Source organism: Columba livia, chromosome 2 (genome assembly GCF_036013475.1).
Source record: "Columba livia isolate bColLiv1 breed racing homer chromosome 2, bColLiv1.pat.W.v2, whole genome shotgun sequence".
Classification (NCBI taxonomy): domain Eukaryota; kingdom Metazoa; phylum Chordata; class Aves; order Columbiformes; family Columbidae; genus Columba; species Columba livia.
Window position 1 is genome coordinate 105,458,948 of NC_088603.1, and position 288,358 is coordinate 105,747,305.

The 288,358-nt window shown below is 36.6% G+C and overlaps 1 protein-coding gene and 1 long non-coding RNA gene across 5 annotated transcripts; one reads left to right on the forward strand and one right to left on the reverse strand.

Moving 5' to 3' along the window:
* Nucleotides 1-39,748: 39,748 nt before the first annotated feature.
* CDH7 (cadherin 7) lies at nt 39,749-178,630 on the reverse strand. Of its 4 annotated transcripts, XM_065053065.1 has the most exons (13): nt 178,495-178,595; nt 145,202-145,289; nt 116,155-116,554; nt 85,940-86,234; nt 78,303-78,422; nt 75,843-76,010; nt 74,306-74,493; nt 64,395-64,648; nt 56,588-56,724; nt 53,738-53,859; nt 52,160-52,277; nt 49,866-50,117; nt 39,749-42,372 (listed from the first exon to the last, which is right to left on the reverse strand). In XM_065053065.1, exons 3-13 carry the CDS (start codon nt 116,362-116,364, stop codon nt 41,879-41,881), a joined length of 2,358 nt encoding a protein of 785 aa, XP_064909137.1. In that variant the 5' UTR covers nt 116,365-116,554; nt 145,202-145,289; nt 178,495-178,595; the 3' UTR covers nt 39,749-41,878. The 4 variants fall into 4 exon arrangements, with proteins under 4 accessions (XP_064909137.1, XP_064909136.1, XP_005498769.1 ...); XM_065053064.1 differs by lacking the exon at nt 145,202-145,289 and having other exon boundaries at nt 178,495-178,630; XM_005498712.3 differs by lacking the exons at nt 145,202-145,289; nt 178,495-178,595 and adding an exon at nt 125,434-126,162.
* LOC110361090 (uncharacterized) lies at nt 124,562-128,486 on the forward strand. Its single transcript, XR_010470423.1, has 2 exons — nt 124,562-125,465; nt 126,181-128,486. It is a non-coding gene; the product is annotated as an uncharacterized LOC110361090 (long non-coding RNA).
* Nucleotides 178,631-288,358: the final 109,728 nt, after the last annotated feature.

Sequence of the window (288,358 nt, forward strand, 5' to 3'; positions counted from 1 at the left end):
CATCAGCAAAAAATAAAATTGTTCATTGTGCAATTAATATTTGATAGGCAGTTTTACGTTTACTCAGCCCTAAGTGGAAATGAACTAGTGAGGAAGAAAATGATCAGAAATGATCAGATCTGAATTACATCATCAAAGTACACCTTTCTGCACAACCCATTTGATTCTAAGTTCAGGAAAAAAATAAAAAACAAAAAGAAAGTTAATTAACTTGAATACTGTCTGAAGCATGTGAATATTATGGAAAAATCTTAAGTTTATATCCAGAATTTCATTCATTTGCTATTTTCTTTCTAAAACAATTACCTTGACATTAGCAATTGTTCTTTTTAGTAGACTAAAAGTTAATAATGAAACTCAGTTACTATGCAGAGGCTGCCGTATGACTATCTAATGCTTTGTTAGGGTTTGAGCAAACCAATATATTTCCTAATTCAACAGGTGAAGAACAGGAAAGCTATCTTTTGCATATTCAAATACATCATTCCCTCTGTGTCATAAAATGCTTTACCATTTTTTTAGAGAATTAGAACTTCTGGTTTTGTTAGCACAAATGTTTAGTTACTTTTTTTTCTATATTAAAATGCCTTTGAAGAATTACAGAAAGATATAGTAAGAATCTTTATAATAGCAACCAGGAACAAAATGCATGATAGCACATATGAAAGCAAGTGAATTATCATCCAGAAATACAGAAAATCCAGTGTCTTCTTTAATTACAATGAGGGTATTTTTTTCCAACTTCCTTTCACAAAAACTCAAATAAATATTTTTAGTGTATAGCGCAACCAACATTTTATCAGGAAAATTACTAACAATATTACCTCCCCAGTAAATAACTTTTTATTTTAAAAAATCAACTCAAATACTTTCCTTCTACCTAGAGTTAAATTATATTTTAAATTGTAGTTTCCAGTATATGTACTTCCTGTATGAAAACCACTTCTGGTATTACTCAGAATCATAATAGCCCCTCAAAGAACAAGTTTAATAATCCTCCTTGATGGTGTTTTAACAATAGAAAATCACTTGTATAAAATTACTTATTTCTTATTTTTTATAGGAAAGAAATGCATGTATGTTACCAACCAGCTTCACAGTTCATGACTGGAAATTGCTTCACTGTTTATGAATGCCATGGGCATTAAATATCATTTGGAGCCATAAATTTGTTTAAACATTTTAATATGTTTTTGAACACTGAGAATACTTTTTTTTTTTTTTTTTTTTTTTTTTTTTTTTTTTTTTTTTTGTAGTGAAACATCAGCAGCCATTTAGAAGACATTCAAGAGGTGTCTAAGTAGAATTATTAAACTGGAGTCAGATGGAACAGACTTTCTGTAATGCAGATTCAGCCTGTCATGGGAAGCAACATCACAGCCCTCTCTGTCTTACAGAGACTAACAGACTTGAAGATCCCTGCCTTTAATAAAATTGAAATGTTATTTTGATTTCAAAGTATTTAGTTTAACTTAGCCTACCTTGACTTTACAGAGGTTTAAAACAGTTCACATTCACCCCTTATTTAGTAATGTAACTTGTAAAATGTAGGTATTGTTTTTCTTCAACATCCCACTTTAGCAGAGCCTTATAGCAATTAGTAAAATTAACATAACAGTCTGTTTTGATTTTGTAAACACATTACAGGAGACATTCTATCTTTATATTCCCTTTTCTTTCATATTTCTTCATGCATTACACAATGACACACTGTGCATTGAAAGATAACAGGTAAACTATAATTACATTTCAGAATTTATTTTTGGCAACAAATATTTCTCAGAGTTACATTTTGTCATGATGTTAAATATGTCTGGATAAAATCCCTGGAAAACACTTATGAATAAAGCTGATTAAGAACTTAATTTTCCAAACATAGGAATTAGAAATAAAAATGAAAACTGCTAGATGGTACTTTTTTCATGGAATTCCTATGTATAAAACCAGCACGTCACATGCAGCTGCTGCCATAATCTTGCCATATCTCTGAGCAGCATGTATTGTAAACAGCAAACATAACAAGCAGATATTAGAAACAGTATCTGCATTTTACTGAAGGTTATAAAGACAGTCTACTGTAGAGCTACATAATTGGTACTTTTCATGTTGCATTAAAAATAATGTGGTGACTGGAAAAAGTGAGTAGCATCAAGCTAGTAATTGATTGCCTTAACTATGGTAATTGCCTGGCATATGTTAGCAAATGTTGACTTTATTAATAGTAACTATTTTAAAAAACTAAACCAAACAAAATCCATATTCGGTACTGTCCTTCACTTTGTATAGCAGTTATCAGCACCATGTGAGTAAAAAGCAAATGCAAAATGCTATTAAAGCAGAAATTTAGTGTTTAATGTTCACCTTTCAACTATTTGTCATAGTGCAACACAAATGCCACAAGACCAAATATAAATATGAACCAAAACCAAATAGACAGACTCTGATTCTCTATAAACTCCCTGTGACCAGCCCTCCCAGTCTCTATGAACTGCATGTTAAAGCCTTCCATCCACCAAAAGCCATAGTACCATAAAATAAGGGAATTTTACCAGTAGCAAGGAAATGAATGACACCTCCTTCCGTTCTCCTGTAACATGGAGAAGGAGCCTGGGTTGGGCATATAGCTCGATTTTAATAACCCCAGTAATATCAGTTTCAGCACCTCTTGCTAGTGGGTCCCAGACCATAACTGGGGGTTTGGGTTGCCTACCTCACTGCTTTTGATCCAGGTATATTTTAGAATCAGAAGGTGGCAATGCCATTCTTCCCTTGTTTTTCACTATCTTTGCTACCCAAGAAGTGACATAAAGTTACTCTTATCAAGCTGTACATTTCTCTTTTCTTTTTCTTTCCTCTCTGTGCCACAAACCCAAGTAATTTTTGATGTTGTGCTCCACTTACTCACTTGGAAATTACATGCGGAAAGGCAAATGAAAAAAATCTTCCCATCTCATACTGTTACTTACAAATAGTTGATTCAAACAAGGAGCACAGCCAAATAACAATTCCCAGTACAGTATGAAACATGCTACAAATTGTTACAGTTGTTACAAATATTATGTGTCTGAGACGGAGAAATGCATATAATAGAATCATAGAACAATTCAGGTCAGAAGAGATCTCCAGAAGTCATCTCCTCTGATTGTCTGCTTAAAGGAAGTCTAATCAAACCAGGTTGCACAGACTTGTGTCCAGCTGATTCCTGAACACCCCCAGGGCAGGAAATACAACATCTCTGAGCCTCTGTCCTAATACTTCTCCACCCTCAAGGTGAAATAACAAATCCAAATATATAACTAGAATTTCCCATGTTTCAGCTTGTGTCTGTTGTCTTTTGTCCTATTGTTTTGCACTTTGAGAAGAGTCTGCTCTGACCCTGCCTGTGCCCTGTGAAGTAGTTGCTGTCAGTAATAGGGTCCCCCAAGAGCCGTCTTTTCTCCTGGCTAAACAGGCACCTCTCCTTGTATGCCATGTGCTCCAGCTGCCTGACCAGCTTGGTGGCCCTCCACTGGGCTCATTCCAGTACCTCAGTGGCTTTCTTTTGGTGGGGAGCTCAAAACTGGAGAGAGTTCGGTAGAAAATATTCTCAAATGAAACATCATGTGCATTTAATTAATTTAATAATTTGAATTCATGGAACTAAAAATAATCTCCAAATGCCTTCAGTTTGAATTTGAAAAGTGTAATGTTTCCAGCATTGTAGATGTCAAAGCAATTTCACTGGCTGATTCAGCTTCAATTTTGTCACAATCAGCAAACTGGCATCTTGAACACTTAGAACTCAACCAGAATAAGAAGAAAGAGCAGCTTGTTAAGCAAAGATAGTTCAAGGGCAAACAAGCTCTGGTGAGGCAAGAATAATTTTAAAATTGCTACTGAACCTGCGTGGATAACAACAGAGTGAGCTGAAAGAGCTGGAAGATGTGCTGAGTCATCCCAGTGCTATTATTTAGGTATGTGGAAAAAAATTAGTCCTCAATGGTATTAAAAAACCAATAAGAAACATAAGTAAAGATAGTCATTTATGTGTTTGTTTTAGACAGATAAAGAAATATATAGAACCACTTACATGGCTAAACTCAAGGGCCACAAAAGCTATCAGAGGACTGGAACACCTCTCCTATGAAGAAAGGTTGAGTTGGAGTTGTTCAGCCTGGAGAACAGAAGGCTCTGGGGAGACTTTATTGCAGCCTTTCAGAATATAAAGGCGGTTAATAAGAAAGACAAAGACATTTACCAAGGTCTGCAGTTATAGGACAAGGAACAATGTTTTTAAACTAAAAGATGGTAAATTTAGATTGGGCATAAGGAAGCATTTTTTGCAGTATATTTACTGGAACAGGGTGCCCAGAGAAGTTGTATGTGTTCCGTGATCGGAAGTGTTCAAGGCCAGGCTGAATGGGGCTCTGAGCAACTTGGTCTAGTTGAAGATGTCCCTGTTTATGGCAAGGGAATTGGACCAGATGATCTTTAGAGGTCACTTCCAGACTAAACCATTCTGTGATTCTGTGAAATGTTATTATGTTGCTTGTTCGTGATCGTCAAGGTAATTTAACTCCTGGCATATATAAAAGGAAACAAACTACGGAAATATAGCAGTTAGTAATGAAAATTTATTATGTATTACTGTTCATTATAATATAAACATTAAGGTTTCTCAGTTCTTTGTCCTTGCCATCAGCAGATTCCTAATCCTGAGTACAGTTAATTTACCACTAATTAAAAACTCTTTGATATAAATTGCAACATGAGTAGAATAATTTCATTTCTTTCAGTGTTGTTCTTAATTTAGCTGATCCATCTAACACTACTGCACATAGGAAAGACAGTGGGATAGTAATAGTTTAATTATGTATTGAAAAAGCCAAGTAAATCAGATTTTTTTTTTTCTGGATAGAATGAAAGCCTAGATCACCCAGTCAAACCGGAGCAGCTGAAGATAGCAGACAGATAACGAAGAATGGAAGGCAAATAACAGAAGACCTGAGACACCTTGATATGTGTTAGACATAGCACAGAAAGGCAAAAATACAAACTCTCAGTGTATGCCAAGATTTAAATCATTCTGGATCACTTCCTCAGAAAAATTACCTCCACTGACAACCTTTAGAATTGATCTGAGAATCCTGCTGTTGAATAGCTTGAAAACATGGGACTTGAAAATATGTATTGTTTTACTGAGATTACATTAGATAATGTCTGTTCTTTCAAATATTTATTTTCTTCAGGAAGATTGCCTAAAATTAAGATAGTATATACAAGTCAGATTATTAAAACACCTTAACAGTCCAAATAAAATAAGGGAAGTAAAACACAGCGCATCTTCAAAAGTCATATTGAATTTAACAAAAAAAATTAACCACATGTTTAAGTTAATTCCATAATATCATTAGTGTGAAATATCTTAACTAAACATTTTATTATCAATCAAATGTGTCAGTTAAATTGTCTATTGAAATATGAACATGACACTGCAAGGTTTTTTGATACTTCATTTTTCTTTTTGATTATAAGAAATGTTAAACAAGTAAAATACTTTTGAACTGTGGGGAGAATGAATTGTGAATGCTAAATGAAGTGAAATATGATACTATGGTCTTTGTAAAGCATAGGTCTATGGGCCTAGAGATTATGGGAGGTCTTGGACTTTGGAGGCTGTCGGTTTTGGAATGATGTACTAATTGAAATTGTTCAGTAAAAAACTGCAGCAGCAAGCGGACAATTCAGAAGGAGACACAGCAAAAAATAAGTCTATAAAAAAAAAAAAATCTGTTGTATATCTACAGATGTACAGATAGAGGGACCCTTTCAGAAGAAAGACCTGACACCTCCTCTGTTGCTTGCTGTGTTCGATCTCCAGGATAAAAATTATCAAGGTTTCTTAGAATTAAAATAAAGGTTCTTGGTGGTACACAGAAAAAAAAAAAAAATCAGCAGGGCAGATAAAAATATATGGTTTATATCTTTTTGGTCTTAAATTCTAAAGCTATCACTAATGGTTAACATGCAGGTAGCTCTAGATGTGCTTTACTCAGCAATTCTGAAGTGGTCAAAAAAAAAAAAAAAAAGGAAAATGACCCATAAAACAAGGCTCTGTAGAAAAATTCTGAGAAAACATAAAAAGGTTCTGCCTGACTCATAAAGGTCATTTGGATTCAAATGCTTTAAACAAATGGATTAGCATAAATGGATTAGTTAGCCAAGATTTGTACACCACTTTGAAGATACATAGACATCATACTTGCTCCTCAGTGGCCTGCATAAGTCATGCATGGAGGAGGAGTATTTGCTGTCTTGCAATTTCCATTTGGTAAGCGTTCAAAAACTAAATTCAGTTCTTAATTTTCTTAGATGTTCTTACAAACTTTTTTCAGCTTATTTGACCCTTCCCAGTAGCAAAGCTTTCCCATGTCAAGAACATACTTAGCAAACAATCTTTAAGCAATGCATTCTCTGTGTATCATTTTTTCATGAATTTTCATTTCATGTTTTGTATGCCATTGACTTTCACCTTGTAACTAGTGATAATAAATGCCACAGTCCTTTTTTACTGCATCATACTTCAGGACATACCTTCTGAGAGCATCTCTCAGAAGCACGTTACCAGTGCGTTATGTGTCACACACTTGTGCCTCTATTAGCCATGACAGAGAAGGGAGTGAAATTGGACCCCAGAGAATAGTTAAACCGTTGTCTTATGTCAAGAGGAGTCAGAGGGATTGTACTGGTGACCTGACACCTTGCATGTCCACAGAGCTTCAGGGTTCATGCTGAAGGGACAAAGCGTTGAGGAGAGAATAAAGTGACACTCGGCAAGAATGCAAATGCTGTTACATCAATGACAATGGTTTGAACATTTACAAGTTATACCTTCATTCTGGTGACTGGATTGCATCCACTCCTGCCTAATACCCCTGTAAGGTTGTTTTTTGGTTTTTGGTTGTGGGTTTTTTTGTGTTTTTGTTTTTTTTTTTTTTAATCGTATATTATTAGTGTGCCTCATTCTGATTATATGTTACAGCAATAAATCACCAGTGTTCTGCTGCTCTGATGAGGTGTTGCTTCAGCATGCCATTGAAGCTGTCATGCAAATGACATATTAACAAGGCATACTGATGTGTGTTCTGCAAAAGATGGAACTGCCCAGAAAACAAAGGGTTTAGGAATGTATTCAGTATGATTTCAAGACAAAATGTCAATACACAGCATGCTAGGAGCTGATTTCCCAGCTACACTATATAATCTTATTTTTCCAAATTATTTCTAGCATTATGCTTTTGCAAACCCAATTTGCAGGAAAGAGACAGGGGAAAACACTTTTGAAAAGTACTATTTCAATTGAGATAAGATAACCAGTGTAAAAACAGCTGCTTGCTTTTTATCAAGGAAGAGGTTTTAACTTCACTGTACAAAAAAAGGGTAGAAGAGAAAGTACACAAATATTAATTTAGTTCTGTGATGTAGTTAAATAAAGGAGTAGAAAGCTGCTTTGATAGCTAAGAATCTTACATGCATATTTAACTTTGTCTGTAAGTAATAATCACAAGATCAAACCAGTTACTGTGTCCTTAAAATTATGTCTACGGTATAAGTAATGCCATTAAAAAAATCTTATAAAAAATTATTAAATCTCTACCCCAATCCTTTATTTTAATCTAGTTGGAATAGAACTAAATATTGTAACTAACACTGAAAGAAATCTGTGAGCTTTGTAAGCATATTGCTAAGTATTAAATTATAATGACAGATTGAAGGTCTTCTCTTCTAACTTCTCTTGGATTTTACTTAAAAAATAAATGTTTGACTATCAGATAAATTCAAATTCTAAATATTTTGAAATACTTTCTAACAGATCATACTGATTGAAGCATACATCTATAACATTTAAACTCAGTTTAAAGAAATCATAAATATTCCTCCAATATTGTTGAAATGTAAATTTGGAGCTTTTTTATCTGATTTGGGAAAGAACTATGTAGAAATTTTAACTAATCAATGTTTTTGTGAAAGAATATTTCAGTAGTCTTTAGATTTTGAACTTCACAGAGTTTTCCAGCATAAAAAAAATATAAACTTACATTTGACATGAATCTGGTATTTTGTCAAAAAGCATTGAGTTTTGATATAGGCATAATATATTATTGATAAAAAGCACCTATTTTGGATTACACATAGTACAAGATCTGAAAACTAGTGATAAGAATTGCTCATACCATGATTATATAGCTAATAGTGCCACAATAGTGCTCTAGAATGTTGCAAATATGGTAACGTGTTTTCAAACTAACAGAATTTTGAATGCATTTAGTAACACATACATAAAACATAATTTTCAGTATTTTCTCAAGTGAATATTTCCTGTTAGTGATAAATTTATGTTTTGTTCTGGTACTTACCTTCCCTCTTTCTTGTATGATTTATTGAGTTCATTTATTTATGTATTTCTGTTTGTGCCAAGTTTGAACATTTATAGAAAAGAGAGAATAGAGGTTCAACATGAAAAATCTGTGTGTCTGGCTGTTGTTATAACTTCAAATAATATATTTTCAGTGCAGCATGAGAACTAAATATACAGAAAATTTTAAAGATAAACACGTAAAATAAAACACATCCTTTACCCTAAAAGCAAATGTTTTGATTTTTGAGTTAATTTTTTTTTTTTTCCAAAGGTTAAAGTGTACTTTCCTATTAATATTAAACATTCTGTTTGTAAATGCTGAACACATACTTTTAGGAAGGTAAGTAAGTCTGACCATTTTTAAGTTTTCTCTTAAATCAATATCAAATTAGAACAAAGTAAAGACTGAAGGAAAATTTGGCTCTGCCTGGCCATATTTACACTGGTAAATATTTAAGAATACAAACTACCTTTGCAATGTATGCTATTCCAAAAGGCTAACAATTCATAATAATCATTTTCTGAAATTATCCTAATCCTGGCATTTAGAAGAAACAGTGGTTTCTTATAAAAATCATTCTGTAATTTTGCCATTTTTTCCGTTTAGTAAAATTTAGTATATTTTGCTGACAGTATAGCACAACAATATAAAGAAACTAGAATATGCATGACCGTTTCTTCTCAAATAAAATAGTTACTTTCACTTCAAATCTAATATAGTAAACCAAAAGGCATAAGAATTATCAGAAATACCAGAATACCAGCATTGAGAAGACTATAAAACAAAATATATAGACAACTTGAAACAAGATTTATAGGGAAATGGTCTTTCACTATTTAAAATGTAAATTTGCTACTTAAAGAATGCAAAGTAGAATGCTTTGACAATTTTAAATTTCCATTCAATTTTTTAACTGAGTTTTTAAAGAAGAGAATAGTTTTCTGGGAATAATTTCAGTTTTGACTATTTATTTACTGTCAGAAATATTTCAGTGAAAAATTTCCAGTCAATCATTGATAAGCTCTCTCTTAAATGATAGTATCTAATTTCCCCATAAAATGGTGTCCATCAAAAACGTGTCTGGTTTCTCTCTTAAGCTAAAAAGCAATATTTTATTTTTGTAATAAAAGTTTCAACATTAGTTGAAGATTCTCTAAAAGAAGATAGATTGCTCAGTTTTCACAGTTTACAGATCCAAGATTTGGCTTGTCCTTGTCCTATTTTCCTACAAGCTAATGAAATGAGTAATTAAAGGATCATAGCTGGTATACAGCCTTGCTCCAAGGAAGTGAAAAGAGATTTGGGAAGGGGTAGGTAGTTTCTCACCACTGAAAGTATTCCACATACTCATGAAGTCAGTGCTTCTCCTGTATTCCAACTCACTCTAGAAGGCATTATGAGTAACTGTTAAGATTTTTTTCAGGAGCTTTGTACTAGAGAAAAAAGAATTACTATACAGGAGAGAAAAATGAAAATAGTTGTTAATAATATCTTAGGAAGTAATTAAAATATTGGGAATTGACTAGACTAGTCCATAAAGAAAACAGAGCCTGAACCACAAAATCACAAATCTGAACTTCTTATGACATTCTAAAATTTGGGGAGAAAAATGCCTAAGTCAATTTCAAAAATACTTCTAAAAAGGACATTGGAAAATAATGTCTAAAAAACAAAACAAAAAAGTTTCATTTTAAAAAATGTTGGCAAAAAGTTCTTTATGTAGTTAAATCTCTCAGACTCTCAACTCTTTAATATTTTTTTCTCTTTATCATTGCTTCATCAGTATATCGGGATATACAGACTATCTGGCCAGGATCCTATATCAAGGGGCTTAGAAAATCAAGGCTCTCCAGATTTTCAGTCACCCTGCCGCAGAGTCAGAAACCTAAATTCTGAAAGCCTCACTGCAAGCTGGTATCCATCAGGATCCCATAGAGTCCAGCTGTGCTACAAGTGCCCTGCCTTGAGATAGCTTAGACATCAGGTCTGTTTTGCTGTTACTGACAATGAAAACTGCAGTTATCCAATTCAAAGGCATTACTGAAGTGATAGTTTAGCAGAACCTGGATGTTACTGAAGCCTGTTGGTGGCTAATTAAGAGTCAACAAATCAGACCAACCCGTGCAAACTTTCAGTTATGGTTACCTTATATTTTCTAGCAGAAAACTACTCATTTGAAGAATTACAAAGATACTCGTATTTTGCTACTGATTTTACCCCTAAGATTTGTGTTCCATCATATAGTAGGAAGTATTTAGGGAAAACAAACAAACAGCTAGAAAATGATGCCTGAAGAGTATCATCACCAAGTATAAATCGTATATGAAAGCCTTGTATGAAACTCCTAGAAATCAGTCACAGTATGCTTTCCATCTTCTTGTTGCAAAACTCAGGCCAACGCTTACAGATAGAAAACATCATCTGTTACTATAAGGACTGCTACAGTAACGTTTAACATCACACTGAATGGAACACAAGGTCTGTGGGCTGAATCCTGAAATTACATTCGGCCCTTTGAAGGCAACTGCAAGGCTGATGTGGCCACCATGAAAATAAATTTGACACCCCTGCAATATGAAAACCATTTCTCCTTTAGGGAGAAACGAACATCCTTTCTCTGCCTATTATTGTTTTGGTGAAATATCTTACATACACTAGAATTTTCATAAGTTTTGATTGACATAATAGTGCCAATACTGAAGAAAGTTCTTAGAATGTAAATTAGTCAGAAAAATCTCCAGAATCTTCGTCCATCAGACTAACCCAGGTATTTGGCAAGATTTTCCAAAACTGGACATTTTCCTTTATTTATGAAGCTAAAAAATATTATATGAGACTTCACTATGATACTACTTTCTCAAGAAATCTTTTTTTTTTTTTTTTTTTTTTCATTTTGCAAACAGCAGAAAAAGAGAAGAAATGTATGTGGATGAATACTGTTTGTCTATAATTGACAAAGCAGGTTATAAACATATATTTCTTAAGAGCAACAATAACTGTTAAAATTATATTTTGGAAGAACAATAACAATCAGCCTCCATTGAACAAGATTCTTATTTGTTGAATAAGAACCACTTACATTATTAAGTGAAAAGAATATTTTAGATGATGGTGAAATATAAAATGGTTTCCATTATGAGTATGTAAAGGAAGACAAAAGGTTGCTGAAGTTTGCAAATTCTATGGCAGCCAATTTGTGTGTTAATTAAAATGTTTTTATTTATCTTTTGAAAAACACTTTTCATGGAGAGAATATGACAATGATGGATTGCATCTCAGCAGACATGAAATTTATAAATGTATGTTATAAATGGAATTTATTATAAAGCTATATTCACAGAATCGCAGAATGTTAGGGACTGGAAGGGACCTCAAGAGATCATCTAGTCCAATCCCCCTGCCGGAGCAGGAACACCTAGATGAGGTTACACAGGAAGGTGTCCAGCCAGGTTTTGAATGTCTCCAGAGAAGAAGACTCCACAATCCCCCTGAGCAGCCTGTTCCAGTGTTCTGTCACCCTCACTGTGAAGAAGTTTCTTCTCAAATTTAAGTGGAACCTCTTGTGTTCCAGTTTGATCCCATTACCCCTTGTCTTATCATTGGCTGTCACCGAGAAGAGCCTGGCTCCATCCTTGTGACACTCACCCTTTATATATTTTTAAAAATTAATGAGGTCACCCCTCAGTCTCCTGTTCTCCAAGCTAAAGCACCCAGCTCCCTCAGCCTTTCCTCATAAGGAAGATGCTCCACTCCCTTAATCATCTTTGTTGCTCTGCGCTGGCCTCTCTCCAGCAGTTCCCTGTCCTTCTTGAACTGAGGAGCCCAGAACCGGACACAATATTCCAGGTGTGGTCTCACCAGGACAGAGTACAGGAGAAGGAGAACCTCTCTCGACCTACTAACCACCCCTCTTCTAATACACCCCAGGATGCCATTGGCCTTCCTGGCCACAAGGGAACAGTGCTGGCTCATGGTCATCCTGCTGTCCACCAGGACCACCAGGTCCCTTTCCCCTACGCTGCTCTCTAATAGGTTGTTCCCCAACTTATACTGGAACCTGGGGTTGTTCCTACCCAGATGCAGTAGTCTACACTTTCCCGTGTTATATTTCATTAAATTTTTCCCCACCCAACTCTCCAGCCTGTCCAGGTCTCACTGGATGGCAGCACAGCCTTCTGGCATGTCAGCCACTCTTCCCAGCTTTGTGTCATCAGCAAACTTGCTGATAGTACACTCTATTCCCCCATCCAAATCGTTGATGAATATATTGAATAATACAGGCCTCAGCACTGACCCTTGAGGCACTCCACTAGATACAAGCCTCTAACTAGACTCTGTCCCATTGACCACGACTCTCTGGCTTCTTCCCTTCAGCCAGTTTGCAGTCCACCTCACTACCCGATCGTCCAGACCACACTCCCTCACTTTAGCTGTAAGGATGCTGTGGGAGGCTGTGTCAAATGCTTTGCTGAAGGTAGACCACATCCACTGCTCTGCCATCATCTATCCACCCTGTTATGTCCTCATAAAAGGCTATGAGGTTGGTGAAGCCATTTTGACTGCCTCTAATGACCCTCTTACACTTGATATGCCTTGAGATGGCACCAAGGATAAGTTGTTCCATTACTTTCCCAGGGATGGAGGTGAGGCTACCAGTCTATAGTTACCCGGGTCCTCCTTCTTGCCCTTTTTGAAGACTGGAGTGACATTTGCTTTCCTCCAGTCCTCAGGCACTTCTCCCATTTCCCAAGACTTTCCTATATCATTTTTCCTTTAATAACTTGAACATAACTAATGTTAGAATCAGAACATGAAGATTTGCACACAGTCTGTGTCTCTCACTCCCCTCTCTCTGTCTTTGAATGACAATACTTGGCAGTATAATACTAACTAGCAGGCAATAAGCCACCACGAGATGTCTTCATCATGTGATCTGTTGTTCACATTTCATAGCTACATTTCATATAAATATTCCCTGCAGCACAAACATATGACTCTATTTAGCATACAGTAAAACATTAATTATTTAAAAAAAAAAAAAAAAAAGTCCTCTTTAGACTGCTGCTATCCCTCACTGGAAAATACATTTACTTTGATTGATTACTAATGCAAGGCTGGAATTTAGGTTTTATTCTCTATCTGTGCTGATCTCCCTCTTTATATATTGAGGTGAAGTAAAAATTATTAACATGATGCTGACAGAGAAGCTGATATGAGGTGTTTTAAATAAAAGTTTTTAAATTATTAACTGAACTACAAAGACAAAACCAGATGATTCAATGGAAGTTGGGAACTTAAAAAGACCAGAAATGGCTATTAAATTTTAATGAAGTTCCAAAGTAACACTGAAATACACCATTTCATTTGCGATTAACCTTTTTGATATTCTGCTCTTTGGACTTTAACTTCTTTAATAAAAGGTGCCTCTTAATGACAAGGACAGGTGTCTGTTTAATTTAAGTGAACATGCTTAACTGGAACATGGTAGAGGAGTTAAAATCAGTAGGGGTTAAATATAAAGGGATATATCACCAAAGACAGGAAGGGGAAGGAGGAGCTGTGCAGAAATAGGTAACATCGGGTCTCCCAAAGAAAAAAAGCATACTCCAAGCCAGAACAAATGTGACTTGAGCAATAATAAAAAGGTCTAAATTTCTTTTCTGAAGAGTTGCTGAGAAGTCTCGGTCCTTAAAGTTCTTCATGTGCGCATATGCCTACCATCAATAAGGCATATGTTTAGAGAGCCATATACCTAGTAAGCAATACAGTTTAGACTTAAACTTTAAAACAAGCCAGGGAGAAAAAGGAACTTATATTGTTCGTGGAATGCTCTTTTACTGAATGAGTGCAACATGGTTAAGTTCTTAAAGCAAAATTATAGGGATTTTTATGAAACTTTATGAGTCAAATTACAAAGGATTTTTCAACAATTGGTATAAATATGAAGGGTCTTCACTTCATGCAATTTTTCTGAACAAAAAAACACTTAAGACTTCAACTGTTCCCAAAGACCTCTTTCACAGTCCTCTGATTTCTAGAGGAAAGTCTGTTCAGCCTGTGATTTGGGGAACTTTTGGGGATGATTCTTTTCTTTATGGAAAAATCATGAAAAACTGATGACAGACTAGTAAGAAAAGTCTTACCTGAGACTAACTTCTGTCCTTCAAAATCATATCCATTACAGGATATTTGCTGCTGCTCCTCCAAACTCTAGGCAAATATACATAGCTGTAATCAGCAGCATCAGAGGCAGCTTATTTTTGCTTCTTAATCCCTGACTTCAGAAAGTATCCTGTCATCATCTTAGGCTACCTCCAGTCCTTCACAAATGAACATTTTGTATTCCTTCATTTTATATTTGGGTCACCATCTCCCAAACCTTTTCATCTGGGGTCTCTGGGGAAAAGTTCTAATGCTTAATTTTTATTTTTTTTTTAATTCCCTCTAACAATGTCCTGAGAAATGTTATGTTTGTTATGTTCATTTCTTCTTTAGTCTCCATATTTTGTCTTGATTCTTTTGTGTACCTTTTATTTTTCCCTTTTCTTCCTTTTCTAACAAAATACTTTAATAACACAGAAAAAAAGTTTTATTGGAAAACTGTCTTACTAAACTGTTGAGGAATTAAGTTCAGTTTTTATTTTTATTTTCTCTATTTCATTCAATAATTCCAGCTTTTCTTTCTTCGGAGAATCATAAATTCTTGACCTATACTGTTTATACACATTGTAGTCTTTCGGATGGATTTCAAAAACTTAGTTTCTCAAAAAGGACAAATAAAATTAAATTTTCTACAACAGATGAGATTAAGAAAGAATCTAATTTTTAACATGGATACAATTTCTTACTCAATATAAATGAACAGAAATAGAAATAATCAGGGAGAGGGTCACTACTGGAGCCGTGTGTGGTGACTGAAAGACCAATTGCTATGAGATGCATTTGGAAATAGAAAGTTTGGAAATTTAGAAATAGAAAGAAGTGATCAAAGTCTATTTCTTAAGGTCTCACTTCCTCTGTGTTTTCTTTTTTAATAGTTCTAGATCTCTTTGTGAACATGGAGATGAGAAGTAAGTATGGATTAGTTTAAAATGTCCATATAAAGTCAATTAAATATTTAACAACAAAAGGATTTTAAAAGGTCTTCATATGTCTAGGAACACTGAATCAGAGCATTTACAATTTCTGACCAGAAACCAGGGTAAGTGATACAGAAGGAGAATACGCAAAATAAGGAGAGGTTACGAGTCCAGAGGTCAAATAGAGGAGGGATTCAATCACAAATATGGAGTCATCCTGGCTTGTAATTATTATTCACTCTCTTCAAAATATCTCTTGAATATGGTTTTGAAAAATTATCTGAACAGTTTCTAAGTAGGAGAGATTTGATAGAAAGTCTGTAAAATTCTCCACTTGTAATCTAACAATGTTAACACTTCCAGTAGGTGTTTTTAATCAATATGTAGTTACATAAATATCCCTTGCCGGAATTTACTACATCATCTAGACACAGGAAACTTTATTGTTGTCTTAAAAGCTGAGGCTGTCTAATAAAAACATTTATCTATCTTACATCACTTTTACAGGACATCAATATTTAACTATTTGCATAGCGTTCCTTTCATTGAATAGTCATGTGACCCTTATCCAGAAACACTCCAGTTCTGATTCAGTGACTAAGAACATGAGAACTGCAGGGTGCTGTTAAGAAAATATGTAACATTCACAGCTTCTACACATTTGGAAGGGAACTGTTTTTTAGGATTTGAAATGTAACAACATTTAATAATACCCTCTCTAAAACGAGTCTACAGTCGAATATGAGCACTTTTATTTTATAAAAAAAATATTTAATGCCTCGTAGGACTGTCAAATGAACAGCGACTTTCTTATTTTGTTAACTAACAGCAAGTCAGAAGTAACAGTAAGTAAGGTAGGATAATACCTGTTAAAAAGTCCAAGAGGTAGCACCCTCTCTGCTCTCCACAGGTGCATATTGCATCTTGCAACTGGAAAGTGAAAATTATTAAAAAACATGACTTGTTACACTTACATGCAGCTTTCTCACATTATCATCTTTTGATTGCTTGCACCTAGAACAAACAATAGCCTCTCTTGCCAGCCTTAAGTTATTTAAAATATTTGTTTGGTTTTTGCACCTAAAAAGTGTCATTGCCAGCAGAACTGCTGCGTGTGACCATGTAGGAGGATGGTTACTTGTTGAAAGGATGGACATCAGAAAAACTGGTGTCCAAGTAAGAGGATTTGTAGTCTTGGGCTCCTGACTGTATTTACCGTCCCAAACAAGTGGCCTGCCTTCCAAAATCTTTGGATCCCATGATTTTACGGAGAAGTACAAGAAACCTAATTGTGATATTTACTGAAGATTAACATTTATCCTATACCTTTTACTGAAAAATAAACATAACATTGATTTCTGCTAATTCTATATTCAGTGAGGGTTTCTTCATACCTAGACCATCTGTAAGAACCTCTTCAATATTTATCTATAACAATGGAAGTGTGTCTTTTTTTTCTTACATATCTTTAGGAGTGCAATGGAACATTCAATAGGTGTCTGCTTTGCGTGGTAGGGTATGAAAAGACACAAAATGAGATTACTTAATATTCTTATTCTGGGAAATAAATTAATGAGCTCTTTCAGGCTTTATTTCCTCCTACCCTAATTCTGCAGCATATTTGCTCCAATTTTGAAAAGGTTTATATAGTAATCCTAAACTGTGCCTTATGGGTGTGTCCCAAAAGGAGAAGCCAGTAATGTTCTTTCAGGATTGCTAGGGCTTTTAAAGGCTTGTGCATTCAAGGGGTACTTGATTGTTTGGAAAAGATAGTGTGAAAATGTAGTTGAAAAACTCACAGAAACGTAATATTGAAGTAATGAAAGGGGAAGCCTGGTGCAAAAAATACCTGCTGTATTGCCTTCCTACTTACAGTGTATTCAAAAGTATGAAACTTCTGTGTCTGATGTGGAGAGAAAAGCACAAGAAAATCAATAGCTTGTTAAGAAAATTGTTAGGATGTCAGTTAGTTTCCCAAAGAATAATTCTTTAGGAAAGATTTGTGAATGACAGCTGTTCCTGTCACCAGCAGCTGACGAAATGGAGGTGGCTGTTACAGAACAGTAATAACAGTATTAGGGTCAAAGGAAGAAACATGGCAAAATGTAAAATACAATTACAGAAAAACAGAAGAAAAAAGTGAATAAGTTTACTAACTATTAGTCTCAACTCATTCTATTCTTGTTACTTTTTAAGAAAAAAAACCCAGTGTATCAGATAAAATGTCAGACAAAAAGCAGCAGAATTTCAGTGAGTCATTTAAATCTTGAGATAAAAATAAATCAAAAATAGTGAAGGTCACGGGGGTTTGAGAATGAGCATTAAATTCACTGCTGAACAGAGACCTGTCCTCATCAAGTTCATTATCATTCATAGAAGCGTAGATAAACTTAGGTTCAAAGGAGGCTCTGAAGCTCACCTAACCCATCCTTCTGCTGAAAAGAGGGTTAAATTCAAACTGAGATCAAGTTGCCCAGAATTTTGTTCAGCTGATTTCTGAAAAAAATGTCAATAATTATAACAATAATAGTAGTAGACAGACTTGGAAATTCTGAAACTATAAACATGAATCTTTTAACATTCTTGTGTACTTCTATACTTTTTTCTTTTTTTTTTTTTTTGGTCAATTGAGGGAGGTTGGGTGCTTAGCCCACATTCGCCAGGCTGCTATACTTGTAATTCATCTTTAAAAGGGATTAGGTTAGCTTCAGCCTGTACTGTGACATGAAAAGGCTTGTGCCATACAACTAGGTGTAGTAATGCTGAGAGTTATGCTGACGAGGGCAACTTTAAATGTGTCTGTACCCGACACTATGTATAAAAGAAACAGAAGTCCAGCAGCATACCAGCTGATTGAAAGAGAGGCTCTGACTCAGAATGGAATTTGGAAAATAAATTAAAGGAATAAAAAGACAGGAGAAAGTAAATTATACTTTAAAAGTGAGGAAGACCTTATGAGACAGGAAGTATGCAACAGAGAAAATTCATTGCTCAGACATCTTAAAAAGTAAGATGTAAAGGATAAGCTGTTAGTAAGAAACACTCCATGTTCTGTTGCCAGCAAGGGTACAACATGAACAATAGCAGCTGGAGAAAGACATTGAATATAGGAAAAAAAAATGAATTAAAAAATAAAAAAAAAAAAAAAGTGAAGTGCTAATCCAGAGCCAGATTTGGAAAACTTTTTTCACTTTTAAAAAAATTATTTTTAATAAAACTTTTTTCCCATCAACCTCTTTTTTTTTTTTTTCTTTTATTTCTCCCCTGAAAAATAACATTAAAAATCAAAGGATAAACATGGCTATTTTTTTATACTGTATGCATTTTCCTTCATCCTTACTCCTGTGCAGCTGTTAATGTTTCTCAGAAAATAAATATCTCGCCCTGTTCTGCAGACTAAAACACTTTTCTTACTGTTCCCATACCTAACATTTTGTTTTCGCTCAACACAAATCAAGTCTGAAAACATGTAAAAACAGTAAATATGAGTAAGTTAAATTCAGGGTGTGATTTGATGTAGTTTGTTCCACATTTGTTAGGTCCCAAGGCTTGTAACTGTTCTAGATCATTTGACTCATCTGGTTTCTACTTGTGATCTACAACCATTTACTGTCACAGCTGGGGAACCCATAATTTGTATGACTGACCCTGGGAAGGAAAAGCCAGGGGCACGAGAAGCCAGGGGCAGCTATATGAACCTTAACAGCCACTACCAGCCCAGTTTTAGTCTAAGCTCTGCTCCTTCTCTTTTAGATAAAAAAAAAAAAAAAAAAAAAAGATCATGGGTTCTCACAACTATATTATTTTTTCTTAATTAAGAATATTATTTGTCACTACAGACTTGTCTCACCTTCTTCCACTAAGAGTTTTGGTTTAGAAAGTGTTGTCTTCTCCAATTTTAATTTCAGAAAAAATATTTTAATTTTTATTTGCTAAAATCCTTGCTGGAAAGCAGAAGAATTGAATGGTGTGCAGTTGTTAATAGCAAGGAGGACAGATTTCTCATATGGTTATGGTTATGTCTTGGCTGTACTTGTGTACTCATAATTAAAAATATAAAAATATGTTTGCTATCAAAATTTCTTGAAATGTAATTTCCCAGAAAGCTTCCTCTTCTGTATGTGAATTTTATGGAGGTGGGGATCCCTGAGCTGAGATGATGACCAAAAACTGCATTGTTCCTGTTCTGCTGAGCCCCTGGGGCACCAGAGACTTTCATGGGGAGCAGTTACCATGCTGGCATAGGCTAGCCTTGCCTTAGAAATCCAGACCCTCCATAGGTGGAGGAGAAGAAATGGGAAAAAGGAATGCCAAAAAGGGGATACCCAAAGGAGGGATGGAGGGCAGCCTGCCTGGATCATGAGTAAAAGACCTTTGTACAGAGGTACCTCTCCTTGAAATGGTCACAGCAGCATCATTCAGCAGGGCCCAGAGCACAGGGCCCTGCCAAGGACTCAGGTCAGCTCAGAGCTGGTGTGGCCGAGGGAGCCCTGTCTCTCTGAAGCCTGGAGAGAGGCCCTATGGGGACACTCTGGACTGGTCTCAGCCTGTCCTTGTCCCCACAGCCCTGCCTTGGGCTCCATCAAGCTGGACACATCCATAGGCTCATGTCCCAGCCCAGTTTTCTTTCACCCTGTCCCCAGAGAGGTGCCTGATGCCCGTGGCTGGGGCTGCCTCAGTGCTCCTCCAGCTACTGAGGTTGTGGGATGGGTCCTGTCCCCAGAAGGCTGGCCAATGTCCAGGGCTGGGGCTGCCCCAGAACCCCTCCAGCTGCCCTGCTCCTGGCTGAGGTGATGGGATGGGCCCTGGCTGCCAGCCCTGCCCTGGCATGACCTCCATCACCCACAGTGCCCTGACACACTTCTGCAAAGAATCAGGAATGAAACTGCAGCTCACTTGACTTGTTTGCACCCTGTGCATGAACTTACTATAGTAGTAACATCAAAATTAAATAAATGCAGAAGAATTAGATGAAGATGGGAGTTACTTAATTATTTTCAATTAATTTTAGTTACTGACATTTTGAGAAGCAATTTAGTTTCCTGAGCTCTCCCATTCCCTCTGTCAGGATGGCACTGGGTTTGCTTCGGGTTCCTTCAGTGCTGTTTGCAAAAGAAGAGCTTTAACAGGTGAAAAGTTTAAAATCTGTTTTAGTTAAGTGACTACATAGAGGCAGGATAGCATTTAAAATCTTAGCAGTTTATTTCAGGAAGGGAAGAGGGATAAAAGGAGCCAGCTCATCAGCAGTAGACTGAAATCCACCTCGCCAGTTTTGTGTCCTTATGTTATATATAGCCACTGCAGTCAGGCACACATCATGCATTATACAAAAACAGCCTTTGGAACCATTTGGACTAATAAAAAGAAAGAGATTTGTCTGGCATAAAAAGGCAGTTGGTTGTTTTTCTTCTCTTCGACTGCTGCTGCTGGTGCTAAAATAGAACAAACATTTTAAGGTAAATCTTATTAGACAAGATGGAAGACGACCAGCAGCCAGAACTGACAATAAAAGGCATGTGGAGTTTTAGATACCATAATCCATTTATAGGTATAGCCATTTTCAGATGAATATTTCTTAAGAAGCCACTTGCAAACATTTGCAAAACTCCCTGCAACTGTCAGCTAGATTGGTCCCACATACTCTTCTACCCCTTCCTGTGTAAATGCTGACATTCTGCTTTTTTCTTAAATCCACAAGCCAATAATTACTGAAAACTTGCCTTCTGCCTCTGAGGTACTTTGGTGACTATAAGTTCAAAGTTAACCATGTTATCTTATCTTATCTTATCTTATCTTATCTTATCTTATCTTATCTTATCTTATCTTATCTTATCTTATCTTATCTTATCTTATCTCAGGGTTTTGCTGCTGCTGTGGTTGTTTGCAGATAAATAATTGAAATGTTCCACCTATCTAACTGGGATCAATGTCTCTGTTTTATTTTACCTGTACAGCTCCACATTGCTGATAGATTTTTTGGTGCTGTGTTTCCAGCATTATAACCAGCATAATTGTTGATTATGTACATTAGCCATCATGATAGAAAACTGTTAATTTTTTTCCTGTAAAGACACAGTGTTCAACAACAACAATAAAAACAACAACAACGACAACGACAACAACAACAACAAAAAAGCCCTCGTGGTCAAAAATTGCTAAACAGTCACTGACAAGTTCACCGAAAATGGCAATGAGTCATATTGATTTTCCTGAAAGGCATTGTTTTTCTGTATTAAAAATAAATAAATAAATAAATAAAATTCTGAACATGCTTATAACTTAATCCTGCATTTTAACAGTTACAAAATGTTTCTACCAAATGTCTATATTTATAGAAAATGGTCACATATTGTACTTAGATAAAAGCACAGCTGGATATTTATGAGGCACCAGTTTTCTATAAATATAGAAATTCGGTAATTATCACTGTTGTGCAGTAGTAATAAGCACAGCTGTGGAATTCTGATGCTGTTGTTTCATTGGCTACAAAGCCAAATTTCAGACTTGCGGGTGCTCTTTTTCTCATCTACTTTTTTATTCTGCATGGAAAAAAAAAACAGCTCAGGACATCAGAGTTAAATCTGTGCCTGGTCCATACATCTGGTTGTCAATGGCATGTTCCAAGGCAAGTGGAATCAGTAATACTGCTTCTGTGCCTTTGGATCAAGCCAAGGACATTATTCAGAACCGAATCACTGAAATGTCTAAGCAAAATCTGAAACTGAAAACAACGGTACTTCACATACATTCCCTCCCTCCAAATATGTAAGTTTCCTAGCTGTTATAAATATAAATCTGGAATTACCTTATTGCTCTTAAGTTTTGCTTGCTTGCTTCCTACCCTTGTGTTTTCTTCCTTCTTTCCTTTCCTCCTTCTTTCATTTTTATTGAGCAATCAAATACCAGTGGTGTTGAAACTAACGGGCAGTATAGTATGGAAGAACACTAACTGTACAGTGATAAACAGCTAACCTGAACTGATATTCAGGAGGCCCTAATTACTTTGAAATTATCTGGACACGTAGGCAGCGTCTGGCTAATATTCCAAATTGTCACCTACTAATTATATGTGAGACATTCATGTACAGACTTCATTTATAGCTTGTAGAGCCTGGAACTACCTGACTTGATAGAAATTGCAGTGTAGCTTAAAAAAAAAAAAAAATATATATATATATATATATATATATTTAATAGAGGGTTTTTTTAATTTCCTCTCAGTTTGGACTTACAGACTAACACGGGACTGGTGTCTTCTACGCATTCCTGCCAGCATGCTGTGATACTTTAGAGGGTCAGATAGTCCTTTTTTTGAATACATCCTTGATGACCTGATACAATTGGTATGGTATTTATGTTTTTTACATAATTTTTAAGCAAACCATGCAAATCAGTAGGCATTGCTGTCTGGTCAGATGTGACAACTGAAGAATATGAGCAAACTCATAATGACCTGACTCTCTGACTAGTAAACTGATCATTACCAAAGAATATGAAGTCCCTGAAGTGCAGCATGTTTATACAGTGACTATTTTGAGGAAAGTGAAATCTGAGTGAGATAAAAGTCAAGAAGAACATATCTACCTAGAGATGTGAAAGCACTTTCCCAGATTTCATCTGAGTAGTACAAAGAAGAACATATCAACTACCTTGAGTCCTGGAACTGCAATTCCCATCTCAACCCTGGGAAAGTCTTTTGAAAACAGTTCAGCACATCCTCTCCTTGCTGGGTGCCTTCTATATTAATTTTCCAGTTTTGATTACAGGGTCTTTAGTCTGAACTACGGCCATTCTTATGTTCTTGTGGATATTAACTTCTTAATCTGTCCTGTGCCCTGACATTCCTCTCCAAATTTTCAAGGCTTCTTTGAATAACATCATCTTCTTCTTACCTAAAATGCTGATGTAATATTTAAAATTATTCACATAAATGCATTGTTATTTCTCAAAAATACAGCAGAACATGGATATTGCATATTTTCTGCAGTTCATCTAGACTACAATTATTGCTACATAGGAGTGAGAGTGAGGGAGAAGGAGAATAAAATGATGGAAGATTAGCCTCCATCATAGTGCTGAAAGGCAGCTAGTCACATCTCCCTTGACTGTAGGCCTCTGCTTTCAGTCTCTGAATGACAAATGCAACTATGAATGAGAAACAAATAGTTAATTACATAATCTAAAATGTTTTGTGGGACCTCATGCAATAACGAGCCCATAAAAGCTATTATAAAAGCAAATCTGCAGTCCTTCACTGTAAACCACCCTTAGAGTATGTTGTAAGTCAACTACGGTAGAACAAAGTGTACTTAAGATTAGCAAGTATATGTTCCATATTCATTCCATGCATTCTTAGATATTTTAGTCCACTAGCACTCTGAGGGAAGTACTAACGGGTACATTCTAGCATGTGAAAGTAATAACAGCAGGAATCTACTTTTCTAAATCTGTGCATAAGTTTTAAATACAACTTCCACAGAGATGATTAAGTAACAGTTTTTACAGGTGTGCTACAAAATTGTAATTTTAAGTGGTTTTGAATACATCGGTAATCCACTGGAAAATTTTATACAGTTTGAATATTTTAGCACCTACCTGAATTCATAATTAAAAATTGATGAATGCTATTGCAAACAGTGGAGGAAAAAAAGGAAAAACTCATGAAAATGCACGTATTTGTTATTGTTCTGTATTTTCCCACTTAAATATGGATCATAAGGAAAGAGTCCTCTTCTCTGTCTTTCTTGATCTGATTCCACACTGCCTTAGTTACTCACTATCATATGTACAAAGGAGTATGATCAGAATAGTGGTATTTTACATGCCCTCTGAAAAGCTATAAGAAATTACACAGGCATTAGGCAGTAAAGAATTGGATTCCCTGCCTACAGCACATTGTACACCACTGGCTAGTGTCCAGTTTTGCAAAGCTAAAAGCTGCCCAAAAGATTTATAGACAGCTGTTCTGTCAGGCAGTGAAGCCATAATCAAATACTCTTTCTTGCTTTTCCTGACTTTCTTATTAACTTATTTTTGTTCTTGTTTTTACCCACATACAGAAGCACAGATCACTCTACAGGAAGCAGAGATAGAGATTGCCAGAAGACTGCACTTATTTTCCTGGCAAACTTTTGCTTAGCGACTATATAAAAGCCTGTGACGAGGAAAAATTCCCCTAAAATAACTAAATGCTGGTGTCAGAAATGTTATGGGTCTGAAAGTCTTTCTACACTGACTCATCCCTTGAATGTTGCATTTGCTTTTAGGAATTACTGTGCAAAAAGGCACATCGTGTTACCTCGGAAACAGCTGTGACTGCATGTGTATATTTAGATAGAAGGTATTTCACTTCCTTCACATTTCTGTCTGATATGCCATTTACTTTTTATTTAAGCTATTCATACAGTCAGTCCTTTGCTATCATATCTGCCCTGTTTTACTCTTAAATCTACCCAGCTGTAAAAGCTGGTGCTCTAAGGAGGTGCCTCTGGTGACACATCCAAAATTTCTACAAGGGAAAGTGTAAGAGAATATTATTAACATATTTAGGACAAGAAAGATAAATTCTATGCAGTGTCTTTAGAGGATTCAATATTTCATTAAGCTAGGTCAGCTAATAAAATCACACAAGGTGACTTCATTTCCTTTCATTTCACTTCTCTATTGAGAACACGGGTATTTGTCTATAAGACAGGTGCTTGGTAGGAATGAGGTCTACCTAGGAAAAAGGGAGACTTAAATTATGGAATCTTATTTTTGTTACTGGAACTGAATTGTTTTGTGGCCTTGTGTAAATCACTTAAACTATCTATGCCCTGATTCTTAGCTGCTTCGGTGTAAATAGACCTCTAATACTTGGCTAAATGCTATTAAGCTTGAAAAACACTTTGAATTCTTCACACACAACACATAATAGAAATGTAAAGTTTTATCACTGTAATTATTATTTTCTTTCTACACTGACCTTTCCCTAATTAGGGGAAACAATTACATTACTGATTTAAAGGTAGCATTATTCAGCTGTCAAGGAATCTAAAATTATAAGGCATTCTGCTTTCTGTAAATGAATGATATTTGTTTCAAAAATACGTACTTTGTGAAGCTATTCTGTATAAATTACTAAACATTGCTTTAAAACAGACAACAAAAGAATGAAGGAAATATACCCTAAAATTCCCTGCTACTTTCTTGTCATGACAGAGCACAGAAAGCAGTGGAGAAAACAAAGATGAAGAAACAAAATGCATTGTCATATAAGCCTGTTTCCATATTGGTTTATATTTCTTTATTTTTGCTTGTAAAAATAAAATAGAACCTGCTAATTTGAACTATTAAAATCTTATGTTTCCTCCTCAATATTAAAAATATGAATTTCCCTTCACTCAGTCTCAATTGTCAAATTTTTAAACTCTAACAGAATCTCTTTACTTGTTCCCCTATTTCTCTTCTAGAGCATTGTGCAAGGAAAATACTGGAAATGCCTTCTGAATTTTTTGGTCTTTTCTATAAAAAGGTATGTAGAGCAGTATCAGTCATGATAACTGAGTGATAAAGACTCCTCTGTGCAAATATCACGAGGAGAGAGCCTGTTAGGGTGAGATGTCTTTTCCCAATTAACAACTGGGAAAGTGGTCTTGAGTGACATACGGCAAGGGAATGATAAGAGGCAGTTTCAGATATTCATCCAAAAATGACAGAAATTGGGAATGGTGAGATAAGTACCAGTAGAGGGAAAAAAAGCTAAGTCAATGTTGCTTGCCTAAACCCAGTGATTTTGTAAGTATATATTAATACATATTTGTTCTTTAAAATGTCAATCCTAAATTTTAAAATATCACATGGATTCCATCTAATCCCAGATCAAACTCATACCCATTCAGTAATACAGACCCAGAAAGTTGCTTTAAGGCCCCAAAGAGCAAGAATTACACAAAATGTGGTACTACGTCTGTCATCAGGTTGGAAAAACCGTCAATAATACAGATTAAACTCACGAGTAAATAAGGAAATAGAGCTCAGAGGGCCAAAAATAAAATAATAAATAAATAAAAGTGTTACAGCAATAGAGCCCAGTGTTCACCAGTTATAGATTAAAGAACATCTATTTGGGTAGGCACCAAAAATCTTAGCTGAAAGTCTCACAAGTCACACCACTATCTTCTCTTAACAAGCCAAAAACTTCAGTATTTCAAAATCACTTCAAAGGTACAAAAAAATATATGGAAATATAACATCAAGGGCATGGACACTAGCCCTGATTCCTGGAAGAATGTGAGCATTTGCTACATGAAACCAACTAGGTGAAGACACTTCATAAGGATTAAAAATTTTCAATGTTTTCTGCGAATCAGTCTTTGGGATGACTTCCTCACTACTGATTTAATCATATGTGATGTTTGCTTGAGTATCTAAGCAAGAAATACCATGTAGGCACTTGAAAAATGCAAACCTGTACAGTAGCCTGTGACCAGCTTCCCAAGTGCTTTTTGAAATGGAAAGTAAAAAATGGAAAACCAAAAAAAAAGAGCCAATTTATTGATCTAGGAGGCAATCTCAGTAACATGTAAATTCTGTGTGGTACCAAATACGTATTTTTTGATCAATAAAACTATTTTATTTCAACAGCCTTTGAAAATTTAAATGAGTTGAATATACATAGTCTTTCATCATGAGAATTAGGATTTATGTATTTTTGTTTTATGTGATTCCCTCTTCCATAGTATTTTCAACTTTTGTATTAAAGCCAGAAACATTAGAAAGGCTATCCCAAAACCTTACTTAGAAACATCTTTCTAATTGTCATGACAGAATTATTCATTAGATCATGCATAACACTGTCTTCTAAAGCAGATCATCCTTGTCCTTTGCACACTTACAAAACAAGCAATCATCTCTCAATATTTGTTTCACTGTCTCTTCTAACATGATTTCATAGGGATTTTTCTGTTCTCAGTCATCCTTATAGTCTTGTACATCCAATGCAGGTTAATTTCCTATCTGTACTGAGAATAACTTGCTTGATGCATCCAGGATATCATTAATATTTTATTACTCACAAATGCATTTAGATTTTTTATTTCCTTTGCAACATACTATTGATGTAGTTTACACTTACAGGCTTAAATTCTCATTAATTCTAAAGTATATTTCTTCATACTTTGTAGACTGGACTGACTTGACTATGATGATCTAATAGATCAGTTTTCAGAAAATGTGGATATATATATATATATATACATATAGAGTGAATCTAACGTGCTATCTCTTTAATACAGTTTTGTAAGTTACTCAACAGTCTGCAGAGTTCCATGGAGTCCAAACTCTCAAAACGTGCTCTAAGCCATTATGGATCACTGAGGACTGTTATGTACATATAGCTGATATATACGCAGTGTTGTATTTGCTGCTCTCCATTCAGAAAGCATTGCCATCATTTATTCATAAGACTGGGCTTTCAATTGCAAGTAAAGTTTCTTTTAAGGAACAGATTTTTCAGGGATAGAGACTGATGCACTATCCTGATTTTGTTAGAATATGCAGTCTAATCTTTGATTCCACTTCAGGTATCCTTACTCCTGTTACATTATTTTTTTAGATGATATATTACCCTTATTTTTTCTGTATAGTAGCCACATTAAAAAATATCTGAGGCAAAAATATTCCTTTGGCAACTGGAACAACTTTGGTCTTTACTCCTTTCTGAGAGTGCATTAGTATCATTTTTCTTCTGTTCCCTATCCCTGCTCACCTTTTTCTATTATATTTTTCACTGACAGTTGTAATTTTCTTTAAAATTTTGACTTAACTGTATTTTGACTATTTTCATTTTGTTTCTGTGTTGCCTTGCAATGGGGTCATAGGCATCGTTCTCGCAGATTTTTTTCTATACTGTACACTTGCTTTCTTAATATCCCTTTGGACATGTTTGAGGTTGTTTTGTTTATTTGTTTGGTTCATTTTTTTTTTTTTTTCATTCACTAACCCTTGTACTTCTTTCACATCAGATATTTTGCCCTCCTGCTTTGAAGAAAAGATCATGTTCAAATTTGCCCCTTTTAAAGAAAAATTCTTCGCTTGTTCCACATTCAAATCTTTGTGTTCTTCATCCAAACCAATCAACATCACCAATTAGAAATAAACTAAAAAGTCAGGGGTTATTTTTGTCTTCTATTTCAATATATCTGTCACAGACTACTTTCATGGCTAATTCTGCTATAAAAATACTTTTGGATCTAAAAGAATTTCTTTTACTGTTTCTTTTCAGTATTTGGTAGAGATATCTACCAGCTCCATGTACAAGAGTATCTTGTCCCTACAGTTATTATAACTATTTCACTTTTGTCTAGAAAACTATAGTATTTCATAACTATATTACTTATTACTTCCAGAATTTTACTGAGATTGTTACATACTGAACACTGAACATCTGCAATTTCATACAGGATAAAGGAAAAAAAAGATGTAGAAAAGAAGAAAGATATTGGAACTTTGACAAAAATTGAATCTAAATACATACCTGGCTTAATGATTTTTTTTTTTTTACCTGATTTTAACATAACTGTAAAAGTTTTGAAAGTTGAGCATTGCAGATGACTAAATATCAGAAAGGTATTATCACTGACTTTAACTTGAATTATCTTTGCTTAGTCAACAATTTTATTTTTAATGCTATTACAAAAATGCTGAATTAACAGTCCATTAATATCTGAAGCTTTCTTGATCTTGTTCTGTGATGACTAGTACAGGTTTTCTTCACCAGTGTGACTAAAAGAAAATGACCTGAAGGGAAGATTTTGAAATCAGATGGAAAGCAAGAGGGTATTTCAGTGTGTGTGTTAATCCAGTACCTTTTGTCTTTTCTGAGACTGCCAACAAAGATGTTCAATTAATGGTCAGCAGTTATGTGAAGTCTTATTCTCTGTGACCTGGTTTCAAAAATCAATTCGTTTGGCATAGCATCGCAAACAGCCAGCTGAGAGTAATGTAATGTTTTTTAAATATTGTTGACTAGTATCTCCTGCTCACTCACAACTCGTTACAAACTTCCTGAGACACAAAGTCCCTTTTCTTACTTTGTCCTTTCCTCCACACGATACCACAGTTTCTATTTTTTTTTCTTTCTTTTTGTTTAGAATTCATAGAATACACAGGCAGAAGGATAAGACATCAGGTAGTGCATTGGTTTTATGTCTTTTTCCTGTTTTTTATATGAAATAGGCAAAATCCTGAATGAATGTAGACACTGGTAGAGAATTTTGTTCTCAGTGGATCTAGACAGCAGCGCTACGAGAAGCACTGATTAAGAAACCCGTAGCTGCAATGTAATTTTGTAACCCAAATAGTGAGAGTACCTGGTACATATTAACCTTTTAGAAATTGAGAGCCTTGTACAATAAAATAGATTTATTAAAGGAGGAAAGAAGTGAAGGGGAATGAGGTGAGGAAAAGTAACAGAGAAAGGTGAAGGAGTATGGGCGTAACAGCAGCCTATAAAATCATGTGATCAGCCATTTGTCTTTCAAGCTGCCAACATGGCAAACCTACAAAATACTGATGGACTGCACTACTAATTGACCTTTAAAATGTATGCTAATCTATACTTTATATATATTTTAGAGCCAGGAGAATCTTAAATTTATTTACTTGAAGACTATAAATTATATCTTTAGCCTTCCATGTTCAATTGCATTTTGTGAAATGCACTAAGTTTAGTAATTCATATTCAACAGCTCTCTGATGAATGCACTCGGTTGTAAACAAGATGTCCTGTTTCTAAGTTGGTTAAAGTTGCATCCTTCCAGTACAACATCATGTCATCTTATATATTAGTCAGTCTTCTGCTTGTTGGCTGTAAATAACTTGAGTTTCTAGCTCCTTGGACTATATGTATCAAAACTATTAAATTTGCTCTGTGCCTTCTAATGTAAAGGTCAGTAGGATTTAAGTTTCAGAAAAATCAGAAGTATTAAAAATAGGATGTTTCAGGAGCTATTACAGTTTTGTCCTAAGCCCAATGAGCTTGCTATTCTCCTAAACACAAGATATTCTGATTCTACACTTTAGCTCACATTGAATGTCAAAAGATCAGATTCAGTTTTAAAAAAATAGACCTACTCTATGGTTCTTCATGCAGCAGGTTGAGAAAGAAGGCACAGGAACTGAAATTTATTTAAAATTATAATTAGAAATTATTAAAGTCTTCATTGTGAACTATCAAAGATTCCCAAGAAAAATCAAGGAACGTTTCTAAATAATTTAGCTAATGCAGTTTTAATAGGAATTGCGCAGATAAAGTTTCATGCAATGCTTTCATCATTTACAGATGGAAGACTGGTATGAACTCTCTCACTACAATAACAAAATACAAAAAGGTGAAAATTACATGTGACCTTTTTTTCTCTGATAACTAGATTTCCTAAGGAAGAGGGCCATGTCCCATTTAGCTGTCCAGAGAGTGCTGTGCTCAGATATCTGGTCTCCAGGGAATTTAGAAGATGAGGGAACAGTTCTGATCCTTAACCTTAGCAAAATTTAGCTGCCACACTGTCATTGATCATAAGCCTAAATACATTTGAAGATCTGAACCTGGCCTTATTCAATGAAAGACATTCTCTGTGACAATTCACTGTTGCCCTAGAACAGAATTATTGCTACCATATTGCACAAATTCTGAGCGACTGGATGACAAAATAGCTGCTGCAGTTAGAAAAAGTCCTCTTTGAGCTCTTTGAACTTTTATATCTTCTGTTTCCCTCACTTTTTTCATTCAAAGATGTTGAAAGCAACCAGAATAACACATGTTCTGTGAGTTCCCATTTATTTTAGAAAACAATTTTTGTATCAGAGTATTTGCATACTTTTTAATTCACTTCGCAAAATTTGAGTAGTCCAGCTTTATTGGCCTGAAGCTTGATAAATTATTTCACACAGAATATTTTTGCAAAGTATGATCAATTGTAAAATTAATAAGGTATCAATTTTGTCTGTATTAATTGGTTTATATAATTTTCATCCACCATCAAATTACAGAAATAAAGTGACAGAGCAAAACCTCTTTTGTTGCTGAAGTTGATGATAGCTTACCTGAGCTACCTCTGATTTAATTTCTAACACAGCAATGATTCTTGATGCACATGACAGATTATCCAGTGATGTAGACTGTTCAAGATATTTGATTTTCCCACATTGCTTTGCCAGTACAAGTTGCTAGTGAGGGAGCCTTTAATTTGTCATTTCCAAAGGGAGGACAGATTTTTTAATTTACAAAAACATTGGGATTTTTGTGATTAAATGGCAAGAAGGATGAATTAACTTTCCCTCCTCAGATAGAGCTTCCATGTTAATATACTTTATATTTATTAATCTCAGATTAGTTGAACCATAAGGTTTACAAAGATGCATGCTTTACTTTAGGAATGGATTTTAACAAGCTCCAACTGTCGAAGTAAATTAGCTGAGAGCAATATACATTCTCCAAACCTTTCTTCATTACTTGCAAATATGGCTTCTTCTGTATTAAAACATCAGTTAAGTGTTTGCCTCTATCTACTTGTATACTCTATAGAGGATATAAAACTTTCTTTTACCTCACAACAAAGCATACTAGCCCTCCAATGTTTATACACCACTGTTTCATTGTAGGCTTGAGGGAACACCTACTTCAAACACAGAATTAATAAGGAAATTAATTCAATCTTCCTTTGTCTGAAACTCTATGGAAAACAAGATGTATGAAATTAAAGTATTGGCAGCCTTTGTTTGGTTTTGTTTGTTTGTTTGTTTGTTTGTTTTTGTTTGTTTGAGTTTTTGTTTGTTTGTTTGTTTGTTGTTGTTGTTTTCCTACAACATTCTGTCCCATTGATATGATTATCATATTGCATTTGTATGCCTTCCTAATGCCAAATCATTTTCTGGAATGCACGTTGTCTCTTGATGATCCTTTGACATCCCATATACAACACTGAAATTACGTTGTTGCTGACATTGGCTCAGGAATGATTTACTCCAAACTATGCCAGGAGTGAATGCTGTCCACAAGTATAATTCATATTTTCAATTTAAAAGAGAAAACAAACAAACAAACACTTTTACATAGATGTTAACATACTATTTTCATTCTCCAAAATATTGAAAACCCTATTCCTTTTCAGGCCTTTATATCAGCAGACCACAAAAGACACATGAATCAACTAATGTCACAGAACAGATCAGTGACAAAGCTGGGCAGATGACCTGATATTCTGATTCCAAGATCAACACTGTCTCTTTTCAGCAGCATTGTTAATATTAGTAGTTAGAGTAACAGTAGCGCTGCTGCTCTGTTTAGAAGGCCTAATCATCATCTGTGACCAGTTGTGTGAAGCACCACACAGAGCGAATTCAAAAAGATAAAAATTTCCTCTAGGAAACAGCAATTCAAGAAAGAGATGAGCAGTGGATGTTCGCAGGAAAGAACGAAGAATGAGCCAGCAAGACACTGTCATTCAGCGTGGTCTCTGTGTGCCATCAGTCTTAACGATACTGCAGGTGAGAACAGACTGCCAGTCTGCTGCAGTTTTGGTATTTATTTGCTTTGCTTCTTCATTAATGCAAATTCACCAGAAGACAACAGAAACCTTTTCAGCTTCTGAACTTGTGTTTTTTGTAGTACACAAAGGCCAAACTACAGTAAGAGAACTCTTAATACAGATTACAATAATTGACTAAACGAGACTGATTGGAATGCATGCCATTGAAAGATGCCTCCTCTGCTTTCATTTGTAGTCAACTGAATTTATGAATATATTCACTACAGGTGTTAAATTCTAGAAAACTTCCCCTTCCTGTCTTCTCTCTGTGTATCTACCTCTTCCCAGAAGGACAAGAAGTCTGGATTGTTGATTACATCTGTTTATCTCCAAGGAACTGTGGCTTTTGAATGCTGAAATAACCCCTCCGTTTCACAGTAGCTATTAGAATTTAAATCCCTTCATGAAACTGCTTTGTGGATAAGCCAAGATGATCTATGTTAATCTTTGAGTCATAATAAAGTATATTGACCTGTGCTAAGCCACAGTAAGAAAACGTCATACATAATATATTAATATTTTTCTCATGACCAGCTGTTACTAAGCATCATTATTTCATATTATTTTATTTTGTTATCATACAATAATTTGCACTGAAAGATAAATCACAGTTCTACCTCAAAGCTAGCTTGTCAAGGTCATATAAAGAGAGTAGCAAACTATTAAATCTTTTTCTGATTCCCAGGCTTTGACTTTGACACTGGATTGTTCTCCATTCACCTTCTACATGTGACTACTACAAAAGGTAATGAATGTGTATCCAAAGCATCAAAATGATATATGAGCAAAAGCTTTAGTGCTATATATTATCTTAGAGGGGACAGAGGATGGTAGGAGAGAGTAGAAGAAAAAGGGGGAGATAAAATGTTCATCTTTTCACTAACCTGATTTAAAGAAATTATTTTTTACAATCTTCATAGTGTCCTTGGAGGTAACTAGATTCTATCTTTTCATAACTGTCATTGTTTTCTATACGTTACAGTCAAACTCTACTAGAAACTGAAGGGAAAAAAAAGTATGACTGAACATTCAGCCAGAAATACTAACTGCATCAACAGGTTGTATGTCCTATGAGAGCTCCAGTCATGTATTCATTGCATATAAACTAGGAAAACATAATGTTTTAATAGCATGTCTTATTAAGCTTATCACTTAGTTATTTAATCATTCTCCTTAATAGTTCTTTCTTTATATTTTGATAAGAATATGAGACCAGGCCAAGTACTGTAGATTGTTGGAAGACATTGTTCCACCAGAAGGAAACATTATTGGATCAGAGTAGATTGTATTCCAGTAGTATCTGGTAAAATGTCATTTTTCACATCATTAAGTCATACATGAAGCAAAAACAAACAAACAAACAAAACCCAACAAACAACAAACAAACAAACAACAAAACAAACAAACACACACAAAAACACCAAAAAACAAAACACCAGGAAAAGCTTGGTACTCTTATTCTGTCTGTCATTTTTCTGCTCCAGCCCCTTTCTATGTTAATAAAACCTCAAGCACCAGCAAGATAACAGACTCCAAAATAAGATTTTGATCCATTTGGATTGTATCTACAGTCACAGAAATCAGTAAAGCTATGAATGGTCACACAGTCTGAGGCAGTACATAATAATTTGATTTTATAATTCAGAAATTCTATATTTTCTTAATTTTAGGGAGAAAGATATTTATTTTTCTGCACTCAGTATTCCATTTCATCGAGTGTAAACCTTTTCTAACACTGTCTGTGTTTGCACGTGCACAGAAATGATCTTTGTGAGCTATGTACCATTTGTTAAAGCAAGTTTATATGTATTCTGCTGATAGCAAGTAGCTTATGCCATTAAAAACACCATATTAAGCTACTTGCATTACCATTAAAAGATACAGATTGTGGTTTCTAGAAAGGGAAAGTCAGTATAAGACCTGCTTAAAAAGAAAGGGTATCCAGCTCAAATTAACAGTCTCTCGTCTGCTGTAAGTGGTCATTTATCAGTCTCCCCTAACAATGTATAAATCTTGACACCTCTTGAAAACCATAGGGACATCTGCCAAGTACTTCAACATGATCAGAATTCCACCGAGCATTTTTAGGTGCATCAGTAAAAACTTCTTTCTCGATATAATTTCAACAGTGTGATAATAATAAAGAATATTTTGGTCATTAAAGTAATATAAGGAAATTAAAATTCAGACTGACCATTCTTGTCAGACTTGAATGGTTTAATGTGGCTTGAATGTCTGGCTCAATATCACACTTATCCTAATTGATGAGTAGTGAGTCCCAATGAGAGGAAAAGCTATCAATATATTAGGGACAAGAAAGGCAGAGCAATAATTAAAACACTACATTAGAATTCAGTGCACATAGAGGCATTTTGTACTTGTGCTGTTTTACTTTTGTTACTTTTCCCTCTTTCTTTTTGTACATTAAAGCCATATAAATAATAATGATGAAACTGAGCTACAGATAAAAAACCTTGGCAATTGTAAAATTTGATTTTACTAAACATGTAAAAAATGCTGATAGTAGTGCCAGAAAATGACAGTATATTTTAAAGTTGTAAAATTAGACCCATGCCATCATTTGAATGGTGCTAATGACAGCTTAACTATAGTGTTTGTGAGATTGTGTTTACAGAAAGTGACAGATTAGTTTCACTGCAGTCTGTTGCTGCTATGTTTAGCTTTTTCTCTATAGCTTCTTGACATCAAAGAGAAGGAACATCTTGGGACTTACTTTTCTGTTATTAATAGAAGAGAAAAAGGTAGGTTTGAAGTCAAAACTGAAGAAAAGTCAGGATATACCTGGCTGGCAGCTTTTTTTGACCAAAGAAAAACAAAAAATCCAATTACAAAAGTCAACTCATCCAAATGTAAGCTTTTACCTAAGAATACCAGTTTTAACAAAAGCAAAAAAGAAAGAAAACAAATAACTTCACAGGTGTCAGTTAGCATGACCTAGGAGTCAAGACATGATCACACAGGAATAATTGAATAGAATGATCTGGTAAATAGTCTTCTTGTCTTTGTGGTCAGGAGACCAAGATCCAGTTTCCTACTGTGTCTGTCTTAGACTCAAGACGATTTTGCTTTGATGTACAATGAAAAGAAATTCTGACTTTGGCAGAGATGGTGGGGAGTAGAAGAAAAAAATAAATTCCTTTACTTTCTTCTAGTCCTGGTTCAGCATTCAGATTGCTGTTATGATGCACGACAGGTTTATGACTGTCACAGAGTTAGTTTTAGGTGGACAACCAGGTCCAAAACAGACTTTTATTCTGTCCAGGAAAGTTTGGGAAAGTCTGGGAAAACAACCAATTAGAAACGGGGTTTATACAATCAGTTATTCCGGTAACATAAAATACAGATTCGGATATCGACTTTGCGGAAATTATTGGGGTACAGCAAATAATAACAATGCAGATCCACAGGTGCATACATGTGGCTCACCAAAAGCAATGCCAGAGCTGTCCCTGACTCCAGGAAAAATACACCCACATGTTTAGTGAGAAATTATATTAAGGATATACACTTTCCTGAATCTGGCAAGGAATTATTAAGTTACCACTCACCCACATGTGGAGGTGAGGCAGTCCCATTTTTCTTTCGGGAGGTTAGCTTAGATGGCATCCTGGTCCCGGAAGGGCTCTCGGCTGCAGCATTTGGCCTGCGCTCCAAGAGGATCACACAAAAGGCAGCCTCGGTGGACCCCGTTTATAGCCGTGTCAGATCTGGCTGTGGGCAGTCTGGAAGCTTCCCTGCTCCCCCGCTTCTCTGCTCCCCCAACTCTGGCTATGGGCACCCAGAAATTTCTTGGCACCCCCTATTTTGGCTGTGGGCAGCCAGAAACTTCCCAACTCTCTGGTGCCGCTTCCCTTCTCCTAGCTAACTGACAGATGGTTAAACAAAAGGAGCTGTTAACTTGCCCCATAGCAGGAGAGGCGGGAGGTGTTGGGGAAGAGGGTGGAGGTATGCATGCACCTTCCACACCAAGAGGGGGGGTGGAAGGGAGACAGAGGGGGATGTGCAACTGCCACAATGACCTTAGTTAATCAACCAAATTTTAAACTCCATTAAACTGACACCATTTCTAGGAATAGGAATTTCAATTGGATACCATTTTATTCTACAATAATCTATGACTTTAAACCATCATGGAAATAGCAGTTCTTGCAACACATATTTTGCGTCAAAATATGGTGATATGGTGGGAGCAATCTTAAAAGTTTTTCCTGAATCTAAGCTATATTTTTCTAAGTCAGACATTAATGGAAGCAGACAAAGTGTTTGAGAGTAAGGTTGATTTTTTAGATACTCTTTGGTTAAATAAGGTATTTAAAAATAAATAGGGTGTGGGTAGAATGTTTAAAAATACATATGATTTTAAGAAATATGTGTTCACATGAGATAAGAGAAGAAGCATGCATATAATACAACTGCGGCTTCAAATCAAATTTTCTTCTGCTTTCCAGGAAATTCCTGTCGTTTTCTGCTTTTATTGTGCTTGATTAGATACATAAAGATTCCATTGCAATCTTGTGTCATATAATCCTTAGGTAAATCAATTTTCCCAACTGATATATTTCTGTCTGGAATTGCATGGTCTAAGGTTTCACAGATTTTTTTGGTACCTCATGGAAACTTTTTTTTCACTTCCATGAGAAATTACAAACTAGAGTTCACAAAGTAAATTATAGCATTCATATATGGATATATGGATTTTTTTTTCACTTCATTCATCTAGGAAATAGATTATTCCTGTAGTGTACTGTGATTCTTGGTGTGGAAGAGATGGTGCTGGCACATAACAATATCTCAGGATATATCTGGGAAACTCAGTGATGCCATAGTTGAGACTGAAACTTGTAGGCTTATGGTTATCTTGCAGACTTTCCTGTTTCTGTCAAATAAGTAAAATGACATTTCTATCTTTTAGAATTCACTTTGAGAGTCAGAGACCAATAAAACTATACTTGACCCCATCTAACTGTCACTAATGAGGTGAATACAATGTTGCTGCAAAGCAGTATTCCTTTGCACAGATTGTAAAGTAGAGAAAAATTATCCATATAGAAAAATAAAATCAGCCACATAGCAGGCTGAAACCAAGAAATTAATACCAGGTTTGATATCGATAATTGTGTTCACCTTTCAACTCTTTAATGATCTTAAAAGTCAGTGAAATTGTACGCTTTGTAGTATATTTATTTACTTTTTCTTGAATGACAAAATACTACTCTTCTTTATATCATACAAGAGTACTTGTCCATAAAAATAAGATACTGCTATTTTCTGTTTCATCACATGCTCTCATTCAAAATCTCTGAAAAACAAAAAGGACAGGAAATATTTTGTTATTGATGACTGCCAGCACCTGAAGTTACATAGGATAAAGTAACTGAGAAAAATCTGTAACTTTAAAGGGAAATTCCTCTTTCAAAACAACACAGAAAACAACAAGAAAAAAATGAAGCTTTTTTGCCCCCCCTAAGTCTTAGGGATAAGGATAGGTCTCGGTTGGTACCATAAAATTTCAAGAATCCTACAGTATTAACCCAACTGTCAGAATTAGTAGGCTTAGGAAAGCCTGTGCTATGCCTTACTGGGGATATAATTTAATAAAGTAAGTACACTAAGTTTATTCTTTTGAATAAAAAATATATCAGAATGCCCACTGTTTAACTTTCTTGAATTCAGATTTTACATTGTTCAAAGCAGAGTAAGGAGTCTTGCCTTAAATCTTCAAAACGTTTGTCTTCATGTGGATTTTTTTAGTATCTCTCTCAGAACCATAAAATTGTCAAGGTGCTTGGAAATCTCAATTTAAAATAAGCCTGTTCAATTTTCATATGGTGGAATAAAAGAAGCGTTGGCATTGCACTATAAGATGGGAGTGGTTGCAATGTCTGACATAATATTAAGGAGTATTTATGGCTTCTAGTTAGATACTGGAGCTCTTCAGAAAGTTAAATAAATAAATAAAATGGGAAGTTTATTTAAAAGGTCTTTCTAATAATTTTGCTCAAAAAATTTCATAGCCTTTCCAGGGAAGAGAAAATATTTCTTATATTTTACAGTATGTAGTCAGCAGAATATACTTTATGACATCAGGCTATGCAATACAAACAACACTTAGAGAAAGAATTTGCATCAGATTATAAAGTGTGAAAACCCATAGTCATCATAACTTATGGAGACCATTATATAGTATGTGCATAATGCAGACCACATGCATATACTGAAGTAACAACTGTCATCAAATGTAAGGGACTTCCACCTTTCTTTCTTACGATGATAATATAATCAATAAGTAAGCATATGTAATACAACAACAAATTTATGTGAGCTGTGCAACAGAAAACACATCTATGCAAGAGTTTTTATGGCATTAAAGAGTTTGTTCCATAGAAAACACAGCAAAAATCCCCTCTAACCTAGTTTCATAACAGGGGATCTGCTTTTGTTTTTACAGTTCTAGAAGGTGGAAAATCAACAGAATTGTGCTGTTTACTCTAAACCACATTTAAATCTCCTTAGAGTGTTATGTGCTAAAATCAGCATTTTTGACATCTTAATCCAGATGTATGAATTATCTTTCCACAAACAACAAAGAGATTAATAAAAACTGTTCTCTCAGCACCTTGCTGATTTAATACCTGCTTAACTTCTGCAGCATATCTTGCTCCGATTACATTTCATACACGCAGTAATTTTTTTTTATTATTTTTTTATTGAAAATCTTACATGTATGACTAAAAGTCATGGGCGATATCTTTCAGTTCCATTACAAAATCTGTCATATATATATATACCTATATATATATATTTAATACAACTAGAAGCAAATTATGAAACAAGGATTGTCTACCAAAATGTAACTCAAATTAAATATGTTGCAGATGATTAAAATTATTTTGTTTTCCTTGATGGAGCTGAAGGCCACTTTCACATAGTTAATTGATAATGCTGGGTTGCAAAAATTACAAAGCCTTAATGATAGGTCCCTGTCACCCAGCCTGCTGTCACCCCTACTTTAGGACTTTAGTACAAGGATCCTTCTTGCAGAAAGAAGTACTTTTAGAGTGAGCATCATCCTCTATGGAGTACCTTCTACTCACAAACACAGTCCTGCAAACAATTCTGTATGCCTTTCAGTAATCACAGGCAAGACAAGTAATTTCAAGTTAGATACAAGCAAAAAGGTTTGCAGGAGCAGAGTCTAACTTAGGAACTCATCTACAGTTTATCTAAAACAAAACAGTCTGAAATAATGTTTAAAACCACTATTTTACTTGAATATATGCCTTGTTATCTAGTAATAAATCATGAATGATGAAGTATAAATATTTTCAGCATCATAAAAAAGTTGTCTTATTCTAAGAAATCCTACTTCAAAATCGTACAGTATTTTGACCAACAGCAGTTGTCTTTCTATTTTGGCACTCCTGAACCAGAGTAGAAATTATGAACAGTGAGTTACCAGCTTTGGGGAAAAAAATGCTTTTATCCAGCAGGATCTAAAGATGATTTCTGGAGTTAATAGCATTACATTGCTTAACATAAGAAAGAAATTGAAAAGAGTTTTTTACTGTGATTCATCAGCAGCAAAAGAGAAGGGGAAGGAGAAAAGCAAGGCGTTTACAGTCTTTGAAGCTTATAGCATGTTTAACCTTGAAAATTAAATCTTGCATTAAAGACACTCCCAGCTACCTCTGTAGTCCTCTTTCCAAAAATTCAAAGTATAAATATTTTATTTAAATGTCTCAGACTTTGTAATGGCTCAGAAGAACAACTGCATGTCCTTGGAGCTACTCACTTTTCTGAGAGATGAATGACAAGTGAGATTCCTTTACTGTAATTTCTCCATTTCCATGCTTCATTTCCCACGTTTATCTGAGACTGGAGAAAAATCAGCATGTTCTGACAAGTCTAATACCATTAGGCAATAAAATGGACCTGAATTTAGTGGAGATTGGAGCTCCAAAATAAATATAACACTTTATGTCAAATAATAATAAAAAAGAATAAATTCTCCTGTACAAATCAGAAGATACAATAAAAAATAGCAAATAGATAGCAACATCTTTTCTATACCTACATGGGCATCACAAAACTTTTCAATCATAAGGATACACCTCCATATTTCTCATTTTACATGGTTTGTTAACTACTTCGGTAAGTCGATGACAAACACTGTGGAATTTCTTAGTACAAACAATAATTTTTCATAAAACTACCCAGAAATTACAGGGACCTCCAATTAAATAGCTCTGGGAACAAACAGGGAGAAGAAAAAAAAAATACCTGCTGGGCTTTTGTTTGTTTTTATGTCTGTCCTTCTGCTTTTGGCCTAGCAAGCTGCTGCAACGTAATAAGGAAAATTTGTTCAAACCCCCTTGTATCTGTAAATACTATATACTGTAATGTGGTTTTTAGTTATATTTGCAAATTCATTTTTATTTTTTCTTACACTTATGCCAGAGACTCTGCGCTTTAGATATAGCAGTGCTTCAAAGGCATCTACAGAGTGTCATTGGCTCATTGAGGTCACAGTGCATAACATACTCTCGAAAGTGAGTTGCCTCTGCAGGTATTTCAGGGTTGCTATCTATTTGAACGTGGCTGAGCATTTCATTTTATCAAAAATGCCACTGAATGCTCATATTCTGTGTGGTCAGTGCAGTCCCTAAGACAAGTCTCATGAAGGTATGTTCCACCAAGGGAAGAAAACCTAAAAGGTTAAAAATGGAGAAATATTTACAACTTTCTTCAGTCCGTAAGGTTGAGTTTTCTGTTTCAGTATTCTTCAGTGCATTTTCAGAGAAAGGTTCCAAGGCTATGAGTATAAGCAGTCTGGTCCAGTCCCATACATATCTGCAAGCCTTTTAAAGCGAGGGCCCCAGTCACTGAGGTAATCGTAATTCTGGTCAGAGTTTGAGCTGATTGAATCTAAAGAACTGAGTGACTCTGCCACCGAGCCGTTCCCCTCGAATGCATATGTCTGCAGGGAGTCGTAGGGTGGTGCGCAGGGGTCCACATCAGCTTCTTTTAGTCTTTCCCAGATAAATTCCCTAAAAATGACATTATCTGGGATGCTTTTAAAAGTTGGTCTGCTCAAGAACTGAATCTCAGGTGTCACATCCCTTCTGGTCTTGGTGTCCCGGATGATGTTGAGGTTTCTCAAGGCAGTCATGTCAAAAGCCTCAGTGTCTTCTTCTCCACCACCCTCATCATCATACCTTACAATGTTCTCTCTGATATCTCTCTCTTCATCAAAAATGAGGGGCTCTTTTTTCCGTCGCCTCATGGTGACAATCAGCAAGACAAGAACTGGAACACAGAGAGACTGGAGTTTTAGCAATGCTAAATTTTCCTCATAATTTTCCTAGTGGTGGAAATACTCATTAACTTATATGTCTCAAGGAAATAGCAGGCAATTCATGCAGTTAGATTTGAAACCTAGCAGGTTCTTAAACAGCTTTTAAACCACAAGCTTTTTAGATGTTAAAGAACCTATTTCCAAAACCATTCTGGATTAACGTCTTCATCTCTAATTCTGTATACTATGCTGTCTGCTAAACATAAATTTTAGGACTGCTACAGTCTGACTAAAACATTCTCACAGCTATGAAATAAAAAGGGACCTTTTCCTGAACTCTTAATTGCCCAAGTGATAAAAGCACATTCATAAAGTAACCAAATGGCATTTAACAACTGTGGTTTGGGAAGTGACTGAATTAAAATATATGGCAAATCTCTGCTGAAAAAAAAATAGTAGATTGGAGTACACTGACTTGTTAAGCAATGTGTAAAATAAGACTGTCCAAGTTCATGGATTAAAAGTATCTCTATGTAAGACCTCAGTTTCCTATAAAGTGCAAAGTACTGTACTCGAGGTTTATGAATTCCATCTAATGAAAATGGCTAGGGCTGGAGTTTATTTGATCAACCAGTGCTAGAAATGTAATTATTTTTTTAATCTTAATCCTTAAAGTTTCTTTCATCTTAAAACCTAATATTAAACTGTGACAGTCAAAAGAACCAGGAGAAACTAAATCAAGGCTGCTCTTGTTCAAATACAGTTTTGGTAAAGAAACATCATTGCTGACACACAAAATATGGAACCAGTAGTATGAATATTGCACCCATCTGCGAGACATGATGGAGTGTGAATCATCCTCCTAGAAAATGCTTAACACTATATTGTAGCATCTGGATAACATTTGCTGAGTTAATGATACTCCTACAAAATAACAGTCATCACTATGGCTGTAAAAATAACAGTACATTGAAAAGTGTCATTCCACATTCAATTAATCTCTTCTGATTTTATGTTTATTTTTAATTTTAAGAATATGTGATGATATGAATTCATATGCCTAAGGTTTACAGTCTTTACTTACAGTACTTTGATATGCCAACTAAATGCTGTATAAACATCTGGGAAAGCAAAAGCTTATATAGATAAAATTAAACTTGAGCTACCCTGGGTAGTCTCAAAAGTGGCCTCCATAAATTGTGTGATATAGGACTGCCATTCTTTAAAGCCCTTCTTCCCTTCTTTTCAGATAGGAATTTTTAAAATCAATATCAATCTAGACATCATGAGGCATGATTTAATATTGGAATCACTTGGTCAGAACAAACCAGTCATTCAGAGACTGTGCATGCAGAAAACTGTATCATACACATACAGACGTTATGGTACTATTTGGAATTGGTTAAAGCATGAGATGACTTTAAAGTAAAGGCAGACTTTCTGCTTTTTTTTTTTAATTATTTCTCTTATGAGCCATGCATGTCTAAAAATAACACTGGAAAAAGTTCAATATTTTTTCTAAACTTTTCGACAAATATATTAGGGAACATTTTTTTCCCCTTTTTTTCAGTAGCTACCAGGCACACATCTAATGATCCATTTACTAACAGATTCCTTGTGCGTCTATGTTACTGGAACAACAGCATCACATTTTTTTGCCCCTGGCATTGCCTTGATTCATGCTTTATGTCAGGGGTATCAAACTCATTTTCACTGGGGGTCACATCAGCCTCACAGCTGTCTTCAAAGGGCCAAATGTAATTTTAGGACTGTATAAATGTAATTAGTCTTTTGAAGGCAACCGTGAGGCTAATGTGGCCCCCAGAGAATATGAGTTTTATACCTTTTCTCTATGTACTGAATTCAGAAGCTACTAGTTTGGGGCATTTTGCTTTGAACATTATTTACATAAGCAGTTTGACAATGTAAGATTTTGACCTTTAAAGTGGCTTTTGTGAAATTTCAGAACATTCTAATATTTGGATAACACAAACTGAGCTGTAAATTACACAGCAGAGAACATCAAATTGTCATTGAAAATACTCTGAATGTTTTTCCTTATTATAAAAGATATTTTAAAGTGAAAGACAAATTAGCTCGCCAACAGTACAAATATACATTTAAACCACAATTTGTATTGACACAACTTTTTAAATTGTTCATTTTAACATTTACTGCCACATTTTTATTGCCATTTAAGTAAGCAGCTAATTTCCGTTACTCAAGTGTAAATGCATTTTAACATCATTATCTCTCTAAAAATACTTCATTTTGAAGGTTAAATACCTGCTAAGAAGTGAAAAGTATGAAACTTAGTAGGCAGGTGTGCCTAAAGGTACGATAAAAATCAAGATACAATGAATGTTTTATATAGTATTCCTTGTACATACCACACTTGCTTGAAGCCAAGAAAAATATGGAGTCTTTCTAAAGGTTAAATATTTTAGCATTTAGATGGCTTTATGAGATTATTAATTTCTAGTCCTTCAAATAGCTATGAACAATGAAGTTTAACCTCTAAATGAACACAGCTTTAGCTGCATTGCAGGAACTGCTGGGATGAATACAAGCCCAAAACAAATTTCACTCATATCTAAATCAAGTGCAAATAGTTTTAAACTATCCATTTCTCAATAAGACATGGTGATTTTTTTTGCTACATTTATCACAAAAGCAGAGATTAAGTCCATCATTAGTGACTGGCCAAACATCTATAAAACCTAATTTTATGCTTGTTAGAGAAGAAATAATATAACAGAAAAGCTTTAGGGACATATGCATCGCACGTTGAGGCCACAAGCTGGGCTCCATACTGGTACACAAAACTCATGCTAAAGAGATGAAATAGCAATACTGATTTCATATGTGATTTAACAAATAAATAAACCAATCAATCAATATTAGAAGTAACTAATTATAAAGACTAAATAACCAGAACTAATAAAGAACTGAAATGTTTTTGTTCTCATTTACCTGAATTATTAGAAATGTTGATTTTTTTTAACAACTACAATAGCCAAGAAAAAGTATAATTCATATTTGTATTAGCTGTGGTAATATGTGTTTTATCATTGTGTCAGTATAAATTTTAAGACAATATCAGTATTTACAGTTCACCTAAAATCAGTATTTAAACAAAAACCTTTCAATATGAGAGTGGATTTTTGCTTTGCCATTTTGCAGTGTGTTTATGGAATTATTATGAGATTTTCATTTTCGTTTGATCTGCTAAAAAGTCAGGTTTAGGTCACTTGAACATATTTCTCTCTTTTAATATTAATCTTTCCTTTTGCACTCAAGGCAACTGCATCATAATGGTAAGGAAGCCATAAAATCTCTGAGACAACCCAAGGGAGACTAGATGCAGAGCTATACAGTAAGGGACAGAGCTAAATCACAAGCATTAACATGCCATGTATATACTATACCCTTAAGCCTGGCATTTACTATAGCAATAAGCCGGATCAGCTGCGAGCAAATCTGCACATTGGTTTATGCCTTAGGTGTGTCATGATTCATAAAGCCGAAGATTGGGGATGCCCAGCCATGTAAGCAGCACACTAATAACCTATTTAGTTATACCTTGCAGTTGCCAGTACAGTCATATGAGATCTGAGGATTACAGAGACCAAGACTCAGGAAACCTGCAGTTAATTCCCAGTTAACAAGCTTCCTATGTAACTGTTGTTTGATCAGTTTAGATTGATATTTGCAAAGTGACTGTGACCTTTAAATGCCCACACTGACTGACCCTAATAGGCTCTGTAACTTTCAGAAAACAGCTTCTGCATTGCATACTCAACTGCCTTTTAAATTACTTAATTTGGTTACCCCCAAATTAGAACAGTTATAGATTTGTCATTTTTAAAACTGCAAGACCAAAACCCACACATACTACATAGTCACATTCTGTACACATTTTACCTACTTAGGGAAAAAGATTCTTATGACTAGGACTGTTTCTTCTTGTTTGTGAATTACAAAATTATGTGTTCTGATTTAATTGGGTTCTTGGTATTGTGATATCATGATAACAATAACAAATTCCTCATCTTTCAATGAAAAAGTAAAAATTTTTCTGTATTTTGAAATTTAGTCAATGCATCAACTTGTAAACTCTAGTAGCACACTAACAGGAGGCTTTCTATGTGTTTCTAAGAAAATATGTGGTACTTCTAGATTATATGAAGAAGTTTGGAAGATAAAAATAATGAAAAAGCATTATGTCAATCTGTCTTTCAATTGTTTCAATGCAAAGAAAGTCTTTAACCTCTCAAATATTATTGGGTTATCTACAGGTGAACTTTCTTCTTTTTGTGTGACTTTATGTACAAATGTAATGCTAAGCACTTATTATAAAAGAAATTATTGTGTCTGGAAGATGCTAACTGAAAAGCAAATTACCTTGAATTATATTACCATATAATTTTCAGAGGAGTTACAAAATACCTGCTTACTTCTCTAAAAATTATGTACAGTCTAAAAAGTATAATAACTAGCTTTTCATATGCTTTTTATAGAATAACTTCCAGTCACTTTTTTAGGGGGTTTTTTGTTTGTTTGTTTTTTTATTTTCAAAAAAAAGCCTCACTGTAGAGTTTGTGATTATAAAGCTCTCTTGAGTAATTAGCAAAGTATTGGAAAATTCTTGTGGAATAAAATTCAGAATTTAATCTCCATCACTCAGTATGAGGAGGTAAAACAATTCTAGTAAAACCTTTTTAACATTTAAAAATTATTTCAGTTTGAAAAATAGTCTACACCATGTTATATGCAACTATAATGAATTAGTATGATTTCCAAACATTCTTCCTTCTTAGTGCTACTGAAAACATTGTGCTTATCTAAAATTGATTGGTTTCTTAAGTAAAAATAATAACACTAACACATCCCACTGAGACAGTCTAAGCCTTAGTCAAGACAAACGTTTATTTATTAGACAAAGGGATGTATAGGGCATGAACAAATATCAAAGTATACCATACTAATTTTAAGAAAGTAAGAGCTTGTTGAGAACTCAAGGTGCTTGTGCCAGGATGAATGTATCCATGATATTTATGCAAATCTCATGCATCCTCTGCTTTATAACTAGCACTCACATTGAAATGACATTGATGAATGTGACTAGATTTGCACTGCATGTTAAACTTGGGTCAGAAAAAACTTTTTGATCCAGTAGCATGTCTCCTCTTTTGACTCATAAACTCTTACACCAAAAGGTGCATCCCTTGGTCCCAGCCCTGGAACTGCTTGCCAACAGATGAAGCATATTTTTTATGCTGTGATAGTGGATCTCCTTGAGAATGGATGTGAAATGAACAACGGTAAAGGGAGAAGGTAAATTCCTAGCAGTACCACTACCATTCAGCTGATCCAGAAAATGTCTTCTAGGAACAACTGAGAGAAAAAGAAAGGCTCTGGGACCAGAGAAGCAACAACACTTGACTTCACTGAGCTGCAGTGATGCTGAGGCACCTCTTCCTTATGACTGGCACCAGGCATGGAACAAAACAGCAGCAGGACACAGTACCAAAATGCAGGACTCAAAGCCAGGGTTGGCATACAAATGCAGCCTAAACTGTGCCTGCAGCTTTGAATTGTACTCAAAAGGAACAGTTTAGACTGGACGTGATAACAGCAGATAAAAATGTCTATTTGGATAAAGAGCAGTTTTGCATTCAGACAGCTGCATTTGTAAGTCCAAGTTTTTGGCCAATAAAGTCAACTTCAAGGTGGCCATATGCCAGATTCCTCTTCAGCGCATAGCCTATTATTCAAACACTATGTTCAGAGATCTTACCCTCAATTTTTTAACAAACACTTGTTTGGCACACTTTAAAAATGATTGTAATAAAAAGCTTATGTTTCTTGATTTATTGGTTGTATCTGCATACTCCTGTACTGAGTAGAATAAGCAAGTTATTCCCTGGTAACATGCTATTTCTCCATTCAATGCTCTTTAAGACATATGACTCCTATTTAAGAAAAGCTCATGCCCAAGGCAGGCTGCATTTTATATATAGTATTTTTTTTATGTAATCTTTAGAAACTCCCTTTTCACATATAACAGAAATGATGGCATTTCAATTTGGGATGAAGTGAATTGCTATTGTTACAGAACTTTTCTTCTTACGTACATTGGACCAAAGCTTTAAATGGGAGTTTTTCCACTGATGTCAATGCCAGTTGATACAAAAGGATCTTTTATATACCTTTTTGAACTCTACCATTTAGCTTCATATTCATGTAAAGTTCATTTTACTTAGTAAACTGTCTTTATCTCAACCCACAGTTTTTCTCACTTTTAGTCTCTCCTCCATCTCACCAGGGGGGAGTGAGAGAGTGACTGTGTGGTGCTTTGTTGCCAGCTGGAGTTAAACCACAACAGTCCTTTAGAAATGTTTGTAACAGAAGGGACATTTGCTTCTAATGGTTTACAGTGAGGTTAATTCAAGTTGATGAGAAATCTATACATTGTTGAAATACTGACATGAACAGAAGTGTGGACAAAAGTCTTGATTTGACCTATTCAAATTACTTGGATAACAGTGATAGATAAACCACCACTGGGATTGTATCAACCTGAGGAGGCTATGGTCTTCCCCTTTCCCTTAGACTAATGTGTACAGCCAGGGAACAGAAAAATCTCTCCATTGATAATAATACTCAAGAAAATTCTTGTGTGCTAAATCGGTACCCTTGTTAGCATGTGATCTTTCTGACAATAAGCAAAACTGTACTTTTGCTCACCTGTATCCTGCAGATCAACCAGATGCAAGTTTATCCTTCATCTTTACTCCTCGACTTGGGCCTTTAGTACTACTATGTAGTCATTTTGTTTAAGGACTAGTCATGAAATGAGAATCACTAACGAAACTAGGGTGTTGACACTGTTTCACTGTTTTCCACTGACTTTTATCTGGTTGCAGTTTCACAACATAAAATCCAACTGTTCTACCAGCAGCAGAAGCAACAAAAGATCATTCTGTAGAAAATGTTCAATTAAATATGATGATTCCCATGAGCAAATTACATCTGTTGAATTTTCTGAATGTCTTTTGTTCTGTGCAAATCAATACATATCTAAAAATAGTTGTATCTCAGAAAAAGGGATACTGGTTATACAGTGGATATGTTAAATCAAATACTTCCTTAAATTGTATTGTCTATCTCTTAAATATCACATTTAATGCAAGTGATCTTTTTTTCTTTTCCTATTATTTCGTGTGTATGTCTGGAGGCAGCTTGACATATAAACAAGGTATCTGAACTTGAAAATTCCAAACTAGAGGTTTTGTGTGGCTCATGATACAAAATGCTGTTCTGCCTGGAATGTTAGGCATCCCTGTTTAGAGAAATTGGAGCCGGGGGGGAGGGGCAGGAGGCAGGGAGGGACAGGGAGGAGGGGTAAAAGGTGGTGTTGAATCTTATGTGCATATGTATTTATCTACCTTTTGCTGCTATACTTTGAACAGAAAATAAGGGTAGCAGAAAGAAGACATACCTAGCAGTGTCAAGATGCAAGCCAATATTGCTATCAGGGCTCCAGTGCTAAGTCCTGCAGGCAAGATGTATGCTTCTGCATTGCATGTCTGAGCAACACCATCTGCATCACAATCACAGACTCTGATGGTAAGGGTATTAGTGCTACTAAGTGAAGGCGTTCCACTGTCCACAATGAATATTGGCAAGTAGAAAACAGACTGTTCCTGTCTTCGGAACCCATTTCTTTTGGTTAATACTGTTGCAGTGTTATCTAGATAAAGGAATAAAAAAAGATAAATATAAAATATATGCCCTTTCTACAACACAAGCCTATAAATAATAACGTTTCACTTAGAAGAATTTATGAACATGTTTATATTATTTCAATAAGTTTATCTTTCCTGGTCATACAATTTTGAACCTGCAGAGATAAGATCAGCTGAGAAATGTTATTTAATTAAAGAAAAAGGTTTCTATTTTCCATGAAAGACTGTTTCAAAATTGCAGAGGTATATTTGCTTTTAGTTAAGCTCACAATTCCACACTCTCAATAGACAGTTGAAGATTAGTTCATTATTAAAAAAAAAAAAATTAAAAATCATATTTCAGGGATCAGATTAAGTATCAAGATACCTTCTTAATTTCCAAGGATCTATTTCAATTATTACAAGTATAGATATTGTATTAATGGAAGAGATGAATGTATTAATAGGAGAATAAGTTCTGAAGACCAATGAAATATTTTTTAATGCAAAAATTCCAGTTGGTGCACAAAGACAGGTAAGTGCACATGTGACAGAGACATGCATTTGTTTTGAGTCTCATCTGACTAATATAATAAATCTAAAATGTGTGGTCCAATGTTGCTCTGAGTTGGGAGATTAAAAAGTCCATGTGTTCCAGAAAATATGTGCAAAACTCACTGTGCTCAGTACAGGTTGACAGCTCCTGAGAGGCAGGGAGTTACATCTCCTAGAATGTATAGAAAAGGTTGGTCGGCCATGCTGCCTGTCTGTCTATCTACTCATCTATCCATCCATCTATCTATCTATCTATCTATAGACTAACATACAATAGTCCTGTAAAGTTATCTTATTGTGTCATCTGTTATGACCTATCTGGCAAAAGATGCAAGCACTTCTTCATATAGCATCACATGAGATACGCATAAAATTAATTAACGTCAAACTGCTGCTTTGTCTTGTAACTCCATTGATTTTACTGGCATTGCAAAAGTCTATTATTACTTTTTCCAAATTATAAGTTCCCTGGAAGAGGGCCTGTCTTTCATTAAATACTTTACTTATAACAATGTCAGATTTCTGAATAGAATGTTAGTCTAATGCATTGTTATTATTTTGATCATTATTACTATTACAGTCTCTACTGTCAAACTGCAAACTGCTCATATGAAGAAAATTAAGCATGTCAATAAAAACATGCAGGGTAAGGCAATAATTAGCTGTGTGAGAGAACTTTATTAGGTCACATGTTGTACTTAGTGAATGTTGTTCAAAGCCTTTCTGTACAAATATTATCCTTTAGTCCACCATATGTCTGTTTTTCTTGTTGTATTAATAAGGGTGACTTTGTAGCTCTCGTTCTGTACTGATCCATAAAAGAGCAATGCAAGAGTAACACAGTGTCTATTTAGTTATATTTGCTTCAGCTAATATCCCAACTGACTGATATACACCCTTCTGCCCAGCTGCCATGCTGTGCAATGCAACTAATGAGAACACTAATTAGAAGCTTGTTCTTAGATATTTTAACTAATAGTAACATGAGGTCAACAGGAGTCTTTGCATAAGTCTTTCAGAAATAGTCATAAGAAGTCTCTATAAATATTGTAAGTAGCTTCCATTATCAAAAGCATTCTTCAATAGATGGTATACTTACTGAAAATATATGTTTTTCTAAAAAAAACAAAACAAAAAATTTTGATTTACTATGCACTTACTTTTTATGCCCTGAGTGATACTAATACAACATGAATTCCTGGACATTTTTCAGTCACTGACCCAAAGTAAAATCTAATTTAGATAAAAACCTATAAATACAGGAAAAAAAAAAAAAAAAGGAGAATAATGACTCCTGGGGAAAAAAAAAAAAAGAAGCTGCTCTGTTACGCTCAAGGCTTTAAAAGATTCAAACAACAGCTTAATTTCTTTGACAAATAATCTAGAGATAAAATTATTTTGCAGGCTGTTTATAACTTAAATTATGTCCTTACCAGAATAGAAGTTTAGGTAGGTCATAATCAGCATGATACATTCAAAATTATGAATATTTACATAAACAAAATGTCCTTACCTTTGTTGTCCTGCAGTGTAAAATTGTGGTTATTTGCTGCCTCTGCTGTTAAACTGAAGTAGAACTGATGGCCATTTGGTGGGTCATCTTTATCAATTGCACTGATTTTCTGGATCACCTGTTTTGAGATTCATTGGGGTTTCATTGTTTGGAATGGTAAGAAGCATAAACACATGTGCATTGTATAACCCCTCTATTACCTATCAAAGTATCAATCCTCCCTTGAGCCTGGTTGTTACTGCTTTTTGCTTTTCTAATCTCTTATGTATGCACAGACAGGATTAAAAGTAAAATGTGACTTTTTACTTTCCCTGTACCAACTTTATTGTCAAAAAGTAATGACCAGCAGGGCCTATGAGAAAGTTAGGTCCTGGCATTCTCCAGGGCTTGGAGTATAAACTGCATAGCAGTGGAAGAAGTGTATCTTCTGCTTGGACCTCAATGTAGTTAGAGGTGGTTACAATTGATGTTGTAAATTTTCACAAGGAGAAGATTATGCTTTTGGGCAATAATTCACTTACTTTTTTTTTTTTAATATCATGGAAATAAAAAGACAAGTCATAAGTACATTAATATCTCCTGGGATTTATTTTTTATTATTATAATTATTTTTCTGATTTAATTTTCTAAAATTTTGTCCAAAATTGCCTCTAAAAAAAGAGGGCCATCATTGCTTAAAATCCATAAGGTATGAATACCCAGAGCTAACAATTCAGAGTAACAAGCAGGTATTCCAAGAAGAACACGCATATCCTATATTCTTCATGAACACAAGCTAATAATCATAGTGTTTTCTGTTAAGGATTTAAAGTATGCTGTGAATTTGAAATATGCAATAAACAATGTCTGCCACAGGAAATACAATATTCTGGGAAAATACACAAAAGCGCCAAGTCTTCCAGGGAATATGTGGGATCTATGTGAGTGAAACACCTACTGTTTTTCCATGAGAAAAAAAAAAAAGAGAGAATGAGAAAATCTATACATTTTCTGAGGTCATACAAGGTAGAGAAGAAAAGTCCAAATATGAGAGACACCAAGGGTAAATAACACCAGAAACTTTAAGTTGAGTATGGGACTACTAGGGAGATATCTGGGGAGTTAAAAACCCTGTGGAATATGGTAGGAATATATTTCTCTTGTGAAATGGTGTCCTTATGACACATACTTTCTCCTGAGGGAAATAAAAGTTCCTACTCATTTTAGGAATGCTAGTCCTTTCATCTCAGAACAACCTCCGTGTTATGACTTGCCACTTCCTAGCAAAATTAGGAGGAAGTAAGCATTCTTAATATTATTCAAAATTAGGTCAGTTTAGCAAAATATGTCAGTTATAGCAGTAAGAAAGCCAGAGATTTTAACAGTACCTTCAACAAATAACTTTTACACCCAAGTCTTTCTCTTCAGAGATATGGTGAAGATGTTCAGGTTTGACTAATATGTGCTTGTGCTGCACATCACAGCATCATTTTTATCGGCATAAGCTGGTTATATTTTATCTTAAAGCTGTCAGGCTTCCATAAGGAATGGCTGCCTATCTAATAAAAATAAACACAAAAAATCCCGATCAAGCCATACCTGACCAGGTTGAGCGTTTTCACAGACAGTTGCCTCATACTCCATGGCAAACTCAGGGGCATTGTCATTGATGTCAAGGATAGTGATGGCTACATACCCTCTCCCAATTTGTGCTGGATTCTCTATAGGAAAAGAAGACAACAAAACAATTAAAAATTGCTCCTTGCACGTTATTATCTGGGTCAGTACATTTTTCATTTGCATTTTTCTTTTGCATGTACATGTCAAATCCATTACAATTGTTTCTAGAAATACATAGGAAGTTCTTGGCTTGATCTTGGAGAACCTCATGAGGTTCAATGAAGCCAAGCGGAAGGTCTTGAACCTGGGTTGGGGCAACCCCCAGTATCAATACAGGCTTGTGGAAGAAGGGATTGACAGCAGACCTGCCAAAAATGACTTGGGATTTCTGGTGGATGAAAGACAGGACATGAGGCAGCAATGTGCTCTTGCAGCCCAGAAAGCCAACCATTTCTTAGACTGCATCAAAAAAAGAGTGGTCAGCAGGTCAAAGGAGGTCATTCTGCCCCTCTGCTCTGCCCTGGTGAGACCCCACATGGAGTTCTGCATCCAGCTTTGGAGCCCTCAGTACAGGAATGACATGGACCTCTTGGAGAGGGTCCAGAGGAGGCCACCAAGATGATGAGTGTGATAGAATACTTTTCCTATGAGGAAAGGCTGAGAGAGTTGAGTTTGTTCAGCCTGGAGAAGAGAAGGCTCCGGGCAGACCATATCACAGCCTTTCAGTACCTAAAATGGGCCTATAAGAAAGATGGAGACAGACTTTTTACAAGGGTGTGTTATGACAGGACAAGGGGTAATGGTTTTAAACTAGAAGAAGGGAGATTCAGGCAAGACATGAGGAAGAATTTTTTTACAATGAAGGTGACAAAATAGTGGAATGGGTTGCCCAGAGAGGTGGTAGATGCCCCATCCCTGGACACATTCAAGACCAGGCTGGCCGAGGCTCTGGGCAACCTGATCTTGTTGAAGATGTCCCAACCCATTGCAGGGGCTTGGACTAGACAACATTTGAAGGTCCCTTCCCAGCTAAACTGTTCTATGATTCTATGATCTTCTGGACGTCGTGGAAATAATGTTTTTTGTTTTCCAGCCACTTTAATTAAATTAAGGTTTTAGTCTCACGGATAAACTGGAAATCTAACTCACTAACCACAGCACTGAATCACATAATGTGGAAGGCTAAGAGCAAGAAGATGTAAAACCATCACCAAGGAGTATAGCTAGCCAGAACAGCACTATTAATATCACAAATAGCATGGTTATTATGGGTTAAACACATTTTTGTTGCGATTTAGATTGATCAGCTATTAAGAAGCTAAAACCAGAATTCCTTCAGCTATTTATAATAGAAAAAAAAAGAGGAACCTGTGTTCCCAACTAAATACCAAAGTATTTAAAGCGCACACACAACTAAGTATTTCAAGACTGTCATTAACATATTGAACACTTTAAATATGAATAATATTCTTAAACTGATGCACATCTTCAGCTAAAATATGAATCTGTTCAGAGTCCAGTGTCATCATTTAGTCTTATATAGTAGATTTTTTTATAAGCATAAAGGACATCAGCATGTGCTATAATTATTTTGCTAGAAAACACTTCTGTTTTGGAGTAGAGAAAAGAGAGATTGTATTTCTTTACCACAAACAGTGATATTAGTGATAATGTATGGCAGAATGAAAAACTTTACAAGGCTTCAAATATGTATCTGTCTTTTTATAGGTTATTGTGACCACATTTTAGTAAATATTGTAAGTATTTAAAGAAATGCATCCAAATGTATATCACAAGGTGTTTTGTTTAGGTTTTTTATTCCACATGTGAAATACCAGAGGAGTAAGAAATTTTGACACCGTTTCCTCTGCTGATCTAAGCTTATTGAAAACCAATCAGGCCACGAAGATAAATTAAAGCATTGTAAGGTTTTACTTTTGCTCCTATACTCTCACTTGTGTCAAGTAAGCCCCTTGACTACCTTGTCAGCTTTGTTACTATCCAGAAAAATTTTTGTTTTCCATGCTGGCCTCCTAGACCAAAATTCTCCTTCTAAGAATGCAAGATAAATTCATACAAACACTAAATGAAAAATGTTAGCTTTCAGGTTAAACATTAAATTAATCTCAATGAAAGCAAGAAGTAAGGATTTTTAAAATAGCAGGCCAGAGAACTAATAACTCTTTTATTAACACAGCCCAACAGAATAGTAATAAGGATGAAATTTTAAGAAATAGATTCTTCAAATATAAAGGCAAAAATATGTAGTTTTTCACAGAATGTATTCAGACCTGAACAAGTTTAGGTTTAAACTTGCATTAACAAAATTCTTATTGCATGTGTTTGAAGGATTCAGTTCTTCAACACTTTTCATTTTACACCAGAAAAGATATGAAGCACAAAATATCCTCTACAGTGGAAAGCACACAAGCCTTCACATCCCCTTTCCTTCATAACTCTTAAGAATGCTGTGGTTGGCCAACAGCAATCAACTCTAAGTGACTGCCATCACTAAGATGGGCTAACTCCTCTCCTCTATACTCCATATCACTTTTTCTCTAATGATACCTGGTCTGAGACTGCTGACTTAAAACATTTCATCTTCTCTTGTACTTGTTTTTCAGAGGTCAAAAGACTACATATGGTGTGAGACAAAGGGAAGAGTGAACACTTAACCTGTTTTTATGACACGGATTTCTTTTACATTGAGTAAAAAGCTATTTTTACCTGCCATGGTTTGAAACTGTCATAATTTCAGTGCAGCTGATCACAGTGAAGCCTGAAGTTTTACAGATAAACAGACAATAAAATCTTTAAATTGTTACTTACGACTTTCCATAGCCAAAACCGTGATATTATGAACAGCATTAGTTTCCCTGTCCAAAGATTTGGCAGTTGTAATGACTCCACTGTTGGCATCAATATTGAAATACCTCTCCAGGTCTGTGTTTCGATCTATTGAGTACCTAAGTGAATGATGAAAGAAAACTTTTTATTTATGTTCAATTACAGCTTCAAAAATGTTTCATTGATTTCTTATTAGAGAGAAAGTGTTTCCGCTATTTCCCCATTTTGAGCTTTGTTTTGTTGAGTTTCTCTAGGATGTTGAGATAAGCAAAGCCATTGCAAAGGTGAGTTACACAGTGACCTATGCTAACTGGCAGGCTATGTTTCTACAGTGTCCTCTTAAGTGAGGCTGTAGGTATTCCATTTATTAATAGAATAGCATCCTCCTGAACCCCAGCTGAGGACAAGGCAAGTTGGAAGTTTGCTACATGGCTCTACCAAACAGGCAGTGCCCCATGGGGACTGGCAGACACAGTATCACACTATCACAGTATGTTTGGGATTGGAAGGGATCTCAAAAGATCATCTAGTCCAATCCCCCTGCTGGAGCAGGAACGCCTAGGTGAGGTCGCACAGGAACATGTCCAGGTGGGTTTTGAATGTCTCCAGAGAAGGAGACTCCACAACCTCCCTGGGCAGCCTGTTCCAATGCTCTGTCACCCTCACTGAGAAGAAGTTTCTTCTCAAATTTAAGTGGAACCTCTTCTGTTCCAGCTTGATCCCATTACCCCTTGTCCTATCATTGTTTGCCACCGAGAAGAGCCTGGCTCCATCTTCATGGCACTCACCCTTTATATATTTATAAACATTGATAAGGTCCCCCCTTAGTTTCCGCTTCTCCAAACTAAAGAGACCCAGCTCCCTCAGCCTTTCTTCATAAGGGAGGTGCTTCACTCCTTTCATCATCTTCGTTGCCCTACGCTGGACCCCCTCCAGCAGTTCCCTGTCCTTCTGGAACTGAGGGGCCCAGAACTGGACACAATATTCCAGATGTGGTCTCACCAGGGCAGAGTAGAGGGGAAGGAGGACCTCTCTCGATCTACTAACCACCCCCCTTCTAATACACCCCAGGATGCCATTGGCCTTCCTGGCCACAAGGGCACAGTGCTGGCTCATGGTCATCCTGTTGTCCACCAGGACCCTCAGGTCCCTTTCCCCTACACTGCTCTCTAATATGTAATTTCCCAACCTATAGTGGAACCTGGGGTTGTTCCTGCCCAGATGCAGGACTCTACACTTGCCCTTGTTAAATTTCATTAGGTTATTCCCCACCCAACTCTCCAGCCTGTCCAGGTCACGCTGGATGGCAGCACAGCCTTCTGGGATGTCAGCCACCCCTCCCAGCTTAGTGTCATCAGCAAATTTGCTGATAGTACACTCTGTTCCCTCGTCTAAATCGTTAATGAATATATTGAATAATATTGGCCCCAGTACTGACCCCTGAGGCACTCCACTAGATACTGGCCTCCAACTAGACTCTGCACCATTGACTACCACTCTCTGGCTTCTCTCCTTAAGCCAGTTTGCAACCCACCTCACTACTCTATTGTCTAGACCACACCTCCTCAACTTAGCTGTGAGGATGCTGTGGGAGACTGTGTCAAAGGCTTTACTGAAGTCAAGGTAGACCACATCCACTGCTCTGCCATCATCCATCCATCTTGTTACATTCTCATAAAAGGCTATGAGGTTGGTCAAGCATGACCTACCCTTGGTGAAGCCATGCTGACTGCCCCTAATAACCCTCTTATCCTTGATATGCCTTGAGATGGCACCAAGGATAAGCTGTTCCATTACTTTCCCAGGGACAGAGGTGAGGCTGACCGGTCTATAATTACCCGGGTCCTCCTTCTTGCCCTTTTTGAAGACTGGAGTGACATTTGCTTTCCTCCAATCCTCGGGCACCTCCCCCCGTTTCCCAGGACTTGGCAAAGATGATGGAGAGCAGTCCAGCAATTACTTCAGCCAGCTCCCTCAGCACCCGCGGATGCATCCCATCTGGACCCATGGATTTATGGATGTCCAGACTATTTAATTGCTCCCTAACCCAGTCCTCATCAACTAAAGCAAACTCCTCCATTGACCTGGCTTCATCCGGGGTCTCAGGGGTACAGGGCTCCCCAGGACAGCCTCCGGCAGAGTAGACAGAGACAAAGAAGACATTCAGTAATTCTGCCTTCTCTGTATCTTCTGCCACCAGAGCACCCACCCCATCCATCAGTGGGCCTACACTGCCTCTGGTATTAGTTTTATCTGCTATGTATTTGAAAAAGTTATTTTTGCTGTCCTTGACCCCCCTCACCAGCTGTAATTCTAAGGAGGCCTTGGCTATCCTAGCTGCCTTCCTACATCCTCTAACAGCAGCCTTATATTCTTCCCAAGTGGCCAGCCCCTGCTTCCATGACCTGTAAACTCTCCTCTTCTGCTTGAGCATACCCAACAGATCCCTATTCAACCACGCAGGCCTCCTGGCTCCCTTCCTTGACTTCCTTCGTGTGGGGATGCTCTGATCCTGAGCGTGGAAGAAGCAATCTCTGAATGCAATCCAGCTATCTTGGGTCCCTTTTCCTTCAAGCAACCTTGCCCATGGGATTTCCCCCAGCAATTGCTTGAAAAGGCCAAAGTTAGCCCTGCTAAAGTCCAGGGTTGCAATTCTACTTGCTATTCTGTTCCTGCCACCTAAGATGCTGAACCCCACCATCTCGTGGTCACTGCAACCCAGGCAGCCCTCAACCTTTACTGCTTCGACCAGACCCTCCTTGTTAGTGAGGATGAGATCCAGCAGTGCACCTCTCCTAGTCGGCTCCTCCACCATCTGCATGAGGAAGTTATCATCAATGCACTGGAGGAACCTCCTGGACCATGGCTGGCTGGCTGAATGGTCCTTCCAGCAAACATCAGGGAAGTTAAAATCCCCCACAACAACCAGGGCCTGTGACTGTGAGGCCACTCTCAACTGCCCATAGAAGGCCTCATCAACTTCCTCAGCCTGATCTGGTGGCCTGTAACAGACGCCCACAACAATGTCACCCCTGCCAGCCTGCCCCTTGATCCTGACCCATAGACTCTCAACTCGCTCGTCATCCACTCCTGGGCAGAATTTAGTACATTGTAGTTGCTCTCTCACATAGAGAGCAACTCCACCACCACGTCTGGCTGGCCTGTCTTTCCTGAAAAGGGCATAGCCATCCATGACCACGTTCCAGTCATGTGAACTGTCCCACCATGTTTCCGTAATTGCCACCAGACCATAATCTCCCGACTGAACACAGGATTCTAACTCCTCCTGCTTATTCCCCATGCTGCGTGCATTGGTGTACAGGCATTTCAGGGAGCGAGCAGAGCACACCAATTTCTCCCTAGGAGCATAGGAGGCCACCCGGTCCTCATCAGTTTTAGAATGCTGCCCCACCTGGACAAGCCCAGCTACAGCCCCATCCCCCTTTGAGCCTAGTTTAAAGAGTTTAAAGCTCTCCAGATGAGCCCAGCTAATTCCTGCCCCAGCATCCTTTTGCCCCTGCGGGATAAACCTTTCCCGCGTGACACTGTCCGGACTGGTGTCTTATAAAACCAACCATTATCAAAAAATCCAAAGCCCTGCCTGTAGCACCAGTCTTGGAGCCAACCATTAAGAGACTGAATTTTCCTATTCCATCCCAAATCGTCACTAGAAGACGGAAGGAGTGAAGAGAAGATCACTTGAGCCCCTGAGTCTTTCACCATCCTTCCCAAGACCTTGAAATCATTCTTCATTCCCCTAAAGTCTGAGCACAAAACTTTCCATCGCCAACAGAAGAGCCCCTACATCACCCAGAGCTGCAGGATCAGGCGAAAAAAGAGATTATGCAGAGCAGGTCAAGGGATTGCATGTGAACACGGTCAGCCCCTGGTGCTTTACTGTCATTACACAAACACAGGCTCGTGCCCATAACTCTTTGGCTTAACATATATTTTACCTCTAAATTTGTTTTAGGAAGGGGAAATATAGTCCTCAGCAAACAGAAAATAGCATAAGGGAAAAGGTTAAAATGTCTGTGGGTGTTTTGCTTATAATCCTTAAAGGGACAGGTGATTAGGCAGGTTTAGATTTACAGCTGGAATATTGTTGACATTCGATTTAATATTGAGTTACATTTTTGCACTCTCATTTAGATCAAGTATGTACTCCAGTGCACTTCCTTACACTCAGGATGATTAAAATGTCCTAATCAAACCAAGTGTGATCATTAAAATTACTGTCAAACTGACAATATATTAGATTGTTGGTGTAAAATTAACCAAATCCTTTGAATGATATGGAAGAAAAGAATTATAGAAGATAGTTAAAAAAAATGTGACTTCCTGGATATAATTATCTTAAGACATTATTTGCTTGTTCTGTGTTGCAATATACCAGCTTCTACTTTGTTGTATTACGATGTTTCTGTTTATCCCTCTTGACTGCAAAATCTTAGAGCAGAGACTTGTTACATAATTAGAATTGTTTTATCATATTATGTGACAGTGAGAGGGAGAACAGGGTAAAGAGTTGTAACAACAATAGTAACAGCAGTTTTCATGGAATAAGGCTCTCTAACACCTTTTTTTTTTTTTCATTTTATGTTACCTGTAGTTCATTTTTTTATTTCATGCCAGCACTGTTGTTTATTTGGTCAGCAGTGCTCTTCAGCCTTTTTGTGGCTGACAAGCTTTCCCATGAGACTATGCCTGTCACCTCTGCTATGTCGTCAGTCTTGGCACTCCTCATAGCTGGGGTTCAGTTTCCTGCCAGTCCTTAGATTTCCCAATTATTAAGACTATCACTATGCAACACAAAGAACCAAAGACCTTTCTTAAAAAAACATAGTAAGAAAGAAAGAAGAGAAGAAGGAAGGGGAAGGAGAAGGAGAGGGAGAAGGAGGAGAAGGAGGAGAAGGAGGAGAAGGAGGAGAAGGAGGAAAAGAAGAAGGAGGAGGAGAAGAATGAAGGTGAGGAAGACAGAAAAGGAAAAGAAAGCAAAAAGAAAGCAATAAAAATGATGAAGGGGTGGAGGGAAAGGTGAAGAGGAGAGGGAGAGGAGAGGGAGAGGGAGAGGGAGAGGAGAGGAGAGGAGAGGAGAGGAGAGGAGAGGAGAGGAGAGGAGAGGAGAGGAGAGGAGAGGAGAGGAGAGGAGAGGAGAGGAGAGGAGAGGAGAGGAGAGGAGAGGAGAGGAGAGGAGAGGAGAGGAGAGGAGAGGAGAGGAGAGGAGAGGAGAGGAGAGGAGAGGAAAGGAGAGGAGAGGAGAGGAGAGGAGAGGAGAGGAGAGGAGAGGAGAGGAGAGGAGAGGAGAGGAGAGGAGAGGAGAGGAGAGGAGAGGAGAGGAGAGGAGAGGAGAGGAGAGGAGAGGAGAGGAGAGGAGAGGAGAGGAGAGGAGAGGAGAGGAGAGGAGAGGAGAGGAGAGGAGAGGAGAGGAGAGGAGAGGAGAGGAGAGGAGAGGAGAGGAGAGGAGAGGAGAGAGGGATAGAGGGAGAAGAGAAAAGCTAACAATATAAATTGGACAACAGCTTCTTATGAAACAAGAATAAAAATAATTTTTACACATAGGAAGCAAGCAGTTTCCCTTAACGTATTTACAAGCATTGTATCCATATTCAAATTCTAAAAAAACCCACTATGTTAAATACTTTTAATCCTTTAATTCCTTGCAGCCATTAATACTTTAAAATCTTGAGCTGCAGGACTTATAAATCCTTTATTTAAGCTAGTTCAAACATCAGTAGTTCTCAGGTCCATATATGAGAACCTCTTATTTTCAAACTATTTATTACTTCCCTCTCCCTGCCACCACCCCCCCAGCCTGCCCAGTACTCAACATTTCTGAATTGTACAACGATTTCAATGTTTTTCTGAACTGTAACAAATCTACTTTTAAACCATTATCAGTATAATCCAATGTTTGGAATTTCAAATACTTATTTATAGACTAATAATTTAAACTTCTTAAATAGATCATTAAAAGTATTATGTGTTAATCCTCCTTAACACATTCCAATTTTAGGTGAATTTGGCTCTGATATGCATCACAGCAGATGCAGGAGAGCTTTAAATTATAAGATCTGTCAGTACCTCCAACAATGTATATAGCAGGTTTGCAATCTTATAGATAAACCCTCACTATTTCTTTTCTTCCTCCTTCTCAAATTCCAAACAACTTCAAAGCAGAAGAAATCATCAAGATGTTTTTAAGCTGGTGGTATAACTATTTTTTATGCTGAAATTGTAAAAGTTAGCCAGATCAAGGCCTATAAACTTATCTTTATGCTTATGCAGGAATTAAAAGCATTCCGAGCATGGACTGCATTTATGGAACTACTCTACATGATTCTGCTGAACCAGATATTATTCACCAGATGCTGACATCCATGTGAGAAAACACTGCTACAGCAAAGAAACAGCTCAGCAAAGAAAAATGTCACAAGCAAATCCCTGCCAACCATCCATCTAGGAGCTGTTTATACATGATAAGATTCAACTATATTGAATATGTTGCAAATGTATAATGAAAGAGAGAGTGAGAACACTTAAATCACCTCTAGGAGTGAAACATATGCTTTATTTTTACCACTTGAGATTGTTGCGTTAGAAACCACAGAGCTACACTAGAGCTCCAAGTTCACCTACAATGCATGAAAGTTAAAAATTTATCATCACCAAAAAAGGTGACACCAGAACGTGTTCTGTACCTGTGAAGTTCCTTTCTGTGTATGCCATAAATGAACCATAATAACAAATTAGACCTTTATTTTAACTTTAATTTAAAATTTAGCTGTGAATTGTGTATGTGTTCCTACTCATGCAGATGTTTAAGTTTGTAAAATTATCAAGTCAGAAGTATTACTCTCTAGATTCTTTGCATGTTCCTTTGACAATTACTATTACTATTCTGCACAAGGAAAGTAAAAAGTAACTCATTACTGGTTTAATTTAAGTGCTGAGTCTTTGTCATTGGCTTTGTGAGCTTTAACCTTAGATAAAGGCAAACATAAGATTGATATTTTATGGTTTCTTATGGTTTCTTTATGATCCTGAACATTAGATTGTGGAAGACTTGCAGGTTCTTGACACACTGAAGATGAAGAGGCCTTTCAAATTTTTATCTCTTCCCATTCAAATGGAAGATATTTGGCTGCAGCAGAATTTACAAATGACAAAAGATTATTGCCTTTAACCAGTTTGACTAGGACTGGGTGTGTCTTGTCCTATTCATTTCTCTCATTTAAAGAGTTTTTTCTAACATTTTTTTTCTGTGGGACCACAGTTTTGGTTTACCATGCAAGAGTCTATGTGCTATTACATGCTTGGGCATAGTGCACACAGAATATAAATGTATATGTACGTACACAGAGACACAAATATGTACTATTTATTTATTTATCCATTTATTTATGTATGTATTTATTTATTGGGGGGATGGGTCCCAGTTGATTTAAGAGAACATAATTGTTATAGATAATAATAGACTCTTCCTAAACTGAGAGAGAAATAAATGTTAGTAGTATGTTGAGTTCAATTTTTTTTTTCTTTAGAATGCTGAAATTAGGTCTTATCTTCTTTGTTTTACAGAGATTTAAATGTATTATTTTTGTCAAAGGTTCTGTAGTTCAGAAGTATAAAGGTCAAAATACACAAATTCTTAGAACATCTCAGTCTCCCTCTGCAAGGGGAAAAAGCTAACTAATTGCTTTCAGTGTAACCAAAGACCCTTCCACAACAAAATGAAGAACTTCAATACAAAGGCTAAATAAGTAAATAATTAAGGCATCTTAATTACCTGACAGGACTATTTGAGGCATCTGGATCATGGGCTGCTACAGTTCCAATGATAGTGCCAACCTTTGCTGCTTCAGACACCACCATGGAGTACAAACGTGAAGTAAACACAGGCGGCTCATCAACATCTTCTACAATTATTTTCACTGTTGTCATGTCACTGAAGGGTCCCAGACTCAGGAAGCGAGGGTCAACGTGCATATTGGCTGCTTCTATCCTCAGGGTATAGCTTGTCTTAGCTTCAAAATCCAACTCCTATAAAGATAAAGTTATGTGGAAATTTTATTATCCAGTAATGTTGCCACAAAACTGTTTCACTTACAACTATCAGTAAATACAAAATTAACTTTGCCTTTTGTATCCAAGCAACACTTTTGATTGACAGAGCATAGTTGATGCCTCATTTTTCAGTTTTCTCAAAACACTAATTACAGTTTTTCGCTAGTGAATATTCCCCATTGGCTTTAATGGTAAATGTAGTTTTACCTGTGAATGAAACAAGAATTTTCTGAGGTAATGGCAAAACTTCCTGTGACTTCTGCAAAGAGCAAATTCTCTCCTGTTATTTCATTACTGTCAATGAATCTTTCTTTTTATCTTATTCATATTTTATTTAAGGTAATGTCAAATACAGTGTGTCATACTAGCCAGACGTAAGAAATCAATGTAATATTCACTGGTGAAAACACTTCATTGAGAAAGTTATGGTTTTGAGGTGTGGTGGGTTTGGTGGTTTTTTTTTGTTTGGTTGGTTGGGTTTTTTGTTTGTTTGTTTGTTTTGCATAGCATTGGAATTGTCTAAAGAATTATTACTTCAAGCTCTGTAGAAATTTGTGTAGCAAATGTGGCAATTGGTTAAACTGCACTCTTTATTTGGCAATATTTTGTATGAAGATGCAGTCTGGAGACTGTTTTGTTTTGTTTATTAAGCAAAAGACACATTAATTTTTTCCACCTTCATTCTGCTTTAATGTTCTTTGATGAAAGTATAGTTTCTTTTGGAATAAATAGAATTAATACAAATTAGAATTAAAAAATGACCCACAACCAAGGAGAAACCTGTGATCTGGAGGACTGTCCCATAAAGCAAATTATTTTGGAGGCAAAGTCATCTTCCCTTATGAACAATAATTGAAAGAAAGCATCATGTTAATATTAGCACCATATTTCTTTGCAATTCTAAGTTTAATCACTAAGAACAGAAGCAAAAGACCAAAGCATTTCTAAAACCACAGTCTGGTTACTCAAGTGTCTTTTCAAACTATAACTCCAAGTGTATGGAATAGATTTAAAAAGGTTTTCTGCCATTCTGATTCTGAATACATCATAGAGATCAGAGATGTGCTTGCAAAATAACCTGACAGCATCTGCAAAACATGCCTGTAATCACTCTGAGGAGCAGCAGAGGTGAAACACACATCTGTTGACCTACAAATTCAAAGGTCTAAGTTCTTCATCGAGTTACAGTAGGATAAATCCCAAATGAGCATCTTAAAGTCAGTGATTATGCTGATGTTACAATGCAGCTGTAAACAGTCTAGATTTAAAAATGAAAAATGAATTGTAACACATCACACTCAGAAAGACACTGAACTTCTTTAAACTCTATGTGGCAGCAAAAGGCTTCTCCAAATGGCAGTACATGTGATCTTACTTCTTGCACAGAATCAGAGCTGTAGTATCCATAGTTCTCCAAACACAGATACGCCATAAAAGAAAGGTTGTCTGGATATTGGTCACTATACTGAATACAACTGGTCAGTATCTATTACTAAAGCACATTTAATTAGTTTTAATTTTAATTTTGGTCTTATATTTAAAGTACAATATATGTTCTATGAAACAAATCTCACAGTCAGTGCAAATGTAATGTGGTGTTAGGACAATGAAAAATGTCTCAGACTATATTGTTTCATGATAACTACTGAGAAACTGATATGATCAGATGAGCAGCAAGGTTAAGGAGAAGACAACCAAGCACACAAATATCTTAAGACTTCTTGTTTTCCAATAAAAGCATCATATTAAATAAAGAAATAACCTGAAGAATGTAAAGAAAAAAGGCTGACATTTGTAGAACTAAAACAAAACAAAAAAACCCCACCACCCCCAAATCAAAACCAAACCACAAATACCCAAGCCTTTAACAAACAGTATATTTTCAGTCAGAATGTGCAAAAATATGTAGTGGAGAAGTGATGGCTAATTTACTCTCACTAATCAGTGATACCTGTTGAAATAGGACAATTGAGGTTACAAGGATACTTAATCAAACACATGGAAATATATCATGAGACTGAAGACAGCATAGCTCCTTATGATATACTAATGTCAACATCACAGTCATCCTAAGGAAAAAAAAAAAAAAAAAAAGACAATTCTGAATAGTGAAATAGAGAAAAATAGAGAGAAAAAAAATAAAAGTGCATAGAGCACATATGTGTAATTGGATGAACTATGTACATTTTTAATTTGAATAGACTAAGCATAATAATGAAGAAATATTACTTAAATTAATTTTTAAAGACATTCCCATGTTTCTATACTGATTAAAGGAGACAAAATTAGAACTTTAATAACTGAAACCATAAAAATGTGTTTTCCACCTGAATGTTTATCACAAGAGCTGACATGCACATTTAAATAATCATATTTCATTTTTGTAATGTAGAAAGAGATTGTTCTTTATTTGACTGGATTACAGGAGTGTTAGATAAGTAGGGAATACACAAATCTCACTTTCATTAGAAAGGTATTTCTTCATAGAGAAGGATGCAAAGTTAACAATGGTGTAGATGTATATCCTAAACAGGCTTGCTTACTAAGACCAGATTTCATCTACTCTAACTTGGCCATGTACATCTGAGAAAACCACCATATGGTGCCTACTGTGAGTGTAGCAAAATTCTTCTAGGGATGAAATCAGCTGGTCTATTTGTGAATGCTTTTTTTTTCACCAGGCACTAGTAAAGGAGTCTCAGTAACTGGAAGAAGTAAACCTCTGCTTTCAGCAAATGAATCCTGCCCTAGGATTCCCTCAAGTATCTTGTGGCATTCAGTGTTGCCGATAGGGCCCTAGCTATAAGGGTCCTTGTTAACGAAAAATAAGTTCTAAAAAATCTAACTTATGTATATATACAGTGGGGAGCAGTTGGCGTTTAGAAGAGGGGAAGTATGGGCTGGCAAAAGGGTTTTATGACATTCAATGTTATTTTGTTATAGAGGGGTAGTAATATTGTTTTATTCTAGTTCTTTGTATCAGAGTCTGTCTCCTGTGGGGTGTGACAATGTTGACAAAAGCTCTGGTTATCATTCTCAGCCTGTTCCTATAATAAACAAGTCCTCAGACACTATGGTGAATGTGCAGGTACCAAGTTTTGAGGAAGAGTATAACCTGAGAAAAATAAACTAAATCTCTAAGATATGATTAGTGTGCAAGAGTTCATGACCCGGCGGAAATGTTTCAACAATTCATAGATAATATAATGTAGACATTGCATACTACAGACACTAATAAAAGACTGAAAATGTGAACTGAAAATATTTCTTCTTTTTTTTTATTTTTTTTTTTCTTCTTATCTAATTGCCACTGGTGTGTGTTATACAGAGACCATTATTTAACTGGCCTTCGGATCATGCCTTCATCATTTCCTGGTATAACAAAAGTACAAGATTCTAATAATGGAATACCAAGTCAACAGAGTACAAATCATCAATGTTGAAGGGTAAATGGACAAGGTATACTACAGCCCTTCAGTACAGTGAATAGAGCCTGACAGCTTCATTAAAATTTGTGCATTAGTGTTATCTGATGAGATCTAGTGCAGGATCCATCCATCTGTCTCTAATATAGGGGGGTTGTGGGGTCTTCCTTTTTTTTTTTTTTTTTGCCCTCTTAAGGGATAAGAATTTTATCCTGTCTAAAGGAAACTATAAAATAAGTCATCTATAGTACAGAGGCTGGATATGAAGTTATCATTCACAGGAAGGCCACTTCTGTAATATTAATTTTTTTCTTGTATGGTAACTTCGTAGTAATGTTCTTTCCAGAGGTGAAAATCCCATTTTTAAACCCGGTTGCAGTTTTACATTGAAAACTACAGTACATCAAACAAATGCATATTATCTCTCAAAGGAACCATGGAAGTCTCAAGTTCTTATATTTTAAACTCTGATATAGAATTGAAAGAAAATTTTCTAGCTGCGAAAAAAGTCAAATGTTAACAATAATAGAAGGATAGCTTTTCACTCAAAAGCTTATACATAAACCCCCATTTTTATAATTGCCAGTATTACTCCTAGAATGAACTCAGGTTTTAGAATAATCTCTTAGCAGTCAGTTCCTATGAGAAAGTACTTTGCAGCACTATTTTCACATTTTTCCTTCTAACACTCAAATTGGTTGGTGATATTGGTGGCAGGGCTGTGTATTCAGGGGAGAAATGAAGGCAAAGAGAGCAAGAACTGTAACATGGAAAATCTTCTTAATGCTTGTCACTTGCTACAGTGAGACATGACAACTCTATATATAGAGTCTTCTTTTTTTTTTTGCACTTATGTCCACTAAAATCTCTCCACAGACTTCAAAATGGCTTGAATCAGATCTCATCACCTTCCAAAAAGTCACATATGATACACATGATAAAAATATACCTTGCAGCCTTTTTTATTATTAAATTATTATTTTATTATTAAATTACCATTACTACTTTAAGCATCAAGTATTTGATAAAGGTGTAGGTGGATACAGGTCATCTATCAGGGTTTTATCTTAAGATGTTTTGCTATTGAGCTATTATTACTACTGAAGTCTAACTATAGCCTACAACTTTGTGAATAAAGTGAGATCTGTACTTATACAATCCTTTTTCCAGTGCACTATTTTTAGGAATAGTGCTTTGAATGCTACAAAAAATGCAGTCTTGTGTATGCATTTTGCTTAGAAAGTGAAGTAATGATTCCGCTCCTGTGTACTACAATCAGGATTCTGTGAACAGTCAAGATGAATCCACTTTGAAATTGTACACACATAGGTTTCCATAGACCCTTCAGATTTTTTTGTATTAAATAACCAAATCATTATTCACATCCACAAATGTTTCTTCAGTTCTAAGGTTGCTACTTCAGAGACAAATCCAACACATTTTTTGAAACTCCAGTATATTCAGAAAAAATTACACTTCTCTTCCGAACACTCTCACCACTGTGAAATGCAGCTATACAAATGATCTGAGTCCTTACTAGCAGAGTATTGATAGCAGAATGGAAATGACAAATGAAATCACAGGAAGGAATTGATCCTGTTCTACAGATGGAGAATTGAATCACAGTGTGAGCTAGGATAAAATTTTCAAATACTTTGAAGAAATATAAATGCCCAATTCCTTTTCAAAACTGTATTTTTTTTTTTTTCTGAAAAGATCACTTAAGATGAATGCTTTCTTAAATCCTGTTTTAAAGTAACTTAGATATATAATTTAGTTTTATTTAGGAATTCACTACACGGAGTATGCCTATGGTGTGGAGAATAGGCAAGCGTTCCCATTATTTGCAACATTGGAACTCGAGCATGAACTCTGAGTACCTGGTATCTTTAGAAAAATAAAGTAAGAGCTTTCTTCTGTTTCATTTGAAAAAAAAAAACAAAAACAAAAACAAAAAACAACCTTTTCATTTATTTATTTTTATCATTTAATAAAAGAGAAAGGGGGAAAAGAAAAAATAAATGGGAAGGTGACTTTAAGCTACTAGGCAACAAACAGTATGAACATTGCAGGTCACAGGAAAAGACCCCCACTGGTTTTCCCACCACTTTCCCACCCTTCCTGTAAGCTGAGTATAATGCTCTGAACTGTGCTTATGGGTCCCACTCACTTGTGATTTATACCAGCTTCTGGAAAACAAGGTTTGTCTTCTAGCATTTTTCATATCCTATTGCAGTTTGGAAACAGAGTATGGCATCCTAAAAACAACTTACACACTTTTACATACCGTCCCAGACACATGCTGGATAATTTTTTTTTATATGAACTCAATGAACTCAGTTAATGTATTGCAGAAGAAGGTAGACTTTCTTTTTTAGTGCAAATAAAAAAGTAAATGATTCAATACCATTTTTACTAGTTCCTGTTCCAAGATGATATTCTAGCTTCACCAACCCCACAAAAAATCAGTTCCAGCCAGACATAACCTCCTGTTGTTATTTAAAGCCATAAATACACAATCAAAAGTTAGTCCTTGTCTCAAAGACCATTTTGAAAAAGTTTGTTGCCTTTTTTTTTTCCCTAGAATGAACTTAACCAACTTGCTGGAATACATGAACTTCGCATCTCATTCATGTAACATTGATTCAAACATCCTAACCAGGACGGAAGAAAATAAAGTGTCACAAGCATGTGAAAAGCCACATAGCAACAACTATTGTAGAGCAGTACAGCATGCATGATCTTTAGTTGTGCTGCATAAGGTAGCACCATCCTGCTCTTTACTCTTTGGAGGGATAAAGACCAGGACACAGAGAAAGTGTTTGTTCCTTGTCTGATTCTCTATGGCCGAGTGATTTATTATAAGGGTACCAGTCTATTGTCAAAATGTTACCTTGAACTGAGGTTTAGCCTAGTAGCTAGTATTTACTGACACTAGGTACTAGGCAACAACAGTACCAGGATGTTCAGGAACACATAATACCCAGTCCTGCTATCACTACAAAATTATGACCAGAACTAATAATATTTGAAAAATAGCATGGTTCTCAAACTGTTTAAAGAAAGATCCACCCTGATTAAACAGGGCAAGCCAAAAAGATATCTGGATTTAGGAATGCAGAAGAGATACAAATGAGGGAAGAATACACTCCATATTTTGATGAGGATCACTGTTTTTCTTGCTGACATTTGATGTTGTGAAGTCTCTGTGCCATAGGACACAGAGAACAAATGTGTCCAAATGTATTAGTCAAATCCATTATATACAAGTAATCTTGGGAAATACCTTGTCATGTAACATTCTTCTCTTTTTAATATCACGATTCTTGGTATCTCTCTTTTGCAAAAAAGTTCATTTTCCTAAATTTGTGTGTGTGTGTATATATATATATATATATATATATATGATTTTTTTTGTAATTTTTGCTGAACCTTGGGTATTTTCTTTCATATTCCATCCACTTGAAGCATACAAAAATTCAGCTTTGCCCAATGAATTCTTAAATCTTACTTCTCTTTTTTTTAAATGAAAACATTTTCTTTTCTTTTTTTTTTTCTTTTCTTTTTTTGTTTCAAATTTGATACTCCCGATGTGTTTAAAAAAAGCCTTAATTTTTAGTGAGGAAGTCACCTTTTGAAGTTGTCTCAAAATGGTTATCCTTCTAAAAACAAAACATAAAATCCTCAGTTTGCATGTGGAACTCTGATAACCCGGTGTCAAACTTTCCTCACAACACCCAGCACAAAAATGAATGGAGCAGTGACTTCAGCTGCTCAGTGATACTGGCAGTGGTTTTCATGACTGAGCTGCTGATTTGTATGTACGATTGCAGCAAAAGTCTTCAAAGCTAAGGTATGCATTTGCATTTAGAGCCAAAGTGTGCCTTTTCAGAAGTCTTTGCCTTGGCATTTTACTGCTTGATGTGTACACAGGCATGTCAGCTGAGCACATAAATACACACAAGTTAAAATGATGGGCATGCAGTTTGAGGCTGAGCTGTTTCTCAGTGCCTCAGCTGATTTCACAGACATGAAAAGGAGAGAGCTAATTGCACTCAGAGGTCTACGGAGTATCACGTGCTGGATGGTAAAATATTTAGGCAGATTCCAAGCTACAGACTTTATTTCTTCCCTAATTCCTTGATAACGAGCACACATTATCATGCAGGGACAACCTCTGCCGAACTCCATAGTGATCTGGCAGGTTACACTCTGTGGTTGATGCTCATTTAACCCACATACGTGGTCATGAATAGTCTTCAATGTACATGTCCTTCAGAGAATAAAAAGGCACAGTTGTCTATTAGTAACTGTGCTTAAGCTCTTAACTTTCTTTCTTCCTTCTTAGCCAATGTTCCCTGATATTTAATCTGCAAGGTTGACATGGAGGATCTTTCAGCCTTGGGCAAGGCACCAAGTTTCCTGGAGTCCAAAATGAAATGGCAGTCAGTGTGTGGACTCCCCTCTGGATATGACAGAGGAAAGAAAGTAGATAATAGTAGGTAAACTAGAGAAAAGTTCTAACATTGCAGAGAAAAAAGTCTGAATTCTGGTGTCAAAATTTAGCAGTATCTAGGTTTAAAAATTATAAGCAAATTGGAGCATTTCATTAGGTCAAAATTTTGTAATCTTTTTAATGCAGTTCAATAGCTATTTCACAGAGCACTCCTGAGGACAAATGTTCAGTATTGAAAAGTCCAGTTCATCTCCCTAGCTAAAGTGACTATAGAAATAATGAATGGAAATTATTTGGTGCACAGTACAACACTGAAATCAGGATATTCCAGTAACAAACACTGAGCACAGTAAAAATTAAAATGAATTAATCAGATCTCACGTTAGAACATTGAAGACCCTGACTGTTTCACTGTTGTTCACTGTGGCACTGATAAATGCCCTCCCTCTAGAACAGGCATATTTCTTCCAGATCTTTGCTTGAAAACCTAAAACGAGCAAACTGAAGGTGTTACATTGAATTTGGCTGTTGAAGAAAGACACAAATAACTTTTCATCACTTGTATTTCAAAGGTGCAAAGCAGAAATTAGCATAGTTTGCAAGAAGCCTAAGATGCATGTATTTGTCTTGAAAAAGGATGATTCACATTACACATACTAGAGCCTGATCTTTCAAGGGTGCTGCACATCTTCCATTTGCCATGACATCTATGGATGCTTACCAGCTCTCAGCAGGTGTTCAGGGCATCAGAGAACTAGGCCATTTGTTTGCAACATCATGCAGAAAAAAAAAAAGACACCCCAAAACCCCACAGAACTGGTAGGTGTATAGAGGGAAGAAAAATCCGCTATGTAATCATATTAACTACAAACATAGGTCCTTGTTCAGGAACATCCTCACACATATTCCAAAATGCCAAGTCATTCTCACATTTTAGGAGGTATTACATCACTTACTAGAGTTAAGGCCACAGATTCAGTATTGTCTTTGCCAAGCATTCTCACAGTAAGAGTATAAAATTACATGAGAAGAGATTCTTCTGTCTAGGGTGTTGGGGTTTTTTTTCCTGTTCTCCTCAAAATGTAATTTTTCATGCAAAATATTTCAGCTCACTTTTATTTTGCAGAAGGATACTCTATAAAATGTGTTGCAGCTAGGTAATAATACCGAGTTTTAATATTTTTACATAAACATGATTTTTAAGTTTTAAAATATTAGTTTTCTAACTGTGCATATAGAAAGCTAAGAATAAAAAAATATTTATTTAAATATTTAATATTTAATAATATTTTTGTAATATATTATCTTGTAAAACAATTATTCTTACTGATATATAATTTTAACATTAGTAATGTATGCCTCTGAACAGCACATCAGCCAAATACAGTTAGATACCTTTTTAAAAAAAAAATGTTTGGGATCCATTTTGTATTTGAAACTTCCATTTTTACTGTAAGATATATCTTCACATTTTCTCTTTAATGCAAAGATAAATGAGCCTAAAGCTTATATTCCCATCCAAACTTGTATGTACAGGAACTTTAAACAAACCTCATCAAAGCAGCACAGCTATTGCCAACAACAACAACAACAAAAAGTAATTAAAAAGCTCAAAATCACATACACACTGAAGTTAAGATGAAATATGCCAATAGAAACTTTTACAGCAGATAAGGCACTTAGAAACAAAAGCTCATATTCTCATCATCTTGCACATATCCCAACAGAATCAGTGAGAGAAATCAGACTTACCTTCTGAATTGTTATGATTCCCTCTTGGGTGTCTTTGTCAACAGAAATTTTAAACACTCCCAAACCATCACCATCCACAATCTTATACTCCATTTCAGCATTAGGTCCCACATCTGCATCTGCAGCTTTTATTCTGGCCACCACAGAAGCCACTGGCAAAGACTCTGGAACATTATACTGATACGATCCTGTAAATTTAAAAGTTTAATGAATTCAGACCATTAGATTCTGTCAGCTTAAAAAAAAATAAATAAATAAAAAGACCTAGCTTTCTAACTTCTTTTGAATTGTATATTTGTTGGTTTAAAATAGAATTGACCTTTTGTTGCTAGGTTTTCCTTGTGATGGACTCTACTTAAAGTATTGTCTACTTAAAGTACTTAAAGTATACTTAAAGAGCATGATTTCTTGCTATGATGAAAGAAGTACAAATCAAAGATACAAAAACATAATTGAAAACTTAAGTGTAGATCATGAGGTGAATGCCTGCTACAGAGTTCCAATGAAGAAAATATTTGACTTTGTTTTCCACAAAAGAGGAAGAAAAACAAGTAAGTCAAATCATATCAATATAACCTCTCATTATTTTATAGCTCTGTATCTTGATTAGGCAGTTCACAATCTGAATATGACTAGAAACTGATATATATTAATTTATTTAAAAGTGAGTGTACCATCTGCTTTCTTGAAAACTCCAGCTTTTTCATTCAAGTAGAAAATTATATATATGCTGTCAAAAGCCTGAGTGCAGTCTGTAGCTAATAACACCCTCACCTTCAAAAATAACTTCAGTTATTCTTTTATTATTTCAAGCAGTTGGTGGCTTGAAATAACAGGAAATCTATAATGTACAGATCTATTTTTTATACCATTGGAGGTGAGGCTAGAATGGATGTGAATATACTATTCACATTATTTTGATTTTACTCAGAAAGGACTTTAAAAAAAATAATTACAAAAAAAAAAAAAAAAAAAAAAAAAGATACCCCAGAAAGGATGCTATTAATAAACTGAATTCTTCAGCTATAAGCATATAACTGTGTATTCCTTCCTTTGGTTAGGATGAGAGCCACCTTGGAAAGTAAAGGGAGGGAACATGACTTTCTGGCTCTTCTGTGATTAACTCCTTATGAAACACTGCATGCACAAGAGAAATCCTGCTGAAATGCCAAAGGAATATCAAGGATTAAGAGTCAAGTTAAAGAACTATGTATCCTGAAGTCCAGCTGGCAAAATCTAAGGATCTGTTAGAGTCTGCCTTCTCTTGTCTTTTTATTCACAGAGTGCAAGTAAAATACATTAACAAATGCACTTGCTGTACATCATAATTTCAACTGATCTGAAACATATTAGGTAAAGAAAAAAGGTTCTTCCAATGTAGTAATAATAATAACAATATACCTTGCTGTCAGTGATTCTTGAAGTATTTCACATGGAAGCTGAGTGCTTTTTGTTTAGAAATAGCATGACAAGTAAAGAAAACAACAATGTATAGGAAAAAAATATTGCCAAGTCATATTTTTACAAAGTAACTCACGTCGTGGAAAGCGGGGTGGGTTATCATTAACATCAGTCAGGGTGACAGTTACAGATGTAGTCCCTGATAATCCACCATTCTGCCCAACCATGTCCTTTGCTTGAATTACTAGTAAGTATTGGTCCTTGGCTTCTCTATCCATATTCGGAAGGGCAGTCTTGATAACACCTGCAGTAAGACAAGGTATGTCAATGGTTCCTCAAGCAAATACATTACCATGAAAGCTGAATTTGCCTTTGAAAGGTAATGGTAGACCAACGACTGAAACAAGAGGGATGAATTAATTTCAACATTAATATCACAGTTTTTGACTTGACGTCGAACTGAAGTACTACAAGCTTGTTTTAAGTAGTCACCAAAATCCTCCGATTTTTATTTAGTATGAAATTCTTTGGGTAATGCCATGCATGACTGTGTTTTTCCAAATATCTTATCCCTGAACTTTAGACTTCATAATGCCTTGGCTAACACTCCCTTCCCTGGAAGATGTCATCTTCTGTGTTTAATTTCCCACTCTTTCAGAGTTAGGAAGAACCAAATATTCTTCATTTATTTTTAAGATTTCAAGGTCAACTTTCATTTCACAATGTCTTGAATAGTCTTTCACCACATTAACTCTTATTAATATTAATACCACGTCACACTCTGCATGTATATGAAATAATCTTATTTTACCATATATTTGCTCTAACAATACCTACTTCTAAAGCATTAGTGTAATTAAGAGTATGTCATTTATTAATGGAAATACTGTAATATCTGAAGTAGATTTTGTTACTTCCATTCAACGATCTGCATATAATTTGTAATTAATTGATTTGAAATGAAAACCAGAAGAAAGCTCTATGTTTCATCCTTTCACTTCTGTTGATATAGATCAAAAATAAATATGCCTTCTCAAAATGTGATGACTTTATGAATATTTCATGCTCAGTACACAGTACAGCTTCTAACTCTGATTTCCAGAGAGGCAGCCATTTACTCCACCAGCACTTAGTGTCAGCAGCAAGGGAAACATAAACAAACTAAAGGAGAGGCACGTTGGGACACATATCTCTTCATCTGATATTTGTTGAATGTTTAGTTAGAGTTTTATTTCTTTCTTCCCTTATGAATGCAGGACTTGCCATTAATCATCTCTGGGTTGAAACATTTATTTCATAAGCAGAGTGTCAGGCACTATTTCACCCATTTTACAAGACACTTTAAAATTCAATTAATAGACAATTTCATAATGTTATTGTTTCTACACTGGTTTTCTGGTTTTTCTATCATAGCTAAATTGCCAGGCAATGTTAACCAATCATTTGGAAGATAATTATAATGCACACAGGAAATCTGAGTATCATGTCAAAGTGAAAATGTATGCAAACATTTCAGTCTGAATTCTTAAAAATTTTGATTTAACAGAAACTACCATATTATTGTTCAAGGGCTGTCTGTAGTCATGACAATATATGTTGTAGATATATGTAAAGAGAGAGAGAGACACAGAGAGAAAACCACTATAAAGCGTGCTCATTGGAGGAAAAAAGAAAGTGCTGCATATCCCTGCTGAGAACGGACCTGTTGCAATATGAAGATAATTATATTAATTATTACTACAAATTTAGATATTGTTAAATAGAGTGTGATCTTTCAGTTATAACATTGGGATTCAGGTCTAGTTCTTATCCAGATTGTTTATGATCAATAGGCTAAAAAGTGTATTTCTCTTTTGTCTCAACTTATCCATTTCTGAAATGAAGATTACAACTCTTCTCCGTATTGGTGTAAATGACAGCTCAGGCACCAAAGTGAACTAAGCAGAGTGAGAACCTGTTTTCCTGGTCTATAAAATGGTATAGTAGAATGGGTAATGTTTATTAAACCAACAGATTATTAAACTTTGCATCTTGTTGTGACTTAAAGTATTCACAAAATTACATTAAAATAGTAAAAAAAGTTTCACCAGTAATTTGTTTTGAAACTGGCAGCAAAATGTTATATCAGATATGGATAGGAAGCACAGTGCTTTCATCTTCAAACTAATAAAGATACATTTCCCATCAAAAAACTTCAGTTTAAAAAGTAGGATGGAGAGGTGATCATGCAGTAAATCTACTTTTCAGGGAATCTGTCTATGTGACATTTAGATATTTCTGAAACAAACATTTGCAAAAACACTTGCTCAAAGCATCTTGAAATTTTCATCAGTCAGAAATACAGCAACAGGCAGCAGACCTGGAAAGCGGTAGATTGACAATAATATAAAAATTCCCATTCCAGCAATTTCTGCTTATCACATAGCTCAGATGTCAGGTTTTCATAAGCTACTCTGAAGAAAAACAAATTAGAGATCAACAGAATCCAAATATATTCAGTTAACCAACAGACAACATTAATAAGCTCCTGGCAAGTTTTAATGCACATTTTCTTTTTTTTTCTCAGCATTACTGCAGAGAGTTTATGGAAAATTACCTGTTTTGGGCTCCACAGAAAAGTAGGGTTGTCCTTGCAATATGCTGTAAACCACTCGAGCACTGTTGCCATAAGTAGGATCATCTGCATCAGTGGCTGTCACCTGAACCACAGAGGTACCTGCAAAATGTTTAAGGGACTATTGTACATAAAAGATCCAAATAGCTGGACTACACTTATTCAACATGCTGCACCAATATATATCTGGAACAGTGTGAGGTGGCTTTTTCATCATTGTACGTAATTTCCATGCTGATTCAGCTTAGAGTATAAGGTTCTCTTTGTAAATCAGTAGTATCAGCTATTACAAAGCTCTGTCTTCCCAAATAATCTCAACCTTTGACTCACAGCAATAAAAACCACCTCACTCAGTAGCTCCCCCTCTCTATCTCTGCCTGTGGATGGTGGAGGGTATGTGAGCAATATTTCTTAAATGATGGTGACACCTCAATTATGCTTAAGTATGATGTATAGTAATAGTTTCCCTTTGAAGAGAAGTCTGCATGCTAAAATTGCAATTAGAGATCCAGACATACAAACATAGGCAAGTATTATACATTTTGATAATTTTGATAATTAATTTATAAAAATTAATTTTAGCCTGTAAAATTATTTAGCTTTTATAAAGAGAAGGCTGAGGAGCTTCTCTTCCAGCTCAGAGGAAAACTACTGAAAGCTGTCTCTAAATTTCTTTTAAAAGTACTAATTTCCTTCAACAATCTGCAACACTTTAGTATCAGTTGTGATAATAATCTGCTTTGCAAACATTTCTTGAGCAAGACATGTCTCTATGTTGACAGGAATAAGAAAGCAGAATGTCTAACTGGCTGGCAAGAAGGAAATATTTTGTGAGGATCTCATTCTGCATCCAGCTCCTATTCAGTATGTTCTCCACGTCAGTTCCCATTTGTTTTGTTCTATACAACAGTTTCTATGATGTATGCTGAGAGCAGAATAAAACAACACTAGAGAGCCAGGGTCTTGGTCATGGTCACCACCTTTTGATAGCCAGAAAGTATTATTTTTTCTCACTGGCAGATTGTCTGGAACATTGAGACCTTCCGTTCAACAGCCCAGGGACCCATTTGGAGGCCAGGTTGCAAATTAATATTGTAGCAATTTGGCAGATGCCCAGTAAAGGTCTTCAACAAAGGATCAGATTCCTTCATAAACTGGATTTAGACACAAGATTAGAGAAAAGCATTTGTGAAAGAGAGTTTAAATTTTCCAATTGAACACATTTTTGACATATGAAAATGAGAGTAGCTAGTGTAGAAAACTGTAATAGCAAGTGCATCCCATGTGAACTTAACCTAAATTGTGTTCTGGGCAGTTTTATTTGGATTTTTTTCAGGAAATGGGTGGGAAAATTCTCTAAAATTCTTCATGTTTGATATAGCATGTCCACCATTCACTTTTCTTAGCTTTTCAGTTCTCAGCTAAGTAGAGAATCATAAATGGGTCTTTGGACAAGCCTGAATATTTGGAGAGAGACAGGATTAAACGCAGCCCTCCATAAAATGGTAGAGATTACAAGGGATGGGACTTGCTTGAATGAATTCTGACCAGAAATAATTATTAATAAGTTAACATCATTAACTTAAGTTACGGCCTAGCTAACCAGCACTCCTGATCTCTCTTCCTGATATATCCATGACAAAGTATTATGATTGCAATTCTATTTTAAACGCAATTTTTCTCTCTTGCAGACTGCCTAATATTTTTGGACAGAGAAAAGGTTATTCTCAACCTCAAATTCCGCATGCAACTATTAAGGAGATGGAAAGTTCAAAAAGAAAATTGGTAGTTAATCCATCAAGTCATTCATCAGTTATGGGACTTAAAATACATCAACTTTCTTTTCACCAGTAACTAAGAGCTTTGATTCAGTATGTCAAACTGATTTTACAGATAACTCTATAATGTAATTTCATACAGGGACCTATTTTAAACTTGCCAGAGTCTCTCCAGCTTTTGAGTATAACAGTGTCAAAATGACTATTTGACATCCTGTGTTCTTTGTGAAAGTCAGGTTTACCACATTTACAAAGTCCCTAAGCCCTGCCAATGAAGCTTACAATGTCTGTAAATATTGGCAAAAGTGCTTATAGACCTCACAGACAGTTACATCTTTGCTCCTTGCTCTTGCCATTTTCAAGGACTTCAGACCAACACAAGATCAAAGAAATTAAAGGCTCTACAACCTCAACACAGATATTTTGGAAATCCTGCAAGCTTAGTAGAGCTTGTTTACTGTAAAAATCTATTGATGTAGCAAACAAACCCTCAACTTCTGTGAAATTAATGAAGTCAGTACCTGAATCTAGTTGGGTCTTTGCTAAAATGAAGATTTGCCCATACAAACACATAGATCCTTTTGAAAAGTTTTGGGGTTTTTTTTAGGTAGAAATTCTAACACCAAATCTTTCCGCGCTAATTCCACTCGGCTATAATCAGTAACTAAAAAACAATGATACTTTTCTAGTCCTTTTGTGCTAATTAACTTTTCTCAAACCTCATGGGGGAAAGATCTTTTAAAACAACTGCTGTCATCATTATTTCTTTATCAATTGCACACAAAAACTTGGGGCTTCCAGAAGCCCCATGGCAAGAAAGACGTTTCTGCACAATTTATATATATTTTTTTAAATATGCAAGTTAACATAGGGTATGGTAATGATATGAAAAGTCGTGCATGTAGGAAATAATTTTAAAAAAATGTAAGCAAGAAAGCTCTATGGATACTCATGGACAGTCAATAAATCTATAGGCTAAGAAAAATGGGTAGTTGCATCATAGTTCCAACTATGTTATCTTACAAAAGGAGAATTTGTGCTCCTGCACTGAAAGTAAGTCTTCCTTTTATTCCTGAACACTTTCCCCTGCTTCATAACACAGACAGTCAGCTTTCATGCATGCATCTAAGACTAGGACTTACAGGTAACACGGGACAGTCAGCGAATGACACCACACCTTCACTATATCCAACAAAACGAGTGTCCCAGTAAATGTAGTTATGGCAGCACTGTTCAGACCCGTAGAGTTTATGTGTAAACAGGATGCTAATCCTACCCAAGACTTTCGCATGTGGCTTGTTATAACCTGTAGTTTCACAACTACAACTTTAAATATTTCTTACAGCTTGTGTATCTGACACGAGTTGAAAAAAAATAATAGGGGTTATTTACTGAAAAAGTGTCTTTGCTTCTCAGATATGGATTCCTCTGTAATTATTTTCCTCTACAATTATGACTATGTAACAAAGCTTGAATATCAGTTCATTAAAAAGGATTCTACATGTAGCAACTTCATAATTTTTTTCAGCAATTGCAGGAAATACTGAGGGAAAATCCATAATGCTAATCAAAGGGTGTTCCACATATTTATTGATATTAGCTAATAACACACTGAATTTTGTGTGGCTGGCACAGATTTCTGGGTTTTTTTTCTTTGTTTGGGGTTTTTTGTTTGGTTTGATTTGTTTGTGTGGGGGCTCTTCTCTTTTTCCTTTCCTTTCCTTTCCTTTCCTTTCCTTTCCTTTCCTTTCCTTTCCTTTCCTTTCCTTTCCTTTCCTTTCCTTTCCTTTCCTTTCCTTCCCTTCCCTTCCCTTCCCTTCCCTTCCCTTCCCTTCCCTTCCCTTCCCTTCCCTTCCCTTCCCTTCCCTTCCCTTCCCTTCCCTTCCCTTCCCTTCCCTTCCCTTCCCTTCCCTTCCCTTCCCTTCCCTTCCCTTCCCTTCCCTTCCCTTCCCTTCCCTTCCCTTCCCTTCCCTTCCCTTCCCTTCCCTTCCCTTCCCTTTCTTTTCCACTGAATGTTTAAGCTATCATTTTTAACATAACCTTTAATAAACATTGGTAGATATTACAGAATAGCAGTAATCTGGGAACTTGACCTATTTTAGCTCTGACATTAGCACAAAGGGAAAGGAATGGCTTTTGTAAGGAGGACCTTGAATTTAGAACATTATTTGTACTTTAATTTACCCAAGTCAAGACTCAGCAATATTTCCAACATGTTGCAGAGATTAACATTTTCTGTCCTAGGGTTGGATAAAGGTAAACTGTTTGCTGGAGTTTATTTTGAGTTGGAGATCCTTCAAAGGCATCCTTTTTAAATGTCTGAGTTTATTGTTTCAGAAAACTATGCAAAGACCTTTTTAAAAAGCTTGCTAGTAATCTGTGTGATATTTTACCAATTTTTAAAAATTAGTTTATATGAAAAATGCTTCTTTTACTTCCATTTTTAACATTGGTGAAATCATGTAATGCAAAAGTGGTTTCCACTAGTAGATTAACTTAAAAAATCCTAATTTTTGAAACTGCATAAGCAGCCACATTAAGCAAATTAAAAATAGACCATTAAGGGCACTCAATTTTTAAAGGTGTTGACAATTAATAACGTGTAATACACAAAAAATTCATGATGGCATCACATTTCTATGTGATATCAGCTGCTACGAGAAGTATTAAGACATTTACCAGAAAATTATCCATAATACCGTCTTAATCCTTACATGCAACAGCCCAGCCTGGTTCTGCCTTCTTATTTGTGTTCTTCTGACACTGACCATCACCCAAAGCTGATGCAGCAATGCCTCTACAGCTTTTCCCCTCCAGGACTGTGAAGGAGGAAAGACAGCACCTAGAGGCATATTCTACCTTCTTCACCTCCTTCCTCTCCTCCCACAGACTCATTAGATTGCCCAAGACTGGTCCCAGCCCAGCAGCAAGGTCAGACAAAGAGCAGCAGAGAGAGCTCGTTTTGGTTTTCGGTTGGCTGGTTGGTTTCTTTATTTTATTTTTTTTTTCTTCAGTATAAAAAACAACTGTTTCTATCCATCTCAATCAGAAATACTGAGTGTGGCAAGAAAGATATTTGCTGTACTGGGAAACAAGTAAATCTGTTGATATGTCTGAAGAACTGAAGATTAAACAAAACCAAAACAATACTGGGTATTGGAACTTTTACCCCCAGTTCCCTTGGCTATAAGCCGAACAGATCAGTATCTCACATCATTTATTTTTTTTGGAACATCACAGGAACACTCTTTTAATACTATTTTAATTATAATTTGTAATCTATTTGTTTGAAATATAACTGCTATTTTTTTTTTTTAAGAAACATACTTAAAAAAATAAGGCCTATGCTTTTCAGATAAATTGTATCCTATTAATAGGTTTACAATCCATCAAGATATCTATGCTATCCAGGATAATCAATATAATTGAGCCTGAACAAAATACAATTGGAACCTAACCCAAAGTAATTTCAAATAACAGAAAAGATTGACTTCAATTAGATATAGATAATGTCCTAAAATATTTGTCGAATAAAATATAGAATCATACTTGCACAATCACTTTTCAGGTTAAAGGTCATATTTCTCCCAGCTTTACAGTTAATTTGGGTTTATAATCCTATGGTCTCTTTCATTTTGTTTAATAATCAAATAAAAATCCTTGTCATGGATATAATTTCAAACAAAATAAGAGATAGATACTTTGCTTCTCCTTAATATTTCATGAATGCTCTAGGTGATTAATTAAAAATTGTATTATATGAATATACTATGAAACGGTGTAACTATGTAATATGAGCTACCCAGGCATTTCATGGTAATCCTTTATTCAGTAATACTGCAATATTTGGTAGTTGTGTGATACAAACCATGAAGACGTTTAAAATGTACTGTTTCAGGAAGCTCATGAAGATGAAACTGCCCTTACTTGAACAAATCCCAAAGAGTGCAGATGTCTGTTAATAGTTTTACACAATATTCCACCTAAATTGAATATATGATGCATTCTGTATGGGAGAGATTTTCTTTTAGTCATTTATGTGGCAAAGATTCAACAAGGTATGCAAAAGCAGCTCATTTTGAAAAACAATCATTGTGTTCTGCTCTGCACACAGTGCACTCCTAACATATTGATTCCCAATACATGTTTGGAACAAATGGAGCATGGGTGAGAGGTAAAGGCACAGATTTGTGTGTGTAGGTAAACCTCATACCTATAGTAGTTGTCCATATGCCAATATGTCAGTACAGGACAAGACAGAGGTAACTCATGCAAAAGGGTTACATGGAGATAACGCTCTTCAAGGCACAAGACAAAGCTACAAAAAATCTAATCATTGCTGCATGCTACAGCTCACTTAAATAATCTAACTTTAAAATAAAACTGCAATTAAATGTATAAATATTTTTTACAGAACAGATTTTTTTTTTAAGTACTGAAAAATTACGTTTTACAGTCTAAGACTATCTGATTATCTCTTTTTTTCCAAAGCACATCAGTAAATAGTTCTCAGTAATGTATTACAACTTCCTCTCCTCGCTGATACTCCTCAAAAGCTGTGATGTCCATCTTTCTTTCCAAGGCTACTATTGCCTCCTTAACCCTCCACATAGCATTTGAGTGACAATGAAGAAGTGTCAAGCATCAAATGAGAAATAGTGTCTGTGCTCAGTGTCTAGCAAAATAAATAAACAGAAAACTCATTAGCAATGTTTTAGTTATCTCCTATCGGCTTCTAAGTTGAATTTCAAATACAAAAGCAGTATTGACTAATGATTGCTGCAGAGCACTTAGGCAGGGAAGATTATTTTTTTCTCTCTAGCTCTAATTTAGAGGCATTGTTTAATGTCAAAAACCACAGGAAATGGCACTGAGGAAAGTATAGCAAATTCTATATGGGCAGTCTTACTGTAAGAGTATCAAACTTTGATACAGTTTAAAATCAGTCATGCAAAGAAAATCCTAATTTCAATGACCATATAACTCAACTTTCTCATACACATATTTCCACTGAAGTAGATGAAGTTCTTCTGCTTTTTCAGCTTCATGCTTGCATTTATAATTTCAGGTTAAAAGTAAAATTTACCAAGATATGTCTGGGCCAAATTGCTATCTGGTCTCAATCAGCCAGCTTTCAAAAGAACAGTGGCACCTTACAACAGGATAAGCATTTGGTCTCTTTAAAATGAAGACATGGCAGATTTGATGTTGAAATTCTTTCCTAATTTGAACTCAGTAAAAACTACTATTTCTTCTCTTCCAACAGAGGGTGTGAAGCCTCAAAAAATCATTCTTCCCTGACTCCACTAGAATTTTGAAACTATCTCAAGTTGTACCCCAGTCCCTGCTGCTTGCATATATTTCTCAGAGATCTGGATTTCAGTATTAGAAAAGATCCAAAGTAAACTGTTACTGATATATGCAACTCTTACAAAAAAAAAATGTATGCTATGCACTAGCAGACATTTCAAGAGTTTGTCAAGAACGGACTGTATTTGAACAAAATGAAATATTATCACCTCTGGGTACCATAGCATGGGCGTGAAACTTACTACTGTTAATGAGAATTATGAAACAAAGCCTCTGGGCATTGGAATGAAAAATCTGCCACAAAATGCTTATCTGAATCCCTACATAGCTATTTGAGTTTCACAGCATTTTTGAGAGGATAAATACTTAATCTAGCATTTTATTTCCAGTTAAGTCTTGAAATATCTAACTGTTGCAGGTGCCTCATAGATAATTAAGTAGCTTAGCACAATACAGTAAAAAATAATGAAAATTTTAAAAAGGCAATAGGAACAAATTTCCCACATGACCAACAGTGTATTTTGCACTTACCCACAGGAGACATCTCGGGAACTCCAGCAGTGTAAGGACCATCCAGAAATTTTGGCTCATTGTCATTGATGTCCTGAATCTTAATGACGAACTCAGATTCTGGTTCCACAGGTTTATTAGTCAGCCTATCTAGTGCTTGTGCTCGGAGTGTGTAGTAGGCCTGCTCTTCTCGATCCAGCCTCTTTGTAGCATGAATATCCCCCGTGTTCTCATCAATAATGAAAATGGAACTTGCCCCTTCGCCTGACAAGATGTATTTGATGGAACCATCTCCTTTATCAACATCAGAGTGAAGCTGGTGAAAAATTGATGAGAGATGAGATTAACTTACAAGAGAGTCAGTGGCATGGAGATATGTAAAAATAATTCTTATGTCAAGCAGTAGTACATGAAATTTTATTGTTCTTGGAAAGATAAGCTGAATGTTTATCATGCACGGCATGTGAGGGACCATTAGATTCTGTCAACTTGCTCTTTGGAGCAACATAACGTCATTCTTTCCTGCAAATAATCGCATTTTCAAATGCATTTGATATTGTCTTACAGTCTTGTCATATCAGAGTTTTACATAGCCACACACATACATACATGCACACATATGATTACAATAGTGACTATTCCTACCTGAGTTTGATTAAATTGATGGTTTCAGCTTATTACCCTACTGAAGGATATAACTTCAAACAAATGTCACTACAAATTTAATGTCTGTGTGTGTTTGCTCCTGCGCATGTATGGGAAATGACATACAGATTGTTTACAGTGTAGAGCAGTAAAACTTAACAAATGAATTAAAGTAGACTGGTTTATAGATTACTATCTGATGGGCTGCTTCCATATCTTGTTTTCCATTATCTAACTTTAGAAAAATGTGGAGTGTGAGAAAGAACAAGAAGTGTCTTACCACCGCCTGAACTACACAACATTGGAAGTCATATGTAGTTTCCCTGGGACTACTTCTGCAGGTGCAGAACAAATGTACTACAGTAGGTCAAAATGTATCTTCCAGTAGAGTTACAGGACAGATTTACAGAAAGAAACTTTTTTCCTCATCATGCAAGCCGTTTTATGTTACAGAGCAAGATTCCACAGGTTTTGTAGTTCTTAAATATCTACTGAATCTCACCTTCCTGTTGCAGAATGCAGACTCAAATAATTCTTATATACTTTTCAAACTTGTATCAGCAATGTAATTGATTTGGATATCACATTAAAGTAACACAAACACATGACATATTTAATATGGTACAAGTGAAAAGAACACCAGTAAAATTCAAAGTACTTGCTCGCTTGTTAAAAAGTGCATTACTACTCATAAATAGCGAGCGTAATGTTAAATATGTTCAGATTCTTTACGTCTTTACTTTGTACCTGCCCTAATTCCATGTCATGTTGAGTTTGGAAGTAACTCTACTGTCATCATCATCGTAATTTCCTCCACTAACATGTTTGTTTGTTTGCTTATTTTCTCTCAGCTGAGATAATAATCACTTCCAGAATACATATAGAAAATTGTTATCACAGACATAACTTCGCCCAGCTGCAAAAGCTTTTCCTATTTCAGCAGGGAAGTATTAGTGATCAGTTTTGGATTTTTCAGCTGGATAAAAAGTTGCCTATTTCTTACACATTATTTCACTTACATTGTCTGGATATCTCATACTTACCCAATTACAGTGCACTCTCTAAGATGGAAATGGAGTCTGAGATTTGGACTGGATCAAAAAACAGAACTAGGGTGTCTATATCAGATTAGGAACATTATTTGAAAACGTGGCTCATCCTCATTCTGCTGCTACCTGACTGCTGAGATACCTAAACAAACCTCAGATTTCTTTGGTGGAGTTCTCCAAACATTCAAGTCCTACTTCTCAGAACACTCAGGAACAGTCAATGATGGCACTATGGGCAGATCAAGGTTAGATGTGTCTCTAGATTCAGGCTCTTTCAAGATCCACCACATTGCATATTCCTCATCCCTAATGGCTGGTGGATTATTCAATAAAATGTACCTCTGTTAATCTCACAAATCTGGCAGTTGGGGGGTCTTGTTTCTTTTTTAAACATGACTGGAAGAAATGCCCATTTTTCCTACAAGAAAGCTGTGGCCTGTGCAAGTAAGAATGTGTCTGGCTTGTATTTGATTTTTGTTTACTTTTTTTTTTTTTTCTTATTTTCTTTTTCTAAGATGCATTTCAGGGTGCATAAGTCTCCTGTGTGCATTGTGTGGGTTCCTCTATCCCACCAGGATCCTACAGTCTAGACTGAAATGATGAACATCACATTACCCAAGAACTGAAGTTATGGGATACAAAGGTACAATGCCTTTGCCTTCTTGTGATTCTATTTTCTCCATACCCCATATTCTAGTAGAGCACTGGTCTTTCTCTGGCAGCTGAGACTTGTTCTCCCTGTAAAAGTTATTCCACCTTTTGTGGCATATTTAAGGATGTGCTAGATGAGAGAAAAGAAGATAATACCAGCATACCCTACAGTTCACCAGGCAGAGCAGTTTTCTGAAAGTTAGAGATGTGAGATTAGATCTCTTCAGGCAGAGAAGGGTATAGATTCCACATGTCATCTTGCTGAGAGCAACACAGCGCTGCCTCATGAGGGTGAAGCTGAGCCCATCAGCACATTAGAGTGTGGCACCAACACCTGGGTCTCACACTGCAGGGCTGCACAGCCTCCCTTTCACCTTGTATGTAGATCCAGCCCTGTCCTGAATAACTTTCTAGCAGTGTTTTGAAAGACAGGAGACTTTCAAAGATGAGGCCAGAAGTGCAAATCCTCAAAGATGCACTGAGTAACGCTTTCACATTCCAGAGAAAAAAGAAATTCTGTAGCTTCAGAATTTCCTGTTTGCTCACTCAGAGGCTTGCCGATTAACACTGTCTTTTAAGGAATCCCACTCTGAGGTCCATAAATCTCCTCATGGATTACACTACAGTGGCTGGTGCCCTGGAGTGAAATACTGAACACAAACCACTTTTTTGGAGTGATGCCTTAGTAGAAAACTGCTACCAGACAGATGAGTAAAGTAACAACGACCTTTGTTACTCCAGGGTTGAGGGTCTGGAAGAGCAAATTTCTTTTACTAAAACTTTGTTCTACTAAGACTTTAACAAATAATGGTGGCCCAGGTAGAAGCACCATTCTCTACATACTTACCCCCACGAAGGTGATACAGATCAAGATTTAGCTTATCTTTGGTGTTATAGTACAATCAACTCTGTGTAAAGCACTCTAAAGTATTTTTTTCAATATTTTTATGTGTATTTTAGTGTCAATCTGAGATAACTTAAAAGTATAATACAAGAGAACATACAAAAATAAACTAGGCTACAGAATCCTAGATGTGTTTGGTGTAGTTTTTAGATCACATTTATTCCAGCTCCCTGCAATATAATCCTTCCAAACAGTGATCTTCAAAGTCATTATTGTAAAGGCACCAGTGCTTTCCAACTAGGAACAAAATTTTTGAATGCCATAGTCCCATACTATCTGTACTTCCAGATATTTAGTTTAACATTCTAAGAAATAAGAAGTAATATTTTCCTTATAATGTTGGCTTTAGAAAACAGTTTGGACCTTGTTTTTTCTTTCTTTTTTTTTTTTTTTCTTTTCTGCTTAAGGAGCAGAAGTACATTTAAAAATGGTACCTGGAATTAAGAACATGTTATTTGTTCTTGTGACTGATTTGGCAATGATTATACAGAATTATATTAGTCTCCAGAACAGTTGTAATTTACAGGAAGGCACCAGAAAGCAGCTGTGGGAGTGCCATTTACTAGCTTTTTTATCACTCCTCCCACTTTATGTACATATCCATGTAGGAGACAGAACTGCAGCTCAGTCTATAAATGAATATGGGGACTATCGTTTTAGAAGTAGAGCGGATCAAATTCATCTTCCAAGAGACATGGAGAATTCAAAGATTCACTGGGTAAATCTCATTTGATCGCATTCTGGAACATCCCAGAGAAGTTTTCTTTCAGAGGCACTTTGCAATAAATATTGTAAATAGAATAATCTCTTGTCCTTGTGCATCCTACAAGCTATTCTGTGAGAAGAGGGAAGTCTAGGCCACAGTGTATGGAAATGACCTTCATTCCTCTCTCTGTTTTCTGAAATGGGAATGCTATAAGTAAAGGTGGTTGCATATTTCCAATTAATTTAATCCGTTGCCACCTCCTTGCAATATCCACGACGGTCACTCTCCAGTTTTCTTGGCTTTCAAGAAACCTTATTTCTAACATGAGATTTGTGATCCAATTATTACAAGCTGATTCTATTGCTTCTTTGTTACATTCTACATACATTTAACCTGGAGATTTTAGGTGTTTTGGCACTGAGTGTTCCCTGCATTACACCATGTGCAAGAAAGAGTAGATGAGAACAGAAAAGGGAAGTAGCAAGCTTCTGCAGAGAGATGACACAATTTAACAGGAGGATAACTTTTTGATATTCTAGGAAAGTACCAGAGAGTCAGCAAATCTAATAAGAAAAGTCACATTAGCTTTGTGGAGGCAGAGAGAGCCAGTGCTTACAAAAAGTGCACTTAAATTTCTTTCAGAAGAGGATTTACTGAGTGCCTTCTAATTGCCTGAAATCAAGCTAAAAAGAAGGCACCCGTATCTTCTTACGCCCAGCTCCTAAAACTCCTCTCAGTTTTAGAAAATTCAAATTTAAACATGTGTGAGAGAAGGAAGCAGTCAGCTTCACTCAGTAGCAAAGTCACTATTACCCTAACTCCTTTAATGAATGCAATTTTGTCCTCACTTAAATTTTTTGTCTATGCAGCAATAAAAACTCACTCAATGCATTTTTACTTCTTGGGACCTTTAAGATCATGATTATTCTACGGAAATCTAAATAATGCACTTCTTTCAAGATCCCTAATACTCAGTATTTTCTAGATTTTTTCTGTTTGTAGGTACAGATCTGTACAATCAAAGATTATGTCATTTTGTATCACTTGCTATTAAAGTATCCTAATGTAGTAATTCCAATAGAGAAGGACATTTCTTTCCATCAGTAAGCAGAGGTACTGCACTGCACTAAAAGCAATTTAACTGGCCACTACTGATCTGTTTCAGGTCTGAATGAGAGGTTTGCTATTTCTCTCATTTTCAGTTCAGGCTCCCTTAAAGCAGGTGCAATGTTCTCATGCCTCTCTTCTCTGTTTTTCTTCCCCAAAGATCTATCTTTGCAGCTGTTCCTCCCTGTGGCTGCATGGCTAATGTTTCACTGCAGAGTCTACAGATTCTGGATGAAGAAGAAAAGTATGGAGGGAACATGAAGAGCTGCCAGGTTTTCACCACCCGCAAGATCAGAGAGGTGAAGGTGAGAAAGACGCACGTAGAGCAAACATGAGATGCTTCATCCAACATCGCTCCCGTAGCTCCCTGAGACTGTGAGAAAAGTGCACTTGTCTGCAGAAAAACTTAAAAGTTTTCTCAAGGAGGAGTTACCTTACCTGCACCCTTTCATTTCTTGCTGTGAAAGTAACTAGAATAGGAAAGAGAGGAATGAAAACTGCCTCCTCATGATGGTGCAGGCATCCATAGTTCTTGGTAATCTGGGACTAATGCAACTGCAGCTTTATTCCTGCCTTTTAACTAAAAGCAAGGAGGGACATGTAAGCAAAACAGGACAAAAGGAAGGAAGAATATCAAACCCAGAGCAATCTTCTTGTCCATATTATAAAAACAACTTACTATCACAACTGTATTCGTTGTGATAGACAACCACTCTTGTCTTCATGTACAACATGACCCCTCCTGCTTTTGGGAAGACTTAAACAGGGAATTTTTCAGGTATATACAGATTAAACATGCAACTGCCAGAACATGAAAGTAAGTACGTGATTAGAAACAAAGAATTAATTTGGCTATTTCTGTTAAATCTTGCTCAACTCAATGACCAGGTTCTTAAAACTTCTGTTCATGGATTCAGTATTTACTGTGGTTGCAACTAGGTGGTTTTGAAATTCCTTTTCCCCACAGATTACAACTACTAGTAAGGGTGTTGAATCGTGATGACTCAAAAAGTAATAGATATTTGTATTTTTTCTTCTTTTTTAAAATTTAACACTATATTTGTTAACTATCAGGATAAATAAGGGGTCAATGTTGCTGATCTGGAACAATTTCAATGCAAATAATAACTAATATTTAAAATTCAACATAGACAATGGAGTTAACATCTCAATAAAATCCAATATGCACACATACCACACTTCTGCAATGTGTAAGGGCCTCACAAACACATTAGTTATTGATAGGATTGTTATTTTCAGAGTGAGCTGTGAAACTTGCAGTCTTGTAAACTGTAACAATATTTCAATATCAACAGCTTAAGACATCTTTTTGAATTTCCTTTCCAGTCTCATTACAAAAGTCTTGTGGGACAAAACCAGGTTCCTCAACATATTATTGATGTCAGTAAAGGCCTGTGAATCACATAATTGACTTCCCACCCAGGCACTAGTGAAAGTACTACTCAGCAGGTAATGATTTTCTTATGGAAGTCTTTTTTCCAAGAAATGTTGAGAATGTGATAAAGGAGCTCCTGGAGGGCTTTTATTTGCTTTTGCTTTTATAAATTTATGTAAAACTATAGTACAAGCCTGGGCTCAGAAAGAAATAACGCTGCTCTATGTTCTGTGCTTTCAGCATAACAGATAATACTGTGGACAAGAGATCAAGTCAACATGAATGGCTATATTCACAACCTTAACATTTTTAATTAGAGATTGAAAAGAAGGAATACGCTTGTAAAGCTGCCAGAGTTTCCTCGTCTCGGCAATTTTGTCAGTGTAGTAGGGAACAAACATAGATATCTGTGCCACAGTGGCACAATTTGCCCCTTTGACATACTAGCAATTTCATGCACTGTTTTGCTGCCTCCAGACTTTCCCCCTGTCAGGCAAGCGCAGAGATAGACACACGGGAATACAACAAGGTCCCATGCTGCAGACCAGAATATAACCACAATATATTTATCTAACATAAGCAGCTGGTGACAGGCTTGCTCAAAACCCAGTCAGCCTAGACAAGACTTCTGTTCTGTGTTCATCTAAAGCCCCCAAAATTGTGTCTAGAGCACTCAGATCTGACCAAAGACCTAAGAAATGCTGAAACAACCAAGGTGAAAAAGATTAGTGAGATCTCTTCACATCCAGCAGTGTCCTTATAGGCTGCCTGAACTCAGATTTTCTCTGAATCCTTTTTTGCCTTGCTAAAGATAATACTATTAATAGAGTCCTACGAATGACCACAAGCCAATATATCTAGCCAGGATTGCCATGAAGGCAATCAGATAATGAGAGGTTACCTATCACGTGAGCACGTTTCACTTTAAAAGTAAAACCTGGGTATGTTCCTCTGGGCATACCAGCTGTGTCCTCCCACAGCTTGTCCTTAATGGCCCTCCTGCAGACAAAGTATAAGTCATTTGGTGTATTTTTACCTCTGAGAGTTTCATATTTGACAGTGTATATAAAGCCAGTGTGAACAAAGTTCCATCTGCAATCAAGGTATTCATGGAGGTGCACGATTAAGAAAGCATAGGATGAGAGAAAACAAATAAGGAGGATGAAGAGGGAAGAGAGGAAACTGGGACTAAAAAAAAACAAGAAGGTAAAAAAATCCACAAATAAAATAAAAAAAAAAGTATATGAGAACACAGTCAGGTTTGAAGGACCAAAAGACAACTGGAATGGGAAACAGATTGATGAAAGACCTTGAACTACTGTGATGAGGCAGAGAAGATGGGGCAAGATGAAGTTAAAAGGAAGAATGACAAGTTGAAATTGAAGAAAACAGCAAGAAACAATAAAAATAAAAGGTACAAATGAAAGAAAACACTGAAGTAGTAAGTGAGGCTGATCTTCTTCTGTGATTGATCAGTATTAGGCAAGAACAGTATTTGAGAGTAAAGCTATATAACTTTACCAGCATCTTCTTTTCATGCTTTGTTTAATACAACAGGAATTAAAAAGGCATGTATGTTTCTGTGCCTAAGAAATTAAAATAGTAAGAATTTTTATTAACTTCCCCAGTCTTAATCTCTCCCATGACCAAACTTGGAATAAGCAGTTAGGCTTTACTGTTCCCTTCTTCCCCTGTGTTTTTCACAGAATCACAGAATGTTAGGGATTGGAAGGGACCTCGAAGATCATCTAGTCCAATCCCCCTGCCGGAGCAGTAACACCTAGATGAGGTTACACAGGAATGTGTCCAGGCGGGTTTTTAATGTCTGCAGAGAAGAAGACTCCACAACTCCCATGGGCAGCCTGTTCCAGTGTTCTGCCACCCTCACTGAGAAGAAGTTTCTTCTCAAATTTAAGTGGAACCTTTCCACAGTAAAATGTTCAGTTTAATGAAAAATATATAGCTTTCACACTCTTAAGGACTGATCAGTGCTCCAGGAGGGTAATAACCTTATCACTTTAGCCACAAGAAGTGAATATTTAATTTTTATAACCTTTTGAAAAAGGGGGTGAAATAGGCGTGAAATGTCTTCAATTCCTTGATGATTATTATTCAAACAAAATTCAAAATAGAACTACCAAAATTCTAAAACTTACACTTCATAACATTCCAGTTAGTATCTAAGTAAGCCCTCCAGGCTTCTAAGTGGAAGACAAAGTTCAGATGAACTGTTCCTCTAGGAATAAGAGATACTGTCATCTAAAGGCTAGTGAGTTGAATAATTAATAGGAAATACTGAAAACTGCATGTGATAAGAGCAACCATGTCACATTTTTATGACATTTCTTTCTCTTAATAATGCTCAATTGTGTCTACAGTGTTCTCTCTCTCTGTACACTTATTTAATTTAGCTCTTTATATAGAAAGTGATATAGTGATCATATATATGTATACAATATATGCATACATTTAAGTGTATATATGTATCACACATATGCATATGCACACATGTTCATTTTCTTATTCTGTACTCTTCCAATCTCTGCAGATGCTGTACTCACAAATCTCTGCCTTCTCCCGCCCAGTTTTAATAAGAACACAAAATGCCCTGTGGCAACAGGGAATTGTGCAGCCAGTCCATTAAGACTAGTGCAGCTACAGGAGGAATGCACAAGCAGCTGCTGCTGTTGTAGATGGAGCTGAGTGGGCATATGTAGCTGGCTGAGTATTCTTGAGGAGTTTTAATGGGCCATCATCATGGCATGTCGCTCTCCAAAATGACTGTTTGTCATTCACACTCTTAAAAAGACAGTTTGGCAGCTTTGGGAGGTAAAAGCCATCTGTCTACTGTGCACCATCATGTACTAATTGCATAATATTTATTGGGGATGGGGGCACAGCGATACTGTATTGTAGCACCACCAAGAGCCTGCAGGCAATATAACACATTTAGAACAGGAATGGAAAAAGAGACACACTTTCCCCTCATGCACACATTTCAAGGTTTTCAGAAATTATTTTGCTAGAATTTAGAATGGGAAAAACAAATTACACTGTTTATAAAAAACATGCACATTGGAATTCTTACAGACATCTTCCATATTCAGTTTTGTTTTGGTTTGGTTTATTTTCCCAAACCACTGTCAGTCCATCAATATTTATTCTTTGAAGCACTGATTCTGAGTATTTCAGAATCAAAACTACATCACTGACAAACCAAGTCACGATTTGATATCTGACTTACCATATAAAAACTATTTCTGTTTTTACCCAAATAGATTTAATTTTTTATTAAAGGAACCAATGACTAACCTAATTCATACAAGTGCCTAAAACAATTAAATCATGTGAAAATACCACTGAAATGGAATTCTGTTTACAAATTCCTGAGTGCTTATTCTTACTACCTGTATTTGGGTCTCTGCATTTACTTGTTCTCAAGAAAAGGGACTAAGTTCTCTTCCATACATACCAAAGGTATTTTCAACATGATCCACATCTATTCATAATGCACCATACTACTTGCTGTTATATACTAAACTAACACATTTACCAGCCTAGTGATTTGATTTATTTTGTTGCCAAGAGTCACTGAAGCTGTGAGACTAAATTCCCTCAAAGTCACTACTCTATTCCAGCAGTGTAATAAAATCGTGTGAGGATGCTCTCTCCCTGCACTCCCCACATATAGTTTTTATGAAAGCGATCAGGCTTAAAAAATGTAGCATGTCAAATAAATACAAAAAAAAAAACTAGTGTATTTCATAGTAGAATATCTCTGGGCTAGCAGATGTCCATGGTCTTGAAAAGTTTATGCACATGTAGCAGCTTACAGAAACAGAGCCTTCAAGAAACTTCACTCCTTCTTCTCAAATTACTTCTCTGGTACACATGAAACAATTTCTGCTTGCACAATATTAATATACATACACTAAAGAACTCTTTCTTAAGCATACACTTTTCTTGAATTAAATACTTGTATGTATTTATGCATAAATACATACATATTTACAGTGATATGAATATTTTCCTTTCTTCTACCACTGTATATGGTAAAAAAATGTTAACCTATTTAAGCTTTTTATTAATTATTTATGATTTTTTTAATGACCAGAGAATGCATTAATATACTTTGCTTTATGGCGCAGAAAAGAAAGAGGGGAGGTGAAACAAAGACAACAGCAGATTTTATATACCTGCAATAAAGCAAAATAAAAGCTTTTCTTTTTTCCCTGTTCTTGAAAATAGAAACAAGAAAAAATAATACAAATATGCTGATTAGAAAGTTGTTTCTCCCATATTGCTTTTCCTACTTAGCTATGATAATTCAGGCCTAAGATTTCAACCTTGGAAAATGAGAGCATATTAGAGGATCTCTGTTTTCATATCTAAGTCCATAATCTAAATATTATCTATAATAGCACTGAGTGGGAAAAATAATCATACACACTTCTTATTTGACTACCATATCAATAATACTAAATCTACAAACAAAAATCCATTTGGTATTAAAGTCGTTTTCTGAGATAGGATATGCACTTACACTGAATGTCTCTATTTTAGAGTGGAAATTATACCTCTGATATTGTTTTTTCTTTGTCAAACTACTGGTCTATAGTTTAGAGTGATTATCCTGTTTCTGCTTCAACTATCCAAAATAGCTTGCAGCATTGCTTGGTTGATAATGATTTTTCTCATAGGAACCTGCTTCCAAAGAACATTAGTAACAAGGAATAGATACCCAGAGGGCACAGAACTTTTTCTGTTGGTTTTGGTTTAGTTTTATGTTGTATCAATTCCTCAAATTTCATTTGCTCTTGAAAGTTTAATGCTTCTAAAAATCCACTTGTAACCTTAGCTTGTGTGTCAGTGTAAGGGCTGAAACCTTGACAGACTAGAAGACAAGGGCAAAATATGTAACTGTGAAGCAGTTGAAGTAATTACTGTGACTAATTGTGTCTGCAGAAGCTTGTAAAGTACTGGACTACAAAAGACAGCACGATCTGATCTTTTTAATGATGAAAGATTTACAATTCAGAAAAAAAACCCCGTAATTAACAGGGTCCACAGCCACGCTAATCTGTAATTCCCTGAAAACGATTAAGGACTTGTTAAATAAAATTTATGAAACTGTTAAAACAAAGCAGAGCTAGCATGTTGGTCTACATTGCCATTTAAATGTATGTAAATTATAAATACATGTCAGGGCATCAGTGTTCGTTATTGTGGTTTGCTTCTTAAAAATTAAATTCCTATTCTCTTTCTTTATTAGAGGAACCAATGACTAACCTCAGTCATACATGTGTCTAAAACAATTAAATCATGTGAAAATACCACTGAAATGAAATTCTGTTTATGAATTCCTGGATATTTATTCTTACCACCTGCATTTATAAAGTTTTATTTGTTTGGATAAATGCAATACGTAGTGCTGATTTTCCTGAAAAATGTATAGTCAACTCGAAATTGGAAGTTCTTCATATGATCTTATTGGTTATATGTTATCTTTCACACCACCCAGATATTTCTCGAAGCATTTCCACAAATCTAATCCTGTTAGTATTCCCACTAAGATCAGTGGGACTACTCCTATATTTAAAGTCCAAAATTACAAATTTGACAAAGACCCCTATCACACATAATTAATCCCTGGGAGGGTATATTGGGGAGAGAGTCATAACTGCTCAGAGCGGACAATGGGTCAAAGAAATAAAGCAAGGACAGAGAATTGGAATGAAAAAATTTACTATAACATTTTAATGTAAATAAATTATTTTTTATGGAAAAGGCAACAATGAAAATCTATAGCAAAACACTACGATTTCATTGCTGGTATGAAAACAAAACATGAAAAAATAATGCATGACCAAATAAAGTGCAGTATTAGATATTTTTTTTCTAGACATTTGTCTTCTGTCTTAAAGGAGTTCATTTAAAAAGAGCAGAAGAGTCCAGTGCTTAACTTATTATCTTAAAACACAAGTTATTGTTGTCAGTGTGTTTATATTTAATTTAGAATCTCTTTCTGTCTGGCTTGATTAAACATCCGACACTTCTGTAGGTCTTTCTATTTAATGCTATCACTGATTACCAACGCTGCAGTACAGTAACGGTAAAACACTGAATGACAAATAAGTTGGTAATTTTTCAGTAGGCTATAGGACAATTCCTTATTTTCTTTTTTTTTTTCCCCCTGCTCTTATGTATTTCACTGAAGATGGCTTATCACATTGGTTTTTAACCAAAAGTGGGTTTAAAATACATATCCATCCATCTATATATATTGGCTAGTTAATTAACAGCCCATTGTTCAAAATTTACTCGAAAGAGCAGGAAAATTTAACCCTGTGCTACATCAAATTAAATTTCTGTTTCGGAATTCCCTAAGTTAGGAAATCATGGATGTACAGGACTTTCGTAAAGCTCATGAAAGTTGATATTAGGCATATGCCTAAGCACCTTTCTGAAAGAGATCCTTAAACTCTATGCAAAGGAAGGGTTCTTTGATGAACAGTAATATGCATCACATAGACTAATTGTACGAAGCAAAATTGAAAGCTTACAGGATTCCATTTCATAAATTCACACTGTAGCTGTTCAGTATTCAGAACAAGATGAAATAGGGTATGTGTAGTAAATATGGACATTTGAAAGTCTGCCTTAAACTGTTCGGATCATTTAAAGTGGTCCTTTGGAATAAATGCTTTAAAAGGTTTGATTTCTTCTTAACAATTTTTTTTTTAACCATTCAAATTTGCAGGTCTGGCAGAGCTTTTAGATATAAGCAGACTGACATCAAGATAGTAGTTAATATTATGATAGACATTTTTACTCCATAGGATTACGGGCTGGGAAAGAAATGCTTTTAATGCCTGTGTTTTGTGCTGTTTTTCAGAAAACATTTGAGGGGGAGGATAATGCATTAGTATTTCAAAACCATAACAAACCGCCTTAACACGAACAATACTAGGTTAATTGTAAAGCCTTCCAGCTTAGAAGGATTTTAACAGCTGTATGTAAAGGGCAGCGCTCTCCTGGTGCACTTTTTATTTTCATGAGCACAATGAGTGTTTAATAAAGGCAATCTCATCAAATTCCTATGCAGTCACCACCTTGTTTCCTTAAATAATATTTTGACATTTCAAATTATGAGAGGAGATATTTATAGATTAAAAATTGAATTCACTCTTCTTTTTTTTAAATACAGAGAGATGAGTTTTGCCATGTACAATGCTGATGCCAACCCAGGATTTTTTCAGCAGTTCTTGGTGTTTTCACCAGAACACATTCTTGCTGTGTTTCTTACTCATTGCCATTAAATGCTGGTAATACAATCAATTTATATGCCATTGATACAGAATTATGAGAAAATACTGAAATGGGAGGTGTTATTTCACATTGGTCTTGCATACTTGCTGAATCTACATTAAAATTCAAATTGTGCAGACCTGTTTCTAATTCTGAAAGCCATCTGGATTCTACTGAAAATGTTTTAAGTCTTCCTTCAGAAACGCATTTCTGAAGGTTCCAGTACTTCACATATATTGAGAACTTTTGATGTACATAAAGACCCCTCTGATTATCTGAAATATGTCCTTTTGCTGCTATAAAAGACATTGCATAGAGTACATAATTCAAATTCTTAGATGATCCCTGATAAATTAGAGCCCTCTTATCTAATGATCATTTGCATGTTTTTCCCCTTCTGAGTCAGCTCTTGTTCAATGGAGTGCACAGTGTTTTCCTTATGAGAGTACTCCCCGTTTCTGAAGCATTGTGGTCAACATGAAAGTACAGGAGCTATAAGTATCACGCATTCCATTAACTGCAAACAAGGTCAATCATACGAATTTACTCTCATCTACTTCAAGTGTTTCAAATCAGATAACTGTTACTAATTTATCTATCATGCATCTTGTGTATACCATCAAACATCTCCTAAAGGGATCTTTTATTATAGTATCTGATTGTTTTATTATAGTATCTGATCAGTTTTATAACCTAATCCAAAAACAATGAATTAATCTTGGAGATTAGAGTTTAAATCACTATAATACTTGCCCCCAGCACTCAAGACAGATCTGCACTAAGTTTCACTTGACACAGCTTGTAAACTTCTCTACCAGATTGTCTGAGCACTCTCAAAGCTTAATTGATCCAATTTGCATGTCTCATCCTGGCAGAATTGTGCATCATTTCTATCCTCTTGGTCTAAGTGATCACAATCAGATACAAAGCAGATGGAAAGTTTCCAGCTCCTTTGCTATCCCCTTGCATGCATCCATATTAAAGCAATTCTAATTCGACAAGCAATCTGATCTTTCTGTATTTTTATAGGATTACTGTCTCATTGATTGGCCTTCTGTCACCAGTTGTAATGTTCAGAACTTTATACTCAAGGCATTTTCACTTTTGTCTTACACCTTCTGTGTGGTCCATTAAAATGATCACTTAATTTAGCAAACTGTGCTAAATATCCTCCCTTAGGGAAGTTCTGTACAGTTTGGTGTAAATCAGCAGAGCTCTGTGCACTGGAAAGGGAGAGCAATTTCCATTCAGTGAAGATCTGCTTCTATAATTTTAAGGGGAAAAAAAAAATTATATCCCTATTCACAAAGTTCTAGGCCTTGTATTAAAACATCAATAGATACTGCCATAAATCCTGTATCTTTCAGAAGGAAAATGTTATTTTAAATTCACTAAATATTTTCCAAATAGTAACTGTTTCTGCACATGAAACAGAAATCATATTTATTTTATTTTTCTGTACTATTTCCCTTCAAAAATGTGCAAATTGTCATTTGAATACAATGACAGTTTAGTAAAAAGTTATATTACTTATGAATAGATGAAATCTACCTTGTGAAAATAACATAAATATATAAAATCTTCTGCAAAGAAAAGTCACAAGCAGATCAGTCAAACTAATGAAGATCAAGGATGTATAAACTTCAAATATCATTAAAATCAAACATTCTGAAGTGAACAGAAAATTCTTCCTAATCTCATCTGTAGTTCACAGCTGGAATTTATATTCTCTATCTGCTACACATTTATATACATCTCCAAAGGTCATTGTGTTTCTTCAGCCTTACTCTCCCTCGCATTGCTAACTGGTGAATTCTTTGTCCTCCTAATGGTCCCACAGATCTTCTGCTCTTCTGGGAGTTTGTGGGCGGCTAGTATTGTCTTATTTTTTTCCTATGTACATCCTTTTCTATGGCTTCTTCCTCTTCTGTTTGCTCAATTAATCTCTATTCATATTTGCTCAATTAAATTTACACGAAGGCAGAAAGATCGCTTGTTGGCTATTTTATTTTAAATTTTTTTTCAGTGAAGAATACATGAAAAATTCTAAAGCATGTTCTCTACAGAAGTGATCAAACATTTGTGGTCAGTGCTCATAACAACACAGGATAAGGAATACCCTTCAGTCTGCCCTGCAGCTACTTTTAAAACACACAAAAACAATGGCTGTATAAGATAATAAAGGAACCAGAATGCACTATTAGATTCTCCAGATTTTACCAAAGGGAAAGCATGCCAGTTCAGTAATGTTTTTGTGTTTATATACACACAAAAATAGCAGTAAAAGTGGAAGGAGAGTAGCTGATCAATAGCAAATCTAGTTAATGTTAACTGGCAAAGAACAAAATGAACCAACCAGCTAAAACAATCTGATCATTGAAAAAAAGGCATTAAGACAGTAAACAGGCTTTTTTTTTTTTCTTCTTTTTTTTTTTTTTTTTTCCTACATGCTGAAAAGCAGGTATAAAACTAGCAATGCCTTTCTGTGACTTGCGTTTCAAACAGACTTAGTGGACAATTCACCAGTAAGCTGCTTGTACTGCAACCTTGACTGAGTCTTGCAAAGGCAAGCTTTTTATTTCCATGATTTATGCCTCTGGTTACCTAAATAAAACCCCTACTATATTCAGATTCTGTTCTTATTGTAAAAATGTATGGTCCCATAGCTTACAACTGGGTTGTGCAGGTGTAAGTCAGTGGAACATAACAAACACATCTGTGGATAACACTCAAGAAATAACAGAATACAGTTTGCTGTCTCTCAGCTGTGTTAGCTCAGCAGGACTAATAATAATAAGTAGAAAAAAAATTATCACAAGAACAGGCAGGTGTGACTCACACATAGAATTAGTCAACTGAGCAATGAAGTATAATTTTATACAGTTGGTTTTAAGAGCAAATTTTCTGCTATTCTGTAAGCAATCAGACGCATATTAGACCATTGTATTGAAGTTAGTGAAGACACCCTGGGTTTCTAAGCCAATGTGAAAACTCATGGCCCTGAACTGCCTTTTTCATGTGGCAACCTACTGCTGCTTCTGACAGACCCATGCTCCCCCCGAAGGCATTTCAACCTTCAGCTGAGTTAAAAAATATATATATATAACAGTATTGAATGTTTTCCTTGAGCTCAACCTTACAGCAAAACATCAGGAAAAGTCTATTGATTAATGCAACACAGCTTCAGGAGTATGAAGAACAGAACAGCTTAAAGTAATGTTATCCTCTACCAAACATTATTAAATAGTATCTTAATTCTTTAGAACTCAAGAAAATCTATCTTATTTTATTACATTACTTCTGTTGCCACCAACAAAACCAAAAGTGTACTTTGTTTTTGAGAACAGATTACAAAAGCATTGAACGTAATGTTCATCATCACTTGCATTTATGTTTCTAGCAGATACAAGTAATTATGGAAAAAGATGATCTGGTTTCACCCTGTTACTCTCTAGAATGACACCTCTGAGGTCATATTTGTCATATTCTGTCATCAGTAAAGGCTATTTACAAGTGCAAGAATGTTTGAATCCAGGAAAATTTGCAATATTGCTGATCACTTTGTTCGCTGTAATAAACGTAACTCTTCTGACCTTGATGGTCAAGCTGCAGCATGCTTCCCCTGTATCTTGTTAATTACCTTACAAAGTAATTTTCCGGAGAATTGAATCTGATCCACAACCCGTTAGCTCATCCTGCTACAGTCCAAATCTGTGTTCCAAATTGGTCTTTGCAGTTCAAGTATGTACAAAGCATACGTGAAATGGTCAGAAGTTGGGCCGCTATATCTAACACAAAGATGACAAAATTACTTCAGAAGCAAAGGTTGAATTGAATTTTTAACATAGTCTGCAGATACAGACCCTTATATCTCTAAAAGTATCAGAAGGATCTCTCATCAAGGTGGACATCTTAATCCTTCTGTCATCCTCATAGCCTCCTTGTCTGCTTGGCAGATATTTTGGAAGCAAGACAAAGGTCCTGGGCCCTCGGTCTGTATCATCCTACATGTAAAGCAGTCATTGATTTAATTGTATACTTCTAGAAGTAAAATTGGCCAAAAACCAACATTCTCGAAAGATGATTTTGCCATCAGACTAGCAGAATGGACCATCATCTTCTACCTAGCTCTACTTATTAAAATAATAGAAGAAAGGAAAGTTTTGAATGTGATACTGTGGCTTACATAGTATAGAAAAAAAATCTAGTCTTGACGGAACATTGAAATTAATCTGCAGGAAAAATTATCATGTAGCCTGCAAATAGCTTGAAGGAATCAGTTACATAAAATGATGAATGTCGAAATACCAGTCTAGAAGTAAAGGGGTCTACTGAGTTTCCAAAAGACACAGAAAACCCACTAGTGTCATTATTTCATCCCCTTAACTCCAAACACAAATTTACTCTATAAGGTGCAGTTTACCTTCCTTAGTGGTAGACAAGAGCATTAAACCTTTTAATTAGCAGTTCTTCATTTGGAAACAGTCTGGACACGGTCCAGTTACTGTACTAGCAGCTGGACATATTCAGAGTCTTATATCCATCTGCTAAGAGTTCAGACTTGCTTTTTTGCTTTATTGCTTATCCACACTGTACCTTGACCCAGTATTCTTGGAACCTCTAGGGATGGAAGGCTCTTTTGTCTTGTCCTATGTTGTTTGGCACCATGTTGTTCATGTTTTAGGCTTTTTTTGATCAAATTCCAAATTCTCTAACCCTCTTTCGTAATGTTTTATAAGAAATATTTACTTCTATACTTTTCTGCATTTTGCTCCCCCGTTGCCAGGAAAAAAACATAATATCACTTTTCTATTAGTCATTGTCTTGATGGTACTTAGTTTTGCTGCTGTCTTTTACTGTAGAATACCTTGTTGTACATGGCAACTTCCTCCTTAATTACAAATGGGCTTTACTTAGATTATTGTCCCTTTTAAATGCAGCTGCTAGTTAACAGACCTAGTCTACTATAGATTTCTCAAACCTGGGTTTTACTAGATCTCTGGCTAGCTGCCCTCCTTTCCCATCTGTGTTAAAATAACTAAGTCAGTTAGCACTGTTACCTACAAGGCCTTTTTTCTAGAACTGTGTGGTGGATTGATGCAACTTAAACCACTGTATGTCCCATACAGGTGCATATAGAATCCTTAGCAAAGAGCAAAGGAAATCAATATCTATACATATGATTGTTACACCTTAATCTAAATTAATCTTTTCACTGAGTGCTTTGGTATGTTCTTTTCATCTTTACAGCAGACTCTGGAGTGAGAAAAACATAGCATAATGCTTCATCATTGTCACCATTTAAGCCTGGGCGGCAGCTAAACAGTAAAAAACTGCTCTCTCTTGCCTTTCCTTACATGGGAGAGGAAGGAAGGGAAAAGGAGGAAAAAACTCATGGCTTGAAATGGAAACAGATTTAATAGAATAATAGTAGAGTGAAAAACAACGTAAATATCATAAATTTACAAAGCTATAAAAATATACAGAGCTATACTTAGCTGCTATAACACGGGCTCCCACCAATGAAAGACAGAGGTCAGACAATGCAAGGATAATGAGTCCAGCAAACACAGAGATCACAGCAGGTGTAGGGAAATCACTGGAATCAGACAATCGAAGCAGGAGCAGGACCCTTCGTGGACAGAGGCCATCAAAGATGGCCAGTCCCCAGCAACTTCCCGCTTAAATATGGAGCATGACATTCATGGTGTGGAATACTTTGTTGGTAAACCTGAATGTCAGTCTAGGTGCTGTCCTACTATGTTGTCTTCCAGCTGCTAACTCTAACCTGCAGCTGGACAGTTGAAAAAGTCTAATCCCCTTGGCAACAGCCAAGATGTCTATGAGTTCTTACACTATTTACATATCAAAACCAAAACACTGGAAAGCTACAGGAAGCAAGTGTTAACTCTGTCCCAGAGTGCCATTCCTTTATTCTCACACTAAATCCAAGACAAAGCACTGAGCTAGCTACTAAGTAGAAAAGATTCTAACTGCATGGAAAATTACCTCCATTTCAGGTGAACCAATACAATCACGGTCCTTGCGTTCTTACATATACTCTCTGGGATGCTTTTTCTCTCTTAAACTTTTTCAGTCTCTACTTTCCTGTACTAAAATTGTTAAGACTAGAATCTCTAAATTTTCTTTTAATCTTAAAATTTATCTGAGTTGAATAGTGAGTGGGAATTATTCCTCAATGTAAGTTACCTCAAATTTTTCCTATACATATACACAGGCACACATTTATGTATATGCTCAATCATTGCTATCACTCCATTTCCTGCTGGTTTCCTCCACAAAACTTCTTTTGACATGACTTCATTCAATTTATCAGCCAAACAGAAAAACTGAAACAACTTTTTAAACAACTAATATATCCTCTGCTCTCCAAATTTTTCAAGAGGGATTGATACACACTCATGATTATACTTGATTCAGCAAAAAGTATAAAACAGAAAAGCAATAAGGCTTTAAGATCCTCTGAGTAGTAGTGGACATGAGCTTGAAAAGAAAGAAACATGAATTGTACAATTTGATTCATACAATGAGACAGGAAATGACAGTTTCACTTGGCTTATTTTCTGTTTAGCTGAAGGTATAATTGAGTGCTTTTGTCCAGGGCTTTTTATTGTCAGGAAGATATTGAAAAAATACAGAGAATGAATAAAAGACCAGTGAAGATGAACATAGGACTACAGCGCTATACTGCAGTGCTGACTAATGAGGAAAACTTTGTAAAAGCGTGAAATATGTACTGCTTGGCTAAGCAACAGTTACGTGGAAAATGGCAAGATGGGTGGGGAGGACAGTAGTCTAAATATGCACGAAGATTATGAACATCTAGGAGCAAGAGAAATTATTTCACAGTTTTTAATGTAAACACTATGCAGTGTTATAGCCCTGCAAGTTAAAAAAGTAACAAAAATATGCCAAGTACTTTCCCAAATGCCTACTCTGCCCATATAATGTGTGTAAATTGTATAAGAAAGACAAATTAAGTACTTTGCTAATTTATGGCATTGCATTTATACCATGAATATGGAAACTTAACAAATGACCATCTGCTTTTCCCAACTGTGTCTGAAAACTTTTCATTGTTAGGGAATAACAAGCTAAACTTTGCCCAATACAGCACCTGCCTACCTCGTAAGGAAAATGAATTGCTTGATTGCCAAGTCAGCAGGGTTACAATTTGGTACCTCAGTATGAAAATGTTTAAGCAGCAGCTTATCATCCTTACATATGTATCCAAGTACCAGATTTTCCACATTTTGGAAGCATTTCAAATGGAAAATAACTTTGTGAGTTTAATCCTTCTCACACTCACTCCACAGCACCAAAATTGCACGTCTCTGTAGTCCTCAAGGTAATTTCTTGTGATTTACAGAAATAGAAAAACTAAATGGGATGGTACAACTACGGTAACATTTCATGAAAATCATGCAGCAAAATCTCCTTGTATCACCTGGAAAATGATATTAAATTTATTTCTTTCTATTCAGAAATGGCCAAAGAATCCCATGTGATGTACATACAACATTATGTCAGACTGGCCCTAGCTGTTCTCAACGTATATCCTGTTCATGCATATGAAACACCATAAAGCAAGTATCCAGTGCTCTAAGAATACTATATGACTATATGAAAGAAAGGCACTATTTTTTCACTGTCAAAATGTCGAATACGTTGCTACCTGTTGTCACAGTCTTTTGTATTCCTTTTTTGCTAACCTACATAATAAAATATCATCTAAAAATTAAGTTTTTAAATGGCCAAATAGTTGTATTCAGAAATTAACACTTGCAGATACTCTACTAGTGTGGATAATACTGATCTCAAGATTCTGGATTAAATCTTCAGTTATTCTCTGAACAACATAACTTAATAACCAACACATATTAAAAAACTTTTGACTTCTTCTCTCATGTTTAGAACTACCTTCTTCTCTCAGAGCATTCTGAAAAAGAAAGCCTGAGATTGAGCCAGTAAAGGCATATTTTTTATTTTCTGTTACATGAATAATTGTGCATGAACTACCACATGCAAAAGAGCTAAATTTGTCTTTGTATTCCTATTTATCTGAAAGATAAAATAAAGTTTATTCTTCACTATATTGTTGATGATTTATAGAGTAAAACTACTGTACTACATGTTTTACACCCACATAAATAACAACATTCCCTTTGCAACAGCATAAGGCTATAGCACCAGCAAGTAACTACTGAGCATGAAAGGAACTATCAACGGTAGTAAATTTTTAGCTAATTCAAAAACATCTGCAAGAATTAACCCTAGATATATTGTATTATTTTATGAGCAGATTTATTGATTTGGGTAATCGGCACCTTTTCATGATGTGTTCTTCTGTTGTCAATAGAGCTTCTTCATTGGCTAAGTTCACCCTTAGCCTGGGAAGGTTAAGGTAGATCCCATTTATAGATATAGGTCAATTGATGAATAGTTAGGTGTTGACAACATATTTTTAATATCAAGTAAAAAATAGGAAAAAAAATTAACTGGCTTACAGCCTTGAAGCTATGAGAGATTATGCATTATGGCATCCACAAACTTCTGCTTGTGGTGTAGGCTGGTATTCATACCATGACTACGGTTTGGACAGTTGGGACAGAACTACAGTTCTAACAGCATAAACTCCACTGCTTTTTCTAAGAGTTACTTATCTCTAATTTACGTGACAGTATTTGCCTCTTCCAAAGCAAAAGTGACAAGAGAAGATGCTGGTAGCATAATGCACCTAATAGTTATTCTGAAAGAAGTGAGCAACCTTGTGTATTAACTTATTTCTTCTCTCAGCAGTTCCACCATTAGCACTTAGTTCAGCCACTTCTTCCAGGGAAATGCATTATGCTAGGAGAAAAAGATTATACCACAGAGATTTTCCAGCAATTATCATCACTATATTTATGTAAAAGCTAACTTATTGGATATGAAGGAATCATTCTTTGATTTTTTTCAGGGTCTCTAAATAAGTTGTGCCAGGTACTCCCCTTAACTGGTAAAAGCTAACACAAAAAACTGATATGTGTACACAGGTACTATTGTACTAAATGATTACACACACCACAAAAAAAAAGAGAAAAAAAAGAAAAAAAGAGCCCTGTAGTGTGGAGCAAGACATTTAGCAGAAGAATTGTGACAAGGTAGCAATAGTCCTGGAAGCACTTTTAGACTGTGACACATGGAGAATAATTAATACACAGAATGAATGCCCAATGGGTTAGTAGACAGACCATTATGTCTCACAGTACAGGTATAAGAAAAAAGTTAAGATCAAAAAGCTAGTGTGATAGTAGGCTACAAGATGTAAAATGTAAAGCATATACAGTTTGATCTTTTGAAAGCAATGGAAAAATATCCTTTATCTTCACTGGTCTGAAAGAAGAAGTAGTCTTGTAGTAAAACAGATATCAAATAGATCTACTTTATGAAATTCAACTAACTTGTCATCCGTAAAGGATTGAAAATAAAGGCAAGAAAGAACTCCCTGTTATCTCTTCATAATGTTCAAAAACGTTGTATGAGTCTTATTTTTGTAATAAATAATATTCTATCTTCAGAGCAGTAAGCTATTGTTCTCAAGCTATTTTCTGGATGTTTACTAATGTTTCCATATTTCTTTGGATTCTGTTGTTGCTTTTTAACCCACTATTGCCTCTTGTCTTACAAGAACATTGCTTCAGGGCAGGGGTTGTGTTTGCTTGCACTGTGCCCAGCACAATGGGAATTTGGTTCATGAATGAACTTCCTTAGCCCTAGAATAATGCAAATACTCACAGTTCTTGGTAGTCCTAGTTTTACTGCACTGGATTTCCAATGTCATTAATACACAACTGTGAGACTAAAGGACAGAGTTAAAACTGGATATTTAGTGACAGGCTATAGCATGAACTAGAGGACTAAAAACAAGTTCAGCAGACGAAAAGAAGGAACTCTGGAATACAGCTAAAAAAAGTCACCTAAAGGAATATGAAATTGACTGACATAAAAACTGTAGATCTCATGCTCTCATGAAAATAAGGTATTTTCTTATGACAGAACCAAGCATACAGAATTGCATCTACGTTTCACTGCAAAATTAGCTTTTACTCTTGTTTTTATATTTTGTCAGAGACCCATAAAATATTACTTTAAATAATGCCCAGAAGAAATTAGAAGCAGAACACTGCCAGCAGAGCCTATTAGTCTACTGAAATACAGAACTGGTATTACCGGATTATATAAATAGCATAGCTGTGCCATTGAAAAAAAGCTGCAATGAGGGCTACTTAATTTATGGATGTCATCCTCACCTTCACTAACCTTCCTCGTCTGTAATGTCACATGTTAAGGATCGATGTTCTATATTGTACTAAAAGATCAAAAAGCTGCTTGTTCTGGTTCAGTATCCAATCATAAGTCTCTCAACTCTATTATCACTTCTAATAATGAAATTACATACAAATTGTCTTTTAGTGCTTGTGCTTGTGAAATTGTCATCACTTTAAATCCCTGGCATAAAAACCATTTCTGTATCCATTCAGCTATATGAGAAGACGACTTCCTACAAAGAGGGAAAGAGGAAATTACACTATAGCTGTGCAGGCTAATGAAATCAACCAGGAAAAGCGGTAGATTTGGATAAATCTTCCTGTGGGCCTTAATCTCACCATTCTCCCCAGAGACACTTTAGCCCTGCATGTCAAGTAAGCAACATCAGATTGCCAGATTGTCAGTCAGCTCTCAGTTATTTGGAATAATCCAAATAAAGTAAAGCATGGAATAACACAAAGCCCACCACAAAGAAAAGTAAAGAAAACTGTGCTACTGGTGACTGTGTAGTACAAGCTGAGATGGTAAATTCATACCACTGTTGTACAGCTGAAGCATACTTTCACCAAGAACTAGCCAATCCACAAAGTAGGTAAGCAGCAATTGACTATTTTGTCTGTTGATTTGTTTCATTTGCAGCACTTGTGGAAGAAAAACGCTGACAGGAATGGCATGTCCCATTTTACTTAAAAGGTCAACTGTTATCAATTTACATAGCACAGAACAATAAAGAGTTCCCGAGATAGATAAATATGAGAAATACAGCAGATTTGCTTTGTCACTTTCTTAAATGGCCTTTTGGGAACATATGAAACAACAGCACTTCAAAGATTATGCTAAAAGTAAAAATAGCATCAACAGAAAAGAAACAAAATATATAACAAAGGGGAAGATTCTCTTGGAGTTTTTATGCCATCTTTGTTTTCCACATAGTGTCCACAAAGACAGATGAAAAATAGTCAGTTAGGATTGTGCTTGGCTTTTTTTTGTTAGGTTAGCTTGTTCTTTTTTTTTTTTTTTCCCCAAAAGTACTTAGGGGAACAACAACAAACATCTATACAGAGCTGTAGCTACTCTCAGCTGAGAGTTTACTTGCAGACCAGACGTGAACACTTATTCTGTGCAGGATACTTGGAGGGGCGACATCCCAGGCTGGGCAGAGAGCACAGGTAGGTTGCCTCCAGAAGTAGTGGGAGGGACAGAACCTTCAATAGAACCACACCAAATCCACCTCTTGCTCTGTCATCTGCAAATCAGGCAGCCTAGCCTCTTTCACCCACATTTAGCCTCAGTAATTTCACCCCATCTCCTCTCCATTTCCCAAAGTGTCAGTAAAACTGCTGGAGTGTAGTTTCTAGAGAGGTGAAGAGCTATTTGGGCTGATTTCTATTCAGAGGTCCTCAGCTTTTTCATTCACAGACGATGTTCTCTCAGTTTCTCAGCAGCTGATATTTCTGCATATCGGTCTGAGTTTGATTGAGTGGTCAGCACTACCACAGTTCTCACCACCTCAAAGTATTTTATCCAAGGCACTCAAAAAGTCATTAGTCACATCTGAAAGTATCAAGCTATGATCTAGAAAAAGCCTTATTTCTGACTGTGTCTTTATGGCTTGATCTAGTCACACCACACATAAATATCATAAGTGAATAATTCTATCATTTTATTGACACATTCACTAACACCTCTGAAAAACAAAAAAGAAACACAAAAAAAGCCAGTATCCTTCCCTGTCTGGCCTCCATCCCTCCAGAATTATGAGGCTGGAAAAAACAATCCACTTGCTGTGGCAACAATAAATAACATAACACTTTTTGTTATTTTGCTGCTTGAAAAACCTTTACCCACTCTGCTTTAGCACAAACCTGTAAATAACAGCTGCATGCAGGCCACCTTACAAGTTCCAAGTGTTATTTTTGAGAAGTACCAGTGAGCCTTCCAGTCAAATATCAACTTCTTGCGTTTGTGCTCAATCAAGGCTACGTCTTTTTCTCTTTTATTTTCAGTCCTTCGCATGTTGGTGAGGTTTCAGGAGAAAAAAAAAAATAGTTGAACTCAGCAAAGAGCTTGAGAGTGTCTCTGTCTTTAACTATACCTAAATTTAGAGCCATTGGAAAAGGAGCTTTGGTTTGGATCCAAAAGAAAACAGTGAAGCTAGCCATCAAACAGCATCTCACATGGAGTTCACAGTCTTGTTTCATTTCTTCAGGTTTATTTGTGGGCTTCTTTTGTTTTTTCTTCTTTTAATAAGAAAAATGAAACTGTTACTGGCTGAGACTTTATGTCATTATAATGCTTTTGGGGACACAGACACTTTTGCAGCAGAGCACTGGTAAAATGAAATTAAAAACAGAAAGAACAAAAAAAACCCAGCAATAACAACTAAAAAGAACCCCTCAACCCAAAACAAAGCCTGGATGTCTGATAGTTATGTAACAAAACCAAAAAAGATATCAACAAAATTTTAAAGTTCTACTTGAACTGCACTCCTTTTTGCCAATGGACCTTTTGCCTATATAGACCTTAATTACGTGATTGTATACAGCTTGTCAAATAGTTGATAAAATAGCATAAACTTTTTCCTAATTTTATGTGTTTATGTATTGAATAATTTAAAACTGCTTTGTACTATTATTTTTATGCCCACATTGATTCCATTACAGTCGTTTACATGGAAAATACAGAGTAAGCCATTTCACAAAACATATTACCAAGGAATAGTAAATATTTTCCAGAAAGCAGAAGCCACCTATGCTTCTAACTAAATTAGCATCATAGTTAACTGCCTCATCTCCTACATGGCACATCTGGAAAATAACAGTTCCTATCTGAACAGGTATATAGGCTAAACAGTGAAATGCTTCAGCCCTTTAAATGAACATAATATATGCTGTGCTGAGGGACAGAAGGAAATTGTGTATAGTTCAGTCCACAATCTGATTACATGCTAAGTACCTCCCAAGAGGCACTCAGAATTACTCAGGATTGAATCCAATATGATTAAAATTCATACCATGGGGAAGAAAGAACTACATAAAAAAAAAAACAATAAACCTGAGTCACCTCTGACTCCTATTAATGTAGAACTAATGGAACTGCTCCAGAGGTTTCTCCAGAGTGACACGAGAAACCAGACCCTGCTGCCTAAAGATAATAAATACATCTTAAAAAAACCCAAACAAACAAACAAAACAAAACAAAAAAAAAAAAAAAAAAGGAAGAAAAAGAGAAAGCGAAAGAGAACGAGAATGAGAACGAGGAAGAGAACAAGAAAAAAAGAAAAAGAAAAAACATTCTGCCAATAAATGGATTTCAAGGCTGCAAGAAGAAGGAAGGCTCCAATATATCTCACCTATGGATCTGAAGTGTTGTTAAACAAACACGAAAACACTGAAAACTTATTCTAAGTGAAAGACCCCTCTTTCTGAGGTGAATTGAAATCCTGTTACATTATTCAAAAGGAATATAATTTGACCCTGCGTGATTATGCAATTAAAGTATCAGGATGCACATGCCCAGAAGAAAAGAGGTAATGCTGAACATAGAATTAACATTGGTATTTCATGACTATTGAATGATTTGCCATGTAACCCTAACATTCTGTGAATGCTGCCTTCCAAGCAGAATTGCCTAGGGCTTTGTAAAATTGAATAGCGGCAGGGAGAAAATATTCCCTATTGCATCTCCATTTGCCTGAGTGTTTCTGAAGCACTTTTATGCCGCAGCCCTTAAAATCTGGAGGAAAGTTCCTCGCTCCTGGATGCGCGGTTAGACTGGCACCCTGCAAAGCATCCTGAATATAAGGCAGTGCATGACGGACGTCCCCAGGAGCGGAGCACTGTGCAGAACACAAGGCAGAGCCTGGTTGCTGCTTCCACTTTGCTTGTTGAGAGAAGTGAGTTACGCCAGCTCTTTGCTTGCCAGACCTTCCTCACCAAAGGGAAATAAATAAATAAAATTTAAAAACAACCAACTCTTCTTTCCAAATCTCAATCTTCTCAGCCCCTATCTATGACATTTTTAAGGGGCCAAGAGGGGGAGGAAGGAGATTGCTGTTCACTTCAGAGTGGTGCTGCACATAATAAGTTAATACACAGACAGAAAATCACTTCTTCACCTCTTTGCTCCCCTGCATGAGAATGCCGCTTCGGTCATGATTGCACTTCAGGAACCACAGAGTAAAAAGCCTCTACAGTGAGAAGGTTAGGAACTGGGCACGTCTTATCTTACAAGATGCTCAGCAAGGGCTCTGTTTCCAGGAAGATGGGCTCCCTTTTCCAAGTGCAAATTTTTATCTGCTTCTCCTACAAAATGAAATGCTGGTACAAATGTGAGTTCCTGAGCCAACAATTCATACTGCTGATACAAAAGCAGGCTGGGCACAGACTGTTTCAGAAAAAAAAAAAATGGTTTGCTTTTCAGAAGATAACTGCTTATGAATGCTAGAACTCCTGTAAAGGATGGGAAAGAGCAGACTGTAAAGCTAAAAATACCACATACATGCAAATATCATGTACTCTAGCGCTACCACAGCATCTTTGGCCATAATATAGCAAGCGAATGAATATGAGAATTGCTACAGATCAAAAGCTGTCTTCAGTTAAGTATTTAAAGAGACTTATTTTCCAGGAGAGAAATGCTAAATTGTCAGCCACACTTCTCTTTTTATTGGTGGACAAGAATGCCAAATATGTCATTTTCCAGAAGCACAACAGAAGCTCCAACCTGAGAAAAATTTTGCCTAAAAGACAAAACTCACAAAGCGAAGCAGCAGCTGTAAGGCATCAGAATGCAAACTGCTACGTAACCTACAACTTAAGAGAAACTTTCAGGACTGCTGCAATACGAAATGGTATTTCTGATTCTAGCACATTTTTCTTAAGGGCTTAATTGTGCAAAGTACTAGCCCCAATTCAGAAAAGCACCTAAACACAACCATAGCTGTAATCATGAGAGTATTTTCTCATTTAGCTTGATTATTCAGTTGGCATGATTAAATACTAAGCGCTTAACTGTGTTAACACAAACATCAAGGTTTTGTCTCAGTAGGATGAATTAAGTCAGCTGAAATTGCACTCGTATATTTGAAGCCATGGATTTCAGATTACTTCATCCCCTTTTTTGTAAGCATGCCATTTTGCAAAAAGCTGTCACTTATTTCCTTGTTTTCTGTGCATTTGTTGTATTTTAGTGAGAAATGCTATTTATTGATTCCGATATTACATAGAAAAATGGGTTTTTCTTTCAGTAAGATGATTACGCGTAAATGTTACATAGAAACGTAAGAGTGTTTTTGTTTGGTTTGCTGGGGTTTTGAGGGTGGGTTTTATTGTTGTGGGTGTTGTTTTGGTTTTTTTAGCTTTCATGGTTGCTGAAGGAAGTGTGCTACCAACCAGCACAAGGCAGTGAATGAGCTGAGGCCCAGATTCACAGCTGTGCTCAGTGTGCTCCACATGCAGCCACAGGCAGCTGAAACGAGCCAGTTGGGATGCGCTGATGTAAGGGCTTGTTCTGCACTGGCCTGGTGCCCATCAGAGGGAAGGTAAGGCCACAAGGTTGTGCTATATGCATGGGGGGCAGCAAGGCCCTCAAGGTCCCATTCTGCCAGACAGGCAACATCAAAGCAAACCAGTAATACTGGCATGCCCTCCTTTTTACTTTTCACACCCTCAGACACCCAGTTCTTTCTCTCTTGGCTTCAGCAGTGATCTTTAGGGAGCAAAAAACACAACACAGAACCTCTATTTTCTGGGACTAGCTTTTAGGTCTTATTAAAAAACAAAACAAAACAAAACAAAACAACATTGTATTTTTCTGTTCCTATGTAAAAAAAATAAGAAAAAAAAAGGTAATCAAATATTTACTTTGTATCGTTGGTGGTAAACCATTTTCATTACTGTACTCCTTTAAAGAAGCACAGGTAGCACATAGAGCTCTTAAAGAAAATTGCAGGAGGAATCAGGAATATAATGCATCACTGGTATTAAATGCTAAACACTTTTCCTTTTGAAACTATGGCATGGTCCCATCCTGGCTTAATTCAACCACACTAACAGGATTGTAATTTTCAGGTTGCACAAAATAAACACACCAACAAACAAGCATCTGCACGGTCCAAAGTTTGTTTAAATCCCCTACCTTTCCTACATAGAGTGGGTCTGTACCCATGTATTCTTCCAGCACAAAGAACTGATTCCACACCCAGCTGCGTTTCGTTCTCGTCCTCCCTGATTGAAAGTAGGGCTTTGACCTGGACCTGGAGATCTCTGCTTGATTCATCCCAGAAAGACACAGGAAAAGAGCTAGTATCTGCAGAAAATGGCAGAACTCCACTTTGCCCAACTTCATCTTTTTTTTTTTTTTTCCCCTTGTAAGATAAAACCTTGATGAGAGCAGGCACAAATCCAGTTGTCTCAGTAGCTCTAGCCTCCGGCAGGGTGTCAACTGGGAGTCCAGAGATAATAATTTGTAGAGCGGTCGATTGGAAGAAGTCACCACTGCTGAAGAGCCTTCACCAAAGAAATGGTGTGATAGGTACCTATCCAGGAAAAAGACAAGAACTGTTGTCAGAACTTTTTTTTTTTTTCCTATAAAGAATGCAAATCATTTGCACCTTTCACATAATGCATTGAAAATGTTTACTTAATATTTTTCTCATCATCAGCACAGTTGAGTTTACATAGTAAGTCTCAGAGTCTAGAGACCATTCCTTGAATGGTATTACTCCTGCTGATAGCTCTGTGTTTACAGTTACAAAATTTTCTTGTGAGTGTTCTCTTAACACACCAGTTTGCCCGGTACAAAGGCTGATAATTTTTTTTTCTCTTTAAAATAATCAAAGCAAGTGTAGGGTTTTTTACAGTTATTTGTTTTGATTTTTCCTCCTCTGTCTGCTACAATCTGCTTTACTTGTCATTGCCATGATATAATTACAAACCAGTAACAGGCAGGAAGTTATATTAATGGCAAGGACATATGCTAGCTTAACTCTCTTCCACGTAAGTGAAAAGTAAAATAAAGGAGCATAAGATGAATCAGAACAATTCAATTGATTCTTAGTCACAGTACAACAGATGTTATAATTTGTTCTGATCTGAATCTGATCTGCTAAAAAGCCTGCAGTCCCCCTGCTCATTTTTACCACATTCATAAAGCAAATGTCAAGGATGGTAAGAAGTATGTTAGACTAGTTTATATACTTATTCACAAATACGTTCAAAAAGATCACAGGATAACTTGATTTTGTGTTTTCAATGAAACCTTGATTACGTGACAAATGATTTTTCACCACTAACACATATAATTTTTATCTTTTTGTGCATCTTGTCCATTTTTATTTAAAAATATTGATTGTTTAATAAATGGTAGATCTCAATAAAAATAATGATTTATCAAAGAAAAACAAAAACAAAAAGAACAACAACAAAACACCTTCTGTGTTTAGAGGAGTCTTTTTTCCCACCTTTTGCAATTGTGAGCCCTCTTTGGCCAAGTAAAAACTTATACTTAATATCATGTTTTCAAAAGTGTAAGTTCTGTCACTCAGAACAAAACATAGCTTTGTGTTTCAGGGGAATCACCTGCATTAACCCCAGGTAGGCAATGCTCTCTCTGACATAGGCATCCTCCTTATTCGAGTGAGCAATGAGGCAGATGAGAAGTATTTAGGAACTGCCAAACTCAAGGTGAAAATGAGGGCAAAATTAAAACAGATATCAAGGCACTAATTTGAAGTGAACTGCTGCTACTTAGAAAGAAGGAAGATTTCTTCCTTTCTACGTTTAATTAATCTAAGAAGGCTAGACATTAAATCACATACACATTAAATGCTCTAGATAATCACTATATCCCTACCCACTACTATTAAAGCTGAGTGAAATGTGATCTCTGCTGTTTTCAGTATGTCAGGCTCTTTTAGCTGGAGAAAGCCTATGCATCGTGCTGCCAAAGGTACCTAGAGGGCAGAAACACGAAACAAATAAAAAGCTCTTCTGATTACAGACTGTATTTAAAGCCTTTTTATAGTAATCCCTTCTGTGGTACTGCCCTGCACAAGAAAGGCTTTGCTTAGAGACTGGTGGGATAAACCACAAACCCACTGAGCATGTTTGCTAAGCAGCAGCAATTTGAAAGCTTCCATATATGAAAATCCAGTGTCTCCCTACAGGCAAAACAAAGAGAACACACAATGTCTTACCTAAAGACTCTAATTTCAAAGACGTGATGCTATGGTTATAAAAGACGTCTCTCCGACATGGACCAAGATTCTTTTCACAGCAGGATTAACACACAGGTGTCATCCTCGCTAGCTTAGTTTAAAATGATTAGTCCCAACTAGTCCTAGCTTAGTTTTGATCTGGCCCTTTCTTTAAATCATGACCACAGGACATAGTAATTACTGAGAGGGCTGCCTCGAGTCTTAGGGAGGGTGTTTCTGCTTCCTTGATGATATGTTCACTTCCTACCACTCAGTTCAAACAAGGTAAGTGTTGTTTGTACTAGAGGCTGCTTATGCACCCTGTACTTTCCCCCTCTGTGTCGACATCGTATCAGGTTAAAGTCATCTGATATTGATAAACTGCCAGTTTATTTCAAAGAGACAGCAGATTGTTATTTAACGGAGATAAAAATATGAAATGGATTTTCTTAAGAAATGTCAGTAAAACATTTACAATATGCTAGAGTCTTTCCGCTAAGCAGTTTGAAATGTCTTGTTCTTGCTCTGAACAGACATTTCTAACCTAGAATTGCTCTAACCTTTATCTCAAATAGTGTTCTCTTAAATCCTTTCTTTTACACCTGCAGGGAAGTATGAAAGCCACCATATGGAGTGCCATGGTCCCCAGCCACACACCACGGCACAGAACTGAAAAATGCACCCAAAATACCAACTGAAATCCAGCCCATATGCTAGACAGCACAATCTGATGAAAAGCAGAAAACTTACACCCCTTGGAAAAAAAACAAACAAACAAACAAACAAAAACACACACAAAACAAACCAGTTCCTATTTACTCATTCTCAAATACTTTCATCATACACTCTCCAGAATTCCAATTATTTTTATTCAGTTGTGTGGTGGTACTTTCTGCTTTGAAACATTCTTCCCTCCCTTCCCCTACTTCTTCAAAATAAGTCTTCATATACTTCTTAGAGCCCTTTCTTTTTTGGTTTTTATTTATAGTTCTTTCAGCACACTGCCTTTTGAGTGCAATACTTCCCAAAGCAAAAGAAAAAGTTTCTGGTATTTAAAAATCTTTTCTGGTTTAGGAATAACTATTGATTAAATTACATTTTGCTAGCATTCTTACTCATATAAATATATAAATATATGTAAATTTTATGGTTATGTATTAAAAATAAAATAATACTTCTATTCAAGCAAAACTAGCATTTCAGCATCACCTGTTCTGTGAAGTCCATAAGTATGAAGTTGGGAAGTTGACATAAGCAACATCACAGCATTCATTTAAACTGAAAACTAAAAGGTGCTGTTAGGTTTTTTTAATCTCATCAAGACATAAATTCAATGTTCAGAGTTGCACTGTTGCAGAAGTGAATATGACTAACACTGACAACAATAGAGGGAATGCAGTGCTCTGATTCCAGTGCCTTCTCTGTCATCTGCATTTGTATGTTTGAGTGTGAAGGCAGATCGGATCTGCAATTGTTTTGTAGTTTGTCTTTAAATATGCTTTTTTATAAAATAGTGTCATTTTCTGAATAAACAGGACTCAGAATACAGAAAAATGAGAAATATTTATGCTCATAATTGATGTCATTAATTACCTCAGGCCATAAGTGCACCTTAGCATCTTTTTTCTGGATCTCCAAAATGTTACTCACCTCCCTGAACAGAAGCAAATGCAATCTTGTCTCCTCACTCACACTTAGGCTACATAAAAATTAATTCAGGCTTTAAAAATAAAACTGCTTTGTCTGCTGGTATAGTTAAAGCACTAGGCTGCACCTTTCACTTTTAAGATTGCATTCCATATGTACTTTGCATATAGCCCTGACAATCACAAATACGAAAAATATAAAGTATATCAACCAGTGTTTAGTTCAAAGAGTATGTTACATGCTCTGGACTGTGCACATACCATGTCTGACCAGAGCAGTAACATGATGTCTCTGTGAGCAGCTATAAGAATACAAAAGAAAAACATAAAAAATATCCACTAAATACCTACTCGAGAGAGAAGGTTAACGTTCTTAGATTGCTGGTTGATATGTAAAAACATCTGACTGAAGAATCTACGTCTGAAAACATAATAACCTCTTTATTCAATACATACCATAAAACTTACATTTTCTCCCATCTACTGTGGGAAATTGAACTATATTTAAGCCATAGTTGAGTAGCAGAAGTGTTCTCTTGAACACTGCTAATCTTAAAAATGTTACTACTCTACTTTGCCAAAACAATCTGCTAGTGTCAAAAAGACACTATTATACATTGTCTCAGAGGGGCAATCTTGATTTGTTGAAAACATTCAGATCATGAATAAGATCCTCAGCTTTAAGGAGTAGTTCCCCTCTCTGTAAGCAATTAAGGGTAATTTACACCCACTGAAAATCTCTCTGAATATTTTGCTTCTCTCCATAATTTCTAAAACACATCAAAACTAGTCCTTGCTGTTTGTGTGTAGCAGTGAGAATCTGCAGATATGGACAAAATACATCTTCAGTCTCCTAGATAACCTTGTGAAAGCTCTCTTTCCCTACCCTTGAGATTCCCCCAGCCTCGCAGGGCCATTTGCTGAATGCTGTTGAAGTCATCTTCCTACCATCTAACCTTTGCAGCTGAAGTACAAATTCCTACAGACTTCCACTTATATATTGCTACCAGTGTCATAGTACCAGCCTAGGCTATGAACCACATCATTTGCCTATCAGCCTCTTCAACCCAACAGGGAATTTTGTCCTTCACTGTGTATTGTCTTAAAGTCTTTCCAGGGCACAAAATTATTTGGGAAGAAGTAGGAATCTAAAACATTTTCCATTACTAAACTCCGCCAGTCTGGATTACACTTCTCTGTGCTGAAATCTCACCGTCAGCTCAGGGCATCCATTTAAGGTGTAACTGAAGAGCTTTCCATTCCTATTGCCTTCCTTCTCCCCATTCCCCGGCATTACTTTCCTCTCGTCAGGTTGCTTCAGTTTTTGATACCATTGTAAAACCTGGACCTCACTGTCTCTGAAAGTGCAACCCAGACAATACTTGCTAGTAAATCTTGCTTTAGCTTGGTCAATAGCGCACAGTTATCTCATGTTTGGGAGTTTTTTTCCTCTACTTTAGTCATTCAATAAAGTAAGACCCTGTGTGTTGAGATAATTCTGAGGGTGGCTGTTGCCACTGGATTTTGAACCATGATCCCTTAAACACAGTGGAATCAGCAGGTGAGCTCCCTGACAGCTGAACTACCCTCACTGAAGTATTTATGTTTTGACATTCAATTTTACAATAACCATTGGAAAGGGTGTCACTTTCCGTGGCAGAGAAAATTCCCCTTTGTTATGAGCCTGCAGGTCCTCCATGTCACACATCCTAAATATCACAGGAGACTCTTTTGGAGGCATAGGAACTCTGTGATCCTTGAGACTAAGTGTTTAGAGAAGATAACATGTCTAATTATGGTGTAGATTGTAATGTCTGGTTATCACTTTTTTCAAGGAAAGAAAAAAAAAAAGAAAGAAAAAAGGAGGGTGCCTTGGAGCAAGTGAGGTGAGGACCTTTTAGTGAAATGAAGCTCTGCAAGTCAAGGCAGTACAATGAAACCTATTAACTCCCCGTGCCAGATGACATTACAACTACAGACCACAGCCTCCTGCCGCTAACTGGCCCAAATATTCACATGGGAGATCTGTAAATGTAGTGCACATTCTGCAGTCTGCATCTGGTTATCAAGCAAAAAAACTATCCCTGCTCCAAGCATATGGCACTGTTACACTGAACCAACTCCAATACCCCCTGACTCAGGTGAAAGGAACTGATGAGACAACAGAAAATGGCTAGGCACACTCCAATAAATGATATGGCTTCAGAAAATGCATAAAGAAAACCAGGCAACAGCTTTTGGTCTTCCATTTTGCTCTGCAGTTGATCATAAGATTGTATGTGGCTAGAGTGCTGAGTTGTTTAGGTTGTTGGTAGGTTTCTTTTTCCCCCCCAAGAAAAATTAACAAAACAAAGTTGGTTTTGTTTTTTTAAAAAATATTTCCTCCCTGTGAAAGTGCTTTGTTGGTTTTTTACCTTAACTTGGTACATTTAGATCTGAACTTCTGGAAAGCATTATGCTAATTTGATCAGTTATTGAAAAGAAACACCAGCAGTATTTGTATACCTGTGACCAATCAAGTCAAATATTTAAATTTCCACAAGCTCAAATTCTGCAGCCTCATTTAAGCTGAGGAACTTCACATAATACCTAGGGATGACTTTCTTGCAGAACCGCTGAATTCCCAGAGGAGGCACTCCTGCATTACCGCTTAGAGTTAAGCCTGGTTTGACAAGAACTGAAGTAACCATCATCTCTTTTATGCACCCTTCCTCAGGTAGAATTTAATTATTTTTGTTGCCATAAAAAAACACCCAGTAGAAGCATGAAAGCATACATAGAAAAAAAAAAAAAAAGTGCGTAATAAACTAAAGGGTTTATAACTGAATGCCTCAGGAAGGGCCTTCACTGAAGAGCTGCTTAGCAGATCAGATATTGAATCAATAGCCAAAATCATACATAGAAACTTAGTAGCCAACTTGTCACTGAAACTGACACCCAAGTCAAGTTGAAAATATTTTCTGTTTTCATTTGACACTGGAGTCAATCCATGAGTTGAATACCTTTGAGAAAACACTTAGCCAGGTTTATAAGAAAGTAGAACAACCTAAGGTTTTGCATTAATAATGATTTTCTTCAGTCAAGTCTCTGCTGAAGAAACAGAAAAATATGGACACAACATGCACACACACACAGTTGAAAATGATAGGCGAAAAATCTATGTGGATGCTATATCCGTTCTGCTCATCAGATAATTCATGGATAATCTGCAGTTATAGAAATACATTAAAATTACCCTTTTATATGGAAAGATAAGAATACTTTGCTATTAAATCAATAGCAAATAATCAAGAGTGCTTTGCTATTAAATCAATAAAGGAGACCTAAGAGACTTGTGAGGCTGTCATCTGACTCTTAACACAATTCTAATGACCTACATCAGCCTTTAATTACAGTAAAGTCTCCCATTATAAGGGTGAAATGCCCTCTGATTAAAACTGCAATCTTTAATGGCTTTCGCAAGGAAATAGTCTACATTACTGATGTTTAGGTTTTTTTATTCACTTTAACTGACAGGCACTTCTAACATGCAGTGGTACCTCAGATTATTACCTTTGATATTTCCCTAATATTCCAGGTAGATTTTAATCTATATTAAGTACTCAAACCCAAGATATTTCACATACTTTACATTAAAATTGTTAGAGTCAGCTTTCAGGTCCTTTGCTCTTCTTCCCTTGCTGTGGATTTTATTGTAATTGTTTTTCAAATCTTACTTAGCCTTTCTTCCTGACCCTAAAAAAGAAATGTGTCTAGATTAGATCCCCTGGTAGCTCTCAGGCTTGAGAGCTAGAAAAGTGTGTACAAGGACTTCAAACACGATGTCACATTTTGTCCCTTGATAGTTATTTTGGATTTGTTTAGTGGGGTTTTTCTTCTTTTTTTTTTTCCCCCAAAGATGATAACACACCCATTGCACTGAACCAGCTCTAACTAGGCACAGTTGTATTATTTCTAAACATCCTCACTTCACTTTTGCATCTTTAAAACTGTTGTAATATTGCTATGAGCAAAGCAGCATAATTTCCCAACTGATCTTTACTATTGACCTGTTGTACCATCAGAAGCTATTTTCTAAGCAAACTTAATTTACATATGCTACTTTCATGTTATTATTCTAACTTGTCCATCTGAATAGATCTTCACCTGAGATTATATAGCCCTATCTTCTTCAGAAACAGAATAAGTTTCTGGCTTTGAGCAGTAACAATTCCCTGCAAGGAACAATAAGTAAACATAACAAGGGTAGAAAAGTAAAAGTCACACGTCACTATCAAGGAGAGATTGTTTCAGAAACTGGCATTCTTAAAAGTTTGTCTCCTTTATTTACTTATATGTCCAGGAAAAGTGATTTATTTTCTGCAAAGCTGTACAATCGCCTATGTTTTAGCTGAAAAATGGTAAGGCAGTATGTCTTGTTAGAGAGACTATGAAGTATATGCTGCCCTTTCAAGTCTCTGCTTTAACTTGAGAAGTTTTCTATTGGAACACAAGATTTTATCCTTGCAATAGGAAAATATTAAAGTATCAGCATCATAGTTCCCAGAATCAGAGCGCCTCACTAGTGTCCGTCTCCCGTCCTTCCCTAAATTCCTCAATTTGCCAGGGCAGACATTGCAGAATCCTGGCTCACCTGAACTACCTCACCTTTTGAAAACATGAATATAAAGACTAAATCTTATCTCAAAAAGGGGTAGTTTTTCCTTCATTTAGCAACTAGAAGTCTGAGCATCCAGATCACAAATCACTTCCCACTGGTGCACACAACCTATTACAGGAAAGCAGGACATGCCTGTGTGTGGATAGATGTGGGGACAGGGCAGAGGGGGAAGGGTCAGTATCAGACAGTCAAGCACTGCAGAGCTAGCCTTACCAGCTGAATACTAATCAATGAAATAAGCTCCCATCATTTCAACATTTGCAAACTCTAAGACACCCTTAACATAAAAGAAGGAAAGCTCTGGGAAACAACACGGGAAATTTCCTGGCCTCAGTAATCATTTTCTCTGTAGCATCAGTGCCAGACTCTCAGATCAAACAAGACAGACACTTAGGCTTGGCAGAAAAGACCGAGATAGTCAGGACTTAGTGTTGCCTGTATTCTGCAGAAGTCTGTGGTCCTCCCTTCCCCCACTCTACCTCCCCGATCGTCTGTGAGACTTCCCAAAGAGTCAGAGAGATGCTATTGTTCTCTTATGTTTCAGAAGGTGCACACACGCTTTTATCATTAGGGCTCTTACTTCCCACGGTTTCCCTACCATACGTGCTGCCGGTGCCCCGGCGGCCGTTCCCAGCCGCGCTACCCGCGGACGCTCCCCGGGCCGCCCCGCCGGTCCCTTCCCCGCCGCCCCCGAGCAGGCGGAAACCGAAACTTCCCCTGCGCCGCGGCAGCGCTGCCCTGCTGACTGCGCAAAGCCACAGCCCCGCTGCCCAGCAGAATCAGTTTAGGGACACGGGTGAGAAAAAGAACCGCACGCAGCCCTTGCCTGCAACTACTCCGATCTGCTTGTACCTACATGGGAGGGGGAAGGGGAGAGGAAAGCAAGGAAAGGCACAGGTGCAGCCGGCACTTACCTGCTCCCCCCCTCCCTCGGCTGCCCAGCGCAGTGAGTATTTTAATCCTAAGGGCCGATGGTGCCTCCGCGGCGAAGTGCTGGCGGGATGCTCCCAGGCGGGTGCAGGGCTGCGGGCGGCGGGGCGCCCGCCTGGCATGGGGGCTGCGCGCCCGCCCGCGCACTCGCCCGCACCCGCGGAGGTAGGAGCGCCGCCGCCGCTCCTCCTCTTCCTCGTCCTCCGCGGCACGGCGCGGCACGGCCAGCCGCCGGGCACACGAAGAGAGAAGTGGGTGCCGGTGCCAAGCCCAGCTCCGACTGGGTGCGGATCGTGGCTGCGGGAGGAGGAGGAAGAGGAGGGAGGGAAGGAAGGAGGGGGGAGGGAGGGAAGAAGGCAGAGGAGGTGGGGATGCTGCTCTGGGCAAGGGGATATCACCGCTCAGCGGCCGGAGCCGGCTGCCAGCTCCGTCCGAGGGCGATTGGAGGAGGCACGGGGACTCTTTGTACCTTCCCAAGACCCGGCGGTGGCTATTGAAAAGGGATCCAGGGAGCAAGCAGCCTGCCTGGCCCCACTCCCCCCCGCCGTCTCTCCTCCTCCTCCACCTTGACAGGATATACAGATGGAGTATTTTGGATAAAAATGAGGAGCCGGGCCAGGGGGTGGGGCGGGAGCCAATCTATCTCCCGATTTGCATTTGAAACGCGGAGCTCAATGAGAGAGTTTAAGATTTCTTTTTTTTTTTTTTTTTTTTTTAATTCGCCCGCCCAGATTGTCCCAGAAGCCGCTATCAGTTGAGTTCCTGAGGCGTGAAGGCAAAGTCGCAAAACTAATCCGAACTTGCGGGTTCCCTCCTTTACAGTTTTGCCCTTTCAGTCTCCCCAGCCTGCCCTACTTCTGCTTGCAAAATCCGCACCTCCTTCCCCGGCCCGTTCGCTTAGCCGGCGGTGAGGAAGCCGGGGGCTACAGGGCAGTGAGCTGATGGGCCAGGTTCCCTCTCCAGGTCCCGGCGAAGCTCTCCCGGGGCAAGACATGGACCTACTCAAGGGACCTAAAACCCCGTAATCCTACTGCCCTCCGCCTCCCCAGCGCTGTGCTGTCCCTCCTACTCCCCCCCCCGCCTATAAACCGGGGAGGTAGGGGGAGGGAAATGAAGGGGGGAGGAGAGGATTAAAAAAAAATACATGGAATAAATAAAACAGGTGTTTTCATACAGTAAACGGTGGAGAGAGGCGACTGTGCCCATGCTGGGGCTCTGCGCAGCGGCAGGAGGTGAAGGCACAGTGTCATGCTGGGGTTGGTGTCTGGCAGCATCCACGCACAGCTCCGCAACCCCGGAGCTGCCCGGGGAAGCCACTCTGAGAAATGAATATCTGCTTTGTTTGGACTTGGTCCGGCTAGGAAAGCGGCAGCACAAAGTTTCTGCCTCATTTCAGCACTGCTGAAGCCTTTTGGATCTGCAGAATGAAACAAATCTACAACTGAGACGTGATCAGCCAGGAGTCAGGATGCCTCCTGAAAAAAAAAGAAGAAAAAAAGCAGCAGAGGTTCCAAGTGTTGGCAGAGCTGCTGAACTGACATTTTCCACGGACAAAAATATTTTTAACACCTACTGTTTTTAGAACAATGGATTGTACCAAGGGCAACTGTAAGAAATGAGCCTTGGCCAACAAAATGTCTTTTGATTTATAGTTTTACCAGAAAGGCATTCTCAACATACCATGAACAAACTAATAATGTGCATTTATAATTAACTTTAATTCCTATTACACATGATACATTATACTATGAAGTGTGGTGTCAACAATAATATAGTAATCTGAGGGCAGTTACCTCTTTAAAAAACCTGAACAAAACCAATTAGTTTAGATCACAAAATATTTTTTTACATCATTTTAATTTCTGAATGTGTTTGTAGCATTTGAATACACGAGTGCAAACATGCATGAGTATTTTAGTAAATGCAATATGTAACTCCTATGTGTTCCTCATTTTTTAGCTTAATTTTCAGACGTGATTTTCAATGTCACCATTCTAATCAGAAAGGCAATTCAGCATCATGGCATTTGTGAACTGAAGAAGTGGTTTAAAGAGGGCAACTAGAAGCAATCTTCATTCTCCAAGTTATGGAGCATCTGAGTGCATGGTTACAACGTAATAAGATGTATTCAGGCAAGAAAATCCTGAAACATGATTGCACACAGTTGCTTAAGATTGTAATTAAGGATTCTTCTTTCCTTTGTCCTCTTTCCCCCAATCCCTAATTCATCTTTCACAACTTAATCAAAATAAGACTCTTTGCACTGATCCTTAGAGGACAAGGTTCAAGGACAGATTATCTTTTTTCATCACTAAATATCACAAACACCTCTGCTTTATCTTCTTTCAAATTTGTTCTGAGACATAACCAGTACTTCTTGGAAACCTTATCTTTTCCTACTTAATTCAGTTTCTGTGACTTCAGTGGTGAAAATAGAACAGTTTAAAAAGCAAAAACAAACAAACAAACAAACAAAAGTTTGTTTGGGAATTAAAAAAAAAAAAAAAAGAAAACCACAAAAACCAATAACAACAACCAACAAAAACAACAACAAAAACACAAAAACACTAAAACACAAAAAAAACCCAAACCAACCAACTAGCCAAAACTACAAGGGGCAGCACCGTCAAACTCACTCTGCTCTACAGATTTCAGATTCAAAATAGGGACTGAACAGTTTTACAGTCACTTAAAATCTATAAAGGAAGGATTCTTTCTCCTTAATTTTGGTTCTGATCCAGATATTTCTAATGTAGAATTGGAATAGCCAATTATCACCCAATTAAAAAGCTTTCATGTGTAGACCTTCACAGAGTATTTCATGATGTTCTTACTAACTTAACAGACCTCTCTCAAGGATGTGCTTTATGTTCCAAAATCTATATTCTCTCTAGCAAAACCTTTCATTAAACTGTATGCCTGTGAAAACATTTGAACTTATTTTTACCATGTTGAAAATAGGGTAGATATTTCTGTCCGATTGTTTTTCTAAATGCTTATGCTGTCATATCAAAATAAAATGTATTAAACCCTTTGACTTTCATGGAAGCAAAACAACCCAGTGTCTCCAAGCAAAAAGTGTGACTAAGCAGGCCAATTTAATTTCATTGCACAGGCAGTATAAAATATAAAGAAGCAATTATTCATAGTCACTTTTGGCAATCTACCATTTTGAGTAACATAAGCAAATGTATATTTTTAATACAATTTGTTCTTGACTATCTTGGTGGTGGGTTTTTGCCAGTGAGTCAGTCCATTCCAATACATTGGCTGGATAATTTTGGCTGAAATCCGTACAGTGCTGTTGTATTTCCTTCTAATATGTTTTGTGGTGCATTTAGTCATCTTGAGAGGTACAGGTGTGCTGTTTCTGGAGGAAAGTCTACAATTTGTAAAAACAAACATTGGACCATGCTAGACTGTCTCTTAGATAGGCCCCGTAAAGACTGACCGAAGCATCAAAGGGTACACTGGTACTGGCACCTTTCCCAGCTTTTGACTTCTGAAAGTATCAAGGATGCCTCTTCACAGTACAACTTGTGATGCTGTTCTGTATAGCAGATACACAGACAGATTTAGGACCACAAAACCTGATCTGAAACATGCTCTCAAATGCTTCTTTCACAATAAGAACTTTCATGGTCACTTCTTAGGGAGGATTTTGACCCAAGGAAGAAAATTGAAAACGTTTACTGTTGTCCTCAGTTTCCTGAGCCACTGACAGTCTCTAAACATCAGCATTACTATCTGTACCGTCTATGTGTACAGACTGAAAAAAAGCAATGATCTCTGGTAATTGCTACCTGGATGCTAGTGATTAATTGACGGTGTGGGCAGGAGTAACTTCCATTATACACACATAAAATCATAGAATCATTTCAATTGGAAGAGACCCTCATGATCATCGAATCCAACCATAACCTAACTCTAGCACTAAACCATGTCCCTAAGAACCTCATCTAAACACCTTTTAAACACCTCCAGGGATGGTGACCCCACCACTTCCCTGGGCAACCTATTCCAATGCCTGACAACCCTTTCCATGAATATATTTTTCCTAATATCCAGTCTACACCTCCCCTGGCACAACTTGAGGCCATTTCTTCTTGTCCTATCACTTGCCACTTGGGAGAAGAGACCAACACCCTCTATGCTACAACCTCATTTCAGGTAGTTGTAGACAGCTATAAGGTCTCCCCTCAGCCTCCTTTTTCAAGGCTAAACAGCCCCAGTTCCCTCAGCCGTTCCTCATCAGACCTGTGCTCCAGACCCCTCACCAGCTTTGTTGCCCTTCTCTGCACTCACTCTAGTACTTCAACATCCTTCTTATGATGAGCGGCCCAAAACTGAACACAGGATTCAAGGTGGGGCCTCACCAGTGCTGAGTATAGTGGCACAATCACTTCTCTGCTCCTGCTGGCCACAGTATTCCTGATACAAGCCAGGATGCTGGTGGCCTTTTTGGCCACCTGGGCACACTGCTGGCTCATATTTAGCCGGCTGTCAATCAACACCCCCAGATACCTTTCTGCCGGCCACTCTTCTCCGAGCCTGTAGCATTGCCTGGGTTTGTTACGACCTAAGTGCAGGACCCAGCACTTGGCCTTGTTAAACCTCATACAACTGGCCTCAGCCCAACAATCCAGCCAGTCCAGATCCCTCTGTATGGTCATCCTACCCTCCAGCAGGTCAACACTCCCCTCCAATTTGGTGTCATCTGCAAACTTACTGAGGGTGCACTCAATCCCTTCATCCAGATCATTGATAAAGACATTAAACAGAACTGGCCCCAATACTGAGCCCTGGGGAACACCACTCATGAGCGGCCACCAACTGGATTTGGCTCTGTTCACCACAGCTGTTTTGACCCAGACCTGCAGTCAGTTCTTTATCCATCGCAGAGTGCACCCATCCAGGCCATGAGCTGCCAGCTTCTCCAGGAGAACGCTGTGCGATACGGTGTCAAAGGCCTTACTGAAGTCTAAGTACACAACATCTGCAGCCTTTCCCTCATCTACTAGGTGAGTCACCTTGTCATAGAAGGAGATCAGGCTGGTCAAACAGGCCCTGCCTTTCACAAACCCATACTGACTGGGCCTGATCATATGGTTCTTTTGTATGTGCCATGTGATGTTACTCAAGATCATCTGCTCCATGACCTTCCCCAGAACCAAGGTTAGACTGACAGGTCTGTAGTTCCCTGGATCCTCCTTCCGGCCCTTCTTGTAGATGGGCATCACATTAGCCAACTTGTGGGTGTCCAAGCGGTGCAGCAGGTTGCTAACCATTTCCCCTTTGATTACTGGGGCTTCATTTTTCATTCTACTCCCCATCCCTGTCTTCTGTCTCAGGGGGTTGGCTACCTGGAGTACAACTCTTCTGACTGTTAAAGCAACAGTTTACAGAAGTCCTTTGTCCTCTTTTCCAGAAAATTTATATGGATATTAGGCTTTCATGAGGCAGGTAGGAGAGCTTGCACTTTAAGATCTTTTTTAAAGGAAAACACTTCTTACCACCATGAGCTCATGTTTGCCCTGTACAAGTACTAATGCCTCCATAAATCACTCTTAGGTAAGGACTTCTGCTGTATAGAGATATTATTTACAGGTGGCATTAATTCTGATTTCTCACCTTCTGTATCACATGGGAAGTTACTGCTTATTGCTGCGGTTGCACCTGCTCTGATTAAAATCTAGAACAGAGGATTGCTTGACTTCAGTCTCCTTATGTTTTCATTTCTACAAATAGCAGAAGGAAAACCAAAAAGCCTATTGAAATTTAAGACACTCATGGCCTTTAAGAAGATACTCAACACAGGAATGTCTCTACCTTTCTGTATCCTCCCAGTCATGGCTTAATTCCCCATTTAAACATATTTTTGGAAGCAATTACATGGTTGTCTATATTCCAGGACTTTTTCCCACCCCCTATGGAGCCACAGGGGACCTACTTAGTAACCTCCAACCTGTTCTTTAGAAGACATTTAGCAGAATATCCTCTTAAGATTTGTCATTGCAAAAGACATAATAATATGAAACAAACTGTAGCAAATAACAATAGTGGGGATTGAATTGGTGAATTTATAAGGTCTCTATGTATTGACAACAACTCATTCCACTTACGAAGTGCTACCTTATCAATTCATCATTACCATAATGGCTCCATCTGTTACTCTGAGGTTCGTATGTAACTTCTCCTGAGTTTCTACAGTCTTTTGATTATGTATTTTGCCTACATATACTAGTAAAGATGGATAACTGGTATATTTGCAGGAACGGTATACTTCAGAAGTAAATCTAGTTAATCATCTAAGGCAATATAACTGTAAAAGTAATATGAAGTTGCTGTTGCCTAAGGTAACAAATGTGAATGCAGATAAAAATTGAGTTCATTCAGGAAGAACAGAGAAAGGCAACAGAAGGAGTTGTAGAAAAGTACCCTGTAAAGTTAAGAAACTGTAGATAGAAAATAGGCTCATCTAATCATAAGGAGGCTGCAAAATTAAAAGATTCTGCCATTGAGAATAATTTATTAGTCACACAGCAGTAAGAACAGCACAAGGAGGAATCAATTGAAAAACAACTGCATGGGAAGAATTTTGAAAATCTCACAAGAAGCCGGTGGCACATGGCAGGTAGGCTGTCAGAAGACTGAAAATAGAACAGGAGTATTTCTTTATGGCCACAGAGGAATGACTATTTGTAAAAGCAAGGACAGATAGCTTAAAAAATCCCTAAGATCAGAACGTAGGTTGTGTGACCAGGCTCCAGATAATATTCATCATATCATAAGTTGATGTACCAAGCTGGCCAGCACTGAGATAGAATATGGCAGGACAAAGCTGGCAGTGCTGTACACTGAGTGCTCTGTAAGAAGTATGGGTTACCAATAGGGGGAAAAAAAAAAAAAAAAAGGCAAAAAAGCAGCAGCTGCCAAAGAAAAGTGCTAAGAATAAAAGCATTACAATTATTTTAACAACTTTAGAGTAAAAAAAACTAGAAGTAAGAGCTAGGAAATTATGTAAGACAATTGAAAGGGAGGAAGAATGCTTAAAAAGCCTTTTTTTTCTGTTTCATGCAAGGAGATCATTCAAACAAAAAACACTAGGAGAGGCACAGTCAGGGCAGGAGCAGAAGAAAATCTAGTTTCTGTGAAGTGCAAACAAAGTGTCAACTACTTCTGAATCCTTGGACCTACACTAAAATTGAAATGGTACTGGGCAAGTTCAACATTAGCTCTATAACAGACCTCACATAGCTACATTTATGAGCATCTGTTGATGAAACAGCAAGATCCTGCTGGTGGGGAAGAAGCATCACTATTTTTATAATCAACACTCCTCTCTTTTTTGATGTATGCAGAAAAAAATTAGGTTAGATAAGTTTCTGTTGGATATTAAGCTCAGTTCTGCAGGGCATTCACACTGTGGCACAAGTAAGGTCAATTTTTCAGAGGCATTGCAATCTAAACTGAAAACATTTGTCTGATCCTATGAAAAGTCATACATAGGAAGTCAAATTGACTTCAGGGAGTTTTGCACACTTCAGGGGGTGCTACTGTGTAAGAGTTGTCTGAAATTCTGCAGTTAAGTTACTTAATAATAATAATAATAATGCCAATAATAATAATAATAATAATAATGCCAATATATGCACAAATAAACCAGTAAATGCCCATACACAGCAGGATGTGTCACATCAGGTCAAAATCTATACTCTGCATCTATACAAAATTAATGTGAATAACTACTCCACTGACCTCTAAACCCAAACCACAATTCAGTGTTCCAGTGTAGCTTGTCAATACAGGCTTGAATACTTGCATGAACAAAACCAGAGATTGCAACTGCAATTTTAAAAGAATCTTCTGAATAATTGGCCCAAATTATTTATACTCCTGTAACATGACTGGTATTCAAGAAGCTCATAAGCTTCCCTGTGTAAACACATTAGCTAAGTAAGCAAATTTTATTTACCTGTACATTTGTCCAGGGACCACAGCAATAATTGGACAAGCTTGCTCTCTTTCTTTCAAAAAAACCCAAAACCAAAGACAAAAACAAGCACAAAAAATCCCCCAACCTCAAAACACTAAAGATTTAAAAACTGTAAAATCTGACCATTATAAGCACAAGAAACACTACAAGCAAGGAGCATGCTGGTGACCCTTGTTTTTCACCTTCAGGCAATCAAACTTTTCATGTCTGAATGTTAACCTAAATGCTAAACTTTTATACCTGAATATTTATGGAGTAAGAATTCTAAAACTGTATGTAAGCAGTTGTATAGGAAGCAGAAGGAAATATCTTCTAAGTGAGCTAGAGAAAAAATGTGACTATCTTCATCATCTTGAACTGCCCACTCTCACAATTACTTGGTGTAAGTGCTGAAGGAGGCATAATTTGATATGTCAATTTTCCACCCAGCTAAAGTATCCATTATTTTTTTTATTCCTCATGAATGACAAATCAGACATTACTTTTATATTTAAAATGTTAAAAGCATTATAAATCCCTTAATCCTATCCAACTTCTATCTGTTCTTGGGATAGATTCTGCATTCATGAAAATCAATGGAAAAACATCTTTTGATTCAGTGACAGAAGAATAAGTTTTATGGAAGATCTAAGTCATTGTTGGTTAGAAATCTAGCTCAGTGTAGGGAGCATGGCACTTTTTCTCACCCCTGCAGAAAGTGGTAAAAATCTTTGCTCATTGCTCTGAAGATTCAGGTCCCACAGTGTTACACCAATGGTTGCGCTGCAAAAATAAAAACATTGGTTGATCAGTTCCTATATCCTCCTATTTCTACCCATACCTCTAAAGAGAAAAAAAAAAAAAAAAAAGGCTGAGGGCAGGTGAAAGAAAATAGCAGTTCTCTGAAACTCTGAAACCTGCTTCCTCCCACACTTAGCAGGTTAATAGTATAGTCACCAAGGGTCACCAGCACCAAAAGGAAGAGCGATTCAATCCCCTTCATACTGGCCTCTGGAGACATCAGGCGCTGGTCACTAGGATGCTGTGTCTAATCATTCAGCAACACTGACATTAGTGTTACCAGTCCTACCTACCTTGATTTTTTTGACAGAAGTACTGCTTTTGTTTTCACTTGAGTCACTGAAGTCTGTCATGTATTTCTGTTGTGAACTTTTTGAGACAAGGGTTTTTTTGGTCAACCATGGGACACAGACAGAGCACAAGCACCCTGATCTCAGTGTGAAGTACCACCATACAGATAAATATAAATAATTTACTACATACATGCATACAATATACAAATAAGTCAGCTACTTTAAGTCATCTCATGTCATTGAGCTTGTGTTCATCCATATATATTCATGTTACTTTTAATGACCATGTCCTGATGGAACAAATTTCAGTAAAACTGGAAACACTGCAAGATTTCTTCTTGAGGATTCTAGCACTATCTTCTGTGTCTAAAAGTCTGTACTTACATAAAACTTTATTGGTAATCTATGCAATTGAGTAGCTACTAGACTTTTGAGTAGCTTTTATTTAATTTATTGTGATTACCTTCAAAATAGTGGAAGGGTGAAAAGAATGGCTTCATGTATGTGATGCAACATACATCCTCAGTCTCAAGGCCAACAAAAGAATAGGTGCCTTTTGAGCAGCAGATGCCTGCAGGAGGATAATATACCCACCAGTTACTCAGCTGCTTCATCTGTCATTTTTATGAAGGCATGTCATGGTTGGACAGAGCAAAATTGCCTGTGAAAAGCTATGTGAGGAAAAGAGGGAGACAGAAACAGGTAACTGCCTCTTCGTAAGTGCTAGATTAAATTAATATTTATGGTGGGGGGTTGGGCGGGGGGGGATGGGGAGGAGAGCACACAGGAAAACAAACCTAACAACTTTACAAAATACATCTTCAAAAAATATCAGTCATCGCAATAGTGCTAAAATGCTGCAGTTGCTCCACTTCTATTACTAGTTGTTTTAAAAGATAAATTAATGTGGAAATTAGAAAGTAACAGATGTCAAAGATTCTTAAGCATAAATTCCTTCACACTTTTTATTAAGTGTGGTTAAGATTTCAGTTGTCAAACACCCTTTGTTTCAGAGAATAAAAGCAAACAAGGGAAAATTTAACTGTTCTTCAGTGTTCTAAGACCACTGAGCTCTGTCATTTGCTGAAGATTTGTTTTCTGACACTTTTACCAGAAAAGGGAGAGAGGAGGGGGAATAAAGTGTTTCTTCAAAAGCATTCTGACCCATAAAAAGACCCAACTGTGTGTGTTGGGAAACATGTCCAAAAGCTTCTTTATTTAAGGCTTTTTTCTCTTTCAATAAAATGTCAGTACCTCTTTGAATAGACATTGTCCTTGGCCAAGACCCTAGTGAAAGGCAACAGATGCTGCTAAGATTTTACCCAGGCTATCCTCTATCCTGTTTCATTTCTGAAAAGCTAAAAGAGAGAAAGAGAGAAGAAAACTTGCTTTAAATCACTGGACCATTTTGTACTTCAGCAAATCTGTTTGCACATGCTCGACTGGCCTGGCAGAAAAGGCTGAGCCTTTTGCATTCAGCCTGAGGTCAGTCCTAATGCTCTGTTCAGTGGTCCACACTCCTTTCACATGGAGCAGCTGCCTCTGATTGCTAGAACAAATTGAGGTGGTTCAGGCCACCAGCAGGGCTACGGTACAAGTGCTTTTCACCAGAAAGGGAGGGAAAGCCTTAGAACAGGACCAACTGGGGCTGCCCACAATAAACCGTAGGATTAGATTTGATACACTCAATATTAAGACATGCTCTTGCTGAAAAGTAGGCCATAGTGACATAAACTACAAGACAGTTGGACTGAAAGAAGAGGGGAGAAAATTATGTTCAAACATTTATTACGTTACACCTGATTATTTAATTGGGGAACATTTAAAATAGTAACACTGGCACTACAGGCTCAGGAACATCTTGCTGTTTAACCCTTGGCAGATTATTCTGGATGTGTGATTAAAGATCAGTTGTGTGTCACCCCCCTAACACTGTTTGAAACATTGTCTGCAAGTTCTCTAAACTATTTCTGAGATCAATTTGCAGAGGGCAACAATCACCATTGCCATTTCCCACCATATTATCAACCTGTTTCAGTGAGTAGAAGCTGCAACATAGCTGTTTAAAAAGGGAAAAAAAAAACAAAAATATGAATATTTGGTATTTACCTCTTTTCAAATTCTTTCTAATCTACCAAATGAGATAAGAGTGCACAGCAGGTATTAGCAGGGAAAGATAAAGACACAACCTTCCCCCTTTCCCTGGTGCAGCCTAGCTCCTGCAATTACTTGGTTCAGTCCCAGATATCAGATCACAGTATTTTCTGCTGTGTGAAGGATCAGACCAACAGCACGCTGAGGCTGAGGCCAAACAAAACAATACAGTACTACATTAAGCCATGATACCAAGTACTTACCACTTCAAAAGGAAGCACTCTTTGATGCCTCTGAAAGAAAAGCAAAATCTCTACGGATATATAGGTAATTTTACCAGACCAGTCAAAAAAATGGATTTTTATGGTAATTCATAAAACCATGGATTTAAGATCAGGGTAAATTAGGAATTACAGCATTTACTCCAGTTCTGCATTTAGATGGAATGACTGGGTATAATATGCGGCCTTTGAAGTACAGTTATTCATGAGATAGCTTAGTAAGCTGCACAAGAAAGGAAAAAGATCTTACTATTTACTCAATTAATAGGTATAGAAATGGAAGCTAAGGGATAAGATATGTAAAACTCTTGCCTGTTGACTCAGAAACATTTAGGTGTAGAAAAGAAACAGTCCAAATGATATGTTAGAGTCTCTGATACATGACTTCACAAAAAAAAAAAAAAAATCTTTTAACTCCTTGAATTACATGCACAAAACTGAGGTACATCTCCATCTTTCTTTATTAGTATTTAATTCTGGTACTTGCTACTTTTTTCACAGAGGAGAAAAAAAAATGTTCCATGATCAAATAAAATTTTTAAAACAAAAGACCATAAAGAGTTTGTATCTTCAACAGAAAATTCATTCTTTTTCTCTGTAAAACCAAGAAGTAAATGAATATGTATCATGAAATTGCCTTCAAAGTGCTTCTTAAAGCTTCATTTTCTTTTAGGCACTGGATGTACCAAGTGCATGAATTTTGAGGACCTGCATCTGAAAATTCACTGCCGTTTGTAAGATGTGTGGTTTTCAGCTAGACAAGGGGTGTCACTGGCAACAAAGGCAGCTGAGACATTTCTCTTCTCCTTCCTTCCCACCCCCAGGCTGCTGCTCACGGTCCCATCAGCTGGGGTGGCATCTTGTGTGTGAGCCTATGTTGTGAAATAGATCAGATCAATGATTCAAGTTAACCAAGCAATAAAAAAGTGAAGCTTCAAATGTGTTTTATTTAACATAGATGTCTTCACTGACCAACTTTACAGCACAAGTCCATACATAAATAGCAGAACAAACACTAGGGACAAGAGGGCAGGAGCAAGCAAATTAAAATTACACTTTGATTTTTCTTCAGAAACTTTACACATACTTCTTTGGGAAGCTCAAAATAAAAGGTATTTGGGCACTTCTGCTGCTATAATATCTGGTTTTTATCTTGTTCTTCTGGTTGGGTATATGTTCTTCTTGCTGGTCTTTTCCCAAACCTCTGCCAAGTCATAGTTTCCCAAAATACAGATACTGAATGAGAAAGAGGAAGGAACTGAACCTTACAAAGCTATTCATTGGCAAGTTCTGGAGATGGAAATGGGGCCTTCTGGGATTAATCTGACAAGAAAGATCAGAGTCACTTCAGTGTGCTTCTGCCTACACTTGCTAGATTTGTACAGCATGTCAGCAGGAATGTATGACTGACAGTGTCAGACACTGCTGAGGAGACCAGCAGAAAGGGTGTGGGCATTTGCCAGTTGTCAGTCTGAGGTGATACGCACTTTAATAAGGCACGAGGGAACAGAAGTGGACTGGATTCATGCTTTGAAGGAAGCAAGTTCTCATTTGAGCTTCTACACAGTTTCTTGTGCATAAAAGAAGTAAAATAATATTGATTGTGCAAAAGCTTGTGCCTGCCCTTTCTGGGTAGCAAGTCCTATTAAAAACCCCTAATATCAGTTCCCATATATTCATTTTGAGGGTATAAGTCTTAATATTCCATTATGCACATTTTTTGTGATATCTAAAAATAAAGTCATATATATATATATATGTATATATATATAAGACTTAGTCTGTAGTCTAAACTCCATCTACTCAAGCCCTTAAAATTTAAGTAGATAGGCTACTAAAGAAAAGAAATTTTAAAAACCTCACTGTTAGAGAGAATTCACAGATGGTAATTGCTATGCTATGTTTTAATAAAGGTACCATGCATATCACGTTAATTGTATACCAGGCACTTTCAGTACTGATAGGAACAGGCAAGAATTGTACAGAGCTAAGTCTGATCTCCTGTAAGTCTATAGTTCTTAATTGGTATCAGTGACCAAAGGTCCATAAGAATCTCTGATGAGTACATCATGAAAAGGAAAAAAAAAACTACAAAGCTCATTGTTACAGAGATTTTTACATTATTAAAGGGTTAGTACTACTTGGGATAGTTAACAATATACATAATAGGGCAGGCAATATAACTGATTTAGAATTTCAAGAGCCTTTTGAATAAATTCTTCTTTTGAGGATGTTAAGCAATGAGAGAGGATGATGCACAGTCATGTTATGGATTAAAAACTAATTAGGAGAGAGGAAACAGAGTCAGAATGTATTCCAGCTCACAACCCAGAAGTGAGTGTCTTTACACAGCAGTGCTAGAGCAAGGCTTATTTGCACCAAACTGCATTTATTGCTCTTCAATATCCTTACAAATTTAAGGAAAAACAAATCAAAATGCTATGTCAAATCTTTCTTCTTTCCTTTTTCACTGGGACTGGGTATACAGTGATGTTCTGGTCTGAAGGATACAGTGTGTTACAGTTTTGTCCTTGACTATTTACCTGGAAGAAAGAAGTGATAAGGAAATGACAGCATTCACATAGTCTTTCTGCCTGAAGAAAACTGATGGAAATCAAAGGGATGTGTTCAGCTCTGAAGTGGCTTCTTTCTCTGCAGAGGCCACAGTTTTCATTTACTGTAGTTGGCATGCAGGATGATCACTTGCCAAATTTAGCATTTATGTCAGGTGCCTACATTTGGTAGGTTGACAATCTCAGGCAAACCAAAGAACTTCAAGAAGACTGGAGAGCAATTCAGAGATTTAAACCACCATAGATCCATGGGGATCCTCCAGGGCAAAATGTGCTCATTACATCCATTTCTAGTGCTTCGAGGGGCTCCCTTCAGTAATGACCATTTGCTGTTAACCAGAACCTCTGGTACCCATTTGCATATGGATATGCTGAAGGGATAGGTGATCCCCATAACTCCGTGCCAGCTGTGGAGTACACCCCATGAGAACTCATAAACTCAGTTTAGTTCACAAGTCTTAATCTGCTGGGCCCTTGAGGATACCAACTGCAGTTAGTCTCCTAATGAAGTTAGGAGCCTAAGGTAACTAACTTCTCAACAAAGTAAAAAGCCTTCTACTGCAAAGGAATCGACTACCCTCCATCTTTTTTAAATTGAATAGAGCCTGATAAGAGATACAGTGAATATAGACTCAAAAGGCATCACATTAGGAACATACTTAAGGATTTAGTATCAACTTCAGTCATATTTTTACAGAGAAGGGGCTTCACTCATTACCACTTCTGCAGTAGCATTTTAGTCTTTGGACAGTATCTATAAGATCTATCAAAAATTATCTAAATGAAACACAAACCAAAATATTATGAAGGTTTTTGATCTTGGTTTAGTTTTAAACCCAGAATAAATAAATGGTTTGAGTGAGAGGATTAGCATACTCAGAAAGTTACACTGTGATATAATCCCCAGGTAGTGAAATAAAACATCAGAGAAGTAAAATCATAACATGGATGCAAATTAGTTGACTGAAAATAAGATGATGGATAATGGAGGTGATGATGGTTTTAGGGAATGAAAAACAGCTAAGGGCTGGAGTTTCCTTGCACGCACTCTTATTGCCTGAGCATCCCTTACATCATTATGACTGTTATGGCAGCCTACTGGTTCACTCAGTTGTCTCTGTGTTTAACTGCCAAAACTTATTCTTCATCCATCTCTACCTGGAGAACTTAGCTTTTTTGCACACAAGATATCAAGTATTAGATTTTTTTTTTATATTGAGACATATTGAAGTATTGCATGCTTGGGGGTTGAATCTCTGCTTGCAAACAAAAAAATGTCAAGTGGGGACAGACTGTATGATATGGATTGCCTATGAAGAGGGCTCCAGTACTTTAAAGCATTTGACACCAGCCACTTTCTCAGAGAGATACTCTGAGAATAGGCTTTGGATCTGAATCAGGGTTGCAATTCTCATGTAATAATAGAATAAGGCAGTCACAAAACTAGTTGTAACTTCATGGGAACATTTCTAAGTGTATATAGCAGGAACTTAGTGTCACTTCTTTACCTTTCTAGAGCAATCCAATGATAAGTTCTTTCACGCAAGTTTTGCCCAAGAAGGAAGGCTGTATCAATTACTGAACAATTTAAAATTATATACTGTGAAAGCAGGAAATAGCTAGAGGAGTTACATGATACTATGGTAAAAATATGTCTCCTTCTATGTAACAACGTGCTTCCCGAAAGCACTTTATAAGCATGAACTAATTATTACTTACTCAACGGAATATACATTATTTTTCACTTGTGAATTACCCTTAACTCTTTTACTTGAACAATCAAGACAAACCAATACTAAAAATTCCTTATAAAATTTAATTTATTGTTTTCTGATTAATTTCTGATGGAATAATACCACCGACATATTGAAATAAAAGGATTTCACTGTTGTTGAATTTAAATGTAGTTCTTACCCAGCAGCTGAAATTGTACACTCACCAGTCTAAAATTTGACACTTGTATTATTTTTATTCTTATATTTTCTTTATCCTTCTTTCTGATTGATCGTATTTTGAGATTTACCTATTCTGTCTTTATATATGTATGTTCATGCAACTCTGTGTGCATGTGTGTGTGTGTATATATATATATATATATATATATTCATGTGAATAGGTCCTTCACTACTTATTCAGACAAAACTTTCACTGAAGACAAAAAGAATTGTACTAGCCATAAAGGGAAGATTAAGGATACAGACACCTCTCCAAGATAAAGTGTTCCATAAAGTAATATTCCACAACTCCTCTAGGCTACTTAAGCTTGAAGATATGCCACAGGATTAAATATTTATATAAAAACCAAAACGATAACCAAACAAATGAGAACCAGCTCCCTTTGAGTCCAGAAGTTTTCATTAGTATAATAGTCTACATTCAGTATATTTTGACCTCCCCACTTGATCTGCTACTTCTTTTGGTGTTATCCAAGTTAAAAAAAAAAAAAAAAAGAGGGGAATAAAAAACAAAAACAAAACCAAAAACAAGCTGTAGGATAACTTGAGACTAAGCCATCCTGAGAGCACACACTTCTAAAAATTCTTTAAATACAATTTTGGGCTACTTTTGCTAGTTTCAGTTCAGAGTAAATCACTAAATCACTGTTCCCAGTTTGACTAAACTTCAAGTACCATTGTGATGCTTCTCCATTAAGAGATAGTCACTAAGGTGGTATAACTACTTACCTGACTTACAAGCCTCCAACCTATTTCATGCTTAGAACATTCATTACTTAGAACATTCAAAGGTGTTTGAATGTTCTTTTAAATCACAAATTTATAGATAAATTCCATTTTTAAAGGCAACTCCTACAAAAAATTACAACATAAGGTATATTAAATATGATGTTAATTAATGTGTCAGTTGTTCTGATGTAATAAAAGAAATTTGATAATGTTTATCCCTTTGTAGAATAGTTGAAGGATATACAGGTTGCCTGACCTTAGCATCAGACACATTAAAACACTCACATAATTACTGCAAAGGAACTCTGCTATATGTTCACATTCAACAGTATTTGGTCCTCAGCAGTCCAATTACTTGGTTCAACAGCAGTGCTTATCTTTTTGGGGAAAAAAAAGAAAAAGAAAAAGAAAAAAGGAGTACAGAAGATATTAAGTGAAGAGTATATCACAATATAGCAGGAGAAACCTACCAAAAAGGAACATACTAAAATCACTTAAAAGACTTAACATATAAAACAAAACCCATGAAACCTTGCATATCCAATAAAATACATTTAAAATAAATGTCAGGTTTCTTTTCCTGAAATTAAACTCTGAATTTGGTTTTGGTCACCCAATAAATATCTATGAGCATTGTGAAGTCTTTTATATAGAGAGGTTAAGAAGATTTCTTTGTATGAAGTAGAGGAATGTAGAGGAGTAAAATGTTTCTAGAGTTTTTTAACTTCAATTGTTATTTTCCATTGACAAAAAATTCAGCCTTAAAGAATCTAGACAGTATTTTTTCTAGTTGCTTTTTCATGTTCAGTAAATACAGCATTCTTAGCACAGAAATGATCCTGAATAACACACAAACTAAATTTATTAATCAGAAATATCATGAATACACAGGGTCATTTTGTCCCAGGCATGATCTCCAATTAGATAGATTATGACAAAGGGCAGTCTACTACTGCTAGCTACAAGCTGCTTCAAAAGAAAATACATTTTAAAGAGCATTTCTTCTCAAATGAGAAGAAGAAAGAGCCTAAAAAACTGATGTGTGATGAGGTTACTACTTTCCTAGAGACATGAAGGAATTGAGCTGGATATCAAATGCCCTCTATACTTTTGAAAATCATAGTCAGTATCAGACACTGAAATCTATAAAAAGCAATTCAATGCATTCATCTATTTTGCTGTAACATGGCATGAAGAAACTTGAGTAAAAATGTATAGTAACACTTTAAAGAGATAAAAGAATATTTTAATGCAGTATACAAATAGCCAACAGGAATCTGTGTTTGCAAGAAAAAAAAACAAAAACAAACAAACAAACAAACAAACCAAAACACTGATTTAAAAAAAAAAAAAAAGAAAAAGAAATAAAAGAGAATCCAGAGGGAACGCTTCTTTGTTTACTATGTAGAAATCAAACTCCTTAATCTCTACCGTGAATTTTTAATTCCCTGGCTATAAAGTAATAATCAGTGTAAACTGGGAAGACAGTACACCTCTCATCCTCATGAGTGGCTGGAAAGAGCATCATAGCATGGATCTGAAACTGTGTGCAATGATTATTGTTAATAAAACTAATTTTAACTATGTGGAACACTGGGCTGATTTGTTAAGCCTGAACATATATTTTGCCTCTAGCAAAGCCATCCATACTTGGATGACCTAGCTGACAGTATGAATGCCAATACTGTAAGATTTACAGGTTTGTGAAGATGCAGATGGAACTTTACTTATTAAAATAAAATACCTTCATCGTTTTACCTTTAGTTCTTAAAGTAGATTCAATGTATCTGCGAGATAGATTATGAACATTGCTATCAAAACTAGAATGTAAATATGCACTGAAAATAAGAAGTGCAAGAACATGACAAATGCAGTTAGTTGCTTGGCTTATCTAATATTGACCAGTAGTTCTGAGATGTAATCAGAAACCAAAATATAAATTCACTTTTCAAGTCTATTCACTTAGTTTGGAAGAACAAAATGCATCAGAAGAATCTGCTGGGACATTACAAGTTAAATCAATAAAACCACACTATTTATAGAATTACTGTAGATGCTATATCAACAGAAGCTCTATGAAGATGAGTGTTAAATGGTTACATTAGAATATAGTACAAAATGCATTCAGTAGTCTTCACATATAGACTGTCAAATGACCTAGTGGTATGCAATTCGTATAGAGAAACAACTGCAAATAAAGCAAGTCCTCTGAAATCAAACTATTCTTAATTGTAGATCCTCTAAACTTAGACATTGAAGGTTTTAAGTTTTGTTACACTTTGGTACATTATCTTCTCTTTCCTGTCTGGAGAGATCCTGTACTTCACTCCAAATAGTTGTCCTTATAACTGATGAACAATCTCTCAAAACTTAAAATGTTCTGCTGGGCAGACATCCCAGGTAAGGAAACAGCAATTGAAGGATCCAATGACTGACAGAACTATATTTCAAGTCATCCACAGGGTCGGTTGTCTGTGGCACAACAGCGAAGATTGATACAAAGAAAATGTTTTGTCCACTCAGCCCTCATTCGCTCAAGCCTGGGAATCAGGCTTGTAACTCCATAAATCTATTGAATTTTTTCTTTAAAAAGGATTGCATAAGCTGCATTTAACCTGGCCTTGGTTTTCTTTAGAGATTGCTCAATAACTGATTTGCCCTCCACTTTAGCTTTGACCTCTACTTTTGCGTTGATTTGGGGTCGTTCTGCTGACAAATTTGCAGCCGCGCTTTTTTTTTTTTCAGCAGCAGTATGTGCTATATCTGAGCTTAGTGCAGAGACTGCACAAGGTATAGGTCCAGGGCTGATATCCTTGTTCTGTTTAAGAGGATATAATCTGCTTTAAAATGTATTTAAAGCCCTTGGCAGAATTTCTTGGACGCCTTAACAAGGACCACCCTTTCTTTTAGGAAATATCAATGATCAGGAAACAAAAACTTGCCAAGTAATAGGCAGAATGTAATCTGCTTTTGTTTCCACCATACTGTCAAAAGAGATTCCCTGGGAACAAGTGACATTGCATCATGGCATACAAGGCAGGGAAAGCCTACCTGTGTTTCAATAGTTACTTTTGAAGTTGTGAGGTTCCTCTGGTTTGTGATGCATTTAAACCACTTTGGGTAGCCATTAGGCCTCGCTCTGTTGAAAAAAAATACCAAAGAGAAGTTGTAGGAAATCATAACTAAAGAGGCCTGAGAACCTTCCTCCACACCATAAAAATCAATTGAGTTTAACTGGGTGGGTCTAGCAGTGAGATACTGATGTGGCGTTGTTGGTCCCGGAGAAAGCATTTCAAACTATAAAAATCATTGATCATAAGCTTGTATCTTAGCAACTTTGTTTAAAATCAAGCATGTACCTAAGCGGTTGTCTTCTCCTGGCTGTCAAGCATATTGTTATGCTTCTCCCTTAAAAATCTTTTCCATTGAGTATGTGCTTAACCCCAGAAAACTTGACACAGTGACTCTCTAACTCATATAAATAGTAAAAGGATGACTGGCCTTTTTCCCACAAGTGTAGTTTTTCAGACACAGTACTGATGGCTAAAGGCTTGTCAGAGGGGACTCTTCAATAGTGATCTCCAAACATTTAATGAGATACTTGAAATCAGTACTGCTTAAAAAACCCTGAGCAAGTTCTCCTTAATATTAATTATGTTAGCATGATTTTATTCAGTAATTGTTCCCACATAAAAATTTCTGTAATTCGATTAGTTGTACTTGAAACACATAACTTCCACAACAGAAATTACCTTCTTGTCTTAAGCAGGACCATGTGAACTATTTTGCCTCAGAGAATTGCTTTTCACAAGCTTGCTCTGAGCTGCAGATTCATTTGTAGACTTCAGAAAATAAAGAGACAGTTTCCACTAGTGTGAAACTTTCCATCTGAGGCTCAAAAAGCACTTCCTGACCCTTTTATTAAGCTTCACAATCTTTGTGATACAGAACAGTACCATTATGATCTTATATATAGGGAAAAAAACTTAGTTAACTTATACGATAGTAGAAGTCCTTCGCAGAAGTATAGACTGAAGAATGGAATAGATGATTAATGTAAGCTAGGTTAATAGATGATTAATGTAAGCAGATTTCCATGTAGTTAGCAACAAAAATTATAGGGTTTCTTTACATCTGTACGGACAATTCAGACATATCTTTGAGTACACAAAATATACCTGCCAGATACATCTTGGAGTCAGTGTTACAGCTAAGGCTACAGAATTATTCCATCTCAATCTTCCCAGAGACATAGAAGCAAGGCAGGGTCCCAGGGGGACCAGTGGGCATTTCCTGGGAGTTCAACCTACTCACTTTAGATCCAAGAAGCAGCCAGCTAGTGCATTGGTTCCTCAGTTGCTGTACCTTCTAAAACAACAGCAACTTTGTTGCTTACAGCATGTTGTGGTCAAGTTTTTCAGAACTTCAGTGAGAAACTGGATAAAGAAAAGGCATCTCAAGCTTTGTGTTGACAGCGTTCAGAGGATTGCACAATGAGGCATAATGGATCAGTCAGAGCATGATAACACGTGCCCTAATCCAGGTAATTTATTTAGTTCCGTGAGTTTAAGTGTAATTTGGACATTATTTTGAAATATGTGTCCTAGATCAATGGATTAACAGGTTGCTGGTTTTTTTTGGTTGGTTGGTTGGTTGGTTGGCCTCAATAAAGGAAATATTGTAGTAAAGGCACTCCAAAGGAAATAAATTTGGGCTAGCATTAGATTTCAAAGATGTTTGTGTTTATTCAGTAAAATTCCAGTGAAGTCAATAACCTTACTCTGGTTTCACACAGTCTAATTAAGTCCAATATAATTCTCGAATTTCCCTGTATCACCTCGAACAAAAGAAAGTTGAACATATTTGAAAGTGTTCTGTAAGGGAAAAATATTACAGTGTATCTTTTCCTACTACAGAAAAGATTAATTCACATGCAATGCATCATCACACCATATTTTATATTCCCACACAGAAATATACACATGTACTCATTCTCACAAGCGTATACAGTAGCTACAGTCAGATTTATGTCTCTGTGGAGCAATTTGAAAGAGTGTGATCCAGAAACTAAGCTGAACATTAAGCCTGGAGGAGCTGTTAAGCAACAAGGCTTTGCTGATTAAAACATGAACTTTATTTTAGTTTATTTAATTCATTTTGCATTTGGCTGTTTTATGTTAATTAACTCTTATGCAATTTTTATTAAATTTACTTTAGGCCCTAAATGAATATTTCAAGTTTTTATTGACAATCGTTTATTGACTATCGAACCCACATTGACTGTATTGCAACATTCAATTCCCAAATCATTTATAAAGAAGCGGATTTTCTCAGTGGTCAAAGACAAGGATGCAAAGTCAGGAGGTATAAATCCAAATGGAACTCTACAGAGTACTCACAGCATTGGCTGGAAAGCTGTAACTAATTGAGACAGGGATCATGACTGATTCTTGGAAGAGGTGTAATTCACAGACTACCAATGCTTGGAAGAAGATACCTTTGGAGACCTAGTTAGAGTATGCTCAAGTCAATATCAACTGAATTAATTTTACTCTGCTTTGTACTGTAGCGGTGGATAGCGAGAGTTACCTGAAGGAAAATCCCAAACTTGTGTTTCAGTCTCTTCATTTGTACATGGTCATGGTTACCTACAAGTGCTTCAGATTTTGTAGTGCCTTACTAAACAGATTCAGCTCTGGTATAAGCACATACAGTTTGACTGGCAGTTGTACTACAACACTGGGCAATTTTTTAAGTAATAAGTACTATCAGTACTCCCTTATTATCAGTACTCCCTTATAATCAGACATGATTAGAAAAAAACATTATTATCTTAGCTTGGAAGTACAAGACAGCATGAAAAAATTATCTTGCTGCTATAGAAGTTATGAGTTTGATATCCAGCACCCAGCTGTACTACACATTTTCTTGGAGAGCCAGGGGTAATGTCTTCGTATTTCAGTCATCAGTCATCCCCTTTTCTGTTGAGTTTAGTTTTTTCTGTTTCTGTGTTTAGCACCACCAGAACAGGACAATTAAAAGGTATTCTAAGACAGTAGCAGAGGTTTGTTTGTTTGTTTTCTGCACTAGTATTCTCTGAAACACTCTGTGCAGTCCAAGCACTGTTATCTGTGACTGTGCTTGTTTTCCTTGCTTTAATTTCTAATATCTTGAAAAATGTGAAGCTGGCAACAATGGAGAATGAAGTTCATTTACCCACAGGCTAGGAGCATTAACAAAGTGATGTGCATTAGACCTTTTCACATCTGGAAATTTCTGCAAGGCAGTTCAGCTCTCCAGTGTCTTCTCTTCTAAAGCTACTAATAGATAGTAACATCTGTTCTAATGTTTTTTGCTTATTGTTATGCCTGATACACAGGAAACTGGCTGAAATCAACAGTTCATTTTGTAGATCAAGCACTGCAAGTAGAAATATGTCCAAGTGGTCAGTTCCTCTAAAAAGAAAGAGGTGAAATAGTCCTGGGGGCAGGAGGACTTGCAGCACTGGCAGATGCTAATAGACATGTTTGTAGAAAGAAAGCTAGTTGTGAAGTCAGTGAAAAATGGTGCTAGCCATGGAGTTAAATGACTGAGGAAATATAATGACTTTTACCACCTTGCTTTGGACTTTTTGCTGAAAATAGGATATGATGTTCTTTTCTCTCTCCAGAAAATTGTACTGTATTATAAGCTGTCCTGTCCACCAATCCTGTGACACAAGTGATATTAGCTACTGAGCTCATAAATGTGAGAGGTCTTCTAGAGTTATAGATAGATACAGTCATGAAGAAGTAGGAAGATGAAGAGGAAAAAAAAAAGGTCTTCTTAAGTCTTTCTCTAAAGAGAAAGGGCAACACTCTATCTTGGAGTTAGTGCTTGGACAACTGCATGCAGATCAGTCCTTTAGCTAATTTAGAAAATGGCAGTTGTGTTACAAACATGATAGTGATTATTTTATTTATTTATTTTCTGATCACTCTTCAGGAATAAATCTGGGAAAAAATATTAGAAATATCTGTAATACTTCCTGTAATACTTCCTCCCTTCTTCCCTATGTCTTCCTTTTTGAAGACTTGCTGAAATCAGGCCAACAGTTTTCCTTCCCATAGAAAAATTTGAAAAGAAAAGCAGTTTCATGGGAACAAATCTCTTCAAGGGCTTCAAGCAGAGCAAACACATTATGGCAGAAAACAGATCACAGATATGAGTATGGGTAAAAGAATATACAAGAAGTTCATGCACAGGGCAATTGCTCAGATACTGGCTTCTCTCCTATATTTCTGATACAGTCCATGCTCTCATTAGTGGGGCAAACTACATGAGAAAAAAAAAAATGTTGTTTTGCACTATAATCAAGTTAATCATTAAAACAACATAGATTTTCTTTCAGGATCTCAAGCTAGTAAGCTGAGAAATAGGACAAATTCAATCTGTTAAAATATTACACTCAATAAAAATAGTGATAAATTTCTATTTAATATAAAGCTAAGGCTTTCCTCATCCGACTATGCTGCAGAAAGGCAAAAGATAAATAGCATGTGCTTCAGATGCTTGCAGTCTCTGGAAGAAAGGTCCTTTGCCATTCTACAGTGGGGGTTTAAGTGTTTCTTTTATGTGTGAGTGTAAATCCCTCCTGGAAAAAGCACTGCGGATGATGAAAGATTATAGGGTATGATTTACTCACATCTGTATCCTGAGAGACAAGATGCCTTGAAATGGTCCCCTGTGTAATCGGATGTAGATTATTGTGGAAGTTATAAAATTAATGACAAATGTATGCTGTTTCACATGTAGAAATTGTTATTTTACATATTTGAGAAACTTCTGGTCAGCCTAAAGAGTAGTGCTTTTGTTTCCGACATCATCCACGTTTTGGATTTTTTTTTTTTTAATGATGTGCACTTTTGCCCCACCCAGTGGCCATTACCTAAATTGCCAGCTCTGCTTGGTTTTAAGAGTTATCCCCTCTCCACCCCAGTCTGCAGGGTAGATCTGCTACTGAAAACCGAACCAAAGCAGCATCTGTCCCCTGTTGCTGCCGTGAGTATATTAGGCTATCATTATCTGCAATGACACTACCATCTGTAATGTGCTCTGGGGCAAACACAGGCACTGCCAGTAGCTTCGGCACCACAGGCAGATGCTTCATCATGCAAGAAGATGCATGAAGGCAAAATATGCTATACATGAATCCAAGTGCTTGAGAAGAGAGAGAGAACGAGAGGGCAGCCAGGAAATAAATGCTGTTCATGTATCTCATCAACAAAGATGGAAACAAGGAAGCATAGGCTAGGTCAGGTGCATTACTCACTCTAAGGGAATAACAGGTATAAAAGAGAGACTCATTTTATTGCACTAGGAAATCTGAGAGTCTATAACTTTTTATGGGCATTTATATCTTCCCTTTTTTCACAAGTGACTTACAAAAATTGGTTTCAAATTAAAATAATAAATAGAAGTTGTTTTTCTCAAAATTCCGGCCTTTACTCATTTGTAACAGAAAGCAAAACACATACACAGATGGGAAATAAAGACAGATAAAATATATTTTTTTTCCCTTGTTATGATTTTCTTCTCTCTAAATCGCAGAACTCTTATCTAGAACTCTCTCTTCCTCTCCTTGAATCAGTTTCTCTGTCATTAAGTTCTCAAGGAAACAGAACTCTCTTCCTGGACCTCATTGTCACACAGGAAGTCACAACTGCAAAATAGAGAAAAATAAATATTTTCAGAAACCACAAACATTTTGGCAATTTTTTTTTTGTTTTGTTCAGTTTTTTACACTGTCTTTAGAGGTATGAATGAAAACACATATTTCCACCAATCTCCTGATTTCTTTGCCTGCAAAACATACATGCAAAGAACATAGTTCTGTTCTTGTTATAAACCAGATGCTTACTGAATATATGCTTTATATTATACGTATATTACAACACTAGCTAGGTGTCTTAGCCAAGACTGGGACTTCAGCATCACCTATTCTGTATTCATACAGCAAAAGAGAGACACTATCAATAAAAATATACTTTCCTTCTAGAATGAAATGCCTCTACAAAAGCTACTTCAGCACTTCGTCTGCAAGGATGTTAACAACATCGATTTCCAGAAGTCCCCTAACATATGAATAGCTGCAGATCTGCATTTTCATGTCATTTCTTCCCCACTTTCTTTCTCTTTTCCCCACGTATGGTCTCAGGAATTTATTCTGTACTTTCCAGAAATGGACTGCATTGCTGCAGGCAAAGTTCATCTCCTGAAATATGCAAAATGCGTACCCTCTTACATGACTGTAGATGGCACATGTATATACTAGCAACATTTTCCTCACTGTTTCATTTGCTTAATTAAGAAATTGGTCATTAAGGCCTTCACTATTTTCACAAAAGTAGAGAAAGATATTGTCCTATAAATACATTGAATTACACAACCAGCTTTATTCACAATTAGTTATGGCAAAGAGGACTGTAATAATTTTGTATTTTAATGCACAGATGATAACTGAAGGATTCTGGCTTCCTGATCCCCAAATTGTTGTACGTCACCCTCCAGTCACTCTTTTATTGCACTACAAGGACGTCTCTTATTCCAGGAGAGGTGAAGGTATCAAATGATGCCTTTGTATTAAGTGGTCCAGCACTGCCTCCATCAAGATTAAGTAGGTCATTTATAAGAGCCCTTGCACACACTGCATTTTGCAGCAGGAATTTGAAGTTTAACAGACAAGCAGCCATCCAGACAGCAGCTGTGATCACACTGCATATGAGACAATTATTTTTCTCAAAGACTTCCCTTCCAAATAAGCACAATGTATCTTTAACATGCATAGAGAGAAAAAAAAAGGTGCTTTCACTATGCTTTCTCATATGGTAAAGGTTTTGTAAGCATTGTTTACACAGCCTCAAAAGAAGTGCATGATGACTTTCTGGGCATTTGTACAGGCTTTTTATAGTTTTCTATATGTTGTTGCTACTCTTCTAAAAATGACTGCTTGAAAATATAACCTAAAATAGTTAAACCAGTTCAAGCTATTCTAAACTTCCCACATTTGTCTAAGGGAAGTTTCAGGGGGTTTGTCACATTTAATTAGAAATACCACACTGATTGTGCACAATGTAGCAGATTATCAGGGCTACTTGTTAAATTATAAAAGGCTGACTAAGCTTCAGAGTGAAGCTAGTGTCCAAATTAGCAAATTTGATAGTTTATGCTCACAAAAATAATTGCTTTTTCCTCCTTTCTTTTGCAGAGTATGTTCTTTATCTGAAAAAAATATCAAGCCTATAGATCTCTAGTTAATGTCTGCAAATTAAACCTGGGTTCACAACAATACAACCAAGTAAAATTCCATGCCCTTTTATATGCCTTATCTATTTTTAACATTTCTTATTTTTATGTTAAATTAATAATATACCCCTTGCTGGAGTATAGTATGTTTTCACCTCAGAAGGTCATTTATTGTGTATTCTGAGAACAAATGTTGAGATAAAGAAAAATAGCTATCATCTGCAAGAGGTGCATGGATGGAAAGAGGAGGGATAGTATACCATATACCTTTTCCATCAGGACTGCCTGACATGAAGGACAGCTCCTCCTGCTCCAGCACCAAGACAGAAATCATGTCTCCTTGTACCAATGTGTCCTGCAGAAAACTAATCTGGTACTGGACACATATGAGGCTGAAGCATGAGCTCCTGCACCATCCTCCATCATCCTTGGTGTCTCCACTCCATCAGTGCTGTCTGATTTTGACTTGTAGGACAACTCTGATTTCATGCCCAAGGTTATATGCCAATTTTCTTGCCTGTAGAGTCAACTCTAGAGGCAATGCAAAAATCTTTACGAAAGCTAAAGAAAAGAAAGATGAGGATGAAACTTTTCAGTTGTACAAGTCTTGAATGATAATTCATGAAGCATCAGTCATCTGCTAACACTGCTGATGGTCACTGGAAAATTATATTTCCTCTTTTAATTTCCAAGCATTATCTTATATTCAAAGACAGTTAAGACTACATTGATAGGGAGCAAAGTATATTTGCAAATAAGCAAAATAGATTTCAGGGAAATCCATCATCACTGAATAATGTGAAGCTTGATCAGTAGTTCTTAAAGTGATGTAAGCAGGTATATCTATCTTGCATCTTGGACTCAGTGATTTATCAAAAGTCTTCCTAGTTGCATAATTGCATGTAACCTCAAGCTCAATAGAGAGTGTAAAAAAAAAAAAAAAAAAAAAAGTTCAAGTCATATACTCTGAAGCAGACAGAGAGAAGTGAAGTAATGACTCTGACTCTGCACAATAAAAACAAAAATTGGCAGAAGACTCTTGCATGGCAATACCCACCTGAAAACCGCTAAGGGATAAAATAGGAACAGGAGTCAAAATCCAGTTCCTCTGTATCAAGTCCAACCTCTCTATAGATTATCTGATTTATGTTGACACCTGTGGGCACAACAAAGACAGCTCAAGAATATCTCAAACACATCTTCACTCTTTGCAGTCATGTAGTCATCTCCCATCTATCACATAACCAACAACCAGATGGTTTGCAGAGGTCAAATGACTCCCAGTACATTAGGGGGTTATTAAAGGGGTTATTTCTTCTTCTCTCCCTCTCTTTCCTCCCTCCCTTCTCCCTCCCTCCCTCCCTCCCTCTTTTTTCTCTCCTGCTGTCTTTTTCACATACTGTGGTGACTGTCAAAACAGCATATCTGCACTAATAAATTCCATCTCGAAATAATCTCTTTTAAAGTAAAGTACCTTATTAAAGAGTAAACCTGTACAATGATTAATTTCATTAGGCAACATTCTTCCCTGAAGGCTCCTGTTTGTAATGAAACCTTCAGATAATCTCTGTCTAGGGAAGCAATATGTCTGCTAAGTGCATTGCAAAATAATTATCAAATTACAAAATATGACATACCAAAATTTTTAGATGATTAAGTAATAATACTCTAACAAATATGTGAATACCCCTTGGGTTTTTGTTTTTGTTTGGTACTTTCAAGCTGTTTACACTGCATGGTGTAAAATTACCATGAAATTAACTAAAACTTGACACTACCAAGCCACCAAACCACTCTCACTAGAGCGTACTTAAAACATTCAGAACAAGCACCCTGAACTAGAGAACTCTAAATTTTAAAAATTTGCCACGTTTTGTATTACAGAAATCAGTATGTTCAGTGGTCACATTCGTTTACAGTGTCTCTGTATGCCACTGTAATTTAATTAAATCCTGAATGTTTTGTTTACAAATTTTGTCAAACATAAGCATTGAGGAAACTGCCCAACACATGCACACAATAAGGCTTTTCTTAAAAACTTCATTTAGAGACCTGAATAAAGCCCTTTGTGGAATCTGTAGTAAGAAGCTTGTTTATACATATTTATTGCCTGAAAATATCTGATACCAAGACTCAAAAAAGTCTTGTTTCAAATTAGGGTAACCTTCATCTTGGAGGAAGGGCTTAAGTTTACAGTTGATAAAGTGTTTTTTTTCTTTTCTCTACACAGACAGCTATCTTGTGTAGACAAAGAGCTGTATTGAAGAGGCCTTGCTGTGGAATAAAGAATGTCTGCATTGTGCAGACAATTGTGCAAAAATTCTTGTGCTGAATATTTACATTTGCGTACAAAAGTTTAGACTCCAGTAAACAGGGATTATGGAGTGAATCTGCTCTTAGAAAGGTCTGGTTACGGTGTGAAAAACTAGCTCCTTCTATTGTTTCCTTTATTGCTGATTTTCTTTTCACCTATCAAGAATTCAGAGATAAAACATGTGCTGAACCCTTTTCAGATAAAGTTGCCTCATGACCACAATTCTTTCTGTATCTCAACCTCTGCAATTTGCTAGTTTGCTCTAATTTATTTAAATGTAAGCATCTTTCAGCATAGTTTTGCTCTGTTCTATATTAAAATTATTGCAAAGATATTAAATTTTCAGAACAGTGTAGTAGCTCAGACTACAGAATTGGCATTCTAGGAGAAAAATTCTGATTATTCAGCAATGCAACTTGTACTTTTGTGTGTTCTACACAGGTCAGATGATGTCATCCCAATTGTCCTACTACTGTGACTATCTGAGCAAGGAGCTGAAGAGAAGGTAGAAGATAAGTAAGAGGAAATAATGGCTATCATGATATGATTTTTCCAATTCTCTTGTTTGTTTTGAATTAAATGGTTGTCTACATTAGAAAAGTACTGTTTTCCTTTGATTTTTGCATGCTTTTGAAAAAACAGGATTATTTTCCTCATCTATAGTTATTTTGATTTTTAGGATTTAAAAGGTCACAACACACTTGCAAGTGTATTGTCTATTATATGGAGCATAATTTATTCAGTGATTGCCATTGCAAGTTCAATATTTGCTCACAGTTTTTGCATGTTGATATCAGAGTCAATTTGAAATTACACTTTTCTTACCATTGGAAGGTATGGCTTGATTCATATCACATGCAGAACAATGCATTAACCACCACTGACACTCTCAGTAACTCATGGATCTCCGCTTTAGAGCTATATTTGGTTTGCTGTGCAGTATCATATTTCATATTTACTCGCACCATTCTGTGTAGGTGCATTCGTCTTTTACCTTTCATTTCCCCTTTTTCATCATCTCCAAATGAAAACCATTTCAATTAGGAATATAGTTAGCATTCCTCAACACTGCCTTAGGCACCTGAGACTTCTAGATGATTTCTGTAATCTTTGGATGGACACAGAGAACCTTTGTTTCTAGATTCAGACAAGATCAAGTCTGCTCCTGCCATTACAGTAGATACAGTGTTTAAGTGCTCTGGAATTTTATTTAATCATTTTTAGCATAGTGTATTACAATCAAAAGATTAATACCAAAACTAAAAATCTTCCTTAATGTGTTTTGGGTCCTATTTTCTGATTCGAAAATGTGTCTCCCAGTGTATCCTGCCTGAGGTTTCAGAGGTCTGCCAGTGATGATCTGGTGATGATCTGACTCCAGCCCAGGTGAGCCCTCTGGGATGGGAAGTCCTTGGAACTGGCTGGTCTCACAGACCCTGCAGCAGCACCAGATTCTCCAGCACAGTGAGGCTACAGGCTTGCTGGGGCTCCTGACCACAACTGCAGTGCTACAGCACTGGGAAGGAGAGAAGGTGGCCTTCCAAGCGGGTCTTATAGGTCTCCTTCCTCACTTTCTAAGGCAACAGGCAGTTAAAATGACTTTTGTTAAAATAATACTTGAAGCTGATGCTGCTGAATTGTACCGTATAACAGGCAACGGGTCTTGCAGTGCACTGATTTAGGTACTTGGCATTTTCTGACCGCATCCTGGAAATAGTGTATTGCAATAGTCTGCATCGAGCATGGAAAGGGAAACCCAGATGCTAGAATATGAATCCTACCACACATTGCCACACTGCACACCCCGAACCCATGGTGCTTGGGCTCTCCCTGCCCAATCACCCTCCTCTTTGCTTCAGTAAATTGAATTTCAACCTATTAAGTTCAGGAGTTGAGAAAAAGAGTTTTAAAGAAAGTTACTTAATATTAATTTGAATGTCAAAGTATTCCATTAAAGGAAAAAAAAGTCAATAATGCTAAGGTGTGCAATAGATTACATAAAAAGGGCTGGAGGAATAATGAAAAAAATGTTCAATATCTTATTCAGAAAAAATGTAAAATCTGTCAAATTTATAGCTTGGTAAATATATTCAAAGATCTTCCAACCAAGTCCGCAGTACAAAAAATAATATCTACAAGATATTTTAAAATACTATATAGGAAATGTAAGAAAATATATAACATTTATAATTTTTTTGAATGCACATTGAGAATTATAGCATATGAATGGATTGACACTAGTTAGATATCCATGGTTAACATAGAGTTTATCTCCTCTGGATACTACTAAGCGAGCTTTAGCAGCTGTTCATTGTTCAAGATATTTTAAAAGGGGACTATTTATTTTTCTTTGAAATTAATGAATTCTGACATGTTTTAAAAATACCCTTTAATAAAGTCTGTTTAGAGATTATAAATTTACCCCATCAAAATGATTAGATCTTATTCTTGCTGCTGCATTTTTTGAAAATGAAAACTTGCTCATATGGAAGTTCATAAAATTCCAGGATATATGATTAAAATATAGTCAGGATTGGTTGGATTCTTTGTACTTGATATTAATGTATAACGTCTAGTTTTCCCATGTTGGATGCCATTTATTTGACAAGCTTAATACCTAGCAAGTATATCCACTGTACAAATATATGAGAAACTCAATAGCCAAGTTCTCCACTAAAGCATCCTCTCTAATTTCCATCATGTTATACCAGGAGAAAATAAGGATATTATGCATAATGTAATCAACTCTGGATTCTGTGAGATCAAGGGCAGAAATCACTCAATGTGAGCCAAAGAAATCTGTGGTATTTCTTCTCATGAACACCTTTCCTGGATCCTTAGAGACTGCAGAACATCACTTGTAATTTGGGAATAATTCTGACTCTTTGAGTCATGAAGAAGGATGGTGTACAATTACACAGTATAAAGTAGGGAAGACAGATTTCAGTAGATTTGGATGCAGTATTCAACTGACTAAGGCCTTTTTGTGTGTTACAAATAAGTGGACAGCTTCATTGTGATTATTGCTGAAACAGAAAGAAAGATTTGTTCCAAAATTATCCCGTTTTCAAAAATATCTACCCGTATAATGAAGTAATTGAGGTTGGAATTCCAGCCTGTTGGTTAGCTGGTTGTCTGGTATTGTACTCTGTAGGTCTTTGTTACAAGGTTACAGATAAAACTGCCTGAGAAGTAGATTGTTTCCTATGTAAAGCATTTCAATTACAATAATGCTGATTTATTTTTTTTTTTCCAGTAATACTTTTAACTTTTAGCAAATAGACATATTTTTCCCCTAGGAGCTGAAAACTCAGTACATTAAAAAATAGTCATGTTATATGCTGGCCAAAAGTGCATCAAGGGGAAAAATCTTTGCTAATGAACCAAATCTACTGAGAGTAGTGGCATGAGATTTTTGAATGCCCATGGGGAATCATTAACAACAGATGTGAATAAAATTTCAACTGAGTGTTTTTGACATTCAGGTGTTTTGTTTGTGTTGAATAAATGTGATTTTCTGTGGAGGGCAGATACATCCTTCTAATTTTATTTTATTTTTGTCAAAATCTATTAAATATGTTTTGATAAAATATTTTATGAGGTATTTGTGAATGTGCATTGCTTTCTTCTACCCTACTTCAAAATCAAGACTTACTTCATTATCATCATATTTCTTTTACTTTCTTGCTCTCACACAGAGAATGTGCTGGAGAGAGAAACCATCTTTTCAAATACCGTATGCACTTAGATATTAACAAAAATGGTAAGAAAATAGAATAAAAGCAAAAATGTAATTGCTTTTTGCTGCGTGACTGATTGCTTCAACAATACAATGAAGCAAAAGGGAAAAATTATTGCAACTTTGGCAGTTAATTCAGGGTGTAGCACACCACTAATCCTCATAGGACTTAATTTTCTGCCAAAACTAAACAAAGTCCATTAAAAATATATCTGATCACCAGAAGAGAAAAAGACAATTCAAAAAAAGAAGATAAACAAACTACACCTCATACATCAGTGTCACACCACAAACTGATTGTTTTAACTAAAGCCACACTGCCTTGAAGTGCTTGACCTACAGAAAATATTTTTGCCTTCAACAGAGGGTTTTTTCTGCTAACTAAACTTTCATTAAATAATACTGCAACACATTATTTATTTATTTTTGTGGAAAAACAGCTTCAATGGATCCAAATGTTTAATCTTGCTGCAAAACAAGAAGAATGGTATTGGTTTTATAAAATTGGTAAACTCATTTTCATGAGTAAATGCATCTGTGTATTTTCCTATGTTTTTATATATATATACAAAAGTGAGTGTATATACATACATACATAGATACATATATACGTTTTACAAACTCATTTGGCTCCTGCCAATCTACTGTCACTTCTTAGGTGGCAACAGTTTTATTCACCTATGGAGGCAATGTTGCCTAGATGCACTCTACAGGGATTTTATTCATTATCCAGTGTTATCTAATATATCTTCTGAGGTACAGTGGACTAGCATTTTCCTGATGAATGATCTCTAGTTTATTATGAGGCTATAAAATGATCAAATAAAAGCACCTCTGAATCTTAGTTACAGAGCTGATTGTTTATTTATGCTGCACAGTTAGAGAAAACAGCATCAGAGTGGTGATATTTTAGTGGACTAACCACTGATATTTAAATTCAGTTAATTTCCTTGTCTTCACTTCAAATTAGGTGGTCTGTTTCAGCAGCATATGATTAAGGTTTGTATTGTCTATGAAAGATGTAATTACCCTTTTGATTTTTAAAATTGTGTTTTAATTTTTTAGAAATCTATGTACAGCATGATACTTCACTTTAACAAATCTGCTTAATAGCATTAGTTGTAAAAGAAGTAATAATAATGGTAACAACAGCAATTATGAAACCATGTAAAAGCAGTTGTCTATCAAAGTATTAGGATTCTCGTGAAAAAAGTAATAATTCTCACAAAACCACATACAAAAACCAACCTCAAAACAAAAATCAAAACAAATGAACAAACTAAACCAAAACAAAAACAAACAAAAAATTTAATCAAAAAACCTTCTTTTCCAGGCACCAGCCGTAACCAAACTTCCCTTCCCAGTATGCTGTCATATACTGAAGAAATCTAGTGGCAGGCATTATAAAGAGAAGCTGAGCTCTGCTTCCTCCAGGTGGCAGAGGTGAAATTAAATTGGCATTTGGGTATGCTCAGAGCAATAAAACCTTTGTGTTATGATAGTTTTTCTGTATCTTATTCTCTTATTTCATTAAACAAAAGACTGTTTTAAAGCCATTACAAAGTACAACTGAGGAAAACACTGTGCACTTCTGCAGGTAAAGCCCCAGCACTGCAAGTGTGAATGCATGGTGAAAAGTCACAGACACCAAGTGAAGAAAAACATGTATAGTTTGGTTTCAACCCCAATTAATCTATCTATCTATTAATTACTGGCTAATGCAGACTTTTGAAAGAAAGTGCTTTGCCTGTTCGTTGATTTAGATAATTGAAAGTTACTTATAGAGGCCAGGCAGCAAATGTTTGAACAACTGATAAAGGCATTGTAAGTGTCTTACCTGATCTACTCTGTATTTCCTCTGATAAAGGAGAAAATACAAATTAAATCTCAATTACATATATTTATTTTTTCTTGAGAAAGTACGATCTGCTACACAAATAATTAAAAAAAAAAAAAGGGGGAAAAAGAAAAGTCTGTCTGGTTTTCTTCAACACAGTTTACACCAACATCTCTCCAGTAACCATATCGTGCTCCTAGTCTTTCCTTAATATGAAAGTGACTCATAGCTCACCTTATTCTTGAACTATAATAATGACTAGTAGTAGGTGAATTATTTCAATTCTCTGCACTGTTTCAGCTGGAGAGAAGATGTGAACATGTGCCTGCAGTCTACTGTGAGAGGTTCCTCCTTATCACAGCAAGAGAAAATGGTATGTTGCAGGATGTCAGTCTCTCCCCCTGAACACATTGTGTAAGAAATATAAATTAAGATAGAACAGGAATAGAAAATGTAACCAGCTGCCTTCTTTTCTTTCATTGCACTTTTTTATTCTTTAATTTGTGTTTGTTATCAAAAGAAAAAATATCTAAGCTTTGATTGTACCTAAAAAAATACCCAAATAGTTCTATATAAAAGTTGATCTCGATGACAAAAGAATTTTGATGCAATTGCCAAATAAAAGAACTCCATTATCAGAATTTTGCTCCTTTTAAAACCAATTATATTGATAAAAGACTGAATTCATATTTAATACATTTTATGTCAAGAATTTATGCAAAGTCACCAGTAAATTCTCTCAAAATTTCCAACATAAAATTTCAGGTAATTACATTCTCTGAGGCACTATTACAGATATGTTCCTGTGGTCCAATATGCTGATGAATTGCACAAAAGAACACAGTAGCTAGACAGAACAAATGATAGTAGGCTGTGGTAGCAAAAGAGGTGGGTTAGAACAGGACATGTTAATTCATAATTATGTGCGGATGTCTGAATATAGGGATGAGCTATAAGGCAGAGACATACATACAGGGTCAAACCAATCTATGTAATTGAGCAAGCAGTTAAACATTGGTATAGTTAATAGATACGATAGGAGACGAATAGATGGGATGGATAAGGAATCCAGCTTCCTGTAAAAATAACACTGAAAGTTACTATGAAATAATATTTTTATCTCGGCATCTTTTTTCCCCCCACACTTTGTCAAATGAAACATACATGGAAACCTACATCTTCTTAAGCGAATAGCTACTATTAAAATAATAAAAATAACAAAGTTTTAAACATACCAGTGGAAGGTGACTTGCTGAAAACATATTTTCTGTCTAGAAAGAACAAGTTAATGTCACTGAAATAACTTAATAATTATATGTATTTTTAACAACACGTTAACCATCTTATCATCTTCCTGAAAAAAAAAAAAAAGCAAAACTTAAACTTCTTATTTCTATCTGTATTTGTGTTTGTATTTTAAATAACCTAAGTCTATCAGCATCTGCAGTGCAACTCTGAACAGCTGGAAATCCTCACTGAGGGTACATGAAAATATTAGAAAGCTGAAAGAAGTCTCACAATTTTCAAAACTGGTATAATTTTAAATATTTCAGCACCTGCACAGGTCTCATCTCTAATGTATTCAAATGATAAATTAAATTTTCACTAGATAATGGTGGAAATAGGTTAACATACACTAGCAGAACACATCAGCAGTTTGTACACAGGGACCGAGATTTTCTACAGAATGGGCACAGGATAGAGAAGGATTATGAAGACATTTGTAGCAACATACTGAACATTCTCAATAAGCAAATGCACACAAACACACAGTAAAGACCCAGCACTCCCAGTGAGCTTCAGATCCAAATTTTATTTAAGTCTATTACCTTTGATCAGGAGTTTTGGTGAGGATCACTCTCTAACACTGTATAAAAGAAGACTGTGCTTTGAAAGGTTTTTCTAGTAACCAGACATAGGAGAATTCAGTCCTTTTTTTTTTGAGTGCGTGTGTGTTTGTGTGCATGTATGTTGGTATTCATTCTGATTTTGCAAAAAAACCCACATTTTACAGTCTGAAAATGAGCACAAAGCTATTTGCATAACATCTGCACTGCTCGGAGGGCTGGAACACTACAGCAATTAGATCCATGCTCTATAAGATTCACATGCAATTTAGGAAACTACTATAGTTGAGCTAATTTAATGTTTAGTTAAAAGAAATTATTTTTATTTTCCCCTTATCATTAGTGCTGTATCAGAAACCACTTAACAAACCATTTTATTTTTAAGCACGTAGACATAAAAATATTTGCCATATATATTTTTAAAGTGAAGAAACTTTGAAGGATACTAATTTAATCTGTTTAATGTGACTACATCTATAGCGTGTGTTCTAATTTCACTGATTTTACACAGCTGTCATTCTACAGCCTATAATCTGTATGCATGTGATATAAGCACAACCTTTAATGAACAATATTTACACGCAAAAGTTGCTAATATAATGCTAGCATAGCAGTGCCTGCCAACACCTCTACAATTAGAAGTCTGTGTCAGCATTTCAATTATAAAGCACCTCCTAATTTAGAGGATTATAACTTGACAGTAAAAATTCACTCTGTGTTGCAACTTGACATGTAAGGTCTCAGTTCAAAGCATTTTTATTAAAACAGGTTTAAATTAGTTTAGATATTATGAAGTTATAGGAAACTACAGTGAAAATGGAAGACACTCTGTGGATGTTTTTTCATCACTGCTGTAGCTGAAACGCTTTGAAAGGGAAATCCACAAATGTTACAGTTGTTTATGTGTAATTAGGACCACTGACTGATTTTTTTTTTCTATTAATGTAGCAGTAAGATCTGAGCTTTAAAACTTCCCAGTGTTATGTTTGTTTCTTTCTCTTGTTTTTAGGATGCATATATATCATTAATGTTAAGTATAATACATTGATTGTTTAGTATATTCATTTTTAAATGCACCAATTCACTGATGAAACAGACCATGGCAATACATGTGTGAACTTGTGGACTGAAGGTCCCTCCATAATGACATATCCCTTACATATCCATCAATTACAAACTTCTCAAGTGTGTATTGACACAATTGTTCCAGCTGAGAAATTACCATCTACTGTGTCAATAATCTGCTTATCAAAGTTGCCTATTGCTTTGCAGCAGCACAGTAACTGCTAGCTGCTGCTCAGATACAGTACTATCTATTGTGGAAAGGAAATAATTTTCAGATTGTGACAGGGTTAGGATCCACTGAGGGAGATAAATGACAGGGACTTGATTCTATTCTTAGACGGGTGGTTGTAAGAGGAAAAAATATCAGTAACAACTAGATCAGTTCTGTGACCTTGTGGAAAATATTCCCCTCCACCACTATTTCTAGACCCTTTCATGCTGTTTTCAAAGCCCATAAGGACTGCAAAGCATTATGAGGAATTCCTAGAGTTCAACAGTTACATGGAATGTTGTGCAAAGGTTCATGCTGCCTTCTTTTGTTGCCTGATGGAAAAAAGCATTGGTACTTGATGGGGAAAGTAAAGAGAACCATCTCTGAGCAAAACCAGAATACTCTGGGCAACCTGAGGTGCTGGAGGATGGGCAGCTCACATACTGCAGCAGCAGGGGAAGCTTCTCAGTAGTAGTCAGATGTTAACTCCTGGGGCCAGAGCTGCACACAGAGCTGCTCTTCATCTCGGTCATGCTAGTGCACAAACATATCCAGGTCATGTCTACCCCATGTCAGAATATAGGCCAAGTGAACTCACATTTTCCTGCAAATACTGTGCAGTCAAGAAGACAGTTCCTGAAATTGTCTTCTAAGGAACACATCAAACCTGCGCAGTTTACAACCACGTCAGCCCTCCTGTGGACAAGGCAGTTCTTTCCTTGCTGAGAGACATGTCTGGGGCTTTGCTCCCACAGATGGAAACATTTTCATCACAATTTCAGCAGTGCATGTCAGAGCTCTTGTGTTGCAAACAGGTGCAGTAGCTTGCGTGTTGTGCCAGCAGTAGGTCCTGAGGGTTCAACAGATCTTAAAATACATTACGGCTTCTTGTCCTAGTCCTCTTAAATTTAAAACCAAGATCAACAAACTTAGTTTGTTATCAGGCAATGTTGTAAGTGGTTTGTAAATGGTTTGGAAATTAACATTAATAAAACTATTACAAGCAAGAGCAACCTATTTGCTGGTGGAACACAGCTTGTCAAAAAAAGTAAGATGTAAATGAAAAGGATGGACTTCCTTTATAATCTTTCACCTCCATGCACTGCTATCACCCCTGAACAGCTTTTCGTTGAAAATTATCCCAGCCACACTAGTATGTGAAACACATATCCTCTGGTATTACTCTTCAGTGCTCATTATTTTACAGGGGACTTTTAATTGGTAGCTGATTTCTCTTTTGCATCCGTTTTTTTACAGTATCTTAAAATGTCAGAAGTCCATATATTGTAAGTGCCCCTCACTGTAATTTAGTGAAGTCACCATGTTTTCCACCATCTTTGAGAAGTCACGAGTAGAGACCATGGCTCAGAAGAAGTGTAGGCTGTGATTTATGTGATTTATGCACAATTCAGCCAACATCATACCACACACTAATTCTTCTGCTGTTCTGTTGTTTCATTTGGAAATCTATGCAACAACAACAAAAACAACAAACGGCCTGGTCCTCCATATTATATTAAAGACATAAGTTTTTGCTTCAGTCTTTCTAGAAAGGTAGTTTTTACTTTGTTAATATTTTTGACTCAACATAGTGGCATGCTAATCGTCAGAAGACATGATTAACATGAACTAGTAGATGGCTGTGCAAAGGTATCCTAATCCAGACCGTTTGGTGTACATAAAAAGAAAGACCAAAACATACTCATTAAGATTAATTTAACTCATGTAACTCATGTTTTGTATCTGTCATTGAAACGTTAATAATTTTCTCCCTTTTCTGATTATGACATTGAAGTCTATCAGTTGATGATAGTTCACCAGTGCTTCAAAAACACAGTAAAAGTTATACCCTGAAAGTTTAGATGTGCATCTTCTACAAACATTAAAATAAATACTTCTATTATCTGTATAATACATTAGAAAACAACTTTGCAGCGCCCTCTAGTGATGCATTGACAAAGCAGAATGTTCTGGAAAATGAAGCAATCAAAGAGATTACCTTGATGTGAAGAAAACCACTTTTGACACTGCCATCATGGCAGAAGGTGTTCACTTTCACTGTTCCATTTTCTTAAGGTAAATTAGACAGACCTGATTTCTCCAAGGCTCTTGGAAACAAAAATGCATTTAATTGACTTTAAATTATTCCAGTAGAGGAAATAGATTTATTTTGTATTTGAAGCCACTCTGTTAATATAGACTCAAAGACCTATTATATCTGTTAAGACCCTAAATTGGCACCTGTGGAATTCCTAAATTCTCTTTATTCCTTATGACTTAGATCTATCATTGTTCAATGCTTCCCGTGTCAGTGTGTTCCTGCAGCACGATGATGTGATAGCAGACACCTGACAGCTGACAGATTTGTTTCACTGTATGGAAGTATATGAACATGACTTTTGGAGTTTAGCATAGTTTGGCTCCTAATAATCTAAACTCTGCTTCAGATCATCTCATATCCTAAGGTTGTGAATAATTTTTCTTCCCTTTCAACAATCATAGTTCACCTGCTAATACTAAACCATGGATGTGTATGTAAAAATTAGGCTGTATTACTGATTTATGTCTAAAATCATTATAATCTAGCTTAGAGAATGGTTAACACTCTTTATGGAAGGGCAAAGTTGTCTAGCAAGGTATTGGTGGGGTTTGGTGATTTTGCTGTTGCATAAATGTTTATGTTGCCATAAATTGAAAAGATGCACATGATAGAGTAATCTGTTTAACAGGATAGCTCTGGATAGACCATATTGTGTAAATCAAAGTTTGAGTTACGGGGTTTTCAGGTTTTTTTCTCTTCAATAAAACCGCATACACCTCTAACAAGTTAATAAGGAGCATGACTTTTTGTGTGTGTGTGTGTGATTCTTAACATACAGCTGCTCATTCTATTAAGTGATGCTTTGCCCTGTGAAATATGACACTTCTTTCTTTCCTAGATCTGCATATATAATACCCAAAGAGATATAATTAAGTATAATGACCTAGCTGAAATCTTAAGATGTGATACTTTGAGTTGTTTTGCTGCATGCAGAAGTGTGACACTTTAGCTGGTATTGGAAAATTGGTAATGTAGTTTCCTCAGAAAAAGAAACATCACTACTGTCTTTCATCTTTTCAGCTCTCTTCTCTAAAATAAATGTTGTCATACTGTTATATACACAGACAAAAATGGCAACGTAGAATAATGACAGTTTATTTGGTGTTGATACATCCTGTGAAATCTAACATCCTCCTTTCTTGTTTCATCCACTCATAAATGCTGCACATGTTCATTTGTCCCTCCCCTTTCCCAGTCTGATCATAAAACAATTATAAGAAAGGTTATCTTTGTAAAGCTTCCTTGAATTCAGTTGTTCTTCCACCACATATATTGTTTTCATAAACAATTATCCATTAGAACAATGCCTCATAAACCTTCTTAGAGAAACGTATTTTCCAGGTGTTATGGTTTATTCATTGTCCCCTGCACTCGCACATACAGACAGTTTAAAACCATTTTCAGTACTTATTGTTGCTACATTGATTTGAAATGTCCAGAAATAAATAATATGGACAGAAGATAAATAACCCTTCTTTTAATGTACACACCTATGGTTTAAAATGCTAGTGTTGTACAACAAATTTGCATAGAAACATATTAAAAAAGCATTACTTGTAAAATTTTATAGAATAACTAATAACTGACAAATATTGCACACAGTTAATAACAGTAACTTTCTTGGGGAAAGAACACTAAAAATTAACAAAAATCAGAAAAGCATTCAAATATGCAGAACCTGCAAGAGCAACAGAGATACCTCTTCAGGATAAAAAGAAATATTATTTTCTCCAACAGAACATATTTTCTCTTTGAGGGCCTAGAAATAAAGTCTAAACCAAAGCCTGCTTAAATCCCTATCACTTCAGGTTTTGTTGCAAATACTACATATTGACTGTGTTAGAGACTGATTTCTGTACCTAAAATCAAACTTAAGGCAATCTGTCATGTAAAATAGTGATTGTTACAAAAACAGTTTACAGCAATAGTAGTAGAAAGTGTAGGAAAAAAAACTGTATCTAATGCAAGTCTCTGTCCCCTTTATGGCCCAACACAAAGTGGTGCTTTTTATAGTGTGACCATACCAGACCTCTACACAACTCCACTTATTTTGTAGTTGGCTCAGATAATAATTTCTCCTTGCTTTTCGTATTCTGCTGTTCTCTCTCTTGAGCAAGTTCACACTATAAAGGAAGTGTCTAGACTTAACTTCAAAAGATATTTATTCACTATGTACAATCAACCACTAAAGGTGTATATGTGTGGGAATGACAGATTACATGAATCTTTAAAATTCTTTGATCTACTGATGGACATCCTTCCTTACATATTCTGTGGGGTCATTATTATACCATAACTTATTTCTTACTTCTGATAATTCACCTCAAGAAGCTTCTTTGCAACTACCTGCACCTTACTCCTAGACTATGAAAAAAAGCATCCTATTCCATCTCTTGCATTCATTTCCTCCTCCATTAAAAGTGTATTTTTTCTAGACGTTTCAATAAACTCACTGAGGTGTCTGAAGGTTGTTTTTATTTAATTTACCTAAAGAACTTAATATACGCTTACAGGCACACATGGATCCAAATTTTGTTAATTTTTAATGCTTCTTCCCCAAACAGTTCAGGTCATGCCAATTCATTCAATTCTAGGAATTTTGCAAAGATCAGATCACCTCAAAGATCAAGCTAAAGATCATATAGTTTTCTTTGCTCTTACTTAAGAATACTAGGGAAAGTAGGCCTTTTTGCATTAATTCAATTTTAATTCATCATCACAGATTACTTAAGTCCTTCATTACAATACCAATGTAAAGACTGTATATTTCACTGATTTGAAAAAGATAAATTCAAATTTTATTTCAATGTATTAGAGGAGACTACTGAGACAAAATGTTTGCTTCATGTTAAAACTGTGTGTGGATCTTAGACGACTACATATTGATTTTACTCTACTATGGCTGCAGCCTAGTTAGTCTCTGTACAGTGATCAGAGGTAGGACTTCATAAATTATAAACAGTAAGAAGGAGTACAATATATTTCATTCCATTTAATTTCATTTCCACTTCTGAAGAAATTACAGAAATCACCAACCCACATGATAATGCGGTAATGTCTGAGAAATTCTTTCTTTCTGGGTAATAATTCAGTGGGTATCTTGTTATTACTTAGTGATACATTGTTCCCATTAAGCAGTTGATTTTGGTTGGTTGTTTGGTTGGGTTTTTTTTAAATTATTTCGGGGTTTGGCTCTCTGACGAAAACTGTGGCTAATATTACTTTTATAAATTGATCTGAAATTCTTAGTAATCACATTCCGTTCTATGATTTCAGGAAATGTAAAAATACTGTATTTTTGTGTTATGTCATACGAGTGTTATCATTTTCTTCAGCATGTGATTGAATTTGTTCTATGAGATATGATCTCACCAATTAATATGTTTCTAATTGCCTGTGATCCCCAAATATTTTTCATCAGTTACCATTAAACAGTCTTAATTATTTTGTTTTGTTTTGTTTTTGGTGCTCATGCTTCTAAAATTGCCTTTACTTTACTTGAGAAAGTCTTTCCCTTCCTACTGTATTCTTGCACGTTCTTCACAAAACAGTATCTCAAAGCCTCATGTCTGCTCCAAACACCTGGGATCTGTTTCCATATTTAGTATTGCTCAAAAATTCTATAGTGTGTCTGAATATTAGTGGTTTAATTGAGTTATGTACTGTAACATTTTTAAAAGAATGTTCCTATTTCCACTACAATTTTCATATTAATATATCACAGGTTATAATATGTTTTACTCTAGCTTAGGTTTCTTCACTGTCTTACATCACAGCCAGTCAAAAGAACAGTGTTTATGTTCTTTGGGAGTCTATACTGTATTTGTTCCAGTTTTTGGTAAGATGTTTTTTCATCCTTTGTTTCCTGTTTGTGAGCAAATGTCTTGATATAGACAGTTCTGTACCTGTTCTTTTCCTCTTATATCATAGATGAGCTCAATGGCAGAAGTTAACAGTTGCTAATATCATGTCACTTCTGATAAAGTGCTTTCCCACTTCAAGCTTTGTAGCACCTCTCTCCTCCTGTGTAAAACCAATGTGATTATTTTTAAACATAACAAATCCACACTTCTATGAAGGTGTAGAAGTACAAAGATTTATTTCCTGTCTTTATTTTTGTATAGAATTTATTAAAATACCATATCCAACCATGTGCTGAACCCTGTTGCGTATTCCACAAGTAAATATGAATGTATAAACTTCTAAAGTGCTATTAAAAATACAAAGTAGCCTTGTTTGTGTGAAGGTTTTACTGAATTTACAGACATGTTATTCTTAATTTACCCTTGTATATCTAACCCTGGCATGAATTCAAGTGTAAAAAAAGCACTGTGTAATGCAGTCCAAATTAATATCATAATAGCTTTTGCCATAACTATAAAGAAAATTTAACTTATCACTTGCCTTGTAGTGAAAACATACCAAGCCCCCAGTATATGATGTCATGTATTCCATGGAATGTTGTTTTAGAACATTTACAGGACACATACAACAACCAGCTGATCAGGCCAGTCAGAATGGGTTCATGAAAGGCATATCCTGTTTGACAAACCTGATCTCCTTTTATGACAAGATGTTGTCTACCTAGACTTTAATAAAGTCTTCGACACTGTTTCCCACAGCGTTCTCCTGGAGAAACTGGCTGCTCAGTGCTTAGATGGGCATACTCTTTGCTGGGTAAAAAACTGGCTGGATAGCCGGGCCCAAAGAGTTGTGGTGAATGGAGTCAAATCCAGTTGGTGGCCGGTCATGAGTGGTGTTCCCCAGGGCTCAGCATCGGGGTCAGTTCTCTTTAATATCTTTATCAGTCATCTGGATGAGGGGATCAAGTGCACCCTTGGTAAGTTTGCAGACAACACCAAGTTTGGTGGGAGTGTTGATCTGCTTGAGTGTAGGAAGGGTCTACAGAGGGATCTGGACAAGCTGGATCAATGGGCTGAGGCCAATTGTATGAAGCTCAACAAGGCTAAGTGCTGGATCCTGCACTCGGGTCACAACAACCCCAGGCAGTGCTACAGGCTCAGGGAAGAGTGGCTGGAAATCTGCCTGGAGGAAAAGGATCTGGGGGTGTTGGTCAACAGCTAGCTGAACGTGAGCCAGCAGTGTGCCCAAGTGGACAAAAAAGGCTCCAGCTTGTATCAATAGTGTGGCCAGCAGGACCAGGGAAGTAAGGCCCAACCTTGAATGCTGTGTTCAGTTTTGGACCCCTCACTACAAGAAAGACATTGAGGTGCTGGAGAGAGATCAGAGAAGGGCAACAAAGCTGGTGAAGGGTCTAGAGCACAAGTCTGATGAGGAGCAGCTGAGGGAGCTGGGGCTATTTAGCCTTGAGGCTGAGGGGAGACCTTATCGCTGTCTACAACTAGCTGAAAAGAGGTTGCAGGGAGCTGTGTGTCGATCTCTTCTCCAAAGCAGCAAGCAATAGGAAAAGAGGAAATGGTCTCAAGTTGTGCCAGGGGAGGTTTAGTTTGGATATTAGGAAAAATTTCTTCACAGAAAGGGTTGTCAGTTATTGGAACAGGCTGGTCAGGGAAGCTGTTGAGTCACCATCCCTGGAAGCATTTAAAAGACATGTAGATGTGGTACTTAGGAACACAGTTTAGTAGTGGACTTAGCAGGTTTAGGTTAACAGTTGGACTCAATGATCTTTTCCAGCCTAAATGAGTCTATGATTCCATCACAATAATGACAGCTTGGGTGAATGGATCCAGAAGCCCCAATAATATCTGTAGTATAGAGATGTTTAATTGTTTTAATTTGCCTTGCTTTTCTTTCCTACATTTTATTTACCTCTTTTTGTTACTTTCCTTTTCATTATTATTATTTTTATTATCCATTATTAAACTGTTTTAATATCAACCTACAAGTCTCCTCACTTTTACCCTTCCAATTCTCTGCCCCCACCCCACTGGGAGGGAGTGAATGAGCAACTGTATGGTGCTCAGTTGCCAGCTGGGGTTAGATCATGGCAATGACATGAATGCAGTATTTTCTTGATTTGTCAGTGGTAGGAAGACTTCAGTAACTGCTTCACTTTGTTGTGTTATCCATGATTGCACTTATGGACCAGGAATCCAGCACACTGGGCACTTTACAAACTTGCAACAAGAATCCCACAAAACTTTCAGTTTAAGCCTTAAATTCTTTTTCTCCGTAGTTGTTCTTGCTCAAGGTTCCAAATTATGCCAGTTAAAAAATACACATAATCAGGTTTTCCTCATTAGTCATTTTTATTGTCATCATCTCTTGTAACCTAGAAATTGGATTGAAGTCTGCAGAGATTTTTGCTTCACCTTTCTTAGATCACTTTGTGTTCTGGCTGACTTGTATTTTTATGTGCATCAAAGGGAAGGAAAAATAAGAAATATGTATTTACTGCTTCCATATAACTCATGCATAAGGAAAGAAAATACTTGAATAATAAGCATTCACAGCATCCTATTCTTGCACTGAATTGTTACTGATGCATCCCCAAAGACTCCTCAGTGTGGTCTGATTGAAAATGGTCTTTGAAGCAGCTACAAGATTGTCTTGAGCTAATTATCAAGTAACAACACACTATCAATTTGACAAGTTGCACCATTTCTAAGTGAAGTAAGGCTCACTCTTAAGTTTTGGTTTGCTTTTTGATGATAAAACTAATTCTGACCTTAAGGCGTGTGAATAAATCTCATGTCCGACAGCTTGCTGAAGCAACTTCTGAAATGACACCCAGCTATTCATCATCTTATTAACTGATAATATGTCATGTGAAATGATAGCAATTAAAGACAGGTAAATAAAACAGTGTGGTGAGAAAGCCTTTTAGTATTTCAGCGTAATTAAGAAATGGGGAGGAGAAAGAAAATACTAAGGGAAAGCCTGAACAACTTGTTTGTATGTAAAGAAAGATGAATTAAAGTCTTGTAAAATTTAAAGAAAATTTGGTTGGTACTGATGAGGGTCAGATTAGCATGTCCACTGTTTTTGGTGGGGTTAGTACATGGAATAAGGTTTTACTCAGTAAGAATGAAGGTTGACAGCACTATACAACCAGTTAATGGCTGTAACCAACTATGACTTATGTCTCACTCTTTAATGTATGAGTATTTCCCTCATAGATCATCCTTTTGGATAAATCCTATAGGATCTATCTTTTGAGGTTTGGTGGGGGAATATATATTTCACTTTTTTTTTTTTTTTTCCTGGAGTTGCTGCTGCTTCTGCTTGCAAAGAGCAGAAGAACTCTGTTTCCCTTTAAGAAGCGGCAAAATTCTCCAGCCCATTTCCCCTGAAGTTATTCAGCAATTTGACTGACATAAGGTTTAGTCACAGACTTTGAGATCTTGGATTGCAAGTAACAGATACTGAATTCCAGGGCACTAGAAATAATTACAGGTCAATTCAGAGTAATGTTCCAAACAAATACATGGAACTGCTCATAGCTATTCAGCAATTTTATCATATTTGTAAATACTGAGGCTGGTTTTGATGCAGCTCAAGCACTCAAATGCGTTTTACTCTTTACCTTCATCAGAGAACATAATATGCAAGAGAATAAGGTCTCATTTAATAATTTATCTTTCAAAACTTAGTCTTTATGAGGAGACAAACAGACTTCCACCTTAATTTATCGTTGTCTAAATGAGTGTAATGTAGCATAAAAAGAGTCTAAAAGTTTTAGTAGTTCCTAGCCAGCTTAAGATACAGAGTCAGACCATATTGATCCAGGGCTTAACAGAACATGGTGAAGAGAGGGTCTTGACTACTTTCAGCACAGGAGAGCATTGGAAATTTTAAACAACATAGGTGAAAATTCATCCTTTCTAGGCTTGTGCTTCCATTGCTGCTGAAGAAACATAACCAGAAAGTAGACAGGGAGTTGTTTTAGCTGTTTGCTTTAATCAAATGCACCTGTGAGATTACATTTCCCTAACTCTCAAAGCTAGCATTAAAATGGATTTAGCTAGCTAGCTAGAGTTCAAGTTCACCTTTAAGAAGCTATATTAGCTTTGCCTAGTAGCCTGTTTAGTAATGCAGCATACATCATACCTGGCTTTAGACAAGACTAGAGATCAAATCTAACCTCATAAATCTCCCAGTTCGTGACTACAAGGAGCTGTCAAAAACTAGATGTTGTTTCATTCTCCAGGGGCTGGTGCACTGCTATGGATATCTCTTAAGTGCCGTCTAGCAGCTGATCACCAAAATGTATAATAGCCTTGGGAATGACTACACCACACTTTTGACCCCTGAGGTAATATTTTGATAGGGCTTGACCTTAATAAGCCTGCCAGCATAAAAGCCTAAGAGTAAGAGTAAAGGAAAACCTTTTCTGAATAACAAATAGCTGAAGAAAACATTTTCTGCACAGTCCATAAATTATTACATTTACCTCTGGCAAGTACATTTAGAGAAAATCGTGTTCTGAATCACAGTTTGGAATACTCAGATTCAACACCAGTGCTAACCCAAACCTACTAGCTTGCAAACAAATGCTGTGCAAAATTTTACCACTTTCACTCAATTTGATCATTATTTAACCAACAAATCCTACTGAAAACAAATGGCTGGACTTCTCTCCCTTTCTGACTTACATTTATTCTACTGTTCAAGTAATTTCATTCCAATGTAGGGCAAAGGATACGGAATTCAGATGTCTTAGGGTGTTGTTTTGTTTTGTTTTTCCTTTTCACTATAATGAAAGAGAAAAACCGTTGCCACTTTTACTGACAATAGATTCTGAATCAGTATTTGTAACCCTACTACTTGACCACTACAACTAAATTCTGACAAATCACTTTCTTCTTCCAGTCCCTTTAAAACCATGTGTCACAGATAGTGTTTTCTTTTCTTTGAGCCTTACCACTAATACAGTTCCCTGCTGTACCTTGTGGGAAAGTGTTGTCATCTGGGCCACTGGGTCCATGATGAGCTTAATTTCTGTAGGATGCCAGTGAAGTTAAATGGTTTACATAGTGTGAAGAAACAATTAAGCTGTCTAGAAGCTACATGATGCATAGCAAAATAATAGGTAAGAGGAAGACAGAAGCTTCAGAGCGAGCTAGTTTTGCTGTCCAGACAAGCTATTTGGAGTGGCTGAATTGATGATGAAGGGCACATTGGCATCAAATTTAACTGCAGCAAAACCTTTTCAGCAATGACACTTCCATGCTGCTTTTTCAGTGCTGATTATTATTTTTTTTTTTCATCACTGCTGTACTCTAAAAAGTACTTGCACGTATATAAGTAAATATTGCTTCATGCAGATTTACCTCATATTGTTCTGTGGGAGTTTGTAAACTAAATGCAGATTTCACTCTATGTGAAAAAGTTCAGGGAAATTTGCTTGGACTTTGCAACCTGTGGGGAACACAGCTTGAGAGGCTGGGTGTCCTTGAAAACAACTAAGGCACTTTCTGGAAATTCTGTCCCTGATCTAAGAGCAGAGTTTTCATTTCCCACTAAAAGCTATGACACAAAAGCCACAAAGATGATCTTCAGCTACTTTGACAGCTGCTGAGAGTGGTCTTATGAGTAAGTTCCATCAAAACTTACATAACTGGTAGGAGTGGAAATTAGATTCTAGTTGTTAGAAGTTTGACAATTATTTTATGAGGTTGAATATATTTTCTCTTCACAGAAAGAATGACACTCTGTAAATTGTGTATGGATGATATTAATGCTCATAAATTAATTCTGCTAATTTTTATGACAAGAAATATTCAGGCCATGGTATGCTTATTTACAGGTGAACCTTTATAAAAGAATTGTGTGCGTTCTGCTTATTGCTCATGTAAATCATAAGCAAAAGAATAGTGAAATGTCTGCATAACCTTTTTTTTGTGGCTGAAATGTAAGTCTAGCTTTTCAGAGGTTTTATTGATTCCAGTTCCATAGTATCTGAGCATTTCCCAGGCTAATTAGATTAGCATACCAAGGCTCCTAATGGAATCTTTAGCTCTGCTCCCTCAGTCATTGTGGGAAACTAATTGGGGAAGGTTTGTTTGTTTACGTTTGTAGCGAAAATGGTACCTACCACTGTGAATGTCATTCTAATTATAGTGGAAAATATTTTTAAGAGAGAATGTGTAGAGATGGGGGCAGACTTTGAATTACTGCAGTCTTCCCAGAAAACTCATTCTACACCAAGATCTTTCTGCTCCGACTACTTAGCTATCATAAATGTATCTCTCTTGTACTGTGATCTGAAGTATCAATGACGAAGACAAGATGTTTCCTAATGAAGACTCTGCAAGAAGAACCAAGATTTAGAAGTCTTTGGGAAGTTAATTTCTAATAAAGCATTTGCTTTGTTTGCTTATGGCAAGCTGCACCTGTAAACCAAGGCTCTTGAGACAGTAAGGAAACAATGTACAACCTTCCAATATAAAAAATAGTAGTAATTACATTCTGGTGCATAGATCACTGTGCACAGATCCTCAGCAAATGCAAAGAATATTGTAGAAAATGGTAAAGTCATCCTTGAAATGAGAAAGGTTGTCCAATCAGAAGCAAAAATAATTAAACCTAGTTTCACATGGGTTTTTACATTTACAGTCCTAGTGCTTCTCTGTGACGTGTTCATCTGAGGAGAAATAGTTCTAAAAGGTTCAGTAGGGACCTACACCTATGTGGATTGATTGGCCAATTCACATACACTTACTAGCAATATGGCTACTGTCAAATGAAAGTGATGAGGCTGAGTTCTTCCTAATTTCTTCTCAATATGTGTGCTAATTTAATTCTCTTATACATAGTTAAAAAATAGTTTATTGGACATAATGGTCTTTATACCTCTCTTTCATATCTGGTTGAAATTTATGAAAGGGCTTACAAGTAGTTCTGGAGAAAACTGGGTGACAGATAAGAAAAAAGACAAATGGGAATGGACAAACAATAGGCAAATAGATGATGTAACTGCATAAGGCTTAGTTCCATAGGAAACCAGGCCAAAAAACAATAACCTATTTCTACTCAAAGAAAATGTTATCTCATCATTCAAGCTTGATAACAAAGCAACCTTTGAAGCCTTGCATCTCTTTGATGAACAGGAGCTGCCACTTCCACTGGAAATATGTGACAGTGCTTTGGAGACAACTGCTCTTCGCAGAAGAATTTTGCCTGAACCTTCCTGGAAATTTGGTATGAATATTAGATGCTAAAGTTACTGATATATAGGACATAATCCATTAGAAAAAACCCAGATGTTTAAATCTGTGTGTTATAAATACTGTTTAAATGCAGATGAAGAGCAAGTTATTTCTTTAAAATCAGTCAGTTGCTTATACCTGTACAGCACATTTGAAGGTATCTGAGAAGACAGATATCACTATTCTATTTTACAATTTAGAGAACTCATATACAGAGATACTAAATAGCTTAGATAGTTGTTATCTGAAAAGGCACTGTGGAAGAGTCTCTAAGTCCTCCTGGAAGGACAGCCTGTTCACCGGGGCCACTGAATTCTGTAATATCATCTGATCATCTAGATTACTCTAGGAAAAGTCTGTCCATCACCCTAGTAATCCTGTCTGGGTGGAGGGAACAAGAAGGACCAAGGCGAGCATCTTCCCTGTGGTAAAGACTAGAAGCAGCATCTTTTGGTGTTTGTACCACATCATTACAATAGGGGAAAAGCACCCAAAATCATAGGCTACTGCCACACAACTGACCTCTGTAAAGCCCCATACAGACCTCTTTCTCAGAATCATGAACAAACTGTTAAGCCAAATAACAGACAGCAATACAGGAGAGAAGTAACGAAGCCTATCCCTTAGGATTAGGGATGTGTGTGTACATGTGCTCCTGCATGTGTGTGCATGCATGTCTAGATATTAATGTGTAAAACCTCATATATTAATATGATATAAATCCTTCAGGTAATGACCACCTTTGAAGATTTTTCACTAGACCTGTAATGTGGAAGACTTCACTACAAATGGAATTCTGCAAGACTCAGAAACAAAAAGAGTTTCATTGCAAAAAGTGCAGAAAATAGCTCATTAGAGAAAACAATAACAAGAAAGGACTCAGCAGTCTAGAAGCAAAGATGGTTCCTTTATCTCTCCTGAGATGTCAAGACCAATCAAGCAAATGATTATGTGATAATATTTATCAACAAGCAAGGGGACATCAGAAGAAATGAGATGATCAAAGAATGTAAATGTTTCTTCTTACAGCTAAAGAGAATTCTTCAAGGTATCTCACACTTCTGAAGAGGCAAAATGCCATCACAAGACGTGCAAAATACAATTACACATGTAGTCATGGTGGCATATTATGAAGATATACTACCTATAAAGTAAGGTGAGATCTAGAGGTATCTAATGGCTTTGGCAGTCTTACAGAGTACCTATATCATTATCCCTGGAAGGTGTTTATTTTCACAGAGCAAGGTGAGTTGCATAAAGGTGTCTGAGGATGATAGAAAAACTTGCAGTAAGTGGAGAGGAAAGGATGTAATTACACATTCATCCACTGTATAATTTCAGCGTGTGTCAGCATCTTGAATGTTACATGCAGTTCTGGTCCCTTCATCTCACAAAATTATATAGCAGAATGGGAAAAACTCTCAGAGACAGCAACAAGAAAGACAAAAGTTATGTAACATCTTCCAAACAAGTGAAGATTGAATAGACTTCTCAGCCAGGGAAAGAAATTACTTGAGGGGTTGTGTCACAGAGGCACCTCAAAAATCATTTTAGACAGGTGATAAGCTCCAAATAGACTTTATTCTAACCAGAACTATTTAGTGGAAAACCAACTAGAAACAGGGTTAATCCAAAATTATTCAGCATTCTGACAACATTATAAAACACAGATTCAGATACCACTTAAGAGTTCAATTACTATGTAGCAAATTCAACCTCAAGATATCCCAAAACTCTAGAATGATGATTCAAAATGCACTTCTTTCCACTCATACAAAGTGAGGACTCTCAAGGATGCCCAGAAGATCGCTTACCAGTAAGGCAAAGTGTAACAGCCCTTGAGGAGCTTCCCTTAGATGGCATCCCAGTCTGAGGAGGAGAGAGCCTTCCACCGCAGAGCCACTGTTCCGAGGTTGACCAACTCAATGAGAATCTCCCTAAGTTGAATCTGAGCTATGGTCATTTATGGTAGTAGTCTAGAAACTTCTTGAACCAAGGTGTTCCATTGGTCAAGGGCCCTGTCTGTCAATCAAGGGGCAGGTACATGACCATATTGGTCTATCAGTCTAGAATCTTCTAGTGCTTTGGGGGAGGAGGGGGAAGATGCATCTGCCACAGTTGTATGATAGAGCTGTGTAAATATTGTGGTTGGGATAGAGTCAAAGAAGAGGAATTTTTTGTTTTTTTTTCTGTCTTGCAAAACAATCTGGAGACCATAATGAAACTAACAAGTACTATTTTTGAAACACAGAAACAGCAAAGAAAAATATTCATGCAATGTGCAGGTTGAAGTTTCACAACTAGCCACAGAATACTGTAGCTCTAAAAATTTGTGTAGATTCAGAAAAGGACTGGTCAATCTCATGGAAGAAAACTTGAAACTTTGGATGAGGAAAGCCAAGAGCTAGAGAATGTTGGATAATGGTAATCAGGAAAATTCTTTTTTTATATGCTTGTCCTTCCCTTTTGCTCTTCTATGGGCAACTGGTGCTTGTGACAGTTTGAAACAGAGCTCTGCACTTTGCTCACTGGCTCCTTGCAGCCACTCCTACACCCTTGGCATTAGGTGCTGAGATCTCTGCCTTATCCTGCAGCTGACAAATGCATCAGACTAGGTGAAGATGCAGTCATAAATGGTTCACCTTAGAACTAGTCTTCCCATACAAGGTAAGACAAATAATGTTGGAAAATGCAGTTGTGTTTACTCATTTCTGGCATTACAATAAGTAATAATGCATCTTCCTTAAAGTTCAATGAAATGCCAACAGCATTAAGATTATTTTAAAGGTATGTGGAACTAAATTTTGCGTCGCTCCCCAGTCAGCACAATGCAGCAGAATGCAGCAGGGCAGAAAAAGGCTTAGATTTTTTTCTGTTATTACTTCACAGACCACTAAATATGTATTTATCAAATATTTTGTTTCCTAACCTCATGTTTTCTCTGTCAAGGCTAAGGCATGCAGATGAAAAATATGTCGTGGAAATTACAAATGGGTGTATAGGCTACGGGGAAATGATGTATGTAATGAATTAAATCTGCAGATTAGATAGAGAATACTAATGAGTTTAAACAATATCAGATCAGGGTACTCAGATTCACCAGAATCACTGAGCCAGAGCAGGCAAGTTTGTGTTCTCTTGTTCTTTTTCTCTCTTTCTTTTTCCTTTGCAGCCTGAATAGATTAATTGCTGGTTCAGTGCAAGGTTAATAATCACTACCAACTGCCAGATTCACTCAAGAGTTTACAGAAGACATATTAACAATGCACTGATATGGCAAATCTTGGGAGTTCTGAGAAGTCATATCTGCCAGGAAAAGAGGGAACTGAAACTCAGAGAGTATTTCATACAGACAGATCCAGATCTACCACAGCAGTTTAGCTATTAATAGTTTACAGAAAAAAAAAAAGAAAAAAAATTATGCCCCTTCCCTGTCATAATGGAACTGAGCAGAGAAAAAGGGTTTAGAGAAGACAGGAAGGGTGACATACAGAGTTCATTCTTTATTCTGAAATATTTTAGTGAAGGTATTAATATCCTGGAATATTTTAGCAAAGGTATTAATATTAAGAGCGGTTAATTTTGTGGAGGAGCATGAACTAGGAAAATTGTGGGAATCAAGTCACAGAAAAAAGAATTCTGTGTGTGTGTTGAAGTGGGGTGGAGAAGCATAAGGGATATTATGGACTGTTGGACTGTCATTAGAGGAAGCAGCCTCAACAATACTGCAGCAGTAAATCAGGCCTAAGATGCACTTTCTAACAGCTAAAACACTATTTACTTTTCTTGTTTAGAAAGTAATATAGCAGATCCTTCAGAGCAGTTAATTGAGAATCTGACAGTTCTGAGGATAATGCCCTGCAGCGATTAAGACAGACTTCCACTTCTTCCAGACACATATCAGGGAATCTGAAATGACTCACTGAAGGGAAAAACAAACAAATATACCTTATTGTCTTCTTACTGATGCACCCCTGCTTACTGCAACAACTGCTGAGGTGATGAAGGTTGATACATCTTTGAATACCAACACCTTGTTTGGCCAACTGGAGTTTATTGAAGAACCAAGAAGATGACAGTATTTACCCTACCTTATTGTCTTGCACACCATCTCACTTGACTTTCCATGGAGAGGGGGCTACTGCGCTGGGCCAGTTGTGGAGAAAGTCATGTTGGTTCCTGCTGTGCCACCGCTCACCATTGTCCACCTCTGGCATTAGTGGTCATGGCCTTTGGCCTGCTCCAGCATTGGTCTCTGCTCATCTCCCACATCTCTAGGAGATTTCCCTACTTACAGGGACCAAACCTCCAATCAGGAGCTTCGGCTTCCTCTTTCTGAAATCAGATCTGCTTTTGGGGAACCCTTCTCTTGGGCACCAGCTCTTCTTTCCAGGCCCCTGAAAGCCCCACTCTTCCCAGTCTAATAGATCATGTGCAGAAGTATAACACATGATGATCTATGATACATTGACTTGCAAATGCTTATTACAATCAGGGCATCTGGAGCTGTATAAAGAAAAGGGCACAAATTTCTAAAGTCACAAAGCAAAAATCACAACAAAAATGTGACATGATGTTTCTTGGAATACTTTTTCTGTAGACTTTTTTGTTTTAGGAGCAGATTCACAGTGAAGTTGAAAAGGCATACTTGAATATAGGTCTCTGTCTTCATATCTAAAATGATATGACAGGCATAAAACTAAGAGAGATGTTTTGTCCTGTAACCAATCCCTTTCTGTTGTTTATGTTACTTTATCTATTATTCCCAAGTTCATGATCTGTTGAATACTGACACTTTGAACAGAATTATTAGAAAACTATGTGAGACCCTGCATGAGCACAGACAGGTTTAACATAAAGCTAGCTGTTATTTACGTCCTGATCCTGCAAGCATTTATCCACAAAATGAACTATAAAGTGTACACGACTGAGTTGGATGGCTGTGGATTTTAATGTAATCTCTTTGATTTTCCTGGCCATTTGCAAATTTCAGTCCCCAGCACTGAAAGCTGGGAATAAAATAGCTAGATGCATCATCAACCCAGAAAAATACACACCTCTTTGTACTGTGTATATACAAACTATATATACAGAGTATATATATGTGTGTGTGTATATATATAAAGTAAACATAATCAAAGGTTCATCCTAAAGAAACCTGAGCACCATAGACTGTCACAGAAGAATAATAAAAAAGCTGTTTTCAAGTCAGGCAGTAGGCTCTGGTTAGTAAAAATCTCTTTGGTCTAATCGCTGCCATTGATCACTCATCTGACTGAGTAATCATATGTAGTGAAGAGAACTTTATTAGGCTTTGATCCAGTAAGAAGAACAAACAAACAAACAAATCAACCTCAACTGTTCAGGAAAGATACTTACCAATGACTGCAGTGAAAATAGTGCAAACACTTTCTTGAGTCATATCCTCAACAGAAAACTGAGCTGCTGCTCTTGTTTTGGAGTAATTCTAATTATCAGGTTCCAAAATACTATAACCAATATATGTTACAATATGAGAAAACTTAGACTCTATATTCTAGATGTTTCTACACTAGATCTATTTGATGAAAGCTTGTTTCTACAGCTATGCCACTGTTTGACTAAAACTGAATGAGTTTGGTACGATAGGGACTTCTAAAAACAATCCTCAAATCCTCAAAAGTTTGCTTTACCTCCTGATTCACTATGAGATTAGTGTTAAAAATAAGACATTAGTTCTCTCATATTGTTTGGCTTTCTGTAGAAGGCTTAGATGCCCCACTTATTCTCAGTTCTTATATTTTTAATATGGCCTGCAAGTTATTCAATAATGTAATATTTCATGTTAACATCAATTTGGATTCTATCCAAAATGAACATGAAAAGATCTTACACTCTCTTTTTGGTTTGGATTGTTACATACTTATATTTTGCACTGACTTAGTCACTCCACATCATTGAAGCAGCATTTGTCTAGGAGGAAGGGTGTTTTTTTACTTTTGAGGGTAATTTCTTACCAGATTGCCTCTCCATAGAATTATCAATGTGCTCCCTTAGAGACAAATGGGACTGGCAGACTGTTGCTGGTGAGCAGCATATAGGTGGCCCTACTGCTACTACAGAGAGTTAAGAACACTCTGAATGCAGTTATGATTGATGCTGGTACATCATTGGTAAACATGCCCCATAGGCAGAAAGCTTCAACAAATGTGCTTTAGAATCACAGCCCCTGTTAGGCAGGACAGGGTCTCTTAAACAAGGAAAAAATCAATATTTCAAGTAACTTTATACTGTAAATTGCAGGTTCTCATTAACCTTTTCAGTTCCACCGTGACAGAAAAAGGACTAATTTAACAATGAAATGTCAAATCAGTCTAAAATGAATCTGTTTCTGAAACCTAATTTAAGAACTCTAGGTCTCACCTTATCAAAACAGCTTCATTTAAATGCATACTCTGACTTTTGTTGCTACATCAGTATAATTTGAAAAGCAAGCTTTCAGCTGCAGTGTGAAGGGGTAGTAGAAGGTGTGCAGTGGGAGCAAGAGGGGAAAAGAAGGGCAAGGTTAGCTTTTCCATTAAATTCTGCACTAGTATAGTTGTATTACTTTAACTCTTTGGTTAATTATTCATCAAATAATGCAATACATATTTCAATGTCTTTCAAGCAGAAAGCTAGATTTCAAAATCACGTTGAACCTGATATTCTGAATAATTATAAGTGCTTTCATCTGTGACACTTGAAAATGCTGATTTATTTAGAAGTTTCTGTTCAGAATTTATGTAGAACTAAGAACATCTAATAATAACCTGGTGGTTGGAAAGTGAGCATTACTGTCCTAGTGACAAAGCCAGTGGATTAAGCTTGATAAAATAAAGAAATAAGTAAATAAATAAGTTCAGCAATTCCTTTGCTGCTGTCATCCCTTCCTGAATGTGTTCCTACTGAGTTTGTTATTATGAAGTCTGGCAGATGTTGCTATACTGATTGCAGATTTCTTATTTATACCACTTAAAATGTGCAGTTTCAGGTCACTTAACTAGGGTCTCAACTGAGCCAGATTTCTAAGCATGTGCTTAACCTCAGACTGACTTAGAACAATGAAAATGAGACTGTCATAAATAGTAAATAGAAGCAGCAAGGCACCAGAGTAAACTCGGGCCTTGAAAGGTGCTAGAATTCAGCACAACAAGCAGCATACTGCATTAAAGTTTCTTATGTGATCCTGACTGGGTGGCAGAACATCATCTGTAGAAGTTCTCCACAGGAGTCTAATTCTGCCTATAAAGATGCACCAGCAAGTGATCATCCAGATTAAGGAAGCAAAAAAAATGGCCCCTATTTCATTGCTAGTATCTGAAGTCTTTGGATGGAGGACAGACGTTGTAGACATCAACTAAACCAGTGATAACATACAGTTACAGGAAAAATGGATTATACTTTGGTATATGTGTAGTTTCATCCTACATAAAGTTAGTGCATAGTATTTATCTTCTATGATACACCGATGATACTCAATCTCATTCTTTTTTCTTCCAGGCTACTTTATTTTTGCTGGTTTTGTTGGACTTTTTTTCCTTTTTTTTTTTTTTTTTGTCTTTTTCCTGAAATCCGTAGTGTTTTAACAGCTATCATGTTGGGACATTTCTAAAAATGTATTCAAAATGCCTAGAATATACACAGTGTAATTGTAATTGTATTTTTCTGGCTCACTGTCTGTTAATTTTTTTATTATACTTTTCCTTAGTGTTACATTAAAAATGAAGCTCTTTCCTAGGACTAAATACAAAGTGTTTGACATTGCATTTTAAACTAGGATGCATGGTTGACTTACCACGCAACATTTTTGATTCTACAAATGTTTTTCATTCAAAAACATGAAAATCTTTGTTGCAGTTTATTACTCTATTGACAGTACAGTGAAGCATATTAAAAGAAAGTCCCTGCGTAAATAGTTCTGCAGTTTGATGAGTAGCAAACTCTCCTTCTATGATGAAATTCCTGATGGCTCAGTACAAGTATGGCAAAAAGGTGATATTTCACCTCCTGGGTTACCACTGTCATGGTAGGTGATTACACAGAAGTTGATAATATGTCCTTAGCCTTTTAAGAATAAAACACTGCCTAGCTGTTAAATCCACAAAGAGCTTTCAGAATCAGCTTTAAGATATTCCTATGTACAACCTAACAGTAACTCTAGAAAAGAGACAAAATTTCAGATACAGGCATGCCTTTGTCTTTTTCTTGGGTCTGGTTAAATGCTTCTACTTCCAACTCCATCATTTAAAACAACAACAACAACAACAACAACAACAAGGTGATTCTGCATGCTTATGGGAAAGGTCTTCAGGTTTGTAGGGCATACAGTGAATGAGAAGTTAGAACACAGAACTTACAAGTTCTCTGTAGAACTGACAAGTTCTGTGTAGAAGTGACAAGTCAGAAGGTCAGCTCCAGACATGAATCCATTATACCAAGCTAGTCTACTAAGTCCTATTAGTAAGATTATACAGATATATGTATCCCCAACTCATCTTTAGAAAAGCTTTCAAACCAGTGTTTACTTAGGACAGCACCTAAGTAATCAGCTGTGAACGTACATCTGAATGCCAGATCACACGAGTCATAATACCCTGTATCTGCTAACAGCAGTTCCTGATTCAGGTGTCAGAATAAAATTTATAATAGCTTTATATCCACGTGGCAGCTCCCTCTAATAGGTATGAGGGAAGGTGTACAGGTTGCTTAGAGGGATAAAGTCAATTGAAATACAAGAAGCATACTAGGAAATGAAAAATGAAGCAATTCCTTTCAAGTCGTGCAAGGAGAAACAGTCCTAGGAAGTCCATGGAATAGGTAAGGACTTCCTGATCTGCTATCTTGCACTAGCATGACAGCCGCTACCTTGAAAAGAAAAAACTGTCAAGGAAACAAAAATGTTAAGACTAGAAGTAAGCATGAAACAATAAAGAGGAACATCAATTACGTTTCTCTGACAATTCAGCCTTGTGTATTAGTAAGAAGAGTAGAAGAGTTTCTATATCTTTGTGCATTCCTTTATAAAAATTGTGCATTACCATATTTTAAGTTTGCTTCCTTTGTATTGATTATGCTTAAAAATAGAGATTAGTATGGGTAATATGAGAAAATATTTTACAAAAAGCTTCTATTAGCTGGAAGTCATACTCTATGCATTAAGAAAGTGTTTATCTTTACTATCATACTACTATCAAATTATTGGAAGCACAATAGAAAAAAAAAGTGTTTTGCAAGGCAGAATGTTGGAATTACATAAGCCATTATACTGTGTAAGCTAATTAGCTATATCACATTAGCTAATTAGATTGGGCAAACTAATTTAGTAACCTAAGAACCTCCTTTCTAGTCAATTTTAGTGAATCTGGGCCTTTTTGAGAATGTAAGAATGTCTTTTTAATATGTGTTTATTTGGGAGTAGAAATTGAAAACAGTATTCTAGTTGTGTCACCCAGTGCCTTAGGAGATACCCTCATCTGTGGCTGGCGTTGCATCACCTGCTTTTTTCTAATGGGAAGCTGGTGGATTACTGCCAGAGAAGAAGTTTCCAAAAAATTGATAGCTGAAGCTGACCTTCTGCAAACTTCCGATAATGTTTCCCAGTCCTTAGAGTCTGTAAGTACATCTCTGAAAAGTAAGCATTTTCGGCTGACTGACTTCTACAGCAAACCACTCCTATGTTAGCAATGCACATTTTGTTCACTGGTTTCACCCATTCACTCTTTATCATTTTTACACTGAGTATACTTTCTAATGAAACAAAGTAAGGACTTACTATCAGCTACTACATGGCAAAATAATGAATAGGATATATATACATATATAGGATAGGATAGGATAGGATAGGATAGGATAGGATAGGATAGGAAAGGATACATGGAGTATAGAAAAAGCTTATAAAAGAAATAAACCATGTAATGCATGCTGAACATATATATTGAACATTTCACATAAAAGCATTGATTTAAAAAAAATGCAGGAAATCTTATGCTAGAAATATTATAGACAGAATAGTTTATGGAGACAAAGATCCAAATTTAATGGAAAAAACTATTTCTCATATAACTCCTTCAAGTTTGTATCATCTTCGTCTGTTTCTTCTCCCAGATATAATAGATTTGGCTTCCATCATTCATTCAAGGCAAATGCATTATTAGAAGATTGTTTGAGGTTAGTGCTTCTCGTATTTAAAGGCTTTTCCTCTGTTTCATTCCCCACACTCCCTTCACAGTTCCAAGAGCAGATCTACTAGACCCTATTACCAGCCAGTCATTCAAAATGTCAAAAGTGAATATTTTAATTTTTTATGATTTATAATGTTTCATTTGATTTAATAAAATATTAAATTTTACATGTTTTATTAAGACTTTTAACACTGTTGCATTCACAAACCTTACAGACTATATATATTCTATTAAAAGCAACAAGCCTAAAACTATTCTCTGGTCCTAAGACTGAGTGACATGGACTGGCATCATCCATTATATACAACACTTGATGCCTCAGACCCTATATAGTGTCTTTCTATTCCTAAAAATATATAATCTTGTGTGTGTCCCATCCAAAATGTGTAAAATAAGACAGTGGCTGTGTGGGTTCTGTGCCCTGGAATTCTCTGGATGCCCCATCCCTGGAGACACTCAAGGTCAGCCTGGATGGGGCTCTGAGCAACCTGATCTAGGTGAAGATGTCCCTGCTCATTGCTTTGGGGTTGGACTAGATGACCTTGGAAGGTCCCTTCCAACCCAAACTACTCTATGATTCTATAGAGTGTAACATCTGAATATTTGAGGACACAAATTTTGCTGAATAATGCTGGAGGAATTTGGAGGGAGTGATCTTGTGCAATCTATTATAAATGACTTATTTGTAGTGATTCCCACCACATGCTACTTACTGTCTGGACATTGTTTCATACAACACTAATTAGGATCAGGCAAGACTGTCACAATAAGCAGCAGTGAAGCCTTAGGACACCCTGTTAAAAAGATTGTCACCTACAAGATTAAAAGCTTTACCCACACATTTCTCCACTGAAACCCGTAGCCTTTTAGGATATCTGTGCCTCAAGAAACAAGGACAATATTTGGGATATGTCTTAGTTATTTGTAGTGTTGTATCACTAAGAGATCTCCAGATAGAACTGTCTGCTCAAACAGGTGTCAGAACTGACTGGCTATACAAGGGAAAGCATTATTATAAATGAATGTGACAGATAAAGGCAGATATCATCTTAAAAAAATGTAAACCGTAACAAACAATATTTTCATACTAATATAGTCAAAAGGAGGGAATATTAATGTGAAAATTTAACTACATGGTTCAAAAAGTTATGAGACTTTATTTTTTCTTTAAAAACACATTGATTTTGTTGGCAGACTTCAATTCATGTTTTTGATTTTTAGAAATCTGCTTACAAAACTACAGCCAAACAGAAGTCAAAATTCCTACACCACCTCTTTAATTTATTTTTTTTCCCAAAAAATCTGAGTTTTAAAATAAGACATTTTATATCAAAGCTTTCAAATTAAACCTCAGCATTTTCAAATATGTGCAAAATCCTGTGGAGACTGATTTCCAGAATTTTTATGAGACCCAGGACACTTGTAATAATCTTTAATAAAATTGTCAAAATTTAGGAGTCTGTCTAGAAAAACACAGATTCACACTGTTCCACTGGCATTCTGGGCATGAAATACTATCTTTTCTCATTGGTTTTGTGGGACGAAATCCTTTTCCACAGCAGATTCAAGCCCACAGGTCATACTCCTGAGGGAGTCAGTAGTAGAAATTCAAATGCTCCAGAAGCAACTAACAGAGGTTTGGCAAAAAAGCTCAGATGATGTGTAGATTTCTATAAACCCATTCTGTTTTTTATCTGTGACCTTCCACTACAATTGATTTTGATTGTTTGTGGTTTTGTTTTGTTTTTAATTTTCTCTTCCAAGTGCTGCCTGTGTCTTATTCTCTGGTGTCAGTTTGGAAGAGCTCTGGGACTAGGCGCCACTCTGAGAGCATCATTCCAAACCTGTACAAAAAAATGTAAAGGAGGAGTATCTAAAGAATTGTTAAAGAGCTTGGTTCTAGGTGGGATCAAACTCAAAAAAAAGTTAATGGAAGTCCAATTTGCTACATTCATTTTAAATGTGCCTCCTGCAGTAGCTAGAAATCAGATTTCTTGAGGCCATGTAACAAGGTTGGCAAGGCTAATTTCCCATCAATAAAAGAGGTGGACACAGTAGGAAGTCTAATACACTATATATTTAAATGGATGGAGCACAAATAGTAAATCTCTCTTTTTTCCTCTTGGATATTTTGGCGTAGCTTATTTGTAGATGTAACTCCAAATAAAGACTGACAAAGAAGCATTGGTAGCTATAGCTTTTGTTTTAATTTGCAGTGGAGTCTTTGTACAGTGCATTCATTACACCTTTTTCAAGGTCGTCTTTTTTCTTTTATTTATGGCTTTTATTTGTAATTACTCAGATCACAATGACCACCAAGTAAAACAGGAACTTAACACAAGAAGACAGCTGAATAGATGAAATCTGGTACTTTTTTTTCTGACTCTTTTGCCATTTGAAATGAAGCTTGCAAGAAATAAATTTTTTAGTGAGAATCACATCTAGGAATGTGACACTTAAATTTGCATTCTTAAAATGTAAAGTTTTTGGACAAATTCCCTTTTCCATCTTTGATTTTAAATCCTGATTAATAAGTTAAATTAATTACATGTATCTGAATTAAGGGCAGACAGTTCAAGTACTGGGTATTTTTTATTCATATAGGAGTTTGCTTAGCTCTCTGGACTCCGATGGAATTGTCTCCACTTACAAATACATGGAAGTTTTAATTTTGTTATGTCCTCACACACACATGCATATGTGACTAGACTTACTACTAAAGGAACATAAGTGCACATAAGAAGAAAGAAGGTTTTAGTCTGCAGGTGCACTGAAAATTCATAGTCACCTCTTTAAGCTGTTCCTTACATATTTTAAGGGGTTGTGTACTTAATTCATGTAATGAACAATCCATCAAAGCTAACATTATTATTGCTATTTGCTTTTACATAAAAAGAACATTAAACATAAGTTCCATGAAAAGTGTCTGTTTTGGTCTTTGTGAAGAAATGCACGTGAACAGTTGCAAAGTATATAATACCAAACACAGTCTATTTTTTTTCCTGTTGACAGGATTACTCCACCAAATGATACAGAATTCACTGGCATAGTATTTGCAAACTCAAAACAACTTTGGCATCATGAATGTGGGAATTTGACAGCGTAGTAAGGCACTGCATCACAGATCCAAATCTATAATGTTTTCAGCTGTTTTTTATTTCAGCTCCTAAACACACAAATTCTTCTTAGAGAGAACTTTGAAAAGGATACACGGGACACTGAAGGAGTAGCCACAGCATTAGATTTCAACAATTTTCAGTCATTGGGAATCCTGACGTTTGGTCTGAGGTAGAAATTCTAAGTCTAAGCACAATATAAATACACACATCAAGTGAGATGTGAACTTTTATTTAAAATAAAGGAAATCTTAAATATGTGCTATCACCATCACTTATTTTCATTCTACAGACCTAAACCTTTAAGACTGTGTGTTGTTCTTACATGTTTTGTGCCAATATATTTGAAACTATCATATATTTGCAAAAACATAATGTAGGACTTAGAAAAAACCCTTATATTATGTAAAAAGGACACATAATTGATCCAAAAATTTAGTTAAGTACTGTATTCAGAGCAGAGACTGGTCACAAGCAGATTAATGTATTTATTATCAAGGTAGGATTGTCTCCAAGCCATCTGATCATTTAACAGGTTGTGACTTTTGAGAAAACTCAAGGTAAGTCTCTGATATTGTGGTCTAACACAAACCAAACTGCTTTGAAAGTAGGACTTCGGAAAAAGTTGGTAACATCCTATGCCTTATCTGCTATGAGTAGGATAAAATTTAATCCACTTGAACAGCTAAATGCTATGTATACATTGGCTTTATCAATCACCATACATCTAAGAAAAATGAGACAGGAAAATAATGAAGTCAAAATGGCACTTAAAGCAGCAGAAGAAAAGCGGTTACATTTATGTTATGTGTTTTTAACCTTTCTTGTATTGAAAGGTAAGGGGGAATGAGAGGAGAGGAGTGGGGAGGAAGAAGGAGAAAAGGGGGAAGGAAGGAGGGGAAAAAGCAGAATTCTTTTATAGAAATTAATTCCTAGAAATTATTTTCTATAAATTTGTTGTAACCTGTAAACCTACATATTTCACTGAACTACTATGTAGTGCCACTGTCCGGTTTACTGGTGAGGAGTTGGGGTTTTGGGTTATGTTTTGGGGTGTTGGCTTGTTTTTTAATGTATCTAAATTTTTTTTAAAAAATAGATATGTAACTGCCCACAATAATAGTAAAATCAGGGCTGCCTGGGTCCTTAAAGACTGGATAAGGCAAAAAAATATTGTGAGACATATCTTTAATATTATCTTAAGTCACACAAACAATTGGGACTAGAAAGCTTTGTATAACTTCAAATTTTGTTAAAAATCATCTTACAATTATTACTTGTGGTTATCTGAATCAAATAATATACCTGTCCATTTTGAAATGTTACTACCTATTTTAGGGATAATTCAACACAATCATTTTATTTTCAACACACCCTAGATTGTACCTTTGTGATTACTTGGAATTCAGTCAGGAAAAGGGGGACAACATACTTAATCCTCGGAAAACATCAAGTAAACTTGCGTCAGTTTGAATCAATCAGATATTGAGTTGAGCTACATTTAAAATATGAGGAGAAAATTAATACCTTCATATCTTGCATTTTGATAGTGCTATATGTTTCTAAATCTATTTCTGTAATTTCAGTTATTTATTGGGAAGATCAGATAGTGTACTAATATCACTACAATTTTATAAATTGAATTTAAAAAAAAAACCAAAGGGAAATAGTTAAGCTGTCAAAAAAAAAAAAAAAAAAACAAAAAACCACGACATAAAAACTAAACAAGATGAACACTTCCCTCCCCCAAAAAGACATTATGTGTATGATGGCCTAAATTCAATCTAGGACCAAGAGATGCATCAATATTTGTAACAACTGAACTAATGATCAGACAATTTATAAAAAGGAACTTGAATAGATAACAAATAAATTTTACTCTGAAGTCAGCTAGGCTAAACAGAAGCTCATCCACATCAAATACCTAATAGCAATACATAACAGATAGTAGATGTACATGTACAGGTCAGAAATTAAAAAAAAAATCCCATCAGAGAGTCCTTACGCAGTCTTCTCATTTTCTGGACAGTTGTAATAAAATCCATTATCCACACATTTCATTATTCACCTTTCCCTACATCTCTTTTCCAGGTTTCCATCATTAGTATCTCTCTTCTAAAAGACAAATCCATTGCATTATTAAATGTCAACTCTTCCTCTTCTGTTGAACCTAAATTTGGCCTTGAAAGCGCAGTCTGCATCCACTATTTATAGCTCATATATTTGCATTTATTCATGACTAGGATAATTTAACAAAATGTACATAGTTTTCTTCTCATATTTACTGCATTTAACTGTTTTAACAATTAATTACTCAGTAATGGTTTTTCTTCTGATTCATACCTAGGATTTCTCTGAGGGGTTTTGTAGTTTATTTTAATTCAATTTCTGTTGTGTTGTTTGTTTGTTTGTTTTTCCTCTTTAAAGAGTTCCAAATGGATATTATTAAGGAACAGTTTATATGTCTGGTATCCTCATATTTTTTTACTGCTTTTGGAGGAGCAGATGGAGATTAGGTAATTCTGTACAGCAAGGGTGTCAAATTCATTTTCACCGGGGGCCACATCAGCCTCACAGTTGCCTTCAAAGGGCTGAATGTAATGTAAGAGTAGTTACATTTATAGAGTCCTAAAATTACATTCGGCCCGTTGAAGGCAACCGTGAGGCTGATGTGGCCCCCAGTGAAAATGAGTTTGACAGCCCTGCTGTATAGCTAAAAATTGTAATTAAGTTGATCTGAAATATAAATATCACTGTTTAAAATCGTATGTTTGAGCTGTCCTCTCTTCCTAAATGTTGCAACAGCCAGAGTTTTCACAGCATATACTGTGTTGTTGATCATTTAGTCTTCTTAATCCCTAATCAATAAAGTAATTGAGCAATGGCCTTTTGGAATTGCTTTTCCAATGTTTATTTCATATTCAGACTAATAATCAGCTGTTCATACAAGTTTCAATTCTTATCTGTAGCATTGCCCTTGTAAAAACCGATCTTATAGTCAGCTAAGATTAATAATAATTGTCCCATTATAGTTTTTACTCAGCAGAAGACCTTTCCAGATTTTGATAAATCTGTTCATTACATTTGTTCACTGATAATTTTAATGCACATCTTGGCTTTCCTATGTAGTTTCTCAGTTAACTTCTGAATAATTAAACATACTTCAAAGATTCTTATTTTTATTCAAATTGATTTATTTACATATTTATTCACTTATGATTTTAAAGTACATCTTGGGAAATTCTTGGAGTATATCAAATACACATTTGGAAACCAAGTATCTTAAAAATATCTCTATTTCATTTTTCCATCACTTGCAGTCATAAGCAAAAGCCTTCAGAAGGCAACAGCATTAAGCAGTGCTTTTAGAGAGAAAATAACTTCTTTGATTTCTAACATCGATGACTGGGGAAGTAAGATTCTGTGCGAAATCCCATCATGCCCTCCAAAAAGGCCCTCTGTCTTACAAAGGTTACTCCACATAAACGGAATTGATACACCTGATCTCTGATGCTGCAAGGCATGGAGAATAACAACAGCCACAGCTTAATATTATAAGGATTAAGGCAATAGTTGTGCCTAGTGTTACACCATTTGACTTCACTGAAACAAGCACATGCCTTGCTTATTCTAATTTTTTGAATCATCCTTATAGAATCATAGAAATGTTTTGGTAGGGAGAGACCCTTAAGATCATGAAGTCCAACCACAACCTAAATCTAGCACTAAACCATGTCCCTAAGAGCCTCATCCATATGTGTCTTTAACACTTCCAGGGACGGTGACTCCACCACTTCTCTGGGCAGCCTGTTCCACTTCATCACAACCCTTTCCATGAAGAAATATTTCCTAACATCCAATCTAAACCTTCCCTGGTGCAACTTGAAGCCATTTCCTCTCGTCCGATTGCTTGCTTCTCAGGAAAAGGACACCCTCCATGCTACAACCTCCTTTCAGGTAGTTGTAGACAGCGACAAGGTCTCCCCTCAGCCTCTTTTTGTCCAGGCTAAACAGCCCCAGTTCCCTCAGCAGCTCCTCATCAGACTTGTGCTCCAGACCCCTCAGCAGTTTTGGCACCCTCCTCTGAACTCACTCCAGCACCTCAGTGTCTTTCTTATAGTGAAGGGCCCAAAACTGAACACAAGATTCAAGGTGGGGTCTTATCAGTGCCAACTACAAAGGGACAATCACTCCTCTAGTCCTGCTGGCCACACTTTTCCTGATACAAGCCAGGATGTTGTTGGCCTTTCTGCCAGGCAGCTTTCCACTCTTTCCCAAGCCTATAGTTGCATGGGGTTGTTGAGACTCAAATGCAGAACCCAGCATTGGCATTGTTGAACCTCATACAACTGACCTCAGCCCAGCGACCCAGCCCTCCAGCAGATCAACAGTCCCACGCAACTTGGTGTCATCTGGAAACTTACTAAGTGTGCACTCAATCCCGTCATCAGGACCATCGATAAAAAGATTAAACAGAACTGACCCCAATACTGAACGCTAGGGAACACCACTCATGACCAGCTGCCACCTGGACTGCATTCATCACAGCTCTCTGGTCCTGGTCATCCAGCCAGTTCTTTAGCCAGGAAAGAGTACGCCTGTCCAACCCGTGAGCAGCCAGTCTCTCCAAGAGAATGCTGTGTGAAATGGTGTCAAAGGCTTTACTGAAGTTTAGGTAGACAACATCCACAGCCTTTCCCTCATCCACCACGCATGTCACCTTGCCATAGAAGGAGATCAGGTTGGTCAAGCAGGACCTGCCTTTCATAAACTCACGCTGACTGGGCCTGATCATTTGTTTTTCTTGTATGTGCCATGTGATGTTACTCAAGATCATCTGTTCCATGATCTGTCCTGGCACCAAGGTCAAACTGACAGGCCTGTAATTTTCCAGATCCTCCTTCTGACCCTTCTTGTAAATAGGTGTCTTGTTTGCCAACTTCCAGTCAACTAGAATCTCCCCTGTTAGCGAGGATTGTTGGTAAATAATTGAAAGTGGCTCAGTGATCACCTCTGCCACCTCCCTCAGAACCCTTGGATTAATCCCATCCAACCCCTAGACCTGTATGTGTCTAACTGGTGTAGCAAGTTGCCAGCCATTTCCCCTTGGATTATTGGGGCTTCATTCTGCTACCTGTCCTTGTTTTCCGGGTCAGGGGGGCTGAGTACCTGGAGCACAACTGTCCTGAATACTAAAGATTGAGGCAAAGAAGGCATTTAGTACTTCAGCCTTTCCATCATCTTCTGTCACTATGTTTCCCCCCGCATCCACCAGAGGGTGCAGATTCTCCTTAGCCCTCCTTTTGTTGCAGATGTATTTATAGAAACATCTTTTGCTTCCTTTAAGAGCAGTAGCTAGGCCAGCTCTAGTTGAGCTTTGGCCCTTCTAATTTTCTCCCTGCATAACTTCATAGCATCCTTATAGTCCTCTTTAGTAGCCAGCCCATCCTTCCAAAAGTTATAAATTCTCCTTTTATTCCTAAATTCCAGCCTCAGCTCTCTATTAAGCCAGGCCAGCCTTCTTCCCCGCCAGCTTGCCTTTCAGCACACAGGGACAGCCTGCTCCTGCACCTCTAAGTTTTCCTTCTTAAAAAGTGGCAGGCCTTCTTAGAATCTTTTCCCCTTCAGGACTGTCTCCCAAGGGACTCAGACAACCAGCCTCCTAAACGGATCGAAGTCTGCCCTTCGGAAGTCCAAAGGAGCAGTTCTGTTGAGCCCCGTCCTTCTCCAAGAATAGAATACTCGAAGTTTTCGTGATCACTACGCCTAATATGACCTCCAACAAACACATTACCCACAAGTACTTATCCGTTTACAAACAATAGGTCCAGTGGGGTACCCTCCCTAGATGGCTTACTGACCAGCTGTTTCAGGAAATTGTCTTCCATATACTTCAGGAGCCTCCTAGACTGCTTCGTCTCTGCCATGTTGTATTTCCAGCAGACACCTGGTAGGTTGAAGTCCCCCCTGAGAACAACGGCTAGTAACTGGGAGACTTCTCCCTGCTGCCTGCAGGATATTTCATTCTCCTCTTCATCCTGATTGGGTGGTCTGTAACAGACCCACAAGAGGATATCTGCCTTGCGAGCCTCCCCCTTGATTCTTACCCATAGACACTCAACCCTGTCATCACCCTCATCAAGCTCCAGACAATCAAAACACTCTCTAACATACATGGCTATCACACCTCCTCTCCTTCCTTGCCTATCCCTTCTGAAGGGCTTATAGCCATCTAATGCAGCACTCCGGTTGAGGGAGTCATCTCACCATGTTTCTGCGACAGCAACTACATCAAAGTTTTTCTGCTGCACAATGGCTTCCAGCTCCTCCTGTTTGTTGCCCATGCTGCATGCATTTGTACAGATGCACTTCAGCTGGGCTATTGATTCCACCACCTTTTCCTGGTGAGAACCCCTAATTCCTTTGTGGCCATCATCAATGCTTCCAGAGTTTCTAACACACCAATAACCCTTGTGTTTCTCTTACTGCTTGACTCTCCATCCCTACCTCCACTGGGACAGCAGACCAAAGAATCTTGCTAGCACCTCATCCCTGAAATGCTGGCATGTCACCCTTACATTTGCCTCTGCCCTTCCCCCTTCAAATCTAGTTTAAAGCCCCCTCAATGAGCCCTGCTAACTCCTGCCCCAGGATTCTTTTCCCCTTTTGAGGCAGGTGCATCCCATTTGTCATTAGCAGGCCAGGTGTCAGGTAAACTGACCCGTGATCAAAAATCCCAAAATTCTGCCAGTGACACCAGTCTTCCAGACAGGTATTGATCTGCTTTCTCTTCATGTCTTTAACCCTGGTCCCAGGGAGGCAGCAGACTTCCTTAGGAAGTGGGTCTGGTCTACATATAGAGCCTTCTGTTCTCTTCAGAAGGGAGTCTCCTATGACCATGACCTGCATTTTTTTCTTGGTAGCAGCTGTTTTGATGGAGGGTGCAGGCAGACTTCTCCTCAGTGGCACCTCCAATTTAGTTGAAACACCTTCCTCAATATTGTTGTTTGGTTCTATTTGCAGAGCCTCATTCCCGTTCTGCAAGGGAACCTGAGAAGGTGGGGTGGTCACAGCAGAGACCCTCCTCCTTCTGCGCTGGGCACAGTCACACTGCCATTGTCCCCTATCCCTTGAGTCACTACGTTCCACTGTGAAGAGGGAGGGTAGGGAGTCCTCTGTACCATGTCTACCTGCTGGGCCTGCCTGAGGGAAGGTAGGGTATGACTCCACTGATTTATCTCCCTCTTGCATTCCCTGATACTCCTCAACATACTCACCTCCTCTTTGAGTTCTATCACTAAGTGTGGCAGAATGCAAGCCCTCCTCTCTCCCCCTCCCTCCTTCAGTATGGAAGGAGTGGGCACATCTCCCTCTTTCTCTGCTACTTGAGGCTAACAGCTTCTTTTGTTTGGCCCCAGAGCACCCTGACCAGGGCCATTAGGAGAAGGGAGTGCCGGAGGCACACTGAGCCGTATGGGGGATGTTTGGAGGCTTCAGGGGCACCCACAGCCAGTGTGGGGGGTGCAGAGAAGCTTCTAGAGTGCCTACAGTCAGATCTGATCAGATAAAAACAGGATTCTCGTCGAGACTCCGCCCATTGTGTGGGTCTCTCGGAGCATGAGCAAGATGCTGCCGCCGAGAGCCCCCCTCCCCGGGATGGGGACTCCGCTTGCCTTGCTGCCACGTGTGTAAGTAAAACTTCTTGCAGGATTGCGAGTATATTTATACTTTTCGTGCACATATGCACTTATAACTTTCCGTGCTCCATATGAGCGTGTGTAAAATTAATCCTCGCACAATCGCGAGTGTATTTTCCTCCCGTGCACATATGCATGAGTAACTTTCCGTGCACATTTGCACGTGTACTTTAAACTATTTCCTCGCACAATCGCGAGTGTATTTTCCTTCTGTGCACACTTGCACGCATAACTTTCTGTGCCCAATACGAGCACGTGTATAAATTATTTCCTCACACAATCGCGAGTGGCCGCCGAGAGCCCCTCGCACAATCGTGAGTGTATTTTCCTCCCGTGCTTCCACATAAGCACGTGTAGGATTCCGTGCACACTTGCATGTGTAAGTAAATTAACTCTCGCAGGATTGCGGGTGTATTATAAATTTACCCTCGCGGAATCACGAGTGTACACTTCCTGTACTCACTACGAGTGCATGTATCTCTTTAAAAATAATCTTGCACTGTGTTTAGGCAAGTGTGTATTTCTCTGGGACTCAGGACGGCTCCGGCATTGTTTTGGGTGAAGCCACGTGCATGCACACTGTGGACCGCCTGTTGTATTAGTTGCTGCCTCTCAATAATTTTCCTCAACTGATATCTGAACCTGTATTTAAGTCACTTTTGGAGTGCTAAAACCCTGTTTCTCACCGGTTTAATAAAAGTTGTTTTTGGACCTTGTTGTTCCTTAAATTAACCTACGGGGTGCCTCCGTGACACTAAGCGAAAGAGTTCTTCTACCTGGGCACACCTCCCACGTGCTGCTGCCCTCCAGTATTGGTGTAAGAGCAAGGCACACCCTGCAGCCTGACACCTGGGTGACAGTATCTCCCCACCAGGTCTTGGTTCAGGCAGCTGCATTGGTAACGGTGGGAGCTGAGTTTACTAACACCATGGCTTTCTACCAGGTGGACACCACACTCCCTGACTGAGCTGGCAGAGCTTCCCAACCCTTCCGGTGCACCCTTCTGTGTGAAATGCCATGCAAACTGCCTCATCCTGCTCCTGGTGACTAGCGCTCCCTAGGCTGCTTTTTATAGGCATGGTCATCGTTGCCCCAGCAATTCCTAGGTCTCATCAGCAACTCTTGTGAGAGCTGGCAGCTCCTAGCACTGCCCTGGTGGTCCCTTGCCTTGGGAAAATCCTGCCTCCACCCGAAATCTGCCGCTTTTGCTGCAGATTTAGATCAGCTCCTCAGCAGCAGCTTCTCTTCCTATGGCATTTCCTTGTCGCTCTTCAGTTCTGTGTATTTGGCACTCTCAGGTTTTCCCAAATATAAAAGGATCCTTTTCCATTAACTGACTGCCTGAAATGACACTCCACTGGAAATGACTTTATGGATGTTCAGTCCAGACTTTTCCTTTTATTAACAACTGTTCCAAAAGACTGCAAGCTTTTGAAATTAATGAAATAAGTGAATGAAACCAAGATGGTCAACTTCTATTACTTTTATTTTTTTGAATAGAGAAAATTGAAAATAATTAAAGAGAGACCAGAAATGTAAAGGTTCGTACAACTCACTTCAACCCTGCAGTTTCTCTGCATAAATCAGTGAATTGCTGTTCCTCACTGTCATAACTGTAGGGCCCATCAATTTTTCTTCAGTATTTGTATAGTCTATTGAGCCTTCTTCTCTCAAATGTGCTCAGTAACTCTCCAAATGATCCATCTCACCTGTTTTCCATAAAATAGTATAACATAGTCTTGAAAAACACAATGTTGTATTTTTCGACTTTATAGTAAGACAAGCTTAAATTAAAAGTGGAAAGATTTTAGCTGAGTCTTGCAAGTAATTTCAACAAAATCCTTTAAACTTGAGGAGGGTTGCTAGGGGAAGCAGTAATGTGAAACAAAACCCAGCAAAACAAAACACTAATAAATGCACAATGAAATACAAAGCTGTGTTGGCAAGGAAATAGGCAAAGGTTTCATTTTTCAAAATGCATAAGGAATGGGCAGGCTGGTTCTCATTTTCAGATATAACATCAAAATCTCAGGGCTTGATCTTCTGGCAAGTTATTGAGGTTACAACAATCAAATGAAGTCAGCATTCCTGAAGATAACCTAAAACGACAAATTAGGCAATTTTCTTTAGACGAGTGTGATAGCATTAATCATGTAACTGTGGCTTACTCATGATCCTTTCTTTGATGTTCACAATGCATATCTGCTGGGAGAGTTGAAAGCAATAAAGATAATTCTGATTTATTTTTAGAAAGTGTACCATTTTAATGTAAAAAAACCCCCCTGACAAACAGTAGTGATAGAATATGATTAATACTGAAAAATACAGTCCTTGTTTCCTTCCTAGGTAGAGAATTAGTATAGGAGTATCTTTTGGGAACTCCTTAAGACTAGAGAGAAATACTTCAGTAATATAATAAAAAGAGAGAATAATAAAGTTACTAGAAATGGCCATACTATGAAGGGGAGGCTGGGGAGGGGAACAACAACGACAAAAAACACATTAAAAAATAATTTAAAAAAAACAAAAACAAAAACAAAAACAAACAAACAAACAACAAAAAAAAACAACCAACCAACCAAACAAACAAACAAAAAAACAGACAAAAAAACAACCAAAAACCAAACCCACCAAACAAAAAAACCCCCTAAAAACGCAAACCAAACAACAACAAAAAACCCAGACCCAAACAAAAATGAACAAACAAACACAAACAAACAAACAACAAAAACCAAACAAAACAACCAAACCTAACATACAAGCGAACAAAAAAACCAAAATATCCTAAAAAAAAAACCCACCCAAAAAGTCCTATGGGAAGCATAAGAACATTTCTTTAGTAATAAATACACCAACGTATAAAAGCAAAATTCAGAACACACTGCATATTCTTCAATTAAAATTGGTTAAAATGGTTAGGTGATTGAGTCTCACTGATTCTGTAAAATGGCATAAGGGCATTGTTTCGTACAGCCAAACTGAAAATTCAGAACACAGTTCTTTTTCCCAAGCCATAGAATACAAACTGCGATATTGAGTAGAAGTGATTTGCTTAATATCTATGATACAAAAGGGGATCCTAAGTCAACCTCATCGTTCTGCTTCAGTGTCCCAAGCTGATTACAGAAAGGAAATGTACGCAGTTACAATCCAATGAATGATCCTCATTCTCCATCTCTGTGGAAAATATTGTGAATTATTCATTTAAAAAGCTTCATCAGAAGGGAAAAAGAAAGAAGATGGGTTATTTTTTACAACATTTCGCTTATGTATTTTAAAAGGAGGAAATGTTATGCTAGGTTTGATTTTTTCAATATTTATGTGGCCAACCCCATACTTATGATTATGCCTGTATATTCTCAGAGACACAGTTTACAACGTACGTACACTGTGATCCAACATAATTTAGTCTATCTCAAAAGAATGCATGATTTACGAGCCCTAATGAATGAAGTACTTCAAGTCTTCCTCCATCTGGACTTTTGTTATTCTGCACTACATTTGAGAACAATTTGGGATTTTGCTCTGCTACCACATGGTATTACAAGTAATTTCTAAAGAGATTTTTTATTTTGAAGTACTCATGATTAATGTCTTTGTTTGCCCAATTCCTTCTGCTGGCTCTTAATTGTTTCCTGTATTAGCATTTTTAATGAATTTACAGCCAAAGTCTATTAAAAAATAAATCTATAATTTCATAGCAAAAGTTTTCAGATTCAGGGTTCTTCTAATCCCTTTAGCTGCTCAATTCCCAGGATTCCTGGTTGACAGCAATTTTTGGTCCAATTTCCTGTGAGAAAACACAAATTTCCCTCATTACGACTAGCTAGGACTTTGTATAAAGTGATAATAAAATATTGCACTGCTTATAGAACATTCCACGTATTTGAAGCTTTAGGGAAATAGTAGCTAATTAAATGAGTTGGACATTCGGGTTGTTAATGCTGTTCACAGAGGATGCTCATTTCTGTCATGATTGATCTTCCAGTGCTAATACCAGAATGACATTTACTGCATGTTGACAGAGCATTTATCAATATTTAAGTAGATGAGAAAACCTTGAAGCTGCCAAACTAAGGGAAAATTTAAGAAATCAAATGTAAATCTCAAGGACTCTCATTAGTGGTGCTAGTCTATTCACATTCACAATTACAGGGGATACACCGGTCTTGCATGAAACCTCTTAAATATTATATAACAAAGGCAGCAGTAAATAACATCCCAAGCATTTACACAAAAGTCTGAATATAACTTTTTTTCTTTTCTTTCCCCATCAAATATCACCTCAGAACTCCCCTTAGACAAACAAACAATATGTTTACAGGTGTGCTGGTAATTTACAGTACTGCTGAGAGTGGCTGAATAGGGATTGTTTACCTTGCTGTAGAAATTATTCTTTCTGTCACACAACAATGTTTTCTTAGGTCAGGTTTACCTTTGCCTTCATTTTTTCTTTCCCAGAGCTCTGGGAACACTACGTCCTAAGGGCCCATTTCTTCTACTACTCTTCTTGGGATGCTATGACTGCACCTTCTGCAGACAGGTTCTGGGCTTGGCAGGCATAACTGAGCCACAAAGATACTGAGATGATTTGCTGATGGGGAAAATAAAATGGCTGAGTAGCCACATTTAACACAGCATCATGGGGAAAGGGGAAAAAAAGAGTAGACCAGAACATGAAATTCAGGCAGATCTGAAACACAGTTTAGTTTAAAAACAGAGACAGGAATCAGCAGTAGACTGGACTTCAGAAAGAGACAACAAAAAATTTGCCAGCCATAAAGATACTATAGGATTTAGAAAATACTTAATGTTATTTGCTTGTAGACAAAGAATCTAATATCAGAACATCTCTCTGATGATATGCCGTTTGCTTACTCTTCAGATGTCGGAGTCCAAATATAACAGACTGAAAAAAAACCCAAACTGGTGGAGCAGGTATTAAGGATGGTAATAAGATTGGGTACACTAATGGCTTAATATTTATTACCCGTTAGACTTGTATTTGTTGTATCTAAGTGTAATTAATCCCACTGCAAGTAAAAGAAAGTCTTGACACACTGAACAAGCAGGTTGTTCTATTTGGGACTAAAATAAATCATTCCATTTTAGAGGTAAAGAACATGTGGCTGCTAATTAGGAGTTCTTTCCAAACATATAACTCAAGAATCAAGGCATTATTGTGGAACACTAGGGATGTAAATACGTGTTCCAAAAGCATTATAAAGTATTTAAGTAATAATATTTTAAGACATCTTAAGGAACCTTGGTTTTATACAGGCTTCAAGTATCAAAAAATATTTTGATTCCAAGTGTCTTTCCAAACCTGTGGGTTTAATTTGTATGGACCTGAGTGTGGGTGCCGCACTGGCGTGTGATATCATTACCATTAAACATTTGGATGAATATATATGAAACACCGGAAAAAGAAATAGATTTAAAAATATAAAAAACTAATGTATTTCATATCCTTTCTCATTGGGAAAGGAAGATGACAATACACAAAAGTATATAAAAGGATGTTAAAATAACAAAGTGAAGCACATTAAATTATTACAAATTATTTTGTATGCTTTTGTTGCTGTGCATAAAAAGACACAAATTATTACATTAAATCACTGCATTTTCAAGTTACCAACAAATATTCTGCGTGGAAATGACAACCTTGCTAATAGAGCTGACACATTTATAAGTGACTGTAAGAGTATTATGGAGGAAAACTTTGAGTAGCATAACTATAAACATAATTACACTAACTACAGCAGATTCACCTCTACATAGGACTGGACAACTGCATACACATAGTACTATTTCCTTTTTCCATAAAAAGCTGTGTCTACACTAACAAATATAAGTGTCTTATGAGTTAAGTAGTCAAACTAATTTCAAGGTGACTTTTCAAAAAAAAAGCATAAAATTTAATATCAATAACAGTAATGACTCCTTGCTGAAATGCAAATTTAAAATACCATTTTAAGGTATCTAAAAATAAATGACCTTCTGTTTTAAAAGAACATGACTTCCAAAATTCCAAAACACATCCCCGTTTATAATGTTATGATACGATCAGGGAAGTGGTGGGCTCCCCAATATTGGATACTTTTAAGATTTGGCTGGACGGGGTGCTGGACCATCTTGTCTAGATGGTCCTTTTGCCCAGAAAGGTTGGACCAGGTGATCTTTGTGGTCCCTTGCAACCTGGTATTCTATGATTCGATGATTGCTTTTATCCAAAACTATTTTTTACTGTGATTTAAAATTATTTTTCTTTGTAAATCAATGTTTCGATAACCAGAGATGAGCCTGAATCTGAAAATGTAATTACAAATATCCAAGAAAAAAATATTGTCTTTCACACAGGACAGATATTGTATTTGGTTTGCATGGCAAGGTTTTGGTAGTGGGAGGTCTACAGGGATGACTTCTGTGAGAAGCTACTAGAAGCTTTCCCCATTTCTGATAGAGCCAGCCAGTCAGCTCCAAGAAAGACCCATCACTGGCCAAGGCTGAGCCCCTCAGTGATGGTGGTAGCGCCTCTGGGATAACATATTTGAGAAGGGTAACAAACAACCGCACAACAGAAGCTGGAGAGAAGAGTGAGAATATGTGAGAGAAACAACTCTTCAGACACCAAGGTCAAGAAGAAGGAGGGGGAGGACGTGCTCTAGGTGCCAGAGCAGAGATTCCTCTGCAGCCCATGATGACAGGGCAGGCTGTTCCCCAGCAGCACATGGAGGTCCATGGTGAAGCAGATACCCACCTGCAGCCCATGAAGGACCTCATGCTGTAGGAGGGGTATGCGCCTGAAGGAGGCTGTGACCGTGTGGGAAGCCCACACTGGCGCAGGCTCCTGGCAGGAGATGTGGACCTGTGGAGAGAGGAGCCCACGCTGGAGCAGGTTTGCTGGCAGGACTTGTGAACCCATGGAGGACTCACACTGGATCAGTCTGTTCCTGAAGGACTGTACCCCATAGAAGGGATCCACACTGGAGCAGTTTGTGAAGAACTGCAGTTTGTGGGAAGGACTCATGTTGGAGAAGTTCATGGAGGACTGTCTCCCATGCAAGGGACCCCATGTTAGAGCAGGAGAAGAGCATAAAGAGGAAGAAGCAGCAGAGACAACACGTGATGAATTGACTGCAGCCTCCATTGCCTGTCCCCCTGCCCTGCATGTGGGGAGGAGATAGAGAATTAGGGAGTAAAATAAATCTCAGGAAGAAGTGAAGGGTGAGAGGAAGGTGTTTTGTTGGTTTTAATTCTCATTATCCTACTCTGATTTGATTGGCAATAAATTAAACTGATTTCCCCGAGCTGAATCTGTTTTGCCCATGGCAATCTCTTCCTGTCCTTACCTCAACCCACACACATCATCTCTTCTCTCCCCTGTCCAGCTGAGGAGAGGAGTGATAAAGTGGCTGTGTGGGCACCTGGTGTCCAGACATGGTCAACCCACCACCAAAGTGTTCTCATTCTCTTCTTGGTATAGTTATGTTTTTCTCAGATTACTGATCTATACTTAAAAGCAGAAAGAGTACAGTGAATATGAATTGAAACCTCATAACTGTTTAGCTCAGTGAAAAACAAACAAAAGAAATCTGGTTTGTGTAATTCTCCAAATGGGAGTGAGTCAGTGGCACAGATCACCTTGTCATTTTTCAGACATGATGAATGGACTTTTAAAAGTGAGATCTCTTAATTTATAGCATAGGAATTCATCAGTCACCAGCCTAATGGAAGTAGCCATCCAGCTTTCACTGGTCCATCTGCACACTTGCCACCAGTCTTATTACACCTCTTATGCTAATCAGGCATTAGATATGTCTGTTCTGCAATGTTTCACCTCTTTCTGATCTCCATGTATCATACTTTCTAATATAAATGGAAAATCCAGACACACTGGGTTTAATCCAGTCACAGACTACATAGAAAACTTCTCACTTTAACATGTGAAGTAACTAAACTTGTATTATAAGGCATTAGTCATCACAAATTCTGATTTTGTAGATGCAAGTCATAAAGGCCAAACTGTCCTACCTGCTTTGCACACAGATGCTGAGCTTTGACTGCTCTTTACAAGGGGTCTTTTTGAAATGTGCCTAATCCTGACCTCATCCACATGTCCCCTGACTATCAAAAGGCTTCAGCGTTTCTCGATCTCTCTCCAACTCAAGGAAGGGTTAGAGCCAACTCTGAGACCAAGACATCTGAGACACTTCATGTGTCCAGATGGCTTGCCAGTCAGGCAGCTGAAGTACTCAGCATGTATTCCACTCCCTTCCCTTTCCTATTTCTCTTCCCTGGTTTTACAACACAATAAAGCACAAGCAAATAGTAGGAAAAAGTAAACAAACAAACAAACAAACAAACAGAAGACAAAGCACCCCAAAACAAAAACAACAACAACAACAACAACAACAACAAAAATAAAAACAACAAAACCAAAAACAACCAGCCAACAAAAGCAAACCCCAAACTCCCCAAAAGCTCAGACATTAACTCCTTTTTTCAAGCAGCCAACTCAGATACTAAGCTGCTATGATGTACAAAATTGCACAAAACGTGGACTTAATTTAGCTGTCTCTGTTCCAGATATTCCCTCCTTACGCAGTTTCCGCTCAGCATTAAGATCAACAGAAATGACACCATACCAAAAAGATCCAAATGCAGCAAGCTAATTTAGACATTCTTGGGTATACTGAAATGCAAAATTAAGGTGACAATATAAAGAGTAACATGCTTTAGTTGCAGTGGCAATGTCTAATGTGTATTTGTATTTTTTTCCTAGCAGGAATATGTCTATCATTTAAGGAAATTTATCCTTAAGGGAAAATATCCTTCAGTGTCATACATACATAGTTAAAAATTATATACATGAAGAACTGTACTGGATGATTCACATCTGTGGGAAGTAAATACATTTCTGAATTTTAAAAATAAATTTAATATTATCATAATTCATTTCACTACTATACAAAGAATACTAGATGATTTCCAGATATTGATAAAGAACAGCAGTATCACAGTATCAATTCTAGTTCCTACATTAGTGTTGCAGAAATTGGTAAAATTGGTAGAATAAAGGCAAACATTACCGGCATTCTCATTGTCGATATATATAACATAATCTCCACTAGAAATTTACCTGCTGTATCAAAGATGTTTCTGTTCACATTGTGAATAACATTCTTGCCCCCTGGGGTTAAATTAGTGTTTGATTTATTTTTGTTTTCCTGTGTCATTTAAATGTAATGATTAAATCAGCTATGGAGACATTTCACAAAAAGCAATTATCTTTTTTGACTTCTTTAAAAGAAGTGAACAGTAAGGAAAATTGCCAGGGAGAAAACGCTCTCATGAGAGGATCTATGTTGGTCATGGGATATTCCCAAGATAAAACCAATTGCAGCTTCAAAGACCTTGAGAGCAAAGAGCTGTCCCATCAAACAATGTTAATCATCACATAATCTGAAAACAGTCAAACAGCCTCTAGCATGTGAGCTGTAGGAATGTCTGGAGTAGCTGCAACACATTTTGCAGGCAGCGATAATAAAGTTAGGAGTGAAAGGCATCATGTCTTGTAACAAACATCAGTGGTAACAGTGTAAGATGTAGTTCAGAATCATTAATACAGATTTTGAACATCAGCTACATCCTTGTGACAACAAAGTGGGTTGGCTGGGCCATAGAGTGGCACTCAAACCACAGTAACATCTTAGGAACAAAGTTTTAATGCCAAGATAAATGCTGAATGGTGGTTTCAGTAACATGACCTAAAACCTTCAGCCACCACTCAATTGCCTTCTGGCTTGCTCTGTCCCTGCTTCCTAAGATCTGCTCCTGGTAGGATGTAGTGTCTGTCTTTTTCTGTCCCAGGAACCACAGATATCAATAACAATTGTTGTCCGTGTTGGATTTTAAAGTGAAAGGATGCTTACAGAAAGGAACTGGTTCCTTCCCCTTGTTTGATTAACCTTTCTTCATTTTGAAGAACAGCCTGTTCGTAAGACACAGCATAGTTTCAGCTATCTAAGTCATTTTGGGTCTCCTCAGCTACAGTAAGTACTCCCATACTCACTGTAAGACAGGAGTAGCCGTTACTGGTTAGACGCAAATGCTTCCCTCTGCTTTGCGTCTCCATCAATCTACTCCCCAAAGAAAAGGTAAAAAGCTTGAGAATACTTTGCTGATGTTTCACAGTATAATTCCTGTGACTATTTCCTAACAAACTGGTCTACACCTGCAGTGAAGGAAGGGATTGTAAACTATGGCAAAAGGAAAAGTGACACATTTTTCCAAGACAACACAAGCTCTTCATGTTCCAAGCCATGGGCCATCTCTGACCAGAGATTTTTGTACAACTGCAGTCAGCACAGCACAGTGACTGAGCAAATAAGCCTGTTAAGTAGAATTTACTAGCATAATTACAGTACCATGACTATATGCTTCTTGGGTCAGAACAGGGTTTACTTGTAACTATCAAAAAAGTCCAAACCCCCCAATATACTCCAACCCCTTTGTTTTATTGCCATGGGAAATGTGGTTAACTGCTTGGCATCAACATAGATGGCTACATACCATAATTCTGCATCAGATAGTTCCATTAATTTTCTTAAGAATGGAAGTTTAGTGTTGTTCAGCATAGGATTTTCACTTTGAAGTAACTGAAGATTAATTTCCAGGAGTACTGAACATCAACAAACACTGCCTTTTATTAACCCTTCTTAAAATCATGACTAATTTTCCTCCGGCAAGCTAAAGCTTGAGCAAGCCAAAATCGAGGCATCCCAATGAGCTGCCATCTTTGAAACACATAAGTAACTTTGAAAACTCTAAAAGTCTGAAGGTTTTACTACGGTAAATACAATCTGGTTACTAAACCATACAGACCATAAGAATTCCTTGAATTACTTTATCCTTGAAAATATTGTCCTGATTTAAAAAAAATGTGGTACTCTGGGCCTACTTGTATCGATTCCTGTGGTTCTTCTCTGAACACTTACCAGCCATGGATATAATTTTGTATCCATAGCTGAACACATAGTCAGAGCATACAATTCATTTGGCCCAATGCAGATTTTTCAGATGAGCTAATAATCTACACGATTTCTACAGTCAGTAAAGACAACTAGCTTGGTGCAAAAGGAATTGTGTTTTTTTCATTGTTGATATTTGCTGTTTGATATTGGAATACATTCTTAAATAAATGTGGGTTTGTTATACATCTTTTGAATGTGATTTTCTTGCTCTCTGTTTCTTTTTTTTTTCCTTTTTTTTTTTTTTTTTTTTGCTACTGACTTATTACTTGTTTATTTTTGTATTTTAGACTATGGAAATGATGTTAGACAAAAAGCAAATTCACGTGATTTTCTTATTTGAGGTCAGCTTTTTGAATTCCAACGAAACCATTACATCTGAGAAGGATGCTCAGCAAATCAATGAGGTGTACCCAAAACTGCAATGCCTGCAGCTGGCATTGGTCAACAGAATGGGCCCAGTTCTTATCCACTGACAACACCTGACTGCACGTCACACAATGAATGCTTCAAAAGTTAAGCCAATTGGGCTACAAAGTTTCGCCTCATCTGCCATATTGACCCGACCCCTTGCCAACCAACTAACACTTCTTCAAGCATCTTGACAACTTTTTTGCAGGGAAAATGCTTCCACAGCCAGCAGCACACAAAAAGTGCTTTCCAAGTGTTTGTCAAATCCTGAAGCAAGGATTTTTACACTACAGGAACAAACAAGCTTATTTCTCATTGGCAAAAATTTGTTGACTGTAATGGTTCCTATTTTGATTAATAAAGATGTGCTTGAACCTAGTTGTTATTACTTAAAATTCGTGGTCCAAAACCGCAATTACTTTTGCACCAAACCAACAGGCTGATATTTGTCTCATGCTTCCATAGATGTTTAAAATATATTATCTAAATCATACCCTAACATCACTCCTTGTCTCTATTGAATATTTAAGTTACCTTCAAGGGACTTCCTGGGATGATAATTTCTACAAAGTAGACTTTTAACTTTAGCTGACATAAAATGCATACTTTACTATCATTTCTGCCTTACATTTTCCTTCTTTTAATGATAAAACTGATGAATTTTTATGAAAATGTGGTTCTTTTATTCCTGATGATTTCAACTACTTAGAGAAAAACTCAGTAAGAGAAAGAAAGATGTACTCTTGGTGAAAAAACAAACAAACAAGCAAGCCTGACAGCAGGATGTAATCACTTCTTTCCAATGTACACGAGGCAATGATGAGGAAAGTACTAAAAGTCAGAGGAAAATTAGCAGGCCAGATGGCTGGTGAAACAGTGACAAAATGACAGCAAAATGAAAAACTTAAAAAAAATCAGCAAGTCACTAAAGGAAGTGCATGTAAGACATTAGAAATCAAACCATAAAGAACCAGATAAAATAAAGAGTACTACTGGAAGATACAAATTCCAGAAGATTAGAAAACTTTGCATAGAGGAAGCTAGAGAGGTGACATGTAGCAAGAGATGTTTCCCTGTGGCAAATTGCTGAAGAGCCATATGAGTAGAGTGAAAAAGCTAGTAAATATACATCTTGCTGACATCATTGGTACATGACTTCTAGTTGGTTTTTGGTTGTTTGTTTTTTGTAAAAATGATTGAGAACTGCTAAAGAGAATAAACAGTGTAAATTACTGTAAGTAGTAATGGTGGTTATTACGATAAAGGTATTCCACCCTCTATAGTGACTTGCATTATAAAGTGTCATAGAAACATTAATTAACCCTTACATGTGTCTCTGAGGTGAGATTTTACAGGCTGTTTACAGGGAAGCAGAATGAGCATAGAAAATTGGACATAAGCAAAACTACACAGCAAATCAATAAAAAAGACAGAAATAACATGTTAAAAAATATCTGATGCCAAGTAATCTATTCTAGCTAAGAGAAAATGATTGTAAAATGTTAGTTTTGTCAAGTGACTACAAAACCTGTTTGCATGGGGATAAATTCCATTTTCACCAAAGTCAAGAAGAATTTTCACTAGCCTCCAGACTAGTGGAATATGGAGATCTTTATAAAACTTATGCAGAATGTGTAAGTTAAATGAATTGTAATATAGGACTTGAACTGAACTCAAAATAGAATACGAATTTTAGACATAGCTACTCACCATTTAAGAAAAGAAAAAAAAAAAAGGAAGCCAAAACCCAAAAATCCCAACAAATCCCAAAAATCCCAACCCAAAACTTTGTTACTAAGTACAGAATAATGCCTGTATTACTCAGCTGAAAAATAAGTTAAAAAAACCACTCACTCAAGTCTGGTTCAAGTGCTGGAATCTTTATTCATTCTCACACCAAAATATTGTTGATTTACCAAAATATTCTTACTTTAGATCTGTAGACCTGTGAAATCCACATAGACTCACAAATCTTCATATGAAAGAAAGTTGTCATGTTAATTAAGGAGCAAAACAAATTTCTAAAACACCCCTGGTGCACTTCACTTGCTAAGTGTATCCCCCCTACGGAAACAGAATAGAGCTAGTCCCAAGGAGGAGCCAAGAATAGGCACAGTGTGGCTATCAGGTCCTCTGCACTACCTGCTGTCTTCTACAAGTCACCCTCTTGGGTATTGCCTGCTAGGTTTGCATTGCTACTACAGGCAAAGCTGAAGCCAAACTTGTTTAATTCTGTATTTGACTCAGCGATATGACTTCAGCAGGTGTTTTGTTGAAAACATAGGCCTATATTAGAGCTAAATACAGTTATAAATTAAACTATTTTCAAAATTAAAGCAGTAGTCAAAATCTCACAGCTATGACAAAGAAGACCTGTTAATCCCCCTAGAGATGAAAAAGCGGGTTTTGAAATAAGAATATTTGTTTTCATTTTCCAGTTGAATAGTTATGTTAATGACATGGACTCCAACATGATTCTTACATCATTTGGGGCTACAAAATAGAAATATCACTTTGCAAGTTGCAATCTGGCTGTAGTTCTTAGGCTTGTAACACTTAAAATCGACAGTGCTATGCCTGTCCCAAACCCTTTCAGTTTAGCCATATTATTTAAAACACAATAATCCTTGGAATACCATATCAAAGAGAGAAAGTCCAACCATTTCAAGGATGGAAGAAATTAGATTAAAAAAAGTCCAAGATCACTTTGATACGCAATGTGACAAATAGGAACATCAGTGATGAAGACATCACTGATTCAGTGAATTTACTCCTCTTTTCTCCTTTTGAAAAGATGATTGAAGTTTTTACCAAATGTGTCCAGTATAGGAGCATGTTTGATAAGTCTCATTGTTTTGAACTCCATTAACTGCCTGCTCTGTTGAGATGTGGCTCAGGTACAAATCGACATTCTCTCCTACCCCTTATAAATTCTATGCATAATCAGTTTTGAAATTATTAAATAATAATAAAAACTATACATGGGGTAGCTTGAAATGTACTAAACTACATCAAGAGGTTCTTTTGAGAATTAGTTGTCAGAAATGATCTATGGGAGAAATAACAGGAAGAACACTCATCTAATGAGAAAGAAAAACAAAAAAAACAAACAAAAATGAACTATGTATTGTTTTTCAATAGCTTTAAGTAGCATGCCAAACTGAAACCAAAGAAACAATTTTAACCTACAGATGTGTCCTGGGGAAAATGTTTAATGTACGTCATGCTAGATTTAGGGGACAATTTCACATGAAGGGAAAATTTACCAAAATCTGTTCTGGTAAAAATAAGTGCTTTTGCAGCTTATATAACATCTTTTTGGAAGATATGTAAGCTAATTGGAATCAAACTGATTTTTGAAATGAAAGAAATAATATGTGTCCAGTGTTGGTCATAGTCAGTAAATGAGAAGGGCTGGAAAGGAGCCAGAGGAGACTGATGACTGGCAAGCAGTAAGAATAGGAATGGCTTCGAATGGAATGTAAAAGATCATAGCGCCCTCAGATCTTGGCAAATTTACATCTTCCAGAAAGTCAGCTGGATTTAACAGCATGGCAACATCCTGCTCAGTTGGGGGCAACAAAAGGAAATTTGAAGCTGGTGTTTCTTTCCTGCTGAGTTTTTACATCTCCAGTTGAGAGGCAGCAGGCAGCCCCAGCAGAGTACCTTTATGTGTGTACTTGTTTCATGTCAAAATAGGGAATAAACTCTTGGAGTAGTACAGCAACAGAGAGGAAGCTCGAGGTTTTCTGAAGGAAGCTCACCAGCTGCACACATAAAATGTTCTGCTGGGAAAATACAGAACTAATATTCCAAGGGCATTTTTGGGGACACGGTAACAATATAATGAGCAAAGAATGGGCAAAACAAGTAGATAATGAGTTGGTACTACTATAGCCATTACAGGAGAGTCAAGACACTGCAAAAAATGCCGTGGAGAAAACGAATAAGGGCATACCATCAGGGACAAATCTGAATCTTTACAGGAAATTGAAAGTTTATTTCTAAAAGGGCATATTTAGCAATTAGAGACCTGTCAACTAAGTAGGAAAGAAAAGAAAACAACATAAAACATTATCTGAGAGCAAAATATAACACAGTCACTCCTCTGCCTGTCATTAAAGCCAGAACTTTTTCAGATATTGAAAAATACTTTAATTCCTTTCTGTTTTGTTGATTGCTTTTGTGTACTTGTTTATTTATACTATGACGTATACTCTTAATGAGATTTTATTTCTATTTATTCAGTATTTCTTAATCTGATATACACATAGATTCAGGGACTACAAACTGAGAAAGACTAGTCCATCATATCCAAAGTAATCATCAGCTCTAATACTATACCCTTCTAAATTCATCTTTATCATCTCTTTATGGCATTTTCCTCCTTGGAAGTTCTGGAAAAAAAAAAAAAAAAAAGTATTTCCAAAAATAAACTGGGATTTCAGTGATAAACAAGATAAACAAGACATTTTGCATCATCATAAATGTATGTCGTTTTATGAAACGTAGAAGTCAGGCCTATTGTAAAGAATGATACCTTCCACAAGACAGTTGCTTATTGTATTTAATTGAATTGAAAAAAAATCAATTCATACCGTTTTAGGAAAATATAACTTTGCAATAAGGTTGAATGGACCTGTGTTTTATTTCTTCTGTTTCTGTGACTGAAAACTCCAGACAAACAGACAAAAAATACTAAATTGTTTGAAATTATATATTCTAGTGTTGTGCCCCACTTTGAACATTCCCTGCTGGTCCTTATTTGTCAATTGCATCATTTCTTATGTGAAATATGTACCGAGAAAAGTAAATCTTAAAGGCTTGTGTGAGAACAGGAGATTTGCAACTCACAATATGGAATGCAGTCCAAGATGACTCTTCTCTAAGATGTATTTGACATCTAACATATACTTTACTTTTTAAAGAGTGCATGTAGAAAGCAATGAAGTCATCAAGATCAGCAAAATGTAAGAGTTGAAACTGAAGGGGCAGTTAGGTTGGCAATATGGCCAGGAAAGAAGAGCCAGTGATGTGGCTGAATTTAGCATGGCCAGAGATGGCAATATCTGTGCTCGTCTATTAGAATGAATGTAATCAGAATTTCAACAGATGAGAAAGAATCTATAGGAGTAGAAGAAAACCAGTACTGATACACAGAAAGTGAATAGAAAATAAAAAGCAAAAAGTGATACTTACAAAATATAAAAAATATTGTTTCCTTGTCTTTTCCTGACCAATTATGCAAATTCTAAAATTAATATTTATTTCTTCTTCCATTTTTCTTAGTATTTCTATTTAATAACAGCTCCATATGTCATAATTAATTTTATTTAATTTTAATTGGCAATGAGATTTTAGTGACATTGAAAGCTAATAATTAATATCCAAATTTAAAATTGTTTTATTCAGCTAAAGAAATACTGCTTATATAAAAAACAGTCACTAAAGGAGAAGTGTTGCTAGTCTGGTTACAACATACTTCATTTCTGTTTTATTGCCGTGAATAATAATTTATTCCTTACTTCTTAATTTTCTAGGATCCTTTTCCCCTTTTGAGACAGGTGCATTCCATTTGTCACTAGCAGGCCAGGCGCTGTGTAAGCCAACCCATGATCAAAAACCTCAAAATTCTGCTGGTGATACCAGTCCTGCAGCCAGGTATGGATCTGCTGGGTCTTCCTGTATCTTTCCTCATCAAATCCTGCAACTGGGAGGACAGAGGAGAACTCTACTTGTGCTCCTGGTCCCTTAACCGGTCATCCCAAGGACGTGAAGTCTCTCTTGATTGTCTTTAGCTTTCCCTTTTCAGCTTCCTCAGTGCCTACCTGAAAACTTATTAGGGGATAATTAATAGTCTGAGGGCCTAACCAGGGAAGGAAGTTTTCTTTTTATGTCTTTATCCCTGGCCCCAGGGAGGCAGCAGACTTCTCTAAGAAGTGGGTCAGGCTTGCATATGGGGCCTTCCCCTTAGAAGGAAGTCTGCTACAACCACAACCTGCCTTAGTAGTAAGCCCCTTTAGAGTTTCTCCAGGAAAAACATAATAATAATACATCAAAACAGTGAAATAATTTTTTACTTAATGCTAGCTGCTGTCAAATAAACAAATTAACTGAGAAAACAGACAACGGTCCATTTCTCTTTTATTTCATTCTTATAACAATATGACATATATAGTACTTCCTATTTCTCTTGCCAAGATTAAGAACTACACATACTCATCTTTTATCTCAACTATTCATTTTTAAAATCTTGAAAATCTGGAAAAAATTCTTTTAAGACATATTTTGTTGTGTCATTGGCAATCTCCAGTATTAGTCTATATTGTCCAAAATACGTATAATTCTTGTCTACTTTTCACTGGGGTTACAGTTAATTAAACAATAGCACATGTTTTAAGAGCTTTCGTCACTTAAATTTTATTCTTGAAAATCAGAAATCTTAAATGATAAAATATGTGAAGAAGTGACTAATAATAAAATATACTAATATACTTGTTTTTGTTATTTAATCACTACATTGCATATTTAATTATGTCTATTTAAAAAATACACATCAATTATATTTAAAAGTTACAGTAAGCACATCATCATCCTTTCTTTTTTCCTACCTGCAGGCCACTTTTTAATCATATTAATTATTCAAGATTTTATTTTAAATCTGCTTTTCCTTTTTGTGCTTATAGACTAATTGCTGCATATTTTCATCTAAATTCCAGTGTCCATGCTGTTTGTATAGTCTGATATATTATGGTACCTTTCTTGGAAGTGCTCAGGGCCATAAATTAACTCTAACTTGCACTGCGTTCTATAATTAGGAATTATTGATGAGCTAAACATTTCAAAACAGAGCTACACATTTTCAGATAGTGAAAAACCTTTCACAAAAACTTTGCAGTTTCATAGGTAATGACAACTCCATGCACAATGTAAGTTGAGTGTGTTTCAAGGGCATAAAGTAGCTTGTATTCTGCAGCTATGGCCAGTTGAATTTCTTGATATTATATCTGAAGCAGAGGCCTGTCTGTACCACCTATAATTTCTAAGTGTGTTAATCAGGATACAAGCAAAACTAGCCTTCTTGAACCCAAATTATAAGCATACTAAAATAATGTAACCAACAACAGCATGTGTTTTGTAACACTGTAATGGAATAGCCAGATATATAAGTATTTTACACAAATATGAAAGCATTGTGGCTACCAATGGGGCCACGAAGGATGGGTGTAGTTGAAGGGAGAAGGTAAGCGAGAAGCTGCAAGATTAAGAACAAGATGAGCAGAAGGGACTGCCAATGCACAGGACATCCTGCCAAATACGCTAGGAGGAAGAATGGGAAAATCAAAGGCAAGATAAGCAGTGTTTGGTGAGGAAAGCGGGAGTAAGAAGGCTAAAACACTAGCAGTGATTGAGGAAGGATGGAGAAGACAGAAGTCTCCTCTCTGATTTATCTCACCAAAGGTCCAGCCTGCTCATCCTGACCTTGGCAGCTCAGGGCCACCAAGGACCCTGGCGATCATTGTCACCTCCACAGTATCAGCTCCAGAACACTGTGTGCTCACAGCTAGCATCAGACATAACTGTTAAGGAGTAACAGTTTTGTGTAAGTAATGAGTATACAGTGGTAATGATCACTAATGTGAAGGAGCAAACTATTAGCATGCAGTGTGTTGTTAATGAATCTGTTAATGTTTTGTTCTTGAGGGTTGAAACTGGTCTGATTTACCAGTCTTTTAAACACTTCCATCACAGGAGTCTCTAATCCCTTAACTGAAATATATGTACATATATTCAGTTGCAACATGTAAACCTTTGCAATATATTATTCTTTTTGTGCTGTGATGAGAAGAAACATATACTATGTAGAAGATACAGACCCTCCAAAGCGCCCCTAATATTATTGTTGTGTAAAGAAAAACTGTTTTCTCTAAGGTTTATCCAAGCCAAAAATTAAGTTGACAAAGCTTGCATTACAAAAGTACGATTTTTTATGAGGTTTGTAAGATAACTCTTAAGTGCTTCTCAGGCAGTATTGACACATACACAGGGATAATGCAGAGGTTGTATTGCTGCTGATGGAGGAACAATGCTTTTTATAAGAGTAACTTTAAGATATTAAGTTATTGTAATACTGTGCTAATTTTGAAAAAGAATCTATAATTATCAACTGGATAATTTGCAAATGTAAAAACATATTCAGATTTATATCTGTTTTCTTTTCCTGTACTCATGCTTGTTTATGAATGCCTTGGTTCTGTGACACTGAAATGAGGAAATAAAGCCTGTGCTTTTAGGACTTTGTTTTAAGAAGGGAGAAAAAAACCCTGAACAGTTCTGCTTTACTACTTCTGTGTAGGAATCCCAATGAAATCTTCAGAATTTTCTAAGTAAACTCTTAATTAATTGCATAGTAAATTACCGGCATCTTTGTAAGAACAAAGAAAATGGAGAGTATTTTTTCTGGCTTTGTAACAGCTAAATGCCTTGTGAAGTTCAAAACTTGAAATTTACTTCAGCATGATGTGCTACAATCATTTAACTGTTGCACCGGGGAAAATAACAAGGCAAAGTTCTAAAAGAATAATTCATTCATCCTTTCTTTTCTCATTTTCGAACAGTAATGCAGTGTGTTTTTCTGAAAAGACGGAGACTGATGAGAAAGCTCTATTGATCCACCTCCATCTCCTGCCCTGAAATGAATAATGCCTACAAGCAAACTGACTTCAAAGAGACACATTGATTTGAAGACAATTTAAATGGGGAGACTATGTGTGTGTAGGGAAAAATTCCTTTACAATAACTAAATGCGGACTATCAAATTTAACACATTCAAAATATATTGTGGCAATTATGCTGTATAATGGTTAGCTGAGTCCTCAGCAGCACACGCACCCTGTTTCACAGAGCTCTGTGTTGGCCAAAGGCAGTTCCTGGTTTTCAGAGAAAAAAGTAAAAGATGTCTAAAGACTGAGCCAAGAATATGAAACTCACAAAATTGGACAGTATCTGTCTTTAACTTTGTCTTTGGCTTGTTAATTTATGAGCCACTCTGGGAGTCTGTCAGAAATATCAAAAAAGTAAAAACCAAACCCATACACTTAATAGATTCATTATACCGTATAATTTCCCCTTCCTTCCCTCACTGAGCTCTATACAGAATGATGGTTTTCACTAGAATGAGAATAATAGTTATTTCTTCAGAAGCCTAGGTTTTGTCACCCTCTCATGAGTGGTTCCCTCAAAGAGCACTTTTTACGAGCCATGGAGTGAACTACTAGCCATTGTGAAAATATATAAAAAGTGGATACAAGAACCTGTGAGATAGTCTGCCAGCTTGGAAACCTTGTTCTTTTCCTGCTGAATCTTCAGAGCTAGTGAGAGAATGTCTGGCAAGATTGTTACGGAGCAGTAGCTGAAAACTGATAAAGTTGTACAGAAATTATATTAAATACACAGAATGTTAACTATAAATAATTATGTTTTTCTAATGAGAATCAATATTTATGATTATTTCAGGATTTATAGTCCCAATTTTTAAGTGTACATAACTCACTGGAGAAATTAATTTTCTTTATTGATTTAAGGTCTGTCTACCATCAGCTAATCCTTTGGATCAATTTCAAATTATTGCACAGTAAATATAAAGTTTGTTACATTTCCCAGCCTCTTTTTGTATTTGTTTCAAAAAACCTATTCCTCTGATATGAATAGATGCTGTTGACTGAGGCAAGTATACTTAACTCTCATTGCACACTGCTGTAGGTGAGCATATAACATGCAAATCAGACAAAATACAAGCCTATAGCCTACTCCACATATCATGATGAAAAATTAAGTGTAATCTACAACTTCTCAAAGATGCTCCTTTTCATTCTGTGATAATTAAGAAAGCGGCAGAGCAAATGAGAATAAAGCTTATTCTGTGTAGACAGAACTCATTGAATATAATTCTGATATATAAGGGAAACTTGATTAACAAAAGAAGAGTAAGGGTGATATTTATTTATTCATCCATTATTTTAAAATTATATCATTCTGAAATTCTCAGTTCTCTAAGGGCTTTTTCATGTTACTTTTATCAGAATAGCAGCTGCAATGGGCTATTATTTTAACTTTTTGTAATTTTTATTAGCTTACTTTCTTTGTGATGTCAGTTCTCGGTTAACCAATGTCCTTGTCAGCACCTTTGAAAGAAATCAATAAAACAAAGCAGAGAGGAATACACTCACTGGACTGACTGCTGTGAATGACGAGGTGCTAATTTACTCAATCCCAGTAACTGCTCTCTAACAAACTTGTTACTCTTACTGCTAGTAGCAACACAAACACATTCCAACTAATCCATTAATGATCACTTCTGTACAAATACAGGCTTAAACCAGAGAGTTTGTGATTTATGGCTAAAATTGGGTAATTTTCAAGTTCCTGTCTATCACAGTGTCCAGTCTCAAAAGTGCATGAGAATCTTTTCTGATCATAGGAAACTGCATTTTCAGATAAATATCCTGAAAATGATAATGCTGAGACATTTCTATCTTTGTTCTCATCTATTATCTTTGCAATCACAGCTAGATTTTACAGGTTTTGTACACAAAGTCTGTTTGATATTCCTATCTTGTAATTTTTTATTCAATTCAACTTCCATTCCCAGATCTGCAATAAACTTAATCTTACTTTGAACCTTGGCTTCCTTCCCTGGAAAATGGCCTTCAGGCTAAGATTCTTCACTCTTTCTTCATGAGTTATAATTTGTGGATTTTTAGAACACAGATATGAGCTTGTCCCATTTGTGAGTTTTAGTCCTAGAGTATGATGCCATTATTCCACCCATACTGCTGCAAAATGAGTTTTCCGAGCATATTTCTTGCAGAACATAGTATTTTTCCTTCTCCTTGACACCACTCAAAGAATGCCAAAAACAGACAGAAGCAAATGGCTTTATGACTGTAGACACAGGCATGACAGTTAAGACAATTTGAATTTGCTATAATTCGAGTAGAATCCTGCAATTTGCAGCTGAAAATTGAAATTATTCAGATATAAAAACATAAACTCAATTCTTGGGAAATATCTTGGCCTAAGAGTCTCTGATATTAAGGGACTATAGATTTTTTATCTGGATGCAGCCTCTTTTAAAAGTGCGTTTTGAGCTTTTATTGCCTGCAAAAGAAAGAACTGGAAATGTCACGTGATGTAAAACAGACTACTTCTTTGAAAGACTTATGGTGGGACACTGCTTTTTTGTTTGTTTTTAATTCAAGTTTTTCTTTCCAAAAACTCAAGTATCTTTCTTACACCCCTTCAGAGATGTTAGTGTTGGTGAGGAGAGTGCAAAAAGGTTTCATCACTTTGTTCAGAAAAATAGTACAACCAGCTGGGGAAAAAAGCACGTTATGAAATTAATGGAAACCCCACCTTTGGCTTTAAAGCTAAAAGTGGTCCTTGTTTTCCTAAAATTTTCAAAGAGAAATTTAGCCTGGCCTTGGTTTACAATTATTCATACGATGCTGATTTATATTTCGATGACACAGTTTGATATTGTGCAACCAAGTAAGAGTAAAACAGCATTAGAGATGCCAAAAAGTGAACAGGTATTGGAAAAAGTGGTCATTTAGGTAACTGATAGTCTTTTTAATGCCTGAATCTAATGTCAGAAGATCTTAGAAACAATTTCTGTAAGTCTTTAAATGAAAAGTTTGTATCCTGCTGTTTCTAATGTTCAATTATTTTTTAAACTCAAAAATCATAGCAAGATACAACTAGACATGTTGTAATTAGAGTAGCTATAGTGTTTCAGTATCTAATAAAAATTTAAAAAGAGAGAAGAAAAAAGAAAGGAGAGTTCTAGAACACTGTCAATTGCAACAGTATCATAACAGAAGGTTTTGCACCTTCAATCAGGCGTGTAAATGCAGGTATTAATATTGAACATGAGACCCACAAAGGCTTGTTTTCCTCCACTGCTTTTGGAAATGCATGAGCTGAAAAATTGGTTGGTCTCAATCACCAACTTTGTGAAAAAAAAATTGACCAGAAGAATTGTCATTAACTTAATACTTCCTGAAGAGCTGAGTTATATAAATAGTAAATTGGCCAGATCAGAGCTGAAAATGAAGGCAATCTCTGCTACTTCTGAAAATATAGCCTGTTGTCTAAATTTGTGAGTCTCTATGTTTTGTCCATGACTATGTCTTTTCTAAAAGACTAAAAAAGTGACAGAAGGGTACCCAAAACATTTTATCTTCAGTCACTAAGCCAAAAAGACCCTTCACAGCTAAAGATTCTTTACAAATTACCAATATTAGACTACCTATATATAATTTACAGGAAACAAATGCTTTTCTTGTTTGTCCTTATCACCTTTAATATTCCTTAGAAATACTGTAAGACAGAAAGGAAAAAAAAAATTAAAACAAAAATTTTTATGTAAAAGTATTTTTTCTAATTAACAGAGTTTCTCTACTTTTTTATCCTATTTTTTTACATGATCTCATTTGATTTATGTCCTATTATGTAGCGATATGCTATGTAAAGCCTTTGTTATGCATTTTATACATTGAAAAAATTACAGACTGATGACAAGTATTGTGATCTTGATATATCCCAAGATATATAATTAAATTGCTGAATTTCAGCGGTTGAAAAATAAGTCATTGTAATATAAATTGACTGTGAAACTTCCAAATTAAGAGTCAGGGAAAGAAAGGAAATATTTTTAATGGTTGTTAGTTATACTTAATGGGAATTGCCTGTGAGAATAAGCTAAGATCAAAGCCACGAATTTGTAAAAAGTGCTGGTAGGATTAGTTGTCATTAACATCTTACCTAAAATGGAGATACAGAGTGCTTTGCAGAGTTCTTGGTGATAGTGAATGGTTCCCCAGGAGCAAAGTTTAGAATTGTTTTTGAGTCACATCCTGAGTTTGTACTCAACTAAAAATGCATTAGAGTTGTAATTATCTTTTTCATTTATTTCCTAATGTAGTGACAACTTGATCTATGCATCTATCTACATGGAGAGAAAGAGAAATAACAGCTTATTTCCCACATACCTCAAGCAGCAAGCAAGGGAGCTGCATCTCAAAGAAACATCTGTGAGGCTTAAACCCGCCTACTTATGCAGTGTTGATTATGAACCAGTGATGGTGCAAAGCTGTCCTTAAAGGCAACATTTCCAGCTTGGTAAGCCTGGCTAACAAACGTAACATTACACTTTGATATTTTTGTCTTGACTGGTTACAGTAAATTCAAATAAACATTTTTATTTGTGAGGAACATTATTATCATCACAGGCTTTCTTCAAAAAAAGGATTGCATGTTTGTATTTGCTCACAGGGTAACTTTAAAGCACTTCTAAAATTCAATACTAAGTTTTCTTTCTAATTTTTTATTTCCTTAGTAACAACTTCTAAGTGAAAAAGCACAGATTTCTTGTAAAAACATCTTGTATTCAACATATGCTTTCACTGATACTCTGCAGGGAGTGTTTTTCTAAAAAGCAGACCAAACAGCCTCTGAGTAAGTAGTTAGGAACACAAAAGCAAAACTGCCAACTAACTTTCCCTTTTGCTAAGTAGATAACATCCACACAGGATGCTTAGAAAGCCTGTTCTAGAGCAAGTTATTTTACTTTAGCTTTTTAAATTTAGCTTATAATATCTGTACTGCTTCATATAGCAATGTAACTGTAAAGATTTGAACCTACGTTCTTGGTGATCCCAAATTGTAAAACATAAATTTAGTTTCCTTCCATACTTTATTTTATGGTTCATACATTACAGAAATCCTGTGGAGGACAGCAGTGCATGTTCTCTGATAATTCCTACCTCTAGCAGATTCTGTAATCTCTTCAGGAGAGATCATTTGAATGGACAATGTTAGCACAGAAAAGCCAGTCCCTATACCTCAGGTCATGCATATGCACTGACTCTATTCAGGGAAGTGCTAGCACATTAACTTGATTAAAGCCATAGAAATATATGAAAGTATTTCAAGACCTGAACACTAACTATCAGTTCAACAGTCTCTTTCAGATGACCTGTAGAAGTTTGAGATAAATTGTATTTGAGACAAGCTGCAGTTGCCATCAACTGCAACAATGTGAGTTTTGTATATACAGCATTAATTGGTTTCTCAAAGGTTCTGAAATATGGAATTAGGAAGCTGTTGCTGGGTCAAAATAGAAATGAAGAATCATGAAAAGATATAGGTTTCATGTCAAGATGATTAAGACATTAGTAGCTGTGCTTTTTTTAATCTCTGTAATAGAGTGGAGACAATAGAGAAGGTTAAAAACTCTGTAAACAAGTGAAGGATAAAATAATGAAAAATAATCTGTGATTCTGTGTGATAATTAAAAGTAATGATTTCTTAAATGAAAGTCATGGTGATAGAAAGATTTGGAACATTGTAATCTCCAGTCTTTAACACTGGCTTCTATCACTCCTAGTACCTCTCTGATATTATTGTAGCATTCCTTTGCCTACTCATGCAGATCATTTAGCTCAATAGCTTGGCTCTTTCTCTTTGCTCTTACCTGGAGTTACTCTTAGATATCATATCAAGAAAAACTTAATTGTTCTACTGACCACCTATATTCTTTGGATTAGCATATTTTCTTTTCTACTTTTGATTCTGATGAATCCCAAAAGTATCTACAGCCTATTTAAACAGAATCTCTCCCAGAGGTTGTTGCCCAAGTTCCTCTTCTGCTATTTTCCCTTTTATTATCTCTCAGGTTCCAAGACAGGTTTGACACAGGCCAAGAGTATACACCAAGGGACTGGAGAAGGTAGAAAGGACAAGTTTCAGAACAAAAGCAATTAAAAAGTGTGAAGATGAAAATGACAAAGCAGTTTGAAGTCTCTAGTGATAAAGATAAATTAAATATGTGAGCACTCAGCATTCCATGTGCTGGCATGGATTTACCAAACGCGTCTGCAAAAACAGTGCTTGCCTACTTCAGGGTTGTTTTAACAAATACCTTCCTATTCTCTTACTCCTATCTTCAATTTGGGACTTACATTGCAGACTTGTTTGAACGATTGATGACCATTGCTCATGAATACCATGGTCTTCACTACTACAAAACCAGTGGTCAGTCAAACCAATTCTGGGGCTCTGTAAGCATGGAGAAAATAACATATTTTTTTCCTTAATTTTCCACATATAGTAGAAGATTGTGCTCTCACTAAGAAGTCACAGAAGATGAATTTGGACTTCAAATCCTGTTTTTTCTACTTCCACGGTAAGAATATAGGACTACAAACACAAAATCATATTTTACACTGAAGTTGCTCCAACACCTATAAAAGTTATAGATTTTAGAATGACTATATAAGGCCAAAACACTCAAGAGAGCTGTTTACAGTACCTATAATTACCATTTTAAAAATAATTAGAGAAATGAAATTATGTGACTGCTTTTAGTTCACTTTGAACAATGAGGTCGAAATTGCATCTGGTGCTTGTGTATCTATTGATCATGGGATCACCAGTGCAGCATCAAAAATTCATATGGAATCAGGTTACTCTCTCAATGAACAGAATCTGAAAAATGAGAGGCTGTCACAGGCAAGGCAAAGGAGATGAAAAGCTGGAGATGATGTGGATACTCAGGTCTATTTTCGTACTGAGGATTTGCCCCACCTGATAATCTCACACACTCACTCCAACACTCCCTGTTCAGCTTCTCATGAGGGAAGTGCCTGCTGTGCCAGGACAGCCAGACAGAAAGTTGTGTTTGCTCCTGCTGTACCACTTCTCACCACCACCCATCTCAGGCCTTAGCAGCATCCATGGACCATGGACCCCGGACCCCCAGCACTGGTCTCCATTCATCTTCTTCATCTCCAGGGAGTTTTGTCACTTCGAGGACATTTTCTCCATGCAGCAGCTTCGTTTTCAATTCTGCTTTTAGGGAACCTTCCATTCCTGAAGGCACCATTCTTCCCAGTCTAAACAGTATATGTGCAGAAGGAGCACGTGATGAGCCTCCAAACTGGTGATTTTGTCTTGTGTCTCTGTATTACCTGGATGACTCAGGACATGCCTCTTATTTTTAATCTGAGTGTTCTCAAAATTTGCCACCAGCCTGTCACAATCACAGACAGCAAGTAGCAAGCTTCCATTTGGGAGTTCAAAACTGTTCCGACATTCACACAATACACACACACATCTACATTAATTTATTTCTGCCTCATAGCATTAAAAATTTAAGTTTTTTTCTACCTATAACATAAGCTCTGATTAAATTTATATTTAAACTTGGAACATTGCACAGACAAACTCATCTTCAGTTTTCTGATTGTATCTTCACAAGAAACATTGTTACATAGCAATTAATATCTAAGACTTCAGTCTGGTTTTCTGCAGGTGATTTTTTTTTGTTGAATTCAGTAGAAATTAAAATACACTGCTCAGTTTTTTTACTTCAGTATTTTCTATTTATTACTTACATAATCTGGCATACATTTTCATGAGACCAACTTTAGATATATAAATACATGAAAGATTTTCATGACTATATAATTCTTTTTGCTTTTGATTTAGTGTTTGTGTGATCACATATAACGAATAAGAGTCACTGTGTAATAGGCTGATTTAACTAAGCTGATTTTCTAAAATGGATGATTTCTTGGATTTTGTTGGTTACATAGTTTGTGAAGTATAATTAGCCACGTAAAATAAAAATTTGTAATAACTAGACATAAGAGAAAATCTCTGTTCCTTTGGTTATCAATAATTCTGATGAAATGTAGATTCAATTTTATAATTCTAAGATGTTTAAACATTCTTCACAAAAAAATAAGAAAAATAAGAGGATTCAGAATATAGCACGTCATATTATCAACTGTCCGAAGTATCTTCTATATTTTTCAGGTAATACTGCACATCATTTTTGAACAGCATATTCTGCACTATTAAAATAGTGATCTGTAGAAAAGATATATTCAGCTGAAAGGGTTAGTTCAGAGTTTGATTCAGATTTCTGAAAGAATCCCATCACCTCTTATTTCTTCTTGTAAACTATTGAGATGTTTGTATGTACTTTTTTGTTTACTTTTTTATGTATATCTGAAGCTGCAGTATAACTGCATTTGGGTAGGGAATATTTTTAGTTTAGAGATTTACTTTCATTTTATTTCTTAAACATAAAAATAGAGTCAAATTGACAATTTTGTACACTCAAATTAGATTTTACCTTAGTATTTCACATTCTAATACTTAAAGTGAGTGAAAATATCATAATGAATTTAGGTGTTTAAATGCACTAATGTGGAGCTGAGCACTCAGTTCTCTTAAGTATTGTCATACAGAGGCCATGAGGTGTGTAACTTTGACTTCGTTTCTCTCGGTACTCATACCAGTAACCTTCTGATACTAATACTTTGAAAATGGGGTGAGCTCTCCACGATTAGTTTTTAATATGTTTATTTCCCTCTTCTTAGAACTGTTGCCTCTGAGATAGGAAGATGAAGAGGGCTCAATTAGCCCTCAATTAGATGAAGAGGTCTCAATTCTGTTAGCACATCTCCTAGCTAAAGTAGTAGATACAGTATTATTTGAAAAAGTTTGATCTATTAAGGACCATTGGTTCCTAATGGATTTTTTTATTTTGCTGTCTATGCAAACTTTTGTGTATGCTCTGAAGGACAAGACCTCATAAATTCACTAAGTGATTTTTTCTGTACTGCAGACACAAAAAAACCCCAAACACAAGCCTCAGTCACCACAAAGAATGTCCAAATTTGACTTTCAATAATGAAATCTGTGTAATCTTACAAAGCTACATGTGTTTCTACCATTCATTAATGATTACGCCATTTCCTACTTTAAAAAATCCAGATTATACAATCATATAATCTATCAATAAATTCCATTAGCTAGGCTTCCAGTTTTCTCTGATAAACTTGTTATCTATGAAATTTTCTGTTTCCGCATTTGGTATAATACACTGTCAATATTAAAATTGATCATGCTAAGATCTTGAAAATGGTGAAAATGGTACTGCGTTAATGTAAATGCCTGAAACAAATATCTTTCTAAATAAATTTAGCAATATATTTTTAACCTGAATGAGTTAAGGACTATTGAGCTCTACTTCAATACCTTTTATGAGGGTTTGCATTTGTGTGGCAGCATTGCCTTTAGTGATGTCAATACACATTTTCTGACATAATAAAGGCATTTATTGATTGCAGATAAACAGTAAAAAGTTGATTAGTTGCACAGTTAGTTGAGCCATGATTTGTTAGAATTTTGAGATGAGTTATATACTTTTCATAATTACAGTAAAATACAATAGCTTCATAGATGGCTTGATCAATATTTTAATTAGAGACCTTTGAGACTGGAGAAATACTTCATATCTTTCTTTGCCTTGCAACATATTTATTCATTCATATAATTGAAAGGAAATTATTTAACAGCTTTTTATTTTTCAAAAGAGGATCAGGAAACTTTCTCAAAACTGAGGAAACTGTTCTTAATTTTAAAAGGAAGTAAAATCGTGTTTCTTGTGCAGTGAAATTGTGCCTTTTTTTTTTCCAAAATAATTTATTTTCTATGTTGAAATGTATTCTGACCTTGCTGTTCTCATAACCATGGAAAATTATGACTCGTCTACATGAAAAATATGTACCATTTTTCCTACAAAGAAGAATATATAGTTTGGTATTTACTATTTCTCAGAATAAAATAATATAGTTGCACCAAAAAAAAAAAAAGAAAAAAAAAGACCTTTGAGTTTACAAAAATAGATCTTATAATTCTAAACTTTCAACTACCCACAGCTATTTCTAAAGCAAATGCTAAGCACATCTAAAATTAGTATCCTTGGCTTCATTTTTAGTGCTTCCATAATTTGTACCCATGCATAGCCTCAAGGTCCTTCCTACTGTAAGAATTTATATTAGCTTAATCACTCAACTAAAGCTTATTTGCCAAAAAAAAAACCAAAACCAACACCCTTCACCTGAAAACACTGCATAATATTTTTAGATTAGCTCTTTCCTTGGAAAACTCTTCAGGAAGAATAAGCCTGGGAAGAAAAGGAAGTCGAGTTGTCATTTGCCGGAGAGCACAGCTGGAGTTCTCTCTCTCAAGAGGAGTGATGAATCAACTGTGAGTTTTGGGTAAGGATTAAAGACAGGACAAGTATCGGTGACACTGTAGTGCATGTCTACTATAAGCTGATCAGGAAGAACAAATGGTTGAGACCTTCTAGAAACAGCTAAAAGCCGCTTCATGTTTTCAGTATCTGGTTCTCACGAGGAATTTCAACCACCACAAATCTGTTGGAAGTACAGCACAGCAGGACATAAGCAGTCCAGGAGGTTACTAGGGAGCACCCGTGACAACTTCCTGATCCAAATGATAGAGCAGCCAACAAGAAGTGCTTTGCTGGTTCTCATACTCACAAATGAGGAAGGGATCATTTGGGATGTGAAGCTTGAAGGCAGCCGTGTCTGCAGTGCCATAAGATGGTGGAGTTCAGGATCGTGAGAGGAGGGAGCAGGACAAAATGCAATTCCACAACACTAGACTTCAGAAGACCAGATTTTGTCCTTTTCAAGGATCTATTCAGTAGATTCCAATGGAATAAGGTTCAGCAGGGAAGAGAGGCCCAAGAAACCTGCTTAATTTCCAAGGTTTGCCACCTCCAAGCTCAAGAGTGGTCCATCCCAAGGAGATCAGGCCAAAATGCCAGAAGGCCTCTGTGGGTGAACAAGGGCCTCCTGACAAAATTCAGACATGAGAAGGAAGCATACAGAGGGTAGAAGCAGGGACAGGTAGCCTAGTAGGAATATAAAAACACTGAGCATGCAGAGATGTGGTTAGGAAAATCAAAGCCTACTTGGAACTGAATCTGGCTAGAGATTTCAAAGACAACAAGGGCTTCTTTAAGTACGTAAGTATCCCCAGCACAAGAGAGACATGGACATACTGCAGAGTCCAGTGGAGGACCAGAAAGATGATGAAGGGACTGGAGTAACTCTGATAAGAGGAAAAGTTGAGAGATCTTGGATTATTTAGTCTGGAGATAAGAAGGCTCAGGAGGGATTTTATCATTGTATATAAATACCTGAAGAGAAGGTGCTAAGAGAGTACAGGCCAAGCTGGTTTTAGTGGTGCTCAGTGACAGGACAAGAGGCAATGGGCACTCACGGAAACAAAGGAGGTTCCCTCTGAATATCAGGAAACTATTTTTTAATGTAAGGGTGACCAAGCACTGGTACAGGTTTCCCAGAGAGGCTGTAGAGTCTCCATCCTTGGAGATATTTGAAAGCTGCTTGAACACAATCCTGGGCAACTTGGCATAGGTGTTTCTGCTTGAACAGGGACGCAGGACAAGACGACCTCCAGATATTCTAACCAATCTCAAGTATTTTATGATACTCTGGTTCTGAGAAACTGGGCCTTTTGGGATGTGGTTCGACAGATTCAAACTTAATATTTCTTGTGTGACACCAGAACTCACAGATTATGGCACACCTACAAGTGATGCAGAGGTTTTTCTTTGCCTTCCAACAAAGTAACAAATACATATAAAAAATTCTGTAACTGTCTCTCTTTCAAGTCCACAGTAACCCATGTCTCAGGAATCCCCAGCTCAATCTTATGTAATTTGAGTTTTTAAAGCATACAGCATCTACTGCAAGATTTTAAACTTTATTATTTTAACAAATTTAAAAGTTTAATTTTTTTAAAGTGTTTTATTATTTTTAGCATCCATATGTTACACAGAAAGCCAGACTTGGGACAAAAAGATTAGGAAGATATTTATGTAAGCTCAGCAGGACTGGGGCATTGGCTCAGCTAACTGTATCTTGTCTCTGCAATGAGAAGGGCATCTAATCTATTAAATTTCTGGCAGGAGTTGGATGCTATGACCAGCTGTTGCTTGTTCCTATGAATATTAGTACATTCTTCAAAGTACACTGGTTTTCATTTTCCTTCCTCTGGTAGAAGCAGAATACTAAGACCCTGCTCCACTGCCACTGGATGGGTACAAACAGAAGGTACTGGGTTTGTCTGAGAAGAAATGATGAAGGTAAATGTCTTCACAGCAGCCCATAAGGTGCTGTGTTTTGCCTTTGTGGCTAAAAGTGTTTGTAACATGCCAGTATTTTGGCTATTGATGAACAGTACTTGTATAGTGTCAAGGCTTTCTCTTTTTCTCTTCCCCACTGCCTAAAGGCCACTGGGTTGAGGGTGGGCAAGAGGCTGTGCGGGGACACAGCTGGGACAGCTGACCCCAGCTGACCAAAGGGATATTCCATACCACGTTACATTATACTTCGTGATAAAAGCTGGGGAAAGAAAGGAGAAGCAGAGGACATTCAGAGTCATGGCATCTGTCTTCACCAGTAGCCATTATATATGACAGAGACCTACTCTTCAGGAGATGGCTGAATGCCATCGTACTGATGGGGTGCACCTTGCTCGCACATGCAAGTTTTGCTTTACCTGTTAAACTATTTTTACTTCAACCCACAATTTTTCTCACTTTTACCTTGCCAATAATTTTCCCCATCCCACTGGGAGGGGTGAGTGAGGGGTGTGTGGGGCTAAGCTGCCAACCAAGGCTGACACACAGCTTCTCAAATTCAACCAGGTTCTGTGCTGAGGCTCTGCTTTCCAGAAAGTGTCAGGACATCTGCCTGCCAATGAGAGGCAGTGGATGAGTTCCTCGTTTTGCCTTCCTTGTAATGCAGGCTTTTTCTTACAAAAATGTTTTTTATCTTGACTCATGAGGGATTTTTTGCATCTTATTTTCCCCCACCCTTCCTGTTGAAGAACAAGAGTGAGAGGGGGACTGCATGGGCATATGGCAGCTGGCCAAGGTCAGCCTGCCACAGGGCATAAAATCTCTCATCTATCATATCTCTGAAATGATTTTTTAAGTACAGGTTTACTTTACCCTCCCAAGATAATTTGGAGATGTTCCTGTACATCCACTTCAAGCTCTTACTACATAGCTGTACAATATCTTCTTCTCAGAGGTGCCCAGATACTTTAGCTATTATGCAAGGACATTATATTTCCCATGGCAATATTGTCACATGTACTAACTTACCTACTGATTTATTAAATCTCTCTTTAGAATGAAGTATTATCTAATGTCTATGTAGTCACCTAAATAATTTCCTATAGCAGTACTATCTTATCTTTTACAAATGTAGACCCCTATTATTTTACAACAGGTCAAATTAGGTTAATTATTTTAGAGCAACTATTTTAAATACTGTTTTGATTTCACCATGCAGGAGATTTTTTAAAGTATTTCCTTCAAAATACATTTTTAATCTGGTATTATGTGGGTTTAAGTGTGATACAGAATGGATGTAACAAAGTGTACTGCCAGTAGGCAAGATACATGTTTTCACAAGCTCAAATTAGAAGGATTGTCAGGTGTCAGCAACTTCCTTACCTGTTAATCTCTAAGGTTGTGTTCAAAAGGAGTCTGTAACAAGCTGATCTCTGAAATACCATGACCAGAGGGCATATTTCCTTAAAGGATTGAGATTTGATTGTTTGGCTGAAAACATGGGGAAGAGATATATGTAAAGGGAGATATATAAAAGATTTTTCTTTGATAATCATGTTATCTATAAATCAATAACATCTATCAGATCTGAAACAAATTTTATTGTTTTCCTGTCATAGGTCTAGATTAAAAAGGAAAATATTCATCCTCATTATCTCCTCAAAATATGCCACAGGGGTCTTCAAAAGATTCTGCTATCAAGACCTAAAACTACAATATCAGGAAAACTATCCCTGAGGAGAAACTTTCATTTTGAGAAAGTATATGACTGAATGCCCTCTTCTTTATAGATAAACCCTTGATGGGAGCTATGGTGATCTCAAATTGAACAAAAGGCCAACCAAATTATTTTCCTCCAGATTTATTTCTTAACCACCTTTCAGTCAGAGTGTGCATTACAATTGTCAGGTGGCTCCAGTCACAGTTATGAACTCAAACTTTCATTACATCAAAATGTAAAAAGGTCACAAAGGTCATCCACTCCTCAGGTGCAAGTCTAAGAGGAGACCCAGCTCTTCACATTTGTCAATAATGAATAGTTTCAGTCTGCATTCTTTCTCTCAAATTGGAATTTTGTTTTCGATCTGTAGGGAAATGCACTAATCTGTCTACTGGATAAAGTAAATGATATTGAAAACTCTCTAGAAAGCCTTACAGCCAGACATCATCTCCTGCAAATCTCCATCTGATGATATTATAGTTTGTAGCATATTTAAGGGCTGAAAGATACGTAATGGAAGAAAAGACCATTGGTTTAACCTTGTACATAGCATATAGCCTTTTGAATTACTGTAAATCGGGATTAAGATAACAGTGTTTCTTCTTTCATTTATACAAAGCAGTGTTGTTTCTCCATTAATTAGCAGCATCCTGATTCAGTTCCATAGAAAAATGCAATTCAAGTACATTCATCTTATTTTTATTTTTAATCATCTTTGAATCCTTCTCTCAGTTATAAGGTTTTCATTAAGACTAGAAAATCCTGTTTTCATAGCAGTTCTAGCTCAAGAAATCAGACATCAATATTTGCATACTTTTTTTTAAACTTCACACAAATTTTATTACATTTTTACTACATTTATCCTTAAAGCAATATAAAAATATGATATTAAAAATATTAAATTGCCTTATTTGTATGATACACATTTAACATTGATCCATTTCCAGAATACATTGAAGGGTAATAATATGAAACACGAGTTTTATATTAAGACTAAGAAATTGTATATTTTCTGAGGCCATCCTCAAATTCCTTAGAGTTCTCATATATCTTTCTGTCTGTGTAAGTAAAGTACATTTTCTCTATTCCCTCAGATACAGACATCAAAAAATATTCAAATACTTGCTGCATACATAATCTTATTTGAAAAACAAGAAGATTAATTGAAGGAGAGGGCTGGTGTGGGATTTTCTTTTTCTTTTTGGTTTACATGTCTCACTAGAGATGCTGTCTGCAGAAAGGAGCATTTCAGGAAGAATCCTGTCTCACACAGGAAATTTATTCAAATATATTTCAGATCTTTCATAAGATAAATTTGGTCCTTAAATGGCAAAGTAACTTTAAAAAGCAAGCTCATACGTTAAGTTCATATGTATTTCAGGGAACTTTTTACACCAAATCATAGGAATTATTTTCATCCTGTCTCTTCCTTGGCAGTTTTGGCATTTGTTCATTTTTCTCTTCATCCAGATTCTTCTGTTTTTTGATGGAAAATTCATTCTCTCTGACACTGAAAGGTTAAGAAAATAAAAGTGAACATTTGGTTTTTATATTGTTTCATAGCAAACTGAAGTATCCTCCATCAATTAATTGAAAGACAATGTGGTATGTGAAGTCCACCAAACCTTAAATTGTTTTAATGTCTCCTTACTGGCTTTTACTTCAGAAGCTTAACAAGCACATTCTGTTCTTTCACCTGACTCCTAATTTGTCACACATATTCCATAATGAGCTGTGGCTAAAACAGAAGAGAGACCATGACAAAGTGTTGGGAATGAAGTCTGGCTTTCTAAAGTGTGGTAAACATGTAAAACTGCTTAAATAGTAAGTTTCTTATACTGCTCCACGCACACAAACCTGGACTGCTTGAAACCAGTAAAAGTTTTCCCACTGTGTTCAGTGAAACCATTCTTCAGAAAAATCTATGGTCTTTGAGTGATTTTTGTCAAAAAGGAGGTTCCAATGACATCGTCAATCTGTGTAAGCTGCAGGGGAAAGCTTGCCTTGGTGCCTTCGTGCTCATGTTTTAATCAGAAAATATCAGCCTCCTGGGCTTAGAGGCAACCTTCAACAATGTTAAATTCAAGTATATTTCACTGAGGAAGGAAAAAAAAAAAAAAACCACGTAATCTCTACATTTAATATAATATAGCTGAGTCATCTAAAATAAAAAGTCTGTGAATTGTGTGAATTTAGATCTTGAAGAGAGATGACACTTAAGAGTGTGAATGTTAACATATGTCACTAATACTTCATCTTTTAATGTAGTTTTCTGAGACCTGGAAAAAGATGATTGAGGATTTACAGGTACCAAATATATAATTTTACTACTACTAAAAAGAAAAAAATTACTTTAATAGCACTTTTATATTTCTTTAATCTCATTAGTGTGCATAAAGAATATGCATAGATATAATTTTATGAATGAATGATTAATCTTACATTCTATATACTGTTATTGCAAAATATCATTACTGTTTTTCTGCCACCATGGTAAGAGTATCAATGAGATAGCTTTCAAATATGGATTGTTTTCTAGCCCTTTTATAATACTTAGATTATTAAAGCCATTTCTTGCCATAAAATAGATGTTGACTGTATCTCTGAGAATATACTTTCACTGGAGATAAACCACATTTGTTTAGCAGTTAAATGGCTTCTAGGGAAATATCACAGACCAATAGTTATTCTGAGAATACACTTGTTCCTGTAACTCTTTCAAACAACATCTGTTGTTGGGAAGAGGAATATGGCTTCATGTTTTGGTTGCATGGCTGAGAACAAATGTGTTTAATCGCATAAAAGATGGAAGCTGTTCTGCACAGAAAACTAAAGTAATGCTCTATAATTTATCTGTATAGGAGACTTTTCCATACAGTGGTGAGGTAATTAAGCAGCTAAGTTTATCAAGTTACTTTGTCATATGGGAACTTTTATACCACAATATGGCCCTTTTTTGTGGTTTGTTTTACACTGTTTCAAAGGCAACAAAAGGTAAAATGGAAGGATATTTTTTTACTTTGACAATGTAAAAACCAATGCATTTGGGGGGGCATTGTTGATTTTTGTTGGCTTGTTCATTCATTTGTTTCTAACTCAGAAACTGTGAAAGTCTTCTATAGCATTAGAGGAGATCTAATGAACTTAAATATTAATATTTGTCAAAGTATTTTACATAACTTGTAGAGATGGAATCAACATACAAAACTTTCATAAATCCTAAAGGTGGATTAAAGTTTCCCTCTATATGATTTCTACTATTTGCTTTTGTTTGTAACTGAATCAGTAAAAATCAGAAAGAACAATAAAATCAACACAGTTTGAGACCATTCACTAAGACCCACTGGCATACTACTATCCTCACATATCTTGTTGGTTCCCAGTAGGGTGGCTATTGGAAAAGAGCTCCTTGCAAACACTCCCCAGGCCATTCCCACTCTCAAACAGTGCCTTGCTCCTCTTTGAGAGAGCAAACCCAGACAGCACCAGGACAAAAAGCTTTCCAAAAGTTTAAGGGTAAAACTGGCTGGCAGAAATAACTGACCTTGAGTGATGAGGTAAATTTCCTGGCACTGCTTAATTCATAGGCAGTGGAGCCTTGGAACGCCTTTTGCAATTGCCTAAAAACAGGAGCCTAGTCTCAAATATGGGACAACTTCTGCCCCTTAGTTACGCTCACTCCTCTGCTATTCTCCAAGTGTCTTGGCTTACGGTTAGGCAGCAGTTGTATATCACACATTGCATCTGTCACATCACAAGGAAAAAATGAGAATGAGGCCCAGGGGAAAGCACAGCATGTGAAGCCAGTGGAAAGGTTAATGTGATTCACCTACAGAATTCAGAAATTTGCTCTCATTTCCAGGTTAAGGGAGGATTTGATTTTTTTTTCCTGCTTACCTTCTTTTGCAGCATGTTAGCGAAAATGGCATGCTCTGTTGCCAATATTCTGAAGTTTGTATCTGCATACAAAGTTTAAAAGATATTTTATCACTGAAATAGTTAAAATGAAGTATCTCCCTGTTTCTTAAAGCTAGACATCTCACTGTTAATGAAAATTACAAGACGCTTTAGCGTGATAAATAATACATGACAAGGTGTGTGTTACTGTGAGATAACACGCATCTCAGAGGCACAGTGACATATGCCTCGGAGTGTCTTTGTACAATTATAAAAGGGCTCAGAGTTAGAATTTTTCAAAAAGAAGATTCACGTGTTCATAGCTGTCCAGAAGAGAAACATCACTAATTTGTTACTATAATGATTACTGGCAGATTTAGGATGTGAAATATAATATTGGTTTAATATTCTGATAATTTTCCTTGTTTTCTGACACAAGCACTACATTTCTTGTTCTATGGTACTGGACTCCTGCCAAGGTCTCTGTTACAACAGTCTTAAACAGCACTATAGCTGGTATTAACAATCTCTAGTGAAATGTTTCCTACAAGCAGAAATATTGAATTAACTGATTCCAAATTTCTTCCAACTGGGCAGTCACAGTTTGATTATTGTGTATTCATCAGCCTACGAATGAGCTCCAGAGTTGGACTCTTGGTTTCTTAAAGGTCAAGGATAGGACCCCTAAACTTGTGCATGTTAGCATAGATAGAAAAGGAGAATTTTGTTGCTTGAAGCCGCTAATTTTCATTTTGTATAGGCAGTGGGAAGTGGTTAGGTTGTGCCTCCTTGAAAAACATGTAAGGAAAACCAGGATAAATTACATGGCAGAAAATTAATCCTCTCTTCCCCCTCTTCCTCTCCTTGCCTCCAGGGACTGCTGGGGGAATAAGGAGCCAGGTGTTGAATATCTGTTCCCACTGTGCTCTGGGAGTATTTCTGCAGTAACAACACCTTCAACTCTCAAATGAACCCTCCACATAGAAACACAATTTTTATGTATAAGAATGCTAGACACAAAATGCTACACATATTAAGAACACTTTTTATTATAATGTCTAGTGTGATTGCCTGCCCATGTTATAAGATATCCCATTATTCTCTGCATCATTTTTTTTTAAAGGTATTCTAGCTACAGCAACCTAGATGTTTCTTAGTTCTTACAAAATCACTAGAAATAATCTGGGAGACAAATTGCACCCAAAAAAATAGATCACTTACTGGTTTCTAACATTTACTCTAAGATGCTAACATCTACAAACAGCTCATCAAAGCTAACATTTAATTCTCATGTTTTCTGCTAATAAAAGGAAGGGGAGCTGGCGATAAACACATCTTCATGGTATATTTTTTGACTGTCTTAGCGATTTCTAGGCCAACATTTTTAGAAGGGGCAGTTTTTACAACATCTCTCTTCTTTTTTCTAGTATTGTTGACTTCAGGTAAACACATAAGCTTTCAGTAGCAATGATTGCTGCATGTAAAGGTTTATAAAAACTTGAAAAGTCACTGTACCTAGCCATCAGCTGGGACTGTGAGAGAACACGCTGACATTTATAATACATCCAAACCAGACACAGTTCCTATGGAGACTATGCATGTGTTTTAATAATGCAAAGTCCTTTATAAAATCCTAACATGAAACTTTGTATGAAATAAACTTACTTACGGCTTACATAAGAAAATCCAACCCTGTTTAATATGTAACTATTACGCTGTATTCATCTCCTTTCATGTTCACTGTGATATAGTTGGTTTAATTTTATTGGAAATATTTTTGAAATATCTTTTGCTTGTTATTGGAATACAGAAGTCACATTTTCATCCTTATATTCCTTCTGTACTTGTGATTTCACATACCTCCTTGTATATTGCCACCCCTAACTCCCAGACCAGTTTATAGCTAGTGAGTAGAACACAGAATGAAGTAGATTCCGCTGTTTCTCATATGCAGTTTTTACTGACTGAACTGCTACGCCAGTCATGGGTAAGAAGTTGTTCCAGGACAGGCTGGGGGGTCATTGCAAACATGTTTGAGTGCAAACTGCAGTTCAAGGTCTCTGTTTCTTCTGGGATTGGCTATACAGGACCAATGTTTGCAATTGCTGCTTCTGAGTGGGCTGAGTATGGTTTAAAGGGTTGGTTGAGAGATTGCATTGTGTCTCTTTCACTTCATATTCCTTTTATTGTTGTTATTGCTGTTGTTTATCTCTTCCTTTGCTGTTCTGTTAAACTGCTTTTATACCAACCCACGTGTTTTACTTATTGTTTCCTGATTCTCCTCCACACCTCACTGGAGCAGGCATGGAGGGAGAAAGCAGTACATCATCCAAGTTGCCAGCTGGTGCTAAACCATAAGAAACACATTCTCTTTATTTTATTTATAGAAGGATGTCTATCCAATGCTTGAGACTCAGGAAAGCGTAAGTCAGGAAGAATAAAGCTACACACTACTATATCCAAGTTATTAATAGGACAGTTTGAAAGACAGTAAAAACAACTGTCCAGGGGAATATGTGTCTGAAGATTATAACTTACAGCAATATTTGCTCAGACGGCATAAGAATCTTCACAAAAAAAGCAGAGTACTGAAATTAGGAGACAGGTAATATTCAGGATATTGGTCACTACAAATTGGGGATCTGTTTTTCTCTAATTCAGATCCCAGTATAAACTTTAATTTATTGCATTATATTTAGCACAGCCTCATTAAATCAAGTTACATATACAATATGTTGTTAATCTAAGTCCGAAGCAATAGTTCATTTAACACTTGATATTGTTTATACAAGAATAAAATTCAGTTGTGAAAAGTATGACTGGGAAACAACATAGGCCATGCAATACTTGGCCTGTGTACTTAACATATAAATCTAAGCACTCCAAACCAGGAAGTTTTATGAACCATTGCAAATCATCCTTGCAGCAAACAAAAGTTCTGAACTGGCAAAGCAGTCAGTTTAACAACTTGATCAATGTACCAATACTAAATTATGCACACAAGTCAGCTTCAAAATCTTAACTGGGAAAAGTCTTATATAAATCTAAATAGTGTCTCAGACACAAAATTACTTTCTAGAATCAATGTACTGTATTTTGTGTATTGTTAGTTTAAAAAAAAAAAAAAAGCTTATTGAACCTTGACTACACTGAAATCAATGTTTGTAAATTCATCTGCTATTAACATACCACATGTTAAAATATTAGCATGTTCAATTGGATAATAGATCAGATATAAATCTGTCTGATGTAAAAGCATGGTTCTGTCACATTGAATGGGCCTAATGGACTTTGTATGAATCAGGACAGAATTTCTCTTAGTTAAGATTGCTAATTCATGGATATTGGATTTCTATATTATTCAGAGTGCAGTAATAATTACCATACATGAATGCTATAAAAGAAAAAATAATATATTAATAAATTAATATTTTGGTGGTAAATGCCACAATCTTTCACTGTAAACTTAATGCCGAGTTTGCCCTGTAGGGTCTTTTACAACTTGGTCAAAGTAGGTTGAAAACTTCTTTAAGTCAAAATACCCTGTTGAAGGCTAATCATAAGCTAATCAGAGGGGGAACTCAGAAGAGTGACCCCAGTGAGCAGTCCTATTGCCAACAAGGTTACAAGATAGTAGTGATAATTTAAGTCCTTCTCCAAATTATTATCTGATAATTTTTTGAATGTTTCCTGTGACTCTCCTTTTTTTTTTTTTGCACCTACATGACTCTTGGCCACACAACTCTGCTAGATAACAGAAAGCCTTCAAACCAAATAGCTCAGTTTCTGCCTGACCACATAGGTGACCTATGCTTCTGATGGTAACTTTTATTGTTTCAGATAGATTACTACAAAAATAAAGCAACATCACTCTGGTGTTTATTCAGAATGAACAGAAAGCCTCTGTCAGCTCAAAATGGATCAGAGTGCTCAATGTCCATGAAGACAGTATACATGACTGACACTTGAAACAAGATGTAGAGCTACTATGAAAAGGTATTTGGTGAAGTGAGAGATTTCAAAAGGTATTTATTCCACTGTTTAGTATGAATACTCCACCAGTAATCTCAAAACAGCAAAGGAGCACTGTTGTATCAAGATTATCCAACCATAAATAAAAGAAAATGAAAGTTAATGTAATCTTCTTCTTCTCTTTTCTTGATCTTTGACCACTGATCTATGGGCATATATTGCTCTTGTCAGACTAACAGATAAGTACAGGAAGCATCTGTAAATTAGAAAGCTTGAGATACATCAGATCTGCTGTTTCAGGAGACAATTTGTTAATATAACTGTCAATTTGTTCATTTAACTCATCACAGAGCTGGCATTGCAATGTAACTGAAAAATTGATAGCTTTATAGAATTTCATCTTGGGAAGAGCTTTTCAAAAATGTGAAAATGTAAGACGTGATTTTTATTAGTCACAAGTTTTATCCCTTTATTTAACAGGGTAATCATATTAACAAAATTTATATCTTATTCAATTATTTTCAGGAAAGACTCCATTTCCAAAATATTGTCTCTGAAAAATCAATCTTAAAGTACAGCAAATAATGCTTGCAAAAATTTTATTGAAGGCTAGAGCTAGCCATATGAGTCACATACCCCTCAAATTTCACATGTTAATTACCATCACATTCACTTAGAGTTTGTGATCAAAGTAGACACACATATTTCACATATATGATTCTAGACAGACTTAACAGGGCCAATTAAAGCTAAAAGCTCTTTGATGCTGGAATCCACATGAAGAAGGCAACATTACATACCAAACCTTATTATGAGTGAAACATATATACAGAGCCTAGAATTTATTACTAGTCCAATTAATGTCTTAATAATTTACCTGTCTAAATTATCTAATTAATATGGAAAAGTCTCATACTAAGATAGCTAAATCACTGTTAAAAAAATTCCTAGTACTCGCCCCTTTTCTTAGTGTTTTGCCCATCTTTCCATTATTCTCAGTGCAAGGCTGACAGTTTCAATCTTTCTCAGAAAGAAAGAAGATTCAAGCAAACATATTAGCTAATAGGAGCATGATGTTTATGTTAGTACCACCTTCTTTCTCAACATTGGATCTGCCTGGGGCTATTTTTATATTTTTGTTAGCACAGTCTGTTTCCTTCTCACTGGTTCCCATAAAGACTTTAATAATTAGAATCATAGAAAAATAGAATGTCCTGCGTTGGAAGGGACCCACAAGGATCATCAAGTCCAACTCCTGTCCCTGCATATGACAACCATGTGTCTGAGAGCATTGTCCAGTCTCTTCCTGAACACTGTTAGGCTTGGGGCCTTGACTGCTTCTCTGGGGAGCCTGTTCCAGTGCTCCACCACCCTCTGGGTGAAGAATCCTTTCCTAAAGTCTAGCCTAAACTGCCCCTGGCACATCTTCCTGCCATTCCCTCATGTTCTGTCATTGGTCACTAAAGAGAAGAGGAAGCTATGAGGAAGCTGTAGACCATGATGCGATCTCCTCTCAGTCTTCTCCAGACTGAACAAACCAAGTGACTTTAGCTGCTCCTCATACAGCTTCCTCTATAAACCCTTCACTAACTTTGTAGCCCTCTTCTGAACACTCTCCAGTAGCTTTGTATTTTTTGTACTGTGACGCTCAGAACTGCACACAGTGCTCCAGGTGAGGCTGCACCAGTGCAGAGCAGAGTGGAACAATCACCTCCCTTGCCCAGCTGGCAATGCTGTGCTTGATGCACCCAGGACACGGGTGGCCCTCTTGGCTGCCAGGGCACACTGTTGGCTCATGTTCAACTTGTCGTCAACCAGAATCCCCAGATCCCTCCCCGCAGAGCTGCTTTCCAGCATCTCGTCTCCCAGTCTATATCTACAGCCAGGGTTGCTGTGTCCCAAATGCAAAATCCAGCACTTGTCCTTGATGAACTTCATGTGGTTGGTGACTACCCAGTTCTCTAATTTGCCTCTCTGCCCTCAAGAATGTCAACAGCTCCTCCCAGTTTTGTGTCATCAGCAAACTTACTTAGTATGCCCTCAAGTCCTGTGTCTAAGTCATTTATAAAGACACTGAAGAGTGCTGGCCGTAAGATAGATCCCTGTGGAACCCTGCTAGTGACTGGGAGCCAGCCTGACATAACCCCATTTGCTATAACCCTTTGAGCTGGACCCATCAGCCAACTGATCACCCACTGCATTGTGAGTTTATCCAGCTGTATGCTGGACATCTTGTCCAGGAGGATACTGTGAGAGACAGTATCAATGACTTTACTGAAATCCAAAAAGATCACATCAACAGGCTTCCCGTGGTCAACTAGGTGGATAACGTCACAGAAAGATATTAAGTTTTTTAAGCAGGACTTTCCCCTCATGAACCCCGTCTGGCTGGGACCAATGACTGCATTGTCATACAGATGTTTTTCAATAATAATAATATCTTTTCCATGATTTTTCCAGGAACAGAAAAGAGGCTGACAGACCTATAGTTGCCAGGGTCATCCCTGTTGCCATTCTTGTAGATTGGGACAGTGTTTGCCAGCTTCTAGTCATCTAGGACCTCTCCAGATTCCCAGGAGAGTTGAAAAATCATGAAGGGAGGTCTCACTATGATGTCAGCCGGCTCTTTAAGCACCCTTGGATGAATTCCATCAGGCCCCATTGACTTGTAGGGATCTAGCTGGAGTAGCAGTTCTGGATTGACTGGGAGTTTGTTGTTCATGTAGCTATGGTTTTCTAACCCAGGGCTGTAGGGGTCCCCAAGGCCGTCTTTGGTGGTAAAAGCATTAAACATCTTGGCTTTGTCTGTGTCCTGTTAATAAGGTGACCATGCTCATTGAGTAATGGGCCAAAGTTATTTCTAGTTTGCCTTTTGCCATTAATATACTTTAAAAAGCCTTTTTTGTTGTCCTTCACAATACTGGCCAGCTTCAATTCTAATTGAGCTCTGTCTGCATGAATTTCTTCCCTACAGTGCTATGCAGCACCTCTAGTCCTCCCATGTTGCCTCACCTTGCTTCCACTTGCCGCGATGAAGAGCACTGACCATACAATTTTTTTTTTCACCCATATTTCAAGAGGAAGATCCCTGCTCAACCAAGCCAGCTTTTTGCCTCACCTGGTAGATTTTTGGCATTTTGGAATTGCCTGGTCCTGTGCTTTTAGTAAGTGGTACTTAAAGAATGACCAACACTGATGAACCTGAACACATTCAAAAGTTTCTTCCCAGGGAATCTTACTAAGTAGTTTTCTGAGCAGCCTGAAGTCTGCTCTCCTCATATCTAATGTTAAGATCCTGCTGGAAGTTTTTCTCCTATTAGCAAAGATCTTGAACCTAACTTCTTTGTGGTCACTGTGGCCAAGGGAGCCACCTGTTGCCACTTCTCACATTAGCCCCTCTCTGTTAGTGAGAATCAAATCTAGGAAGGCACCTTTCCTGGTCATTTCCCTTGGTACACGTGTCAAGAAGTTGTCATCCAGATGCTTTATGAATCTTCTGGACCTGTTGATGCCAGCTGTGTGATATTTCCAGTTGACATCTGACAAGCTGAAGTCCCCCATAAGGACAAAGGCAGATGACCTGGAGGCTTCACTTAGATCCCTAAAGAATAACTCATAGGTGTTGCAAAGGCTGGATGGCCTACAGTAGACATCTGTAGCATTCCAATGGGTGTCAGAAGACCTGGCAAAGGACTGACCATCCCGTGGTCAAAAAACCCAAAGTTCCATTGATGACACCAGTCACATAGCCATGTGTTGATTAATTGGACCTGCCTGTTCCATTCTGTATTCCTGCACCCTACTGAAAGGATGGAGGAGAAAACCACCTGAGCACCTGAGCCATTGATCAACCACCTCAAAGCTCTGAAATCCCTTTTGATTTGCTTAATATTTCTTTGTCCTGTCTCTTCCCTGCCAACTTTAAAAACCAATAGCGGGTAATAGTCAGAGCACCTCACCAGCCTAGGGAGTTGTTGAGCCACACCTCTTACTCTGGCCCCAGAGAGGCAGCAGACTTACCTGTGGGTGGGGTCAGGTTGGGATATCAGACCCTCTGTTCCCTTCAGAAGGGAATTGCCTCTGACAATTACCTGTCTTTTTTTCTTTACATGTGAGGTTTTAATGGGTTTGCTATGTTTCATGTAGGGTGTAGTTTGCCGTGAGGACCCCTCCTTCCCAGAAGGGCCTTCATCAGCAGCATCAGCTGCTTGCCCATCCAATTCCAAGGCCTCATACCTATTGTATACAGGCACCTGGGAAAGTGGGGCAGGCTGAGGGTGTGTTTGCCTGCTTCACCAAGTAGTAACCTGTTTCCATTCTTCCCTATCTTCTGGATTGCCCTTTTCAGCCTGGTGGTGAGAGGGTAGGGGGTCCTTTGTACCTGATGCCATGGTCAGCTTCTGCTCCTTCCTCAGGGATGACAGACTGTGACTCCACCAGTCAGTCTCCTTTTCTGACTCCCTAATTCTTCTCAGCCTTGACACCTCCTCTTGAAGCTCTGTCACCAGACACATCGCCCAAAGGTAAGCTCACTGCCGACATAAGTCTTTGAGCAGAAATTCGGGCACACACTGCAGCCTGGGACCTGGACAGCTGCAATTTCCTTCCTGAGCTCAGTTTGGGTGGCTGCATCAGTTCTTGCAGCCAAAGGGCTTGTGAGGGATGCTGAAGGCACAGATCTTCTCTGGGTGGATACCAGGCCACCTGCTGTACATAGTTCCTTGCTAGTGTCAGGTGTCAGGATCCTCCCTGCTGGCCCTTCCGTGTGAACTGCCATGCTAACTACCTCATCCCAGTTGCCTGTGCTCCCTAGGGGCCTTTCAAATCTCCTGGTAACACCCCCGCCACATCAGCCTCTCTCCCAAGATCAGATGGTTTCTGGGCAGTCTCTCTGCCCGTCTGTGGTTTTGGCTGGCTCCTGGTCTGCCCCTCTTGCCTCCTTGATCTGTGCTCTGTAGCAGAACCTACCATAGCTGCCCTGTGCTCCTCGCTCACTTGTTGCTGACTGAGGTAGCTCCCCCAGTCCTAAATCTCATAAAGGGTATTTTTGTCATATACGAAATATCTAAGTCTGCCAGACTATTACCATTAAATATATTTATAGAGGTTAAGCTAAAACAGGTGAAAAAATATTAATCTGATGACTAGACAATTTTCAAAACAAGTGAGAATTAGCTCAGGCAAAGCAAGTTCAGAAAATCCTTGAGACCTTGCAATTCCAGGTTCACAGACCCATAGCCTTTTGTTAGTAAGGGCAAAATCATATTTATTTGACTCCAGCAGCATGCTCCCCTGATGACGTCATAAGTTGAAGAGAGTTCTAGTAAATTAATGATGCCAGATGCTACCAATTTCTCTGTGCTTCAGTGTCTTACCTTCTAAATGGGGATGTCAGTACTGCCTTACCTCAAAAAGGTATTATAGATTAAAATAACATCATCTATGATAAGAGCCTTATGAATGTATATCATAAATATCTAACTTAGGAAAGTCAATTAAATAAAAGCAATGCACACAAACAGAGTTACAGTCCTTTTAAGTGCACATCTCAGGAAGGATGACGACCTCTTTCAGGGTGACATCATCCTACAGTGAAGGCAGGGGAGGCACAGAGAAGGGTAACTAGAGCAGCCATAATGATGGAATAGCTGTCTTATGAAGGGAGGCTAACAAAGCCAGGACTCCGCAGTGGTGGGTAGAGAAAAGAGTGAGGGCAGAGGAGGGGAGGGGAAGAGAGGGAGAGGGAGAGGGAGAGGGAGAGGGAGAGGCAGAATTTACTGAGGTTTACAAAATCAAGGATTCAGTAGATAAGCTGAAAGGAGGACTCTTGTTCTCCAAATCCTAGGACGCAGGATCTAAGAGGCACTTGCTAAGACCAGTTGGAGATTTATTTAAAATCAGCAAAAGAAAGTACTTCTCTACAGAGCAGGCAATTAATTTCTGAAGCTTGATGTCACAGGAGGCTGCAGAGGCACACATTACCTTCAGATTCAAAAAGGGACTAGAAAAAATTGCGGGCAAGTCCCTAAAAAAAATCTAGAAATTACTAAGAGGAGATATACTCTCTAAAATCCATACGATGGCACTTCTGGGTGCTAAGGGGCCACAAAAAAGGGCCAGGCTTATGTACTCTCCCTGAACAGCATTTTCTATTGCAAGTGTCCAAGGCAGAATTCAGGCTAGGCAGAGAAGCAGTTATGCCTTATATTCTTAAGTACTGTGTTGGTAGGCAGGACTGTGTCTTTCTAGCCTTTGTCAGCCCCAGGTATCCCATCAAACTTCCATTTGAAATCCAACCATCTTCTTCACTCCATCCGCTTGCTTCAAAGGCTATGACTTGGCCATCTGCAGGCAAGTTCCCAAGCTCCTTCAGAGCCCCACCAAGCCAGTCATTCCTGTGTATATCTCATAGTGAACATTCATGATGAGTCTTCAGTTCTGCATGTGTGACAACAACAACTGAACATTATTTAATTTCACACAACTCCAGTGAAGCAAGCCCTCAAAGCTTTCTCTCACATTCTAATCTGGAAAGTTCAAAGAAACATGAGAACAACTGTCACAGGTTCCCTTGTGGCAATAAGCTCTATCTTACACATTTTCCCCAGAATGTTCAATTCTTTTCAAACAAGAGGTCTGAAATTATAAAGAAAATACAGCTGTATGATTCAATGAGAAATATTTAAATGCTTTTTCATGACAGCATGTCAGAGAAGTTACTGCAAATTGGCAGAGAAAATAATTCATGCAAAGCAGAAGCTTTGAATCAAACTATTCAGACAGTTAATCTTACTAAAACTGTATCTTTAAACTCCATGTATACATGTCCTCTTAAAAGCCACCACTTAAGGTGATTTTCGGCCAACCTCAGCTTCTGAAGGCACATGAGCCCTGGAGGATTACATTACTATTCTAAATTTAATTTTTCTGATGCTCTTTGTCCTATCTCTTTGTCATAAAACCACCACCTTGCAGAGATAAGAAAAGCACTCAAATGCACAACAAACCAACTTAGTTCAACTAATGATCGTAATCTACCTGCAACCTTATCTGTGGAAAATCTTTCTCTTCACAAATCACTGTTACTGCACTACTTTAGGCAAACAGTAGATCAAGCTGCAGATTATAGTCAGGCTTTTTTTTACACAAAACCTCTTCACAAAGGTCTCTTTATTTGGTTAATCAATTTGATCGTAAAATCCTTCCATTGTGGACTAAACCAAAAGAAAATGAGACTAAGTACAAATGCACAATTCATAACTTTTCAGGAAAATAAATATGGGTATTGTATACACTACAGGGAGGAACTGCTTATTAGACAAACTGAATTTTAAGTACATGCTAGTCAGCTTTAAACTAGGTAATTAAGGGTTAATTCTCTGTTGGTTTTTGGTGGTTTATTGATTTTTTTTTTGTGTGTTTTGTAGTTTGTGGGGATTTTTACATTTATTGGTCACCTTCTGTGTGTAAAGAACCCAAATTTGGTCCATATCTGTTGCATAACATGCTGTAGCATTTTATGATTTTTCACAACATCACACATAGTTTCTCCCTGCATGGATAAGGTCATAGCAAAGCATCTCATTCTATACTATGAGAGAATCTCAAAACTAACAGTATCTGGAGAGAAGCTGTCTCTTATTAGTGCCTTGCATACTATTTTGCATTTTGTTATACTGTACTAAGTGAGGAAGCATTGTATCTTATTTCTGCTTTCTATAGATGACAAGAGAATTTTACTTCAAATTCTCCAAGTCCTTTAGTCAAAAGAAGTATCAATCGTGAATCTACCTACATTTCTGTGCATTTGAAAATCATGCACATATGATTACAGTCCTGTTTATGCAACTATTTTATAGTCACATTTTAAGAGGCTTGTAAAGTAGCATTGGAGTTTGTTCTCAAAAATTGTTTCCTCTTTTATACTCTAAATAACTTCCCCCATCTGTTTCATGACAAAAGAATTGCCACTACAGAAATGCCTGATACTTGCCTTCTACCAAGCCCTTTCTATCACTGAGCACTTTTATGAGCTAGGAAAAATTAGTTATCAGTTTATTTTTCTTCACAACTACTTATACATATAAGAGAACGGAACATTTTAGAAGACAATAAATTATAATTTGCCATGTCTGACATCCCAGCTCCTCAACACATTTCATTTCCATGAGAAACAAACTGGCCTCCAGGCCAGCAAGAATCCCAAGACAAATCTTCTGGTCATGCAAATCAAACCAAATTTATCTGTCTTGTTTTATACTAGTTTGGAATGTAGCTCATAAATTTTGTGTTGGAATAAAGATATGTTCATTATTACTTATGTATTCACATACTGTTTTTCATTTACATAACAGAAAAGTTCATGTACTTCACCAAATTTAATAAAGTAAAAAATGTAAGAGTAATCAAATATTTACTGATTAGAAAAATATGCTCTAAAGATAGTAGGTTATTGTGTGTTTTCTCTTCCACATATTGTACAAGTATCAAACTCCAGCAATATGGAGCTACTCAGCTTTTAAATTATTACCTTGCAACATATGTGAAGGGTATCGTTTTAAGGTTTCTTATCATCCTTTCTGCAAATGTGATAGTATAATACCAAGGGAGATTGGTCCTTCATTTCCAAGACTTTTTTCTCCTTTAAGCCTACAGTTTTAAACATCTGTGTGCTTCCTGAGTTGCTTACTGTAACCTTTCTTTTTACAATAGCTATGAGGTATAATGGTGGGGATGTTAGAAATAACAAATTCCCATCCTTTTCAAGGTTAAAAAGAACATTATTTTTTGGCATAATGGCTCAATGAGGTTACTCATATATATATCAGAAAATGACAAATCCTTATTCCCCAAATACTTGCACACACCAATACTTTCAGTGGATTATTTATCTCAACCCTGAGGTGGATTTTTATCATTATTTGATATACCCAGTGGTAGCTGAGAAAATATGAGAATAGTCTCTGCGACCGGAAGAAGGCATTTAGCTGACATACCTTCCTAGCCATTTTCTTATATTCATAAATTTACAGTCATACACAGATATATTCAGTGAAGCAAGTTCAATTTCTGCAGCCTGAATAGTGACTAGAAAACACAACAATGGTCTTAAATCTGAAAATAGAGCTTCACTGCATTTTTGTACTGTACTGAAAGCTCACTATAGTGCAGATATCAGTGTGATTTAAACTTCAATTTTCTCTCTGCCCTGCAGTTCAGAAAACTCTTTACCCTCCCTGCAATTTTCTTCCAAGACAATATAAGTGGTACAATACTTTTGTGAAATCAGGGGCTAGTTGCTGACACTTTGAATATAGAAATTAATTAGCATTTCCATAGCAGTGTAAATAGTAGTCCCCTGAGGCATGCAGTGGAGAAAATGAACATCAAGATTAACAATACACATTACAGACACCAGACTATTATTACACCTTAATGACATGCAAACGAACAGCCTTCAAGTAGCCAAATATGCTGTGTAATAACAGACTTCTCTGGTCTATAAACTGAATGAGGGAAATACAGTGCTTGTTCACACAGACACATAGCATGATATTACCTAGCAGGCTATCTGGCACGGGAAATTTTCAAAGGGTATGACTGGAAAGATATGATCCATAACCACAAATATTTCTCAGTCACGTCCAGACTTTCACCAGTCTTTCATTTTTTGTGACCGTGTGACACATTAATTGAAAACAGTAGTAGCCAGTCTGATGAAATATGCGAATTGATGTTCCAAGATATCCAAATTAATATCACAAATTCCGGTTAATATATCCATCTTTCCTTATTTCTGTAATATCACTGGGTGCTGGCTATGTTTCAGAGCCAGTCAAAACACTTGCTCCAAATAGGATTTTTTAAATTAACCTACTTTAGTTTATTCACAGCCTGATTAAACAGATAATTAAAAGTTACAGATGCATAGCAGTCCCAAATTACTGTAGCTTGAATGCATTTGTGAGAAAGATTATTAGTCTTTCAGATGTTGGCAAGGACCCGAGTGGCTGTGATGATAAAGATCCACCAAAGTTCAATATCTTCCCGTCTTCAACAGATTTTTTCTGAATTTCTTTTTCTTTCAATTAATTTAAGCAATGGTAGGAAACCCAGACTACTTGTCAAGCCAGTATGAGGTTAGTAGGCTTTGAGTTTGAGTCATTCCTCACGAACCTGCACCAAGGAAAAATGTGTGCATCTATATTCACAGTACATCCTTTGCAGCTGAATAATTCTATTTAACTCTACAGGAAACTGACTTGTCTTCAAAAATTTCCTACACTCTGCAGACACTTGTTAAGAAATAATGATAGAAAATGGCCTTTATTACTGAAGTTCAAAGACAAGATTCAAAGCAGAGATAAAGTAGGTGACTTCCAATTTTCAGTTTCTGTGATGCTATCCTACAGAAAAAGCCTGTAATTGGGATCCACAGGATTCTGCTTTCTGCAAAACAGCAGCAGTGAACTTTTGGCACAGACACAGATTTGGACTGACACAGAAAGTAATGTGCTTACAACGCTTTTTAAAATTCATTTGGCATCAGTTGCAAAGCAAAGATTTCTCCATGCCTACTCTTTCTGAAACTACTGAGTAACCTGGATATTGATTATTTTGATCTGTGAAATGTTCAAACCAAGTGTTTGATTGCCTTATTTAGCTGAGACCCGATTACTTTTTTATCTCTTATTAAAAAATTTTTCAAGAATAATAAATACAGAAATGTAAAACTTGAAATGACTAAATGAACCATTCAAAAGGTTGAACTATGTGTGTAGATGACACTGTTAAGTGGTAGACAGAGAAACTGACTCGGAGTTATGCCCTGCTACTTGGGCTGTTTTACATGCCTTTGAATTAAATCACAATTTTACGTTTAAAAATAAATAAAATACATCAAGAAACAGCTAATTAAAAGAGCACATCTGTCAAAATATCTATTTGCTTAGCAATTTCAAATATATGATCAGAAAACAAGAAATCTCTTGTGGAACTTCATGAATATGGCAAGTTTCACATTTCACATGCAAACTTTTTTCTACAGGAGGACACAACAAAGTCTTGATTAAATGTAGTCTCTAGTGGATTAGTTACAAAGAGCCTTGTGTAGCCCAGTAGATATTAATAATTTTGCCATCATCAGCCAGAGGACACAAGCTCTGTGTTGATCTGTCAGTGCTGGGTCTCTGGGATTCATTGGCCAGGCCTGGGACTGATCTAGTTTCAGATGTTTTTGAAAGTGGTAACAATTACTGAGAGTAGCAGTGCCTGTGGGGTCTCCTCTTTTCATTTAAGTCCGATAAGGCATGGTCCTGACCAGACTGAGGAGTCAGTGGCTGACAAATAGCAACCCTTGAGGGGAGCTGGGGCTGTTGTAGGTGACTGTGTCACTCTTTGGCTTTAGCTGGAAGTCTCTAAGAGGATAGCTGGGTCTGTGAGAAAAAATATCACCACCACCAACACAACTCCCACATATATAAAAATAGCCCAAAGCAAACCCAAGACTAAGAGGAAGAAAACCTCATGATGAACATCACGTATTTCTCAGAGGGAGATACTGACTGTCATGGAGGCACACCAAAACCACATGAAGCAGGCAACAAACTCAAAGCAAAATTTATTCTAACTAAAATAGTTCTGCAGAAAATCAAGCTGGAACCAAGATTAATTGAAATTACTCAGCACTCTGTCAACATTATAACCACAGGTTTATGATACGTCCAACACACAAGACACAGGTAATTCCCAAAGCTCTGGGCTGATGATTCAAAGTGCACATTAACTTGTAAAGGAAGACTCTCATGGGTTACCCAGAAGATACAATCACTCATCAAGAAGGCAAGGGCACTCAAGGACAATCCAGAAGACACAATTGCTCACTAAAATGCTGAGGGTACTCAACCTCAATGAGTTTCCTTAGGCGGTGTCCTGATGCAAGGGAAGAGTCCCTGACCACAGACCTGTAGCTCCAAGCAGGACTAACTAACCAGATCTCTGGTGGGCTGCATTTGTAACCTGGGTCAAAATCTGATCTGTGGTCAGTGGTCTAGAAGCTCCTCTCAATGGAGGTGTCTCACTGGCTAACAGTCCTGTCTGTCAACCAAGGGGCCTTGACTTTCCTGCCCCCCAAATGGAGAGGTGGGGGTGGTGGGTACATGACTACAGTCACTGTGAGGGTTCCATCAGTCAAAATGAAGAAGGGGAGGATGTGTCTGCCATACTGAGAATGCTAATAACACAATACCGCCTCTCATTCTTGAAACAGAGAAAATTTGCCAGTCAAAAAATGGCAAAGAGTAAGCATCCTACCAGAGAAAGGAAAGGCTAGGAAGCTTTTGTATAAAATTTTCACTGTGTTAATATTGAAACTTTCCTGTGGTTATTAGGCAATTTAGACTAGCGGTGAATTCCTGATTCCATGTATATGGTCTGTCTACAGCAAAATTTTGAGTAACAAACATTGACATGACTAGAGGTAAAGAAAGTGTATTAAAGAGTAAATACTCTTTTCCATTGTCAAAATGGCACAGGATCCAGACATAAAGATTTTCTATCATAAATCTAAACATAAAGGCCAAAATGCTTAAAGGCTACCCGTCATTTTGGATGCCATATTTACTCAGTGTCTATTTTGATCTCTTTTAAATGGAAGAATTCTCAAACTATGGAAACTGATCTTTTTTTGAGGCACTTTAAGTTTGGCAACACCACCTCTGAAATTAGAGATATTAAAGTTTTTAATGAATGGCAAATTTTCTTTGCAAGTTAATGATGTATCTCTTTGCATACTATCTCATATAAAGATCTACTTTGTGTGTCTTGTCTGCTGACTTCTCTGCAGTCTGTAAGCCAAATCATATACTCTCTGTTTGCAACATAGATTGCAACATAGCTTTTGATTTTCTGTGTGGGAGCAATATGGTACATATCATTAATCACAGATGTGTTGATTTTCCCTCTTTTTCCCTCATGCTGGGATCTTAACTCATGAGTCCTAAAGCGTAAAATATTGTTTCATTTCTTTGACTGTGGCAAGAGTCAAAAGAGTAATTACATTTAAAAAGAAAGAAATGGTAAACACAAATCTATTTACAAATTGCTGAACAGTAAGGCAGCAGAAATGCCATGAGAATTCCTTTTCTTGTTTGTCCTCTCACTTTCTCATTCATCTAGCACTTGTTTGTAACATATGCTGGTTCGGCCAGGTTTCAAATATGGCAATTATAATGTGAGGGAAACTGCTTAATACCTGGGCAATCTCACTGCATTCAGTAAGAAATTGTTAAAAGCCAAGGTGTCATAAATGATTTTTTGTGAATCTCAGTGAAGTACTGGACTTTATTATAATGATGTTGCACTTTTAAATGGTCTTTCCTGCTTGCCAAAGAATTTTGCAACTTCACAAAACATTGTTCCTTAACACAGAATGAAGAAGTCAACTTCACTAGCTGGATCTCAAAGAGAACTGTGCAGTGTGCATGTGACATTTTCATTCACTCACATGAAGAATGCTACCTTACAAATAGTGTACATTAAATCGCATTTTACCTGCTGTGAAGACCTGTGTACTTCTGCAGTGAAATTTTTTTTCATTTGGAAATTGTCAGTTCCTCAAAGGTGAAATTACTAGGCATTGTTCCAAAAGAAATCAATATATAATATTTTGTTAGAAGGCATTAAAAGGGAAAAACAAGTAGGATCGGCAAGCATGTCTTTATGAAGTGTCAGAGACAGGGCAATTCCAGGTTGTTTTATTCATGCTATTATTTATTACTATGTTTAATGTAAAGAAATAAATGTATCTCCATAAAAGTAAAACATTTATCTGTGCTGATGTCCTAATACTTCAAAGGTAACACATAAAATAAATTAACTCTTAATTTTCTCTTTAAAATTACACTGCATACATGTTGGAAAACTGAAGTGTGAATGTTATTAATTTTAAGTCTCTTCATGGTGGATTTTACTGTATTCTGCAGGTGGAAATACAGTTTCTCCAACAAACTTACAATAAAGAGCTTGGATCCTAGATCTAATGTTGCCAGTGTTAATCTTAAATCTGTTATTTCAATCAAATGACTAAAGAAGTACATTTTATCTTTTGAATCACATTGATGCATTGATTCACAAAACCTGGTCACAAAGTATTGAAAGAAGAGTGTCAGAAAGGCAACAGCTTAATTATGACAAATACGTTTATTTCAACATTTTTCTTGTTCCCCTCTGTAGTCCAGAATACTGATCATAAAATTATCATACACACACACAAAAAAGATAAAAAAATGTAATACATATTCCAATAAATCGAGACCAGGCATGTTTAGAGTAATATCCTGTCTCAAAGGGATTAGCAAGTTAGCCATGCTTTGCACTTCATCCCACCATCTGCTATTCAAGTCTTACCTGTTAACTATGGCCACCAGTGGTTTAAATTTTAGTGTCTTTTAAGTGTTCCAGTGACCTGGGGAAAAAAAAAAAAAAAAAAGGCACGTAACTGGGATTAGAGTATAACACCAATTTCCAGTCCTGTATTTTGTATTTAATAGATCTATCATCAATTAAATAAGGGCATATGTTAGATGAGTTCCATGACCAAATACATTTCTCTGATCTGAATCCATCTATCTGCATTGCTAAAAGGCCATGAAATAGCTTCTTTGGTATTTTATTATCACTGAGCTGTGAAATTTAACAGCAGCATCAACAGTAGCTGAAATCTCTCTCTTCAAGGAAAAGGACAATATGTAAGATTTAAAACCCAAGTGACAAGATATTCAAAAGTAGAAAATGGATGCTCAGAAAGAAACTTTGTCAGTAAAAACCATTAGTGAAACATGCCAAAATCAAAAGGCTTCCCTTTCAACAGGATACTCTTTTGACAGTTTTCAAATTCCAAGTGCTCATTTCTTCTTCTGAAAGAAACTATGCTTAATGCAAATATGTTCTGTGCTCTCTACTTTAACTGAGCAAAACAGTCAAGAAGAGCATTGCAATTCAGATTCATTCACTGCATCTCCCCATCACTTGCATAGAGTAAGTGCTGAGGATGTCAGGATTGTCACAAACAAATCTTGTTGTTGTTCATGGAAAACAAGTATTTATAAGAGCAATAAAACTAACTTCAAGACGCAGGATACAGTAAATGTGCGATAACTTGTGATACTTGAGTGGGTTGTTTTGATGCTTGCAGGCAAAAAGGTGTAGAGAGACAGGGACCTACCAAGGCATGTTCACTTAAATGTGGATTTACCAATAACTTTTAGGTGTAAGGTACTGTTCTTCACTGCTGAAAAGTCCACCCCTGCTGCTAGCACCAACTCTTGTGTGGATCACAGTGCTGCCCCAGCAAAAACACAAAACAAAACAAGAAACCTTAAAAAATGCCTGTTTTCATTTACCTGACAGGAAATTTCTGATTCCGAAGTGGCAAATTATGGTCTTAAGAAAAAAAACAACTCATAACAATTTAGAAGGCTAACATAAGCACAATTTTTCTTATCAATAAATAACTACAAGTAGAATCCATTGTTTTCCTAGAGTAATCTATAACAGTTTTCAACACGTCTGCAGATGTGGTTTAACAGTGCTGCAAGAAGAATGAAGTCAAATTAGATTCAAGACTGAGCTGAGAATGTCTCAGCTGGTACAAATCAAAAGGCATCATGCAAGTATAGTAGAAAAAGCACATCCTTTGTGCCTCTCCTGTGTCTCTGTGCACAGAGATCTAGAAGGCCTTTTTCACTAAGAAACTTAGACTGTAATTTAAAAGACAACATCCTCACTCTTAACCTTGAGACTTTATTTCCCATGTCAAAGAAGCCTTCAAAACTTTTACAATGCTTAGTTTGTGGGATCCCATGTAGTTGTAAAGCCAGTACTGTTTTGTATACATTTTTTTCCAGAAGGTTAAAAAAATGCATCCAAATTATATTTCTTCACATCATTTTTAGTATCATGTCAAATGTGTGAGTTCTTTCAAATAAGGACTTACTCGGGTGACTGATTTGCAGATCTCCACTGAGGTTTCTCTTGATTGCAACATATTTTCCATAACTTTCAGTCAATACAATATACCAGATACTATACAGATATGAAATAGAACTTCAGTAAGTCCAACCATATTCTCACAGAGAACTGACTTGAGAGTCCATGGACCTTAGCATCAGACCACAGTGATTTCATGTAAATTACTGAGACTCTTTTGATAATTCTTAACCTTGCCCCATCTCCTGGCTTTTAGTAGCTTATTGATCTTTTGAAAGGGCATGAAAGATATTTATTGATCTTTATAAGGACAGGTAAGGAAAAAAATATGTGTACATAGTTTTTTAATTTCAGTCTCATTATGGGTAAACAGAGAAATGAAAATTGATGTAGTTGTAATATTAAAAAAACAAATCAGGCTCACAACAAGAGAAAGAAAAGCAAACAAGCAAGCAAGCAAGAAAGCAAGCAAGCAAGCAAATACATTAGTATTTTCTTCTTGCTTGACATTCAAGATTTTTGTGCAAATCCAGATTAACTTTCTTATATTAATTAAACCTTTGAGCCTTGTAAACAAGATATTAGTTAAAATGTTTACAGAAATATGGAATATAATGTATATCAAATATTTCTGACATATCTACATTATGCTCTCTGTAAGAAGCTGCCTCTAGCCCAATTCAGTAAAACAATAAAAGATGTGCTTAATCTCACATGCATAAAATCAATTCAAATACTGTGTACAAAAGTTTTATTTTTTTCTCCAGCTTGTCTAAAGAAAACTGGTGTTGTTACACTAACTTTTATCACCTCCTAATATCAGGTTTCAAAATACATATATTTTTAGGGTAAGATTGGCTGCAAAGCAAATTCTGAAAAGTCTAAATTCTGCCATTTGAGAGTGATTGAGTATTATTTATGTAGTTTTGAGTAATAAATTTTCTTTTCTACTCTCTAAACTAATTTAAACAGGGAATTGTGGATAGTAAAGAGTATTTCTATCTTCTGACTTATTATGATTGTCAGATCTTTTCAGATTGCACAAGCTAAAATTAGTTTGTACCTGATATATACTTCAGGCAAATTAAAACTTTTTAGGAAAACATCAGACACTGCTGGTGTTTGTGATTCGGCAGGTGACATTTTTCTTTTTGTCAGTACTGGTGAAATTCCAGAGCACAATGTTAAAAGGAAATGTGTTGTTGAATAGACTTTTATTATTTTCTCACAAGATGCGTATAATTGAGGTCTTGACTTCTCACAGTCATTAAAGGTTCCATAGCTGTTCTTTGGGAAAGTTGATGTCCTGGTCATATTTCATTTCCTCTGCTTACTTTTTGGAATTTATGTGGAAACAACAGCCTTTCTTCTTTCTAGTCTGCCAGTGGGTTTTCTGTGTGTTGTTGTTGTGCTCTATTGCAGTGGTGGGTGAAGATTTCCAAGGCATGAGGGCACCAAGCTTTCAGGGATCCCAGGGAGGTCCACATAGAACACCTAGATGACAGGTGACAGGATACAGGCTTTCTCCCAGTTAAGACTAGGAAGACTGTAGAAATAGCTAAACTATACACATCTGTTATGGAAGAACTTAAAGCACTGAAGACTTTAAGGAGCCCTTAACTCAGAAAGTGCCAGGAAGGATGTCACAGTCTTATGTGTTAAAATATTTTTACCTCTTCATTGTGGTCTATTGTAACCTGAGACAGAGATGTATGGGTTCTTATTCTAACTTTTTTTTTTAAGTTTTGCTTTTTTCCACTGACATTTCAACACATTTAAAAACAAACATTTCTTTCCAAGTGTTTTCACAGAGATGATTTTTTTTCAGACATTGTTACTATTTTGTAACTGTAGATAAATTTGTCCTCTCAGTTAAGCAATAAGATCTCTTTCTCAACAGTTTTCACTACGTACTACTAGCAGTACTGGTTTTGCTTTTGTAATATTGATTTATTTTTAAAAAAATACATTTTTTATTATTTCTGAAAAAATCAGTAGGTTATATTTTTTATGTAACACAGATGAACTCATCAGCTGAACTATGGTTTCTAAACATATTATTTCATTTGCCATTTGCCAATGTTCTCAAAACCTCACAAGTTTTAAAATTTTGCATTAAATTGGGAAAAAAAATCCAAAGAAACCCCAGCAACTACACAAATAACTAAGACAAAGTATGAGTGGCACATCTTATTCTGTTACTTCGTTAGAATGTAGTGATGCAGACCAAAGAGGACTAAGACTTCGTAGAACTTCAATAAATATTGTAATTCCTTTCACCCATCAATAAGTCAAACATGTTACTGCAGGAAATAAAGTGGAGACTTTCAGGCATTAAAATACTTCTCAGTTCTGAGTTTACCAGTGAAAGCTGATATTATTCAGACTTGATATTTTTGTTTTCTCACTCATGGAACATCAGGCCACACACTTTAATTTCAATGGACATTTGAATTGCCTCATGAGGTGTTACTTTTTATTTATTGTATTTCTAATAAAGTAAGTCTCCTGATGTTTCATTCTTTGAAGTTAAGAACTATGCTTTCTAGCTATGGAAAAGATATACAAGTCACAACAAATGTAACTTTGTTCTAAAAATGATATATTCTATCTGTCAAACACAATAAATACATCTTGATAACTTTATAAAGTAAAAATTACCAACAGTGCAATATGTGTCTGTCTTAGGAGTGCAGACGATGCAGCTATCAGAACCAAACAGAAGTCAAAAGTACCATCACACATCTGAACCCTTACATATGCCAAAAAAATTAACTGTCTAATCTAATTCACAAATCTTCATTTATTCCTCTGGGTTATTTTTCATGCTGAAATATCTACTGCAACAGTCATGCTAATTTTATTTTGGATGAAACCAAGGTTTCACAGGATTTTGCACATACTACCCAAAAAATCTTTACACAAGATTTTTTTTTCTGTTTTCCAAATGTTTGGTTATTTGATTATCCTACTTTGACTGAAATTCTCATTTAGCTCAAATTCTTTTCATAACAAAGATTTTTAAGGTTGTGATTGAAGTTTTGATTAAACCTCAAGCTGATATAAAATAGTATGCTTTTCATATTAGCAGAGTTGTTATCTGGTTTTAAATGCCCTTTCTTCTTCTTCTCCTTCTTCTTCTTGTTTTTCTGGTGAATGTTAGAGGTTTTTAATGTGAAGCTCATTTATGAGCTAATGAATTTCCTGGTATCATGTTCATAGACATTCATATGCTTACATTATGCAAATTGTTTACAATATTTTTTTTCAATAAATTTGTAAAATATTGGGTTTAGTGATGTTCTCAATATTTATAACAATATGATAGGATCTTATCCATCATTCCTTATCTGAATAAAGTCTAGTACAAAGAGTAGCAAATAAATACTGTAGCGTTGTGGTGCTGAATCACTGAAAGCTGCAGTCATCCACTAAGCATTGTTGATAATTCTTTTCTGAAGGATATGCAAATAACCATGTTGATATGGAATTCCTAACCATAGCTCTTTCCATTTTATTGTCTGTCAAGGATACAGTAAAAATATTCCCATCACTATTTAGGGTATATCTGGTTTTATTTCTTCTGCCATGAATTATTCTTTTGGTTTCACCTCAATCCAATTACCATAAAGCTCTTTTACAGTGATCTTCCAACTAAATTTTTCAGTTATACAGAATCCTCACACTCTGAGAGAAGTTTCACTACACCATACCTTCTGATCTTTTCTCACTATGCTATTTTTAACTACACATTTTAGCATTTCACAGACATGTAAAGCTCCAAACACAGTGTCACCATCACCCTTGCAAACTTTCTGATTTATAGTTTTTATTTGACTTGAAGTGAATGAAAACTTGATCCAAAAGAACAGTAGATGTATGTTTCTTCAAAAAACTCCTTAAGTATTCCTTAAGTATTTCACCTGCTTCGAGACAAAATTAAATATATTTCAACATACTCTGCCTACAATATGATATAACAACCAGGCATAAATTACCTCAGAAATACAGCAGGAAATCTAAGGTGCAAGGTATATGATTTAATTAGCTGAAGTTTTATCCAACTCATGTGAGGACTACACTGTAGTAAATTCTACAGTACTGCTCCCTTTGATGAGAGACCTTGTTAAAAGCCTTTTGAAAACCCCAGTAGACTTCTTTGTTGTCATCCACAGAAGTTTGCTGAGAGCTTGCTGAGAGCTCTGTCATGTTTTCCATTTTTTTCCAGAGGCTTTTTCAACTTATTCAGACATCACTGTTCACCTCTTATTACAAAGCAGGAGTAGCAAGTGATTTTGAATATCTGAGATAATCACTTTCAGAAGGCAATTAGAAACTTGTCTGTTTCCTGTGATTCACATGTCTTCTGGCTCTGTCTCCATTGGGGGCTCCATTCCAAGATGCTAGAGGGATGTGACTGCAGTGCATAAAGGCACATTTCATAGCCAAGGATGCAGAGAGTGACTTTTCTCTGTGTTTCACTTTAATGTCTCAAACACCATCAATCTCATATTGAGAGTGACTGGAAAGATAATGTGCTTTGCTGATTTTTTTTTCTTATTGTTTTCTTATTTTAGAAGTCTCTGGATTTTATCCTTAAAAAGTCATTGCGACTAGAAACTAAACTTGATTCTCTGTTTCTTTACAGATTAAATACATAAAACATATTCTATGCAAATGGACCTTTAATGAAGCTTTTATTGAGACACACACCTCCCCCATTACTCCATATCACTTTTTTATCTGAATTCAGATTACATGCATTTTGAGATAAAAGTAGGATTAAATGGAACCTGAAAACTGAAAATTGGTTTTCCACAAGCTGCCCACATTACAATACGTGCATATAGTGTTCTCAGTATGATTTCCTACTGCATAAATTAATTTATCCCTCAGATGTGTAGATCAAATGTAAAATACAACTGTATTGTATGTCAATTTTTAAACCTTAAATAACCAAGAAAGAGATCCTCCCACCAAAAACCAGCAGCTTAAGGACAGAAATACAAATAAATATCACAAGTAAGCATTACTCGAGAGAGAAACCGGTTCCCACCTGTTAGATCATTTACTACTGCAGTTTTCCTCTCTCAGAGACTCTGGAGAATCCTTCAGATCAAGTTATATTAGGGCAAAGTATTTTAAGCTACTGAATGAGTTCATAAACTTAATACCTGTAGATGACAATTCTAAAGAAAATAATTTACTTCTTTTAACAACATTTTGAGAGTCTGAGTACAGTTCAATTATATTGTTTCTATGAAAATCCAGAATTATCACTTGCCTTTTCAGGTAAGGATGTTTAAGTCCACTTTTGGTTAAGTCCACTTTCAGCTGAGTCCCCTGAATAAGTTCATAGGAGAAAAATCTAATCATCTTTTTACTGCAAGGACACCACTTGCTGGAGTTTGGAAGGATTTTCTGGGGAATGTGCAAAATGTATTTTTTTGGCCCTTATAACATTACACAGACACTCACTATAGGACACCATCACCACAGGCCACAGAATGCCAGCACCTCCAAGAGCCACTACTTTGTCCTAGGCAACACCAAAGCAGAAAAAGGTTCAGTTTGCTATTCTGTTACAGAACCTAAAGGTATTGAGCAGTTTTCTTTGAGCTAGAGAATATTGGGGAGCATACTTTAACAGGACTCAATGACTGGTCATTTTGAATTGTTCAAAACAGTTCCCTAGGGGTCAGTTAAGCAAGTTGTTCCAAGCACAGAGCTATTAAATTTACAACTAGCAATTACACAATAAAGTAATTAAATAATTACACAACAAAACATTTAATATATCAAAAAAGCAAACCTTGGTTTGAGCTCAGGACATCATATTTAGCACACAGATTGTGCATGTGTGAACTACATTATAAAATCTATAACTTGTGTTTCCTATGATTGCTGTAAAAGAGGAAAAAAAATAAAGAATTATAATTTTTAGTATCTAAAACTTGCTTTGACCATTGACACTTTTATTTTGCTAGAGATTTTTGGTTGGTTGGTCATTTTCTAGTTTGTTTGTTTTAACTGATACATTTTACTCCTCAGGTTTAGAGAAATGTGAATGGCAGGATGATTCAGTCAAACACTAGATTAAGACTTCATCATAGAATCATAGAATCCCAGAATGGTTTGGATTAGAAGGCACTTTTAAAGATTATGTAGTTCAAAAACCCTGCCACAGGAAGTAGCGTCTTTTGCTAGATCAGGTTGCTCAAAGCCCAGTCCAACCTGACCTTGAATACTTCCGGGGATGGGGCATCCATGGCTTCTCTAAGAAACCTGTTCCAGTGTTTCATCACACTCATCATAAAAAATTTCTTCATTATATCCACTCTAAATTTACCCTCACTTTGGAATCATTGTCCCTTGTGCTGTCACTAAAGGCTCTGGTAAAAAGTACCTCTCCACCTTCCTTGTAAGCCCACTTTATATAGTGAAAGCCTGCAACAAGGTCTCCCAGAATTCTTCTATTCTCCAGGCTAAACAGCTATAACTCTCTTAGCCCTTCTTCATAGGAAAAGTGTTCCAGAAATCTGATCACTTCCCTGTTGCTCCTCTGGACCCACTCTAACAGGCTGATGTATTTTTTGTACTGGGAACCCCAGAGCTGGATGCAGTATTCCAGGTGGTGTCTTACCTCTACTGTGGTGAGACACCTCCTTCCACCTGCTGGCCACTTCTTTTTATCCATCCAGGATACAATTGGCTTTCTGGGCTGCAAGAGCACATCACCAGCTCATGTCTAATTTTTCCTCCACCAGTATCTCCGAGTCCTTTTCTGCAGGGCTGCTCTTAATCCATTCATCACTCAGTCTGTACTGATATTGGGATTTTTGTTGATCTGGGTGCAGGACTGTGCACTTGGCCTTGTTTAACTTCATGAAGTTTACATGGGCCTCAGGCATGCCCAAGTCCCTCTGAATGGCACCCCTTTCCCTCTAGCATCTCAATTGCTTGGTGTCATCTATAAAGTTGCTGAGGATGCATTCAATCCCACCATGTACATCACTGATGAAGATATTAGTATTTGTCCCAGCATGGACCCTTGAGGGATACCACTCATTACTGGTTTGCACTTAAACATTGAGTCATTGATGTTCAGTCATTCAGCCAATCCCTTATTCATCAAACACATATCTCTCCAATTTAGTGTCTGGGACATTTTGAGGGACCGTATCAAAGGCCTTATGGAAGCCCAGGTAGATGACATCTGTAGCTCATCCCTTGTCCACAGATGCAGTTGTTCCATTATAGGTTAGTCAGGCATTGTCAGGTGCCATGTACTACTGCTATGTTCAGGTTCCTCAAGCCATTTCAAACGTGATTTTATCTTGAGATGGGAGGGACTGCATTCTTTCTGTCCCTGCCTTGAAGTTCAGGGACTTGAGAGATTTGTCCCTCAAATCAACTTAATTATAAGTTATCAAATAAAAGGTACACTGGTTTTAAAAAAAAACAGTCACAGAAAACCAGGCTCAAATAATTATATACAGAAAAAAAGACCTGGAGGAGCCGACTAGGAGAGGTGAACTGCTGGACCTCATCCTCACTAACAAGGAGGGTCTGTTTGAATCAGTAAAGATCAAGGGCTGCCTTGGTTGCAGCGACCATGAAATGGTGGAGTTCAGGATCTCCTGTGGCAGGAACAGAATTACTAGCAGAAATGCAATCCTGGACTTCAGCAGGGCAAACTTTGGGCTTTTCAAGCAATTGCTAGGGGAAATGTCGTGGGCAAGGCTGCTTGAAGGTAAAGGGGCCCAAGATGGTTGAGTAGTGTTCAGGGAGTGCTTCAACCAAGCACAAGATCAGAACATCCCGACACACAGGAAGCCAGAAACCTGCATGGTTAAACAGGGACCTTCTGGGTAAGCTCAAGTGGAAGAGGAGAGTTTACAGATCATGGAAGGAGGGGCTGGCCACTTGGGAAGAATATAAGGCTGTTGTCAGAGGGTGTAGGGGGGCAACTAGGAAATCTAAGGCCTCCTTAGAATTAAACCTGGTGAGAGGGGTCAAGGAAAACAGAAAGAGCTTTTTCAAATAGGTGGCAGATAAAACTAACACCAGAGGCAATGTAGGCCCACTGATGAATGAGGGGGGTGCCCTGGTGACAGAAGATACAGAGAAGGCAGAGTTACGGAATGCCTTCTTTGTCTATTCTGCCGGAGGCTGTCCTGAGGAGCCCCTTACTGCTGAGGCCCCAGAGGAAGTCAGGAAAATGAAGGAGTTTGCCTCGGTTGATGAGGACTGGGTTACGGAGCAGTTAGGCAATCTGGACATCCATAAATCCATGGGTCCGAATGGGATGGACCCATGGGTACTGAGGGAGCTGTATGAGGTCGTTGCTAGACCACTCTCCATCATCTTTGCCAAGTCTTGGGAAACAGGAGAGGTGCCTGAGGACTGGAGGAAAGCAAATGTCACCCCAGTCTTCAAAAACAGCAGGAAGGAGGACCCAGGTAACTACAGACTGGTCAGCCTCACCTCCATCCCTGGAAACTGATGGAATGACTTATCCTTGGTGCCACCTCAAGGCATATCAGGGATAAGAGGGTCATTAGGGCCAGTCAAAATGGCTTCACCAAGGGGAAGTCGTGCTTGACCAACTTCATTGACTTTTATGAGGACATAACAAGGTGGATAGATGATGGCAGGGCAGTGGATGTGGTCAACCTTGACTTCAGTAAGGCATTTGACACAGTCTCCCACAACATCCTTACAGCTAAACTGAGGGAGTGCAGTCTGGATGATCGGGTAGTGAGGTGGACTGCAAACTGGCTGAAGGGAAGAAGCCAGAGAGTCATGGTCAAATGCGGCAGAGTCTAGTTAGAGGCCTGTATCTAGTGGAGTGCCTCAAGGGTCAGTACTGGGACCAGTATTATTCAATATATTCATCAACGATCTGGACGAGGGAATAGAGTATACTATCAGCAAGTTTGCTGATGACACCAAGCTGGGAGGAGTGGCTGACATGCCAGAAGGCTGTGCTGCCATTCAGCAAGACCTGGACAGGCTGGGGAGTTGGTGGGGAAAAATTTAATGAAATATAACAAGGGAAAGTGTAGAGTATTGCATCTGGGTAGGAACAACCCCAGGTTCCAGTACAAGTTGGGGAATGACCTGTTAGAGAGCAGCGTAGTGGAAAGGGAGCTGGGGGTCCTGGTGGACAGCAGGATGACCATGAACCAGCTCTGTGCCCTTGTGGCCAGAAAGGCCAATGGCATCCTGGGGTGTATTAGAACAGGGGTGGTTAGTAGGTCCAGAGAGGTTCTCCTTCCCCTCTACTTTGCCCTGGTGAAACCACATCTGGAATATTGTGTCCAGTTCTGGGCCCCTCAGTTCAACAAGGACAGGGAACTGCTGGAGAGAGTCCAGCGCAGGGCAACAAAGGTGATGAAGGGAGTGGAGCACCTCCCTTATGAGGAAAGGCTGAGGGCGCTGGGTTTCTTTAGCTTGGACAAGAGGAGACTGAGGGGTGACCTTATTAATGTTTACAAATATATAAAGGGTGAGTGTCATGAGGATGGAGCCAGGCTCTTCTTGGTGACAACCAATGGTAGGACAGGGGGTAATGGGTTCAAATTGGAACACAAGAGGTTCCACTTAAATTTGAGAAGAAACTTCTTCTCAGTGAGGGTATCAGAACACTGGAACAGGCTGCCCAGAGGGGTTGTGGAGTCTCCTACTGTGGAGACATTCAAAACTCACCTGGACACATTCCTGTGTAGCCTCATCTAGGTGTTCTTGCTCTGGCAGGGGCATTGGACTAGATGATCTTTTGAGGTCTCTTCCAATCCCTAGCATTCTATGATTCTGAGATTCTGTGATCTTCTCTTTTATTCTTCTCCACCTCAATAATGACAACAATAACAACATCAATAACATTTACAATAACAATTAAAATAATTTATTTGTTATTTATGATAATAAAATAGCTTTTATGTAAAAAGAAATAAGAACAAAGCATCACCAACAACACTTTTATTTTTACTGCATTTATCTTACATTTTCTAAAAATTTTGTAGAAATTTTAGTTATTTACATTCATTTCTGGGTGAAGAAAGAGAAGGAAAAATGCAACCATTTCCAGGTGGAAAAACTGAATTTGAGACTAGAATAAAGTTAAAATACTAATGAATAAACTTGTATGCAATACTGATCTGAGGCAGATTACCAGGTAGTAAATACAATTCAATAAAATATTTTATCAAATATGGTAGAATTATCAGCTTTACTTAACTAGAAACAGAAACTAAATGCAGACATTAAAAAATCCATAAGTCTTACCTGTAAAATGCAAAAGGATAGTGAAAGCAAAAAATGTGTCATTTTATTATCATTAGAAATTTTTTAGAGCTACATACAGCTCTATGAAATTTCATCTCTTACATGACAGCAACAGCATATAGACAAAATAACTTGTTCAATGTATCAAGGGCAGAATTAAGACCATACTTTCATCCAGTACAAAGATCGATGGAATGTGTCCTTATACATAAATAAAAAAAATATAAGTATGCAATAATTACCACTGGTCTTCTCCACTGCTTGTTTTCATCCTTGCTGTTTCTTCCCTTGAGTAGGCTATTTGCAGCTGGTAAACATTTGATGTAGAAACAACACAGTGAGAGAAAAACAGAATAACAACTGCCACTGGGACAATGCCTAGCTCAGAAAAGCTGAATAGGATGTGCAGCCTACCTCTACAGCCATGTTCACACAGAAAACCTTTTAAGAAAAGCTGAGGCAGAAATGTACATATTCAGTGTATAGGAGTGTCCATTGTTACACATTCCTAAATGTCACATAACCTGTCACTCTATTTGTTATACTCTGTACTAGATTTATTTATCAGGCAGAAACACTCCTATAAAGTCAAAGACAACAGAGGCGGGAATTTAGACTGAGATCCTGGCTTTTCTTAACTTAGTGGGAATTTTGCCACTGAGTTCAAGAGACAGGATTTCACCCCTGCTGCTTAACACTCTTTAGCAGTGAATATTCAGATGGTCACACAGATAAGATCACACTCAAAATGTAAAAAAATGCATAGTTTATTGACTGTGATGTTACAAATTTTGCAGACATTAAAATCTATTGTGATATACCCCAAGTGCCCATGAGATACTTGTTTTCAGTTAGTATATTGCCCTCTGCTAGCAAAGAAAAAATGGATAGGTTTTGAGATGTTTGATTAAAGAAGCACGGAAGGCAGTTTTTGACAAACAGAAATCTGACACTTGTCCAGTTCACAGCGAGCAGCCATATGAATTAACAAACAGCACGAATGGAGAAATAAATTCCTAGTCACAATTATTTTTTGGAAGAAAAGCAAAATAAAAGTGAAGCCATATGGACTTGCTTAATGAGACATTACGGTGTATAATATGCTTCTCTGATTATCTTTGGCTTATGTGACCATTTTTTTTTTCATCTAATTATATTTATATATATATATAAAACACTCTCACTATCTGCAATAAGGATCATAGTGCTCCAGATCTTCACAGGGGTTGTAACTCCTATGTAGCAGAGGTTTAGTGATTATGTAGTATTTCAGCAAACACAGGAAAATAATTGAAAGGTACAAAAGGAATTTTTTGCTATTTACAGGTGGTAAACAGTTGCAGAGGAATTAATCCTCTTGTATTTTCAGGCCTATCTTCTCAAAGTTGCTTCCAAACTATGGTTTGAAAGAAACATATTTTAAACAAGATTGGGAACATTTTGACTAGACAGCAATAGGGCAGCCTATAGTGCCTCCTCACTGCCTGTGACCTGCCTTGCTTGTAAAATCTCTGGAGGCAGTGAAAGATTTTAAGAACAAGTGGCAATCCCTTAATATACCATTTACTACTGATCACTGCTTCAGCAAGGTGTCTGTGACTATTTATTCAAGTTAACAGACAAGATTGTATCCATCAGTATTAGTGACCCTTTTGAATTACTTTAACTAGACACTTAAATTCTGTTATCACAGCTATGAATGAGAAGCAAGTGTTTTAAGGCTTTGATCTTCACCCTCATGTGATGCAAATATAGAGGAATCTCTCAACTGGGGATTAGTCTCCAGATCAGAGGAAAAGGGAAGTCCAGTTCAAAGGTTCTGGAAGTAACTCGGTAAATGCAGAATCAGTTCCCAGCTTTGATTTCCTCCCTGACTTTAAGCAAGTCTTTCAGGTGAAGCCAAACAAGAAGGATTTAAATACATAAAAAGGGTAAGGCCACTAATATCTTTGTATATTTGAGTAAATCAGAAAACTGGCAGTGTTCTACGTCTTTACCTCACTGGAGTAGCTGTGTATGATTAAACAGTATATGAGAGAATGGCAGGTTTGCATACATCGATGGAAACACAAAAACCTGTAACAAACAGTAAGAGATTAAGCTACCCCTTTCTCTGACTTTGCGCAGCCTATTTTCATGGTAAAGCACCTGCATTCATTTTGTTCGTGCAACAGCCTAAGATGGAAATTTTGAGCCAGTCACACCAACAGTAATAGTGCAATAGCTATTTCAGTCAATTTCTCAAATGACATAATGTAACTTTTTTAAACCTTAGTATAGATCTCATTTTCATTAAAATGGATCATTTTAAACTACTCTATCCTAGTTCTCCTTACAGGGTTTGTTTAGTCAACACTCAGCTACTTGAACTGTAATAAAACCCAGTGTTAAAAGAGAGGCTATGCAGAAGAGCAGAGGAGGGTGTCTTGGTTTCCTTAGCTCTGCCAACATTACTGAGAAAATTTTTTATCTTGAAAACTGACTGGTTGTTTCCAAAAAGACAAAAAAGCAAGGTTCTACTAAATGGTGTCAATAAAAGTAGAAAAATCTACTTGTCAATCAATACCATATTCAATGGGAAAAATCGGAAACACAATGGTGTTCCCAAAATGCACCAAACATGCAATTAATATAAGATGTTATACAAAACAAAATGACATAGATGTATAGTTCAATCACACAACAAAATATCCAATTTCCCACCAAAACAACATACCTGTAAATTCATGTCATGCTGTCTTCTTTCTACTGTTTATGTTTGTGAAGAGAAAAATAGATAGTGGATTTCCTTCATACAGCAAACAAATTAAACCACCACTGTACAGTTGCTTTCATTTTTATTGATCCCTTCTCAATTTTTTTATGCAACCAATTGTTTACCATACTATTATAATGGAATAATACAACCTTACATATAATATTTTTTACTACTTTTTTTAAACTTCTGGAGCATACAAGCTGAAAAAAAAAAAACGTGAATCAAAATCACATTAAAATGTACTGCTTTTTAGATATTGAACAGTCAGCAGCAACTCCTAATATTCAGCTGTTTTATTTGCAAAACACCAGAGTGAACCTCATCCCCAGTGCAAATGTGTTGGATGGAAGAATGAATTTGCCCTATTGATTTAAACAAAAGGATTTAGTATCTTGTAGAACAAGACATTTCTTTCATTGCCCATAGTATGCATTCTCACAGTCAAACATAAAATAAAACATACGCAGAATAAAATCTATGTCCTCTTCAGTCTGGCCTTTTTAAAAATGTATTTAAAATGAATCATGATGAGACTCTGCATATACTTCAGTAGAGCCTACAGTATGAAGAAAAAAATACTACACAAAAATCAAAAAGGCAGCTTTTGTAAACAGCCATTTTGTATTACTAACACAAAACCTAACTGCTTGTTCAGCTCCCATTCATCAAAGGAGTTTTGCTCCTGGCTTAGCTGAGGTGTCATTTCCATCCAAATTAAAGAATTAGAAGTTTACTTTTTCCAGCCCTAGGCTATCCTACATGTGTTCTAATGTCCCCTCTGCCTAATTCTCCTATCAGTCTTAGTCTCCATAGGATAAGAAACCTTGGAAGACGGGAGACAGAAACCTACAGCCAACAGCGAGAAAATTGCATTCTGTATAGACTACAAAACTGTATTGAATAGGAGTGTCACAAGAGCCTTTAATCCCCCTCTTTCTTTCTTTCTTTCCTTCCTTCTTTTTCTTTCTTTCTCTTTCTTTCTTTCCTTCCTTCTTTTTCTTTCTTTCTCTTTCTCCTTCCTTCCTTCCTTCCTTCCTTCCTTCCTTCCTTCCTTCCTTCCTTCCTTCCTTCCTTCCTTCCTTCCTTCCTTCCATCCTTCTTTCCTTCCTTCTTTCCTTCTTTCCTTCTTTCTTTCCTTTTTTCTTTCCCTCTTTCCCTCTTTCCCTCTTTCTTTCCCCCTTTATTTCCCTCTTTCTCTCTCTCTTTCTTTTCTCTCTCACTCTCTTTCTTTCTCTCTCCCTGCCTGCCTGCCTGCCTGTCAGCCTGTATGGATATACATTAAGGATTATTATCAAGACTGTTATTAAGCAAAATTTTCAAGATTTAATGTCTTTTGTAGAGTCATAGAATATCTCAGGTTGGAAGGGACTCATACAGATCATCAAATCCAAGTCTCTGCTCCTTTCAAGAATACCTAAAACCAAACCATGAGACTAAGATCCTTGGCCAGATGCTCCTCGAACTCTTACAGGCTTGATGCCGTGACCGCATCCCTGGGAAGCCTGTTCCAGGGACCAACCACCTTATCAGTGCAGAGCCTTTTCCTAATGTCCAGGGTAGAAAACCCTGTGAAATGAAGTACTGAATTGTATTATAGTATACCTATCTCAAAGTGCAATCAAAATTCTCCTTTTGGCTTTGATGGATTTTTAGTCAAGTCATCAGAGAATATGGTCTTTAATTCAAGTAGGTTAAATTCCTGTGGAATTTAATACAAAATGTTCACCTTTTAAACTTTAGAACAATGTCACTGCAATGAAATTTTGTAGGCTTTTTCCAAAGTTCAACAAAATAATTATGATTTCCCAATAAAATACATACATTTAGGGTAATCACATGCAAGTGTATTTCTTTCACATTCTGTTGAAGTTTTCAAGAGAAAAATCAGCATTAAAACTCAAGACTTTGTGACTTCTAAATCCAGTCTATAATCCATTTTAATCTATCAGACCACACTGCTTGCATAACTAACCTTTCTGTCATTTATGTTGACTGACTGAGGAAAACTGAAGAGCACATAGGACCCAGTGAGATCAAGGATCCCAAGTGTATATTTCAATAAGTGATATGAGAGTGTCACTTTGGTATTATACCAATTACTGAGCCCATCATGTGGAGTCACCAGTGAAATTCTATGTGACTTTAAACCCTTTCACATTATTTACTTTCACTGACAGGCCAAATTCAGGAGTAAACTGTAAAGCAGTCATGCTTAGTTAATGGAAAAAAAAAAAAAAAGTCTAAAGTACTAATATGTATCTTCTAGTGTTACATGAATTATTTCCTCTTTTTTACTTCCTTGCATATGCAGCTTTTGCTTTCCCTGTTTAACTGCCATATTACTCAATCCACAAGTCTTCTCTTCTTCCCTCTATTTTTTCCAGGTGCCACAGGGAGCGAGAGGTAAGGTGGGAGTTTGGCTGCTGAAGAAGGTCAACCCACCACTACGTTTTAAATACAACTTCTAAAATTGTATCATAACCTTTGAAAGATCTTACCATAGAAATATAGTAAAATAAAAGACAAGCAACATCCTGAGATAGCTGGACTGATAAATCTGGAAAAAAAATCAAGTCTTTACCCGGCTGCATGAGGACAGCAGCTTAGTGAGTTTAAAAATCTCTTTCTTTAAATTTTACATCCATATCTTCTGTGTTTTCTCTCTCATGTCTTCCTAACAAGAAAGAAACTGTAGTTCTAGAGTTAGTGGTTTATGATTTAAATTAATTGCTTAGGTCTTAAAGTTTCTATGATACTTAATAGAAGAAACAAAGCAAATCTCACCCTTGTAGATATCCTCAGCTGAGTAGCCCTGCTTTGCAGTTTTTTGAAAGGAAATGCAACTGGAAGTTTGCCTGAATTAAAAACACTGAGTTTGATGCCACTCATAGGAGATCCTCCTTTTGGACTTAATTTCCTTCACAAAGATCCTGGGAACATCTTTTGAAACTAGTCTTCTCACTCACAGTGCTAGTATAAGCTGAATATTAGACGTATATTGGAGTGTGCATTCCAGCTTTCAGTGAAATATTCTGCCAAGGAGATCAATGATCCATTTTGATATGAAGGTTATGCAGGTCCATTCCAGGAACTGCGACCAGACTTTTTTCTTTTCTGACCTGAAATCTTATTTTGACAGGTTTCTCATATCGTGGCCTGTTAGTATTCTCCTATCTGATGTCCTACCATTCTTGTATTACTGTCAAAGAAATTGTTGACCAAATTTCTCTGAAACACTGTAATGACAGAAAAAGCAGAAACACTATATCATATGAAGCAGTCATGCAAAACTGTCATAAACATTTACTAATACCAACATAAAATTGACTTGCTCACTTTCAGTAAGTTGATAGGCAACAATATAAAAATCAGTAATATATTACCTAGAAATATGCTTATGTGAGACAAAGTTAGTATAAATATTCAGTCTCTCTGAATCAGAGTGAATGCAAGAGATGTATATCAAAATATAAACTTAACGGGACATTTTCCTTCTGAAGTTTATTTACAAACTATTGGTTTTGCAGAGTTAGTTATTGAGCCTCCTAACATGCAGTAAGCAATTATTTCTTATCACCTCAACTTTCATTTTCTTCAGTTTTATGGCAAATATTGGCATCAGTATCACACATACTGGATGTTTTGTAAATAATAAAATTAAATTAGGTGTTAACTGTTATTGACATATCTAAAAGCTATCTAATGTTAATGATTTTCCATGGCTTTAATGTTAAAACATCTTTTTGTCTTAAAAATCTAGAATCCTTTTTTAATGAAAAAACAAAACAAAACAAAAACAAAAACAAAAACAAAAACAAAAACAAACCTATATAGATTATTTGGAATTGAAATTATGTTGAATTTTCAAGAGATTTAGGGCACATACTTGTGTTGCAAATTTGACATGAATGCCCAAAAGTGTTGCTTGAGCCAAAACCTTAAAGGCTTGTACAAGACAAAAAAAAATGTAGCCCTGAAAAAAGCTGACCTTACCTAAAAGGAGGCAAAAGTCTACCAATATACAAGGGTTAAAATCAGAAATACCCTAAATTTTGGTCCATGTGTTATGTATTATGTAGTCATAGCAACTATAATAACTACAAGTAACAGTAGGGAGACTGGGTGAATATTGCCAAGTTTGTAAGAGGAGAGGACAGGGTAACTGAAAGCTAGTTTGTAGTTTTGATACAACACAGCAAGCAGTCAGGTTTTCTTCAGCATCCTTGTTAATTTTACAACAAAAAGCATAGTGGGGCTCATGTAATTTTTACAGTTGTGTCTACTCCTAGATGACAGAGACTGAAAACTTGGTAGAAATCCTTAATATTTTAACACCTGAGTAAAAATATGGTGATATTTCAGATTAAAAAAACCCAAACATATTTACCCTCATATCTCCTCAAAAAAATAGATACTAGAAAAATGATAAACCTCAAAAGCTGTAGCCTGACCTTAACAGAATAGCCTTACTAACTCTAACAGGGCTTTTACTGTTGCTTTTGACTTCATTTACATGTCAACACTGCAGGAATACATGACAGTACAACTTCTACACATATGAAACTGAGAAAGAGACTGTGCATAACTGGTGGCTGGTTTCCCATGATGCATCTCAGGCATTAGGGTTTTTAAAAATTTATTTTCGCAGTCTAGCTTGGATAGAAATTACTGTATCCTTTACTTTCTGCTCTTGGTTGTTTTGGTTTGGTTTCTCTATTTTACTTATCTGCAGCACTGATATGCACAGAGTCCCATCTTTGTAACCACTTTTAGTGTTTGAACTTTCTACTTCCTGGACAGAAGGAAAACAAAACAAAACAAAACTGTCTAAAATCTATGCTATAATCTCCTCTTTTTTTTCAGTTCTCAGGCCTTATGTTTCTTAACTTTGCCTCTATTTGGTTATTTAAAGCAAGTATGAGGAGGTTTTATTACTGTTAATAGTTCTTGCTGCAGGACTGGTACATTTGGATTTTGTAAAATGTATTTTTATGTGTAATATTTTGGAACATTAACATTTCTGCTCTGTGGTATTGGATGAAGATAATAGGCAATTAGGCAGATGGATCAAATAGGAGAAAATCTTAGCAGATTAGGAGGTTCAGCTCAATTAATCAAAAACATATCTCCTGACCTGTCTCATCTACAGCTACGTTGTGCCATTTTGTGTAAATTGTACCTTAAAATAGACATTGCCTTTCACTGACCCAAGGATAAAAATGAAGAATCAACGCACTTTTTGATTAATCCCATTCATAGAGTGCTACTGTTGTACAACCAGTCAAAAATTAATATATCTTCTCTCATTTATTTAGTTTAATTTTTTCCATTGATCTCATGAGCATAACTCTGTTGGTACTAACAATTCAAGCACTTAGACCAATTCTCAAGGACAATACCTCTTTTAAAAACTGAAATGCCTTTTTGAAAATTCATAGTGGGTGAAAGACAGACATTACATCATAGGCTAGAGGAAAGCTTGTAGATTTTAAAAGGTGAACTATTCCAGCTGTAAAAACTAGTGCAGGGGGACAGTACTTAAGTGAATGTTTGCAAGAAGCTAGGAATAATTACAGTGAGCTCGATATATACAGTCTAATAAAAAATCAAGGGGGTTATATGTAAGACATTAAGGGTATAATAAGGAAATCCAATCCAGAAACTATCAAAATACAGTATTTAAACTCCACAAATTGTTCTGAGAATGACTGAAGTTTGAGTACCTGGTTTATGGACAAAGTAATTTGGAAACTAAATTTGCATCTAATATATGGATGACAGATGGCAACCTATAGGACATAAATGGTATCCTATATAAGGAACTACTTTAATTTTGCAACTGATGTCAAGTCTGTGGCCCCTGATTTGAGCTGAACCAGTGGTCACCAGACCCATGCTGACTATGAGGATATTAAGTGGACAGTTACCAGCTACAGCAAGATGCAGTTGATGTATACAGTAATATATTCAGGAGATACCTAAGAGGAAGCAGGTGCTCCTGTTGTTTCAGGCCATTACTTCAACATGACATTACATTTCCCCCATGTTGCCTGCTTCCAGTTTTATGCAAGTGCACAGCAGACACTGTTACTCTGCATCATGTGCAGTAGAAACTATGCCTATGCCAGCAATTAACCCCCTGTGAAATACACCACTTACCCTTGACTGACATGAAGAAATGAGACACATACAACAATACATACCACACACACAACACAAAATACAGGAGTTAACTTGTCTCCTTCAGTGTCCTGCCCATAGATTTCAATCCAGAGGATGTTACTACCCCAGATTGCATAGAAAAAAAAAAATAGATTGTCCATGAGTATTGGTAAACATGTCCTCCCCAAATTATGTGCTTGACAGTCAGGGGGCAGGATGCCTTGGAGGAAAAAAAATCAAACCTAGCATAGTGGGAAAATACTTTGCCTAACTGTAAGTCAAAGTCTGTTACAAATCCACATTCTATCCATCAGTGGAAGTATCCCATCTTGATAATATTAGGGTATCTTTTTTTTTTTTTTTTTTTTTTTTTAATTTCTGGGGTTCATCTCATCTTTCCTGGTAATCTGAATCAGGAAATTATCGTTGGAAAATACAGGTTCATTTTTAAAATAATGTTAAAGAATTTAAACTGAATTATAAGTTGTATTCACTAATTCAGTCCAGTGTGTATGTAAGAAGGAACTGACCATTTTATTATTTATACATATGTCTGCATGGATAAAAGGTGTTCAGAACTCTTTAATATATTAATCTGTTGAATAATGAAGGTGTGTATATGTTCACTGAACTGTATGTATGAGTTTACTTATTGATTTGCATTGTATTTTTTATTGTAAAGAGGTCTGGCACAATATAATTGGAGTGTTTTCATTTAAGTTAAATAAACTGATCCGCATCTACTGTGCATTTTTCCCCAAGCTTCTGAATTTTTTGGTGCTGTGTTTCATTTCATTAATATCATCAACACAATCTGCTGTCATATTGCAAGTAACTACTTTTCAAACTGCAAAATAATCTCTTTCTAGATCAAAACCTCCTCCTTTGCAGCAATGACACAAGTATTTTTTTTTTTTCTGATAACTGTCTCTATGCTATGATTTGTGTGAATCTCTGGTGCAAATAAACAGTTTCTCCTAGAGTTTTATTTTGCCAGTTAACATTCCTATAACTTTCATGGTGGAAAATTTACAGCTTATCTATTCTGGAGAGGGTCCATGACTGGAGAAGGGGTAACACAGGATTAAATAGCTATTTTATGTGCTATTTGTCCACACTGATTACTCACTTGCCACTGGAGAAGTAAGGGTCATAGCAGATAAATATAAATGTATGTTTTCTTTTCCTTCGTTCAATCCTCCAAGCACATGATTCTCTTATTTACCTTCTATGCATTGCTCAGCTGACCTCTGCTACATAGTGAGAAAATGCTTATCAGTATAGAACATGCAGGAGGAATTATGTGGGCATAGCTTCTAGGAACCACTGGAAAACGACAAGTCTTACAGGTCACCACAGTACACCAGAATTTTTGATTAAGTTCAGTAAAAAAGTAGGTAAACACCCCCAAAACATTTTTAATTAGGAAAATCTGGGAAAACTTTTCTGGGGGACAAAGATCTGCCTACATAAAAGATGGAAATGAGAAAAACAATTTTCAAAATACAATTAACCATTATGAAATGCAGTTTTATTTTTCTGAAATTGATTAGAATAAATATTGAGGATTTTTTTTTTTTTTTTTTTTTTTACAAAAAATGGTACATGTTGATGTTGATGTTATCAGAAGATAAATATTTCACCTTTCTTTACCTAATGGAAAATAAAGACATATTACAAAAAAATAAAAATTCTTTAATATCACAATATCACATTTTTAATAGAATTGAACATTGTGCATAGCCTTTTTTGATTTTTCATCCATACTGCTATAGTATGTGAAAACTTCTAGTTTTTACAGAATAATTCTTCCACTAAACGCATTGAAATGGAGAACTGTAGTCATCCATCTTGCATTTGAGTATGAACCTTTTGCCAATGTTCAAAGTGAATTTTTTATGGCATACTTCTTTTCGTCCTCTGTCTCAATTCAGTGATTTTGCAACTTATAAAGAAATAAAGGAAATCCACATTAAAAGTAATAGACGAATTTAGAAAATACCATTTTCTTTAGCAAAACAACTGATTTCCTTTTATTTTTTCTTCTGTATATGTCTCCAGCTGTCAAATAGAAAATAAATTTATCTTAGTTTTGAGTTCATTATTTAAAATGATACTTGCTTTCAGCTACAGTGCATTTTGTACATTTGAATATATGTTTGCTTTTAAAATAAACTAGTAACGCTCTTATGCCTTCAATAACTTTATTTGAAATCAATGGATTCACATCAAAATAGATTCCTATCTGAATGTAATTATATAGAGAAAATTTTTTTTTACCACAATGTGATAGGTGTATGAATGTATGTAATACTCTCAATTTCTCAAAACTTCAGAAATGGAATATTTTAAAACTGAATTTCAATTTCCTATTACAAGACTCATAAAGGATTTTCACACTCACAGTAACAATTACTCCATATGTGTTAGTTTTGGCTGGAATAGAGTTCATTTTCTTCATAGTGGCTAGTATAGGCTTATGTTTTAGATTTCTGTGGGAAACAGTGTTGATAATACAGGGATGTTTTCATTATTGTTGAGCAGTGTATACACAGAGTCAAGGCCTTTTCTGCTTTTCACACCACCCCACCAGTGAGTGAGTTGGGTGTCAGGGATAGCTGTCCCTGACTGACCAAAAGGATATTCCATATCATATGATGTCATGCTCAGCAATATAAATCTGGGCAAAGAAGAAGGAAGAGAAGAACATTTGGAGTGATGGCATTTGTCTTCCCAAGTAACCATTATGTGTGATGGAGCCTGGCTTTCCTGGAGACAGCTGAACACCTGCCTGTCGATGGGAAGTAGTCAATGAATTCATTATTTTGCCTTAATTTCGCGCCTGGTTTTTGCTTTACCTATCAAATTGTCATTATCTCAACCCATGAGTTTTCTCACTTTACTCTTCCAGTTCTCTCTCCCATTCCAGTGAAGAGGGAGTAAGCGAGCAGTAGTTCTTAGTTGCTAGCTGGAGTTAAACCACAACACCATTTCACATAACAATGCCATTTTTAATCTTTCAGTAAGTCTTATCATTTTCCTAAAAGTCTGCGTTGCTGAATTTGTTTAGAGAGAATCTGGTTAAAGTAATGTTATTTCTAGAAATCAAACTATGAAGTTAGATACCTAAAACATAGTATATGATGGTGAATTAAATACATTCTCTTCTCATGAATTTCTATGTGTTTTTGGAGAAGATAGAATTTATGATCAACTAATTATCCACCAAATATTTTGTGGAAACACATCTTTCAATTAATGGACAATGCCATAAACATCAGAAAATATAAGAATTACCTGCTTAATTTCAAGGCTGGAGCAGAGAAACCTTTTAGAACACTCTTTGAAAAAGGCACGATAGCATTCACAAAATATCTTCAGGAACATATTCCAATGTTTACATTTGTTCAGTTTTGCAAAGATTTGCAATTTTAAAACTCTTTTGGCAGATATTAAGATATTATTAAGAGCTGTTATATTACCTCTGAGATCAAATGACAAGTTATGTTTAAGTTTTACCCTTCCCGGGGCTGGTGAGTGAGTGTTGTGGGCCACCTTTACAGCAGCGTGACAGTGACTGGGAGGAAGTCTGGGAATCCACCTTATCACTGACCGAGACCCCCACTGCCTTGGTCTGCACATCCCTGCCCGGCAACCCCAGGGCTGCGTCTGACCCTGGTTCCCAGCACCGGTTCTGCTCTGCACCCCTTACTTGGGAGCTGTGGGACTGCACCCCACCTCTATCATGTACCTCCCTCATGGAGCCACCTGCACTCACTTCTCCCTGACACACTCTGCCCAGCAGGATTTTAGCACAAATATCAACTACCACAGTGCTTGAGTGCATGTGATCACCTACTGAAACATGGAAAACAGCAGAGCATGCCTTATATATGAAGTGACTTCTGTTCATTTAAAACATACTGGTGAGGTCTGAACCCTTTGATTACAATGTATTCTGTATGTTTCAGATATCAGTGCTGTATTTAAAATAATAAGGCAGGCACCAGATATTCCCCTTCCATTACATAACAATGAAGCATTACTAAAAGTATGTTAACATTTCTATGGATTGAGACCTCAGCAATAATGGGGAAAAACATGCTCTTTTCAACTCCATCTGTAACTAGGTAGCTTTTTTTTTGGTTTGTTTTTCCAGTAGAAATAAGGGGCAACACTTTATCAGAACTACACAAAGCTTTTATATATAATTTGAGTTAAGACTGACTCTTGCAAAGCAACAGTATGTAATTTGCTGTCACAATTAATTGGTGGATATGAATGGCTACTGATAATATTGTGATTTTCCTGCCTTTGCATCAGCTACTTCATTTTCTTCTGTAATTCACATTTCTTAGTAATGGCAAAGTGTCAACAGTTTTGTTCTTAGAAACTCTGCTGCAATTATTTTATGATGGCCTCCATCTACATCCTCTATTTTTTTGACTATGAGCAACTGAGAATTTTCTTCCACAATTAAAAAGAGAAAACCTCTGTCTAGTAATACAAAATCCTTATTCATCAATTAATGAGGAGTCAGTTCTCCATTCAGTCTGTTGAACCTCTTTTATTAAGCACATATGTCTAGATTTGTTGATGTGTTACTGTTGTAAGCCTGTGACAATGAAATTCCCCTATGGATGCAATTTAGTCTAAAATAAGCACTCCTTTGGTGTCTCCTTTTGCAGTTGTCATATCTGCTTTCCAGTTCACACTGGGCAAGAACTCTATTTCATACAGCAGAATTTTACAACAACTATAAAAATCAGGCTCACATAAGCAAGGCCTAGATCTTGAAAAAACCTTCCCCTCTCTATAAAATATTGGAGTTCTTTCAAATCCAGGATTTTTTTTTTCTTCCCAAACCCTTTCTATAGGTATTCTGCAGAAAGCACCACAAAAAGGTAGTTTATTTCTTTTTGTTTTTTTCTTTTAAGCACCAGAAATGCCCATGAGCTTCCTTTCCACATCCAGCAGACTCAACAATCTTAATTGTCAGTGGCTCAAAGAACAGAAAATCATTAAATTGCTCATTTTCTCCAAGTAGTGACAACTCTAGTGCCAACAGTCATCCCTGGATAATGTCAAAATATTGAAGAAATAAATTATACCAGTAAGCAAACAACAAGGTTTGGAGATCTTATGCCCCATGCAGCATTTTTAAAAGAAATCACTCTTCCCCACCAAAAATGTGGTGATCACATTTACTCTCTTTTTGCTTACATTTGTCAAAAGAACAAGTTGCCAAGGAGAATTTAATAAGAAAACAGAGCAATATTATCAATTTTTTGATAACAGGGAAGGTTGGTAAAATAATGTGTTCAAGACAGACTGTGGTTTAGCAAAGCAGGTACTACTGAGTGCCAGCTCTGCAAGATGCCAATGCCAGTTTGTGGGAGGTACTTTTTCAGTAGCAGCATCTGGCTTTTTGGCAGACTCTCCAGGCTGTTTCACTGACAGTTTCAGTTCCCTCTAAGTTGGTCACTTGGCTGTGTCATTTGTTGGGTGAATAGTCTGCTTTGCTCCAAAAAGCAACAATTTTACACCACCTCTCATCTCAGTTCTTAGCTTCTTTATGGTGATTTTTTCCTGTATAGCTGCTTGATAGCAATTTAATCTGTGAGCAGTCTCACTGGTATCAGCAGGATTACTCAGAAAGTTGTCCTGAAGAGATTTGTCAGCATATACATAGTAGTGTCTTCATTTCAGAAAACCCTTTTCATAAAGGCAGAGATTTTATCAACAAAAGGGTTCTTTAGGGGGTCGAGCTAATAGCAGTTTCCCAAATGAGAAGAGAAGCTGTATCAACTGAAAGAGGTTTTTATTGTATGTGGAACTGCACCTCTGCTGCGGCGTTTTCCAGAGCAAGAATATTGATTTAGAGTTTCTGCCAGGACACCCCAGAATGTGCATATGTGCCCTTGAAAAGCATTTTACACATAGAATAACACACAATTTACTGAGACAAAGAAAAGTTAGCTCTAAACGAGCCCTTTATTCACAGCAGAATAAGAAGACACTGCAGAATAATCTCTGTTAGGTATCCCTGTCCACAACACAGATACGTATGAAGCACTTGGCTTCTCTTATTTGATCTTTTGGTACATATTTCTCCAGATTCAGAAATTGCAGTGTTTATTTTTGCCTTTGCACAAAAAAAACAAACATATCATGGCAAAATGTCCTTAATTACGTTTTTCTGTATGTGACTATTAGATCTAATAATTTCTAGATAAAATAGAAATAAAACTGCTTTTTAAAAGAAATGCACATTTTTTTATGTTTGGAAATATTTTCATTTAATGATACTTACAGAAGTTTTAGTTTTTTGGTTTTTGGTTTTTTTTGTATCAATTTAATGTGAAATTACTTGCAAAAATATATTTATGAGTACTTTTCCATAGCAGTGTATCCGTTATATGTGTGTTGTCATATTTAGGTTTTGGCACTATTTGTGGAAAACAAAAGACAGATAATAAGTGGAATTTGTAGTAATTTTTTTTTATTTCCTCTTATATGATTACATATGCAAAGTATGTGGCTATTTCCCATAATATTAGACTCTCAAAATATGCTGGAGATCTCTAGTATACTGATCCTGGCACTGTGATTAGCAGGATGACAAAAGCAAGGTTTTCTGTGTTTTCAAATGCTGACACGCAGACAGTCTCAGCTCCACCATTATAAATAGGATTTAAGGTGCTCTGAAAACCCGCCCTTTGAAATTGCTGCCAACATCATGATATATTCCAGCAGCAAAGAGGTTTTAAAAAAACCCAGAAACTTGTCTTTAGCATTTTTTTAACACAGACATTTTGGGGTTTTTATTCAGTAGCACTGTGTACAGAAATACAAGACAGTTTTGCCACCTCATGAATTATAACAATGTTTAACACTCTGTACTTTGTAGTGCCTTAGGGCTCTTTCTTCAAGTAACTAATTTATGCAACTTCAGATTGTTCATGCTTAATTTTTTTTTAATGACTGACAAGCTGTGGATTTTATTCTGTAGAATACATTATATAATTCTGTGTTGTGTAATTCAATAGGGAAAATTTGATACTTATCGGACTTTATTTATACATATATTTAGAAACAAAAATTACCCATGAAAAGAGAAATTTGAGGTTAAAAAAAAGGTGCTTATTCTTCTGTTTATTGCTGACAATTCTATGCTAGATCAACGGCTGTCAACTCTTTCAAATCAACGCTGGCATGCACTTTGACAGAATATATGTCTAGAAAAGTGTGGCTTCAAATTAAGAGCCTAAGCAGTGATGGAGCGATACCCATTTAAAGACCTTGTGTATATACACTAAAAACAAAGACAAAATTTCCCACCAAATAAGAATGTGTTTATTGATCATGATACATAAGCATGGGTGTGCATCAGGGAAAAACAAAATAAAACAAAACTGTTTTCTAGAAAAATAAATCTGTCTTGTATATAAAATTAGCATTGTGGGTGAGGATTTAAGTCTCTATAACACTCTGAAGGTTTTCTGGAAGATAGAAAAAACAAGATAGACAAAATGTAACTTGCATTCAGCAGTCTTCAGCTTCAGCTTCAGATCATCTGTGACTGCCCAACTTAATATTCAAGAAGATGGAAAAATAGAAGCTTCACCTTTATTTGGGATTATGCTTGCTGAGATAATGAACAATAATGAGAAAAAAAAAAAAAATGTTGATGAAACTGATGACCGACCTATATATTACTTTTAGGAGGACAAGAATAGTACAATGAGAGTAAGGTTCTATATCCCATTATATGTGATTGTTGCTTAGCCACAACAAAAGTTTCCCAAATGAAAAATTGAGTTCTTGGGTAAGATTTCCCACTTAATTAGGTAGATAGGCAAAATATGTGTTCACCATTCTTTACTTAAATTATCACATATAAACAAGAATTAAATGAACAATCATAAGTGGTTGCAAGTTGATCAAAAGTTGACATTAAATAGAGTGAGAAAACATTATTAAAAGCAGGGAAAAAAGTAATTAACAAAGAATGAAAAGTTTTCATTTTTACATTTTAGATGTAAAACATTCAAATTCCTGATTTCAAAATAGTTGTCTTTCAGAAATTGTATGTAAAAATAACAAAAGCAAAAAAAAATCATCCACCTTCTTCTAAAATAAGTGTTATAGACTGTTTCAGATCAATGAAATATTACAATCAACTAAAACAGAACTAGTTTTGATTTTCCAGTTTGACCAGAGAATCAAAAAGCATTAATTCATACAGCTGTAACATCCAAGACAGAATTGATTCTGGAGGACTTTTAATAGAGAAAATTAAGGACAAGGCCAATTAACACTTTCACTAAGAACAGATATAACAAATATTTAAATGACTATCAAAAATAAATTGCAATTTAGTGATATGACACAAAAAAGCTTATGCATTATGGAAGAGAATCGGCCAGAAATATATTGATTGCAAAATTATAGGTTCTATCTGAAGTTAAACTTACCTTCAAATAAAATAGAAAAAGGAGGAAAAAAACCACAAACTTTTCAAGTTGCTGTGAATTAAAAATGCTACAACGCTTTCAATTTAAATAAATACACATATACTTTAAATTGAAAAAGTCTTAATTCTTGTGTCAAGATTGAATGACACATATGCATTAGATCTGTACTTTCAGCAATTTCTATGTTAATGGGCTTTCCACCAGGGTGGATTATTCCTTATGAGTCACAGTAAAATGCTACCCATACTATTTAAATATTTCAGTAAAGTTCATAACAATTTCATTTATTTCATTTATTTCTAAAATGATCATAACAGTTCAAACAGAATTTAGGTCAAGATGCAGAATTTTTTTTGACCCAGGAGATATTTAAAAGTAGAAAAAGTGAAGACAGAGGTGGGCAGAGCTGTATAGTCATATTCTCCTGGCAGCATCAGAAGCTGCAACATGAAGGCAACTTGTCACAGTGGTTGGAGCCAAGACCATAAATGCCACTATCTCTGCCCAGTTTTGCTTTCAGCTTTCAGTCGTGAAAAAAAAAAAAAAAAGCTAAATATGTTCATACTACTGTAATAGTATAATTTAACCACTGTATATATTCTTGGGAATATAGATAAAAAGGAGGCAGGCGGAACAGAACTTCATGGGATTCTCGAACTTCTTTCCTTTTAGGCCAAGTGACAGTTCAAAAGAAATGTTTATGGCCAAGATACAAAGCTTTCAAATACAGGTTGAATCAAAAACTCCTCACACTAGTACGTGAAGAAACACAAGAAATCTGCTAACCATCTCACATGACCTCCTAAGGAAGAGGATCTTACAGTCTGTTCACCACACTCTCCCATGCCTTTTCATGGACTGCAAATAAAATCTTATGAAAAAATAAAACCATGGTCATAGCAACAACTGGGATGAAACAATTTCTGGTCAGCACTTCACCATACGTCCCCAGCTTACTAAGACAACACTTCTGCTAGATGCTCACTGGCACATAGTCCTGAGTGTTTCACATTCCAGACCATTTAGGTCAGTATAGGCTTTTTCTTGTGTTTGAAAATTTAAAGCATGCAACTCAGGCAATTTTCTTCTTACCCAATATGAAGCAATTGAAATTATATTGTTAAATATTGCCAGCTCATGCAAATGCATCATCAGAAGAGTCATCCAGTCAGAAGATATGATAAGAGATATTATAAAGCTTAAATATATTCATCATTTACAAAGACTTCAGTGAAAAGCAGATTTTTCTCATACTACATTAAACAGATGAGATTTTAAGATACAAGTAAGATTAGGCATAAGACTGCATTAGGAAGATTCAGTACAAGAATCTGTACTGCCTACATCAGCAAAACAATTTACCCACTATAGATCATATCACTAGTGGCACATCTTTCTCAGAAATGTTATTATACATCTCTAATTGAGAAGTTTATGAGTTGGCCAAAAGTGTTTCCTCTGAGCTGAAACTTGGCATAAAACTAAAGAGGATAATAAAAGCACTAGTTTATTTTCATGCTTTTTTTTTTTTTTTTTCTAATAATGATCTTAACCAGCCCTAATACATTAGAATTCTAAGAATTGTCCAGCCAAGACCTTTGAAAATCATTGCTGAGATTCAGGCCTGCAGTTTGGAGGATAGGATTTATTAGATAATGAAAAATTTAAGAGATATGAAGGGACTTTCCTAAAATGAAGCTGGAAAAGTTGAGAAGAAGCTGGGAGAATTTCAGATGAGGAGTTTTGTTAAAATCAGATTTTCTATCCCTAGGCTATATAAATCCTGATGGTCAATGCTCAAAAGACAAGCTGACAAGTCTGAGAACACATTAAAAAGTCACCTTTCATTTGCCTAGTGTATGTTGATGAGTCATCGCCTCAAAGGGAAATTTATGTGTCTTAAAGACTACTATTTTTTTTAATGCTAAGAAAATGGAGATGGGATTTGAAAGTTTAAGCAGTTGTAAATGAAATTGAAAACTAGAATTATTTTTCAATTAAAGCTCTTATCACAGCTAAGTAGTGGTATAAATAGATGCATTTTAAATTAGTTCATAGGAGATTAAGAAAAGTACTCATATTAATTCCCTTACTGTTCTGCATTGTCAAAACAAAAAAATCAGCCTTAGCATTAATGACTTTGAGAGACATTATTTAGTAATTCACAATAACAATGAGTTTACATTCCAAATTTCTAAAACATTAAGAGAAAACTTTGATTTTACTTCATTTGTAAAGTCGTGGTCTGTCTATAGTTTGATTTTTATCTATTAATGCAACAAATACACAGTTTATTTTGAAAGAAAAGATTATTAAAGATTAGTTTGTAATTAATGTAGTCCAGAAATTCCATATGAGAAAGGGATTGCTACCTAGCCGTTATAGCAGCATTGTACGATTGTAGGGTTTTCTTCGATGATTTGATACACAATAAGCCCTGATATCAAAAGTTTTCTAAGAGGTATGTTGGTGGACTGCATCTCATGGGTCTCCTGGTCCTACATATTTTCTCCCTTGGACTCAGGTCTGTGTTTAGCAGAGTTCACCTTTGTGCAAAAATCACTTTGCCTCCCTATATCCACCTCTTCTCGTAAAACAGTACATCTGTCAACTTGTCAGACTGGTTTGCTGCAGCAGGACAAAGCTAATGTTTCAACCCCAAGGTATCTTACTATTCCTTTTAGTTTCCCTTCACAGTTTAGGAATGGATACATCCTGAATGTAGCTGCCAGTATCAGCAACAGCCATTAGGTATTATATTTCATGTCACAATAAATTATTGTGAAGGATTTTGCTCTGCTTCACTTGCTCTGGATTCTGAATGACCTACATATCTTTTTCCAGACATCAAAAAAAGAGGAGAGACAGCTTTAAGAGAAAATGTCATTTTGTAATCACTTTTTTCCTCCTTTTTGTGGAATAAATCCCATAAATGTGATCGTTTAAACATCTATTGTGTGACCATGAAAGGTAGATCTGCATGTTTGTCAGTCTGGTAGCTTCCAAATTTACTCTGTTTGTAGTCATGGGTGTCAGCTCTAACGGAAATAGTTTTTAGCAAAGTTCAAACAGGCAAATGAAAAAGTCTGAGACAAAAAGCATGCCAATGAATGTCACTGTAAAATTGTATGCATATATACATATGTTTTATATGTTGGTACATATTTTAGAGACAGAATTAACCATCAGAAATTGTAGCAGTTACCCATAAGTAGAACATGAAGCTAGTTCAACAGATTGATTATGAAATGCTTTGGATAGTTGCAGGTTTTTGGCTAACTCAGTCTGTCAAATATTGCAAGTAATGCTGAATAGTCTGTCTGAGTAAAATCCAGTCTAGATCCTGGAGACCTAAAAGTTATGGACGCATTCATTTTCAGATTTTCAGTTTCCAAGATCATTCGCTATATTTACTCCACAAAAAATACGACTAGAGAATATAACAGATACTGTATAGAGCTAGACACTGTAGAACAGGAGGTCAGTGTAGTCCCTGTTCCGAATGGATTGCAATCTAAGCATGTTTGTATATTATACATATGTGCAATAATAAACACATACAATATTTATGGTTATCAGCTAATCATTAGAATAGAGTTCAGTCTCTAGAAATCTAGGTTGAAACTTTTTTGAGAAAACAATTGAAAAATAAGTTGTAGTATTGTTCATTTGTTGTAGTCTTGTCTTCTTTTCCAACTTTCATATTTTTAAAATCTATGGTGTATCATTTTAAAATTCAGCTGTGTATTGTAATAATCTCAACAAGGAGAGCTAGTGCCTGATTGTGATTGAAGACTAAGTCTTTACACTTTGCTTTCAAAAACTTGCAAAAGAGAGCTTTACTTAAGCATTATTTCTGATATATTTATGGATGTCCTTTGTCTAAAATGCACTCTACATTGTCAACAGTTTATCTGAAATGCCATAAAGCGTGTCACTGTAACATAGTTGTTACTGTCACGCATTTGAAGAACAAATGAAAGTCTGAGGTTTCATAGCTGCTTTACTTTCTGTTAATCCCTGAATTTTGTAACACACACATCTGTTTTGCTTCCTCTTAGATCAAAGTATGAGCAAATCCATGTAACTTCTGCATTTGGTGTCTCACAGTTTACGTTTCTCAGCTTTGTCTATTGTTATTTCTACAGTACCAAATCATCATTGATCTTATTTTAAAAAGGTTATTAACCTAAAAAAATATCAGGAAGGAGCTGAATTACAGATTGGTACTGCTACTGTTTACAGAATAGTCAAAATTACAGCCCCGCAGAAAAAAAAAAAAAAAAAAAGTAATTTATCTGAAAATAGGTTTATCTACTAAAGCAACAGTAGTGATCCCCACTAGTCTCTCCCACCTCCTAGTCATGTGGCTGTGAGAAACCAGGTGAAATTATCATTCAAAACAACAAAGTTTTTCAAGTTATGCCCATGCCATATGTCATGTGCCAGGAGTTTTCTCAAGTTTTGTAATTTATATTATCCTGAGAGTCAGGAAAGCTTTGTAGCAGAAGATCCTGGAACTTGCTGACTTTAGCAGTGACTATGTTAAACTCCGTAAGGCAAAGACTTGGTCCTCCATAAAGCTCATGGTACAGCAGCTGCTTAATTTAGACACAATATGCCATGGGTAATAAGATATGGCAAGTAGCAGTTAGGAAAAGATGCTGAAAATGACAGGAGATTATTTTTTTTTACACAGTTACAAGGATAAACTGGTCATCCAGCCCGTGAAGGCACGCATCTTCTTGTCAGCCTGAGAGTATCATAGACTTTTGTTAGCAGATGCTTGCTGACTGAAACACAGATCCTCTACAATCTTATTAGCAAAGCTAATAATTTAAACAATTTATTGCACTTATTGTTAGATTTTAGGTGTCTAAGTCTAAAAGCAAACCTCTTGTACATTG

What these genes read in the sequence shown, in the direction of transcription:
- CDH7 (XM_065053064.1), bottom strand. Translation starts at nt 116,364, where the DNA reads ATGAAGTTGGGCAAAGTGGAGTTCTGCCATTTTCTGCAGATACTAGCT. An exon ending in CCCACCCCGCTTTCCACGAC is followed by an intron (nt 74,494 to 75,842) that starts GTGAGTTACTTT and finishes TTAAATTTACAG; the next exon opens with GATCGTATCAGTATAATGTT. An exon ending in GAATCATAACAATTCAGAAG is followed by an intron (nt 64,649 to 74,305) that starts GTAAGTCTGATT and finishes TTATCTTTATAG; the next exon opens with GAGTTGGATTTTGAAGCTAA.